The 267,619-nt window shown below is 44.2% G+C and overlaps 1 protein-coding gene across 1 annotated transcript; it reads left to right on the forward strand.

Moving 5' to 3' along the window:
• Positions 1-37,572: 37,572 nt before the first annotated feature.
• On the forward strand, positions 37,573-162,481 carry IGDCC4 (immunoglobulin superfamily DCC subclass member 4). The gene is made up of 20 exons (XM_077263310.1): positions 37,573-37,837; positions 99,893-100,183; positions 100,734-100,875; positions 109,458-109,591; positions 116,893-117,027; positions 121,165-121,320; positions 128,777-129,187; positions 129,283-129,447; positions 131,474-131,611; positions 134,294-134,464; positions 134,592-134,822; positions 137,233-137,340; positions 138,112-138,292; positions 138,380-138,507; positions 140,537-140,707; positions 143,082-143,219; positions 148,953-149,058; positions 149,984-150,212; positions 159,394-159,558; positions 160,722-162,481. The coding sequence occupies exons 1-20, from the start codon at positions 37,762-37,764 to the stop codon at positions 161,220-161,222; spliced, it is 3,777 nt and encodes a 1,258-aa protein (XP_077119425.1). The 5' UTR covers positions 37,573-37,761; the 3' UTR covers positions 161,223-162,481.
• The last annotated feature ends 105,138 nt before the right edge of the window (positions 162,482-267,619 follow it).

The raw sequence follows: 267,619 nt of genomic DNA on the forward strand, positions 1-267,619 counted from the left end.
TGCCTAGGATCCCAAGCCTAATATTGGGTATCTTTTGTTGGTTCCCAAGCCATAATGTTCAGTCTAAGTGGTCTGGAATTGTTGCTGAATTTGCAACATAATCGGTTCAGAGAAGCTGTATTGTCGGCCCATTGCTGTCTAAAAAGGTCCAAATCTTGACATTGGCACCTAAAAGTTGGTCCGTTAAGGCTCTATCAGACGAATTCGGTGTCTCTGAATGAATGGTCAAACAAGCTCGAAAGCTTAAATGTGAACATGGGATCTTAGCCTTACCTAGAATCAAGTGTGGCAAGAAAGTTTCTGAGGAAGTGAAGAAAAAGGTGCAGGCATTTTTTGAGGATGATGAATTCAGTCGAATGTGCCCTGGTAAAAAAGACTATGTATCAGTGCGAATAGCAGGAGAAAAAAAGCAGATGCAAAAGCGACTATTACTGAGCAATATGAGGGAAATGTTTGTTGCCTATCTGGATCGGAATGGCCCTGAAATTGGATTTTCCAAGTTTTGTGAGCTTCGGCCAAAGTGGTGCGTAACCGTTGGATCTGCTGGAACACATTCCGTTTGTGTGAGTACCATTCACCAAAATGTCAAACTAATGCTTGCAGCATTCCCAATCAGTGATGACTACATAGAGCTCATATGCAAAATGGTCTGTGGAATTGAATCCAAGGACTGTATGCTTGGCCGTTGTGATAAATGCCCGGGTCCTGAAGTTTTAAAAGAATTTCTAGTCAATGTGTTTGTCAACAGTGACCCTGAAGATATTATTGAGTTCAAACAATGGATTCACACTGATCGAGACACGCTTGATACCAAACAACTGACTATAGAAGATTTCATTGAAGAATTGGTTTTGAAAATTTCTAAACTTTGTAGCCATCACTACATCACCAAGCATCAAAGTTGCTATCTGAAATCGTTGAAGGAAAATCTGAGACCTGGAGAGCTTGTGATCCTTATGGACTTTGCTGAAAATTACTCATTTATTGTTCAAGATGCCATTCAAGGTTTCCACTGGGAAAATAGTCAAGCTACAGTACACCCATTTGTAATTTACTTCAAGGAGTAAAATGGTGAAGCTGCGCAGAACATCAGCTTGTGCATAATCAGTGATTGCTCACGACATGACACAGTTGCAGTCCACACTTTCTTAACAGTAATTGTGGAGTATCTCAAGACTCTCATCTATGGGATTCGTCATATCCACTACTTCAGCGATGGATCTGCAGCCCAGTACAAAAATTTCAAAAATTTTCTCAACTTGTGCCACCACAATGCTGATTTCAATATCAGCACTGAATGGAATTTTTTGGTACCAGTCATGGAAAGTCGCCCTGTGATGGGATTGGAGGGACAGCAAAGAGGTTGGCAGCTCGTGCCAGTCTTCAACGCCCAACTGAAAACCAAATACTGACCCCGGTGGATTTATTCAACTTTTGCAACGAGCAACTGCATGGAAACAAGTTTTTTTTTTTTTTTTTTTTTTTTTTTTTTGTTCCAAAAGAAAAAATTGACGAAATACGGGTAGTTCAAGAGGAAAGGTTCAAAGATTGACATACAATTGCTGGAACAAGAGAAAATCACCAGTTTGTGCCAATTGATGACAAAAAGATTCGCATTTCAAGGGTGTCAAATGACCCATCATCTTTCATTGCCCATGTAGATAGATCTGTTAGATCAGAAATGCCTTTTGTGCCAATTGTAAACCTCCAGCAAGGGCAATACATTGCCTTCATTTACGATAGGAACTGGTGGATTGGAAATATTTCTGAAATTTCAGTCGACGAGCATGATGCATTAATAAATTTTATGCATCCTCATGGACCAGCTTGCTTCTTTCACTGGCCTGTGAGAAATGATACATGCTGGATTCATTGCAATAATTCCAGCACCAGCTGCAACAGCAATGGGCCGACAATACAGCTTCTCTGAACCGATTATGTTGCAAATTCAGCAACAATTCCAGACCACTTAGACTGAACATTATGGCTTGGGAACCAACAAAAGATACCCAATATTAGGCTTGGGATCCTAGGCAAAGACACCCACCCTCAGGCTTCGGAACCTGCGATAAAGAGACCGCCCGAGGATCGCCTTGCACGGCTATCGGCCATGGCTCCTAGGCGATGGGGCTGCCAATTCTCGAAAGACAGCATTATTACAATTCTTAATAGGATTATAATACCAATTCTTAGGGAATTGGTTGTGGTATAACCACCATGGACCAATGCAAGGGTTTGAGTAGTGCAGTTACCATTCATTGCGTATTAATAAATAACACCATGTTCAGTGGCATTTTTCATTTCTTAAACTGAGAGACTCCAAAAAAAAAACCAATGATCCTTGTAGAGAAAAATGTGCTCTTTCTAATGATATCAGAATTAATATATTTTAGGGGTACCCTTTTTGAGAAATTTGACCTAAAAATAGGTAAAATTCGTTTTTTTTTTTAAGTTTTTCATCATATGTGGGTGTGAATATTTCCACAAATACATATGCTTTGACCGTGATATTGCAGCAATGCAAAGTCATGTAGATGTTTGGTGTACAGGGCAAAGCACCAGTTACTATTGGTTTTTGGTCTTGAGTTACATATGGGCAAAGTTTGGCATAAATTTTATGCGACGCGTTTTTCAAGCTACTTTGACACAAAATTGCGGCCAAAATATTGTTTTGTCATAACCGGTAATAATTTTATCGTGTTTAGCAGCAAACGCTGAGCTAGTATGCCAAATTTCAGCATCATAGCCATTAGAGTTCTATACTGGCTATGTGCCAAATCCTCTTAGCTGAAGCCGCAGGCTTGGTGGAACCTCCAGTGAAAGGTCAACAGTGCCCAATGTATTTGAGATCTGGCCCTAAAAATTTACAGAACCTCTTTTCAAACATACATGTACATCCTTATAAATTTTCAGCAAAATCTGAGAAGGTCGAGTGGGGACCACTGGTCCACTTGACATGGAATGACCCTTTTGTAATTTGTCTTGACCCCCAAAATTTTTTTTCCCAGGATGTCCCTCCTGGCAGCATCATGGAGGTCGTCCTTCTCCTCTTTACAGAGACAGGAAACGCATGGAAAGGTTTAAAAGGCCCTTCTCACACACCTACCTCAGTGTTTTTTTTTTTTGTTTGTTTTTTTCCTGTCCCTGCATGGATGGACACACGGAGAGATCACAGCGCTTACCGTAGGGCTCGGGGATCGTGCGGCCGTGCCTCTCCTTTCCCCTGTCAAGAAGCCCACTGCTGACACTCCCCGGAGGGGGGGGCCTCAGAGACCAGTGAGCAGCCGAGGCTCCTGGGTAGAGCAGCTTACCTGAGGATATCAAGCTGTGGGAAGAGGTTCCCAAGATTGACGTTCCGGTGCCCAAAAAGTCTTCCATACCCTTTGAGGACTCCATGAGTTTGAGAGCCAATGGATAGGAAGGCGGATAACCTTAAGAGGGCCTGGAAAGCGTCAGCAGCAATATTGAAAGGAAATATAGCTGCTACTTCAGTAGCTAGATCAATGTTTTTGTGGATAGGTCAACTAGAGGAACATCTGAGAAACAAGATGCCTTGAGAAGACCTCTTCGCATTCCTTTCCCCTGTTGAATTCAGCCACGTGGTTCATTACCGATGCCTTTCCGGAGACTGTGAGGTCCGCGGCTAGGAACAGTTGTTTATCCAATGCGGCCCGCAGGGCCATTTTGATGAAGATTTTGTGCTCTTTTCCCTTCTCAGGGCTGAGAGTGTTCGGTTCGGCCCTAGATGACATTCTGACGAAAGCGACGGACAAAAAGTTGGGGTTCCCTGAGGATGGAATTTGAAAGGACTGAAACCTCCTGAGACCCAAGCTATCCCAGAGGCAGGAATATAAATGTAAGTGGAGTTATCTGGAAGGAGAAGAGGTGTAGGCTCCCTTTTTGGGTCAGGTTCAGGACCAAGGTGGCAATGACTCCAATCATATAGGGGGAGGCTCAGACAGTTCGCAAAGAACTAGCGACACATCATCCAGGATCAATGGACACTGATTACCATTGCGGAAGGGTACGTTATAGTTTTCAGAGGTCCCTCCTGAGATTTATAGTTCCTCGCTCCCTGGCCACCAGTTCCCTTGTGTGCTCAGACATAGAACTGGTGGATACAGCAGTGGTAATACCAGTTCATCGGTTGGATGAAGGCCGAGGTCACTACTCAAAACCTGTTTACCATTAAAAAAAAAAACCTCAGGTAAGCCCGCACTATAGTGAACCTAAAACCGTTGAATTTCTGGGTGAAGTACAAGAGGTTCAGGATTAAATCTGAGGTCAACAATTCCCCTGATAAAGGGGCAGTTATGTGCACTTTAGACCTGAAAAGTGCCTATTACCAGGTATAATTATAATCCTGTACCTGAACAACTTTTTATCTGAGCAGACGGAAGATCTGGCCTACGGAATGGAAATTGAACATGTACAGTACACAGTAAAAGTTTGGACACACCTTCTCATTTAAAGATTTTTCTGTATTTTCATGACTGAAAATTGTAAATTCATACTGAAGGCATCAAAACTATGAATTAACACATGTGGAATTACATCTGAAAATATGTCTTATATTCTAGTTTCTTCAAAGTAGCCACCTTTTGCTTTGATGACCTCTTTGCACACTCTTGGCATTCTCTTGATGAGCTTCAAGAGGTAGTCACCGGGAATGGTCTTCCAACAATCTTGAAGGAGTTCCCAGAGATGTTTAGCACTTGTTGGCCCTTTTGCCTTCACTCTGCGGTCCAGCTCACCCCAAACCATCTCGATTGGGTTCAGGTTTGGTGACTGTGGAGGCCAGGTCATCTGGCGTAGCACCCCATCACGCTCCTTCTTGGTCAAATAGCCCTTACACAGCCTGGAGGTGTGTTTGAGGTCATTGTTCTGTTGAAAAATAAATGATGGTCCAACTAAACGCAAACCGGATGGAATAGCATGTCGCTGCAAGATGCTGTGGTTCAGTATGCCTTCACTTTTGAATAAATCCCCAACAGTGTCACCAGCACATATCCTCCTCCATGCTTCACGGTGGGAACCAGGCATGTAGAGTCCATCCGTTCACCTTTTCTGCGTCACACAAAGACACGGTGGTTGGAACCAAAGATCTCAAATTTGGACTCATCAGACCAAAGCACAGATTTCCACTGGCCTAATGTCCATTCCTTGTGTTCTTTAGCCCAAACAAGTCTCTTCTGCTTGTTGCCTGTCCTTAGCAGTGGTTTTCTAGCAGCTATTTTACCATGAAGGTCTGCTGCACAAAGACTCCTCTTAACAGTTGTAGAGATGTGTCTGCTTCTAGAACTGTGGCATTGACCTGGTCTCTAATCTGAGCTGCTGTTAACCTGCGATTTCTGAGGCCGGTGACTCGGATAAACTTATCCTCCGAAGCCGAGGTGACTCTTGGTCTTCCTTTTCTGGGGCGGTCCTTATGTGAGCCAGTTTCTTTGTAGCGCTTGTTGGTTTTTGCCACTACACTTGGGGATACTTTCAAAGGTTTCCCAATTTTTCGGACTGATGACCTTCATTTCTTAAAGTAATGATGGCCACTCGTTTTTCTTTACTTAGGCTGGTTTCACACTTGCGTTTTTGTCCGCTGCGTTTTAGCGCTAAAAAACGCATGCGTTTTTTTTCTATACTTAACATTAAAAAACGCATGCGTTTTTTAGCGTGCGTTTTGACGCGTTTTCGGCAACGCATGCGTTTTTTGACGCGTGCGTTCATTTGCAGAAATGCAACCTGTATTAATTTCGAGCAGCGTTTTTTTGCCGCAAAAAAAACGCATGCGTTTATTCGCGGCAAAAAAATGCATTGCTGTCTATGTAAACGCATGCGTTTTTAAGCACATGCGTTTGCTTGCGTTAAAAACGCATGCGTTTTTATAGAAAAACACAAGAAAAAACAAGAAAACCCTAAACACAAGAAAAAACAAGAAAACCCTAACCCTGACAAGCCACCCCCCACCATCAAGGTGATAAAGGGATCCAAACCCTAACCCTATATGACAGTCAATACTCTACGAGTTTATATTTTTAGTACTCTATAGCAATACCGTATATGTCCACATTGAACAAAGCTTTTTATTAGAAGAATGTCCTGGTCACCAGGTCAACATAATAGCCAATTCCTATGGATCCCTAGGGGTAGGGTTAGGGTTTGAATGCCTTTATCACCTTGATGGTGGGGGGTGGCTTGTCAGGGTTAGGGGTAGGGTTAGGGTTAGGATCCCTAGGGTTACTAGGGATCCTAACCCTAGCTATTTCTGTTTATAGTGGGTTTTCTAGTTGATTTTGATGATTGGCAGCTGTCACACACTTCTCAGCATGCGTTTAAAAAACGCAAACGCAGGAAAAAACGCATCAAAACGCCGCGGTCTTTTTCTGCATGCAAAAACGCATGCGTCTAAAAAACGCGGCGTTTTGCCGCGTTTACATGCGTTTTTTCACCACGTGTTTTTTTTTTTAAAAACGCTGCAGATCAAAACGCAAGTGTGAAACCAGCCTTAGAATTTGTATTATGGCAAGAAAAAAGCAGCTAACAGTCTATTCAGTAGGACTATTAGCTGTGTATCCACCAGACTTCTGCACAAGACAGCTGATGGTCCCAACCCCATTTATAAGGCAAGAAATTTCACTTATTAAACATGACAGGGCACACCTGTGAAGTGAAAACCATTTCCGGTGACTACCTCTTGAAGCTCATCAAGAGAATGCCAAGAGTGTGCAAAGCAGTCATCAAAGCAAAAGGTGGATTATTTGAAGAACCTAGAATATAAGACCTATTTTCAGTTGTTTCACACTTTTTTGTTAAGTATATAATTCCACATGTGTTAATTTATAGTTTTCATGCCTTCAGTGTGAATGTACAATTTTCATAGTCATGAAAATACAGAAAAATCTTTTTAAATGAGGTGTGTGCAAACTTTTGCTCTGTACTGTAGGTATTTCGGCAGTTATGCCAACTTCGGGGGACTCCCCAGATAGATCTATTTGCAACAAGGAAAAATGCAAAGGTCTTCAGATTTAACTCCCTGAAACCTGCAGACCATCCAGAAGGGATCGACGCATTAAGCCAGGAGTGAATCTTGGGGGCTGTCATGCGCCTTCCCGCCAATAACACTTATTTCAAGGGTACTCGGGAAGATTCAGGATGATCAGGCAAAGGTACTTCTAATTGCTCTGTTCTGGCCAAGAAGAAGTTGTTTCCTTCTGCTGAAGGCCATGGCTCCGGAAGATCCTTTGTTGCCTCGGAGAAAGGACTTGATTCATCAGGGTCCAGTCTTTCATCACGACTTGAAGAGGCTTCATCTGTCAGCTTGAATCCTGAAAGGAACATTTTAAGGGCCCGGGCCAGGTCATATCTATGATCCAGGCCAGTAGGAAGCCAGTCACCTCGGCAATTTATAATAACATTTGGAAGCGGTTCTGTTTTGGAGTGTGGCAGTTCCAATTTTGACCTTAGGTCTACCAGACATCCTAAAAAATTTTCATCCAGGGAGGCTTTCACAAAGGTCTTAGGCCAAGCACACTTAAGGTTCAGATCTCGGCCTTAAGTGTCTTCCTAGATCATCTCACCCGTGGGTGTGTAGGTTTATTAAAGCAGTGCAGAGAGGTTGAGACCTACTAGAAGACGATCCATGCCCCCTTGGGATTTAAACGTAGTGCTTATTGCCCTTTGTAAGGCCCGGTGTGTGCCAATAGATCAAATAAGTATATCCAGACTCCCTTTCAAAACAACATTTTTGGTGGCCGTTACGTCTGCTAAAAGCATAGGGGAGATCCAGGCTCTGGCTATCCGGGATCCATATATCCAGATTCTGGATGACCAGATAGGTCAAATATAACCTAAGGACTTTCTGCCCTAGGTAATGTCTGTCCAGAACCTAAACCAGGCAATAGTACTACCCTACTATTGTGAACATCCAGCAAATCAAAAGAAATCCTCCTTTCATGCTCTGGATGTTAGGCAGGTGGTCATAAGGTACTTAGAGGCCACAAGCAGTTGGAGGCAGAATTCCAATCTGTTTGTTCGGTACAGGGGTAAGCATAAAGGTAAGAAAGTTCCCAAGGTCACTAGAGCAAGGTGGATCATTTCGGCAATTTCCCTGGCATATAGTGCAGAAGGGGTTTCTCTTCCAGAAAAATTTAAAGGCGCACTCGACTCAAGCAGTCTCCACCTCCTGGACTGAGAGGGTAGGGGGGGCATCAGTCAAGCAGATCTGTAGGTCCGCAACTTGGGCCAGAGTAAACATGATTTGTAAGCACTATAAGTTGGACGTGTTATCAAATCATCAGACTGCTTTTGGAAGGAAAGTTCTCCAGGCAGTAGTCCAACCCTAAGGCCAGGTTCACACTTGCAAGTGCAATGCGAGAAACCCGCACGAGTCTCTCGCATCAATACCTGGCACTGCCGCCGGCTCTCAGGAACGGAGCGTTCAGCTGCATAGAAATACACGCAGCCGCACACTCCGATCTCGAGTTTCGGTGGCAGTGGCGGGTCTTGATGTGAGGGTTTCTCGCATTGCACTCGCAAGTGTGACCCTGGCCTAAGTGAGGTACTTTGGTATTCTCCATGGTGCTGTCAGCAGAGATCTCCTGGGAAACTGGTATTAGACCTACTGTAATTATGTTTCCAGGAGTCCATCCTGACAGCACAGTTAGTTGCCTCCCAGATGAAGTTACTATTGTGTTATAACATTGTATGGGAATTTAATACATTTAAGTTGCATCAATCACGGTGTGTTACTTGGAAAAGGAGAGGTGGGTGGGGAGGGGCCTTTTAACCTCTTCTCCGTGTGTTTCCTTTCCCTGTAAGGCTGAGAAGGATGACCTCCATGGTGCTGTCAGGATGGACTCCATGGAGGTCGTATTTTTATAAATCTAGTATGGAACTAGGTTCTTGTTCATTCTCCGGACCTGTTTTTATTAATAAGCCTACAGCAAAAAAACAAACTGAATGTAGATATAATTAGTGATACATAAATTATTCAAGTTGTGTGAATTAATGAAGCAAAGTATGGTGTGAATGGAGTTGAAGTTGTCCATGTGAGACTAACCAGCCTGTTATCACACTTTTTTTTTTTTTTTAATCAAACATTTATCAATGTTAAGTCTTATTTCTCATGTACCCGCACAATACAGCTTATTCTGAAATTGTGGGTGTGCGTTTTATGTTTTAATGTAAAAAGTTGTGCAATGGTTGTGAGGATCCATAGAGAAGACAGAGTATCTTGCTTTTCCCCATCTACAAAGAATGATTTAAACATTTTCCCTGTATGAATGAATTACCAATTACCCCCAACATAAAGGTTAAGCTGTCAGTGCAGTAAGGATCTGAGCTATAAAAATCAAAAGGAACCTATGGTTCGAAAACCAATATGTTGGAACACTCGTTTGTTTCAAATGAGATCGAAGCCCAATCCTGATTTTGCCAGCCAAATAGCATGGTAATGTTAGGGGGTGAGAGAGAAACACATTGATATGAATTGCTTACAGTATGTACCAATTTGTGTTGTCAGTCTCTGTAGTCAACGTTGATCATACATCCTTTTCTCCACATGCTGTATCCTGAGTTGCCTAGTATGGGCTCTAACATTTAAAGGCCGTACATCTAGATAATGTTAGGAAGTCTTATGTTACAAATGAAAATTACTATATGTACAGAAATATGGCACTTGTAGGGTATGTAGTTGATCAAATAAGGCCCCAACCCATAACTCATAATATATAATGAATTTGCCACTCTTTAAAATAAAATGTTTGTATCAGCCAAAGCATAGGGGTATAATGTACACGATGTTACATTTAGGTCTTAAATTACCTCCATCAAACATACTGGGTACGGAAAGTATTCAGACCCCTCTCTATTTTTCACTTTGTTTCATTGCAGCCATTTGGTAAATTCAAAAAAAGTTCATTTTTTTTTCTCATTAATGTACACTCTGCACCTTATCTTGACTGAAAATAAACAGAAATGTAGAAATTTTTGCAAATGCATTAAAAAAGAAAAACTGAAATATCACATGGTCATAAGTATTCAGACCCTTTGCTCAGTATTGAGTAGAAGCACCTTTTGAGCTAGTACAGCCATGCGTCGTCTTGGGAATGATGCAACAAGTTTTTCACACCTGGATTTGGGGATCCTCTGCCATTCTTCCTTGCAGATCCTCTCCAGTTCAGTCAGGTTGGATGGTGAACGTTGGTGGACAGCCATTTTCAGGTCTCTCCAGAGATGCTCCATTGGGTTTAGGTCAGGGCTCTGGCTGGGCCAGTCGAGAATGGTCGCAGAGTTGTTCTGAAGCCACTCCTTTGTTATTTTAGCTGTGTGCTTAGGGTCATTGTGTTGTTGGAAGGTGAACCTTCGGCCAAATCTGAGGTCCAGAGCACTCTGGAAGAGTTTTTCATCTAGGATATCTCTGTACTTGGCCACATTCATGTTTCCTTCAACGGCAACCAATCTTTCTGTCCCTGCAGCTGAAAAACGCCCCCATAGCATGATGCTGCCACCACCTTTCACTGTTGGGATTGTATTGGGAGGGTGATGAGCAGTGCCTGGTTTTCTCCACACATACCGCTTAGAATTATCACCAAAAAGGTCTATCTTCGTCTCATCAGACCAGAGAATCTTATTCATCATAGTCTGGGAGTCCTTCATGTGTTTTTGTTTTTTTTTTGTTTTTTTTAAGCAAACTATGCAGGCTTTCATATATCTTGCACTGAGGACAGTCTTCCGTCTGGCCAGCGGGCTGGTGGAGGGCTGCAGTGATAGTTGACTTTGCGGAACTCTCTCCCATCTCCCTACTGCATCTCTGGAGCTCAGTGACAGTGATCTTGGGGTTCTTCTTTACCTCTCTCTCCAAGGCTCTTCTCCCAAGATTGCTCAGTTTGGCTGGACGGCAAGGTTTAGGAAGACTTCTGGTGGTCCCAAACTTCTTCCATTTAAGGATTATGGAGGCCACTGTGCTCTTAGGAACCTTGAGTATTGCAGAAATTCTTTTGTAACCTTGGCCAGATCTGTGCCTTGCCACAATTCTGTCTGAGCTCCTTGGCAGTTCCCTCGACCTTATGATTCTCGTTTGTTCTGACATGCACTGTGAGCTGTGAGGTCCTATATAGACAGGACTTGATTTGGAAAGGCACACACCTATCAGTTTAATTAACCCCTTTCTGACCTCAGACGGGATAGTACGTCCAAGGTCAGATCCCCCTCTTTGATGCAGGGCTCCGGCGGTGAGCCCGCATCAAAGCCGGGACATGTCAGCTGTTTTGAACAGCTGACATGTGCCCGCAATAGCGGCGGGTGAAATCGCGATTCACCCGCTGCTATTAACTAGTTAAATGCCGCTGTCAAACGCAGACCGGCGCGGCCGGAAATGATCGCATCGCCGCCTCTTGGTCCTTGAGACCTCTATGGTTACTGATCCCCGGTAGCTGTGACCGCCACCCTGTGGTCGGCGCTCATAGCACACCTGCATTTCTGCTACATAGCAGTGAACATCAGATCGCTGCTATGTATCAGAGCTGATCGCGTTGCGCCAGCTTCTAGCCTCCTATGGAGGCTATTGAAGCATGGCAAAAGTAAAAAAAAAATGTGAAAAAAATAAGTTTAAATCGCCCCCCTTTCGCCCCATTCAAAATAAATCAATGAAAAAATAATCAAACCTACACATATTTGGTATCGCTGCGTTCAGAATCGCATTAAAATGCAATAACGGGCGATCAAAAGAACGTATCTGCACCGAAATGGTATTATTAAAAACGCCAGCTCGGCACGCAAAAAATAAGCCCTCAATCGACCCCAGATCATGAAAAATGGAGACCCTACGAGTATCGGAAAATGGCACAATTTTTTTTTTTTTCTAGCAAAGTTTGGAATTTTTTTTCACCACTTAGATAAAAAAATAACCTAGTCATGTTAGGTGTATATGAACTCGTACTGACCTGGAGAATCATAATGGCAGGCCAGTTTTAGCATTTAGTGAACCTAGCAAAAAAGCCAAATAAAAAAAGTGTGGGATTTTTTTGCAATTTCACCGCACTTGGAATTTTTTTCCCGTTTTCTAGTACACGACATGGTAAAACCATTGATGTCGTTCAAAAATACAACTTGTCCTGCAAAAAATAAGCCCTCACATGGCCAAATTGACAAAAATAAAAAAGTTATGGCTCTGGGAAGGAGGGGAGCGAAAAACGAACACGGAAAAATGGAAAATCCCAAGGTCATGAAGGGGTTAAACACAGCTGGACTCCAATGAAGGAGTAGAACCATCTCAAGGAGGATCACAAGGAAATGGACAGCATGTGACTTAAATATGAGTGTCTGAGCAAAGGGTCTGAATACTTATGACCATGTGATCTTTCAGTTTTTCTTTATTAAATTTGCAAAAAAATTCTAACTTGTTTTTTTCAGTCAAGATGGGGTGGAGAGTGTACATTAATATGAAAAAAAATGAACTTTTTTGAATTTACCAAATGGCTGCAATGAAGAGTGAAATTTAAAGGGGTATGGATACTTTCCGTACCCACTGTACACTGCACAGAATACAGCATACATTAAGAAAAAAAAGTCATGGAAAACTCAATATATAGTTGAAGGGGTATTCCCGTCTCCAAGATCCTATCCCAATATGTAGTAAGTGTAAGAATAATAATAACAAATGCCTCCAATTAGAAATGTATAGTTTTTCTGATTCGCTATGTCTCTTTCCCCATGTGCAGGCATTCCAGGACCTTAGGTATCCATGGTTATGTCCACTGAAAAAGTGACAATTGACTAGCTGCTAGTGGTCGTATTTATGAATACCTAAGGTCCTGCAATGCCTGCACATGAGGAAAGAGACACAGCGAACCAAAAAAACTATATTGCATTTTCTAAATGGAGGTATTTGCTAATATTATTATTATACCTCCTCCATCTTGGGATAGGATCTTGGAGATGGGAATACCCCTTTGATATAATAACGTAATGCTATTTTGTAATATTGATAAATTTTGCCATCAATTTTCTTAGTGTTATTTTTTTGAGGAAGTTCATTTCAGACTGAAACATTACATCTTGTACACTACACCCCTATGCTTTTGGACAACATGAAGAAATATTCTCATTAAAGGGCTTGTCCATTACTATGACAACACCTTCTAATTCTCAGGTTTGACCCCGTTATAATAAAAACACGTAGACTCACGCCTGGTGCCATTCCAGCAGTGTCGGCGCTTGTGTTCCTGGGGGCTCACCTGAAGAAGTTGCGTCGCTTGAGCCCTGGAGTAGACCTATTGAACATCAGGAAGTCAGGGCTGCGGCTGTGATTTATCTGAAGGTGGGAACACTGACTCAAGCACTGAGTGAGCGCAGGGCTCACGTGACAAAACCTCAAGTGAGCCCTGGGAATGTGAGTGTCTACACCACTTAAATGGCATCAGAGGAGAGGTTGAGATTTTATTTTAATAGGGCTAAACAGTAGTGTAGCCATGTAGTGGACAACCGGATTAATTTTATGTTCCAAAGCACAATTACACTAAAATGTTGTGATTCACTTTGGAGTTTCCTGTAAGTGCTACACTAATGTGAGACCAGTATAAGGATGTAACATACCTGTATTTACCTGGGGGTATAGTATATGTAACATCTGCACCAGCTGTCTGTCTATGAACCAACTACCGAATTTGACTCTTTTTGATCAGTAGAATCTTGAGGATCTGGGGGTTGTATCCGGAACATGACCAAGGTCTACTCTGCTCCCCCATACACATGCACACTCGGCTCAGCTGATCTTTCATGTATATTTTAAAAGGAAATGGGCTAATGCCAGACACTTCTTACCTGGAAAAGAAGGGCATCTGTCATGGCCCCCTAAGCTACGTTCACATTTGCGGTCAGCGCCGCAGCGGCGCCGCATGCGTCATGCGCCCCTATATTTAACATGGGGGCGCATGGACATGCGTTGTGCTGCGTTTTGCGCCGCATGGCCGCAAGCGTTGGACGCAAGAAACGCATCAAGTTGCATTTTTTTTGCGTCCAACTTTCGGCCAAAAACGACGCATGCGGCGCAAAACGCAGCGTTTTAGCGTGCGTTTTGCCGCGTTTTTGTTTGCGTTGTGCGCTGCGGCGCCGACGCTGCGGCGCACAACGCAAATGTGAACGTAGCCTTAATTGGTAAATTTTGTGTAATGTGTTTGGGCATCTTTCAAACCATTATATGGTCTTTAATTGGCATTCTGTACAGGTTCTCCGGTATTGCAGCTGATCCTCATGAACTTTAATGGAGCAGAGCTCAGCTGTAATGCCCAAGACAACCAGGTGACAGATGTGGCACTATTTTTGGAAGAAAGCATCCATGTTTTCCTTATCCTATACAAGCCATGAACTGAATGGGATAAGGTTAAGATGATTTGTTTCCAGCCTTTTTCTCAGGTCCTGGCATAGAGATCATCTTGAACTTTCCTGAGATGATGCAGACTGGTTATAGAAGGAGCGCAGATGACATCTTTGTCACACCCAGCAACATTGCACACATAAAACAAGAAACCGTTCCCTTGTAATGATTTCGCCTTAACTAGAAACAAAATGTACTTTTTCTAAAAGTAGTTTTATAAAGTGCGAAACTGATGTCATTTTGAGCTGGATAAGCCAGTGTAACACCCTCCTGTCATCTGGTCATTTATATTGTCTGCCTTTTAGCATGTCTATGAAGGGGAATCTACGTTTAATAAGCATATTAAAACCCATCGCTTGCACTTATGACATCCTCCACTGGAAGGGGGCTATACTACAGCTTCAATATGTAAACTGTCTGACTGGTTCCTCTGCTGCCTTGTTACAGAAATGTCTGCACTCGTCCCATAGGTCTCAATGAGGTTTGAAGTAATCTATGCACATGGTACAGAAAAATCCTCAATAAAGCCAGGTTTAGACTAAAATTAAAAAAAAATAAAAAAAAATCCAGTTGCATCTGTAAATTGTATTGGAGCAGCTTTTTTCCTCGCAGACTGTTAGTCCTTCAGGAAAATTGTTTAGGTACACTGGAAGAGTGTATGCAATCCGTGGCACTCATGGACAGCAATTATACACTCGCAACATGTAGAACTGCCATATTATTATTATAGCGCCATTTATTCCATGGCGCTTTACATGTGAGGAGGGGTATACATAATAAAAACAAGTACAATAATCTTGAACAATACAAGTCACAACTGGTACAGGAGGAGAGAGGACCCTGCCTGCGAGGGCTCACAATCTACAAGGGATGGCTGAGGATACAGTAGGTGAGGGTAGAGCTGGTCGTGCAGTGGTTTGGTCGATCGGTGGTTACTGCAGGTTGTAGGCTTGTCACAAGAGGTGGGTCTTCAGGTTCTTTTTGAAGGTTTCGATGGTAGGCAAGAGTCTGATGTGTTGTGGTAGAGAGTTCCAGAGTAGGGGTGATATGCGAGAGAAATCTTGTATGCGATTGTGGGAAGAGGGGAGTAGAGAAGGAGATCTTGTGAGGATCAGAAGTTGCGTGCAGGAAAGTACCGGGAGACGAGGTCACATATGTATGGAGGAGACAGGTTGTGGATGGCTTTGTATGTCATGGTTAGGGTTTTGTTCGGGAATCTCTGGGTAATGGGGAGCCAGTGAAGGGATTGACAGAGGGGAGAGGCTGAAGAATAGCGCAGGGACAGGTGGATTAGTCGGGCAGCAGAGTTTAGAATAGATTGGAGGGGTACGAGAGTGTTAGAGGGGAGGCCACAGAGCAGGAGGTTACAGTAGTCGAGGCTGGAGATGAGGGCATAGACTAGGGTTTTTGCAGATTCTTGGTTTAGGAATGTACGGATCCGTGAAATATTTTTGAGTTGAAGGCGGCAGGAAGTGGAAAGGGCTTGGATATGCGGTTTGAAGGAGAGAAGAGTGTCGAGGATTACCCCAAGACAGCGAGTTTGTGGGACTGGGGAGAGTGGGCAGCCGTTTACTGTAATGGATAGGTTCGTTGGGGGGGGTCGCGTGAGATGGGGAAAAGACGATGAATTCTGTTTTGTCCATGTTATGTTTCAGAAATCTAGCGGAGAAGAAGGATGAAATAGCGGACAGACATTGAGGGATTCTGGTTAGTAGGGTGGTGATATCTGGTCCAGAGATGTAAATCTGTGTGTCATCCACATAGAGATGATACTGAAAGGCGTGAGATTCTGAGCTGTCCCAGGCCAAAGGTGTAGATGGAGGAGAGCAGGGGCCCTAGAACTGAACCTTGCGGGACTCCGACAGGTAGGGGGCGAGGTGAGGAGGTGGTGTGTGAGTGGGAGAGATGCTGAATGTCCGGTCTGTTAGGTATGATGAGATCACAGACTTGGCCCTATCCTGGATGCCAAGGGATGAGAGGGTCCGCAGCAACAGGGAATGGTCCACTGTGTCAAAGGCAGAGGACATATCCAGTAGGAGGAGGATAGAGTAGTGTCGCTTTCTCTTGGCGGTTAATAGGTCATTGGTGACCTTAGTTAAGGCAGTTTCAGTGGAGTGGTGTGACCAGAAGCCTGATTGTAAGCGGTCGAAGAGGGAGCAGGAAGATAGATGGGAGGACAGTTCAAGATGAAAGTGTTGTTCCTGTAGTTTTGAGGCATAGGGGAGAAGTGATTTAGGGCGATGGCTAGATACAGAGAATGGATCAAGAGAGGGCTTTTTGAGTATGGGTGTGATTGAGGTGTGTTTAAAGCTTGAGGGGAAAACACCAGTTGCTAGTGATAGGTTGAAGAGATGTGTTAGGGTTGGGATGAAGACTGGCGAGGTTTGGGGTGAAGTGGGATGGGATCGGGTCAAGTGCACAGGTGGTGAGATGCGATCTTGAGAGAGTGGAGAGTCGATCTTCTGTAATGGTGAAGTTGGTTTTGGAGGTGGAGGGCTGGGTAGTTGGGATGAAGGGCTCTGGGGGTTGTCCACTAAAATTGTCTCTGTTATCAATCTTCTGCTTGAAAAATGAGGCAAAGTCTTCAGCTGAGATGAGTGGGGAGGGAGGAGGTGCTGGGGGACAGAGGAGAGAATTGAAGGTGTTGAATAATTAGGGTTGTGAGACAGGGAGGATATGAGAGATGAGAAGTAGGTTTGTTTTGCTGTGGCGAGTGTGGTCTTGAAAGTAGTGAGGGACTGTTTGAATGCGATGAAGTGCTCGTTGTAGTGGGATTTTTTCCATCTGCGCTCAGCAGCCCTGGAAGCTCGCCTCAGTTTTTTGGTCAGGCTGGTGTGCCAGGGCTGTCTGATTTTGCGAGCTTTGGTATGTGTGAGAGGGGCAAGAGATTCCAAAACTACAGCTATTTTGGTACATAGAGCGGCAGCGTCTTCCGCATTGTGTAGGGAACTTATGTCTGTGAGAGGGAGGAGGGATTCAGAGAGTGAGTGTAGATTGAGGTGTTTAAGATTTCTGCGAGGGTGTGCAAGTTTGTGGGGTGGGGATTGTAGACAAGGAGTGGAGTGAAGAGGGAAGAGAATGTGAGTAGATTGTGGTCAGGAAGAGGTGAGTTAGCGAGGTTAGATAGGGAGCAGAGGCTGGTGAAGATGAGGTCCAGTGTGTGACCATCTTTGTGAGTGGCTGCAGAAGACCATTGAGTGAGGCTGAAGGAGGAAGTGAGTGGTAGAGGTTTAGTGGCAGCTGAGAGGGAAGTGTCAATGGGGATGTTGAAGTCGCCCATGATGATAGTGGGGATGTCCGCAGAAAGGAAATGAAGTAGCCAGGTGGTGAAGTGGTCATAGAAAGTGGTGGCTGGCCCTGGGGGGTGGTAAATGACAGCCAGTTGGAGGTGGAGTAGATGAGCACATCTTGTCTAACAAACAGGCAATCACGGTGTGAGTTGCGGCTGTAAAACGGCAGCGAATCATACAGCCGCGAGGACTTGAACATTTCAAGTGCTTCTCACAAAATTAGAATATCATCAAAAAGTTAATTTATTTCAGTTCTTCAATACAAAAAGTGAAACTCATTTTATATAGAGCCATTACAAACAAAGTGATCTATTCCAAGTGTTTTATTTCTGCTAATGTTGATGATTATGGCTTACAGCCAATGAAAACCCAAAAGTCATTATCTCAGTAACTTAGAATACTTTATAACACCAGCTTGAAAAATGATTTTAAAATCCGAAATGTTGGCCTACTGAAATGTATGTTCACTAAATGCACTTAATACTTGGTCGGGGCTCCTTTTGCATCAATTACTGCACCAATACGGCGTGGCATGGAGGTGATCAGTCTGTGGCACTGCTGAGATGTTATGGAAGCCCAGGTTGCTTTGATACCAGCCTTCAGCTCGTCTGCATTGCATTTTTGGGTCTGGTGTCTCTCATCTTCCTCTTGACAATACACCATAGATTCTATATGGGGTTAACGTCAGGCTAGTTTGCTGGCCAATCAAGCACAATGATACTGTGGTTTTTAAACCAGGTATTGGTACTTTTGGCAGTGCGGACAGGTTCCAAATCCTGCTGGAGAATGAAATTTCCATCTCCAAAAAGCTTGTCGGCAGAGGGAAGCAAGAAGTGCTCTTAAAGGGAGCCTGGCAGCAGATTTTGCCGCTGTAAGATACAGCCACTGCCTTTCAGAGATTATCTACAGCATTCTATAATGCTGTAGATATGCCCCCGGTCCGACCTGCAAGTGAAGAAAAATAAGATATATTGTACTTTGTTGAGGGCAGAGTAAAGTACTGCAGTGCACAGGCACTGGGCCTCTCTGACCTTTCCCAACGCCTGTGCACTGCAGTACTTTACTCTGCCCTTAAAGTGTACCTGTCACCTGAATTTAGCGGGACCAGTTTTGGGTCATATGGGAAGGCAATTGCCTTGCACTGGCGTGTACTCCGGAGGACAGAGAATGAACTTCAATCCAATATTGCGGCCAGCATGCAGCCAGCGGGTAAGGAAAGGGTGAATCAAACACCCGAAAACCCCGCCCATATGACCCAAAACTGGTCCCGCCAAATTCAGGTGACAGGTTCCCTTTAACAGGGCAGATCAGTACGCCTGCGCAGGAGCGCCGATGCCAAGGAGCGATGAAGCAGGAGGGTGGCAGGGTAAGAAGATGGGAGGCGCTGGACCTGCAACACCCATCGGACCGGATTGCACAGGTCCGCCCACCTGGGTGAGTATAATATAGCTTATTTTTCTTCACTTGCAGGTCAGACCGGGGGCTTATCTAAAGCATTATAGAATGCTGTAGATAAGTCCTAAAAAGCAGTGGCCGTATCTTATAGCGGCAAAATCTGCGGACAGGTTCCATTTCAATTTCATGGTGGACGGCTGCGCTGACTTTGCTCTTGATAAAACACAGTGGACCTACACCAGCAGATGGCATGGCTCCCCAAACCATCACTGATTGTGGAAACTTCACACTAGACCTCAAGCAGCTTGGATTGTGTCCTCTCCACTCTTCCTCCAGACTCTGGGACCTTGATTTCCAAATGAAATGCAAAACTTACTTTCATCTGAAAACAACACCTTGGACCACTGACAACAGTCCAGTTCTTTTTCTCCTTGGCCCAGGGAAGACGCTTCTGACGTTATCTATTGGTCATGAGTGGCTTAACACAAGGAATGCGACACTTAGAGCCCATGTCCTGGATAGGTCTGTATGTGGTGGCTCTTGAAGCAGTGACTCCAGCAGCAGTCCACTCCTTGTGAATTTCCCCCACATAATTGAATGGCCTTTTCTTAACAATCCTTTCAAGGCTGCGGTTATCCCGGTTGCTTGTGCACCTTTTTCTACCACACTTTTTCCTTCCATTCAGCTTTCCATTAATATGCTTGGATACAACACTCTGTGAGCTGCCAGCTTCTTTAGCAATGACCTTTTGTGGCTTCCCCTCCTTGTGGAGTGTGTCAGTGATTGCCTTCTGGACATCTGTTAAGGCAGCAGTCTTCCCCATCATTGTAGAGCCTACTGAAACAGACTAAGGGACCTTTTTAAGCGCTTAGGAAGCCTTTGCAGGTGTTTTTTGTGAATTATTCTAATTTACTGAGATGTTGACTTTGGGGTTTTCATTGGCTGTAATCCATAATAGTCAACATTAACAGAAATAAACACTTGAAATAGATCACTCTGTAATGAGTTTGACTTTTTGTATTGAAGAAATGAAATAAATTAGCTTTTTGATGATATTCTATTTTGTGAGAAGCACCTGTATTACGTGAGCACTCGGAAAACTCCTGAGCATGCTTGCTCATCAATAGTGAATATGTAAAGACTTGTTAGACAGCTCAAGACAATCTTTCTTTGTATCCCTCTGCCTGTTTTTCCCCATCAATAGAGAAGGGCTCCCAAATATGTGCCTCAGGAGCGATAGCTGGAAACAGAATCATACTGCCAGTCAGGAGAAGCTTGAAGCTGGGTGTGATAGTTTGATGGGAGTGCTTTATGCAAGAATAGTGAAGGCGAGAACCCTTGGACGTAAGTACTCCACCTCGGTGTGATTCTAAAAGAGAAGCTTTGGCTGTCATACTGATAATTGCGGCTCTTGGTATCACTACTTGGGGAGCTCTGGTTCTGGCTAACAACCTTCCAGCGGAGCTGAATGATGTTCTGGAGGTTTCAAAGTTTGGGGACCAGTGCTATAGAATGTAGGATATTTGTTCTATTTTCAGCCATATACAACATTAAAAAAAAAAAACATCCAGGACATATTGTGCCCTCCCTATAACTCTTGGGTTCCTGTAGACATGCTAAGGGGCATGTGAACACGTTCAGTATTTGGTCAGTATTTTACCTCGGTATTCATGAGCGAGTGTACTCGTTGCTCGGGTGGTCTCCGAGTATTTGTAACTGCTCGGAGATTTAGTTTTCGTTGCTTCAGCTGCATGAATTACAGCTGATAGACAGCTTGAATACATGTGGGGATTCCCTAGCAACCAGGCAACCACCACATGTACTCAGTCTGGCTAGCAGCCGTAAATCAAGCAGCTAAATCTCTGAGCAGTCAGAAATACTCGGAGACCACCCGAGCAACGAGTACACTCGCTCATCACTACTCGGTATGTGTAAGTCAAAATCAGGAGTGGAACAATCAGAGGAAAAGTATAATAGAAACACGTCACCGCTTCTGTATTTATCACCCACACCTAGTTTGGGCTTACAAATACTGAAGTAAAATACTGAATGTGAGAACGTGGCCTTTCAAGATTTCCCCTGACCCACTTCCTGTGGACTGAGACCAATGAAACTTGGCACAGTTATTAGTCCTTCTCTACATAGGTGCCACCTATGGACACACACTTCTCCCATCTCTTTAAGCAACTGTAAACACCTCGCTTATAGAAGTCGACGGGTTGCTCCATAAACCACGTTGTGACTTCGGAAATCAGAATCTCATCATCTGGAAAATGCTTGCCGTTCTAAAATAACTTCATTGTTTGAAAGAGGTGGAAGTCTGATGGTGCAAGGTTGGGTGAATAAGGGGGATGTGGTAGAATTTCAAAGCCACAGGAGCATGCTTCCATTTGGGCAACATGTGAGTTGTGAACTGGTGCATTGTCTTGCAGAAGGCAGACTCCTTTTGGTGGGCATGCCAGGTCTCTTGGTTTTGATGGCCTCCCGCAATTTCTGCAGCAGTGAAGCGTAGTATGCCCCAGTGATCATGGTTCCCTTTGCTAGGAAATCCATCAATACTATTCCATTCTGGTCCCAAAACACTGAGTATGACCTTGCCTGCTGAGGGTTCGGTACGTGACTTCTTTGGAGGCAGTGAGTCATGTGCAAAGCAAGCATCAAAGCAAAAGGTGGCTACTTTGAAGAACCTAGAATATAACACATTTTCAGTTGTTTCACACTGTTTTGTTAAATATAGTTTTGATGCCTTCAGTGTGAATGTACAATTTCCATAGTCATGAAAATAAAGAAAAATCTTTAAATGAGAAGGTGTGTCCAAACTTTTGGTCTGTACTGTATAAGGGCAAAGTAGGTCGCTGTTCAGATCCTGCCTGTGGAAAGGTATATAAACAAAATGAACAGCCCAATAGTAAGGGCAGTCAAGACCCTTGTTTGTACAAAGCAGGGCCGGACTGGCAATTCTGGCAAATGCCAGAAGGGCCTGTCTGGTCATGGGCTGCCTTGTCTGCTATGTTGTTAACAGAATCGGTGTTCTCTTCAAGACACCCATACTGTTAACAGTTGTGATGGAGCACAAAGTCGCTGACTCTGTCACTTACCCCAGCAGGCCACACGCATTATTAGAAATACTGGTCTTGTAGTAAGTCTTGGTTTCCTCCATCCAGGGTAATATTAGTAATATTTCCCCATCTGGTGCTTGGAAACAGGGACAACATGGGCCTGTGTGATTGCAAATGCCAGGGCTGAATTTCAGTCCCAGTCCATACCTGGTACAAAGTACAAAAAAAAACTAAACCACAGAATATATGCTCATTTATTTTTTTTAATCTTGGGTTCTGTTTAAGTGGCCATAGTTTGAACACACACCTATGCATTGCACCTATAGCAACACGGGCCCCGGCTCAACAAATACTGTTGGTAGTGGCATGGGTCAGTGACTTTAATGGGGTTGTCCATGCTGGGGGTTCAGGTCTGCAGTCACTCAATGATCAATAGAAGTGAACTGAGGCCAGGCACGACTAGACAGAATGTGGACGGAAGTATGGTCAGCGGAGAATCTGGACAGTGCGCATTGTTCTTAGGCCGGAGACACACTGGTGCGAGATACGGCCGAGTCTCGCTGGTTAAAAGCAAGCTGTGGCACCTGCACACCGGAGCGGAGCGTGCAGCTGCATAGCAATACATGGAGCCGCACGCTCCGCTCCGGAGTGCCGGTGCCACAGCTTGCTTTTAACCAGCGAGACTCGGCCGTATCTCGCACCAGTGTGTCTCCGGCCTTATTGTGAGGATTCACAAGTCTGCAGTCATGTAGAGTGACTGCAGACTTGAGCCCTAAGCCTGTACAACCTCTTTAACCCCTTTCTGACGTCAGATGGGATAGAACGTTCAACGTCAGTATCCCCGCTTTGAGGTGGGCTCCGGCGGTGAGCCCACCTCAAAGCCACAACATGTCAGCTGTTTTCAGCATTTAATGCGTTCTTCCGGACATCAGGTCGGAAATACGCGCACCGCTGACCCATGTGATCGAGGGTCATGGGTGCATCGGCATGACAACCAGAGGTCTCCTTGAGACCTCTATGGTTGTTGCCAGATTGCTAGCATGTCTGTAATTCTGCCACATAGAGGCGATCTGAGCATCACCTCTACGTAGCAGAGCCGATCAAGTTATGGCAGCTTCTAGCCTCCCATGGGGGGGCTATTGAAGCATGCCAAAAGTTAAAAAAAAGGTGATTAAAAATATGAAAAAAAAAAAAAAACATAAGTTCAAATCACCCCCGTTTTGCCCCATTCAAAATAAAACAAAAATAAAATCAAACATAGATATATTTGAAATCGCCGCATTCAGAATCAGCCGATCTGTCTATAAAGAAAAAAAAGGAATCAACCTGATCGCTAAACAGCGTATCGAGAAAAAAAAAAATCAAAACCCCAGAATTAAGTTTTTTGGTCGTCACGACATTGCATTAAAATGCAATAACGAGCGATCAAAAGATCCTATCTGCACAAAAATGGTATCAATAAAAATGTCAGCTTGGCTCGCAAAAAATAAGCCCTCACCCAACCCAAGATCACGAAAAACTTTTTTTTTTTTTTTTATTTAGCAAACTTTGGAATTTTTTTTCACCACTTAGATATAAAAGAACCTAGACATGTTTGGTGTCTATGAACTCGCAATGTCCTGGGGAATCATAATGGCAGGTCAGTTTTAGCATTTAGTGAACCTAGCAAAATAGCTAAACAAAAAATTGCACTTTTTTTTTGCAATTTCAAAGCACTGCTGGTGAATGATGCTGTGCTCTCTGCAGCTCATTCACCAGTGGTTTTCAGCTGGGATGGTCACATGTTGGCACCGTCCTAGTTGAAAACTATTTAGCCCACAGACTTGGATTACAGCGTGGGACACAACGACAGACAGGTGTGGTATATTGATGGTTTATTATTTTACTTTTATTACAGGAGATCGAAGGGCGTCGGGAATTAGGTGTGGCAGTAAGTATGGTTTAATTTAAAACATTAAAGGTGTCTGTGTAATTTTTTCAAATAAAATACTTTATTCTGGCCGTGTCTTTATTTAACATTACCACTATAGGATTAGAAATGGATAGGTGTCTTATAGACGCTTCTCCATTACTAAGCCGTCGGCTTGATGTCACCTGATAGGTGACATCAACCCCACAAATATTACCCCACTTGCCACCGCTACAGGGTTAGTGGGAAGAGCCGGGCAAAGCACCAGAAAAGGAGCATCGAATAGTTGTGCCTTTTGTGGGCAGCTGCGGGCTGCTGTATTTAGGCTGGGGGGGCCTATATTAATGGCTACTTACCACTCTGAGAATAGCAGCCCTCAGCTGTGAGCTTTAGCAAAGCTGGTTGTCAAAAATGGGGGGGACCCCATGCAGTTTTTAAATTATTTAAATAAAAAAACAGCTTGGGGACCCCTCTATTCTTGATAACCAACTTTGCAGAAGCTGACAGCTGGGGGTTGCAGCCTCCAGCTGTGAGTTTTGTCTGGTTGGTTAATAAAATAGGGGGAAACCCACGTCGGGTTTTTCATTAATTTATTTCTGAACGATCGCAGCCGGTGGCTGTGGAATACCCTGATCATCCGCATCTACTGTCACTGTTATAAGCAACAGCAGGTGTCGGATGTTGGGGGTAACAGTCCCAAAAGCCACCACCTGCTGTCATTTGGATTTTAATATAACGCTCATCATTCTCCTCTGCTCACAGGCAGAGCAGGGGCGAATGATGATAGCCGGCTTCAGCACCAGCCGCCGGGGAACAGCGCTTACTGTAGCGCTTCTTCCTTGGTGGTTGTCCCATGTGGTGCTGATGCGGCACACGTGTGCCACACATAGTACACACAAGGACACAGATATCTCCGGTACCGTTTTTCCGGTACTGGAGATATCAGGACGTGTGAAACTGGCCTAACTGTGCAGTGGAAGCACAGTCATGAAGCAGTAGACTCTTGCTCCTTTTTTTCTAAAGTAGATATGGTTCTAATAATGACTTTTTAATTTAACCATACTATTTAATTAGATTTTTTTTTAATCTTAAACGTACTTGATTTTTTTTTCTGGGCGGGGGTAGAGATTCAGACGGGGTGAGAATTTGCTAATCAATATGTTTAAGGCTTAATTCTGCATTTTTGCACAGTTTTTTTGCAATCCCATAATGGAGTTCAAAATTGAATTAGTTTTTTTGCACACTGAAAGACTATTATGTAACATTTTGAAGGCAAAAAAAATACGCATCTTTGACTTTGCTTTCATCAAACACTCTGTGCCCATTTTGATTAATTTTACAGTCATTTCGTCAGCGCAAAAGACATTAAAAACAAAACAAAAACTGCAAGTTATAAATTGGGCCTAAGGAGCACTATGTGTTGAAGCATTTTTCATGTAGAAATCCTCTATATTTAACGCGGTCTAAAGTGTAATGTTTCTCCTAGTAGAGAATGGCATGTCAGTGAGAGGAGGCTTATAAGCTGTGCAATGCACTCCTGGAAATTAAATCTTCAAATTGCCTCTCCCGACAGGAAGAGGACTAGAACCCTAGTGCTACCTATTGGAAGTCGCAATCCTAAAAATCAATATTGATGCTTTAACGAGCACTAGAGTTCTACTCCTCTTCCTCTCAGAAGACGCAATTTGCACACTACACTTGATGCATCGCTCACTGCAGAGTTACCATCTACCTCGAGGGATTTGAGTAGTGAACTTCCAAAAGATATCGACTACTTCTCAGTCCAAAACTAAATGAGAATTTTGTTGCTGATAGTTCTGGTGAAAATCCCTTATATAAGGGTTATTCCCAAAATAAGACAATATTCCCTAGCCGTAGGACATGGGGCAGAAGGTCCGACCACTGGGTCCCTCAGTCATACATCGAGGGTCTGCAGCTCCTGCATGAATGAAGCAAAGGGTGGGGATTTTTTACCTCTGCTCCATTCACTGCTTTTTGGGACTGCTGGAAATCTTTGCGTATAGCACTTGGCTTTCTCTGGCAGTCACTCAGACAATGTATGGATCAGAGGTTGAGCGTGGCCACTATTCATGTCGGGGCTGTCCGTATGGCTGAGGAACTTGGGATATGGGATAACTTGTGATTTTGAGAATAACCCTTTAAGTGCTGAAAAACTGGATATTCTCAGTGCACTCATGCTGTGTATCGGCACAGTGCATGCTCGCTGGCGCGGGCTGCACGTTGGGGGATAACACGACTAGATGCCAGCTGCTTTCCATTCTCACTCTCTGGGGCCTTCCCAAGCCTTTTTTTTTTGTCATCTTGTCTTGTAGTCCACATCGCCATGGTAACAGGCGCTGGCATGCAGAAGCCTGGCGAGACCATACTGTTAATCAGGACAGCTGCAAGGCTGGCCACTCCAAGAACGAAACAGATGGGAACCTCCAGCAGTACAGGCACAGAAGGTTGTCATTAAAATACTCCAGAAATGATGATTCTGTTTACCCATATACTCAGAGCAGTGTATCCGGATGACGGCATTAGGGCAGCTGTCGAAATGCTGAGACTTGTAGTTCCACGCCGCATGCCAGAGCTGAAGTTATTACACAGCCGTGCTCTAGGAGAACGTGTCGACAATGCAAATAGCCCAGCGGTACGGTGACACCTTAATATTAATGATCAGTCACTGTTATCATGTGAAACACGTACCAGCGGGCCATATCCATCATCTGACTGTGCAATCTACAGACAAATAGCTGCCGTCTCCATAGTGACTACAGGCCCATTTACATGGAGCGATTGCCAATAAGCAATGTCTGAGTTAGTGACGGGCTATGGACATGGCGCCTGTTTACAGCTATCGTTACATTCCCAGCAATTTCACGGAAATGGCTCCATTATCATCTGAATTTATCAGTGTGCTCACGAATTTCCAGACGTTATGTACCATGTCCACTGACTGTCACTTGGTTTTCCAGCTTTATATCAGTAAGGACCTCACTGTAAAATAAAGACTTTTGTAACTTTCTGATACTTTAGGCCAAATACATAAGTGAAACCAAAGAAATGAGTTGGAACAAATGTTGGCGTAAGTGCAATGTGTAAGTGCTCATTCACACTGTGGCCATTAACAAACAGAACCTTGGATAAAACTGTGGAACAAAAGACATGGACCACACACCCCAAAAAAATCACACATTGATCTAATGCTGCTAGGCAAAAATGTACAAACTGGACATGAGGTTCTTAGTTTAACATTCTGCCCAAACTGTATGAAGCCCACAGCCATGTCACGGCGAACCTCTCAGTGGGTCCCTGGCCTAAAAGGTGTGGCATGTGTGCAAACCACTGTCTCCGCGACGGTGCACCACCAGGGAGGGCAACCAGCTACCCCACTGCACACATGAGGTGAGGCTGAGTCCTCATGACTCCAGGTCAGAGCCGGCTCCAGGTATTTGTGGGGTCCCCCCATTCGTCCAGGGCAATGGAACTTGCCCAGGTGCGCCGGGTCATGAAACAGGCCCTGCTCTAGGTCAGGGCCTTTCCAAAGACAGAAAACCACAGCAACAATGACTGCAACCCACCACCAAGTGAATGGATGTAAAAAAAACCCCTGACCTTCCACATGTTCTCAGACTGAAAGCAAAAATTAGCGAACCCCTCTTGCAGTCTCCTACTAAATTAAAAACACAACCACATTCGACAGTATCAGGCTGTTGGATGCCACTACAGTTAAAAGTATTGTTGAGAGAGGGAGTGTTAGCTGAAGCTCCTTTTCCCATCATTTCTCCTCGACGTCTGACTCCACTACATAGCACAAGGAATGAGAAGCAGAGACCAGTATAGCATTTTTTTTTTTTTTTTTTAAATCCGTGAGAACACTGGTGGCCAGAATACTGTATGGAGGACTATGGGGTGGATTATAGGGTATGCAGGGCTATGTGGAGTACATTAAACTGTATGGAGGACTATGAGCAGTACATTATACTATATGGAGGACAAGGAGGAGTGCATTGTACTATTTGGAGGACTATGGGGTGCATTATACTGTATGGAGGACCATGGGCTGCATTATGCTATATGGAGGACACTGAGGAGTGTATTGTACTACATGGAGGACTATGGGGTGCATTATACTATATGGAGGACTGACGAAAAAATGGGGAAAGATTCCGGCGCAACAATCCAGGGATAAAATGGATTCTTTAGTTAAACATAGTTAAAATACTAAAAGGCAAGGCCTCATACCTGATGCGTTTCAGATATATACACACCGTTAGTCATAGGCTAACCGAGGCATAAGTGTAGCAATCCAACATACGAGTATATACATTGTCTAAACAAAAGGACAATTACAATAGGTTAGAACAAAGTCAACGCCCATAACCCGTACTCTAACCTATTGTAATTGTCCTTTTGTTTAGACAATGTACAGTTATATGAAAAAGTTTGGGCACCCCTATTAATCTTAAGCTTAATGTTTTATAAAAAATTGTTTTTTTTGCAACAGCTATTTCAGTTTCAAATATCTAATAACTGTTGGACACAGTAATGTTTCTACCTTGAAATGAGGTTTATTGTACTAACAGAAAATGTGCAATCTGCATTCAAACAAAGTTTGACAGGTGCATAAGTATGGGCACCCTTATCATTTTCTTGTTTTAAATACTCCTACCTACTTTTTACTGAATTACTAAAGCACTTTTTTTGATTTTGTAACCTCATTGAGCTTTGAACTTCATATCCAGGTGTATGCAATCATGAGAAAAGCTACTTAAAGTGGCCACTTGCAAGTTGTTCTCCTGTTTGAATCTCCTCTGAAGAGTGGCATCATGGGCTCCTCAAAACAACTGTCAAATGATCTGAAAACAAAGATTATTCAACATAGTTGTTCAGGGGAAGGATACAAAAAGCTGTCTAAGAGATTTAACCTGTCAATTTCCACTGTGAGGAACATAGTAAGGAAATGGAAGAACACAGGTACAGTTCTTGTTAAGGCCAGAAGTGACAGGCCAAGAAAAACATCAGAAAGGCAGAGAAGAAGAAGGGTGAGATCAGTCAAGGACAATCCTCAGGCCACCTCCAGAGAGCTGCAGCATCAACTTGCTGCAGATGGTGTCACTGTGCATCGGTCAACTATACAACGCACTTTGCACAAGGAGAAGCTGTATGGGAGAGTGATGCGAAGAAGCCGTTTCTGCAAGCACGCCACAAACAGAGTCGGCTGAGGTATGCAAAAGCACATTTGGAGAAGCCAATTTCTTTTTGGAAGAAGGTCCTGTGGACTGATGAAACCAAGATTGAGTTGTTTGGTCATACATAAAGGCGTTATGCATGGCGGCCAAAAAACACAGCATTCCAAGAAAAACACTTGCTACCCACAGTAAAATTTGGTGGAGGTTCCATCATGCTTTGGGGCTGTGTGGCCATTGCCGGCACCGGGAATCTTGTTAAAGTTGAGGGACGCATGGATTCCTCTCAGTATGAGCAGATTCTTGACAATAATGTTCATGACTCAGTGACAAAGTTGAAGTTACGCAGGGGATGGATCTTTCAGCAAGACAATGATCCAAAACACCGCTCCAAATCTACTCAGCAGTAGCGTAGCTACCAGGGGGGCAGAGGGGGCGGTGGCCCCGGGCCCTGTGCTCGGAGGGGGCCCACCCGGAGCTACGCTACTGTCAGGGCCGGTGTTGAGGGCCCCTGCCTCCGGTTATGGATTATCTTTTATTTCCCCTGGGTTTGGACTGCGCATGTATCTAAATGCACGGTACAAATGCGATCACACACAGGGAGTCAACAGAGAAGGAATCAAGGAATGACAGGCCTCCAATCAGAGTGCAGGGAGTGAGTCATGTGACCGCTCTGCAGTCTGTGGAGGAGAGGGGGAAGGGAGGTCACTCACCCAATCCTGGCTGAGCGCGCTCTCCTTCAAAGCTCCGTGCTGCAGAAGTGATCAGCTCCAGCAGCAGCCAGGACACAGGGAGACTCTGCCTCTGAGCTGCGCTCACTGTCTGCACTGACCAGGAGGAGCCTGAGAGCCGAGGAGCAGCAGCCAGGACCAGAGGACACACTGCACAGAGCAGGTGAACTGATGAGTATCTTGGCACATGTCATTTAGTATTTTTTTTATGTCTAATCTGTTGCTTTGAATACATACATAAGGTATATAAAGCAATGAAGGTTCTTAAACTTGTATGTCTTGTTTATCCTGCAATCAGGACAGACACTGAAAACTGACGTGATCGATAAGTGTCTTGGCACATAGAATTTATTTCATGTGTTTACAATAGCACAAAGATATATCAGATCTGGTGGTGGTGTGAATATACACAGACTAGGTTTTGGAAAGTTTCTTGCCTGACATGATAAAAATGAAAGACTGACATGTGGACTGACAAGTATCTTGACAAATGACACTATATGTAGGCAGATCAAAGCATAAAAAGATAGGCATATAAGTTCAAGAATTCATTTGGCTTTTCAGTTTTATAGGTTTTGCCTATCATGCAGGCCCCATCTGGCGGTTTTTGCTATATACGGTATATATCCACTAAGTTACATTAATATGGAGATCCTCTTTGGCAGTGGCCATTGCATTGATCATGGGGACGAGATGGCCACGTTAGACCAGTAACTCAGGATCAATGATTGCATTGGCTGTGGTACGGACTCAAAGTGTAATAATATTTATCTTTTTGCATGTTTTTTCACAGCTGCTTTCGGTGGAGTTTTTGTTTGGACATTTTAAAAGTATCTTAATAAATTTTATATTTTATGGGATGTTTATGTTAGAAGTTAGTCCTGTACCCTTGTAAAACTATATACTCTGTAATCTGAAGTATCTAAATGGCCAATATGGCAGGAAATGAGAAGCTGATAACAGAGAGCACTAGTTAAGAGAAAGGGGGGCTGAGCCAGCTCCCTGGATATAGGGGTTGTGTAGTCAACAGTTGCTCACTATGGGCCTGATTCACCGTCTCTCCTGCCTTGATTGACATGGCTGATGTCTCCTATGTCATCCACTGTCTGTCCGTCTCTCGCACCTGCACAGGAGGGAACATTAAGGCATCTTATTTATTTGACTGTATACGAGTTGGTGACTCTAGGTTCACCTGTTCACACTTAGTCTATGTTTGGATGTGACGGTCAGTTTTTTTAAATTTGTACCCATATAAGGTCTGGCCAGCATCTGTACACCCTTACATAGTGTTCTAGAATGCACTTTATATGTCGCAAATCCTCTATGCAAGGCACAAAAAAGAGCTGTTATAATACTCACAGACAGCGCTGTCTGGGCGTCTCTAGTCTTGATCCGACGCCTACCCTCTTCTTGTGATCGCTGTCCCGCTTCATGTGGAAGATGCATTCTACATCATGCATTCAGTGTCCTCTATCGCACTCCTGTGCAGGTGCACTTCTCTTTGTCCTGCTGAATTCAGAGCACAGTATTGTAGTGCGCATGCGCCGGCTTTATTTCCAGGTCATCAGCACCCTTTGGCGCATTCGCATTACAGTACTTAGCTCTGCACTCAGCAGCCCAGAGAGAAGTGCACCTGCACAGGAGCGCGATGGGTGACACTGTGTGGATGATGTAGGATGTGTCATCCAGATGAAGCAGTAATGGAGGATGGCGATCTTAAGTCAAGACCAGCTATGCCTTGGTGAGCGCCGTTGGTGAGTATAATGAAAGGTCATTTTTATGCTTTGCAGAGGGGATTGGGAACAGATTTACAGCCTTCCATAGAGAGGCTGCCTATGCATTAGGATGCATTACGCTATATAGGCTGCCTATGGGGAGTGCATTATACTATATTGAGGACTATCTGGTGTATTATGCTATATGGAGGCTATCTAGGGGGCCATCATACAGTGATGGAGCCATTTAACAGTTAAGGGGTCAGTATACTGTGAGGGTGATACTATACAGTGAGGGGGCATCCTACTGTGTATAGTGGAGCTGTAAAAGGGGAGACTCGGGACATTATTAAATGTAAAGTGGTCACTTATTGTTATAGGGGAACTCAGGTTACTGTGACTATCAAAGGGGCACACAGAGCATTATTACTTTCTAGGGGGTAAAATATGGGCACTGTGTGCAAGTGCCCTAGAAAACAGAATTTAGAGGGTACAGAGAACCACACAGCAGGTGCAGTAATGGGGTCACATACGGCAGCAGCAGCTCATTATTGGGGTATCGGGCAGTAATAGGGTCACATACGGCAGCAGCGGCTCAGTATTGGGATATCAGCAGGATGAGGAGTTTGTGCAGGTTGGGAATAGATGGTGATGGGGCTGGAATGTGAGAAGTGAAACGTGTCTTTGTTGCTTTCTCTGCAGGTGAGTCCTGGCTGGAAGAAGTTGTCATGTCGGTCTGGGCCAGATGGAAAAGACGGGAAAAATGAACAATTCCGTCAGAAAGGACGTCAGCGGTAAGTCATTAACTGTAACTGTACTGTGATCTCTTATATGTTCTGTAGGACTGGTATCTACCACTGACCATATGGCGGTAATATCCATATTGGTCTTTATATAGAGATTATTTTCAGTAACATCGCGGTCATCTGCTGAGGTTCTCCTCCACTATTAGGCTGCCGTCACACTATCAGTGTTTGGTCAGTATTTTACATCAGTAGGGCTCTTTTCCATTTGTGAGAATCACGTCCGATTCTCGCAGGTTAAAACCATGCTGTAGCACCGGCAATCCAGAGCGGAGCATGAGGCGGTACAGCAACATGTGGAGCTGCATGCTCCGCTCTGGATTGCTGGTGCCACAGCATGGTTTTATCCTGTGAGAATCGGACGTGATTCTCGCCAGTGGAAAGGAGATCGTATTTGTAAGCCAAAACCAGGAGTGGGTGATAATACAGAAGTGGTGCATATGTTTCTATTATACTTTTCCTCTAATTGTTCCACTCCTGGTTTTGGCTTACAAATACTGATGTTAAAAATACTGACAAATACTGATAGTGTGACAGCAGCCTTAGGGTGCGTCACCCAGCTGTATTCAAGGTTACCTGGTTAGGGGCCCACTCTGAAGTTTCGCCCCCCCTGAGCCAAAACCCTAGCTACGCCCCTGCTACTCAGGCATTCATGCAGAGGAACAATTACACTGTTCTGGAATGGCCATCCCAGTCCCCAGACCTGAATATAATTGAACATCTGTGGGATCATTTGAAGAGGGCTGTCCATGCTCAGCGACCATCAAACTTAACTGAACTGGAATTGTTTTGTAAAGAGGAATGGTCAAAAATACCTTCATCCAGGATCCAGGAACTCATTAAAAGCTACAGGAAGCGACTAGAGGCTGTTATTTTTGCAAAAGGAGGATCTACTAAATATTAATGTCACTTTTCTGGTGAGGTGCCCATATTTATGCACCTGTCAAATTTTGTTTGAATGCAGATTGCACATTTTCTGTTAGTACAATAAACCTCATTTCAAGGCAGAAACATTACTGTGTCCAACAGTTATTAAATATATGAAACTGAAATAGCTGTTGCAAAAAACCCAACAATTTTTATAAAACATTAAGCTTAAGATTAATAGGGGTGCCCAAACTTTTTCATATAACTGTATATATGTTGGATTGCTAAATTATGTCTCAGTTAGCCTATGACTAAGGCCGGGATCACACTTAGGAGTTCAATGCGAGAAACTCACGCGAGTCTCTTGCATCAATTCCCGACACTGCTGCCGGCACTCAGGACCGGAGTGTGTGGTTGCATAGAAATACATGCAGCCGCACACTCCGGTCACGAGTGCCAGCGGCAGTGCCGGGACTTGATACGAGAGACTCGCGCGAGTTTCTCGCATTGAACTCACAAGTGTGACCCCGGCCTTAGGGTGTGTATACACCTGAAACGCGTCAGGTACGAGGCCTCGTCTTTTAATGTTTTAACTACGTTTAAATAAAGAATCCATTTTATCCCTGGATGGTTGTGCGGGAATCTCTCCCCATTTTTTCGTCTACCTTCCTGTGATCACCAGTGAAAACCAAATTTAAGCTCCTTCTTCCCCCTCCCTCTCCCTGCATCTGACCATATGGAGGACTATGGGGAGTTCATTGTACTATACAGAGGACTATGTGGAATACCTTATACTATATGGAGGATTATGGGGTGTGCATTAAACTATATGGAGGACTATGAGGAGTGCATTAGACTATATGGAGGACTATGGGGAGTACATTAGACTATATGGAGTACTATGGGGAGTGCATTAAACTATATGGAGCACTATGGGGAGTACATTATACTATATGGAGGACTATGGGGAGTACATTCTACTATATGGAGGACTATAAGGTGCATTATGCTATATGAAAACCTATGGGGAGTGCATTTTTCTCTATGGAGAACTATGGTGAGTGCATTCTACTGTATGGAGGATTATGGGGCCCATTATACTATATGGAAGGCTATTTTGAGGCCTTTATAATATTTGCAGGGCTACGTGGGAGCCTTTATACTTTATGGAGGGCTATGTGTGGCCATTATACTATATGCAAGAAATTATGCAGAGTGAAGGTTTATGTCGGGTCCACCATACTGTGTGGAGGGCTGTGTTGGGGCCATTATACAGTGTGGTGAGGTCTAGAACTGCATTGAGGGCTGTGTGGGGAGTCACAGTGGGGGTGAGGGGGGTCATACTGGGTTGGTGTCGCCATATTTTGATGGGGGAGTTGAAGTGGGGTACAGTAGGGCCATCATGCTGTGCATGTGGAAGGTACTGTGGAGGAATTCAATATGGGGGCATGATACTGTTTGGGGGGGGGGCACTTTTGTTGGCATCATAGTTTGAGTGCAATGAAAGGGAAAATTATTTTGTTAGGACTGCAAAGTTGTAAGATATGCTCTTCTATGACCCACGCTGAATATTATTTTTTTTTGTTTGCGGGCCCATGATTTCTATATATGCCATTATCAAACCTAACCTAGGATAAAAACGAAATGAGCAAATGCCCTACATTAAGTAAGTACATAGTACATGTACATAACATGTAAATTTTTTATCAAAACAATATTAGCTAAGTACCCCTATGTTATTTACATGGACTATTACTATATACTTACTGCAGGGTATTTGCTTATTTTGTTTTTATCCCATGTTATGCTAATACATAAGTGTCAGTGCTGCCCGATCAGATTGCTTCTACCATTTGCCTGCCGATGTTAATCTGTACGGAAATAATATAACATCACTGCCTGTCCACCGTATGGAAAGTGTGGCTACCTGGATAAAAATAATTATTCTTTCGGTAGCCGCCGGCTTTCAGTCATAGAGGCTTGCACAGAGGGTCTTCAGTCACTCACGACTCATTCTCACTATATTGTCTAAGCACAAACTGGGACTTTGATTGACAGACGGCTCTGCAGCACACTTTTTTGCTGAGCGAGTAGTATATCATGGGGCTGGGGCGTGCTTACAGCCGTTCTCTGCACATCTCAATGACTCAAAGCTGGCAGCTTTTAGGAGCCACACTGTTTTTTTTGCTTTTTTTTTTGTGGAATAAATATAATGATATTAGTTTTGGCAGTCAAGCGTGTGGTGATTAGAAATTGTAGATATTTGTTTTCTATACATTCTTTTATGTGTTTCTGTGGGGACTTTCACCTGTGTTTACATAATACACTGCGATGCTATACAGTAATTTATCTCCCCTGAAGCCTGGCAGAACATATTTACAGCGGACCTCCGACAACAGAGGTCCTTGAATGGCAAAGGGTGAAACTCGCTCCTACAGCCGCAGCATAAATTTACCTGCAGCTCCCATCAGTTTATGCAACGGATAGTTTTCGCAGTTTGTCCATAAGAAGGATTTCTTAGAATTTCACGCACATTGCTGGCATTGTAAAGCACAGCAGATTTTCCACAAGTGAATACCAAGCGAAAAATCCGCTGTATTTTCGCATCATGGAAATTTAACCTAATTGGTCACTCTATGTGACTGCAGACTTGCGATTCCTCACAGTGTACACACTGCACACTGTGAGGACTCTCCAGTGTCAGCGCCGGGAATTGCGGTCAAGTATGTGATATGCACGCTCCCATCCAGAAGCCGACAAGACTGTTTTCATTGCCCTCAATACAAGTGTATTGCGCGAGGCCGGAAACAGCTCAGTTGTATTTTGGCCGGTGGGTATGCATATTGCATATTTGTGGTCACGTGACATCGGAGAATCCTCACAGCGTGCAGTGTGTGCACTGTGAGGATTCACAAGTCTGCAGTCACATAGAATGACCGCAGACTTGTCGTTTTAGACTGGACAACTAGAAATGAGCAAACCCAAACTTAAAAGTTTGAGGTTCGTACTGGGCATTCAGTATCCGTTTTAATGTTTGGAGCTCCGGGCGAAGTACGGGCATGAGAGAGGGAGAGTTATACAGATCCAAAGTTCTGGTCTCCTTTGTCTTCAATGTGGTTCGGGTTCTTGTTCTAGTTAGAGTACAGTTCTGGGACCGAAACCGAACTTTGGACTAAAGTTCAAGTTGGGTACCAGAACCAGAACTTCCACGGATCCGCTCATCCCTCCCTACTGACAACCCCTTTAAACTGCTACGATTGGAGCCAGCTCGGACAGCAGCAGTTAGACTCCAATGCGCACATCTATCGTACTTTTACATCGAATGTTGTAAATTGAAACCTGAGCAGAACAAGCCCCCCAGACCCTATGAGCCCCAGCACTTGCTCCGGTTCACCGGATGATGCTGCCGGCTTTACAGTTAATAAATAAACTGGGGCCAACATACCGTCCGTGTCCGCTCTCGGTCAGACCCTACTGATCAGACATTGATGGCGTAGCCTATTGATAATTTCCTATTGATAATTCTATGGGGGTCTCAGGTCAGTGACTCCGTGGCCAGCGCTGCAGGCGTATCAGGGGATACTCACACGTGATATACATTTTTGCTACTGAAATTCATTTCTATTGATTTTAATGGGACATTTTTGTGGCAAACACATAATTTCTTCCCGTCCCACAATACACTTGCAAAACTTTCTGCAACAAATTTGCTGGGTGTGAATTCCACTATACAGAGGAATGCTAAAATGCGTCTGTTCTGTATTGGGTTTTTTTTTTCTCAAAAATCCCTTTTTATTGGCTTTATCTTTTTTTCAGGACCCGTTTGCACTTTTTATGTATATTGCCATATTATTTCAGATACTGTCCCCTAGATGTAAAACCGTCCGAATTGGATGACGAATCGTCAGACCTCATCAGCCACAATCAATTGAAATTGAAATATTCTTGCTATTAATCGTTTCGTGGACCGATCAGATGTCGAAAAGCGACGATCGATATTGAGCAAAAATGGTTCCATCTAGGACAGAAGCCATGGGACGGATAACGGATATGGGGCTGCTATTCTGTCTGATAACCTGGGTTAACCCCTTGCTGCCTGGCAGCTGATGTCTGCCCTCCCTGCCTGCCCCCCAGCTCTGTGTGATTAGTGCCGGGGTGGGGAGCAGCTTCTCCCAAACATGTGACCCCTTTGTTAGAATGAGACAGTGGAGATGTCCTCAGACTGGCTCAGTAACCAATAGATGGCAGCAGAAGGACACTCAGATACCAGCTGCCTAAATAAACAGAAAGGGGGTTAAAAAAAAAGAGAAAAACTTGTACAAGATGGCGTCTGACTGGAGGGAGAGGGAGCCCCTCTCTGCATCCCCGGGCTGGTGAGAGAGGGGAGCCGGCAGCCTGTCAGGAGGAGCAGTGGGGGGATCCTCAGCACTACATGGCGCTGTCTCTGCTCTGGGGGCTGCACTGGGCTGGATGCATCCTGCTGCTGCTGCTGCTGGTGGCTGCTGGAGGTGAGTGCTGGGATTTGGGGCTGCTCATGGTATAGAGGGGAGGCTGTCTGAATCTGCCCCCCAAGCCAGTCTAAAGGGTGATGGTGCCACCTCCCAAACCCTTATGGAAAAAGGTGCACTATCAGGATCAATGGCTGCTGCAGTGTAGAAATGTGCCAGTGGCAGTAAATCACATGGGGCAGAGGCATGAGGAGGCATGTGGATCTCCTGCTGTACCCAAGGGGTTGTCATTCACTGGTCATGTCATAGTGCAGGACTGGGATGGATGCTGTCATGTGTGAACTGCCCTGAATGACGGAGGTGCATGGCACTGGCTCTATGGGATGGATGGATGGACGGACAGGTGCTACATGACACTGGCTCTATGGGATGGATGGATGGATGGATGGATGGATGGATGGATGGATGGATGGATGGCCAGGTGCTACATGACACTGGCTCTATGGGATGGATGGATGGATGAATGGATGGATGGACAGGTGCTACATGACACTGGCTCTATGGGATGGATGGACAGGTGCTACATGACACTGGCTCTATGGGATGGATGGACAGGTGCTACATGACACTGGCTCTATGGGATGGATGGATGGATGGATGGCCAGGTGCTACATGACACTGGCTCTATGGGATGGATGGCCAGGTGCTACATGACACTGGCTCTATGGGATGGATGGATGGCCAGGTGCTACATGACACTGGCTCTATGGGATGGATGGATGGATGGATGGATGGATGGCCAGGTGCTACATGACACTGGCTCTATGGGATGGATGGATGGACAGGTGCTACATGACACTGGCTCTATGGGATGGATGGATGGATGAATGGATGGATGGACAGGTGCTACATGACACTGGCTCTATGGGATGGATGGATGGATGGATGGATGGCCAGGTGCTACATGACACTGGCTCTATGGGATGGATGGATGGATGAATGGATGGATGGACAGGTGCTACATGACACTGGCTCTATGGGATGGATGGACAGGTGCTACATGACACTGGCTCTATGGGATGGATGGATGGATGGATGGCCAGGTGCTACATGACACTGGCTCTATGGGATGGATGGCCAGGTGCTACATGACACTGGCTCTATGGGATGGATGGATGGCCAGGTGCTACATGACACTGGCTCTATGGGATGGATGGATGGATGGATGGATGGATGGATGGCCAGGTGCTACATGACACTGGCTCTATGGGATGGATGGATGGACAGGTGCTACTTGACACTGGCTCTATGGGATGGATGGATGGATGGATGGTTGGACGGACGGACAGATGCTACATGACACTGGCTCTATGGGATGGATGGATGGATGATAGATCAATGATAGATGGATACAGATCCATCCATGTAGTCATATAGTCATGTATAAGTGACACTGCGGGTGATAACGTGTGATCCTGATATAATGGCACAGGGTTACGGTACCACACTGTCCCCTGTAATACGAAGGACCTAGTAATCGATGTCTGTCCTGTACGAACTGCACTGATGGACTAGCCCAGGCAGGAGCATGACCCCGGCTGTATAACGTGTCCCTGTACAGGTCAGTCCATGTGCGGATATAATAATGTATGGATGACACAATGCTACTTCTATATACAGTGCCATGATCTGATGTGTGAGGGTTATGACTGGACACCGGCACAGTGACACGCTCACATATTCTAGCTCTGGTGAGCTGTGGGCATATTAATGTATCCAGCCCTGTGAAGTAATGGGCAATGATAACACTGGCACGGAGGCATTCTTATAAATGATCACACAGTGATGATACAATGGCAGCGGGTATCCGCAAGGCACTGGCACCATGACCTGCTCCTGATAAAATGACAGGGGATGACGAGATGCCGGCACCATGGCGGCTGATAGAAGTCTACCCGTACCCTCATAGTAATGTATAGAGTGATGTGGCAGATGTGCTGGACACTGTAATGGCAGCGGGTGATAATGGCGCTCCTGTAGGTCCGACCATGCACTGACTCTGGACTGTATGCATTGCCCTGTGTTGTCTCTGCAGGCACTGATGTATTGATGTGTAAGCTGATATAATGGCAGAGGGTAATGACGAGCCACTGACACGGGGACATGCACAGTTACTACAGGGTTATCAACGCATTGATAGATTTCTATAGAAATTGACCTGATATAATGGCAGAGCGCTATTGACGCGTTGATTTATTAATATATAGACAGGGCACATGATGCCTCTTATTTATGGCGGGATCGAAGATCTGACACAATGACGGATTGGCTCTTGCATCTATCACAGAAATTGGATGGAGAAGCCCAACGACGCAATTCACAATCTACAGAAGTTTTTTGTTATTATTATTTTTGTTGTAAAGAACATTATTGATATTTCCAGATAACTACAGTATATAGAAATATAAAATTTTACATCTATCTATCTATCTATCTATCTATCTATCTATCTATCTATCTATCTATCATCTATCTATCCCATATCCATCTATCTATCTCCCATTCAATTATCTATGTATCTTATGAAAACTACAGTACTTCAAAAGAATAGAAAAGTTGTGCCTTTATTGGCCCATGTGGATCCTCGGACTGGCCGTCTGCTTTGCTGACCTGACAGTGTATGTCTATGCAGCCGTTGCGCTCAGATCAGGAGAGCAGACGGCCAGTCCGAGGATTGCGATGTGATCCTCCGGCGAGTAGGACAGCAGTCTGACTGCACCCAATCAGTGACGTCGGTGCAGAGGAGTGGGCAGGATCATGGGCGGGAAAAGGGGTGAACATTCATTTGGCATTAGCATATGTTTGGCTAGCAGGCGCGCTACAATACATTTTCAGGGGCTTACAGCTACACAACGGGACAACGTACAAAAATCAAAGTTACATATCCTAAAAGGGCTGCCCAAGCCCTGATTCAGGATGCTATTAGTAGGGTAGGAAAAATGACCTGACAGATTCCCTTTAATAGTGCACAATGGGGCGTTGCTAAAACTATCTATTGATCGCCTTTTAAACAAATATATTTGCGAGTTGCAAAACCTTAGAGAAGGAACAGAAGCAGAAGACTTTGTACTATAAATTGTCATGCAGAGAGAGGCAGACACTTCCTAGTAGATCTTTATAATATATCAGTGATACTTTGGGCCCCATACACATTAGATTCGAGTAGATCATAAATTATAGAACGCGATACAGCCATACACACGTTAGTCCACGTTGCTGCCATTATAGTTTTGTCACCTGGCCATATAGGAACAATTAGACCTTTCAACGTTCGCTCAATGGTTTCCCGGTGGTGTTCCACTCCCGACGAGGCGGTAAGAAGCGAATGTTCCTTTCAGTGTTAGTAACCACTTCCACTCCTCTTGGGTTGGTCCTTTATGGACGGTTGTTCATCTGTGGACCTAGCGCAGCACAGCTAGTCGTTGGTCATGTTCGGACCGAAAATTTAAAACGTGGACGACTTTGTTTCACTGGATGAAAGTTGATTCAGATAAATTGTTCATTGATGACATTTCTACTGATGAATGATCACTTTAGTTTATTACCATTAACTAAAATCTAATGTGTAATGTGTATTGGGGCCTTACACAAGACTGTCCAGACTAGATACTGTTGTACCAAACTGTCAGAGGTGAGAACATTTAGAGGGGTAGTCCAGCTTTAAACATTTATTACTCATACCTAAGATGATGTATGTTCGTTTTGGGGTCTGGGCACCACTGTGGGGGTGGTGGTGTCTTCTATGGACTGGTACACTCAGTGAGAAGAAATGCTCTTTGCTGCAATACCCCTTAAAATCTGCTCTAATTTCAACCTCTTCATGTTTCCATTTTTAATTAAGAATTTAACAAAGATGATAAGATGTATGAAGTATGTATGACAGGTATAGAAGTTTACATTAACACGCATATATGTGTGTATCATGTATATAGCTTATGTATGTGTGTGTTCATTCTTACAGACACTCTTTAAATCCTGAAATTTCCCTGGGCTCCTTCTATGAACTCTGAACTTTAGTTCCTTCCATAAATCTTCTGTTGGATTCTGTTCAGGCGATTGGTGGGCCATTCTAGCAACTTTATTTTCTTACTTTAAAACCAAGTGAGAGTTTCCTTGGCAGTTGGGGTAATTGTCTTGCTGAAACCTTCTTCATCTTCGGGTAGATGGCAGGAGATTTTTATCAAGAATGTCTCAGTACAATTGTCCCTTCATCCTTCCTTCAATTCTAGAAAGTTTGCCAGTGCCGAATGCTGAAAAACAGCTCCACACCATGATATTCCCACCTCCAAACTTCACTGTTGGTACAGTGTTTTTGGGTGATGTGCAGTGCCTTTTGGCCTCCAAACATGGTGATTTTATTATGGCATCCAAAGAGTACAATTTCGGTCTCATCTGACCAGACAATATTCAACCAGTATTTCACAGGCTTGTCTAGCTAGCTTTAAACACGCTTGAACATGTTTTTATTCAGCAATGGAGTCTTGTGTGGTGAGCATGCATACAGGCAATGGAGGTTGAGTGCATTACTTATAGTTTTCTTTGAAACAATTGTACCTGCTGATTTCAGGTCTTTCTATAGCTCTCCACAGGTGGTCCTTGGCTCTTGGACAACTCTTCTGATAATTGTATCCACTCCTCTCTGAAATCATGTGGGGGAGCACCTGATTGGGGCTGGTTGGTGAAATGAATCTTTTCCACTTCCAGATTATGGCCCCTACAGTGCTCACTGGAGCCTTCAGTAGTTTAGATATTCTTCTGTAACCAGTGCTATCAGTATGTTTTGCAACAATAGGGTTGCGAAGGTCTTGAGACAGCTCACTGGTTTTACCCATCATGAGATATTTCTTGCTTCACACCTTAGTAATGAGACGCCTTTTTATAGGCCATCAGTTGAACCCACTAATATTTTTTTTAAGTGGCAGGATTGTTTTCTAATTACTGATAGATTAAAGCTAGTGTTGTGACTTTCCGTGACTTTTTCACCTTTCTTTCATCATGTGTTCAATACTTTTCCCCTGGGTCATTTTTCATTATTACACATAACTTATTTTATGGACATCTATGGTTTGATTTCTTTATATCTTTGCCTGTGTGGATTTAATGGGTTGTTACCGACATCTAGTGAGAATTTAATGTCAATAGTACCTTTAAAAATATATTTACTTAGAAAATTAATGACTTGTTCAATACTTGTTTTACCCACTGTATGCTTAACATACACATACACATACAGTATATACATAATGTATATATGTGATAGTGTAAATCCCAGCCTGTTTTCATGGACCATGCCGTAATCAGGCCTACACCATCATTTTCTGTCCTGCATCTGGTGGGGGCATGTGTTTCTTTATTCCTCTGTGCAGGGGGATTCCCTAATACACAACCTTGCAGACAAGCTGGAACCTGGGCTTCTGGAAGATTCTTCATCCTTTGAGCTACCTGTAGTAAATGTTTAAGGGGTGGGTTGTGAGTATCTCTGACCAACCAGGGGGCTGATCCCAAGAGAGGAAGAATAATGAGCCACGTTTGATTTGTTAGTGATGTGTTTTTTGAAGGGTGAGGATCTGCTGCTGCAGCCAAGTTCTGGGGCCCGTGAATGGACTGTTGAAAATTGGAAGTCAGTTGCCACATGGGATTGTGATTTTTGTCCGCCCTGCTGCATTTGAGGAACTAGTCTAAGGACTGCAGTTGCATCTTCCTTGGCGTCAGATTACCGGGTGGCGCCCCCCAGATTTGTTCCTTTTGTGTAGCCACATTGCAGACACTAAGGAATCATATATATGTTTGGTGTTATATTCCCCCAGTCTTAAAGGGAACCTGTCAGCAGTTTTGGCCGCTAAGAGATACGGCCATAACCTTTCAGGGCTGATTATACTTCTATAATGCTGTATATCTGCCCCCAACTCAACCTGCAAGAGAAGAAAAATAACTTTTATTATACTTACCTGTGGGGCGGTCTGGTCCAATGGGCAACGCTGGTCTTGGTCCGGCGCTTCCCATCTTCTTACGATCCCCATCCTGCTGCTTGCTTCGTGTGGATGAGATGACCCTTCATCATCCACACAGTCTCCTGTTGGTGGTATGTTGGCCTATTCCTCCATGCAGATCTCCTCTAGAGCAATGATGTTTTGGGCCTGTCGCTGGGCAACACAGACTTTCAACTCCCTTCAAAGTTTTTTCTATGGGGTTGAGATCTGGCGACTGGCTAGGCAACTCCAAGACCTTCATATGCTTCTTATGAAGCCACTCCTTTGTTGTCATGGTGGCGTGCTTGGGATCACTATCATGCTGAAAGACCCATCCAAGTTTCACCTTCAATGCCCTTGCAGATGGAAGGAGGTTTGCACTCAAAATCTCACTATACATAGCCCCATTCATTCTTTCATGTACACGGATCAGTCGTCCTGGTCCCTTTGCAAAGAAACAGCCCCAAAGCATGATGTTGCCACCCTCATGCTTCACAGTAAGTATGGTGTTCTTTGGATGCAACTCAGAATTTTGTCTTCTCCAAACATGACGAGTTTTGTTTCTACCAAACAGTTCTACTTTGGTTTCATCAGACCATCTGACATTCTCCCAATACTCTTCTGGATAATCCTAATGCTCTCTAGCCAACTTCAGTTGGGCCCGGACATGTACTGGCTTAAGCAAAGGGGGCACGTCTGGCACTGCAGGATCTGAGTCCCTTGTGGCATAGTGTGTTACTGGTGGTAGCCTTTGTTACGGTGGTTCCAGCTCTATGCAGGTCATTCACTAGGTCCCTCCTTGTAGTTCTGGTATTTTTGCTCACCGTTCTTGTGATTATTTTGACTCCACGGGGTGAGATCTTGCGTGGAGCCCCAGATTGAGGGAGATTATCAGTGGTCTTGTATGTCTTCCATTTTCTTATTATTGCTCTCACAGTTAATTTCATCACACCAAGCTGCTTGCCTATTGCAGATTCAGTCTTCCCAGCCTGGTGCAGGGCCACAATTTTGTTTCTGGTGTCCTTCGACAGCTCTTTGGTCTTCACCATTTTGGAGTTTGGAGTGTGACTGAGGTAGTGTGCAGGTGTCTTTTATACTGATAACAAGTTCAAACAGGTGCCATTACTACAGGTAATGAGTGGAGGACAGAGGAGCCTCTTAAAGAAGAAGTTACGGATCTGTGAGAGCCAGAAATCGTGCATGTTGTTACAGTTATATGAAAAAGTTTGGGCACCCCTATTAATCTTAAGCTTAATGTTTTATAAAAATTGTTTTTTTTGCAACAGCTATTTCAGTTTCATATATCTAATAACTGTTGGACACAGTAATGTTTCTGCCTTGAAATGAGGTTTATTGTACTAACAGAAAATGTGCAATCTGCATTCAAACAAAATTAGACAGGTGCATAAGTATGGGCACCCTTATCATTTTCTTGTTTTAAATACTCCTACCTACTTTTTACTGACTTACTAAAGCCCTTTTTTTGGTTTTGTAACCTCATTGAGCTTTGAACTTCATAGCCAGGTGTATGCAATCATGAGAAAAGCTACTTAAAGTGGCCACTTGCAAGTTGTTCTCCTGTTTGAATCTCCTCTGAAGAGTGGCATCATGGGCTCCTCAAAAGAACTGTCAAATGATCTGAAAACAAAGATTATTCAACATAGTTGTTCAGGGGAAGGATACAAAAAGCTGTCTCAGAGATTTAACCTGTCAATTTCCACTGTTAGGAACATAGTAAGGAAATGGAAGAACACAGGTACAGTTCTTGTTAAGGCCAGAAGTGGCAGGCCAAGAAAAACATCAGAAAGGCAGAGAAGAAGAATGGTGAGATCAGTGAAGGACAATCTTCAGACCATCTCCAGAGAGCTGCAGCATCAACTTGCTGCAGATGGTGTCACTGTGCATCTGTCAACTATACAACGCACTTTGCACAAGGAGAAGCTGTATGGGAGAGTGATGCGAAAGAAGCCTTTCTGCAAGCACGCCACAAACAGAGTCGGCTGAGGTATGCAAAAGCACATTTGGAGAAGCCAATTTCTTTTTGGAAGAAGGTCCTGTGGACTGATGAAACCAAGATTGAGTTGTTTGGTCATACAAAAAGGCGTTATGCATGGCGGCCAAAAAACACAGCATTCCAAGAAAAACACTTGCTACCCACAGTAAAATTTGGTGGAGGTTCCATCATGCTTTGGGGTTGTGTGGCCAATGCCGGCATCGGGAATCTTGTTAAAGTTGAGGGACGCATGGATTTCTCTCAGTATCAGCAGATTCTTGACAATAATGTTCATAAATCAGTGACAAAGTTGAAGTTACGCAGGGGATGGATCTTTCAGCAAGACAATGATCCAAAACACCGCTCCAAATCTACTCAGGCATTCATGCAGAGGAACAATTACACTGTTCTGGAATGGCCATCCCAGTCCCCAGACCTGAATATCATTGAACATCTGTGGGATCATTTGAAGAGGGCTGTCCATGCTCGGAGAACATCGAACTTAACTGAACTGGAATTGTTTTGTAAAGAGGAATGGTCAAAAATACCTTCATCCAGGATCCAGGAACTCATTAAAAGCTACAGGAAGCGACTAGAGGCTGTTATTTTTGCAAAAGGAGGATCTACTAAATATTAATGTCACTTTTCCGGTGAGGTGCCCATACTTATGCACCTGTCAAATTTTGTTTGAATGCAGATTGCACATTTTCTGTTAGTACAATAAACTTCATTTCAAGGCAGAAACATTACTGTGTCCAACAGTTATTAGATAAATGAAACTGAAATAGCTGTTGCAAAAAAAAAAACAATTTTTATAAAACATTAAGCTTAAGATTAATAGGGGTGCCCAAACTTTTTCATATAACTGTAGGTGACCAAATACTTATTTTCCACCATAATTTGCAAAATAAATCTTGCCAAATCAGACAAGGTGATTTTCTGGATTTGTTTTCTCATTTTGACTCTCATAGTTGTGGTCTACCTATGATGTCAATTACAGGGCTCTCTCATCTTTTTAAGTGGAGAACTTGCACAATTGATGGCTGACTAAATACTTTTTTACCCCACTGTACACGTCACACACACACATTTAAATGTGTGTTACATATACACACACGGTCAAAATTGTTGGTACCCCTCATTTAATGACATATAAACCCACAATGGTAAGATAAATAACTTGAATCTGGCAAAAGTAATAATAAATATAAAATCTATGAAAATTAACAAATGAAAGTCAGGCATTGCTTTTCAACCATGCTTCCACAGAATAAAAAAAAAAATAAACTCATGAAATAGGCCTGCACAGAAATGATGGTATCCCTGAAAATAATGTGACAAAAGGACATGTTAAATCAAGGTGTGTCCACTAACTAGCATCACAGGTGTCTCGTAGCATGTGATACATTGGTCTCCCGCTCTTTCTAACATTGTGAAGTAATCTGCCATGCTTAACCCCTTCCCGACCTTTGACGCCACGTAGGCATCATGAAAGTCGGTGCCAATCCGACCCATGACGCCTATGTGGCGTCATGGAATGATCGCGTCCCTGCAGATCGGGTGAAAGGGTTAACTCCTATTTCAACCGATCTGCAGGGAGAGGGGGAGTTGTACTTCAGCCCAGGGGGGGTGGCTTTGCCCCCACGTGGCTACGATCGCTCTGATTGGCTGTTGAAAGTGCAACAGCCAATCAGAGCAATTTGCAATATTTCACCTATGAAAATGGTGAAATATTGCAATCCAGCCATGGCCGATGCTGCAATAGCATCTGCCATGGCTGGAAATCATGTTCTGCCCCCCCCCACCGCCCCCGATCTCCTCCCCAGTCCTCCGTTCTGTCCGGTACCCCCCTCCGTCCCCCTGTCCGCTCCCCCGTGCTCATGTCCGCTCCCCCCGTCCTCCGATCCCCCCCCTGTCCTCCGATCCACCCCCCCACCACCCCCTCATACTTACCGAGCCTCCCGAAGTCGGTCCGTCTTCTCCCTGGGCGCCGCCATCTTCCAAAATAGCGGGCGCATGCGCAGTGCGCCCGCCGGATCTGCCGGCCGGCAGATTCATTACAAAGTACATTTTGATCGCTGTGGTAGGTTCTATCACAGCGATCAAAATAAAAAAATAATAATTAAACCCCCCCCCCTTTATCACCCCCATAGGTAGGGACAATAATAAAATAAAGAAAATATATTTTTTTTCTTTTTCCACTAGGGTTAGGGTTAGAACTAGGGTTAGAACTAGGGGTAGGGTTAGGGTTAGGGGTAGGGTTAGGGTTACGGGTAGGGTTAGGGGTAGGGTTAGGGTAATGGCATGTGCACACAGTGCAGATTTGGCCGCGGATCCGCAGCGGATTGGCCGCGGATCCGCAGCGGATTGGCCGCAGATCCGCAGCGGATTGGCCGCGGATCCGCAGCGGATTGGCCGCTGCGAATTCGTAGCAGTTTTCCATCAGGTTTACAGTACCATGTACACCTATGGAAAACCAAATCCGCTGTGCCCATGGTGCGGAAAATTCCGTGCAGAAACGCTGCGTTGTATTTTCCGCAGCATGTCAATTCTTTGTGAGGATTCCGCAGAGTTTTACACCTGTTCCTCAATAGGAATCCGCAGGTGAAATCCGCACAAAAAAACACTGGAAATCTGCTGTAAATCCGCAGGTAAAACGCAGTGCCTTTTACCTGCAGATTTTTAAAAAATCATGCGGAAAAATCTCACACGAATCCGCAACGTGGGCACATAGCCTTAGGGTTAGGGTTGGAATTAGAGTTAGGATTGGAATTAGGGCTAGGGTTGGAAATAGGGTTAAGATTAGGCTTGTGGTTAGGGTTACGGATAGGGTTAAGGGTGTGTTGGGGTTACAGTTGTGGTTAGGGTTGGGATTAGGGTTAGGGTTGGGATTAGGGTTAGGATTAGGGTTGGGGTTGGAATTAGGGTTACGGGTGTGTTGGGGTTAGGGTTGTGGTTAGGGGTGTGTTGGGGTTAGGGTTGTGATTAGGGTTATGGCTACAGTTGGGATTAGGATTAGGGGTGTGTTGGGGTTAGTGTTGAAGTTAGAATTGAGGGGTTTCCACTGTTTAGGCACATCAGGGGTCTCCAAACGCAACATGGCGCCACCATTGATTCCAGCCAATCTTGCGTTCAAAAAGTCAAATGGTGCTCCCTCCCTTCCAAGCCCCGACGTGCGCCCAAACAGTGGTTTACCCCCACATATGGGGTACCAGTGTACTCAGGACAAACTGGGCAACAACTGTTGGGGTCCAATTTCTCCTGTTACCCTTGCAAAAATAAAAAATTACTTGCTAAAACATAATTTTTGAGGAAAGAACAATTATTTTTTATTTTCACGGCTCTGCGTTATTAACTTCTGTGAAGCACTTGGGGGTTGAAAGTGCTCACCACACATCTAGATAAGTTCCTTGGGGGGTCTAGTTTCCAAAATGGGGTCACTTGTGGGGTGTTTCTACTGTTTAGGCACATCAGGGGCTCTGCAAATGCAATGTGACGCCCGCAGACCATTCCATCAAAGTCTGCATTTCAAATGTCACTACTTCCCTTCCGAGCCCTGACGTGTGCCCAAACAGTGGTTTACCCCCACATATGGGGTATCAGCGTACTCACAACAAACTGGGCAACAAATATTGGGGTCCAATTTCTCCTGTTACCCTTGTGAAAATAAAAAATTGCTTGCTAAAACATCTTTTTTGAGGAAAGAAAAATGATTTTTTATTTTCACGGCTCTGCGTTGTAAACTTCTGTGAAGCTCTTGGGGGTTGAACGTGCTCACCACACATCTAGATAAGTTCCTTGGGGGGTCTAGTTTCCAAAATGGGGTCACTTGTGGGGGGTTTCTACTGTTTAGGCATATCAGGGGCTCTGCAGACGTAACATGATGCCCGCAGACCATTCCATCAAAGTCTGCATTCCAAAACGTCACTACTTCCCTTCCGAGCCCCGGCATGTGCCCAAACAGTGGTTTACCCCCACATATGGGGTATCAGCGTACTCAGGAGAAACTGGACAACAACTTTTGGGGTCAAATTTCTCCTGTTACCCTTGGAAAAATAAAAAATTCTGAGCTAAAAAAATATTTTTGAGGAAAGGAAACACATTTATTATTTTCACGGCTCTGCGTTATAAACTTCTGTGAAGCACTTGGGGGTTCAAAGTGCTCACCACACATCTAAATAAGTTCTCTTGGGGGTCTAGTTTCCAAAATGGAGTCACTTGTGGGGAGTTCCTACTGTTTAGGCACATCAGGGGCTCTGCAAACGCAACCTGACGCCCGCAGAGCATTCCATCAAAGTCTGCATTTCAAAACGTCACTACTTCCCTTCCAAACCCCGACGTGTGCCAAAACAGTGGTTTACCCCCACATATGGGGTATCAGCGTACTCAGGAGAATCTGGACAACAACTTTTGGGGTCCAATTTCTCCTGTTACCCTTGGGAAAATAAAAAATTGTGGGCTAAAAAATCATTTTTGAGAAAAGAAAAATTATTTTTTATTTTCATGGCTCTGCATTATAAACTTCTGTGAAGCACTTGGGGGTTCAAAGTGCTCACCACACATCTAGATTAGTTTCTTGGGAGGTCTAGTTTCCAAAATGGGGTCACTTGTGCGGGAGCTCCAATGTTTAGGCACACAGGGGCTCTCCAAACGCGACATGGTGTCCGCTAATGATTGGAGCTAATTTTCCATTCAAAAAGCCAAATGGCGTGCCTTCCCTTCCGAGCCCTGCGGTGCGCCCAAACAGTGGTTTACCCCCACATATGGGGTATCATCGTACTCAGGACAAACTGGACAACAACATTTGGGGTCCAATTTCTCCTATTACCCTTGGGAAAATAAAAAATTCTGGGCTAAAAATCATTTTTGAGGAAAGAAAAATTATTTTTTATTTTGACGGCTCTGCGTTATAAACTTCTGTGAAGCACCTGGGGGTTATAAGTGCTCACTATGCATCTAGATAAGTTCCTTGGGGGGTCTAGTTTCCAAAATGGGGTCACATGTAGGGGAGCTCCAATGTTTAGGCACACAGGGGCTCTCCAAACGCGACATGGTGTCCGCTAACGATTGGAGCTAATTTTCCATTCAAAAAGTCAAATGGCACGCCTCCCCTTCCGAGCCTTGCCGTGCACCCAAACAGTGGTTTACCCCCACATATGAGGTATCGGCGTACTCAGGAGAAATTGCCCAACAAATTGTAGGATCCATTTTATCCTGTTGCCCATGTGAAAATGAAAAAATTGAGGCTAAAAGAAATTTTGTGTGAAAAAAAAGTACTTTTTCATTTTTACGGATCAATTTGTGAAGCACCTGAGAGTTTAAAGTGCTCACTATGCTTCTAGATAAGTTCCTTGGGGGGTCTAGTTTCCAAAATGGGGTCACTTGTGGGGGAGCTCCAATGTTTAGGCACACAGGGGCTCTCCAAACGTGACATGGTGTCTGCTAGCGATGGAGATAATTTTTCATTCAAAAAGTCAAATGGCGCTCCTTCCCTTCCGAGCCTTACCATGTGCCCAAACAGTGGTTTACCCCCACATGTGAGGTATCGGTGTACTCAGGAGAAATTGTCCAACAAATTTTAGGATCCATTTTATCCTGTTGCCCATGTGAAAATGAAAAAACTGAGGCTAAAATAATTTTTTTGTGAAAAAAAAGTACCATTTCATTTTTACGGATCAATTTGTGAAGCACCTGGGCGTTTAAAGTGCTCACTATGCTTCTAGATAAGTTCCTTGGGGGGTCTAGTTTCCAAAATGGGGTCACTTGTGGGGGAGCTCCAATGTTTAGGCACACGGGGGCTCTCCAAACGCGACATGGTGTCCGCTAAAGATTGGAGCCAATTTTTCATTGAAAAAGTCAAATGGCGCTCCTTCTCTTCCGAGCCCTGCCGTGCGCCCAAACAGTGGTTTACCCCCACATATGAGGTATCAGCGTACTCAGGACAAATTGGACAACAACGTTCGTGGTCCAGTTTCTCCTTTTACTCTTGGGAAAATAAAAAAAATTTCGCTAAAATATAATTTTTGTGACTAAAAAGTTAAATGTTCATTTTTTGCTTCCATGTTGCTTCTGCTGCTGTGAAACACCTGAAGGGTTAATAAACTTCTTGAATGTGGTTTTGAGCACCTTGAGGGGTGCAGTTTTTAGAATGGTGTCACTTTTGGGTATTTTCAGCCATATAGAACCCTGAAACTGACTTCAAATGTGAGGTGGTCCCTAAAAAAAATGGTTTTGTAAATTTTGTTGTAAAAATGAGAAATCACTGGTCAAATTTTAACCCTTATAACTTCCTAGCAAAAAAAAAATTTGTTTCCAAAATTGTGCTGATGTAAAGTAGACATGTGGGAAATGTTACTTATTAACTATTTTGTGTCACATAACTCTCTGGTTTTACAGAATAAAAATTCAAAATGTGAAAATTGCGAAATTTTCAAAATTTTTGCCAAATTTTTTTCACAAATAAACTCAGAAATTATCGACCTAAATTTACCACTAACATGAAGCCCAATATGTCACGAAAAAACAATCTCAGAATCGCTAGGATCCGTTGAAGCGTTCCTGAGTTATTACCTCATAAAGGGACACTGGTCAGAATTGCAAAAAACGGCAAGGTCATTAAGGCCAAAATAGGCTGGGTCATGAAGGGGTTAAAAGGTTGGCGAAACTTGTGCCAAATTTATCATTAAAGGGGTATTCCCATCTCCAAGATTCTGTCCCAATACGTAATAGGTGTAATAATAATAATAATACTAGCAAAGACCACCAATTAGAAATGTATAGTTCTTCTGATTCACTATATCACTTACCCCATGTGCAGGGCATTACACTAGCTTAGGTATCCATGGTTACGACCACTAGTAGCTAACTAATAGTGATGAGCATACGTGGTCGGATAAGGTGTTATATGAGCATGCTCGGGTGCTAACCGAGTGTCTTTGGTGTGCTCGAATAATATGTTCGAGTCCCCACGGCTGCATGTAGCCACAGGTACTTGAACATATTATTTGAGCACGCCGAAGACACTCGGTTAGCACCCGAGCATGCTCACTCATCACTACTAACTGTCACTGTATGTGTTGCCGTAACCAGTGAACCAGAAGAACTATACTACATCTCTAATTGTAGGAAAAGAGGATCTCAGGACAATAAATTTCATAGTAACTGAAGAAGACTCAACATGAGATATCCTACCAATGGCTGAAGAATTAGCCAATAACGCTTCAAAAAATTAAAAGAAAGTCCAAAACATTTTATTTGATCAACATATACAAAACACTAAAAACAGCGGCCATGCTAAATAGCATTGCTTAGACAGGAAAAGTTTTTTTGTCATACAGTTGTATCATTGTAACCATGGATACCGAACCTGCAATGCCCTGCACATGTGATAAGCGACATAGTGAATCAGAAGAACTATACAACATTTCTAATTGAAGGTATTTGCTATTATTATTACACCTACTACGTATTGGGATAGGATCTTGTAGATCTAAATACCCTTTTAAGGTGTGACATTTAATAAATATAAAATGGCGGAGTTTAAGTGAATACACACAAAATTTGGCACAAATGACACCCTTTTTGATGTATGTTGGCCTGCATGTAGTCACTGTTCATTGCATTGTATACAAGATACATACCGTATTTTTCGCTTTGTAAAACGCTCCGGATTATAAGACGCACCCCAAATTTTGAGGAGAAAAATAGGAAAAAAATTTTTTTAATAAATTGGTGGGGCTTCTTATAATCCATGCGTCTTAGTGCTTACCAGGGGTTGTGGCTGCGGTGGACCAGGGTCCCAGGGTCGTTGCTGGAGGCAGGAGTGGAGCATTGCTGCAGGCTGGGATGAGGGGGTCTGTAGGGGGGCTCCTGTGCTGCAGGGGGGCTCCTGTGCTGCAGGCTGGGATGAGGGGGTCTGCAGGGGGCTCCTGTTCTGCAGGGGGCTCTTGTGCTGAAGGGGGCTCCTGTGCTGAAGGGGGCTCCTGTGCTGCAGGGGGCTCCTGTGCTGCAGGGGGGCTCCTGTGCTGCAGGCTGGGATGAGGGGGTCTGCAGGAGGCTCCTGTGCTGCAGGGGGCTCCTGTGCTGCAGGCAGGGATGAGGGGGTCTGCAGGGGGGCTCCTGTGCTGCAGGGGGGCTCCTGTGCTGCAGGCTGGGATGAGGGGGTCTGCAGGGGGCTCCGGTGCTGCAGGGGGGCTCCGGTGCTGCGCGGAACTCTGCCGACATTTTGTGAAAGGCCAGAGCCCGCGGCAGTTCGTCCATGCTTTCCTGTGTGGTGGACTTCGGGAAAATGGCCGCCGGGAGGCGGCGCATGCGCAGATGGAGATCTTGGGACCAAGATCTCGAGAGATGAGATCTCAGCGCTGAAATCTCATCTCCTGAGATTCCAGCGGCCATTTTCCCGGAGTCAGTCATACAGGAAAGCATGGACGAACCGCCGGGGGGCTCTGGTCTTTCACAAAATGTTGCCAGAGCCCCCGCAGCACCGGAGCCTCCAGCATCACCCGGGGCCGCAGCGGACAACCGCAGCAGCGGTGGCGGGCGGCAGCGGTGGCGGACACCCCCTCATCCCAGCCTGTAACGGTAAGCGGTATATCCGCTTTGTAAGACGCACCCCCATTTCCCCCCCCCCAAATCTTGGGGGGAAAAAAGTGCTTCTTACAAAGCGAAAAATACGGTACATAGTTGAGTTTACTAATTTTGTGAGTTTGTTTGAACATATATTCAGTATCTAATTAATGAGGTTCTCCCATAAAACACATAAGGACATGTTAAAGTAGAGCTTTGTAAGGTGGTATGTTCACATGATTTTACATTCTGAGTTCGTCAGTGTAAATACTAGAGACGTGTTCTGCTGCGCCTCATCAATTGGAATATAAATGTGTGTATAAATATGTATGTATACATGTAATATTCCTGTGCTGTGCCGGAGGAGATGACAGCTTCCATTATAGCTCAGGGGCTCGTGTATTATTAGTGTGGATGGTAGGAAATGTCGTCATTCCGGCTTTTACAAATGGGGTAGGTACGTTCGCTCAGTGGTTAAATGTCGTTTGAGATCTTCTTCTTAATAAACACTAGACTATCAGATTTTAGAAATTCTGTCAATTTGACCCCTGGTAAGTCCCATTGACTATAAGTTAGACATTGAGTGACATATGCAGAAAAGTGTCTGAAACGTTCTTCGAAGTTTATTGCTATACATAATTCAGTACTGTGTTTAAGTGAGCAAATTATTAACCCCTTAGCACATTTGGGCGCACCAGTACATCCATGACGGGGTCCGTAAGGGTGGAGAAGGGCTCGAAAGTACAGCTTTCTCCATACGAGGCTTGATATTTGGTATCACTGCATCCGTTAAGATATGCTCTATCAAAATATAAAAATGAGTTAAGCCTTATGGAAAAGCTATAAAGAAAAACAAAAATCAAAATGACTGAATTCCGTATCTTTTAGTTGCGGCACCTGCTTAAAACATACAATAAAAAAAATCAAAACATTGTATGTACCCAAAAATTATATCAATTAAATTGTTAGCTCAACACGCAAAGTAAAACAAGCCCTTACAGAGCTTCATGGATAGAAAAATAAGAAAAAGTTATGGCTCTTGTAAAGGTGAAGAAAAATGCAGGGTGCAAAAAATGAGGGATTAAAAAGTTCTTCCCACATGTTTCTCTTCTGTAATATGGGTGATTGTACTGAGATAGTAGTCAGAACTGTGCCAATTTGATTTTTACATAATCAGGCAGATTTATAGAAACTGTTTAAGGCTTCTTTCAGATGTCAATGGGAGCCGCAAAATGTCCAGCACATGTGCACACGGATGACACACAGGGATGTCACAAGTGTGACAAGTACCGGCACCTGAGAAGCAGCGGTACAGTTAGCGCTGTTCCCCACATGCCAGGTGCTGAAGACAGCTCTCATCATTTTCCCTTGCTCTGCCAGCGATCAGCACGAGCAGGGTAGAATGATTAGAGTCATATTGAAGTGATAACAGTGAGAGCAGGCAGCGGCTGATGGGACTGTTACTCCCATTACCATACACCTGCTGCCGCTAATAACAGGTGCCAGCTGATGGAAGTGTTCGTCTGCACTATAAAAAAATTAAAAAAAAAAGGCTTGGGTTCCCCTGTGTTTTTGATAACCAGCCAGGCAAAACTGACAGCTGAGGGCTACAATCCTCAGCTGTCTGCATTAGCAAGGGTGATTATGAAGAATAAATGGGGTCCCCACACTATTGTTTTTTTAATTATGTAAAAAATAATTTAAAAAAACGTCACCCACATTTTTGACAAGCGGCCAAGCTAAAGCTGACAGCTGGGGGCTGGTATTCTCAGGCTAGTAAGGAGCCATGGATATTGACCCCCCTGCTTAAAATTATCAGCCTGCAGCTGACCAGAAAAGGAGCACCTAATAGATGCACCTATTCTGGCGTTTTGCCCGACTCTTCCCACTTGCCCTGGTAGCGGTGGCGGTAGCAAGTGTGGTTCATATTTGTGGGGTTGATGTCTCCTTTGTATTGTATGGTGACATCAAGCCCACGGCTTAGTAACGGAGAGGCATCTATAAGACACCTATCCACTACTAATCCTATAGTTATATGGTAAATAAAGACAGTCAGTGTATCGCCAGCTGTCTTTGAGAGCAGTCACATCAGTGACAGCTCTCAAAGTGATCAGGATTGTCGTGGGACATTATGGATTATCTTCTCTGCGGACAGGTGAGAAATATTGGGGTTTATTATTTTATTTTTGTTGCAGAAGATGTTGGCTTCGGTGGATTAGGCGTTTGGTGAGTATGCTTTAATTAAGATTCATTAAAGGAGTCGGTGTTATTATTTCAAATAAGGGACTTAATTCTGGGTGTCTGTGCTTTTATACAATATCACTTCGGGGTTACTAATGGATAGGTGTTTTATAGACGCCTCTCCATTACTAACCTGTGGGCTTGATGTCACCTGACAACACAAAGGTGACAGCAACCCCACAAATATGAACCCCACTTGCCACTGCTACAGGGCAAGAGGGAAGAGCGAGGCTAAGTGTCAGATTTGGAGCATCTTATAGATGCGCCTTTTCTGGGGCGGCTGAGAGCTGATGTTTATATTCTAAGAGGGGCCAATATTCATTGCCACTTCCTAGGCTATTAATATCAGCCCGCAGCTGTCCCCCTAGCATTTTCTGGTTAGATTTTATATGGGGACCCTATGTAAAAAAATTTCTGGGGTCCCCTGTAAACTAGCTGATATTAATAGCCTGGGAACATTTATGGCTATTGGCTCCTTCTCAGAATATCAGAATATTAATATCAGCCCTCAGCCGTCAGCTTTCCCTCTGTTGGATATTAAAATTACGCGGGAGCCCATGCATTTTTCTTTTTCTTTTTTTCTTTAAAAATAGAATTAGTCTTACCGGTAATTCGGTTTCTAGGAACCTTCCACGACAGCAGTATCGGAGGATGTCTCCCTGCCCTAATAGGGGACAGGAAACAAAGAGGTTAAAAACCCCTACCCTTCCTGCAACCACCAGTGTTTTTTCTGGACACAGTAGCATGTATAGTTACCACTTAAGTGCAGGAATCATCCAATAAGAATATCAGATAGGGAGGGCGAAATTAGTGCTGTCATGGAAGGTTCCTAGAAACCAAATTACCGGTAAGACTAATTCTATTTTCTCCAGTCACCTTCCACGACAGCAGTATCGGAGTAATGCCAACAACTAATTTCTTAGGGAGGGGCAACTGCCTGCAGAACGCGTCTGCCAAACAATAGATCCTTATTGAAATTTAGTCTGTAGTGCCTGGTGAATGTGTGGACTGACGACCAGGTGGCGGCTCTGCATATCTGCTCAGACGATGCGTTCCCTCTCTCTGACCAGGAAGTCGAAACTGAACGGGTGGAGTGGGCCTTCAGCGATGTCGGGGGTGCAAGGTTCTGAGATGAATACGCTAGACAAATGGCTTGTTTGATCCAGTTAGCGATTGTACTTTTAGCTGCCTTTTTGCCTTTATTCCGTCCTGTCAACTGGACGAATAGGTTTTGGTCTATCCTCCAATTTTCAGTCTGTTGGAGGTAGAAAAGGACCACCCTGTGGACATCCAGGGTGTGAAAGGCTTCTTCCTTCGGATTAGAGGGATCTGGACAGAATGAGGGTAAAACGATATCCTGACTTCTGTGGAAATCTGAGACCAACTTAGGCATAAAAAAGGGTCTAGCTTAAGGATTATGCTATCCATGGTGATGGTTAATTATGGCTCCTGTACTGACAAGGCCTGCAGCTCTCCTATACACCTAGCAGTAGTGATTGCTACTAGGAAGACGGTCTTAAGGGTCAGGATTTTTAAGCTGATGGTTGATAAAGGTTCAAACGGGTCCCCGGTCAGACTATTCAGGACAAGGTTCAAATCCCAAGGAGGGGTCTGGCATGGAGCCTAGGGCGAATCCTAGTTGCAGATGTCATGAAACGTCTAACCCAGCGGTGGCTTGCTAAATCCTGATCAAAGAAGGAACTAAGTGCCGACACCTGAACCTTCAGGGTACTAGACTCAGTGGAGGCATCCGCAAGGAACCCCGTTGCCTTTTGAAGTAGTGGTAAAGAGTTTAGTATCTCTTCCCTTAATGTCCCCTGAGAAAATTGATTTTCTAATATACGTAGCCAGAGGAATAGGGATCTGGCAACATATGTTGAGGCCACATTTGTTTTTAGTAGATTGGTGGATGTATCCCAGGATTTTCTTAACAAGCTCTCGATTTTCCGATCCATAGGATCTTTGAGCTGAGAGGAATCTTCAAAATCTTCAAAAGGAAGAGCAGTCTTTTTGGTTTCCCTGGACACCTATACATCTACTTTAGGTATTTCCCATAAAGAACAGTCCCCATCAAGAGGGAAGCGATTCTTTAACTTTGGTGGGACACTCAGACCTTTCTCAGGTAGGCCCCATTCATGAAGGACAAGATTCTCAATGTTTTCATGTATCGGGAACCCTTTTGGGGTCCTAGGTTTTAACCCCCCAAAGCATATCATCCTGAACGGAGTGGCTCACTACCTCCTCCTCCACCCCCATGGTGCCCCTCACCTCTTTGTTTCCTGTCCCATATTAGGGCGGGGAGACATCCTCCGATACTGCTGTCGTGGAAGGTGACTGGAGAAATTAATAGTTGCTGTCTGGTTACAGCCTTTGTAGGTTTGTTCTGTTAAAGGTAACCTGTCACCCCCAAAATCGAAGATGAGCTAAGCCCACCAGCATCAGGGGCTTATCTACAGCATTCTGTAATGCTGTAGATAAGCCCCCGATGTATCCTGAAAGATGAGAAAAAGAGGTTAGATTATACTCACCCAGGGGCGGTCCCAGTTCCGATTCACGCTATGGCTCTGGCGCAGGCGTACTTTGTCTGCCTTGTTGAGGGCAGAGCAAAATACTGCAGTACGCAGGCGCCAGGCCTCTCTGACCTTTCCCAGCGCCTGCGCACTGCAGTACTTCGCTCTGCCCTCAACAGGGCAGACAAAGTACGCCTGCGAAGGAGCATGAATACAAGAAGAGGACGTCATCGTAAGAAGATAGGAGGACCCAGACCGCGACGCCCATCGGACCAGAACCGGACCGGGACCGCCCCTGGGTGAGTATAATCTAACCTCTTTTTCTCATCTTTCAGGATACATCGGGGGCTTATCTACAGCATTACAGAATGCTGTAGATAAGCCCCTGATGCTGGTGGGCTTAGCTCACCTTCGATTTTGGGGGTGACAGGTTCCCTTTAAAGCTCTTTCGTAGGCTGGTGACAATGTGAGTGTGTTTGTGTTTACTTATCGGCTTAGTAATGAGGGTGTTGGGCTGACACCTTTTCCTTAGCCTAGGGCTAGGTGTCAATGACAGCTTCTGACACCAAGCCCTGATCCCATTACCACTGCCACTGCATCAGCATGAAAAAGGTGGTGTTGAACCAAGAAATTACATACAAAAACTTTTTTTAAAAAACATCTTTATTCAGCTCAAGTTCATTGCTGTACAAAAATGCATATAAAAATGCTGCAAAATTGCACCAAAAACGAGGCAAAAGTACACGTTTTTGCTGCAGCGTTTTTCCTGCCAATAGATGCACAAACCTTGTGGAAATTTCTGCAAGCAAATACTATATGTGCGCGCATAGCCTAAATCTAAACTGAGGATATCAAAATGTGATAAAGGGTTTTTGGATGTGTAGAATATGCCTATTCTTTAAATGAGACCATGAGGACCCACTGGTGTTTATCTGATCTCAGAGGACCCATCTAAAAAACAAAACTGTGATCTGTACTTGATCACTGAGGATTAGTGATGAGTGTACATGCTCAGATTAGGTATTATCTGAGCATGCTCGGGTCCTAGACTTTGGCGTGCTCGAATAATATGTTTGAGTCCCCGCGGCTGTATGTCTCACAGCTGTTCCACAGCCGCAACATATGCATGAATTGTTAGGCAATCCCGGGATGTGTGTCACGGGTGTGTCCGAGACTGCAGACTGTCGCTCTGCATCAGACTGCAGAAGGTCTCAGGAGTTTGCTTTGCAGACTTCTTCCTGGGCCTTCTGACTTTAGGACCCAGTGGCAACGTCCCCCAGCTCTAGCTGACACACCTGGAGCAGGGTGTATATAACTCCCAGCTTGCTGCTGGAAGTTGCAGTTGATATTTCTATTTCCAGTTCCCTGTTGTGGTTTGGAGTTATTGCAGTCGGCTATCTTCCTGCTTGGTGTTCCTGGATGATGGTCTGTGTTTCTCTTGTGAGTCTACTCAAGCTAAGTGTTCCCCCTTTTTTGTGTATCCCATTTTTCTTTAGTGGTAGTGGGGATTGACTAGCGCTCATTCTGTTCTTCCTGGTGCAGGGCTCATCGCCAGGGTCAGACAGGGATTAGGTATCCTGCTCGGCAATAGATGTGGAATCTATATAGGGACAATAAGGCAGACAGGTTAGCTCTATCTAGAGGTCTCCACTCCCCCCTTCCCTAGTGTTTGGTTCCCTTTCCCTTATCCCTTCCTGTTTCACTTAGCCTTTCTTACACGTTGCATGACTTTGTGTTGCGGCTGTCGAAGAGCCGCGAGACATGCAGCCGCTGGGACCCAAATATATTTTTCCAGCACGCCGAAGTCGCTCGGTTAGCACCTGAGCGTGTTAGGATAGCAACTTATCTGAGCACATTCACTTGTCACTACTGAGGATGCTTTGTGTGGCCACACATTGCTTCTGGATAGTCACCAATAGCTTCCCCAGTGCTAGTTTCAAAGATGGTATCACAGTGTCATTAGCTGTCCTGAGTTGGACAGCTCCTTTAAATTTTATATGAGGCTATTCATTATAAGGCATTTGTTAAGCGAAAGATCAAAATAATACAATCGATAATGCAAGACTATAAGGAAATAAAACTCCCTGAAATCCCTACTGTCAGCAGAATGTGGCCAGCCGGCATACTATAGATCAGAGGTGGGCAATTAATTTTCCTGAGGGGCCACATGAGAGACCGTGACTTGTGGAGGGCCGAACTAATAGGCTGAAATGAATTAAGCTCAATATTAATATCAACATATGACTATTAATCTAATATATAAAGCTGAATGTGTGTGTATGTATGTATGTCCGGGATTGGCATCTGAACCGTCGCAGCTACAGCCACAAAATTTTGCACAGTCACACGTCTGGACCCCGAGAGCGTCATAGGCTATGTTGTGAGGTGAAATTTTAACCCCGCGCTTTCCAATTCACCAAACAATTTTGCCCCTATCTACATAATGGGGAAAAAATGAAAGGAAAAGTGTTGGAGGCAAATTAACAGCTGCCAGATGTGAACAAGGAGGACTTAAAGAATGAGAGCGATGGCACCAAAGAGTATATACTGTACAGTTGCTAAGGTGGGGCCCCGACATGGGATAATCACCACACCACCACGGGGATATGAACACACACACAAAATGCGCCACACACTACCACGTGCTCAAACACATATACCACCCTCAGCACACATTTCACCACACATACACCAACCTCGCCACATAAAAGTCGAAACACAAAAGTCGCCGCTCAAAACTCGCCACGCGCAAAACTCTCCACATGCAAAACTCGCCACATGCAAAACTAGGCTCACGCAAAACTCACCACACGTGCAAAACTCACCTCATGGAAAACTCGCCACAAGCAAAACTTTCACACGCGGAAAAATTGCCACATGCACAAAAGTTGCAACACATGCAAAAGTTGCCTCACACAAAACTTGCACATGCTCAAAAGGCACCACACATAAAACTCGCCACGCGCAAAACTCGCCATGCGCAAAACTTGCTGCACACAACTTGCTACACTAACCTGTCACATGCAACTCGACACACAAAAAGTTGCTACACGCATGTCGCCACACAAAACTCATCTCACAAAAGTCGCTACATGCATGTCGCCACACGCAACTCAACACACACAACTTGACAAACGAAACTCGCCCTAAAACACACACAAGTCTGGTATTATCCTTCAAAAATAAAAATCTGATTAATAAGCAGACAAACTACAAGAGCAACAAATGTACCATATAGGAATCCGGCAGCTGTCAGTCACATGACCTGTCTATTTTGTTTATGTGTGAGCTAATATATACTGCCAGGGGGTGGGCTTACTGTTGGCTGGGGATTTATCAGGCTGCCAATTTAGCTTACAAATACTGAGGTAAAAATACTGACCAAATAACGTTTGAACGAGGGCTAATACAGGAGGAGATGACATACAGCTATATACTATATACAGGAGGAGATGACACACAGGTATATACCATTTACAGGGGAGATGACACACAGGTATATACTATATACAGGAGGAGATGACACACAGATATATACTATATACAGGAGAGATGACACACAGGTATATACTATATAGAGGAGGAGATGACATACAGGTACATACTACATACAGGAGGAGATGACATACAGGTATATACTATATACAGGAGGAGATGACACACAGGTATATACTATATACAGGAGCAGATTACCTACAGGTATATAGTATATACAGGAGGAGATGACATACAGGTATATGCTATGTATAGGAGGAGATGACATACAGGTATATGCTATATACAGGAGGAGATGACACAAAGATATATACTATATATAGGTGAGATGACACAGGTATATACTATATACAGGAGGAGATTACATACAGGTATATACTATATATAGGAGGAGATGACATACAGGTATATACTATATACAGGGGAGATGACACACAGCAGGTATATACTATATACAGGGGAGATGACATACAGGTATATACTATATACAGGAGATGACATACAGGTGTATACTATATATAAGGGAGATGACAAACGTGTATATACTGAGGTGAAAATGAGAGGTGTGAGGTGAAAATGAAAAGGTGTGAGTGCAAAATGAGAGGAGTGAGGGAAAATAGTGGAGTGATCGGAAAATGACAGATGTGAGTTCGAAATGACAAGTGTTAGGGGGGAATGAGAGGAGTGAGGGGGAAAATAAGAGGAGTGAGGGGAAAAATGAGAGGTGTGAGGGAGAAAATGAGAGATGTGAGGGTGAAAATGAAAGATGTGATGGGGAAAATGAGAGGCGTGATGGGAAAATAAGAGAAGTGAGGTGCTATAACTAACCACAGATATTTACTATGCCCAGGCAACGCCGAGCTCTTCAGCTAGTATAATAATAAATATTATATTAATAATTATATATTTATATTAATATTGAGCTTAATTAATATTAATTATCTCTCAATATTGAGCAGAATTAAGCGTCGGGAAGGTAAGTGTAATTATTATTTTTTTTTATGTTTTCTGATGGGGCCATGCATACCAGGATGGTGGTGGGGGCCAGTGATAAGGTTGGGGCCATGGAAACCAGGACTGGGATGGGGGCCAATCATACCAAGATATTAAAGCTAAATGAATATTCATTGCCCTCCATGCCCATGGGTGTGAAATGCAGTGAATATTAATTTCTCTTTAGCAGCGGGCACAGGAGTTAGCTGCAGCAGCGGGCTCCAGACTCCTGTGACCCGCTGCTCTGCCGATAGCATTTGGCTATGTTTACACGTTGCGTTTTTACAGCATTTTTTTTTTAAGCAAATGAAAAGCTGTTTTTTTTTTTACAGTACAGGCAAAAGCTAAGAGATGACAGAAATCTCATGCACACGGTTGCTTTGTTTTCCTCACTGATCTGGAAAACTGCAGCGTTTTTTAAATCTGCAGCATGCCACTTTTTTCAGCGTTTTCTCCATAGAAAGCAATGAAAAAGTGAAAAAAAAAAAAAACACAACCAGTAACTTTATTAAACATGTACTGTAGACAAATAACACATAAAATCTGCACAAAAAAACACATAATAAAAAAATCTGCTTTTTGTAAGCAGCTTTTTTTTTACTGCCAAGAGAGCAAACATTGGGTGCAGAAAGAAAATGCAGCAAAAACGCAACATGTGAACATAGTCTTAATTGTGGTTCATTTTAAAGGGGTTGTCAATCAGTATAAAAAATGTTCTATCTTGTATGAAATGCAATATTGTCGTACTTATACATCATGGATCAAGTGCACCCTAAGGTCCACCATCAAACCCTAATGGTATAGATGGCTCCACCATTTTTGTCACCATTTTGACACAGGAGAGTGTTTCTTGCATCCTTGTGTGATAATTGTGTGTGAAGGGGGCTGGTTGGCTAACTATGTGACAGAAAAGGGGGCTGGCTTAGTTATTGAAACAAGCGTTTTTAGTGGGTGATTTTTACACACATCATTGGTCAAAACACATTCCGTAACTCTTTCTTATGTTAATTCCAAGCTAGAAGTGCTGGTGCCAGGATGGGGAGGAGTGGTCTGCTGACAGTAGGGCATCATACCATATTTGATTAGTAACTTATTTTAGTAAATGCAATATTTTATTTTTCTCTGCTAATTAACCCCTTTAAGTGCTACTTCTAGCTTTAAAAAATGGGAAACACAGTAATATGGCAATTATGTATATTATACAGTTGTGGCCAAAAGTATTGACACCCCTGCAATTCTGTCAGATAATACTCAGTTTCTTCCTGAAAATGATTGCAAACACAAATTCTTTGTTATTATTATCTTCATTTAATTTGTCTTAAATGAAAAAAACACAAAAAGAATTGTCCTAAAGCCAAATTGGATATAATTCCACACCAAACATAAAAAAGGGGGTGGACAAAAGTATTGGCACTGTTCGAAAAATCATGTGATGCTTCTCTAATTTGTGTAATTAACAGCACCTGTAACTTACCTGTGGCACCTAACAGGTGTTGGCAATAACTAACGTCACATAGTGCAATTTTCATCGCTACGACAGCACGATCCGTGACGTCGCAGCGTCGTATGATTATCGCTCCAGCGTCGTAGAGTGCGGTCACACGTTGCAATCACGGCGCTGGAGCGATGCCGAAGTCCCCAGGTAACCAGGGTAAACATCGGGTTACTAAGCGCAGGGCCGCGCTTAGTAACCCGATGTTTACCGTGGTTACCAGCGTAAACGTAAAAAAAACAAACAGTACATACTTACATTCCGGTGTCTGTCCCCGGCGTTCTGCTTCTCTCCACTGTGTAAGCACCATAGCCGGAAAGCAGAGCGGTGACGTCAGACGTCACCGCTGTGCTCGCTTTCCGGCCGGCAGGCGCTCACACAGTGCAGAGAAGCTGAGACGCCGGAGGACAGACACCGGAATGTGAGTATGTACTGTTTGGTTTTTTTACGTTTACGCTGGTAACCAGGGTAAACATCGGGTTACTAAGCGCGGCCCTGCGCTTAGTTACCCGATGTTTACCCTGGTTACAAGCGAACACATCGCTGGATCGGTGTCACACACAACGATCCAGCGATGTCAGCGGGTGATCAAGCGACGAAAGAAAGTTCCAAACGATCTGCTACGACGTACGATTCTCAGCAGGGTCCCTGATCGCTGCTGCGTGTCAGACACTGCGATATCGTAACGATATCGCTAGAACGTCACGAATCGTACCGTCGTAGCGATCAAAATTGCACTGTGTGACAGTACCCTTAATCACACTTGCAGCCAGTTGACATGGATTAAAGTTGACTCAACCTCTGTCCTGTGTCCTTGTGTGTACCACATTGAGCATGGAGAAAAGAAAGAAGACCAAAGAACTGTCTGAGGACTTGAGAAACCAAATTGTGAGGAAGCATGAGCAATCTCAAGGCTACAAGTCCATCTCCAAAGACCTGAATGTTCCTGTGTCTACCGTGCGCAGTGTTATCAAGAAGTTTAAAGCCCATGGCACTGTGGCTAACCTACCTAGATGTGGACGGAAAAGAATAATTGACAAGAGATTTCAATGCAAGATTGTGCGGATGTTGGATAAAGAACCTCGACTAACATCCAAACAAGTTCAAGCTGCCCTGCAGTCTGAGGGTACAACAGTGTCAACCCGTATTATCCGTTGGCGTTTGAATGAAAAGGGACTGCATGGTAGGAGACCCAGGAAGACCCCACTTCTTACCCCGAGACATAAAAAAGCCAGGCTGGAGTTTGCCAAAACTTACCTGAAAAAGTCTAAAATGTTTTGGAAGAATGTTCTCTGGTCAGATGGGACAAAAGTAGAGCTTTTTGGGCAAAGGCATCAACATAGAGTTTACAGGAGAAAAAAGAGGCATTCAAAGAAAAGAACACGGTCCCTACAGTCAAACATAGCGGAGGTTCCCTGATGTTTTGGGGTTGCTTTGCTGCCTCTGGCACTGGACTGCTTGACCGTGTGCATGGCATTATGAAGTCTCAAGACTACCAACAAATTTTGCAGCATAATGTAGGGCCCAGTATGAGAAAGCAGGGTCTCCCTCAGAGGTCATGGGTCTTCCAGCAGGACAATGACCCAAAACACACTTCAAAAAGCACTAGAAAATGGTTTGAGAGAAAGCACTGGAGACTTCTAAGGTGGCCAGCAATGAGTCCAGACCTGAATCCCATAGAACACCTGTGGAGAGATTTAAAAATGGCAGTTTGGAGAAGGCACCCTTCAAATATCAGGGACCTGGAGCAGTTTGCCGAAGAAGAATGGTCTAAAATTCCAGCAGAGCATTGAAAGAAACTCATTGATGGTTACCGGAAGCGGTTGGTCGCAGTTATTTTGGCTAAAGGTTGTGCAACCAAGTATTAGGCTGAGGGTGCCAATACTTTTGTCTAGCCCATTTTTGGACTTTTGTGTGAAATTATCAATGTTTTGCTTTTTGCTTCATCCTCTTTTGTGGTTTTTCATTTAAGACAAATTAAATGAAGATAATAATACCAAAGAATTTGTGTTTGCAATCATTTTCAGGAAGAAACTGAGTATTATCTGACAGAATTGCAGGGGTGTCAATACTTTTGGTCACAACTGTACATGGACAATGTTTGACACTGTGCAGTACCAGTATATTATTTTTGCAGTATATAGCAGCACTCTAGCATCATTACTTATGCAACTCTAAATTCACTTAGAATTGATTTTTTTGTGGATTTAGTACTACAATATGGTGAAGGAGGCAGTAAAACAGAGCAGTGTTGAATTAAAGGAAATCTGTCAGCAAGTTTTTACTATGTAATCTGTGGCATGATGTAGGGGCTGAGACACTAATTTCAGGGAGGTGTCACTTATTAAGTTGTGTGCTGTTGTTTCCATACAATGACGGTTTTATTACCAGGAGATTATCAATGCCTAGACTAGCTCCCTTGTGCCAAAAGGTCCAACCACGCCCCCTCTTCTGAAGTCACTGTAAATAGACAATGTACACAAAAAGCTGTGCTGTGGGCGGAGTTAGCTTTCTGAGCTCTGCTAAAGGCTACATCTAAAAACTAATTGTGTCACAACTGCTGCGCCCAATAAACTAATTGATATATCGTTGAAATCGGGGTCTCTGCCCCTACATTATGCTGTTCTCAGATGAAGTAGCAAAAACCTGGTGACAGATTCCCTTTAAGAACATTCAATAAATCATACAATCACCCTACTTTAGCACCATGCTGATATCAGGGATGCCAGTCATAGAACGCTGTGTAGGTAAGGTGGCCATCTATAGCACTGAATGAGGCTCGATGAACTTTGCCCAAACTTTTGGCAGGAGTTTCAGTGGATGGAGCATGAGTAAGCCGAAGCCTCCCATCTTATAGATAAGCCTCACTTGTTATTTGCCATAGGCAAAAGGACATTGACTCCATATATGATGAGCTATATGGAATCTCCGGTTGTGGTGGAGGGGGATGTTGTTACAGGAATCTCCAGTTCGGTTTACTACAACCTGTCTCCATAAGTCAAAGCAAAGTCCTTCCAAATAGGTTCCGTCTGGAGTTTTGAAGTAATTTAACGCAACCTTTTCATGACCAAGCAATTTTTCATTTTTGCGCTTCCATTTTTTTCCTTTCCTTCTTCCCAGAGCCATATCTATTTTTTTATTTTTACGTTGACGTAGCCATTCAAAAGCTTGTTGTTGTTGTTTTTTTTGCAGAATGAGCTACACTTTTGAATGTCAATAATCTTACCGCACAATGTAACAGAAAATAATTCCAAGTGCCTTAAAACTGGAAAAAAAACTCACAAGTAAATCTATAATGGTGTTTTAGGGTTTGTTTTTACAGTTTTCATTCTGCAGTAAAAGTAACCCGGAGACATTCATTATGGAGATACAGCATTTTTTTATTGCTGTTAAAAAAAAAATTGGAAATTTGTAGAAAAAAAAATTGTGTCACAAATAACTTTTTTATTTTTTACATTGATGGACCTGTGTTAGGAGTTTTTTTTGTGTGCAGAGAGCTGGTGTTTCAATTCAAACCATTTTGCGGTAAATATGACCTATTAATAATTGCATTTTACCGTAATTTTTTATGAAGGTGCAGTGAATTCAAAACACAATTTTGACGTTTTGATTTTTCTTCTCTTCACACTGTTTAAAATAATTTTAGTTTTTGATAGAACTGACTTTTAGGCTACGGTCACACGTTGCATTTTTGCTGCGTTTCTGCAGTAAAGATGCTGCTTACAGAAAGCAGGTTTTGCTGCACTTTAGGGTATGTGCACACGTCCAGATTTCTTGCAGAAATTTCCTGAAGAAAACCGGAAATTTTCTGCAAGAAATCCGCATTTTTTTTTTGCGTTTTTTTTCCGTTTTTTTTCGCGGTTTTTTTAGCATTCTGCAAGCGTAATTAGCTTGCAGAATGTTAAAGTTTTCCAAGCGATCTGTAGCATCGCTTGGAAAACTGACTGACAGGTTGGTCACACTTGTCAAACATAGTGTTTGACAAGTGTGACCAACTTTTTACTATAGATGCTGCTTATGCGGCATCTATAGTAAAAGATAGAATGTTTAAAAATAATAAAAAATATAAAAAAATGGTTATACTCACCCTCTGCAGACAGCCAATCTCCTCAGCGGCGTCCGTTCCTATAGATGCCGGTGTGGTTCCGGACCTTCGATGACGTCGCGGCTTGTGATTGGTCGCGTGAGTCACATGAGCGGTCACGCGACCAATCACAAGACAGCGACGTCATCACAGGTCCTGGACCACACCATCTATAGGAACGGAAGAGAGAGCATGCACCGGAGAGGCGGGAACACTTCGGGGGCCATCAGAGGGTGAGTATAGGACTATTTTTTATTTTAATTCTTTTTTTTTTACCAATTATATGGTGCCCAGTCCGTGGAGGAGAGTCTCCTCTCCTCCACCCCTGGGTACCAACCGCACATAATCTGCTTACTTCCCGCATGGTGTGCACAGCCCCGTGCGGGAAGTAAGCAGATCAATGCACTCCTAGGTGTGCGGAATCCCCGCAATTCCGCATTTTTAATGAACATGTTGCTTTTTTTTCCGCGATGCGATTTTTTCGTGGAAAAAAATGCAACATTTGCACAAAAAATGCGGAATACCCTGTAAATAATAGGAGGCATATGCAAGCGTTTTTTTTGCGTTTTTATAGCGAAAAAACGCGAAAAATCCTGAAGTGTGCACATGGCCTTATTGTCTCTTGTGCATGCTGATAAAGTTTAGTCCACCTCCCCCCAAAAAAACCATGATGCAACTTTCTTATGTTTTTGCAGCAAAAACGCAGCAAAACCTGATACCTGCATTTTTTATGCGTTTTTGCACTTACTCCTTGCTTTCTATGGGTTAAAAAACACAGCAAAAAACACTGAAAGAGGTGACATGCTGCAGTTTTCAAGAACATAGCAGTTTTCCAGTTCAGTCAGGAAAAAAAAAACAATGCGTGTATATAAGGTTTCTGAAATCTCATAGCTTTTGCTGGTACTGTACGCAGCTTAAAATTTGCATTAAAAAAAACGCCGCAAAAATGCAATGTGTGAACATAGCCTTACAGCTGTGGTGATTCTAAATATTTCTTTTTCATTTTTTTATCATTAAAGGGGGAAACGTGGGATGATTCATTTTTTTTAATTTTTTTAAAAGATTTCTTACATTTTTTAAGAAAAAGGTTTTTATCATTATTTATCATCAATCTAATTAATTCATCAATACACTGCAATACTACTGTACTGTACAGTTAAAAAAAAGTTTTAGCTAAGGTTTTCATATGAGGATTAAGATGGTAGCCATGTGTACTTTCAGCATGCCCCTGACTGCCATGACAGTTCATGAGCATCCTGATATTGTGTCACAGAGGGACGATAGGAGCCGGTACATGCACGTGTAGCTATTCCACTATTTAAAGGGAACCTGTCATGTAAAATAACGCTATCACCATGTAGATACGGGGTTAATCTGCAGGATAATAACATTGTGAACCTGCAAGTCGCCAGCACTGAGAGCCCCTCTGCCGGGAGGAAATGAACTTTATTCTTCCCAGCAGGCTCGGTCTGTAAGCCACAGGGGTGGCGCCTGTGTAGTTTCAGTCACCGCTCTGTGTATAAAGAGTGGTGGCTGTAACCACACCCGCAGCACTGACACTAGGGCTGGTTGTCATCATTGTCGAGGGCGCGGTTACAGACACTGTTCACCATGCACAGAGTGATGACTGAAACCGCGCCGGACCCACCCCTGTGACTGAAAGACCGAGGCTGCTGGAAGGAATAAAGTTCATTTCCTCCAGGCAGCGGAGCTCTCAGTGCTTGTGATGCACAGTGTCAGAATGCTATTAACCTGTATATTAACCCCATATCTGCAGATTAAGAGCGTTATTTTACATGACAGCTTCCCTTTAAATTCCACTGTAGGTGATTGACAGTGGCATTTACATGGTTAAGCAGTAGTGATCGGTGCTGCTGGCATCTTCCAGGTATGGTGCGGACTCAGCTCCTGAGCCCACTTCATGGTATGACACCTGATGTGTGACATACTACAACCCCTGGCAAAATTATGGAATCACCGGCCTTGGAGGATGTTCATTCAGTTGTTTAATTTTGTAGAAAAAAAGCAGATCACAGACATGGCACAAAACTAAAATCATTTAAAAACTAAAGTCATTTCAAATGGCAACGTTATGGCTTTAAGAAACACTAAATGAAATCAAGAACAAAAAATGTGGTAGTCAGTAATGGTTACTTTTTTTAACCAAGCATAGGGGAAAAATTATGGAATCACTCAATTCTGAGGAAAAAATTATGGAATCATGAAAAACAAACAAACAAAAAAACACTCCAACACATCACTAGTATTTTGTTGTACCACCTCTGGCTTTTATATCAGCTTGCAGTCTCTGAGGCATGGACTTAATGAGTGTCAAACAGTTCTCTCCATCTATCTGTCTCCAACTTTCTCTGATTGCTGTGGCCAGATCAGCTTTGCAGGTTGGAGCCTTGTCATGGACCATTTTCTTCACTTCCACCAAAGATTTTCAATTGGATTGAGATCCGGACTGTTTGCAGGCCATGACATTGACCTTATGTGTCTTTCAAGGAATGTTTTCACAGTTTTTGCTCTATGGCAGGATGCATTATCATCTTGAAAAATGATTTCATCATCCCCAAACATCCTTTCAATTGATGGGATAAGAAAAGTGTCCAAAATATCAAAAAACTTGTGCATTTATTGAAGATGTAATGACAGCCATCTCCCCAGTGCCTTTACCTGACATGCAGTCCCATATAATCAATGACTGTGGAAATTTGCATGTTCTCTTCAGGCTGTCATCTTTGTAAATCTCATTGGAACGGCACCAACCAAAAGTTTCAGCATCATCACCTTGCCCTATGCAGGTTCGTGATTCATCACTGAAAATGACTTTCATCCAGTCATCCACAGTCCACGATTGCTTTTCCTTAACCCATTGTAACCTTGTTTTTTTCTGTTTAGGTGTTAATGATGGCTTTCGTTTAGCTTTTATGTATGTAAATCCCATTTCTTTTAGGCGGTTTCTTACAGTTCGGTCACAGACGTTGACTCCAGTTTCTATCCATTCGTTCCTCATTTGTTTTGTTTTGTATTTCCTGTTTTGGATACATATTGCTTTAAGTTTCCGGTCTTGATGCTTTGATGTCTTCCTTGGTCTACCAGTATGTTTGCCTTTAACAACCTTCCCATGTTGTTTGTATTTGGTCCAGATTTTAGACACAGCTGACTGTGAACAACCAACATCTTTTGCAACATTGCCTGATAATTTACCCTCTTTTAAGAGTTTGATAATCCTCTCCTTTGTTTCAATTGACATCTCTCATGTTGGAGCCATGATTCATGTCAGTCCACTTGGTGCAGCAGCTTTCCAAGGTGTGATCACTCCTTTTTAGATGCAGACTAACGAGCAGATCTAATTTGATGCATTTGTTATTTTTGGGTATGAAATTTTACAGGGTGATTCTATAATTTTTTCCTCAGAATTGAGTGATTCCATAATTTTTCCCCTCTGCTTGGTTAAAAATTTTTTACCCTTACTGACTACCACATTTTTTGTTCTTGATTTCTTTTAGTGTTTCTTAAAGCCAGAAAGTTGCCATTTGAAATGACTTTAGTTTTGTGCCATGTCTGTGATCTGCTTTTTTTTCTACAAAATTAAGCAACCGAATGAACATCCTCCAAGGCCGGTGATTCCATAGTTTTTGCCAGGGGTTGTATAACTTCCCATGTATGGCGACAAATAAGGTTGAGATTCGTTTGTTCTCTGGAGATAAGCTGATGTTAGAGACATCTGGCTTCCTTTCTTTTTCCAATAGAGAACACGCACAATTTGCAAAGCCAAGCATACATGCATATGAAGAGTCGGGAAAGATAGCTGTCGGCTGAACCAGGAAAGGGCCGGCAGCCATCTAATGTGTATTGCCTGCTTCAGGCTGAAGACACTGATGTATGGCACCATCAGTGTAATAAGTAGTATTCCCACCTGGTGATTCATGTTCTTTGGTATGGAATGTTTCTAGATCCAGAATAATAGCTAATCACCCACCTCTTCCAGTACATAGCTGCTAGATAAGATATTATTAGTTACACTTCTCTCTATTAATAGGTCCACTTGAAGACACACATTATTCTGTAATAGTGATACCTTCAGTAATAGGCGTTACTATCTTTTATAGACACAAAGTGCAATGCTTTCTATCCAAGACTCAGGTACGACATTTGCAATTTTAACTGTTCCCTTTCCAAAGTATGAAGCTTTGACTGGACCTGACTGCTTTAACATAGATCCTTCTGTATGAGCATGTATTAAGCACCATTTCAAAATAATATCAGTCAGCGCAGAGAATACCCATGGACTTTGGGCTGTTCAGATAGTGTCACGTGACGGAGTATTTGGGGAAAGGGGAATTGTCACATAACAGGTCCCGTCATGAGTCACGTGATGGGGGGTCACATTATGAACCCACATGTGCCCATGTGGGAAACAAAAAAAAGAACAAAGAAATATCTACAAACAAAATTGCCCAGCTATGGAATGACTAAAAAAAAAATATCTATCTAATGCAAACAATACAGAGAGATCTTAGTCACTGAATACAATAAAGGAGGACACTATGTAATGATGGACAGTTCTTTAGATAATAAGGAAAGAGACTGTAATCAGGGATGCACCATAGATAATAATGGAGGACACTATGTAGTAATGAACACTGCTACACATAATTTGGGAGAGGAGTATGTCATAATGGATGGTGCTATACATAATAAGGGAGAACACTAATAATTGACAACAATCTACATAATAAACGAGGACACTATGTAATAAGGGACAGTGCTATATATTATGGAGAAAACTATTATGTTATAATGTATGGAGGTATACATAACAGGACATTATGTAATAATGGACAATGATATATAAGAGAGGAAACTATGTAATAAGGAACAGTGCTATACATGAGGGAGAAAACTATGTTATAATGTACAGCAGTATAAATAATAACATTAGAGTAGGTAATAATGGACATCAAGAGGACACTAAATAATAACGGACGGTGCTATACAAAAGGAAGAAAACTGTTATAATGTATGGATGTATACATAATAACAGGACACTATGCAATAATAGTTGGCGATATACATAAGAGAGGATAATGTAATAACGAATGGTGATATACATAATAAGTGAGGATACTCTGCAACAGTGGACAAAACTATACATAAAAAGTTAAGAGAATAAATAAAAATGGACAACACTATCCATAAGTGAGGACACTGTAATAATAGATTTCACTATACATAGTAAGAGAGGGCACTATGTAATAACGGTGAGTGTAATACATAATAAGGTAAGACAATGTAATAAACACTGTTTCACATAATAAGTTAGGGCAGTATGTAATAATGGAAAGTGCTATACATAATGAGAGGACACTATGTGATAATGGACATTGATATACGTAATATGGGGAAACCCTGTCATAACGTAATGACCATTTTACCATTTATAAAACCAAACAACTGACCTTTTTTCATACAGGTTAGCCTAGCCACAGACTGACACAATAAAGAGCCTTATGACAATGACATGACACTTCTGTGTAGATCTAGATCACATCCTGATTTTCTCATTTAGACTCAATGCACATTTTTTAGATATACAACTATGTCAGCATATAAATACTATGCAATAAATAACCCTTGATTAGATGCTATGTAACAAACAATTACTTGAACAAACTGGTGCAGCAGGCAAAAGCAAGTAGATGGGCAGACTCCGTAATATGACCAGTTGTATATAGTGAGGGCAGACTCTGTAATATGACCAATTGTATATAATGAGGGCAGACTCTATAATGTGACCAATTGTATATAGTGAGGGCAGACTCCATAAAATCACCAATTGTATGTAGTCGGGGCAGACTCCATAATATGACCAATTGTGTATAGTGAGGGCAGACTCTGTAATATGACCAGTTGTATATAGTGAGGGCAGACTCCGTAATATGACCAATTGTATATAATGAGGGCAGACTCTGTAATATGACCAATTGTATATAGTGAGGGCAGACTCTGTAATATGACCAATTGTATATAATGAGGGCAGACTCTATAATGTGACCAATTGTATGTAGTCGGGGCAGACTCTGTAAAATGACCAATTGTATATAGAGAGGGCAGACTCCGTAATATGACCAATTGTGTATAGTGAGGGCAGACTCCGTAAAATGACCAATTGTATATAATGAGGGCAGACTCTGTAGTATGACCAATTGTATATAGTGAGGGCAGACTCCGTAATATGACCAATTGTATATAGTGAGGGCAGACTCCGTAAAATGACCAATTGTATATAGAGAGGGCAGACTCCGTAATATGACCAATTGTGTATAGTGAGGGCAGACTGCGTAATATGACCAATTGTATATAATGAGGGTAGACTCTGAGTATGACCAATTGTATATAGAGAGGGCAGACTCCGTAATATGACCAATTGTGTATAGTGAGGGCACACTCCGTAACATGACCAGTTGTATATAGTGAGGGCAGACTCCGTAATATGACCAATTGTATATAATGAGAGCAGACTCTGTAGTATGACCAATTGTATACAGAGAGGGCAGACTCAGTAATATGACCAATTGTATATAATGAGTGCTCATCAACCAGAGAAATACACAGAAAAGACATTATAAATCAAATCTCTACTGAAAAGATGACACAGCTAAATAAGCAGCAAACTTAGAAATTAATCTTATATTGGAAAAAAAACAACATTGGCACTCCCCCCAGCAAAATTCTTTCCTTAAAAGAATGATCTTACAGTAGTAATTGGGCCCTGCTATTTAGAATCTAATGGCTCTCAATGTCTATCCGGTTCACAGTCCATAACCTCCTTTCCAGCGGGAATGAAAGTGTCAGCAGAGTGTCCTAGATGCGCAGATGCACCCAAGTGCATCCCTGCTTCGTTGCACAACTGTTATGCTAGTCACCGTTCATGAACAAGCCATGAGGCAGGACAGTCAAACATTCCAGGGTCAGATACCAAGAGAGCACATTATAAGCAAATGGGAAAAGACAAAGTAAAGTCACAGTCTGAATTCAGAATACCAGGAGAAAAGTGGATCAGAGCAAAGGGGATAGTCAGAACTAGATCCAAAGTCAGGCAGCAATAAATCAAGGAACAGAGCCCGGAATACCAGGCAACAAGCACCAACGAACGAATGCTAGGATTGACAGAGATCTGGGCTGAGAGATCAGCTAAGTAGCAAGGAATTATTAGAAGCAGGGAGCACCTGCAAGAAGCCCAGCACTTGTATGGAGCTGAGGCCGCGCCTCGACCAGTGAAGCGGACAGCCAGTGGACATGTCTAACTAGAAGGCGCGGCCTCGTTTCATACAAGCGTATGGAGAACCAGGCTGTGGCCGGTGGTACGTATAACTCATACATTCCCTCTGTTCCCGGAAACAATAATGTTAGAGCCATAAGGACACAACTATTTGCAGAACACAACTTAGGGGGATAGCTGGAAGTTGGCCTATAGTGTAGAAAAAAAAAGCAAACTAAAGACCCAGGATGGATTAAGCGCATATAAACGTACAGAAATGTATTTTTCCATGACTGGGGCTACTAAATAACATGTAGCCACTGGGACTTCAGAAACATGATACTTCCACCTACATAGCGCGGATGATGTCTTTTCCCATTTGTGCTTTATATTACTAGTTAGGCTACTTTCACACTAGCGTCGTGTGACGGACGTCGCAATGCGTCGTTTTGGAGAAAAAAACATCCTGCAAAGTTGCCCGCAGGATGCGTTTTTTCTCCATAGACTTGCATTAGCGACGCATTGCGACGTATGGCCACACATCGCATCCGTCGTGCGATGGATGCGTCGTGTTTTGGCGGACCGTCGGCACAAAAAAAGTGACATGTAATGTTTTTTTGTGCGTCGTGTCCACCCCCTCCTCCCCGGACATTACAATGGGGCAGCGGATGCATTGAAAAACTGCATCCGCTGCCCCCGTTGTTCATTTATTTCACAACGTACGTCGGTACGTCTGGGCGACGCATGGCGACGGCCCCATACCGACGCTAGTGTGAAAGTAGCCTTATATGCACTCTGTATACCCACTGTATATACCCACTCTGCATAAGCACTCTATATACCCACTCTATATACCCTTGCTTTACCTCTACATAGCCTGGCCTAGCACATTTCATATTCTAGCCGTCTATTTAAGCAGCGAGGGGTTTCCATAATCTACAGACATAATTAGGTACCAGCCGGTAACGTAACGAAAGAGTGAGATTTCGTCTGCACTTGACATATAGGTAAACAATGCAGGCTGCTGTGCACTATGGGCTAGGCGGTGAATTACAGTATAGATCTTTCATATAATTAGGCCCGCGCCTGGTTTATAAACTAGAGGGCTCTCCACCATATAATAGAGATTTTGGCTTCTCTGTAATTAGACACATTCCTCACTGCAATGTGGGAACCATCACATATCCCTCTACACTACAGAGATGCATCTGGGTGTAACTGCTGGGAAATCGCATCCAGTTACTATTTTAAATGCTTCTAAAATCATAAAATCACCAATAACTATAAGTTCTTGTGTTGTTCTCTCGCAGCTCCCATAGGAGTCCTTTTACAGCTTTCCTGAGTAGCGAATATTAAATCTGCGTACACGAGAAGGGAGTGTAAAACCATAGTGGCTTTTACCGAAAACATTTATATATAGCTGAATAACATTTTAACAAGTCATAGACTTGAATCTATATGTGTTTATGTCTCCAAATCGTGCTGTGGAAGGGACCTACAGTTGTGCTCAAAAGTTTACATACTTCTGCAGAATTTTTTGCTTTCTTGGCCTTCTTTCCGAGAATATGAATAATAACACCAAAACTTTTTCTCCACTCATGGTTAGTGGTTGGGTGAAGTCATTTATTGTCAAACTACTGTGTTTTCTCTTTTTAAGTCATAATGACAACCCAAAACATCCAAATGACCAGGGCCGGACTGGACATCTGGCAAGTGCCAGAACGGCCTGTCTGGTCATGGGCTGCCTTGTCTGCTACGTTGTTAGCAGAATCGGTGTTCTCAAGATACTCATACTGTTAAGAGTTGTGACGGAGCACAAAGTCGCTGATTCCTTCACTTACCCCAGTAGGCCACAGGAATCATTAGAAATATTGGTCTTGTAGAAAATCTTCCTTTTCTCCATCCAGGGTTATATTAGTAATTTATCCCATCTGGTTCATGGGGACGGGACATTTTTCATCCAGCCACTGACATTTCTGGATTGTGAGTCTTGGGGAAAGTAAAAGAATTGTCAATGGATCTACAGGAAAAGGTAGTTGAACTGTATAAAACAAGAAAGGGATACAAAAAGATATCCAAGGAATTGATAATGCCAGTCAGCAGCGTTCAAACTGTGATTAACAAATGGAAAATCAGGGGCTCTGTAAAAACAAAACCACGGTCAGGTAGACAAACAAAAATGTTGTCCACAACTGCCAGAAAAATTGTTGGGGATGCAAAGAAAAACCCTCAAATAACATCAGCTGAAATACTGGACTCTCTGAAAACTAGCAGCGTGGCTGTTTCAAGGTGCACAATAAGGAGGCACTAGAAGAAAAATGGGCTGCATGGTCGAGTCGCCAGAAGAAAGCCATTACTGTGCAAATGCCACAAAGTATCTCTCCTACAATATGCAAAACAGCACAGAGACAAGGCTCAAAACTTCTGGAACAAGGTAATTTGGAGTGATAAGACCAAAATTTAACTTTTTGGCCACAACCATAAACGTTACGTTTGGAGAGAGGTCAACAAGGCCTATGATGAAAAGAACACCATTCCTACTGTAAAGCATGGAGGTGGATCTCCAAAGGTTTGGGGATGTCTGAGCTGCAAAGTCACAGTAAACTTGGTCAAAGTTGAAGGAAAGAGGAATGCAGCACGTTATCAGCAAATTCCGGAGGCAAATTTGCACTCATCAGCCTGGAAGCTGCGCATGGGACGTACTTGGACGTTCCAGCATGACAACGGTCCAAAACACAGTGCCAAGTCGACCTGTCATTGGCTGCAGCAGAGCAAAGTGAAGGTACTGGAGTGGCCATCTCAGTCTCCTGACCTCAATAACATTGAGCCTCTCTGGGGAGATCTCAAGCATGCAGTTCATGCTAAACAGTCCAGGAATTTGCAGGAACTGGAGGGTTTTTGCCAAGAAGAGTGGACAGCTTTACCATCTGAGAAAATAAAGAACCTCATCCACAATTACCACAAAATACTTCAAGCTGTCATTGATGTTAGAGGGGGCAATACACGGTATTAAGAAATGGGGTTTGTGAACTTTTGATCAGGGTCATTTGGATGTTTTGGGTTGTAATTATGATTTAAAAAGAGAAAACACAGTAGTTTGACATTAAATGTTTTCACCCAACCACTAACCATGAGTGGAAAAAAAGTTTTGGTGTTATCATTCATATTCTCTGAAAAAAGGCCAAGAAAGCAAAAATTCTTCCAGGGTATGTAAACTTTTGAGCACAACTGTAAGACCTCCAGTTGGCACAAACAAAGTGTGAGATTCTCAATCTGTGGTCCATGTAGCCCATGGGTCTTACACCACATGTCAAGTGGTAACGCGTACTGTCGCAGTGTGTGATCATAGCTGTAATGGGTTAATTTATTTTAGTAGCATATAATTACAACTCTGAAAGGTTACACTAGCTTGGAATCCAGGGGGCTTTCAGGCTACTTCAGTCTTTTTTCCCTCAAGCTCCAAATCAACTTTACGGTACCTTAATTTTCATTGATAAATCTGTTACTCTACCCAAAACAGGAATAATTTTCCGCTAATAAAAATCAATTATTATAGGAATTGGCTCAATACGGGCTAATCAGATCCGCATGTAGTATTACATTTTATAATTTTGCACCAGAATCATACAAGTGCAAATGTATCTAATAATTTTAAAAAATTGGGTTATCACTTTCCCATCCTGTCTCTTGTACATGATTCCAAAGCTATTTTCATGCCACGTTCTTGTGTAGGGAAAAACTCCTGCAGCAAATGATGAATGAGTTCATAGACCCAACAGTGCGTCCTTTTGGCATCATTTGGGCATCAGGCCTGTCCATATATCCATATAGTTGGGCTACAGTCTAAGAATTACATAAGTATGCCACCATATATTATGCTGGGGTATGTATCAAGGCTTCATGTTTCCTGCACACAATCTTATGAGATCTTGCAAAATTGCCCTCAAAAAATTATCCATTGTTTGGGGGTTTTGTTTTTATGGTGTTGTTAAAATGACCTGGCAACATGATCTCTCACTACGGTTTTGGAGACACCAAACTTTATTATAGCGCTTTTTTGTGGAGGTGCAGAGAGTTCTGGGGTTTTAATTTTTTTTCCACTATAGTTTTTTTTCCGAATGGGTTAAATAATTTCATAGTTTGATAGATCAGACTTTTAGACATGCAGACAAACGGAATGTTTTTTTCCTTAATGCCTTTATTTTTAATGGGTGGAAAAAGAGGTGATTCAAATGTTTTAATTATTCAATGTTCTAAAAGTTCTTAAACTTTTCTTTTTACCTTTTTTTAGTCTCCTTAGTGAACTTGAACCTGCGATTCTTTCTTAATTTGTTCTATTTATTGCAATACAAGTGTATTGCAGTATTAATGTAAAACATCGATCTCCTATTAAGTCTAGCCTAAGACCGGAGTTACATTAGTTTATGACATCCGATGCAAGACTGTCTCTGACAGATTGAGCACATGGATATTAGTTGCTTGCCGGAGGTCATTTTGCAGAGCTCTGGCACTGCTCCTCCTTGCAAAAATGAGGAGGTAGCTGTCCTACTGCTGGGTTGTTGCCCTCCTACGGCCCCCTCCACATCTCCTGGTGTACTGGCCTATCTCCTGGTATCTGATCCTGGCTCTGTGCTGACAGACACAGCTACCCTTCTTGCCACAGCTCGCATTGATGAGCCATCCTGGATGAGCTACACAACCTGAGAAACTTCTGTGGGTTGTAACAGAGACACTGCATCATGCTACTGCTCAGTACCTGTAGGGGTGAGACCAATGATAAAATGCAAAAGTGACCAAAACAACAGCCAAAATGGAGGAGAACAGAGAAATGGTCTGTGGTCCCCACATGCAGAACCACTCCTTTATAGGGGTTGCCTGCTAATTGCATATAATTACTACCTGTTGTCTGTTACATTTGCACAACAGCGGGAGAAATTAATTCACAGTCAGTGTTGCTTCATAACTGGACAGGTTGATTTCACAGAAGTGCATTTTTTTTTAGCAGTGTATTAGGCCTAGTGACCAGGGAGAAGAATGAAACCTTTCAGCATTGTTTTATTTTTTAATATACAGGTCCTTCTCAAAAAATTAGCATATAGTGTTAAATTTCATTATTTACCATAATGTAATGATTACAATTAAACTTTCATATATTATAGATTCATTATCCACCAACTGAAATTTGTCAGGTCTTTTATTGTTTTAATACTGATAATTTTGGCATACAACTCCTGATAACCCAAAAAACCTGTCTCAATAAATTAGCATATTTCACCCGGCCAATCAAATAAAAGTGTTTTTTAATAACAAACAAAAAAACCATCAAATAATAATGTTCAGTTATGCACTCAATACTTGGTCGGGAATCCTTTGGCAGAAATGACTGCTTCAATGCGGCGTGGCATGGAGGCAATCAGCCTGTGACACTGCTGAGATGTTATGGAGGCCCAGGATGCTTCAATAGCGGCCTTAAGCTCATCCAGAGTGTTGGGTCTTGCGTCTCTCAACTTTCTCTTCACAATATCCCACAGATTCTCTATGGGGTTCAGGTCAGGAGAGTTGGCAGGCTAATTGAGCACAGTAATACCATGGTCAGTAAACCATTTACCAGTGGTTTTGGCACTGTGAGCAGGTGCCAGGTCGTGCTGAAAAATGAAATCTTCATCTCCATAAAGCATTTCAGCCGATGGAAGCATGAAGTGCTCCAAAATCTCCTGATAGCTAGCTGCATTGACCCTGCCCTTGATGAAACACAGTGGACCAACACCAGCAGCTGACATGGCACCCCACACCATCACTGACTGTGGGTACTTGACACTGGACTTCAGGCATTTTGGCATTTCCTTCTCCCCAGTCTTCCTCCAGACTCTGGCACCTTGATTTCCGAATGACATGCAAAATTTGCTTTCATCAGAAAAAAGTACTTGGGACCACTTAGCAACAGTCCAGTGCTGCTTCTCTGTAGAAAAAAAGTGGCTTTACCTGGGGAATGCGGCACCTGTAGCCCATTTCCTGCACACGCCTGTGCACGGTGGCTCTGGATGTTTCCACACCAGACTCAGTCCACTGCTTCCTCAGGTTCCCCAAGGTCTGGAATCGGTCCTTCTCCACAATCTTCCTCAGGGTCCGGTCACCTCTTCTCGTTGTACAGCGTTTTCTGCCACATTGTTTCCTTCCAACAGACTTGCCATTGAGGTGCCTTGATACAGCACTCTGGGAACAGCCTATTTGTTGAGAAATTTCTTTCTGGGTCTTACCCTCTTGCTTGAGGGTGTCAATGATGGCCTTCTTGACATCTGTCAGGTCGCTATTCTTACCCATGATGGGGGTTTTGAGTAATGAACCAGGCAGGGAGTTTTTAAAAGCCTCAGGTATCTTTTGCATGTGTTTAGAGTTAATTAGTTGATTCAGAAGATTAGGGTAATAGGTCGTTTAGAGAACCTTTTCTTGATATGCTAATTTATTGAGACAGGTTTTTTGGGTTATCAGGAGTTGTATGCCAAAATCATCAGTATTAAAACAATAAAAGACCTGACAAATTTCAGTTGGTGGATAATGAATCTATAATATATGAAAGTTTAATTGTAATCATTACATTATGGTAAATAATGAAATTTAACACTATATGCTAATTTTTTGAGAAGGACCTGTATGTAAATGGTGATAAGGAAACTTCCAAAAGAAAAATATAAAAAAATAAGTATATAAATAAATAATACTAATACATTCAGCAAAAACAAACTTGATATAATCAATAGGCCATTTTCTGAGAAACATCCCCTTTACAGTGAACCTGACAGCTGTTACATGTTGCCTAATCCAGGGGGGCAGTATGACTATCTCAATTAGGTATATTTGGCTCTATATGTGCACATAGGCAGAAACTTGTCAATCCAGGGCAGGGGACGGGGAGATTCGATCTCCCTGCTCTGCCGCCCAGCCTCTATGGGGCCCCAGTGCAAGCAGTGGGCCCCCGCCCATCATTGCAGGGTCAACTATATCGGCATCCAGCTGATACAGCTGACCGCATGGAGGAGAGAAGGAGAATTACACTCCTCCCATCATCCCCCTGCCAACGTCTGACGCAGTTGCAGACACTGACAGCGGGTGTGATGACATCACTACCCGGAGACAGCGGGTGTGATGACATCACTACCCGGAGCCCACTGTCAGGAGCTGAGCGGGAGCTCGGAACAGCGCAGGAGCCAGGAGAAAGAGAGGTGAGTATTGGATTTATTTTTTATGGGCTGCCTTACATTACAGTCTGCCTATGGGGGTGCTGCCTTACATTACAGTCTGCCTATAGGGGGGTGCTGCCTTACATTACAGTCTGCCTATGGGGGTTGCTGCCTTACATTACAGTCTGCCTATGGGGGTGCTGCCTTACATTACAGTCTGCTTATGGGGGGGTGCCTTACATTACAGTCTGCCTATGGGGGGTGCTGCCTTACGTTACAGTCTGCCTATGGGGGGTTCCTGCCTTATATTACAGTCTGCTTATGGGAGTGCTGCCTTACATTACAGTCTGCTTATGGGGTGTGCCTTACATTACAGTCTGCCTATGGGGGGGTGCCTTACATTGCAGTCTGCCTATGGGGGGCTGCCTTACATTACCGTCTGCCTGGGGGTGCATTATGTTACAGTCTGCCTATTGGGGGCTGCATTATACTATAGAGTGTGCCTATGGGGGCTTCATTATACTATAGAGTCTGCCTTTTGGGGGCTGCATTATACTGTAGTCTGCCTATGGGGGGCTGCATTGTACTATAGAGTCTGCCTATGGGGGGCTGCCTTATACTATATAGAGTCTGCCTATGGGGGGCTGCCTTATACTATATAGAGTCTGCCTATGGGGGCTGCATTATATTATATTGAGGACTATCTGCTGTATTATACTATATGGAGGCTATCTAGTGGGCATCATACACTGTGGAGATTACAGTGAGGGGGCCATCATACGGTGTTAGAGCCATCAAACCTTTTTGGGGATACTATGGGGTCAGTATGTATACAGAGAGGGGGCATTATACTGTGTATAAGAGAGCATCATACTGTGTATAAGGGAGCCGTACAGGGGGCAGACTCTGGATATTATTAAATGTAAAGTGGGCACTTTTTGTTATAGGGGAACTCAGGTTACGGTGACTGTCAAAGGGGCACACATAGGGCAATATTACTTTACATGGGACAGAATGTGGCACTGTTTTCTAGGGCACTTGCACCCGGCATTACTATATTCTATAGGGCTGCTTTAGAATTTAGAAGGCTGATAGTACCACACAATAGCTGCAGTAATAGGGACACATACGGCAGCAGCGGCTCAGTATTGGGGTATCGGCAGGATGAGGAGTTTGTGCAGGTTTTGGATAGATGGTGATGGGGCTGGAATATGAAAAGTGAAACGTGTCTTTGTTGTAATCTCTGCAGCCGAGTCGTGGCTGGAAGAAGCTGTCGCGTCAATCTGGGCCAGATGGAAAAGATGCGAAAAGTGAACGAATTCATCAGAAAGAACATCAGTGTCAAACATACCTGGCTGAGATCATACAGCCAATTCCTGATACTTTCTGCCTCTGGATTGGGCCACATGTATCAGCTGTCAGGTTCTCTGTAAACAGAATTCTGTAATACAGTTTTTCCATCAATGGATTATTGTAATATGTCTGGTGTAAGCTATACCTCACGGACTTTGAAGATAGTAGAATAATAACTGCAGCTCTCGATTTTATGTAAGTCAGGACCAGTATGAGACAAATTATCCTATGTATATTATAACATAGCAAAAGATGTAAAATGAAATAATGAACTGTATAATGTTACATATGGCCCTGGAGAAAGTAACATTTATAGGAATCGTAGAGCATTGAAAGGGGAAGAGCTGTGTGTGTAGGGTCACTGCTAGAGAACCATGAGGAGAAGAAGAAGACGACCGCTCGCTGTGGGTTAGAGACCTATTATATATAATGGCCCAACAACCTCTGCAGTGGATGTATCAGCTGAATGCTGAGCGTTTCCATGCATGTTCATTTACAAGACATCCTGTTAAATATTATCTTATCAGACCTTGGAACAGTGGCCGGCAGCTGATCTTTGGCCATTTTTTTTTCACAAGTGGGGAACTATTTTGGAAGTATGAGTAAAACTTTTAAACATAATAGTTTTTTTTCTGTCTCACAAAGCTAAATTCTAGAGGGAAAAGCTCAGAATTATCTTTTGTCTGTAAAATGCTGTGTACACGACATCTTTTAAACTCAGGTGAATCCACTAAGTTTTTCAAGCAGAAGACACTTAAGGAAACTGTCTCCGCAAGATAAATAGACATGCTGCAGTCTGGAAAGACGTGCCACATGTCAGTCTTCGCGGGTGATCTCTGGTCGTCTGTGGACGCATAGTGGACATGGGATTTCTAGGAATCCCAACCCCTATGCTGTCACATCTGGCCGCTGCGGGTTTGATGCTGCATAAATACGCAACCCAATTCCGGATCGTGGGCACGTACCCCAAGTGCTTCATGGTTTGTGAATCCTTAAGCAGTTAAACAAAGTAACAACAGACTGAACATGTACGCAACAATGTCATTTTTACGCTCCACTGCACCAGTTCATTTTGTGAGTTGTCGTGTGCACATACCCCAAAGCCACTTCATTCTGCCGATTGGTGCAGATCCAGGGGTCGGACCCCAACTGTTTAAGTTATTATCTATCTTTTGAATAGGTGATAACTTGATTTCATCAGGCAACTTCTTAAGCGATTTTTAAGATTTTTTAAAAGTATTTTGGAAGACTTTTTTTTTCCGCCAGCCTTCAAAGGAGCGCCATGCACTTTCTGTTCTCCCACCAGGCGGCTTTCAAAAACGAAAGAAAATGCTCAAAAACTGAACATATGAACAGCAAAGGGTTTTTTTCCAATAGTATGAGATTTTAAAGCACTTTTTTTTAAAGTGATATATTATTATTATTATTATACATTTTTCATATTTCAGGTAGTATTTTCTTATTTTTAATGGAGCTGCTCCATAAAATTCCCCAAGAAACTCAAAGTGGACATATACTTAAGGTGTTGTCAAACTGCGTCTTTTTCCACCATTTAAAAACTTCCGTTTTTTCAAGCAGCAGTCAGGTTTACATAGCACAAGAGGAGAGGAACATTTCCTGAGGCGTCTTTTTTTTTTATTATTTCTTTAGGTAACGTTCTTAGCATTTTTGCAGCAGTTTTTAGCTGCTAGACTCAAAAACCTGAGCATATGAACAGCCAGTTATTTTGCCTATAGCAGCCAATCACAGCGCAGCTTTCATTTTTTAAACTGCTCTGGTAAAATTGGAAGCTGTGCTGTGATTGGTTGCTATGGGCAACAAAGACTTTCCTTTAGGCCTGTTTCACACGTTCTGATATTTCTGGTACCAGAAAAATCGGTACTGGAGATATCAGTGTCCGTGTGTGTAATACTTGTGGTATATATGTGGCAACTGTGTGCTGCATCAGTACCACACATACCGGCGCCTGAGAAGCAATTAGCTTCCCCAGTGCCGGGTGCTGAAGACCACTCTCAGCATTCTCCCCTGCTCTGCCGGCGATCAGCGTGAGCAGGGGAGAATGATGAGAGTTGTGTTCAACTGATAATAGTGATAGCAGGCAGCGGCTGATGGGACTATTACACCCATCAGCGTACACCTGCTGCCGCTAATAAAAGTGAGAACAGGTGGCAGCTGATGGGAGTATTCATCACCCGCCTGCGCTTTAAATAAATAAAAAATCCGGTGTGGGTTACCCTGTCTTTTCTATAACCAGCCAGGCAAAACTGACAGTTGTGGACTGCAACTCTCAGCCGTCAGCAAGGCTGGTTATCAAGAATAGAGAAGTCCCCATGCTGTTTTTAAAAATTAGTTAAATAAATAATTTTAAAAACGGTGTGGCCCCCCCCCCCCATTTTTGACAACCAACCAAGCTAAAGCTGACAGCTGGAGGTTGGTATTCTCAAGCTGGTAAGGGGCCATGAATATTGACACCTCCCCCAGCCTAAAAGTAGCAGGCTGCAGCTGCCCAGAAAAGGGCGCTCTTCCCAGTTGCCCTGTAGCGGTGGCAAGTGGGGTTCATATTCACTAGTGGTTCTCAGCCTGGATGGTTTCATCTTGGCATTGTCCAGGTTGAAAACTATTTATCACCCAAATATGGATTACGGCATAGGACAGAACGACTGACAGATGAGGAATATTTGTTTATTTATTTATTTTTTTTATTACAGGTGACAAGGGATTCAATGGAATGGGCGTTAGGTGAGTATAACTATGTTTGTTATTTTTAAATAAAAATGCAAAAGTTAGTTTTGTTTTATTTCAAATAAAGGACTTTATATTTGCGACGTAGACAGATGTAGCCCGATGGGAGCAGTAGGGTCATCAGCTCACGCCTCCTGACGTGCGGTAATCTTTTTACCGCAGGTCACCGCTGTGGGTCACAGTCACAGCTGTTGGTTCATGCTGACATCTGACAGCATGAGCCCGCAGCGTTCTGACTGACGGTCTTACCGGCAGTAGCGTTACCGCCAATAAGAACCACCGCGCTGGTGTTTCCCACGCGGTCACACAGATGACAGCGTGGGAAACACCATAGTATGCTGGTAAAAACACAAACAGAATCTCAGCAAATCCATAGCAAGTCCGCAAACATTTTTATACCTGTATTTTTGCTGCTGATATGACTGACTCAATTGAAGTCAATGGTTGAAAAACGCTGCAGAAACGCACAAATAATTGACATGCTGCAGAAAAAACACACTGCAAATACTCAAAGGAAATTTACTGATCATGTGCACAACACTTCAGGATTGTCATTGAATTAGCTTGTGTAAGGATTCCATAGCGTTTTTGGCCCATTTCCGAGCTTTATTTTTTGTCTAATCTCTTTTGAGCTGCTCAAAATCACAACCTGAAAAGAAGCATATTGGCTGCTTGGTATGGTAGTTGTTATGTCACCTTGTATCATCTTTCACGGAGATTGTCTTACACGGAGAAAACACCTTTCACCCATCAGTGATTCTAATCACTATATCAGTTTTCATCCTAATGTGCAAAGCAAACACATTTAGGGGAAAAAGATTAATTGGGCACATAATTAGAATTTGCCCTATAGATATTTACTTTAAAAAATAGAGGTGATAATAGTTTATCAGTTAAGAGAAAATCAAATCAATATTTGGTGTGACCGTCCTTTGCCTTCAAAGCGACATCAATTCTTCTAGGTATATTTGCACACACAGATATTGAAGGACCTCGACAGGGACGTTGTTCCAAACATCTTGGAGAATTAATCACAGATCTGTGGATTTCGCTTGAGCAAATTGTTCTGTCTCTTCATATAGTTACAGACAGACCTGATGATGTTGAGTTCAGGGCTCTGTGGGGGCTGTATCATCGCTTCCAGGACTCCTTGTTCTCCTTTATGCTTAAAGTGGTTCCTAATCAGGCGGACACTGCGTTTTACCTGCGGATTTCCTGTGTTTTTGTGCGGATTTCACCTGCGGTTTTACACCTGCTGATTCCTATTGAGGAGCAGGTGTAAAACGCTGCCGAATCACCACAAAGAATTGACATGCTGCGGAAAATAAACCGCAGCGTTTCCGCGCTGTATTTTCTGCAGCATGGGCAAAGCAGATTTGGTTTTCCATAGGTTTACATGGTACTGTTAACCGGATGGAAAACTGCTGTGAATCCGCAGCATCAAATCCACAATGTGTGCACATACCCTAAAACCTGTAGTGTCAGAACTTGTTCCTATGTCTTAAATCTTCAGTGTCTGAACCTGTTCCTATCCCTAAAACCTGCAGTGTCTGAACCTGTTCCTATTTCTAAAACCTGCAGTGTCTGAACCTGTTCCTATTTCTAAAACCTGCAGTGTCTGAACCTGTTTCCATCCCTAAACCTGCAGTGTCTTAACCTGTTCCTATCCCTAAAACCCACAGTGTCTGAACCTGTTCCTAACCCTAAAATCTGCAGTGTCTGAACCTGTTCCTATCTCTAAAACCTGCAGTGTCTGAATGAGTGCCTATCTCCAATCTGTTTTCTCTGTGCCACATTAGTGTTTAGTGAGTACACTTGCTACTTCATTGTAAGTACCCTGTGTGAACTTGTCCCAGTCTGTCTTGTCTGTACCTATCCTTGAATGCATCCTGTGTGAACCTGACCCTGTCTACTCCTTGTGAACAGAGTCCTGTCTTGCCTGTCCACGTCTGCTTTTCCCTGTCTGTCTGCACTTTCGGTCCATTACCCCCTTGCCAGTGATCCAGTTCTTCCTTAAATTGTTCCTGTCCGTACTGTCTGATCTGGGCCCTACCCTTTCCTGTATTCCAGTCATACCGGCCATTAACCCAGTTCTTCCTGAAGCTGTTCCTGCCCATTCAGTCTGAACAGGGTCCTACATCTGCTTGCCTGTATAACAGTGGTGTCCGCCAGCACCTTCATATCTCATAGAGGGCTCAGCTGCCATGTAACTGAGGTCATTCCTGGTGTAGCACCTGGTCACGCCTCCCCGGGCTGTCCTCTGATTGCGGCACCGTCAGTTACCGTGCACCCTGGGTCAGTCTTGTGGAGGCACTTAGTCACACCCCTCTAGGCTCTTCCCGGTCCACAGCACAGTGGGACCACAATTGATGCTGGGGCTAAGCAGTCCGAGAGCGAGCGTAACACATTTCACAGACAAATTCCAAGAGAAAAAAACAAAATGAGCATATACCCTGTAGCAAGTAAATCATAATAGTACATGTAAACAACATAGGGTACCTAGTTAACACTGTTGTGATCAAAAAAGTGTAAAAACCATCCCACCACAACAAGGTGTACCCATCGGGGCGGCCCTATTTCTATTACTAAAACCTCAGCTTGTTTCATATACATACATAAGCATGTCTTACAAACAGTGTTTGCAGATTCTCGTCCATGTTGACGTCATACTATTGCGCTGTGGATGTATCGTCTGTGCATTCCGGCTATAAATTCCTTGACATACCAAATGAGTGTCATAGATTTGGTGACTCTTCTGGCCATTGGAGTGCATTGAACCTTTTGCCATGTCTTTATTTATTTTACTCACTTATATAACGCCATTAATTCCACCACGGTTTACAGATATTATCGGCACTGTCCCCATTGGGGCTCACAATCTATGAGTATGGCTTTAGAGTGTGGGAGGAAACCGGAGAACCCGGAGGAAACCCACACAAACACGGGGAGAACATATAAAGTCCTAGCAGATGTTATCCTCTTTGGAACTATCCTACGATTATGGGTAATAATTCTACAATAGGCTCAGATGGTATTAAATAATTTTATGTCAACCAAGATAACAGTATAATACCACCACACCATTCCAGGCCTCCACTATCGATGCTTGGATGGACCTCTGCAGTCATATGGTTTTACGCTTGAACCAGCCCGACCTTTCTCCTATAACCTCTCTGATTGCCAAACACAGATCTGCTGCTTACTGAGTGTTTCTTTGCTCTGGGCATCATTCTTAGTAAACTCCAGAGACTGTTGTGCATGAAAATCACATGAGATCAGCAGATTCCGAGATTATCAATCCACCCCATCTGTCACACTTCCATGGGTACTTAAGTTACATTTCTTCCACTTTGTAAAGTTTGCTCTCCGCACCAGCTGAACCTCTCAGAAATGTCTCCTTCCTTTTATGCATTGAGTTTCTGCCACATTGTTGGCACACTATATACTTGAATTTAACAGGTTGTTTTTTTAGCACATCCCGTTATTATATCCTATGAAAGCTACTATTGACCCTGGCACTGAAAAGTGACTATACAGTTATCAGGTATAGTCACCCCCTACCTGGTGCTGTCCGTTTTCCACCAGTGCCTTCCCTGAGACTAGTGTTCTGGTCCGCCTTCTTCCAAGATCTCCGCCACAGAGGTATAGGGGACAGTGCTGAGTCTGAACCGTCCCTCCATAGCACAGGTACAACGGGATGTGTGGTTCAGATTTCCCGCTGTGCTCCACAAGTCTGCAATGGCGATCTAGGATGTAAGAGGGAAATATTGGTCTTGGTGAAGAATTCGGTGGCAGGAAAATAGAGGTCACCAGGTAGGATGACTATACATAATGTTCACATTCCAGTGCCGGGGCAGAGGTCCGCTTTGAGGAATAATCACGTCATACAGAGGGAGCCCCCTGCCTAGTACTTCCTTCCATGTTCCAGATAGGTAAGCTGCTCTGGTGATCCAGTCATGTCCATTCATTACATAGACACAGCCATCCATTTTACTCGTGCTGCAGGTCTGTGTTAGTGAGCTTTTCTCCTTTGCCGAGATAATCCATCCACCTCACCGGAGTGGCATATCCAGATGCTGATTAGACGACATGATTATTGCCCAGGTGTGCCTTAGGGTGGCCACAATAAAAGACCACTCTGAAATGTGCAGTTTTACAGTATTATGGAATCCAGGGGGGTCAGAAAACCAGTCAGTATCTGGTGTGACCAGTGACCACCATTTGCCTCACACAGAGCCACACATCTCTTTTGCATAGAGTTGGTCAGATTGGTGATTGGGGCCTGTCGAATGTTGGTCTACTCCTCTACAAAGGCCGATGAGCGACGATGGGGACAGAACGATCATCTCCATACACAGAACATTTTATCGGCAGCAGATCACCTGTTCACATTGAATGATGTGCTGAGAATATCAAAGATTTTTACGCATGCATAGAAATGCAATCATTCATATATCAGCGTACTGCTGGCTAGTCGGGTGATTGCTTGCATGAGCGCGCTGCTAAATAAATGGAAATAAGTGTTCCGTCAACTGCTGTCTCCCATTATTGGCTTGTGTAATTAGGTCTTTACTGAAAGGTTAACTGTCTACCCAATATGTATGTACGTACGGGTGTGAGATACATTGTGAGCCCCACTGCTGACAGGGACTGACGTGTGAAATGGCAGCCTGTGGTAACATATGTGACTAAAGTACATTATATATACATACAGTATATACTGTGTATATATATATACACAGTATATGTACAGATTCATACTTACATATATACTCTACTTCAAATTGAAAAATCTCTTTGTGTGTGTCTAGTTCTAGTCTTCACGCAGTCAATAATCCATCAACCACACTGCATAATTATGTGATTAAACTGCTTACCTGCCGCTGCGCCTTTGTCAGTAAGTAGGGCGATACAGACTCTGTACAGAATCTGATTTTCTACAAGATGAGCAGTAACATTCTCAGGATTTTCTGTAACACTATAGACATCTTTTTAGCAGCGGATAAGAAAAAAAATAATAACAATAGTAATTATAATAAGAGCACAATGAAATATTAATGCTTGTTCCAGACACTTTACCTTATTCATATACAGTTCTCCTATTTTTAAACCACCTCATGCAGTTGCTAGGAGACAATGATGTCCGGCACTCCGCTCCTTTCTCTTTTTCCCATCCGCATCGGAGAGATTCTCTGCCTATCTGGTTTCTGATCCTGAGTCATGATTAAGCATCAAGATTTATGGACCTTACTAAGTTACTTAGGGAAAGCGGACTTCTGAATATTTGCATTTGGCCACTGCGAAAGTGTGGGGTACTTTAATTCCATTAACTATTTGTTTGCTTTGCAAGGAATCATCCCGTTATAAAAAAATACATATGTACGACTTACAGCAATTGGATGATGTGCTCTGTACTGTATATATATATATATATATATATATATATATATATATATATATATATATATATATATATACTCCTCAACATTGAAATTGTAACACCAAGGGTGAAAAGTTGTGGAATTATGAAAACCACAGTAGCACTAGTAATGTGCGGCCTGGTGTTGACGTTTGGAAAAACTGATTCCACCATGGATCCACACAGTGCTGAAAATAAAATTAGATGTCACATACCAAGCCTAAGGTGTCAAGCAGTGTCTACACAAACCATCAGAAGACATCTGCCCAACATTAGGCTACGACCACAATGTCCAGCTAAAGGTATTCTATTGACCTTGTACCACTGTGAGCAATCTATGTGTTCTAAATGTGTTACCGTGTACTGCTGCGTCGCTAAACTTATGTCCCATTGAGCACATCTGGGATGCCGTTGGTCAGCAATTGCAAAAGGAGCTGCCAGAAGCAGATCTTGATGATTTGTGTGCCCAAGTGCATTTAGAGTGACAAAACTTGCCTCAAACAACCATTAACAACCTGAAGGACAGCGTGCCAAGGCTGATGTCCTCTTCTTTTCTTCCTGCCCTGGCTGGTGTACTTTGTCTGCCCTGTTGAGGGCAGCGTAAAGTACTGCAGTGCGCAGGCGCCGGGCCCCTCTGACCTTTCTCGGCGCCTGCGTACTGCAGTACTTTGCTCTGCCCTCAACAGCGCAGATAAAGTGCGCCAGAGCCGCAGCAGGAAGCAAAGAAGAGGACGACATCGTCTGATGATGGGAGGCGCCGGACCTGGACCGCGACGCCCATCAGACCAGGACCACCCCTGGGTGAGTATAATCTAACTTGTTTTTCTTCTCTTTCAGGTTACATCGGGGGCTTATCTACAGCATTACAGAATGCTGTAGATAAGCCCCTGATGCCGGTGGCCTTAGCTTATAGGCGAATTTTGGGGTGACAGATTCCCTTTAACCCCACAGAGAATCTATGGAGTATTGTCAAGAGGAAAATGAGAGACACCAGACCCAACAATGCAGACGAGCTGAAGGCTGCTATCAAAGCAACCTGGGCTTCCATAACACCTCAGCAGTGCCACAGGCTGATCGCCTCCATGCCACGCCGCATTGATGCAGTAATTGATGCAAAAGGAGCCCCAACCAAGTATTGAGTGCATTTACTGAAAATACCTTCCAGTAGGCCAACATATCGGATTTTAAAATCATTTTTCAAGCTGGTGTTATAAAGTATTCTAATTTACTGAGATAATGACTTTTGGGTTTTCATTGGCTGTAAGCCATAATCATCAATATTAACTGAAATAAACACTAGAAATAGATCACTCTGTTAGTACTGACTCTATATAATATAGGAGTTTCACTTTTTGTATTGAAGAACTGAAAGAAATTAACTTTTTGATGATATTCTAATTTTGTGAGAAGCACTTGTATATTGTACATAGTGTTGCAATGCTGCCTGGCCACTTTAAAGTGATTGTCCACCACTCAGATAATCCTTCAAGTAAAATAATACAGTTATACTTACCTCCGGTGCGGGCCCCATTTCAGCGGGATCAGCACTGACTCTCCCAGGACTCACGTGACATAATATCCTTGCGGATAATCAGCGGCCACTTCACTCTCCCCACCTTCTGACATAACTGACGCTCGGAGGAAGGAGGAGCTGCTCGCTCACTTCCTCTGGATGTCTGTTTTGTCTGAAGGAAGAGAGACCGAAGTGGCAGCTGATTGGCTGCAGGGATATTATGTCACGTGAGTCCTGGGAGAGTCAGTGCTGATCCCGCTGAAATGGGTCCCGCACCGGAGGTGAGTAGAGGGGTTATTATTTTACTTGGGGAAAACAGCCGCTTCTTACTGTTCAGTGATCGGTGGCTGTAACCGCTCTGTGCACGCCCCTATGACTGAAAGCAAGTGGCTACAGGGAAGATATAATTTTTTCCCAGTAGCCGAGCTTTCAGTAAGGCGACTGTACAGCGTTTTAATGCTGCTTACCTGCAGATTAACCCTATATCTGCAGATACATTGAAGTTTTGCACATCCAGGTTCCTTATAAATACTGGCATCATATGTGATTGTCTCATGTACTGATTATTTTAGTATTAATTTTATCTAATTTCCTCAATCCTGGCTTGTACAACACCTGGGTCAGTTGTCATAATTGTTGATTTTTTTACTTTATTTGTACACATATTTAAATTCATCAAAAGGAAAAAGGAAACCAGGCTAGCCATCACATCAACTTATTACTCTGAGAAGTCACGTTTGGCCATTAAATCTGTCACCAAGCTTTTCCATCTAATCTGAGAGCAGCATGACAAAGAGGCAGAGACCCTGATTCCAGTGATGTGTCCCTTACTGGACTGCTTAATGTAGTTTTGATCAAATCACTGTTTTATTGGCAGAAGTTTATCTTTAGGTGACTAGTAAACCTGCTGCCAGGTAGTCAAACATATTAATAAGTTCTGTATAATCCTGCCCACATCACTGATTGGCAGCTTTCTGTCAGGGCTGTGGAGTCATGGAGTTGGAGCTCATTTTGGTGGAGTCGGTGTCATGGAAATTGAGGAGTCGGATAACTGGAAGATCTGCATCAGATTAAACAGTGATTTTACCAAAATGACAGCAAACATCTCAGTAAGTGACACATCGCTGGAATCAGAGTCTTTGCCCCTACATTATTTGACTCTCAGTTGGGGAGCAAAAACCTGGTGACAGATTCCCTTTAATTTCTTTGGAGTGCCTGACAGATCTGCTTTTGGTTATTTCACATAGATGTTTTTTTTGCTCAGCATCCCTCTATGTGTCAGTAGGACCTAACAGAGCATGTGTAAAGGGTTTTTTCATTGTGGGACAAGCCGTTTAACTAATGGAAATGGAATCCGATGATAAACACTAACGTTAAGTTGATTCCTCTCCAGCTCTGATAATTATAGCAAATTAAAGCAGCAAAAATAAATGAACAAAAACATATTTAAAACAGAAATGTTCCTATATCTAAATTTTATAGGATTGACTTACAGAAGTGACACCTCTGCCATTTGTTGGATGTTGACACTGCTATGACAGTAATATTGGACTCGGCAGCTATGATGATGATGAAGTTTTGTTTCTACTTATAGGACACAGACTATAAATGCAACTAAACCTATTTTCATTCTGTTCAGCATCCTGCCATTACTGATGATCCAAGCCTCATGTGATCAATAGTCCTCTGTTTTGAGGTCCTCTGAAAAGTATGCCAGGGCTGAGAACAAATTAGAAATAAATCCGCTTTTTCAAATGTAATTCCTCAAGGTGCTGACTCCTGGCCTCCCGCCTATATGACTCTCTATCTGACAAATGAAATTAAATTTAGTCTTCTCGTCATTGTCCTTCCTGTGACATTCTAAAAATGTATCGCAACTTTTGTTTGACAATGGCGCCCTCCTTTGCTACTTAAAGCCCCCATAAACAGGACCCTAATAGAATATTAACCTATTAACCAAACCTGCCGATGTCGAAGAGCTCAGCCGACAGTCTATTGTGTATGGGGGCTTCCTACTCTCCCCCAACACATAATGTCAGGGGAGATAAGGATCCAGAATGTCCAATTTCTGACCATTAATCGTCCCATGGGGCCGATTCATCAAAGCTTTTACGACAGAAAACGAATTTAAAAGCTTTGAAAAGTCAGAAAATGTTAGAGCAAAGGCAAGTTGCTCAAATATCTTGCGATTTTTGACGTTTTCATGCCAGTTTGTATCAAGCGTGCCTTAAATGATCAATTTCATTAAATAGGCCGGTGTTTTCCACCCCAGAAAAGCTACTTTAGTCTCTGACTGGAGAAGCATGTTTGGCCTGGGGCATGGAGGTACACGTCGCCTGGATAACCAGCCAGGCCGACGTAGGTTGAGTGTGCGCACGCTATGCCAGTCTTGATGAATTTGGCCCAAAATGTCTTCGAGAGAATCACATGGCCTCTGCTCTTTCATAGAGACCACATGACCACTCGGCAGAACAAGTGCTCCTGTCTTTGGGGAAGTCTGGAGAGATAGCGGCTGAACAATCGGCAGAACCATCTTTCTGCCAAAAGTTGTCTGACTGTTGTGTATGGAGCCCCTTGGGGCAGAGACAGACTGCCGTATAACTCGTGCGAGGATCGCATCGCACCGCACGGACTGGCCCAGCACCTATCCTGACCTGAGCAAGACAGTACCATGTATTTCTATGCAGGTGCCAAGCTCAGGTCAGGAGAGCAGAAGGCCAGTCCGAGGTTTGCGATGCGTTCCTCGCACAGAAATACAGCAGTCTGTCTCTGCCCTTAAACATTGGATTGGCTTACTCAAGTACCAGTTCCATCATGGTCCCTGTCACAATTTACAGCAGACAAATCTGCTGCAAATTTGCTGCAGATACTGATGTGTTGAAAGGAAAAATGCAGCCTTAAATAGTCATGTTATTGATGCGTTATTAATGCGTTTTTCATGAGTTCCATTCATTGGTGAAATCTGCAGCAGAAATGATGAAAGAATTGAGATTTAAATGTGCTGGAAATGTGCGAGGAAAAAAAATTGATTTAGAGTTTATTAAAAAAAAAAGAGTTGGAAAATCTTCTACAAATATTATTGACCAACGCAAAACAACCCCAATGAAATCAGGAGGTTTCTCTATGTTCTCTAGGGATGTGATGAATACACATTACAGCTTTACCATTTGTTGTAATGTCCATCTTAGGACTTTATAATAGTACTGGAAATTGAGTTTTAGGTGGTCCCCAATGGTCCTGCAGTATTTACATTCCATCCGTAACTCAGCTGTATAGCGGGTGACCTCTGCGGACAGTGATTGGCTGCAGCCAGCTGAGTTATGGATGGGGTTTCGTCATTGCAGGACTGGCATGGACCATCTGAGTGGTGGCACTAGAGCAGTTCGCTATTCAGAAGCTAACTATTCCTTTATTTTATAATATTCCCTTCTCTACTGCTGATTGTAAAATGCCAGAAAACCATTTTTTTTAATTGTAGGGGGAATAGTGCTGTGTATTTTCTCTTTTATTCCCCCCTACAATTTTCCACAGTGGTTTTACAATCGTATAAGTAAAACAAGACAGAAAAAATAATCACTAAAATATAAGACCTGTTCACTATTGGAAATAAGGCTATTTTGAATACGGAAGTTTAAGGTTGGAAGATTTTTGTTTGTTCCGCAGTAACCATGGATACTCCAAAAATAGGTTAAAGGGCTCTTAAAGACTTTATATACAAGAGGGAAGGCTTTCAGGTAGTCACTTACTGTAGATTGAAGGACAGTAAGGGTTGGGAAAAGCCCATTTTCGGTTCACTTCGTCCTGAAAGACCATAAAGTGCAAGTCCAGATTCTAGGAAAACAACTACGGTACTCTGAATGTCCCATGAAGATAAAGTTAGATCTATCACTACCAATCCCCACAAACCAAGGAGAGCAGGGTTCTAAATATGATCAAACTTTTTTGATTAAAAAGGATCCGTCATCGGATTTCACGAAACAAACTGCATGCATTACAAAATAGATCTCTTAAACCTGATGGGACTGGTGAATTTACTTTGAATATTCATGCCAGAATTGCTGTATAATCTTTATATTTAAATGACCATTTATGAGTCCAGCTAAAGAGTGAAAATTTTAATGAGTCCAAGTATATTCAGTCTCTGCCTACCTGCATCTTGTACTAAGCAGTGTGAGATTTCAGCAGGGAGGAGGGACACTGAGGAACTAGATGTGTGGCAATTTAGATTAAAGGGGTATCGATGTAGTGACAATTATCTAGTTGCTAGTGGTCGTAACCATGGATACCTAAGGTCCTGCAATACCTTCACATGAGGAAAGAGGCAGCAAATCAGAATAACTATACTACATTTCTAATTGGAGGTAGTTGCTAATATTATTATTATTACACCTACTACATATTGGGATAGGATCTTGGAGATGGGAATACCAAGAGAAGAAAATGTCCAGCTTCACCGAATCCGTGAAAAAAAGTTTTCTTTATTCACAAACTTAAACATGGAGGATACAAACTTCAGCACAAGCCATATGGGTAAGAATCTCAACGCGTTTCTGGAGACTAAGCTCCCTTAATCATGACCATGTACATCTGGACGTTTTCTCCGTCCGCCGGAAACGACTATTTGGACCGGATGAAACGTCAGGCCATCAGGCACAATCCAGCACTAATACAACTCTATGAGAAAAAAATGGATCCGGCGCAAAAAAAACCCGGATCCGTTTTTTTCAAAACTTGCCGGTTTGTGCCTGAAACAAAAAACCTGATGTGTAAAAGTAGCCTTACAGAAGTTGTCATTTCTCCTCTGATCTGTATGGTGGAGTCAGGGAGCCAGGGATTGATGAAGAGACCCCTGTTTTCAGAGACAGGACCCCCATCAGTTAAGTATTTAGGACATACATTGTGAATATAGCATAATTTCTTGAGTGGGTTAGACACTTATTATTAATATGAAGAATTGTGAAAATAGTGCTTCTGCAGTTCTTCAGAGTCTGTTAGGACCGCTGAAAATACTGTATATAAATGTGTACTCTCATTTCCTATATGTTATCATGTTAGGTTATTTGTTACTTTTGTTGGATATACATGGTTCTGCTCCACTATGGTCACTCAGAATGTAAACTTGGAGCTAAATAAGTTGCACCATATAAGCTAGCCCCATATGTTAAAGTGTTCTCATTAGTGCGGCATGGTGTAAATGAGCAATTATCTTTACTGCTCTCTCTTGGGTCTTTATTGTAGGAGAGAGCTCCTGGCTAGACCTTGGCTGCCGTCCTGGCCCCACCGATACAACTCTTCTGCCTGGTCAAGAAGCCATCTTGCATTGTGACCTAGATGACACAGAGGTGTCCAGTAATGTCACCTGGTGGAAAGACAATCTGCAACTGATCACAGAAGACTTCACTGTGCTTCTTGATGGATCACTTGTAATATCACAAGGAGAAGGAACAAGCATTGAAGGAAGCTACTTCTGCACCATCAGGAACTCTTTTGGAGTTTTGCAGGGCAGGACAGGCACAGTAAGATGGGCAGGTGGGTACTGATAATTTTGCAACTTGACACTTTAAGGGAGTTGTCTCAGATTCTTAAATAGTTAAAATTGCAAATAGCTTGTAAAAGTCAAGGTTACCAACCACCATGCAGTCTCGGAGTGGCCAGTGTCCTAGGCACAGAATTCCTCTCACTAAACTCCCCCCTCTCCAGTCTATCTGGAATTAAGCAGCCAGGGTCATATTTCTCTCCAGCTGTTACATAAATGCCTCCACCCTGTTCCAGTCATTGCAGTGGTTGTCTATGCACTGTTGAACACAGTATAACCTTTTCTCTTGCCCAGAAAGCTCTCCAAAGTGCTGCACTGTCCTATATCTCTTCCCACATCTCCATTAATCACCCTAGTCTCTCTGTTGCACCCAACCTGTGTGTCACCCATGTTTGAGCTGTGATCCACACCAATTGCCACCACTCATTCCCAGAAACTGATACAATTTAAGGACTCCACTTTATTTTTTTTAGTTTGGTGATATTTTTATGCCTCACATGCCATAACACATCTATTTAGTTGTATTTTTCTGTGTCTATGAAGGGTTGCCTCCTTTCCACCTGCACCCTGAACCTCAGGATGCGTTAGAGAACAGTCTGGCAAGATTTGAGTGTGGCATCAACGGGTCCCCAACACCGCAAATCACGTGGCAAAAAGACCAGGTTCCTGTACCTTCTAGTAACAGGTAAGTAATCAGTACTAATACTTACTAATTATAGGAATTGGTGGGGAAAATGGGTTAATAGTAGTATGTTTATCTAAAAGTCTTATCTAATATATCAGTTACATGTCACGTTGCAGAAAAGGGATGTTTCACTACTCTATTCCGTTAAAAAGAAAAAAAAGGGTTTTCCCACTGAGCGCACTTCTGTATTCAGATCACATTTTTTATTGGAAACACAATTCATTTTTGGAGAGGTGGCACAGTTTGTGACTGGAGCTTTGGTATTTTTTGTAGGAGCATAGGTATAGGAGGTATCAAAAGTAGCATTCACTCCCTGGTGGCTGGGGACGGGATCCTCCAGTTTTAGAAATGGCACTTGGTGCATTAGCTGGGAACACTGTTACAGATTTTACCTTGTGGCACAGAAGTTTAAAAGGGTTGTCCACTACTTTTATATTGATGACCTACTCCTAGAATAGCTGTATGTGAAAGGATCAACTCATCTTGGTACAATGGCCGTTGCTAACTCCTCCAGATCAACTGCAACTGAAGAGAATAGGGGCTGATCTCCAGCACCCGGCAGCAGCCACTACACATTGTACGGAGCTGCTTACATCTGGCCTGTGTTGCAGCTCATAGCAACTGATAGGTGGCAGTGGCGGCTGTCGGACCCTCACCGGGCTGATATTGTTAAACTATCCGAAGTATAAAAGTAGTGGGCAACCCCTTTATCGTTACACCTAAGTATTTGATATTAAGAATGATGATGATGATGGATTGATGAATGAATGGAAGTAACAATCCCAATACTCCTTTTGATACAGTGATGTTTCACATTATTTTTCAGTTCTTTCAGCCGCTGAGCTGTGACTTGATAGAAGACAGTATTTTCCAGTAAGCGTGGCACATTGTCTCGTTACAATGGACTGCCAGCTGTACTCTGAAAGGATGGCATAATTAATTATAGTGACCGTGGTACATAGTGTAATTGGTAGGATGTCAGGTGAAGAAGGATTGTAGACTGCATTACAGGGATGGATGTGCTTGTTGGACCTGATGGTGCAGTGGGTAAAGATACAGGGTACATATGACTATAAAGTGGTGTTGAAGCAGCATATGTAATATACTGTAATGATGGTGCGGCATGAGATATGGGAACTACTGTGCATTGTAGTCCTGAACATATAGTGCAATGTATAAAACAAGAATGGTAAATGCTGAAAGAATAGTGTAGTCCTGGAAGCAGTGCAGTGTATGATTCGGAGGGAGAGTGCAGTAGAAAACTTGGGGATAGCGCAATCCATGATGTAGAAGGACTGTGCACTGAAGATCATTGCATCGTTCAGTGTAGATTAGAGGAAGAACTGTTCAGTGTGTGCAGCACCGAGGATTGTGCAGTGTGTACAGCACTGAGAACTGTGCAGGGTACGCAGCACTGAGGACTGTACAGTGTGCAGAGCACCAAGGACTGCACAGTGTGTGTGCAGCACTGAGAACTGTGCAGTGTGTGCAGCACCGAGGACTCTGCAGTGTGCATCACTGAGGACTGTGCAGTGTGTGCATCACTGAGGACTGTGCAGTGTGTGCATCACCGAGGACTGTGCAGTGTGTGCATCACCGAGGACTGTGCAGTGTGTGCATCACTGAGGACTGTGCAGTGTGCATCACTGAGGACTGTGCAGTGTGTGCATCACCGAGGACTGTGCAGTGTGTGCATCACCGAGGACTGTGCAGTGTGTGCATCACCGAGGACTGTGCAGTGTGCATCACTGAGGACTGTGCAGTGTGTGCATCACCGAGGACTGTGCAGTGTGTGCATCACCGAGGACTGTGCAGTGTGTGCATCACCGAGGACTGTGCAGTGTGTGCATCACCGAGGACTGTGCAGTGTGTGCATCACCGAGGACTGTGCAGTGTGCATCACTGAGGACTGTGCAGTGTGTGCATCACCGAGGACTGTGCAGTGTGTGCATCACCGAGGACTGTGCAGTGTGTGCATCACCGAGGACTGTGCAGTGTGTGCATCACCGAGGACTGTGCAGTGTGCATCACTGAGGACTGTGCAGTGTGTGCATCACCGAGGACTGTGCAATGTGTGCATCACCGAGGACTGTGCAGTGTGTGCATCACCGAGGACTGTGCAGTGTGCATCACTGAGGACTGTGCAGTGTGTGCATCACCGAGGACTGTGCAGTGTGTGCATCACCGAGGACTGTGCAGTGTGTGCATCACCGAGGACTGTGCAGTGTGTGCATCACCGAGGACTGTGCAGTGTGCATCACCGAGGACTGTGCAGTGTGTGCATCACTGAGGACTGTGCAGTGTGTGCATCACCGAGGACTGTGCAGTGTGTGCATCACCGAGAACTGTTCAGTGTGTGCATCACCGAGGACTGTGCAGTGTGTGCATCACCGAGGACTGTGCAGTGTGTGCATCACCGAGGACTGTGCAGTGTGTGCATCACCGAGGACTGTGCAGTGTGTGCATCACCGAGGACTGTGCAGTGTGTGCATCACCGAGAACTGTTCAGTGTGTGCATCACCAAGGACTGTGCGGTGTGTGCATCACCGAGGACTGTGCAGTGTATGCATCACCGAATCACCGAGGACTGTGCAGTGTGTGCATCACCGAGGACTGTGCAGTGTGCATCACTGAGGACTGTGCAGTGTGTGCATCACCGAGGACTGTGCAGTGTGTGCATCACCGAGGACTGTGCAGTGTGTGCATCACCGAGGACTGTGCAGTGTGCATCACTAAGGACTGTGCAGTGTGTGCATCACCGAGGACTGTGCAGTGTGTGCATCACCGAGGACTGTGCAGTGTGTGCATCACCGAGGACTGTGCAGTGTGTGCATCACCGAGGACTGTGCAGTGTGTGCATCACCGAGGACTGTGCAGTGCCTATTACTGGACTGTGCTTGTATAATGTGTAGTAAGTTGTGGGATGTGCGTGGCGGAAGGATCATGGAGTTTTTCTGGAAGGTGTGTGCTCTCTATATCATCGTACCCACAGTACAGTTAATAATATAGAAAGTTTCCTTTCTGGGCAGCACATTGTGAATACCTTCCAGGGCTCTTCAGTGTTTGTTACAAGAAGTACCTGCTGCTTCTCTGGATAGATTTTCCTGAAACGCTGGAAGGACAGAGCAATGTGCATTACTGTAGGCCGGGGTAATCGGAGTGTGCCGCACGTAGTGCAATGTATCATACAGTAGGGGATTGCAGTATGTACAAGTGTGAGGAGCGTGCAGACACGCTGGGGGGACCCGGTCATTTCTTCCTGGAAGGATTTCCATCACTAGGAGGATGACGCTGTGTCCATGCTGGAGCTGTTGTGTAATGTGCATTCATCGAGGTGTCTGCTGTGTCCATAAGATCTCATTCAGATCTCCATTTATTTCTCCAAGTGATAAATAACCAATTTTCATCATGGTTTTCAATCAGCTCTTCAGCGTTTGGTCCGTTTTTACCATCAGTTTCATCATTCTTTCTTATATGCAAAAAAATCTGATGTAGGAAAAAAAGGGAGTTGTTCCAGCTTCATAAATTCAACCCGCCGAATGCTGCTGTAAGTGAGCTGGTTTTTCCTTCAAAGAATCTGGTGGAAGTTTCTCATGCTCCTCCATGCAAACAGTAAAGAATGGACAGCACTAGGGTATATCTAGGATTCCTTCGGACTGCTGAGTTTTTCACACACCTATAAGCTTGAATGGATGAATTTTGATAAAAAAAATGGACATGTCTGTTTTTTATTTGTAGACACTTGGTCCACAAAAGACACAGACATGTGAACAGCGCCATAAATAAAAGGCTAGGGCTGCATGATGACTTTGGCCACAATACCTGTTATGGGACCAAACATTTCTAGGTTTTGCTTGTACATAGAAACACAATAGAAGTTTTTGGGATCGCATTGGAACCCCAAGGGTACTACGACCACAAAATGCAAGTCGGAAAAAGTCTGATGTGCCTGAACGTTTTGTGATTTGTTCGTCACGGTCGCTGTACCCTCGGGGTCACAATGTGATCCCTATTCACTTGTATGGCGCTGCCATGTAGCAGGAACACCTATTGAACTTTGGCTGCTCGACATGTGCTGGGGCAAAGTCACTGTGTAGCCCCAACCTAATGGGTACATGTGCTATCCATGGAAAACACGGACAGTAGCAAAAAAAGAAGAGAAGCCAGCACTGCTGAAGGTCAAAACGCAATATCTAAAGTGCACATGCACATAATAAATTCTGACTGTATTTCAAATATGAGATATTTAGCAAATAATTGATCAATTCTTTGAGCTACCCCGCCACTTCACGGCAATCTCATAATGGGGCAGTCCTAACTCTACGTTTTTTATTTACATTGTGCCATTACGGCCTCCTAGATGTATAGAGAGGGAGAAAAAAAAAAAAAAAGGACAGACCACATTACATAACATTACATGACAAACTGTACCTGGAGCATTGACAGAATCACTCCCTTAGTGCCAGGAAGGCGAGCGCGGATAGAGGCCGATCAGGTCCTGTGCGGACATATCAGATCTGGCCTCCACACTGCCAAACCAACACCAAAGTTAAAGGATGAAACTGGCAGAGGCACAGCTGCCTAATTAACTAGAGCCTGAGGCAGGGCAGGGCAGGGCTGCTGTGTGTGCAATTCTTTGAGCTACCCCGCCACTTCACGGCAATCTCATAATGGGGATCTGATATGTCCGCACAGGACCTGATCGGCCTCTATCCGCGCTCGCCTTCCTGGCATTAAGGGAGTGATTCTGTCAATGCTCCAGGTACAGTTTGTCATGTTATGTTATGTAATGTGGTTTGTCCTTTTTTTTTTTTTTTTCTCACTCTCTATACATTTAGGAGGCCGTAATGGCACAATGTAAATAAAAAAACGTAGAGTTAGGACTGCCCCATTATGAGATTGCCGTGAAGTGGCGGGGTAGCTCAAAGAATTGATCAATTATTTGCTAAATATCTCATATTTGAAATACAGTCAGAATTTATTATGTGCATGTGCACTTTAGATATTGCGTTTTGACCTTCAGCAGTGCTGGCTTCTCTCCTCTTTTTGCTTCTGTATTGGTATGTGGCTGACCACCACTGTTGCCGCACACGCTGGGTCATATGCACCATTCTGTCTGGGTTCACTATGATTGATAGGCTGCTGTGCACACACACACACAGCAGCCCTGCCCTGCCTCAGGCTCTAGTTAATTAGGCAGCTGTGCCTCAGCCAGTTTCATCCTTTAACTTTGGTGTTGGTTTGGCAGTGTGGAGGCCAGATCTGATATGTCCGCACAGGACCTGATCGGCCTCTATCCGCGCTCACCTTCCTGGCACTAAGGGAGTGATTCTGTCAATGCTCCAGGTACAGTTTGTCATGTTATGTTATGTAATGTGGTTTGTCCTTTTTTTTTTTTTTTCTCACTCTCTATACATTTAGGAGGCCGTAATGGCACAATGTAAATAAAAAAACGTAGAGTTAGGACTGCCCCTTTATGAGATTGCCGTGAAGTGGCGGGGTAGCTCAAAGAATTGATCAATTATTTGCTAAATATCTCATATTTGAAATACAGTCAGAATTTATTATGTGCATGTGCACTTTAGATATTGCGTTTTGACCTTCAGCAGTGCTGGCTTCTCTCCTCTTTTTCCTCCCAAAACACGGACAGTACATGTAGGGGTATCACAGTCATCTGCACGAGGCCTTACAGGACTGCAGCGTATATTCATGGAAGGACTGTATGCGGTCTGGCATATTCACGCCAGACGAGTGTAGTTCATGCTCCAAGGCAATGCACAGCCCGGCTGCGGATCTCTCGACCTGAACAAACAGCCTAATATATAGTGGGTAAAGTAAGTATTTGATACACTGCCAATTTTGCACGTTTTCCCACCTACAAAGAATGGAGAGGTCTGTAATTTTTTATCATAGGTACACTTCAAACTGTGAGAGACAGAATCTACAAAAAACAAACTAAAAAACCAGAAAATTACAGTGTATTATTTTAAAATAATTAAATTGCATTGTAATTCCATGAAATCAGTATTTGATCACCTACCAACCAGGAAGAATTCTGGCTCTCACTGACCTGTTAGTTTTTCTTTAAGAAGCCTCCTACTGTGCACTCATTACCTGGATTAATTGTTCGTGTTTGAACTCGTTACCTGTATAAAAGACACCTGAACATACAATCAATCACACTCCAACCTCTCCACCATGGTCAAGACCAAAGAGCTGTCTAAGGACACGAGGGACACAATTGTAGACTTCCACAAGGCAGGGATGGGCTACAGGACAATAGGCAAGCAGCTTGGTGAGAAGGCAACAACTGTTGGTACAATTATCAGAAAATGCACGAAACAAGATGGCTGTCAATCTTCCTTGGTCTCGGGCTCCATTCAAGATCTTGCCTCGTGTGGTAAGGATGATTTTGAGAAAGGTCAGGAATCCGCTCAGAACTACACAGGAGCACATGGTCAATGTCCTGAAGGGACCTGGGGGCAAAGTCTCAAACATTATCGTTAGTCACATGCTATGCCATCATGACTTAAAATCCTGCAGGGCATGCAAGGACCCCCTGCTCCCGCCAACACATGTCCAGGCCTGTGTGAAGTTTTCCAGTGACCATCTGGATGATCGAGAGGAGGCATGGTTGAAGGTCATGTGATCAGATGAGACCAAAACAGAACTTTTTGGTATCAACTCCACTCACCGTGTTTGGAGGAAGAAGAAGTATGAGTACAATTCCAAGAGCAGCATTCCAACTGTGAAGCACGGAGGGGGAACATCATACTTTTGGGGGTGCTTTTCTGCAAAGGGGACAGGACGACTGCATCGTATTGAAAGGATGATTGATGGGGTCAAGTATAGTAAGATTTTGTCCAACAACCTCCCTCCCTCAGTAAGAACATTGAAGATGGGTTGTGGCTGGGTATTGCAGCATGACAATGACCCGAAACACACAGCCAGGGCAACTAAGGAATGGCTCCGTAAGAAGCATTTCAAAGTCCTGGCGTGGCCTAGCCAGTCTATAGACCTGAACACAATAGAAAATATTTGGAGGGAGCTGAAACTCAATGTTGCCCAGCAACAACCCCAAAACCTGAAAGATCTGAAGAAGATCTGTATGGAGAAGTGGGCCACAATCCCTGCTGCAGTGTGTGCAATCTTGGTCAAGAACTACAGGAAACATCTGACCTCAGTAATTGCAAACAAAGGTTTCTGTACAAAATATTAAGTTCTGTTTTTCCATTGTATCAAACACTTATTTCAGGCAATAAAAAGCTATTTAATTATGTAAAAATCATACAATGTGGTTGTCTGGATATTTTTTAAGATTCTGTCTCTCACAGTTGAAGTGTACCTACGACAACAATTATAGACCTCCCCTTTCTTTGTAAGTGGGAAAACTTGCAAAATCGGCAGAGTATCAAATACTGTGCGGCTGTTAGTTTGGGTCAGGGGGCATGGCTGGTCTGTATGCAGAGTATGGACTATGCTCACCTGAAAGCAACTATTGCAGTGATTGTCTAGTGTAACATGGACAGCGTATATGTATATATATAATTTTATTTTTTTTACTCTACGTATTTAATTCTAGGGCACTTTGGTATATGTAACATTAGTGCTTCCGTTTTATTGGTGCCCTCTTCCGATTGCTGTGATTCAGCATTTGGATAAGAGCCTTTGCATGGCTGCCAACATTCTGTTAGTTATATATGGAGGGGAATGGGGCACTAGAGCGGTGTATAAGTGTAACAGACCTTCACCCCCTAGTAAAATAATAAAAGTGTCATGGAATTAAACTATCCGAGGTGCGGAGATTGTGCAGAAGGCTTGACCGGAGGGATGTACATTACGTGAAGAGGTGTATAATGTATTACCGGCCGGATGGCATGTATTACTGTTGGACGACTGGCACAGTATATTACCGGCGAGTGTCGTAATGCTTTCCTGGAAGGATGGCCCAGTGTTCGTTTGGAATGATGACACATTGTATTACTGGCTTGATGACTTGCGGGTTGGCACAGTTTATTATCAGTTGGATAGCCAAGCGAGTTACTGGAAGCGTGGCTTGCTCCTAACTGTTTTGATGTTGCAGTCTTTGGGGCTGATTCATTTATTGCATTTTTGCCTTTTTTGTTTTTCTTTTCACCTATTTTTCATCTAGGTCTAACTGTTCTTTTATTTTGCACCATTTTTAAAGTTCATTTCATATCTGTTTATATGTGTGGGTTTTTTTCGGTTTCTCAAATGCCATTGTGGACAAAGTTTATTATTTCCCAATGTTTTCTCACGATTTTTGTTTTGCGACATTTTGACAAATCGCAAAATTTATCACAAATGTACTTTAGTCCCCCCTGAAGACATTTTAAGGACACCAGATGTTTAGATACAATTTTGTGAAATGTGTGACTTTTTCCGCAAAAAAAAGTTTGCTGATAAAAATAAAGACCATTTTGACTTTGCACAACATTCATGAACCACGTTTACCATTATGAAGAATTTGGCGTAAATAGTATCAGCTAGAAGTTCTCCACCTACAGAGGGTGTCCCTGATTCTGGAGACCTCAGCTCAGGAGTTCTGTGTTATATTTCAGGATCGTCATCCTTCCTTCTGGTGTCCTGCAGATCATTGGCGTCCAGCAGGAAGATGAGGGGTTATATCGCTGCGTTGCTGCCAACTCACTGACCATCCGATATAGCAACGAAGCTCAACTTTCTGTACAAAAAGGTCATTTCGTGCTTCTTTTTACTATTATAAAAAATATCAGAGTCGTGTACAGTTTAAAATATCTGGGAAATAATTGGTAAAGACTTAAAGGGGCATTCACTGATGACCATGATTAGCAGAATGAAGTGACCACCATGTGCCAGCAAGCTCCACGTCCCCTTTTTTCCACAGCTGCAGCCCCTTACATGTGAGTGCAGATGAATAGGACTGAGCTCCAATACCAGACATAGCCGTCACTATTGGGCATTTCTGGTTTTGCAGAATAATGACTCTAGGGGTCAGACCCTTATAGATTAAACATACTGGCCTACTCTTAAGTATACACCACCAGTGTTTAATGGGTTTGTCCACTACTCGGACTTCCCCTTCTCAATATGTATATTTGCCCCCAGGAAAATAATAACACCTATACTCACCTCAGGTGGCGGAGCTGTACCGGCGGTGTCTGCACTGGCTCTCCTGGAGATCGCATGGCATAAAAATGTGAGAGAGCAAAATCACAAGTTATTCAGTATCCATACGATAATTTGCTGATTAATTGGGGTCCAATCGCTGGGACCCTTAATGATCCTGAGAATGGGACTATTGGAAATTCCATTCAGCTCCATTCAGGATGGGGGTTCCTTAGTTCCTGGAGTCCAATTATCAGGATTGCTGGGTTTCCCAGCAGTTGTCAGCAAGTTATCCCTTATGACAAGGATCGATATTGAATAGGCGATAACTTATGATTTTGGGAAAACGTCTTTAATCCTTATTTAAAGAGAATGTGTCACCATGATTTTGTAATGCAAAGTTAAGACATGGCGGTAGTGGCATTGTAATGCTGATGTAATTGATAGTTTTGGTGAAGAAATCCGCTTTCTGGTTCTTCTTTAATCAGCATTTGAAGTTTCCTGCTAATTAGCTTTTGGTGCACAGCGGACTGTGCACTTGGCCTCCTCCTGGTCTGTAATCCCGGCCCCTCCGTCTGCCTCCGCTCTGTGAATGACCTACCTCCTCTGCTTGTAATCTCAGCAGTGATCTATCATTTAAAGACCAGAGGTAGGGGGGGGAGTCGGGGATCACATACAAGGAGGAAAAGATTCAGTTACTGTCCGGCCCCTGTGCACCGAAATCTAATTAGCAAGAGACTTCAAATGTTGATTAATGAAGAACCATAAAGCAGATTTCTTCATCAAAGGTATCAATGTAATCAGTATTCCAGCGCCATTACAGCCATGTCATTACTTTACATTACACAATCATGCTGACAGTTTTTTTTTTAATGAAAAGTTGTACAACTTTCTAAACCTGTACATTGACTAGTTCTGCTCCAAGCTGAGAAGTTGGTATAATTGTATCCAGTGATGTTAATAGCCGCATTCCAGACGAATACATTGTAGAAACCTGGCCCAGAGATTTGTACAGCTGTCCTGGATTATTTGTATAACACATATACACATTACATGGCATATACACAGCTCTACTTTTGGAAATAACTTCCTGAGACAGTCCTAAACAAAAGTCTATTGGAGTAAATTCATTATCAAGCAGTTTGGGTTCTCATTAAGTCAGAAAATGAAGACTATGCATGTAATGAGCAGGTGAAAATTTGTGCTGCTTGTGACATCATTTACTTCCTTTATTAATACACTAGCTGAAAAGCTTGGCGTTGCCCGGGCATAGTATCTAACTGTGGTTAGTTATAGCACCTCACTTCTCTCATTTTCCCCCTCACACCTCTCATTTTCCCCTCAGTATATACAGTACAGACCAAAAGTTTGGACACACCTTCTCATTTAAAGATTTTTATGTATTTTCATGACTATGAAAATTATAAATTCACACTGAAAGCATGAAAACTATGAATTAACACGTGTGGAATTATATACTTAAAAAAAAATGTACTGAAATTATGTCTTATATTCTAGGTTCTTCAAAGTAGCCACCTTTTGCTTTGATGACTGCTTTGCACACTCTTGGCATTCTCTTGATCAGCTTCAAGAGGTAGTCACCGGGAATGGTCTTCCAACAATCTTGAAGGAGTTCCCAGAGATGCTTAGCACTTGTTGGCCCTTTTGCCTTCACTCTGCGGTCCAGCTCACCCCAAACCATCTCGATTGGGTTCAGGACTGGTGACTGTGGAGGCCAGATCATCTGGCGTAGCACCCCATCACTCTCCTTGTTGGTCAAATAGCCCTTACACAGCCTGGAGGTGTGTTTGGGGTCATTGTCCTGTTGAAGAATAAATGATGGTCCAACTAAACGTAAACCGGATGGAATAGCATGCCGCTGCAAGATGCTGTGGTAGCCATGCTGGTTCAGTATGCCTTCAATTTTGAATAAATCCCCAACAGTGTCACCAGCAAAGCACCCCCACACCATCACACCTCCTCCTCCATGCTTCACGGTGGGAACCCGGCATGTAGAGTCCATCCGTTCACCTTTTCTGCGTCGCACAAAGACACAGTGGTTGGAACCAAAGATCTCAAATTTGGACTCCTCAGACCAAAGCACAGATTTCCACTGGTCTAATGTCCATTCCTTGTGTTCTTTAGCCCGAACAAGTCTCTTCTGCTTGTTGCCTTTTCTTAGCAGTGTTTCCTAGCAGCTATTTTACCATGAAGGCCTGCTGCACAAAGTCTCCTCTTAACAGTTGTTGTAGAGATGTGTCTGTTGCTAGAACTCTGTGTGGCATTGACCTGGTCTCTAATCTGAGCTGCTGTTAACCTGCGATTTCTGAGGCTGGTGACTCGGATAAACTTATCCTCAGAAGCAGAGGTGACTCTTGGTCTTCCATTCCTGGGGCGGTCCTCATGTGAGTCAGTTTCTTTGTAGCGCTTGATGGTTTTTGCCACTGCACTTGGGGACACTTTCAAAGTTTGTCAAATTTTTCGGACTGACTGACCTTCATTTCTTAAAGTAATGATGGTCACTAATTTTTCTTTACTTAGAATTTGTATTATGGCAAGAAAAAAGCAGCTAACAGTCTATTCAGTAGGACTATCAGCTGTGTATCCACCAGACTTCTGCACAACACAACTGATGGTCCCAACCCCATTTATAAGGCAAGAAATCCCACTTATTAAACCTGACAGGGCACACCTGTGAAGTGAAAACCATTCCCGGTCACTACCTCTTGCATTCTCTTGATGAGCTTCCAAGAGTGTGCAAAGCAGTCATCAAAGCAAAAGGTGGCTGGTTTGAAGAACCTAGAATATAAGACATAATTTCAGTTGTTTCACACTTTTTTGTTAAGTACGGTATATAATTCCACATGTGTTAATGAAAATACAGAAAAATCTTTAAATGAGAAGGTGTGTCCAAACTTTTGGTCTGCACTGTATATGTATGTCATCTCCCCTGTATATAGTAAATACCTGTATGTCATCTCCCCTGTATATAGTGCATACCTGTATGTCATCTCTTCCTGTATATAGTATATAGCTGTATGTCATTTCCTCCTGTATATAGTATATACCTGTATGTCATCTCCTCCTGTATATAGTATATTCCTGTGTGTCATCTCCTCCTGTATATAGTATATACCTGTATGTCATCTCCTTCTGTATATAGTATATACTTGTATGCCATCTCCTGTGAATAGTATATACCTGTATGTCATCTCCCCTGTATATAGTACAAACCTGTATGTCATCTCCCCTGTATATAGTATATACCTGTATGTCATCTCCTCCTGTATATAGTATATACCTGTATGTCATCTCCCCTGTATATAGTATATACCTGTATGTCATCTCTGTATAGTATATACCTGTATGTCATCTCCTCCTGTATATAGTATATACCTGTATGTCATCTCCTCCTGTATATAGTATATACCTGTATGTCATCTCCTCCTGTATATAGTATATACCTGTGTCATCTCCCCTGTATATAGTATATACCTGTGTGTAATCTCCTGTATATAGTATATACCTGTGTGTCATCTCCCCTGTATATAGTATATACCTGTATGTCATCTCCTCCTGTATATAGTATATACCTGTGTGTCATCTCTTGTATATAGTATATACCTGTATGTCATCTCCTCCTGTATATAGTATATACCTGTGTGTCATCTCCCCTGTATAAAGTATATACCTGTGTGTCATCTGCTCCTGTATATAGTATATACCTGTATGTCATCTCCTGTATATAGTATATACCTGTGTGTCATCTCTCCTGTATATATTATATACCTGTATGTCATCTCCTGTATGTAGTATATACCTGTATGTCATCTCCCCTGTATATAGTATATACCTGTATGTCATCTCCTATATATAGTATATACCTGTATGTCATCTCCTCCTGTATATAGTATATACCTGTTGTGAATTTGCTTTTTGGCTCCCTCTAGTGGTTACTAGTGATTTGAATCTGGGTATGTCAGTCATCCCTTGTATGCTCACCTGGGCCGTTAGTTCAGGGGTGTTGCTATATAAGCTCCCTGGACCTTCAGTTCAATGCCTGGCAACGTTGTAATCAGAGCTAATCTGTTGTGCTCTTGTCTACTGATCCTGGTTCCTGCTAGATTAAGCTAAGTCTGCTTTCTTGCTTTTTGCTATTTGTTTTTGTTTGCATTTTTGTCCAGCTTGTACATAATCTGTATCCTAACCTTGCTGGAAGCTCTAGGGAGGCTGGAGTTCTCCTCCCGGGCCGTTAGACGGTTCGGGGGTTCTTGAATTTCCAGTGTGGAATTTTGATAGGGTTTTCGTTGACCATATAAGTTATCTTACTACATTCTGCTATTAGTAAGTGGGCCTCTCTTTGCTAAACCTAGTTCATCTCTGTGTTTGTCATTTCCTCTTACCTCACCGTTATTATTTGTGGGGGGCTTGTATCCAACTTTTGGGGTCTATTATCTGGAGGCAAGAGAGGTCTTTGTTTTCCTCTTCTAGGGGTAGTTAGTCCTCCGGCTGGCGCGAGACATCTAGCGACCAACGTAGGCATGTTCCCCGGCTACTTCTAGTGTTGGCGTTAGGAGTAGATATATGGTCAACCCAGTTACCACTGCCCTATGAGCTGGATTTTTGTACTTCGCAGACTTACTTGTTCCTCTGAGACCCTCACCATTGGGGTCATAACAATACCTGTATGTCATCTCTTGTATATAGTATATACCTGTGTGCCATCTCCCCTGTATATAGTATATACCTGTGTGTCATCTGCTCCTGTATATAGTATATTCCTGTATGTCATCTCCTGTATATAGTATATACCTGTGTTTCATCTCCCCTGTATATAGTATATACCTGTATGTCATCTCCTCCTGTATATAGTATATACCTGTATCTCATCTCCCCTGTTTATAGTATATACCTGTATGTCATCTCCTCCTGTTTATAGTATATACCTGTGTGTCATCTCCCCTGTATATAGTATATACCTGTTTGTAATCTCCTCCTGTATATAGTATATATCTGTGTGTAATCTCCCCTGTATATAGTATATACCTGTATGTCATCTCCTCCTATATATAGTATATACCTGTATGTCATCTCCTCCTGTATATAGTATATACCTGTATGTCATCTCCTCCTCATGTAGTATATACCTGTGTGCCATCTCCCCTGTATATAGTATATACCTGTGTCATCTCCTCCTGTATATAGTATATACCTGTGTGCCATCTCCCCTGTATATAGTATATACCTGTGTGCCATCTCCCCTGTATATAGTATATACCTGTGTGTCATCTGCTCCTGTATATAGTATATTCCTGTATGTCATCTCCTGTATATAGTATATACCTGTGTTTCATCTCCCCTGTATATAGTATATACCTGTATGTTATCTCCCCTGTTTATTGTATATACCTGTATGTCATCTCCTCCTGTTTATAGTATATACGTGTGTCATCTCCCCTGTTTATAGTATATACCTGTTTGTAATCTCCTCCTGTATATAGTATATACCTGTGTGTAATCTCCCCTGTATATAGTATATACCTGTATGTCATCTCCTCCTATTTATAGTATATATCTGTGTGTCATCTCCCCTGTATATATTATATACCTGTGTGTAATCTCCTCCTGTATATAGTATATACCTGTGTGTAATCTCCCCTGTATATAGTATATACCTGTATGTCATCTCCTGTATATAGTATATACCTGTATGTCATCTCCTCCTGTTTATAGTATATACCTGTATGTCATCTCCTCCTGTATGTAGTATATACCTGTGTGTCATCTCCCCTGTATATAGTATATACCTGTATGTCATTTCCCCGTATATAGTATATACCTGTATGTCATCTCCTCCTGTATATAGTATATACCTGTATGTCATCTCCTCATTTATATAGTATATACCTGTATGTCGTCTCCCCTGTATATAGTATATACCTGTATGTCATCTCCTCCTGTATATAGTATATACCTGTATGTCATCTCCTCCTGTATATAGTATATAGTATATACCTGTGTGTCATCTCCCCTGTATATAGTATATAACTGTGTGTAATCTCCTCCTGTATATAGTATATACCTGTATGTCATCTCCCCTGTATATAGTATATACCTGTGTGTCATCTCCCCTGTATATAGTATATACCTGTGAGTAATCTCCTCCTGTATTAGACCTCGTTCACACATTATTTGGTCAGTATTTTTACCTCAGTATTTACAAATAAAACTTGGAGCAAAACAATCAGAGGAAAAGCATATTAGAAACACATCACCACTTCTGTATTTTTCTCCCGCTCGTGGTTTTGGCTTATAAATATTGAGGTAAAATACTGACCAAATACTGAGCGTGTGAATGTGGCCTTATACACAGCCTCCACCTGCAGCGCCTCGCTCTTCTCTATACACAGCCCCATACTGCAGCAGCACCTCACTTCTCTCATTTTCCCCATGACATTTCTCATTTCCCCCCTCACATCTCTATCCATGAGGCTCCTCCCTTTCCCTTGATGTCGTGCCTCACAGGAGCACCTCCATTCTAGACACCACGGAGCTAGATGTGGCCTGTGCCTGCTATGCATAGTGGGCGGGGCTATGTGGAGTGGGCGTGGCTCGATACATACACACACATACACACATACACCCATCTTTATATATATATATTTTTTTTTTTTGGTGAATTGTTCGGGCTGTACCCTCCTACTTAAGCCACACACTTTTCTTGTCACTTTTCAAATGTCACCTGAAGGGCAAAAATCAAAATTCTAGAGCAAAAATGTTCAGGCAAAATGTACTATTTTTTTGTGCTAGAAAGCTGTTTTATAGACTCCCCCGTTGTTGGATTGCACATATGAGGGTGTGAATATGTGCGTAATCTTGGATCATTTTCTTGTTTGCTGCCTCATCTAGATTGGAAACCATTACCTGATGAGCTTACAATTGTCAGAGCTCCGCAGAACCTGACGGTGGCAGTGGGTCAGAGTGCAGTAATGGAGTGTATAGCTGAGGGGGATGTGACACCGGTCATCTCCTGGTCTCGTCAAGGTAAGCATTGATCTTTTGACAGAAACACTACGTTACATTTTTAACTCTTTGACTGACCGGAGTTTCTTGACATCTTGCACCATTGGTAGCTGGTAAAATTTTCAACACTGACATGTACCAATTATTCCTCAGCTATCTACCGTATATACTCAAGTATAAGCCGACCCCCCTAATTTTGCCACAAAAAACTGGGAAAACTTAATGACTCGAGTATAAGCCTAGGGTGGAAAATGCAGCAGCTACTGGTAAATTTCAAACATAAAAATAGATACCAATAAAAGTAAAATTAATTGAGACATCAGTAGGTTAAGTGTTTTTGAATATCCATATTGAATCAGGAGCCCCATATAATGCTCCATACAGTTTATGATGGGCTCCATAAGATGCTCCATACAAAATACGCCCCATATAATGCTGCACAAATGCTGATTATGACCCCGTAAGATGCTCCATACAGACATTTGCCCCGTATAATGCTCCACAAATGTGGATTATGGCCCCATAAGATGCTCCATACAGATATTTGCCCCCATATAGTGCTACACAAATGCTGATTATGGCCCCATAAGATGCTCCATACAGATATTTGCCCCCATATCATGCTGCACATGGCCACATAAGATGCTCCATACAGATATTTGCCCCCATATAACGCTGCACATGGCCCCATAAGATGCTCCATACAGATATTTGCCCCATATAACCCTGCACATGGCCACATAAGATGCTCCATACAGATATTTGCCCCATATGCTGTTGCTGCGATTAAAAAAATAAAAAAATTACATACTCACCTCTCCGGCCCCCGGCACTTGCTATAGTCACCTGCTCCCCGTTCCACCGCTGACCGCTGCTGTGTCTTCCCATCCTCTGCACCAATGTTCAGGAAGAGGGCGGCGCGCACTAATCGCGTCACCGCGCCCTCTGACCTGAGGGTCACTGGAAGACACAGCGGCGCCGACGGTGGAACGAGGACAAGGTGAATATCGTGCACTGCCCCCGTCTTACTCACCTGCTCCCGGCGAGGTCCCTTCACGTCTGTTCCCTGGCGCCGCATTTTCTTCCTGTAGTGAGCTGTCACCGTTACCGCTCATTACAGTGATGAATATGCGGCACCACCCCTATGGGAGGTGGAGCCGCATATTCATTACTGTAATGAGCGGTACCATGTGACCGCTCACTACAGGAAGAAACTGCAGCGCCGGGAAGCAGGGACCTGCAGGGGCCGCGCCAGGAGCAGGTGAGTGTTATTAGACAGCCCCCGCTCCCCCTCCCCTGCCGACCCCTGGGTATGACTCGAGTATAAGCCGAGAGGGGGACTTTCAGCCCAAAAAAGTGGGCTGAAAATCTCGGCTTATACTCTAGTATATATGGTAATTGCATGCTGTAATACCTCTATGCCAGGGATGTCAAACTCAAAAACACAAGGAAGAGGACCGAAATTAAAAGCTTGGACAAAGTCGCTGGCCAAACTTGATATTTATTAAAAAAAATGTCTACAATTGAGGAAATCTTTCTTAATCATCAATTAGAAGAACTAACTTTTTCAGATTGAAATAAACTTAATGGGGTTGTCCCATAAACAAAGTTCATTTTAGTAAATAGGTCTTAGAATAAAATATTAGAATATTATGTTATGTAAGAGCAATAAAAAGCGTATGGCCCAATGGTCTAATTTCATGTGTAATAACAAAGGACAAAAAACCTTAAATAATGCAGATAATAAAGTATGATGCAAACAAAAGTGCCCCCAAACACAGTATGATACCCCCGCAGTGAACTTTTCCACATGCACAGTATGATGACCTTACTGTACCCCCTCCCTCAATCCCCCCAACAAAAAATGGTGGCTCCATCACGGTATGATTCTCCAACTTTTATCCCCACACAGCCATCCTTACAGTATAATGGCCCCAAAAAGTGCCCCTTACAGAATAATGGGCTCCACATCGTCCTCCAAACAGCATAACGGAGCCCTGCATTGAATTCCATTCAGTATAATGGCCCCACCTAGTTCTCCATACAGTATAATGGTCACACAGTGCTCCATACAGTATAATGTCCACGAAAAGTGCTCTATACATTATAATAGCCCCACATAGTGCTCCATACAGTATAATGGCCTCACATAGCGCTCCAAATATTATAAAGGGCCCCACATAGTGCTCCATAATGTATACTCGGCCCCATATAGTGTTGATACAGTATAATGGCCACAAAAAGTTCTCCATACAGTATAATGGCTATACAGTATAATGGCTCCTCATAGTTCTCCATACAGTATAATGGCCCCACATACTGCTCTATACAATATAATGCCCTCCATAGTACTCTATACATTATAATGGCCCCACATACTGCTGTCTACAATATAATGGCCCACCATAGTGCTCCTTACAGTATAATGGCCCCACATACTGCTATCTACAGCATAATGACCTCACATAGTGCTCCATACAGTATAATTGCCCCACATAGTTCTCCATACAGTGTAATGGCCACAAAAAGTGCTCCATACAGTATAATGGCCCCACATAGTGCTCCATACAGTATAATAGCCCCACATAGTACTCCGTACAGTATAATTGCCCCACATAATGCTCCATACAGTATAATGGCCTAACATAGTGCTTCTTATATTACAAAGGGCCCCATATAGTGTTCCATTCAGTATAATGGGCCCACATAGTGCTCCATTCAGTTTATTGGGCCCCATGTAGTGTCCAAAAAGTATAATAGCCACAAAAAGTGCTCCATATAGTATAATGGCCCCACATAGTGCTCCATAGAGTATAATGGCCCCACATAATTCTCCATATAGTATAATGGCTCTATATACTGCGCTGTACAGCATAATGGCCCCACATAGTGTTCTATACAGTATAATGGCTCCACACAGTGCTCAATGCAGTATAAAGGACCCACATAGTGCTCTAAACATTGTAATGGCCCCATGTATTGCTCCATACAGTATAATGAGCCCCATAGTGCTCCATACAGTATAATAGGCCCCACATTAAAAAAAAAAGTGCTCACCACTGCCCGTTCCCCCTCTGCTCCAGTCTGTTCATAGTGTCTTCAGATCCTCTGCACATCTCAGTACAGGGGGCGCATTGTAATGATGTCATCTTGCATGATGCGCTGAGACGTCAGAGGGGCAATGATGGGAGATGGAGTGTCACCCCCTGAGGAAGCAAGAGGGATTGAGCATGGGGGCACGGTTGGTGGTCATGTTGCATAATGCACCCTATTATGGGTAAGATTATGTCTGTTACCTACATGATATGATTATCTATTTAGGAGATTCAGTGTCTTTCTGTTATATTTGATATGCACTTGCACTGTTACTTATGACCTGACATGTCATCTTTAATGTCCTTTCCATATGGCTAGTTTAATGTGGATAATACAATATAAATATATTTGGCTTTAAAGACTCCCTTTGTTTTTTTGTTGAAATATTGATTTGAAGTTACTAATGATGACTTTATGAATCTCATAAAGTCTTTTTGTATAATCTTATATGTGCCTAGCTCCTGATTCTATGAAGGGCCTTGTGGGTTGATTATTTCTAATTCATACATTGCATTAACCCTGTGTATAGGAAAATGCTGCCTGCTGCGCTTTCCTATACAGTAAAACAAACAGAATACAGACATATACCTCCGAGATGGAGACCGAAAGAACACACTTTTGACCTCCATCTGGTGGATGGGGACCTTTGGAGGCATTACAGTATATGTTGGGAAAAGTTCCTGAGTAAGTGCACAAATGCAGCGTGAACCTCCTTCCATCTATGCCTCCGACTACTTATTGTCTTGCAGGGTTCGTATCTCCATCAAAGGTTCTACCATATTTGACAGGAAAAATTGCACAACACTCAGCACTATTTTACCTGTCAAAACAATGGAAAACATGGCAGAACTAAACGAACACAATTATAGGTGCCTGTTTGTCTCTGTTGGAGATCCAGCTTTGTGGTATACTCACTATTTATCATACAGATGTGAATAGAGTCTTAGAGGCAAGCGTCATATCCCAACATTGCTCCTAGAGTTTTACTTTTGTATTGTGAATTCTGAAGCACGTCATTTCATGGTCTTATGAGAAGTAACCTACTTATTGTCTGTTGTGCAGATGGAAAACCAATCTCCTTTGATATCATCCTGCTGGGAGAGGGCAGTCTTCTGATTCAGCAGGTGCAGGCCCATCATGCTGGAGTTTACGTGTGCAGAGCTAAGAATCCACAAAGTCAGCACTTTGTCACCATTTCAGCCCATCTCCACGTCCTTGGTAATGGAAAAATGCATCTTAAACACTTATCAGAAAACATCAACTGGTTACCAAATGGATCCTAAGATGGACATTAATAGCATAACTGAGTGTTGTGATCCTGACCCATTATATCCTGGCAGAACCTTACTGGCCTGAAGCATCTAGCCTTCAGTATACAGATGGTGTCCTTAAAGTGGTGTATTTATCAACTATCTACCAAATAGGTATAAAGGCCCAGGTTCATCAAGACTGTGGTCGCGCACATCAGTCTTGATGAACGGTGCGCTGGGGTAAGATGCGTCAAACTCATTACGAGGCGTGCTCCTCAAAGACTGGAGAACGTTTCTGAGGGGTAAGTTATGATGAATTTCTCCTTCGGCACATTGGGGGACACAGGACCATGGGTGTTATGCTGCTGTCACTAGGAGGCTGACACTAAGTTGAGACAAAAAAGGTTAGCTCCTCCCCTGCAGTATACACCCTTATGCTGGCTTCCAGAGACCCAGTTCAAGCTTAGGCTACTTTCACACTAGCGTCGGGCTCGGCCCGTCGCGGTGCGTCGGGCCGAGGTTCCCGACGCTAGCGATGTCTCCGCCTCACAACGGGGGCAGCGGATGCATTTTTCCAGCGCATCCGCTGCCCCATTGTGAGGTGCGGGGAGGTGGGGGCGGAGTTCCGGCATCGGAAAAAGGTGGGGGCGGAGTTCCGGCGTCGGAAAAAGCGGACCGTTGGGAGCAAAAAACTTTACATGTAACGTTTTTTGCTCCCGACGGTCCGCCACAGCACGGCGCAACCGTCGCACGACGGTTGCGACGTGTGTCATTGCGTCGCAAATGCGTCGATAATGTTAGTCAATGCAGAAAAAACGCATCCTGCAAGCACTTTTGCAGGATGCATTTTTTCGGCAAAACGACGCATTGCGACGTAATGCAGATAACGCCAGTGTGAAAGTAGCCTTAGTGTCCGTAGGAGGCACACTGGATTTAAACCTTGTTATTCTGGACGAAGGGGGCGATGGATTCTCTCATGTTCCGATCTCCCCCGAACCAACAACAGGCGAGCACGGGAGTTTCACCTCTCCGTATCCTCTCCTGCGACGTGGGAAGCCACTGCCTGAGCTGACCTTTTTGGGCGACGGGCCCCTTTCACGGGCACCGATCTCCCCCCCAAGTAACAGACGAGCACTGGTGTGTTACCTCCAGTATCCTCTTCTGCAGCCAGGCCTTTTATTGCCGGACATCTGCCCTGCCCACCAGGTTTCACCCTCGGCTGTACAGAGGCACTCTTCCACTGTGGCGTCCGTGCAGCCCCCACTGCATCACCACTGAAAAAGAGCGGATGATGGAAGGAGGCGGACGGTTCCTCTCCACCCCCCTTTCATGGGGATGGTGGATGGAGGCTTCCCCAACCCTGCACCGTCCCAAGTAGCCCGGACACCTTTATGGGGTAAGTGCAGATGGCGCGCGCCCCTGCCACTGGGTATGGCCTAGGGGTTGGTTTTTTCTATGGTGGCTCACCTTTTCTGGGGGGACTCCTTAGCGGCAGGATCCTTTACAGAGCGACGCGATTCTTTTCCCCGCGCGCGCCGGCCGAGGCCAGAAATGTAGTCCCCGGCTTCGGCCCTTTCTAGGCAGCACTCCGGTAGGCTCCGCCCACTCCACGCATCACTCCTACGGCCCCGCCCACGCTTCTGGCGCTTCTCGCTCCCTGCGAGACTACACTTCAGGGTCTCGGCAGCCATCTTCCCCCTGCATGCAGCGCCGGCCAGTCTTTTCTCTCACCCCCACAGAGGATCTTCCTTCTCCACTCAATTGCGGGGCACAGGACCGGGTAAGGAGACGGCTCTGCTTCCCTGCAGCGCTACCCCTCAGCTTCCTCATAGCAGCTCTGTGCATTACATTGGGGTACAACATTTCCCAGTCAAGGGGTAAAAAGGTTACTAAGGTTCATACCACCTTTTTCTCTGCTTGTACCACCTGTCAGGCTCCTCTTCCCAGGCCTCAGAGCTCCCCGTTCTGCTCAACCTGTGATGCCCAATGTGCCCAGGAGCCCTCCGCCGCTACCGACCCCAGTGATCCTAGTCCCCCTGAGTGGGCCACGTCCCTGTCCCAATCCGTGGCTTCGCTAGCTAAGGCAATTGAATCCCTTCATGACCCCTCTGGGGAACGGGGCGTTCGTTTTCCTGGGTTAAGAGACCCCTCTATTACAGGGGAATCGTCGGCCAGCAGGGGCCGCTCTCACCCACAGGAGGTTCGGACATCCACAAAACGGATCCGCACTACCTCTCCCGATCATTCACCATGCCATTCAGCCTCCAATAGCTCCACTTCTCGCTCACCCTCCCCAGGGGCTAGAACCGATCACGACTCTGAGTATGAGTCTGAGGCGTCCATAGACCCGGATTCCCCAGAGTTCCGTTCAACTGTTGACTCCCTCATTGAGGCTGTCAATCATGCGCTAAAGGTTAATGATGACCCTAATTCAGCTCCGGATCACGCAGTTTCCTTCACTAGAAACAAGCGATCCCATAAGGTGTTCGCCTCCCATCCGGATTTTCTAGAGATAGTTAAGAGGCACAGGGAGCGACCGGATAAACGCTTTACAGGCAAAAAGGCTCTGGAATCTAAATATCCTTTTTCCTCAGAGCTGGTTAAGGATTGGACGGAACCACCGCTGGTGGATCCTCCGGTGTCGCGATTGGCTACCAAAACGCTGTTATCAGTACCTGACGGGGCATCAATTAAAAGTCCCACAGAGCGCCATCAGTGTATGAAGCCTCAGGTTCCTCCCTATTCCCTTCCTTCGCTGCGGCATGGGTCGCCAAAGCTATGGTTTTCTGGGCAGATACTCTGGCACCTTCCTTTCAGGACCACGCCCTTCCAGCTGAAGCGGCGGACCTCGCCAAACAAATTGCTATGGCAGCAGATTATGTGATGTACGCATCTTTAGACGCAGCAGACTGTGCGGCAACAGCGGCTTCAAAAGCCTATTTGGAGAAGAATTGGACCAACTTATTTCCGATGCTACAGGGGGAAAAAGCAAGTTCCTCCCTCAACACAGACCAAAAGCTGCTTTTCAGCGCCAACGGTATTTTAGTTTTCGCCCCTTTTGAGGTGGCCCTTTCTGGTCCAACTCCACTGCATTGTCTAGATCAGAACGATCTACACGCACAGACAGAGACTCTCGGCCTTCTTACAAACCGAATCAGTCCTGGAGAGGAAGACCTAGACAACCCAGAACCAGAGGTTCTAAACCTGCCAGATTTCCTTCACAATGACTCGGGGAGTATTCCAGTCGACACCACCAAGGTAGGCGGACGCCTGCTTCTTTTTCGTCATGTCTGGCTTTCCGTCATCCCCGACGAATGGGTCAGAGACCTGGTGTCGTCTGATTACAAAATAGAATTTTCCGTCTCCCGTCCAGCTCGGTTTTTTCCCTCTCGTCTCCCAAGTTCAAGAGCTCAGTCAAGCGCTCTCCATTGCGCCATCGATTCCCTCCGCCAAAACGGGGTCATCGTTCCGGTTCCGGAACACGAGAGATTCGGTGGTTTCTACTCAAACCTCTTCGTCGTACCAAAGAAGGACGGGTCCGTGCGCCCCATCTTGGACTTGAAACTCCTAAACAAGCACGTAAAGGTACGACACTTCCGGATGGAGTCCCTTCGGTCGGTCATTTCCTCATTGGAGCAAGACGAGTTCCTAGCATCATTAGACATCAGAGATGCTTATCTTCACATTCCAATCTTTCCGCCACACCAAAGGTTCCTCCGTTTCGCCATCCAAGAGGACCATTTTCAATTCACGGCCTTGCCCTTCGGTCTTGCCACAGCACCCAGGGTATTCGCGAAGGTCATGGCGGCTGTCATGGCCATCCTGCACTCCCGAGGAGTGGTCGTGTTGCCATACCTAGACGACCTTCTGGTCAAAGGTCCATCTTTTCATGCCTGCGAAGCAAGTGTCCGCATTACGTTGGATTCCCTTTCGCGCCTGGGCTGGTTAATCAACCTGGACAAATCCTCCCCTGTTCCAGCTCGAAGGATCTCTTTCCTAGGCATGATCATAGACACGTCCAAGGGGCTGATCTTTCTTCCTCGGTCCAAGGCCCAAGCGCTTCAACAGGGAGCCCAGACGCTTTCTCGCCCTTGCCCGCAGTCCATTCAGTTTGCCATGAAGATCCTGGGGAAGATGGTGGCCTCAATGGAAGCGATTCCCTTCGCCCAACTGCATCTCCGTCCCTTACAACAAGCTCTACTGGACAACTGGGACAGGAGTCCCTTTACCCTCGACCGACCATGCCCTCTGTCCCCGCAGACCAGGCAGGCGCTCACGTGGTGGACTTTGGAGTCAACTCTCCTCCAGGGGAGGACTTTTCTTCCGATCCATTGGCTGGTGGTGACCACCGACGCCAGTCTCCTCAGTTGGGGAGCGGTGTTTCTCCACCACACTGCCCAGGGGCGTTGGGCGATGCGGGAGTCGAAACTTCCCATAAACATTCTGGAGATCCGTGCTATCAGGTTTGCCCTGAGACGTTTTCACCCTCTGCTTGCGGGTCACCCAGTCTGAATACAGTCGGACAACGTCACAGCTGTGGCGTACATAAACCTTCAAGGGGGCACTCGCAGCAGGGCAGCGATGCAGGAGGTCACACACATCCTCCGTTGGGCCGAGAACAACCACTCCACCATTTCCGCGGTACACATTCCGGGTGTCGAGAACTGGGGGGCGGACTTTCTCAGCCGTCAGGGTCTCACCTCGGGAGAGTGGGAGCTCCATCCAGAGGTTTTTCATCAAATCTGCCTTCGCTGGGGGACTCCAGACGTGGATTTGATGGCATCCAGGCTCAACGCCAAAGTCCCCAACTTCATAGTGCGTTCTCGGGATCCCCGGGCCGTTGGTGTGGATGCTCTGATATTCCCATGGCACCGGTTCCGATTCCCGTACGTGTTCCCTCCACTTCCTCTGTTACCGAAGGTGATCCGAAAAATCAAAATAGAGGGGATTCCGGTGATCCTTATCGCCCCGGATTGGCCGCGTCGCGCATGGTATGCGGAACTAGTGCATCTCGTATCCGACGTTCCCTGGTGGTTGCCAGACCGCCCAGATCTACTGCGCCAAGGACCGATCTACCATCAGAGCTCAGGGGCCCTACGTTTAACGGCGTGGCTGTTGAAACCTGGTTCCTAACTCAAGCAGGTTTCTGCCAGCAGGTCATTTCCACCATGATCAGAGCTTGCAAGACGTCTTCCGCTCGCATCTACCACCGCACCTGGAAATCCTTCTTCTCTTGGTGCAGACTCCGCGGTCGTCCCCCCCTCGTTTTCTCCATTCCCTTCATTCTGGAATTTCTCCAGTCCGGCTTGGATTCCGGCCTGGCCCTCAGTTCCCTCAAGGGCCAGATTTCAGCGCTGTCGGTGTTGTTCCAGCGTAAGATTGCTACTAACTCACAAGTCAGGACCTTCATTCAAGGGGTCTCCCACGTGGTTCCCCCCTACAGAATGCCACTAGAGACCTGGGATCTCAATTTGGTCCTGAGCGTCCTTCAGGAACCTCCGTTTGAACCTCTGCAAGACGTCCCACTATCTATTCTCTCTTAGAAGGTGGCCTTCCTTGTAGCAATAACGTCTATCAGGCGGGTCTCGGAGTTGGCCGCACTTTCCTGCCGGGCGCCCTTCCTTTCCTTCCACCAGGACAAAGTAGTCTTACGCCCATCTCCCGCTTTTCTCCCTAAGGTGGTGTCATCTTTTCACCTCCATGAAGATATTATTCTTCCCTCTTTTTGTCCACAGCCAAAACATAGGGTCGAAAAGGCCCTTCACACTTTGGACGTGGTACGGGCTCTCAAGAGGTACGTCTCTAGGACTGCCTCTTTCCGTAAATCGGATTCCCTCTTTATCCTCCATGTGGGTCATAGGAAGGGTTCAGCCGCGTCTAAGGCTACGATAGCCAGATGGATCCGATCGGCTATCCAAGAAGCTTATCGAGTCAGGGGCAGACCCATCCCGGTGGGGGTTAGAGCTCACTCTACTCGGTCAGTTGGTGCTTCCTGGGCCATTCGGCACCAGGCGTCGGCGGAGCAGGTTTGCAAGGCCGCAACATGGTCTAGCCTGCATACTTTCTCAAAGCACTACAACGTCCACACTCGTTCTTCCGCGGATGCGGCCCTTGGCAGACGTATTCTGCAGGCGGCCGTTGTGCATTTATAAGTCAGATGGTACACAGAGTTATTTGGTTGTATTGTTACCCACCCAGGGACTGCTTTGGGATGTCCCATGGTCCTGTGTCCCCCAGTGTGGCGAAGGAGAAATAGGGATTTTTGTGTACTCACCGTAAAATCCTTTTCTCCGAGCCACTCATTGGGGGACACAGCACCCACCCTGTTAGCCTTACGGCTCGTTACCTTTTTGGTTCTTGACTTTTTCTGACATGTTATACTCTAATGTTATGTATTATATTGATATTAATCTCCTACTGCTTTTGCACTGAACTGGGTCTCTGGAAGCCAGCATAAGGGTGTATACTGCAGGGGAGGAGCTAACCTTTTTTGTCTCAACTTAGTGTCAGCCTCCTAGTGACAGCAGCATAACACCCATGGTCCTGTGTCCCCCAATGAGTGGCTCGGAGAAAAGGATTTTACGGTGAGTACACAAAAATCCCTATTTTCCATCTATTCTCTGTCACACCTTTCCTTTCATCTGTGTTTTTTCTTCACTACGGGCATAGTTTTCTTTTTACATATGTGTTATAGCCTAATTTATCTTTATCAACCTGTTGCAAAATTTTTGCATGATTGTACTCCAGTACCCCACTGGAGTACAAAATCTGGCTAAACTTTTCTGCCGAGTTGAGAAATAATGTGCAGCATTTTAAAGCCAATTGAAATGATTTTGCGACTTTTTACTCTAAAAATGTGTAAAAAAAAAAAACAAAACCAAAAAAACTATCATCTTTGAATGTGCTCTAATTCAATAAACACTGTGAACCAATATTGAGGAATTTAATGCAAAATCAGCCAGAACAAAAAGAAAGCCAAAAAAAGTGGCTTAAAAAGTAATCAAATTATGAATTAGTGGATTGGAATTTAGAGTGGAATAAATATGGTTCCTCACATTAATCTTAAAAGGATTTTCCACTACTTTTCCAAGGTGTCCAGAGACTCTGTGTACCCCTCTGGACCACTGGTGCTCCACTCCCGTTGCGTCTTCTGAGATGGGACTGGAAATTATGACATCATAATAATACAGTCATCTAAACTAATTAATTAACTAATTAAGCCACCATTTAACTGTCAGGTGACTGATAGGCAGAGCATCATCCCAGAAGAAGTGATGACATCCTGTTCATCAGTCACTCGCATCTTTATAACTTTCCCTTCCATCTTGCGACCATAAAAAAAAGTGGTGGAAAACTCCTTTGAATTAATTTATAGGTTTGTCCTAAAATATTTTTTTCTCTTTTATTTATGTGTTATTTTTTAGTGCCTCCAGTTATAACTCAACCCCCAGAGACCATCACACGGGCTCGAGCAGGGACGGCCCGCTTTGTGTGTAGAGCTGAAGGTGATCCAGAACCAGCCATCTCTTGGTTAAAAAATGGAGAGGCGCTTTTCTCCAACGGCAGAGTCAGGATACAGCCAAGGGGCAGCTTGGTCATCACTCAGGTCGCTCTGGAGGATACTGGCTATTACCAGTGTGTGGCAGAGAATATTATGGGAAGCATCTGCGCTGTGGCAAAGCTCCATGTTACAGTCCAGGAAGGCTTGCCTGGTCCACCACAAGCCTTGAAATCCCAGGCTGTAACCAGCAAGACAATATCTGTGGCATGGGATAAACCAGAGAGCAACTGGGAAAGGGTTGTGGGCTTCTCTCTTCATTACACCAAGACGGATGGTACGTATGTTTTGCATTGTAGCCCTCCGTGTGTTCCACATAATGCAGACAGGAGCTTGCCTAGCACCATAAAACCTCCTGTTCATACCTTTCAGGTTCCAATAATGAAGAATATCAGTTTGCAGTTAATAGCAACACCACAGACTTCACCGTGAGATACCTGGAGCCTGGGACCGGCTACACCTTCTACGTTGTGGCATATTCCCAACAAGGAGCCAGTCGTGCTTCAGAGCCTATGGCAGTGCAGACGTTGGATGATGGTATGGAGACATTTATTGATCAGAACTGACAGGATGGAGCATCCGTCACAAACGTACTATTGTATCTGACTGCTGTATGATGTTTGTAAAACATTTTATTGTCCACTTTGGTGAAGCCTGACCAATGAATGAGTACAAACACAGACGGGAGTAGTGAAGAGGAATTCATGATCTATCAGTTATCCTGGATACACATTTAACTGTCGGGACAATTTTACTACTGGACTAGTGGTATGGCTGTACAGGTCCTCGTACAATAAAAATGATACCTGTCTTGTAGTAATCTGATGCGCCAGTGCTGAGAAATCCAGCTTTAAAGCCGCATGCAAATTAGCCTGAAAGAGCTTGGGGGTCTCGAAGAGTACATTGACATGCCACTAATACACTTCCGTATACTGTAATGACTCTATATAATATGAGTTTAATTTTTTGTGTTAAAGAACTGAAATAAATTAACTTTTTTAATGATATTCTAATTTTGTGAGAAGCACCTGTATGTGCAGGAAGCTGTATAGAGGGACATACTTTACTAGCCATCAGGCTTGGACTGGCGAACAGGAGAATCCTCCAGTGGGCCCCTCTGCAAAAGTAGGCCACAACCCTCTTATATGAGCAGTACTTGGCACTACATACCTGAATCACTATGTACAGACAGAGGCAGCATCTTATTAATTTACCAATCTACCCAGTTCATTGTTATATACATTTGTGATTGAGGATAATGTCACATTTGCATGTAGCTGAAGAGTGGGGACCTGGAGTTTGTTACTGGTGGGTCCTTGCCACCCCAGTGCGACTCTGCTAGCCATAGACACTTTGTGGGCTGATGCACCATGCTCTATATGGTGGTCATGCTCTACTGGAGAAGGCCTCTTTAAATGTGGCATCTGATGAGGCAAGTTATAATGATTTCTGTTGGACTAATATTAGAATCCAACATGTTGAAAATTCTGCATGCCTCCTCATGAAATGAGTGGTCCAGAATAGGGCTGCACAGAAGCCTATTTGTGCCATATTACGGCTTCATTCCTCTCGAAAGTTGTGCCGAGCTATATTACATTAGTGTGCAGGACACTTTAACAGTCAGTTTGGAGAACCCACTCATCACTGTATAATACAAATGTATAAACCTTTCTGATGTACTTTGGGCCAAATGTATCATTTGTGAGGTTTTTGCGTCACTTTTCTTTTTGGTCTTTTGGTGTTTGTTGATTTTTTTTAAATTAAAAATAGCACACATGGTTCATGAATTTTGCACAAAAAGCAAACGGCAAAATTTATTTGCAGAAAAAATGCATGTTCTTCTAAAATATTGCAAAATCTGTTTCTTCAATGTAGGAAGAGTTACAATTGGTGAATCAGCCAAAAAATACCAGGAAACCTCCAAACACCTTCAACAATTGTGAGCATAAAAAACAAAACAAAAAAACAAGCAAGGCTAAAATGAAAAATAAGCAAAAACCCCCCACCAAAAAGGAAACACTAAAGGCCCAAATGTACCGTAATAAAGAATTGTACCCTCTGTATTTAATTTTTTCACCTTTTTTATTTCGGTGTTTGCTGTCACTGAATGGAGACGTTCTTCCTCGCTTCCAGTAGCTGAAAATGTCTAATTCTCGCCCCACTCTGAGCTGAGAAATGGACGCAATGCTAAGTAGAAAATGCACAATTTCTTCTCTGCTGGGATAGATTGATATATTGTTGGTAAATCAGCTTTTCAGTGCAAAGTTCATCATCACCCGGAGTCTGGATACAATTATATCTCAGCTCTGCGCAGGACTAGATATGGGTGGGATTCAGCCTTGGGGGGGTTCTCATTCACTGACAATAAACCTGAAACAAAAAGTTGCATTAGGGAGTCGTACAATTCTTCATTTTACAATGACTGAGTTTTATTTCCACGAGACTGTAAATTCAAGAAAACACTTTGCATAACGGCAAGTGCAAATAAACCATAAATTACTAATTTAATAGGGGTCATTAATATTTTTTTCTAAATCACATGATTCTATGTTTATCCTTACAGTTCCTGGAGCTGCTCCCATGCTGGCCCTGAGTAGCCATGATCCAGAGAATCTCCATGTCAAGTGGCTCCCCCTACTGCTCGAGATGCGCAATGGCCAAATCACAAAGTATCGCATTGAATATTGCACCCAGAAAGATGGTGTGTTTCCTAACTTACATGTGTCATAAGATACTGTTAAATTATATGAACCTAGGTGATAATGAAACAGAATTAATCCGCTGTCTCTTATGAGTGTTGTGCCAGAAACACCAGTAAAGGACTGGAATAACATTTTTGGTGTACAAAAAGCACCAAATTTGATTAATTTCACGGGCAGTAGTTGCCGCACCCCTGCCCCTGTTCCTTCCCATCTCCTCCTATTTGGGTGGAACTTATTCAAACTGCCATGAAAAACATTTTCTGCTTGCATGTTTTAAAAGCTTTTACGCTATTTTCTGGCTTAAAAGTGTTGATGAATCTGCCTCTTTATGTTTGGTCAAGTTAAAAACACAATAGGAATGGTTTTGGCATAGCCATATAGATTGATCAAAAGCATTAAAATAAGTCTGTCAGCACAAAATGACTGTTCAAACCATGCACAGGCACAATTCTGTGCACCTTCCCACCTACTTATTTCCCATCTATCTCTTCATTTCTCTGGCTCCTGTAAAGTTCCTGATAATCAAGGAAGAGGAAGGCAGAGATACACACGTGGTCAAAATTGTTGGTACCCCTCGTTTAATGACAGAAAAGCCCACAATGGTCACAGAAATAACTTGAATCTGACAAAAGTAATAATAAATAAAAGATCTATGAAAATGAACAAATGAAAGTCTGACATTGCTTTTCAACCATGATTCCACAGAATTAAAAATAAAATAAAACTCATGAAATAGGCCTGGACAGAAATGATGGTACCCTTGAAAATAATGTGACAAAAGGGACATGTTACATCACAGTGTGTCCACTAACTAGCATCACAGGTGTCTACAATCTTGGAGTCAGTGAGTGGGCCTGTATATAGGGCTACAGATACTCACTGTGCTGTTTGGTGACATGGTGCGTATCACATCAACATGGACCAGAGGAACCGAAGGAAAGAGTTGTCTCAGGAGATTAGAAAGAAAATTATAGACACACATGTTAAAGGTAAAAGTTATAAGACCATCTCCAAGCAGCTTGATGTTCCTGTGACTACAGTTGCACATATTATTCAGAAATATAAGATCCATGGGACTGTAGCCAACCTTCATGGACGTGGCCGCGGGAGGAAAATTGATGACAAATCAAAGAGATGGATAATACAAATGGTAACGAAAGAGCCTAGAAAAACTTCTAAACAGATTAAAGGTGAACTTCAAGCTCAAGGAACATCAGTGTCAGATCGCACCATCTGTCATTGTATGAGCCAAAGTGGACTTCATGGGAGACAACCAAGGAGGACACCATTGTTGAAAAAATAAATCATAAAAAAGCCAGACTGGAATTTGCCAAACTACATGTTGACAAGCCACAAAGCTTCTCGGAGAATGTCCTATGAAGAGATGAGACAAAAATTGAACTTTTTGGTGAGGCATATCGGCTCTATGTTCACAGATGGAAAAATTAAGCATATCAAGAAAAGAACACTGTCACTACTGTGAAACATGGAGGAGGCTCTGTCATGTTCTGGGGCTGCTTTGCTGCATCTGGCACATGGTGTCTAGAATCTGTGCAGGGTACAATGAAATTTCAAGACTATCAAGGGATTCTAGAGAGAAATGTGCTGCCCAGTTTCAGAAAGCTTGGTCTCAGTCGCAGTTCATGGGTCTTGCAACAGGATAATGACCCAAAACACCCAGCTAAAAACACCCAAGAATGGCTAAGAGGAAAACATTGGAGTATTCTGAAGAGGCCTTCTATGAGCCCTGACCTAAATCCTATTGAGCATCTTTGGAAAGAGCTGAAACGTGCCGCCTGGAAAAGGCAACCGTCAAACACGAGACAACTGGAGCAGTTTGCTCTTGAGGAGTGGGCCAAAATACCTGTGGAGAGGAGCAGAAGTCTCATTGACAGTTACAGGAATCTTTTGATTGTAGTGATTGCCTCAAAAGGTTGTGCAACAAAATATTAAGTTAAGGGTACCATCATTTCTGTCCTGGCCTATTTCATGAGTTTTCGTTTTTTAAAAATTCTGTGGAAGCATGGTTAAAAAACAATGTCTGACTTTCATTTGTTCATTTTCATACATCTTTTATTTATTATTACTTTTGTCAGATTCAAGTTATTTCTGTGACCATTGTGGGCTTTTCTGTCATTAAACGAGGGGTACCAACAATTTTGACCACGTGTGTAGATGAGAAAAGAAAAGTATACTGAACTGCTTGGGGTGAATACCCTGTGACCCAAGCTGGGGGTTCACAAAATTATTAGGGAAGAGGAGAATTAATTAATTAAGGGGATCTTGGAAAGGTACATGGGAAAATACAACATGGATTGAAGATATTGATACAGCCAGAAATCATCCTCGGGCTTTGTTATAAATGCCTGTGGTGGAATCTGTGAGGTTGGACCATGATGGTGTCCGCAGTGCCTGGCTCAGCAGTTTATAGACTCACCCACAACTCTTGGCATTGCTCCAAAACTTCAGTTACTGTAAAATCTCTGACAAAACATCCAAAAAAAAGCTTTTTATTAATGTGATCTATTATTTTAATGTGCCAGGTTTCTACTGATGTCCATTCCGAGCTGTAGAGTTTAGGAAATAGGAGGAGGTCCAAGCTGCGGGGCTTTGTGAGTGGTGTCTATGATGTCTCATACATGGCTGGGTTTCTACATTTCATTGTTTTTCTGACATTTCAGGTGTGGTGAGCGTGCTGGAAGTTGGTGGAAATGAGACCCAGATCATGTTATCCTCATTGCAGCCTAATACTGTATATAAAGTCCGGATCTCTGCCGCCACCACGGCTGGATATGGAGTGCCCTCAAACTGGGTGCTGCACCGCACTTTAGACAGAGTGAATCAGACATACGGTGCGTAACTTTATGGCATGAAGAACTGATTTGTATTGTGCCTTAGATGTTTGCGTCCATTTATTGTGCTTTGTATGGTATCATCGGCCTCTTTCTTAGTTTATTTCTTTCTTCATTTCCTCTACAGTGGACCAGGCCCCAATCCAGCTACAAGTCATTGCCCACACAGACTCCCTGCTTGTGACCTGGCAGCTGCCCTACTCTGATTTCCAAGTCACGGGATACCGGCTGTATTACCGCATGGTGTGCCCTTTATTGAACCATAGCATCTCCTGCCCGCGGCAAGGACAGGATGACTGGGACGTGGGGCCGATTAAACTGAAGAAGAAAAGGAAACAATATGACTTAACTCATTTAAGTAAGTTCCCTGCCGCAGATCAATGGGCAGTGTCTTATGCTGCTTCTGGATGGGCCGCTAATTCCTAGAAACACTCATTCCTGAGTCATGCAGGGTAAACAGCCCAACAATAACCCAGCGAATGAGAAAAATGCTCATTCGTCCAATGCGATGATTTTTGGCTAGCTGAAAAATCATCATTCTTGGCAGCACATAGTCTTGTGTGAACAGGTTATGTGCTGCCGAGAACAAAGATATTCTCTGTGCACAGAAAGATCATATTCGCAATCGCTGTGTTCATGTAGGTGTGTGGTCGGCCATTTAAACACGCCATTAAATGACTGCCTATTAGCTTCAGTGTAGCTGATTACCAGTCATTTAATGTCCACAATTGACGTGTAAATCTAGCATAATACATTCAGTAATCTAGAATTTACGATCATGTCTCCTACTGTCTGGTAATGTAGAATTTACCATCATGTCTCCTACTGTCTGGTAATCTAGAATTTACCATCATGTTTCCTACTGTCTGGTAATCTAGAATTTACCATCATGTCTCCTACTGTCTGGTAATCTAGAATTTACCATCATGTCTCCTACTGTCTGGTAATCTAGAATTTACCATCATGTTTCCTACTGTCTGGTAATCTAGGATTTACCATCATGTCTCCTACTGTCTGGTAATCTAGAACTTACCATCATGTCTCCTACTGTCTGGTAATCTAGAATTTACCATCATGTCTCCTACTGTCTGGTAATCTAGAATTTACCATCATGTCTCCTACTGTCTGGTAATCTAGGATTTACCATCATGTTTCCTACTGTCTGGTAATGTAGAATTTACCATCATGTCTCCTACTGTCTGGTAATCTAGAATTTACCATCATGTTTCCTACTGTCTGGTAATCTAGACTTTACCATCATGTCTCCTACTGTCTGGTAATCTAGAATTTACCATCATGTCTCCTACTGTCTGGTAATCTAGACTTTACCATCATGTCTCCTACTGTCTGGTAATCTAGAATTTACCATCACATTTCCTACTGTCTGGTAATCTAGAATTTACCATCATGTTTCCTACTGTCTGGTAATCTAGACTTTACCATCATGTCTCCTACTGTCTGGTAATCTAGAATTTACCATCATGTCTCCTACTGTCTGGTAATCTAGGATTTACCATCATGTTTCCTACTGTCTGGTAATGTAGAATTTACCATCATGTCTCCTACTGTCTGGTAATCTAGAATTTACCATCATGTTTCCTACTGTCTGGTAATCTAGACTTTACCATCATGTCTCCTACTGTCTGGTAATCTAGAATTTACCATCATGTCTCCTACTGTCTGGTAATCTAGACTTTACCATCATGTCTCCTACTGTCTGGTAATCTAGAATTTACCATCACATTTCCTACTGTCTGGTAATCTAGAATTTACCATCATGTTTCCTACTGTCTGGTAATCTAGACTTTACCATCATGTCTCCTACTGTCTGGTAATCTAGAACTTACCATCATGTCTCCTACTGTCCGGTAATCTAGAATTTACCATCATGTTTCCTACTGTCTGGTAATCTAGACTTTACCATCATGTCTCCTACTGTCTGGTAATCTAGAATTTACCATCATGTCTCCTACTGTCTGGTAATGTAGAATTTACCATCATGTCTCCTACTGTCTGGTAATCTAGGATTTACCATCATGTCTCCTACTGTCTGGTAATGTAGAATTTACCATCATGTCTCCTACTGTCTGGTAATCTAGAATTTACCATCACATTTCCTACTGTCTGGTAATCTAGAATTTACCTTCATGTTTCCTACTGTCTGGTAGTCTAGGATTTACCATCATGTCTCCTACTGTCTGGTAATCTAGAATTTACCATCATGTCTCCTACTGTCTGGTAATCTAGAATTTACCATCATGTTTCCTACTGTCTGGTAATCTAGACTTTACCATCATGTCTCCTACTGTCTGGTAATCTAGAATTTACCATCATGTCTCCTGCTCTCTGGTAATCTAGAATTTACCATCATGTCTCCTGCTCTCTGGTAATCTAGAATACTACATTCTCATACACTGTATGCACCATGGCTCACCTTTGATAAATGGTTTCTCCTACTATAGTAAGTGACAGTATATCGCTGATATATAGCATCGATCAGTGGGGGTCCAATTTCTGGCTCCTTCACGGTGGACCCCTACACAACAATTCTCTTGGCCCCTTTGGGAAAGTATCTAAAACTGCATCCCTTCCACTGTTGTTCATGAGCATGGTTGTGTGGGAGAAAAGTTGAAGGCATCTCAGTCTTTTCAATTTTGGGAACAGCACAGGCCCAGAGGATGCAGCCCAACCAGCCATAATGTTATAGTGTATCCCACAAGAAGTTTCCTATGTTTTATAAGTGTCTTTTGCTCCTATTTTCCTATCAGTACCTGGACAGCTATACCAAGTCAAACTAGTGACATACAATAAGAAGCAGGAGGTTCAGACAGCCATGTGGGAGGGAAGAACCAGACAGATTCTGTCGGCACCACCAGGTAAGGATCGTCAAACCGATAGCTCTCATTTTACGGCTTGAGTGAGAATTTTTTAAAGAGGGTCTGCTCAAAAAATGAGTTAAATACCTTGTAAAAATCAGTGAGTTCGCCTGATTTTGTCGCTTTTTTTCCATTTTGTGGTGCATTTCTTCATTGCAGGGATATTCACATTTGTTGCTTTTTGGAGCGCACTATGTGAAATCTCTGCTTTGCAGTCCAATTGGGCATTTCTTTTGTAGACAGTGCACTTGAATCCCTCCCTCCCAGATGCTGTCAATCACAGCTCAGCAGCTTATTTAGCCATCTCGGACACTTCGAGTCTCAGACTCTACTGAGACATTACCGAATGGCAGAGTCTGGGAGGGAAGGTTGAAAGCTCACACACCCAGAGACGACTATGAAGAAACACCCAGTTGGTCGGCAAACAAAGATTTATAGAGTGAGCTACAGAGAAGACAAATGTGAATATCTTTGCAGTGGATGGACGCAGCACAAAAGAGAAAAAAGCGTGAGAATCAGGATTTTACAAGACATTTTTTTCATATCCACCTTTGTATTCCTTCTCTGCTTGGATGTGGTGGCTGGCTGGCACCTCATCAGAGACGACAAGGGCTGAGCGATCATAGACCTTCCTTAGTCAGACATCACACTCGTCTTTGCTCCTGGTATTAGTAGCTGGGGTATTTTTTTTCCAGTGTTCTTTGGTTAATTAAATTCAGTGTAATCAGTATGGAACTTGCATCTCAACTAAATGTCCCATTTATTCTGGAGATCTCATAGACCAGAAGATCCCACCCTTGCCTCCCAGCCATATTCAAGTGACGCCAAACAGCTCTACATCTATGCTGATGAGATGGAGGAAACCCTTAATAAGTAGCAAAATTGTGAAATATACTGTACGATGCGGACCTTGGGGGGCTAAGAATGCGTCTATGTTCAGCTATCATCACAGGTAAGCAGCAGCTTATGTGCCCCCTGTTATGTCCTCTGTACACGTCGGACCCTGGAGATCGGTAACCTGCACCCTGTCTGTTCACAGTGCTCAAGAAGAGATTCTGATCAACGGATTGAAACCATACACCAGGTACGAGTTTGCCGTTCAGTCCAGTGGAGCCGGAGTTGACGGGCCTTATAGTAACATTGTGGAAAAGATGACCCTTCCAGATAGTGAGTAAGAGACAGGATCTGCTCAGTGGTCGCATACTTGCTGGTCCTGTCACCGATATTTGTGTACAGCCCGATACAAGTGACATGTATTTCCACACATTTACAACAGGATTTTCTGGGACTAAGAGACATTATGGGCTGCTCAATTGGTTTGCGCTAGTTATTGGTGTAAACCAGCAAAAAAAAAAAGATTTTCCAAAATTTTACAAAATTGGTGTGGTGTACTTTACGTATGGCCCAAGTTCGGTAACAATACAAGAAATAGTATATATTCACCTTCCAATCCCGTCAACTTTTCATTCAGATGGTCTCTTCTTCTTCTCTTCCAGTTTGGTAAGCATGGGACTGCTGCAGCCAATCAGTAGGCTGTAATTGGCTGCCATTGTCATGTGATAATTGTACAAGGAGAAGTAGATGGACAGGCAGGGGACACCGCCAACGGGTCGTAGGAGTGGCAGGTGATCAGAGATGATTATATACTATTTATTATTTTTATACCATTCCGGGGCCATACGTAAAGTTTGAGAAAGGGGTTGAAAACCCCTTTAAGCTTAAAGGGGTTTTCCTATGAACAAAGTACATTTTAATTACTAGATATTGGAATAATAAGTTACACAATTTGATGTGTTTAAATAAAATGTTCCTGTGCTGAGATAATCTTATAAATGTGTCCCTGCTGTGTACTGTGTAATGGCCGTGTCTGATCATGCAGAGCTGCTCCAGTCCATGGTCTGAACATACCACATCTCCTGGGCAGGGAGGAGGAAAGAGTATACAGACAGGGCAGAACGGGATCGCAGCTGATTCTTTCTGTGAAAAAAAGCTGTTGCTGCCTGTTTTTAAACATGTTTTATCTCACAGAAAGAATCAGCTGTGATCCTGTGCTATCCTGCCTGTATCTTCTATTTTGCTTCCTCCCCTGCCCAGGAGCTGTGGTATGATCAGACCATGTTCCTGTACGGTCAGACACAGCCATTACACAGTACACAGCAGGAGCACATTTATAGGATTATCTCAGCACGGGAACATTATTTTTTTAACACATCCAATTTCGGAACTTATTATTATTCCAAAATCTATTAAATAAAATGTACTTTGATCGTGGAGAAAACCCCTTTAAAGCCAGAAAATGTTTCAATTAATCTATGCCTGCTCATCCGTGTGTGTCCTTTAATGAATTTGGTGCACCTTTGGACGGTCCATCTGCCTGAGATGTAGGTCTCAACTAGCTATGAGCTGATCTAGTTTCCTGCTACAATGTATATGTAGTGTTTTGTCGTGTGAGGATTGGCATGCTGAGACTTGTAGTGATCCTCAGTGTGTCAATATCATGGGTGAGGAGTACATACTGCACATAGGGTGCTGTACATTACGGGCTCGTGCAAATGTCTAGCACACTGCTGCTGCTGCACTTTGTTATACTTTTTGACTTTAAGAGCATTTCCTTAATCCTGACTTAATTGCAAACAGTATTTCCCATAAGGCTATTCTTATAGCCGTATCTGGCCATACACAGCATTCATCATCCTCTTTCCTTGAAACTATCTGGCAATCACAAAAGGAGTTTTACTGTTCCCAGCTGCAGTTTGTTAAAAAAAAAAAAAAAAAAAAAAAAAAAAAAAAAGAGTTTACTCACCGTCCCCAGGTCCAGTTCCTCAATCAATTAGTGCGCTTTGTAGCCCTGAGCGGCTCGTGCTGTCAGTTCTGGCAGAGCTTCTGGTTTCAGTGATTGACTGCAGTGCTGTCGACCTGACACCATTGCTGTACTTGATTAGACACCAATAGAAACTGCAGCGATTCAGCGCTGGACCCTAGTAGGGTGATTAAAGTACAGTTTTTGTTTTTTTTTTCTTATCTGCATTTGTGGAAGAAGGGTTTTCTGAAACTATAAAACCCCTTTAAATAATCTGTGATTTTATCACGTCCGTTCCACTCACAATTCTGCGTGTCTGACATTGAAATGTGATTTATGTTCCTTTATGATGTCGTTGCCATCTTTCATGTCTCTTCCCCTGTGATTCTCACCAAGGACCATCCTCGGCTCCCACTGACCTGGTCCTGCAGCCACTGTCACAGTTGTCCATTCAGGTGCACTGGCGCCCCCCAGTGGAATCAAACGGAATAATCGTGCAGTATCTTATACTGTACACTGCCAATAAAAGCCACCCGGATGAAATGTGGACTGTTTTAACCAGGGAAGGTGAGTGTACGCTGCACATGCTTACATGTCCTGCCTTATCTGTTCACTTCTGTGATGTTTATGCTGTTCTTCATATCATCATATTAACTTCAGACCAAAACTGCAAGTTACACAGGACCAACTCCGCACCAATGAGTACGTCGACACGTTAATGTGACAGCTTGAGTCCATATGTAATTTGTGAAGATCTCTTCTCATCGACTTTTTTTTTTAGGGACTGTGTTGACTTAGCAATAGTTTGTTTAGTGTTTATTATGAATATCCTCTATGGCGGGCATTTTTTTTCTAGCGGTTGGAGAGCCGTTTCCTTAGATATGTATAAAAGGCCTCATCCGTGAGTCATGTATGTATTTTATCTGTGATTTTCTCTGTTACCACGTACGTACCCATTATAGCCTATGGTGTGCCGTTCACATGTCCATGTTGGTTTGTGCCCAAAAAATCAGTGACCTGTCCATAATTCCCGTAATCCGAGGCATAGATGAAATGTATCCATGGATCAGTGTGTAATCTGTGATTAGCTCTGTTCTGAATAGGAAAAACGTATTTTATCATTGAAAATCACTGATGGTAAAAACGGACACCGACCAATCACTGATGGCACTCGGATCCAAAACGCTGGTGAAGAACGCTAAATGAGGCCGAACGGAGGTGTCATAGATAAATCAGCCAAAATTCACTATATTTAATAAAACTGTGAATAAACATTACATCCGCTATTATAGTTGATGAAAAACACACAGCGCTACCTTACCACAATGAGTTTTTGATGATGCAGATTTTCTGCACTTATCAGTTTAGTAGTGATTTTTACTTTTTTTAATGTGTTTTTGACGCAGCGCTTTTTGTCTCTTTTTAGTATATCATGTTTTAAATAAAGTTGTTTTCGTTTTGATACTTCATGGTATTTGGCTTTGACAAAACTTTATTGACACAGTCATGAGTGGTTTACATGCGTTCTTAGTGCGTTTCCGCGACAGAAAAATCACTAATAACGCGTATGCATGTGGATTTTCCGCATCTAAGGTTAGTCTATGGGGATAATCTGCCCATAAAATGCAGCGTACTTGCAAGAGATAATGACATGTTTTGGATTTCAGACACGCACCGCTGCAGGAGATTTCTATAAATCCCAGCCATGTTGTCGGAGCTGTAAGATGCTGCATTGTTTGCGCAGCGAAAATACTTAATGTCAAAACCTTATCGAGAGAACGTAGCCCCATTACGGCAATATAACGCTCCTCGATAGACCCCCTTGTTTACCTTCAGTTTCTAGTGCCCATGACCGTTCCATCTGTTATATTCTTAAAGGGAATCTGTCTGCAGGTTTTTGCTATTTAATCTGAAAACAGCGTAATGTAGGGGATGAGACCCTGATTCCAGTGATGTGTCACATACTTTGCTGTGTGTTATTTCAATAAAAATCAGTGCTTTTTCAGCAGCAGATTATCCTTAGAGGACTAGGTGTCTGGTGCCATGTAGTCCTGCTCCATATAATCTCGCTCCCCCACTGATGGCTGCGTTTGCATGGGGTAAAAAGAACGCTGATATTCAGAGAACTGGTAGATTTGCAGCAAAGAAAACTGTGATTTAAAAAAAAAAAAAAACACTGCACCAAGCAACTCATTAAGTGACACATCGCTGGAATCAGGTTCTCTGCCCTTACATCATGCTGATCTCAGATTAAATAGTAAAAGCCTGGTGACAGATTCCCTTTAATGTCCATAATGTAAAGGAATTGTGTTGTAGGTTTTTAGTCATGTGTGATAAATAATTGGATAATGTTATAGTGAGGGTCATTATGTATGCAGTGATAACCATAATAATAATTTTTGTAATAATAAAACATATTTTTATTACTTTATTTATTTTAGTCCAAATTGGTGACTTGACCCTGCAATTCTTAAAGGGGTATTCACAAGTTATCCCCTAGCCACTGGATAGGGAATAACGTAATGATCACTCAGTGTTAGACTGCTAGGACCCTTGGGTGTCTGAAACAGGTCTGTAGCCTAGAGCAGAAGTCCACATACTCAACTTCCGCTCCATTCATTGTCTATGGGACTGCCGTAAATGTACATGACCTGTGTTGCTTCTCCAGCAGTCCCATAGACAACTAATGGACTGCTCCATTCCAGACGGGGCTCTACAGATCCTTTTCAGACCCCATTCTTGGGAATGCTGGGGGTCCCAGCAATCAGACCCTCAGTGTTTTCTGTAATCCCGCAGAGTCAATTTGTGGGACAGACATTTTAATTTCATGTATGCAATGTATAAATCCTTACAGGATCTGATGGTCGTACTCGGGGACTGTACTGTAGGGGTCTCAGTCCATTTTTGGTGTTAACAAGACAATATGTTTGGTTTTACACAGGAAACACATTCAGTGCAGAAGTGGATGGTTTACAAAGTGGGACCAAATATTACTTCAAGATGGGAGCCAAGACAATGTCAGGGTGGGGGCCATATTCCAGAGTAGTAGAAGTTGAGACCTTGCCTCCAAGACCCCCAGGTATATAATATCAGGTTTTGGGCTATTGTCTGTATACATTGGTTTATCTAAAAATGTTACACTACTAGAAGACATTACACCTTCCTGTACACGACTATGGTGTGTTTGCTATGGCGAGTAAGGCCCCACATATGTCTCACTATGAAGGATCATCTGAAGTTACACCTCGGTATCCCAAACCTATTAAGAATATATTAAGAATGTAAAAGCAAACTGGGCTTTACTCACCCTTCCCAGGTCCAGTATGGAGCCTTTGCTGCAGTTCCTAGTTTTATGTTATCGTCTGCAGTGCTGATGTTCAGCCATTGAACCTAGCAGCCCTGAGCAGCTTGTGCTGTCGGCTCGGGCAGGACCGCCAAGCTCAGTTTTTGGCTGTAAGTAGTGCTGTTGATGAGACATCAGCCCTGCAGACAAAACAGACTCCGGGAGCAGCGGCCAAGACTCCGGACTGAAGCCTTTAGTTTTCCAAAACCTTATTACTAAGAAAAAACTCCTATAATTTTGCATTTTAAAAACTGACTACTAGGCCTAATATTAGTGTACCACTTTCTTATCTGTATTAGTGTACCACTTTCTTATCTGTACAGATGACTTTTTCATTACAGACAGGATTACAGTTGATAACACATGTAGATTAATCAGTGGATTACAGTAGATAACACACGATCCAGCAATCACAATAGGCGACGTCACAGGTCACCTCCTCCTCCTCCCTGCACAATGTCCTCTGCACAGGTCACAGAACATATCTATAACACTCTCGTGTAGGAGACAATGAACATCCCCCAACTGTTGTTTCCTATGTTCATGCGTCTGCTTTAAAGCATTTATCTAATACTTTTAAAGAGAACCCTTCACAAAATTACGTACGATTTAATAGATGCTGCGATATGTAAATGAGCTGTTAAGATCTATGGGAGTGGTCATAGATGTCCCTAAGAGTCGGCTTCCAGATGTTTTTTTAATTGAAAGAGGCATTACCAGTGCGAGTCATGTAATGACTGACAGTCTGCTCTCCTGATCTACATGTCTCACACTGGTAACTCCCTCTTTCATTTATAATTATCTCTGGAGGCAGATTGTCAGGGAGATCAGTATCCGGCCCATAGATCTGAACAACAGATCATTTACATATTTCTCTGGAATAAGTCATCAGATCACAGGTATCAAGGCATCATCTTACTCAGCTTCATAGGACCTACACGCCATATAGACGGCTTAGGAGGGTTGATCCTACTGACGGATTCCCTTCAATGAGACTGCGTATCTCTCCACTAAAAATCTGGGACCAAGATCCACTTCAGATATCGTCTACTGGCTCAGACACTTCTGACTTTTATTGTGCCGTAATTTGGTGTCTACTCTCAGAATCACATTGCATGCAGGTAACAGCAACGAATCGGTCACCGTCTACATACAAAAAGTTAATTTTCCCAAGGGGCCACATGAGAGACCATGACTGTTGTGGAGGGCCGAAGCAATAGGCCGAAATTAATTCTACTCAATATTAATATCAATATATTATAATTATATTATTGATACCGTAATATTAATATTAATTGTATCACTTAATATAGAGCAGAATTAAGTATGCTGACACCCCCCTATATATCATTTGAACCTGAGTACAGCCCCTTCTGTATATCGTATGAGCCTCCCACAGTCCCTAATATACTGTAAGAGCCCCACACATGCTGCATGAGCCCCACATCTTCCTCCCCCATACGCGGCATGAGCCCCACACCAGCCTCCCCATACGTGGCATGAGCCCCACACCAGACTCCCCCATACGCGGCATGAGCCCCACACCAGCCTCCCCTAAATGCGGAATGAGCCCCAACAAGCCTCCCCCATATGCGGCATGAGCCCCACACCAGCCTCCCCCATATGCGTCATGAGCCCAACACCAGCCTCCCCCATATGCGTCATGAGCCCCACACCAGCCTCCCCCATATGCGGTATGAGCCCCACACCAGCCTCCCCCATATGCGGCATGAGCCCCACACCAGCCTCCCTATATACACTGCATGAGCCCCACACAAGCCTCCCTATATACAGCATGAGCCCCAATACAGCCTCCCTATATACAGCATGAGCCCCACACAGCCTCCCTATATATACTACATGAGCAGCACACAGCCTCCCTATATGCACTGCATGAGCCTCACACAGCCTTCCTATATACACTGCATGAGCCGCACACAGCCTCCCTATATGCACTGCATGAGCCTCACACAGCCTCCCTATATACACTGCATGAGCCCCACACCAGCCTCCCTATATACACTGCATGAGCCCCAATACAGCCTCCCTATATACAGCATGAGCCCCACACAGCCTCCCTATATACACTGCATGAGCCTCACACAGCCTCCCTATATACACTGCATGAGCCTCACACAGCCTCCCTATATGCACTGCATGAGCCTCACACAGCCTTCCTATATACACTGCATGAGCCGCACACAGCCTCCCTATATGCACTGCATGAGCCTCACACAGCCTCCCTATATACACTGCATGAGCCCCACACCAGCCTCCCTGTATACACTGCATGAGCCCCAATACAGCCTCCCTATATACAGCATGAGCCCCACACAGCCTCCCTATATACACTGCATGAGCCTCACACAGCCTCCCTATATACTGCATGAGCCCCACACAGCCTCCCTATATACACTGCATGAGCCCCACACAGCCTCCCTATATACTGCATGAGCCCCACACAGCCTCCCTATATACTGCACGAGCTCCACAGCCTCCCTATATACAGCATGAGCCTCACACAGCCTCTTTATATACAGCATGAGCCTCACACAGCCTCCCTATATACTGCATGAGCTGAACACAGCCTCCCTATATACTGCATGAGCCTCACACAGCCTCCCTATATACACTGCATTAGCCCCACACAGATTCCCTATATACACTGCATGAACTCCACAGCCTCCCTATATACACTGCATGAGCCGCACACAGCCTCCCTATATAAACTGCATTAGCCCCACACAGCCTCCCTATATACACTGCATGAGCCGCACACAGCCTCCCTATATACAGCATGAGCTGCACACAGCCTCCCTATATACTGCATGAGCTCCACAGCCTCCCTATATACTGCATGAGCCGCACACAGCCTCCCTATATACACTGCATTAGCCCCACACAGATTCCCTATATACGGCATGAGCCGCACACAGCCTCCCTATATACACTGCATGAGCCGCACACAGCCTCCCTATATACAGCATTAGCCCCACACAGCCTCCCTATATACTGCATTAGCCCCACACAGCCTCCCTATATACTGCATTAGCCCCACACAGCCTCCCTATATACACTGCATGAGCCGCACACAGCCTCCCTATATACTGCATGAGCCCCACACAGCCTCCCTATATACACTGCATGAGCCGCACACAGCCTCCCTATATACACTGCATTAGCCCCACACAGATTCCCTATATACGGCATGAGCCGCACACAGCCTCCCTATATACACTGCATGAGCCGCACACAGCCTCCCTATATACAGCATTAGCCCCACACAGCCTCCCTATATACACAGCATGAGCCCCACACAGCCTCCCTATATACACTGCATGAGCCGCACACAGCCTCCCTATACACTGCATTAGCCCCACACAGCCTCCCTATATGCACTGCATGAGCCTCACACAGCCTCTCTATATGCTGCATTAGGCCCACACAGCCTCCCTATATACACTGCATGAGCCTCACACAGCCTCCCTATATGCACTGCATGAGCCGCACACAGCCTCCCTATACACTGCATTAGCCCCACACAGCCTCCCTATATGCACTGCATGAGCCTCACACAGCCTCTCTATATGCTGCATTAGGCCCACACAGCCTCCCTATATACACTGCATGAGCCTCACACAGCCTCCCTATATGCACTGCATGAGCCGCACACAGCCTCCCTATATACACTGCATGAGCCTCACACAGCCTCCCTATATACACTGCATGAGCCCCACACAGCCTCCCTATATACACAGCATGAGCCCCACACAGCCTCCCTATATACACTGCATGAGCCGCACACAGCCTCCCTATACACTGCATTAGCCCCACACAGCCTCCCTATATGCACTGCATGAGCCGCACACAGCCTCCCTATATACTGCATTAGCCCCACACAGCCTCCCTATATACACTGCATGAGCCCCACACAGCCTCCCTATATACTGCATTAGCCGCACACAGCCTCCCTATATACACTGCATGAGCCTGACACAGCCTCCCTATATACGGCATGAGTCGCACACAGCCTCCCTATATACAGCATGAGCCCCACACAGCCTCCCTATATACACTGCATTAGCCGCACACAGCCTCCCTATATACTGCATTAGCCCCACACAGCCTCCCTATATACTGCATGAGCCCCACACAGCCTCCTTATATATACAGCATGAGCCGCACACAGCCTCCCTATATACACTGCATTAGCCGCACACAGCCTCCCTATATACACTGGATTAGCCGCACACAGCCTCCCTATATACACTGCATGTCGCCCCCATAGCCCTCTCATGTGCAGCATGTCCCCACTATATGCAGCATGTCCCCCCCATATGCAGCATGTCCCCACTATATGCAGCATGTCACCCCCATAGCCTCCCCATGCCCACCCAAACATCCCATACCCATCACAAAGAGCAGCACATACTCACCTCGGTCCTGTTCCCTGGCGCTCTGCTTCTCGCGATGAAATGACGCCATCCTGTCAGCTATTTCACACCCTGATTGGTGGAGGAAGTGGCTGGAGGTCCCTCCTCCACCAGTGAAGTCAGTGTAGATGGAGACAGTGAGCGGACAGGCACGGTGCGGCCCATGGACCTCTGTTTTGCAGCCCCTCGGCCGTCTCGGGCCGCACTTTGCCCAGGCCTGACTTATTTGATTACACCACAAAAGCTAATAACAAATATAAATTTAAAAGCAATACCAAACTTCTAGTCATGACATTAATTGGACCTATTGGTGACAGGTTTTCAATTAAGTCTAATTATTAGACGGTCACATAACAGTACTTAAAGAGGACCTGTCACTAGGTCAGAAGTGATCACTTTTTGCTCTTATTTTATCCCCATTGCTCCCCTGAGTATTCGTTTTTTTTTCCCTTTCTTAAATCCACCATACTGTTCCAGAGATGTGGACTTTTTTATTTAGTGATTGTTATACCAAGGGGGCCGAGCAGTCTATAGACACGCCCCAGTGAATTCTGTGAGCCACGCCCCCTTGGTAAAGAGCGTACAAAATAAAACTAAATAAAAAAGTGCCTATCTCTGAAACTATATGGCTGATTTAAAAAAAAAATAATAACAGCAGAATACTCAGGGGAGCAGTGGGAATAAAGTAGGAGAAAAAGCTGGACACTGTTGACCTAGTGACTGGTCCTCCTTTAAGTTTTACTTTTAAGATGGATGGGTAGCACGGCGGCTCAGTGGTTAGCACCACTGGGGTCCTGGGTTCAAATCCCACCAAGGAGAACATCTGCAAGGAGATTAGGATGTGAGCCCCAACGGGGACAGAGATGATGTCTGTAAAGTGCTGTGGAATTAATGGCGCTGTATAAGAGAGTAAAATAAGTAAGAGTGGAGAATCCGGAGAAGGTCAGCTAAAAATGAAACGCTCCATATGCCATAAAAAGTATCTCCTTGCTTGACGATCCCCGTCCAGCTCATTGTACAGCTTTTGTTTTCTCAGATGTCCTGGACATGAATTCTGTTACTGGCATCATTGTTGGTGTCTGCCTGAGCCTCCTGTGCCTACTTCTCTGTATGTGTGCCAGCTTCCAGCAGGGCAAGCAGCGGTAAGTACCGCTCCTCCGTATACTCCGCTAGTAGCGTATATAAGCCGTCAGACGTGTGCCGCTGTCAGATCTCAGCATTTCTTCTTTTGCCGCCTTTATTGATAAGTTGTGTGTACTTGCAAGTATCCTTCAAAAAGTTTTAGAAAATGAAACTTACTGAGTTGATTTAGGGAAGTGTTTGGAATAATGACAAGAGCATTTGGCTTAATGGCTATTCAGTATCTCGGTTACTTGGCCAGTCAGAGATATAACCGCTTTCTATAAACTTCTAACATTGTTGCAGATGTGACTACTTCAAGGGGTTTTCATATTTTACAACATCAAAAGTGTTTGTTAAAACGAGCAAATGTTCTATTTACTTGTTGTTAAATATCCTCTCCATTCTCGAGAACAAAGGGATTTTTATTTTTATTGTTTGCTGCTCATTCTGTAGCTTACCGGCCACCTCTGCATTCTATAGTGGTGGCTGGTCTAATACTGTAGGTAAGGTGTGCTGCGCTTACAAGTTATTTCCAATAGAGCTTGCAAGTGCTGCTGTAAAGCAGGAGAGATTACTGGATCCAGGCAGCTTCATTGTCCCTACAGTCTTCCATGCTGTTTCTTGCAGCATTTGGTAGCACACAGTTCTGGCCAGCGGGCAAACATGTCACTGCTCCGTACTGTTTGTCATCAGGAGCGCACTGCCCTCTGGCAGCCGGAAGGCAAGAGATAACCCCTTTAAGTCAACTGACACTTCATTAAAACTGCAAATAAATCAACCCTAAAATCTTCTATCTACACCACACATGAACTATCTGCCCAGTGTATTTACAGAGCATGTAGCGGATTCTACTAGGTAAGCAGATTGTTTGTAGCACTCTGCTTTCATGTTGCCAATCTTATGAAAGTGTTGTATTTGTCATCTGTTTCACTCTTTCTATTTTAGGGAAGTGGGATCTGATCTGGGATCCAGATCTACTAGGGGACCATCATCCTATCAAAGGGCAAGACAGGGGTCATGTTCCCAAACTCACTGCCAAGACTCCCATGAATTGGAGACTTTGATGCCTCCTGCACAAGAAGATACTTCATCCCTTCCAGTTTCTGATCTATTGGGAAGCCATAGCCTTGTTTTAAACCCACCAACAGAAGACAAAAATCAAGTGAAGGTGAAGGTAGGTATATTATTATTATTATTATTCATTTTTATAGTGCCATTTATTCCATGGTGCTTTACATGTGTAAAAAGGGGGCATACATAGACTAGTACAATAAACATGAGCAATACAAGGCACCAGCAGGTACAGAAGGAGAGAGGACCCTGCCCGCGATGGCTCACAATCTACAGGGGATGGGTGAGGATACACTAGGAGAGGGTAGAGCTGGTCGTGCGGCGGTTCAGTAGACTAAGCATCACTGCAGGTTGTAGGCTTGTCGGAAGAGGTGGGTCTTCAGGTTCCTTTTGAAGGTTTCCGTGGTAGGCGAAAGTCTGATGTGTTGGGGCAGAGAGTTCCAGAGTATGGAGGAAGCACGGGAGAAGTCTTGTATGCGATTGAGGGAAGAAGAGAGGAGTAGAGAAGGAGAGAGAGGATCGAAGGTTGCGTGTAGGTAAGTACCGGGACACTATGTCACCGATGTATGGAGGAGACAGGTTGTGGATGGCTTTGTATGTCATGGTTAGGGTTTTTGCTGGAGCCTCTGGACCATAGGAAGCTAGTGAAGAGCTTGGCAGAGAGGAGAGACTGGGGAATAACGGGGAGACAGGTGGATTAGTTGGGCAACACAGTTTAGGATAGATTGAAGTGGTGCAAGAGTGCTAGAGGGGAGGTCAGAGAGAAGGAGGTTGCAATAGTCGATGTGGGATATGACGAGGGGGTGCTCGAGCGTTTTTGCAGTTTCTTGGTCAAGGAATGTACAGATCCAGGAAATGTTTTTGGGTTGCAGTCGGTAGGTGGAGGCAAGGGCTTGGATATGTGGCTTGAAAGAGAGGGCAGAGTCCGAGGCACCAAGCATGCGGGACTGGGGAAAGTGAGCAGCCATTGACATTGATGGATAGGTCTGGTGGAGGGGTAGAGTGTGATGGGGGAAAGATGATGAATTCTGTTTTGTCCATGTTCAGTTTTAGAAAGCGAGCAGAAAAGAAAGATGAAATAGCTGACAGACAGTGTGGGATTTTGGTGAGTAAGGAGGTGATGTCAGGTCCAGATAGGTAGATCTCCATGTCATCGGCGTAGAGATGATACTGCAAACCGTGGGATTCTATGAGCTGTCCCAGGCCGAAGGTGTAGATGGTGAAGAATAGGGGTCCTAGAACTGAGCCTTGGGGAACACCGATACACAGGGGGCGAGGTGAGGAGGTGGTATGGGAGAGGGAGACACTGAATGTCCGGTCTGTTAGATATGACGAGATGCAGGATAGGGCCAAATCTGTGATGCCAAGTGATGAGAGAATCTGTAGCAGGAGGGAATGGTCCACAGTGTCAAAGGCAGATGACAGGTCCAGGAGAAGGAGGACAGAGTAGTGTTGCTTGCTCTTGGCGGCTAGTAGGTCATTGGTGACTTTAGTTAGGGCAGTTTCAGTTGAGTGATGCGGTCGGAAGCCAGATTGTAACCGGTCAAAGAGGAAGCAGGAGGAGACGTGGGAGGACAGTTCAAGATGGACATGCTGTTTCAGTAGTTTTGAGGCATAAGGGAGAAGTGATATTGGGCAATAGCTAGACACAGAGGATGGGTCGAGGGAGGGCTTTTTGACGATGGGTGTGATTGAGGTACAGTACAGACCAAAAGTTTGGACACACCTTCTCATTTAAAGATTTTTCTGTATTTTCATGACTATGAAAATTGTACATTCACACTGAAGGCATCAAAACTATGAATTAACACATGTGGAATTATATACTTAACAAAAAAAGTGTGAAACAACTGAAAATATGTCTTATATTCTGAGTTCTTCAAAGTAACCACCTTTTGCTTTGATGACTGCTTTGCACACTCTTGGCATTCTCTTGATGGGCCTCAAGAGGTAGTCACTGGGAATGGTTCAACAATCATGAAGGAGTTCCCAGAGATGCTTAGCACTTGTTGGCCCTTTCGCCTTCACTCTGCGGTCCAGCTCACCCCAAACCATCTCGATTGGGTTCAGGTCTGGTGACTGTGGAGGCCAGGTCATCTGGCCTAGCACTCCATCACTCTCCTTCTTGGTCAAATAGCCCTTACACAGCCTGGAGATGTGTTTGGGGTCATTGTCCTGTTGAAAAATAAATGATGGTCCAAACCGGATGGAATAGCATGCCGCTGCAAGATACTGTGGTAGCCATGCTAGTTCAGTATGCCAGAATAAATCTCCAACAGTGTCACCAGCAAAGCACCCCCACACCATCACACCTCCTCCTCCATGCTTCACGGTGGGAACCAGGCATGTAGAATCCATCCGTTCACCTTTTCTGCGTCACACAAAGACACGGTGGTTGGAACCAAAGATCTTAAATTTGGACTCATCAGACCAAAGCACAGATTTCCACTGGTCTAATGTCCATTCCTTGTGTTCTTTAGCCCAAACAAGTCTCTTCTGCTTGTTGCCTGTCCTAAGCAGTGGTTTCCTAGCAGCTATTTTACCATGAAGGCCTGCTGCACAAAGTCTCCTCTTAACAGTTGTTGTAGAGATATGTCTGCTGCTAGAACTCTGTGTGGTATTGACCTGGTCTCTAATCTGAGCTGCTGTTAACCTGTGATTTCTGAGGCTGGTGACTCGGATAAACTTATCCTCAGAAGCAGAGGTGACTCTTGGTCTTCCTTTCCTGGGGCGGTCCTCATGTAAGCCAGTTTCTTTGTAGCGTTTGATGGTTTTTGCCACTGCACTTGGGGACACTTTCAAAGTTTTCCAATTTTTCAGACTGGCTGACCTTCGTTTCTTAAAGTAATGATGGCCACTCGTTTTTCTTTACTTAGCTGCTTTTTTCTTGCCATAATACAAATTCTAACAGTCTATTCAGTAGGACTATCAGCTGTGTATCCACCAGACTTCTGCACAGCACAACTGATAGTCCCAACCCCATTTATAAGGAAAGAAATCCCACTTATTAAACCTGACAGGGCACACCTGTGGAGTGAAAACCATTCCCGGTGACTACGTCTTGAAGCTCATCAAGAAAATGCCAAGAGTGCGCAAAGCAGTAATCAAAGCAAAAGGTAGCTACTTTGAAGAACCTAGAATATAAGACATAATTTCAGTTGTTTCACACTTTTTTGTTAAGTATATATTTCCACATGTGTTAATTCATAGTTTTGATGCCTTCAGTGTGAATGTACAATTTTCATAGTCATGAAAATACAGAAAAATCTTTAAATGAGAAGGTGTGTCCAAACTTTTGGTCTGTACTGTATGTTTGAAGGATAAGGAGAAGACACCATTTGCAAGTGAAAGGTTGAAGAGATGTGTTAGTGTTGGGATGAAGACTGTGGCGGGGTTAGGGATGAGGTGGGACGGGAGCGGGTCAAGCGTGCAAGTGGTGAGATGTGGTCTTGACAGAAGGGTGGAGAGCTAATCTTTTGTCATGGTGAAGAAGCTGGTTTTGGAAGAACAGGGCTGAGCAGTTAAGAGGAGGGGCATTGGGAGCTGCGGGCCAAAGCTTGCTCTGATGTTTTCAATCTTCTGCTTAAAGAAAGAGGCAAAGTCTTCAGCAGAAATGAGATGAGAGGGAGGAGGTTCTGGGGGACGGAGTAGAGAATTGAAAGTGTTGAAAAGCTGTTTAGGGTTGTGAGAGAGGAAGAATATGAGAGATGAGAAGTAAGTCTGTTTTACTGCAGTGAGCGTGGACTTGAAGCTGGCGGGGACTGCTTATATGCGATAAAGTGCTCGGCAGAACAGGATCTCTTTCATCTCCGCTCAGCAACCCTGGAAGCCCAGCTCAGTTCTTTGGTCAGGCTGGTCAGCCAGGGTTGCCTGTTGATTGTATGAGTTCTGTGCGTGTGGGGGCGTCCGAATCGAGTGCTGCTGTTATTGTGGTGTTATATAAAGTGGCAGCAGCATCTGTGTCATGTAAGGAAGCTATGTCTGTAAGAGGGAAAAGAGACTCAGACTGAGTGTAAATTGAGGTGTTTGAGATTTCTGCGAGGGTGGGTGAGTTTGTGGAGTGGGGGTTGCGCACTAGGAGAGGAGAGGGAAGAGAATGTCAGTAGGTTGTGGTCAGACAGGGTTGAGTTAATGAGATTAGTAAGGGAACAGAGGCGGGTGAAGATAAGGTCCAGTGTGTGGCCATCTTTGTGAGTGGCCGTGGAGGACCATTGAATGAGGCCCAAGGAGGCAGTCAGTGATAAAAGTTTAGAGGCAGCTGAGGTGGAAGTGTCAATGGGGATGTTGAAGTCACCCATTTTGATAGTAGGGATGTCAGCAGAAAGGAAATGAAGTAGCCAAGTGGCTAGTTCTGCGGAGCAGTAGGTGACAGCCAGCTGAAGGTTGGAGGGGGAGTAGATGCGGACGGAGTGCGCCTCAAACGAGGATAAACGACTGTAGAAGAGTGCAAGAAAAAAGGAAGTAGATCGTGATATAAAGAAATTGAAACACCTTTAGCTTGCAAAAAAGAAGGCTAAGAAGAGACTTAATCACTGTCTACAAATATCTGAAGGGATGTCACAGTATAGATGGATCATCCTTATTATCATTTGCACATGGAAACACGAGAAGCAATGGAATTAAACTGAAACGGAGAAAATACAGATTAGATATTAGAACAAACTTTTTGACAGTGAGGATGATCAATGCGTGGAACAGGCTACCAGGAGAGGTGGTGAGTTTTCTGCAATGGAAGTCTTCAAACAAAGGCTGGACAGATATTTGTCTGAGATGGTTTAGTGACTCCTGCATTGAGCAGGGAGTTGGACACGATGACCCTGGGGGTTCCTTCCAACTCTAACATTCTAGGATTCTACGATTATGAAACACAGTATTATATGGGAATTAAGCCTACAACTAGAGGAGGCAATCTACTAATCAACAAACACGCACAGAGTCATCTTAAGTAAAGCAGCATGGTGGCTCAGTGGTTAGCCCTATTTCTTTGCAGTACCGGGATCCCGGGTTCAAATATCACCAAGGACTATATCTGAAAGAATTTTGTATTTTCTCCCCGTTTGCCTTTGGTGTTCTCCGGTTTCCTCCTATAAGCCAAAAGACAAACTGATAGGTAATGTAGATTGTGAGCTCCAGTGGGGACAGTGATGATAATGACTGTGCTGTGGAAATTAATGATACTACAGTGGCATGTAAAGGTTTGTGCACCCCTGGTCAAAATGACTGTTATTGTGAACATATATATTTTCATCTTTTACATTTTAAAAATAACAAAAAGGAAAATGGGCCGATGCTAAAGTTTGGGCACCCTTCGAGATATGAGTGCTCAGATAGTTTTGGCCAAGCTTTCAGCCTTAATTAGCCTGTTAGGGTTATAGCTTGTTCACTATCATTATTAGGAAAGGCCAGGTGATGCAAATTTCCCAGCTTTATAAAAACACAGCCTCCTCTAGCTTTATGCCAAAAAACAGCAGCCATGGGTTCTTCTAAGCAGCTTCCTAGCACTCTGAAATAGAAAATGGTTTAGGCCCACAAATCAGGAAAAGGTGATAGATAGAAAAGCGTTTTCAAGTTGCCCTTTCCTTAGTTTGAAATGTAATTAAGAAATGGTAAGAAATGGCAGTTAACAGGAACAGTGGAGATCAGCTGGAGAAAAGCACTCACTGCTCTACTCCGGCTGCTGCACTCACTGCTCTTCTCTGGCTGCTGCACTCACTGCTCTGCTCCGGCTGCTGCACTCACTACTCTTCTCCGGCTGCTGCACACACTGCTCTGCTCCGGCATCTTCACGCACTGCTCTGCTCCAGCTGCTGCACGCACTGCTCTGCTCCGGCTGCTGCAAGCACCGCTCTGCTCCGACTGCTGCTCTCACTGCTCTGCTCCAGCTGCTGCACACACCGCTCTGCTCCGGCTGTTGCACGCACTGCTCTGCTCCGGCTGCTGCACGCACTGCTCTGCTCTGGCTGCTGCACGCACTGCTCTGCTCCGGCTGCTGCTCTCACTGCTCTGCTCCAGCTGCTGCACTCACTGCTCTGCTCCGGCTGCTGCTCTCACTGCTCTGCTCCGGCTGCTGCTCTCACTGCTCTGCTTCGGCTGCTGCACTCACTGCTCTGCTCTGCAATCTTCAGACACTGCAGACTCCGCCCACTTCTCAGAGCCACTTGCAGACCAGAGCAGACTGCTGGATGAAGACAGGTTTATTTTTACAACAGGATGGGGGATACTAGTCCCCTTGTTGCCCCCTATTTGGCACTGTTGCTTCTCATCAGCCATACATCAATCATTACATCCTCCCCTCCTGCCTTTCACCACAGCAAGTAGTCGACAAACAGGACGGGGAGGGGAGCAGTCTGATGTGCACAGAGGTCCCTGGCCCCCCATTGCATAAGACTGAGGATGCATGATGCACAGTCCTCTAAATAAAGTGTACATGTGTGTAATATATGCACAGCCCATGTAATGTGTATGTCTAATAACTGTGCCATGTGTGTAATGCATGTTTGTGTTTGTGTATTTTTGCGCTGCAATTCCTATATTTGTGTTTGTGAAATAGTGTGTACATTGGTATGGGTATTTGCTGCAGACATTTCTGCTCCAAAAATGTGTCTTTTGGCAGGAAAAAGCCCAATATCAAATACAGTCTGTCTCCAGCAGTTTGTGACCTGCCATATTTGTCCATTGTATGTGGTATTATTCGGTCACTATGTGGTAGTCATATGTGGTCTGGTCATATTGTGTCGGTATTTGTCCCCTGTATGTGGTATTATTCGGTCACAATGTGCTGGTAATATGTGGTCTTGTCATGGCATGGCTGTATTTGTCCCTTGTATGTGGTATTATTTTGTATGTGCTATTATTGGTCTTGGTATAGTGGATTTTGTTGTGTATGGAGGTCACTTGTTCTCTCTGATATCAACAAGGGGAAGATTCTTTATTTCCAATAGGGATTAATTACTTGGACGTTTAACCCCTCCCTGTCCTGTGACTATTAGACAGTAGCAATTATACACTTACAGAGGTTCTCCTGTGAAAACAAGTAATCACCTATCCTAAGGACACATTCATAGAATCATAGAATGTTAGAGACGAAAGGAACCTCCTGGGTCATCTGGTTCAACCCCCTGCTCAATGCAGGATTCACTTAACCATCTCAGACAGATGTCGGTCCAGCCACTGTTTGAAGACTTCCATTGAAGAAATACTCACCACCTCTCGTGGCAGCCTGTTCCACTCATTAATTACACTCACTGTCCAAATGTATTTTCTAATATCTTATCTGTATCTTCTCCCATTCAATTTCATCCCATTGTTTCTAGTCCTTCTTTGTGCTAATGAGAATAAAACTTGACCATCTACACTGTGACAGCCCTTGAGATATTTGCAAACAGCTATTAAATCTCCTCTTAGCCATATCTTTTGCAAGCGAAAAATTCCCAAATCCTCTAACTGTTCCTCATAGGACCCGGTTTGCAGTCCGCTCATCATCCTGGTAGCTCTTCTCTGAACTTGCTCCAGTATGTTCATGTCTTTTTTTAAATGTGGCGCCCAAAACTGGACACAGTATTCCAGATGAGGTCTGACCAACGAGGAGTAGAGGTGGATAATTACTTCACGTGATCTAGACTGCATGATTCTGTTAGTGCAACCCAGAATTGTATTTGCCTTTTTTGCTGCTGCATCACACTGTTGACTCATGTTCAGCCTGTGATCTATTAGTATAACCAAGTCTTTTTCACACATGCTGTTGCTTAGCCCTATTCCTCCCGTACTGCATATGCTGTTTTCATTTTTCTTGCCCAGATGTAGGACTTTGCATTTCTCTCTATTAAAAAACATTCTGTTAGTTGCTGCCCACAGTTCCAGTCTGTTTTGATTTATTTGAATCCTCTCTCTCTTCTCTAGTATTATCTATCCCTCCTAGCTTTGTGTCATCAGCAAATTTAATCAGTTTACCTCAATTCCTTCATCTAAATCATTGATAAAGATGTTGAACAACACAAGGCAGTATTTGGTCAGTGTTTTATCTCAATATTTGTAAGCCAAAACCAGGAGTGGGTCATAAATACAGAAGTGGTGACGTGTTTCTATTAGGGTATGTTTCCACGTTCAGGAAACGCTGCTTTTTTGACGCTGCGTTTTTCCGCAGCGTCAAAAACGCAGCGTCCAGATGTTACAGCATAGTGGAGGGGATTTCATGAAATCCCGACTCCACTATGCGTTTTAAAAACGCATGCGTTTTTGCCACGAAAACGTATGCGCGGTGCGTTTTTTCAAAACGCAGCATGTTGCTACAATGAGCAAAACACGCAGGAACACCGCAGGTGACGTGCCAGTGACCTCAGGTGCAGTTTTGGTCAGGATTTTACTTGCATAAAATCCTGACCAAAGCCTGAAGCAAGCCTGAACGTGGACACATACCCTTATACTTTTCATCTGATTGCTCCTCTCCTGATTTTGGCTTACAAATACTGATGTAAAATATTGAATGTGTGAACTTTGCCTAAGGATAAGTGATAAGTTATTGATTGTTGGGGGCCTGACTGCTGGGACCCTCACCGATCTACATAATGTGGAACTTTTATTCCCTTTAGAATGGAGCTAATGTGCGACTCAACCCCTGATCCATTATTTCCCTCAGTGGTTTCTTTTTCTGGAAACCCCAAAAAGGATGAATGGAGTTGCTGTCAGACATCCCACCTGCTGCTGCATTTTACAGTGGTGGTAAAAGCTGTTCTTCCGATTGGTGCTGTTTCCAATGGCCGGATTTTTTCTAAGAGTGGGCGGTGTGACTGTGTAGGGTTTGTGGGGTGGAGGCGGAGATGGGCTGCAGCCCGGACAGAGTCTCAAGGGGGCCTGTAAATTTTGCCAGTAGGGGGTCCTGAAATTACTGGGGGCAACCCTGACAAACAGTAACAGACACTGCGGGCATTGGCATAGAATAAGTGAAGCATGGTTTGTTTTAAGAAAAAAAAACCTGAATCCTCGAGACAAAACTGCAGCTCTCACTTCCTCCAGATGTATGTGATTTATACAAAGGCGGCGAAAGTGAAGCAGGCGCTTATCGACTGCAGAGATTGCATGACATAGCAGTGTCACGCCATCCACAGGAAGGGCCAGTGCCGAAACTAGTGGAATGGCTCCGGCACAGAGGTTGGTATAGGTGTTATCATTTTACAAGGGGTAAACATAGGGATTGAGAAGAGGTTGTTCGACTAGTGGACAACCCCATTAATGCTCTCAAGAATAAAGCATTGATGCAACTTATCTCGATATTCTTCTCCATTCAGCCTTCATGGAATGGATCAGTCACTCAGAACTGGGCTAATCACATCACCAGCTATGCCGACACCATCACTGGAGACCTGACTTGTGCTGCCAATGGATCAGCAAATCATATGACCTCTGGCGGTCTAAGGATGGTCTTACATGACATTTCCTTTGAGCCACATAAGGTAAAATTGGCATGTTGATGTGTTGACATAGAACCATAGATAACAAAACGTGTTGCTAGAAGCGTAAGTACAACAAAAGAATACTTTTATTAAATTATGTATTAAAATATTAATTTTTATAAAAAGAAAGGTGCAGAAAATGATAAAGAAAGAGGGATTGGAATTTGTAAGATAATTTTAGCCCTGAGGTAAATTATGAACACTCATAAATAGTACATAAATATATTTAGATGAGACAATAGTACATGATTAAATAATTTCATTAAATATTGGAGTCCGCAATAGAATGATAAGAAATCTATGTACATGCCCCCCCCGAAGAAGCAGGGCGAAACGTGCGCGTCGGGGCAGAGGGACCGGAGTGCAAGACCATTCTGACATTGCCAATAACTTCAGGTAAAAACATTCTGTTATAGGTCTTCCTTTGTGTTCTACACCCCACATTTACAGTATATAACACTGCCTACACATACATCTGATTTGGCTTGTTGAATAGTGTTCAATGAAGCGTGCTGGCAATATACTTTAGCTCACAGCTACCTTAGATGCATGCACTGGGCACTTTATGTTAACCCTAGGGGAGCTTACTAACAATATATTTTAACATATAGCTACCTCAGATATACTTACTAAGGATTTTTGTTAACTCTTAGTGGAGCATGTCAGCAACATACTATCAGTTACTTTAGATGCACTTATTAAAGCACCTTTAACCAACTCTAGTGGCATGAACTGAAAATAAAATAATGGACAATATTATCGTGACATATACTTGTTCTTAGGATGCAGTAGTCATTAATGATTAGGAATTACATCCTGTACATAGATTTCTTATTCTATTGCGGACTCCAATATTTAATGAAATTATTTAATCATGTACTATTTATGAGTGTTCATAATTTACCTCAGGGCTAAAATTATCTTACACATTCCAGTCCCGCTTTCTTTATCATTTTCTGCACCTTTCTTTTTTATAAAAATTGATTTTTTAATACATAATTTAATAAAAGTATTCTTTTATTGTAGGTACGCTTCTAGCAACACTTTTTGTTATCTATGGTTCACTCACACCTGGGTCATTTTTGTCGTTATGGACTGTTGGAAAGTGTTGAATTTATGCTGTTATTAGAACATTAGGTTAAAAATAATTTATTTCTCATTAGGTTGATGTTGGAAGGAATCCCAGGAATCCATCTCAGAATCAAGTGGAGGCTGACGTCATTGTACACTCTGATTTCTCGGCTTCAGAGCGCAGTGGGCATTGTGCTGGACTGGACTCCGAAGAAGAGGAAGAACTTAGTTTGGATCCAGACAAAGTCCAGGCTGAGACTTGTTTGACTCTGGTCTCTAACCCTCAAACGGAGTCCATTGTAACTGAAAATGGAAGCCATGAATGGAGCAGTCAGCCATTAATGGCCATTAGTACAGAACAAAGTTTAAATTCAATAGCAGCAAAAAACCAGCACCTTGCCAATGGCATCCAGTGTGCCAGGAGTGTGGACTTTCAGGAGAACCAGGCCATTATGGGCTTGCCTTTCACTGTGGACAGTGGAGATCCATGTCCAGAAGATGTGACTTTAACTTCTAAGGCACAACAAGAACTGCCTCTAAGCAATACCCCAGACTCTCTACAACCACTCGACCTGGAAGAGATTGTACACTGATTTATGATCTTGGGCTTAAATGAATCTACAAAAGAAAGGATTTGGGTACAGTAGTCATAACATCACAGATCACAAACCATGAGAATATTCCGCCATGTTGTGCAACTAAAGCCTTTTCTGACCTAGATGAATTTTTTGGCAGTCTTGTTGCAGTACGCAGGCACTTCATAAGATGGAGAATGGCTATAGGTAGCAATGAAATGGATACCGGGGCACTTGCTACAAAATAGTCTATGGCAGTTTGTCCTCTATGGAGAGGAACCTAAAGGTTATAGCATAAAACTGTTGCTGAAGTTCTTTCAAAACCAAATTTACCTGGAGCTAAAAGTAAAGGCTATAACATAGGAATCTGTGTTTTGCACCATGTGCTGTCGCTCTATGGATCAGGCTGAAACCACCAAATAAGTTGCCTTCTTGTTCTTGTAGTGCAAAACCAATGAAACAATACTTATGCGTCATGTGTGCTGCCTTTTGCACTGACATTGCTTTCTGAAAATGGTAAATGCCAGCCTTAGATGGACCCAGCAGAGGCATAGCTATGGAGGGTGAATACAGGTAGCGGTTAGAACTGGACCCCTTTCCTGTTGGTGCCCAATATTCCCTCTGCCACATGAGGCACTAGTATTGTAAATGGCACATTGCAGGTGGGTGCTCTGCTATAGAGTTTGCATTGTCACCCAGGAGCCTCATCCCACCACTATGAAGATCAGTGCCTCCCTGGTCTCATTAACCGTTACACATATTGTATTTCTGTTCTGAAGTATTTTATTACATCCAATGTCTGTTATATAATTTCCAGACAGCCTTATGCCCATTCACTGCCCAAGGCTTGTTCACATTCCTGATGCCATCTGTTGTGGATTATTACTGGAATTCACCATTTTCAGCATCATAGCATAGAAAATATTGCTGGATGACCATGAACCAGGATGTATACCTCTATCCCTCACATTGATCACAGGCTTGCACTGCAGCTCGGTACCCCTACACATTATTGCATGAGAAATTGAGGACTTATGGACGGTGCTAAACCTTACCCTTCTGTGACTTTGGCCCCTCTCGTATGCACTCTGTGAGTGCCCCACCAACACCTCCAGGACTCTTTTCTAAACTTGTAGGTCTTTGGCACTCACCTGTATTTTTTTTTAAATTGACATATGTGTATGCCATAACAGCCCCGTATCTGTTGAGTTCTCAGTACAAGTGTTAATTGTTGATTTTTGCTATAAAGCCTTCTGGATTACAGTTGTTAAAACCTTCTGGATTGCAGTTGTATACATCCATCGCTAGGTCCATCTGAATGTCAAGAGAGATGCAGTTAGAGTTGGCAGAACATGTCTACAACAGGAGAATGGCCACCATCATGTCATGTACTGTGGCCTAGATCCACCAAAGGTCATAAAATGAACCATGTTTAAGTCATTAGGCTCTGCTCACATCACTTTAAGAGTCTATATTGAAGGTAGGAAGATATGGAAGATCTCCTGATGTAAACCACGGACTTAAAGCGTACCTACCACCAATCTGGAGCTGTTCTTTTTAATAAAAGAGTTGACAGCCAAGACTATTCATTTTTCTAAATATAAGTTACTCCCTAATATTTCTCAAAAGTGCCCACCTCCTGGGTTGTGGGATCCCGACATGGAGTTTGAGTGTTCAGTGCACTTTTGTAAGTAATTAATATACAGTTAATTCACCAGTCTCGGGCTGCCCACTCGATCATCAAATAAAAAGGGGAGTCCTAGATTGGTGATAGATACTCTGTAGGCTGTGACTTATCACCACTGTATAGGCATTCAATGGGATTCGTGGCGAATAGGCTCCTTTGGTAAGTTCTTTCTTACTGTATATATTGAATAGCACAGGTATCTATAGGTAAAGGTACACATAGGCCAAAAGGACACTCATCTGACCTCTGTCTGATGGATTGAGCCCTAAAGAAATATTTCTCCTATACGCCAATTGTAGCCTCTTAACTTGATGTGAGCAGGGACTTAGTGATGTTTAACAATCATTTTTATCAATTTACCTGAATATTGTTTATAATCTTTATTATACAATGCAGGGAAAATAAAATGAATGAGATCACTGCAAAAGAGGTTTAAGTCTGAATTATGCTTGTGAAAAATGTTAGAGTCATGTATATAAGGCCAAGCTCACTGCTGTACCTGTGAAAAAAGGGGGTATTGATGGGACCGTGGCTTAAAGCAGATCTGTCTATTGTAGAGTTGAGAAAAAGATTTGACCTGCCATTGGTCCAACGTCCAGTTACACCCTCCATGGCGGCCAGACAAGCCCTAGTCACTATCTCCCACAACATATTTTAATGTAATAGAACATTACTTTTATTATCACTTCATTATAACTTCCTATGTTCAAAGCAAAGTGTGAATATATCTTATACAATGTGTAGTAGTTTTTTTATGAAGTTATAAGGGTTGAACAGCGATTTCTAATTTTCCAACAAAATTTACTAAATCATTTTTTTTAGTGACCTACTTCACATTTGAAGTGACTTTGATGGGCCTACATGACAGAAAATACCCAAAAGTGACACCATTCTAAAAAACTGCACCACTCAATGTGCTCAAAATCACATACCAGAGGTTAATTAACCCTTCAGATGCTTCACAGGAATTTTTGGAACGTGGATGGAAAAAATGAACATTTACGGTAAATTTTAGTAAAAAAAAAATGTTAATTTAGACTCCAAATATTTTTTTTATTTTTGCAAGAATAACAGGCAAAATGGATCACAAAATTTGTTGCACAATTTCTCCTGAGCATGCCAATACCCCATATGTGGGGTAAATCTACTGTTTGGGCACACAGCTGGGCTTGGAAGGGAAGGAGCTCCATTTGACTTTTTGAATGTAAAATTTGCTGGAATCATTAGCAACTGCCAAGTTGCGCTTAGAGAGCTCCTGATGCGCCTAAAAAGTGGAACCCCAACACAAATGAGACCATTTCGGAAATTAGACCCCTCAGGGAACTTAAATAGATGTGTGGTGAGCACTTTGAACCACCACAGGTACTTCACAGACGTTTATAATGTAGAGCCGTGATAAAAAAAAAAAAATGTTCTCACAAAAATGTTATTTTAGCCCCAAATATTTCATTTTCACAAGGATAGCAGTAGAAAATGGACCACAATGTCTGTTGTGCAATTTCTCCTGAGTACGCAGATACACCATATGTGGGGGTAAACTACTGTTTGGGCTCACGACAGGACTCCGAAAAGGAGTGACGTTTTGCATAGCAGATTTTGATTGAATGGTCTGCCGGTGTCATGTCTCGTTTCAAGAGCCCCCTGAGGTGCCTAAACAGTGAAAAAACCCCACAAGTGACACCATTTTAGAAGCTAGACACCTCAAGGAATGTATCTAGATTAGATGTTTATAACATAGAGCCGTGATAATGAAAAATAAAAAAAATCACTTTTTTCCCACAAAAATGTTATTTCAGCCCCAATTTTTTTGTTTTTACAAGGATAGCAGGAGAAAATGAACCACCAGATTTGTTATGCAATTTCTCCTGAGTACACCAATACCCCATATGTGATCAAAAACTACTTTTGAGGCACAGTGCAAAGCTCAGAAGGGAAGAAGCGTCATATTGGAGTTCACATTTAGTGGACTGATTTGAGGGTGCCATGTTACATTGGCAGAGCTCATGAGGTGCCAGAACAGCAGATCCCCCCCATAAATGACCTAATTTTACAAACTACACCTCTAAATGAATTCATCTAGGGATGCAGTGGTTATATTGACACCAAAGGTGGGTCACAGAATTTTATTCCATTGGGAAATGAAGAAAAAAATAATTAATTTTTACCACCAAAATCTTCTTTTACCCCCATATTTTACATTTTCACACTGGGAAATTGGTAAAAATGGCACCAAAATTTGTCCCACAATTTCTGATGAATGTAGAAATACCCCATATGTGTCTGTACAGTACTGCTTTAGCCATACAGTGAGACTCGGGAAAGACAGAGTCTCGCTGTATGGCTAAGCAGTACTGTTATACAGGAGGCATCCTGTAGCACAGAATTTTTATAACAGTTTGCGGACTCCATATACAGAGCCCCTAAGTGCTAGATGAGCAGTCTCCCCCCTCAAATGACTCCATTTTGGAAATTATACCCATTTAGGAATTTATCTACAGGTGTAGTGACGATTTTGACTCCATGGGTGTTTTTCAGAAACAAGCAGCAGTAGCTGTTGCTGAGTGAAAATTGCAAACTGCCATTTTAGTGCCCGTACATTGTGCCCTGCTCATGTACCTGTAAATTAGGCTCTCATCGCTACAGAAATGGCAAACATGTGGACACTAACTGTGGTTTAGGCACACTGGGGCTCAGATGGGAGGGGGTATTTGGATTTGGGAGCACAGAATTTGCTGAATTTCTTTTCGGGTTGAGGGCCATTTTGTTTTTCCAGAGCCTTTGTGCTACCAGTAATGTGGAAGCCTCCTATATTTCCGTTAACAGATGAGAGACCTGAGTGGAGACTTGCTTTTTTGTGGATTGAGTTGAAGCTTTTATTTGGAACAGTTTACAGAACATTTGGGATCACATTTATCCAGCGCTCTACGCTGACCACTTACATTGAGGTTTCCCTCATTCTGTAATGCTGTAGATAAGCCCCTGATGTAACCTGAAAGATAAGAAAAACAATTTAGATTATGCTCACCCAGGAGCGGTCCGGTCTGATGGGCGTTGCGGTCCGGGTCCGGCGCCTCCTACCTTCATGCGATGACATTCTCTTCCTTGCTTCCTGTCACGGCTGCTGCGCAGGGGTACTTTATCTGCCCTCTTGAGGGCAGAGCCAAAGTACTGCAATGCGCAGGCGCTGGGCCTCTCTGACCTTTCCCGGCACTTCGGCAGACAGGCAGGCACGGCTGGCACTCTGGCAGACAGGGGGGCACGGCTGGAACACTGGCAGGTCAGACGGACAGGGCTGACAGTCTGGTAGGAACTGGTATACAGGCGGGTGTATGGAAACAGGCAAGAACCTGGTCGGACTGGTGAATATAAAGAACCAGGTAGAGACCTGTGCGGCAAGTTACAGAACGGAGATAGAGCAAGACCGCAAGAGTGGATGCAAAGCAGAACCACAGGAGGTGGAGTAAAGAGCAGGAGGCAGAGCCAAGAACAGGAACGCAGCTGAGAGCAGAGGAGAAGACAGAGCTAAGAGCAGAGAAGAGAAAGGCAGAGCTAAGAGCAGAGAAGGAGAAGGTGGAGCTAAGGGCGGAGATGCTGGAGGCGGAGCCAAGAGCGGAGACGCTGGAGGCAGAGCCAAGAGTGGAGACGCTGGAGGCAGAGCCAAGAGCAGAACCGCAGGAGGCAATGCCAAGAGCCAGAACCGCAGGAGGCAAAGCCAAGAGCCAGAAGGCACAGAGCCACAGGTTGTGGCGCGTAAAGCAGAGAAGCACAGAGCCACGGTTAGTGGTGAACAGAGCAAAGAGGTGCAGAGCTACGGATTATGGCAAGCAGAGCAAAGAGGTGCAGAGCCACTTGTAGTGGCAAGCAGAGCAGAGAGGTGCAGAGCCACTGATTGTGGCAAGCAGAGATACAGCAGAGGGGTAATGGCAAACAAAGAAGGAACATAAACCAGAGTACAGGCAATAACAGACACAGATACAGAAACAGAACACACATATAGGCCTGCGTATTGCAGCCCTCAGAGACAGGTAACAGAACACGACCTGGCAGCTCAGTAGCAAATACTAACTGAGGGAAATGGTTTGCTCTGGCGTCCTCCAATAGGTGAGCCCGCCTTAAGAATCAGAGGCCTCTAGGCCATTGGCCAGGGACACCATAGGGAGGTGCACACAGTCTCAATAAGAATCTGTATTTGCCAGCGCCGCCCCCCTATGCACACAGCCAGGAAGTGTACACAGAGCAAGCGGCCATGAAGCACATGGCATGGAGCCGGCAGCAGACAGATCTCACAGCATGGCACAGGGTGAGTGAGTTGATGTAACAGACAGGTGGGGGATGGAAGACCATGCAGTGTTGCCGGCAGGGTTGTTACAACGACCTTCTTATCCATAGTGGGACAGGAAACCATGAGAGCTTAAAAGGACCCTACCCCTACTACCCTTCAGTGTTTTTCCTGTACCACTGCGGATAGGAACGATGAGAGCCTATCCGACCGCTCCGGGCAGATGGTGAGGATGGGGGGCCCAGCCTTTCCCTTCCCACCTCAAGACTTCTGCCGCTGACACCCAATGCCAGGGCCCCTTAGAGTACCTCAGTGCAGCGCTGCTCCTAAGGAATGGATCGCTTCCCTCTGACGGGGGCTCTTGACCCAAGACGGTACCTTGGCAGGGTCCCATTGCCACTTCTGTGGATACCAGTGAGGGGTCCATCACGCAGGTCCCGGGGAAGTGTCACCGCCGCAAATCAGCATCACTTCCGGGTCAGGGCCGGTGGCAGACAGAGAGGCAGCGTTTTTTCCTCCAGGAGGAGTACTTCCGGAGCAAGGTCGGGCAGCGCGAAAAGACTGAAGGCCACGCGTCATATATTAAGGTAACGGGCAGGGGGACGATCAGCTTCCTGGAGCAGTCCTTCCTACTCCAGCAGTCAGTATGGAAGAGTCTGCAAGAAAGGAGGTTGGCTCTGAGAGCTAGGGGCATGTGAGTACCCAATAAGAGGTCACCGTAGGAGCCCAGCTTAGCCCAGTTACCATATGGTACTTATCTTTATGTATTCCAGGGAGCTTCCACCACTGCAGCAGCTAAAAAAGATGGCAAGAAGTCAGGGAAAATAGGAAGTGCCCTATTTGCACCTCAAGGCTACCAGAGACCTGGCAGAAACCCCTCTATGATGCATGCACCATGAAAGTCGAGGGGGAGGAACAGGCTGCGCTTATGTCCAACATGAGGTCTATTATAAGGCAGGAGGTGCAGGCCTCAATATCAGGGCTAGTATGCCCTCAGCCCACACAATCAGAACCCCAGGGGTCCCGTAAGAGACCAAGAGAATCTGACTTTTCTTCGGAAGAGATTTTTTCCAAGTCCGATATAGAGGAACAAGGATCAAGCATGGATCCTCCAGAGAAGGGAAAGAAATATTTATTTTCCTCTGCAGATACGGACGAACTCCTCGGTGCTGTAAGACACACTATGCAGATAGAGGAGCCCCCGGCAGCTCTCTCTGTACAAGATGAAATGTTTGGGGGGCTATGTTCGCAGACTTCAAGGGTCTTTCCAGTCAACTCCCATATATGTGATATGATCTTAGAGGAATGGGAAGAGGCAGATAATAGACTGGCGATTTCTAGGGACTGCGACTACCATTTGATTCTGAAGAGATCAGGGCCTGGGAAGATATCCCTAAAATTGATATTCCGATAGCAAAGGTGTCCAAAAGAACGGCTATTCCTTTTGAGGAGTCCTCTAATCTGAAGGAACCGATGGACCGAAAGGCTGATGGACTCCTGAAAAGGACCTGGGAGAGTTCAGCAGCAATAATACGCGTTAACAGCAGCAACATCGGTAGCGCGTTCTATGCATTTATGGGTAGATGATTTAGAGGAGCACCTGACAACCAAAGCTCCTAGGGAATCTATCCTTAAGTCCCTTCCTCTATTAAAGCTGGCAACTGATTTCCTGGCAGACGCTTCCGCTGAGTTAGTCAGATTTGCGGCCAGAAATCAATCACTGTCCAATACAGCTCAAAGAGCCATCTATCTAAAGAGTTGGTCGGGGGACACGCAGTCAAAAAACAAGCTTTGCGCGATTCCTTTTTCAGGGGGGAAGGTGCTTGGGCCCGTCCTGGACGACATTTTAGTATTTAGTATTGGCATGGCTGTGATTGGCCTGCTTACCATGTGACCCGACAGATCTCCCTGCAGCAGCTACACCATCACCAGCAGCATGACAACCACATCCCCTATTTGCTGGTCTCCTTATGTTTTTCCCCCTTAAAATTAATACCAACCTTTCAACAACCTTTATTCGGTTAGCAAATCTGAACATTATGACAGACTTCCGGGAAAAAAGTCAGTTTTCGGGGGTTACTGCACGAATGCTTGGAGTCTGGTACCATCCCCAAACTTTGCAGTTCAGATTTGCTCATCACTAGTCCTGAGGACCATGCTATAAGCAGCAGAGCAAACAAGGAAGTGTGAGGGGCTATCAGATGAGGCCCTCATCATTATCTCCACTATCCATTATCTCCACTAGCTACAAACCTAAATTCACCCCCCCAACCAACCCCTCCCCCTGTAGTGAGTGAATGGCATTTCTGTGATGCATATTGATACTGAGTTGGACAGGGCTTTTGCACCTCCAGACACCATCTAACACATTAGTATATAGAGGGCAATCTCACAGTGATTGAAATCCCCAATCTCAGTTCAGACCGCCTATGTCTTGTTGCTCTTGAATTGTATATGAATAAAAGCTTAATGTTATTTGATATTGTCTCAGCCACCCATTACAGTCATTAGATGTGGTGCTTACACACACCTGTTAGGATGAATGCTTCATTTTTGAATTACAAACAGATAAGGCTTCTATGACGTGCCTGTCACATGGTCAAGTGTAACGCTAGCATCCTATGTTACATCCATCAGATTAGATGAGCCTCCTAGTATTTTCCTATAATGGGGCTCTGTCTGTGCTCACCTGGCAGCTCTAAAATAGTCTACCTCAGATAGGCTTAGCCCTAACCACTCCGTTCACCAGATCCCAGTTGACCTGGCCTTCACCCTTTGGAGCCATGGAGTAGGCTGCTGGCCAGTGGTGCGAACCTGAACAGTAACACAGACTTCCGTTTGGAAGTTCGTGTTCGAGGTTGGGTACTGGACATTAGGTGTCGAGTAAAAACACCAAACTTTACTGTTCGGGTTTGCTCACCATTAGTGATTTCTCCAAATTCATCACAAAATGCCACTTTTACTGAATACCACAGTCTCAGGATTATCCAAGTCCTTTTTGGCAAGCATCTTTAGTACTTAGTACAGCCCCTTTTGTTATAATAACCTACTGCAAACATGAGGCATAGCCAGAAACAAACTTCTGACAGCGTTTCTGGGAAATCTTAGCCGATTCCTAATGGGCAATGGCTTACAGTTCACTGATATTCTAGGGTTAGCGTGCTATAACTCCCTTCAAAGTCCATCAGACACTTTCTATAGAGTTGAAGTCAGGAGACTGTGATGACCATTCCAGAACTGTCCAGGACTTATTCTGAAACCAAGCATAAGTGGACTTTGAGGTATGGTTGGGATCATGGTCCTGTTCGGAGGTCCAATGACACCAAAAAGGCATGATATTTTCTTCTAGGATTTTCTGACCTTACCTTGAGCACATTTTCCCCCCACATGCTGCAGGTTTCCAGCGCCGTAGGAGACGAAACAGCCCCAAAACTTTACCGAGCCACTGCTTCACTGTAGATATCACTGAGCTACCAGCATGCTTCACTGAGCTGCCGCAATGCTTCTTGGTAGGTGGGTTGTTTGCAGTATATGCTTGATTTTTCTTCAGACATATCACTGATACATAGGCCTGAAAAATTCCAGCTTTGCTTCATTGCTCCACAGAGCAAAATCCCCTAAATTCTCTTGGTTAGTAATATGGTTATGATCACATTGCAGTTGACTTATCTTATGCTTTTGCATTAGCAGACGTGTATGTCCTGAAGATCAGACATGGAGACCTTTAGTGTTTAGTGTGCGCCTTACAGTGCAAATTGAAACCTCAGTGCCTCCTGCCACCAAACCTTGTTGCAGATCTTTTGCAGTCATTTGAGGGGTTTTGGCCATCCACCTCTTAAAGGGGTTGACCACTACTTTACATGTCCCTTTCATGTGAACTAACTCCCATTGATGAGCACTGTACTAAATATCTTGCTTCATGAAATCCTGCTGTAACCTGAGCTGCTCTTCAGATCAATGCATTAATAATGCTGCTTAACAGGCAATGCCATACACCAAAGACAACTGCTTAAAAAGCAATGCCATACACCAAAGACTGATTGAATCTACTTGCTGTATGCACAGGACAACTACTGTGGATCTTTCATGATATAGACAAACAATGGACTTTTATAACACATATTATGGGGGCAATTTACTCATCTTAGTATGCCATTTATATTTTATTCTATTCAGCAACTTTATTTTTATTATTTATTCTGTGATACAGCCATCATTTTCCTATGGGATGCTTTTTACATTTTCAGTTATTGGTAGCAATTTAATCAGGTTGCTACTTTTCAGCAGTTGTTTTTGGTGCATGGCATTGCCTTACCTCTTCATTATACTAATACACTGACAAACATTTTCTACATTCAGATCTCTCCCCATCCATTGATCCATCCCATCATCCATGTCAGGGAGGGGGAGTAGGGTATTTCTTTATTGTCAGGGCTGTCTGTACAGGACATAGTGCCAATGGAGTGTGTGACTCTGGGGGAGGAGTGTGAGGGGTGTAGGTGGAGTTACAGGTCTGTACTCACTGCTGGCTTGCAGCTCAGCAGAAGGAATGATGGGAAATGTAGTAAGAAGAGGAAGTGTTCTCTATGGCAACAGAGCTGATGCCAGGACATAGGAAGCAAATCAGAAAGGCATAAAACAAGATGAAACTTGGCAGAAAAGTTATATGGTGTTATTTAGGGGCATTATCCTCAAAGGAAAACTGTCACCTGAAAAACGCTAGTAACCTGCAGATATGGGGTTAATCTGCAGGCTAATAGCGTTCTGACACCGTATGGTGCTTGTACTTAGACCCTCTCTGCCGGGGGGAAGTGATCTTTATTCCTCCAGGTAGCATTCTGGCTTCAGTCATGGGGGCGGCGTGGCATTAGCACAAGTTCAGTCTCCGTTCTGTGTACAGAGAGTGTGATCTGTAACCACGTCTCTGGCACTGACTAACAGCCGGCCTTAATGTTGAGCCTCTGTGAGTCAGTGTCGGGGGACGCGGTTACAGCCTTCGCCCTTTATCCACAGAGCAGTGGCTGAAACCGCATCGGCATCACCCATGTGACTGGAAGATGAACGCTGCCGGGAGGCATGAAGCTCTCAGTGCAGGCAGGTTCACAATGCTATTAACCTGTAGATTAACCCCATATCTACTGGTTAATAGTGTATTTTCATGTGACAGGTTCTTTTTAAGCGTGAATCTTCCACTTTTTGCCTCGTCTATGTAGTGTAACCAAGGTCCCTATAGCTTTGAACTTATGAACTCTGCTAACTATATTTCTAGGAACAATCATTAGCTTTGTATCTTTTTTCCTCATCTGTGTGAGGCAATAAATTTCTAACTTTTTGGATTACTCTCTTGACAACCAAAGAATATTAGTGAACTGGAGATCATTGCAAATGAGGAATAGACTAAGATTCCTCAGGATGGAACGCTGCCAGAAGCTGGTGTACTAAAGATGCTGGTCATGAAGGGGTTGAATGAATCTGAGACTGTTAAGCATATGTGCACAAGTCCGGAAAGTATGCAGAATTTTCCTGAGAAAATCCTGAGGTTTTCCGCAGGAATTCTGCACGCGTTTTTATCGCGGATTTTGCTCGTTTTTTTGTGCGGATTTTTTGCGTTTTTTTTCCGGAGGTTCCCAATGCAATAATATAGTGGGAAATCCGCTTAAAATCCACAAAATTAATGAACATATAAACCTAAACATATGATACACACTTCATTTCTTAAGAAAAGTATATGTTTTATTATTTCATAAAATCATAACAAAATTTTCATAAATATAACAAGGAAGAGGCCACCAAGTGGCAATAAAAATGCTGGAATCAGCACGAGGGTATGGATAATTAATTACACATGATAAATTACATAGACTAAATTCAAAAACTCGCAAGTGATATTGGAACAGAGACTATTAAATATTAATATTAGAGGATATTAGAAGTTATACATATCACTGTCCAATAATAATTGTTATGTAATATCTTATAGCGCAAATAAATTATTATAGTAAGTAGATAGTTATTACAGTGATTAAAAATATAACAAATCCCATGAAATCTAATTATTCCCAGTGCATCATAATAATATGTTATAAATTAGTAATTAATATCAGTGATCGTGATAAAAAGATCAAGTACTGGGAAGAAAAGTGATTAATATAATATTAACTAGTATGAAAAAAAGTATGCCATTTAGATATAGGTATAAAAAGTGCCACTGTGCAACAAACACTCCTTGCGCAAACAAAGTACCATGAACATAGTCACTTGCTAGGAGAAAACATACCCAGGTGTTGGACCAGCACAGCCCGACGCGCGTTTCGCCTTGGCTTTGACGAGATTATGTTCAGAGTCTCCCTTGGTTCTGCTCACCAAAAAGAGACTGCTCTATTGGATCTTAAATGGATCTCTATTAAATATGTGTTCACCCCATTATTCTTACTAAGGGTACTAAGTTCAGTGATACTCGATTATGCCCGATACTAGCTAGAATATCTAAAATCTAGCCAGTAAAACCAAGTTTTATAAAAACGGTCATAAACATTATTAGCTATAGCGATTAGTTCCTACATCAACATTACTTCATTTATTTTAGAGAACCAAAGGGCAATTGTTGGAGCTGTATTATTGTTAACTTACATAACCAAAAAATGTGTAGTAAACCACCTTCCTCATTACCACATCTCCAGCACAGGAAAAAACAGAGTGTAGTCAAGTCGGGACTATACCATCTAGATAACAATTTATAACTGACCTTGTGAAAACGAGAACAGATCTGCGCTATATGCATTAACAAGACAATAAACCTCCATTGAGCTTTGATAGAAGCTCAAATTCCCCTCACACTGTGTCTGAAAACTGGAGACCGGAAGGTCTGGAGGGTCAGTCAACAGTATGAAAAAGTCAAAGTATGCCTCAGAGGTCCTGCGCTCGAGCAAGCTGTCTCAAAAGTTGTTTTATCATTATTATAGAAGGATCTGGAAGGGAGTGACTGGAAAAAATGCGACAACTGACCTATTCTCAAGACGCCCAGGGAGGATAGCTAAGAAATACTAAAGAGATGAGTCCTTTGAAAGCCAGAATTGCCCTGCTCCAAAATGACAAATTCTGAAGTGACCCCTGTTTAACCAGGATTGGAAAACACTGTCGTCGAGACCCAGTGGGAAAAGTGGATTACCCAAAAATGGGAAACAAAGAAGAGTATTGTGGCATAATGTGGTCACGAACTGCAGGAAGGGAACAGCATGCAAGGGTAGACCCCAATTGTGGAATGTGCTTTAAGTACTTTGACTAGGGTTGAGCGACTTTTGCTTTTTTAGGATCGAGTTGGGTTTTGTGAAACCCGACCTTCTCGAAAGTCGGATCGCGTGAAATCGGCCGATTCTACTGTAAAGTCGGGTTCCGGACCGGAACACGAAACCCAATGCAAGTCAATGTGGATTATATTTTTTTTCTCTCTCTCTCTCTCTCTCTCTCCCCTCCGTGCAAAGCATATGTTGTGTTTGACTGCGGAAATCACTGCAGCCCAAACGGTAATATGGCTCTATGACGCCGCAGAAACCAGACCGGAACCTATGTCATCACGCTGCCATACTCCTTAATTGGCTGAAAAAATGGAGGGGAAGGCGTCATACAAAACGCGACTTTGGCGCCAAGATCGCCGACCACGTGGCCGATCCCACGCTGGAGTCGGGTCGGGTTTCACGAAACCCGACTTTGCCAAAAGTCGGCGACTTTTGAAAATGAACGATCCGTTTCGCTCAACCCTAACTTTGACCAAAGATGGGTCTGACCAGGGAGCCGAAATAAGAGGGATATTTGTAAACCTTTGCTCAATTCGAACCCAGGCTTTTCCGGTGCCATTCCTACACCAGTCCTATATCCTAGAAAGGTGGAAGACAATGCATTAAGATCGGGCGAATAAATCTATACCCCTTGAAGATTTAGGACTATGTAAGGCATTCCTCGTCCATCTTGAGCTGCTCTCCTTCGCAGGTGATCACATATTTAAAATGCCAATAATGTGTCTGTAATCCCACCCACCCGAGGTTGAAATCATGCCCACTTGCAGAGAGCCAATTAAATAGATTTTTGGGTTTTGGCCCCCGGAACCCTGGAATTTAGTGGCTCTCACTGGGGTTCCGGCTCTCGTAGCTCATATCAGGGAGCTGGCTTTTTGTCTTTGCTCGCTTGCGAACGAACCATAACTATTATAAATTATTTCCAGCTAATAAGGCTGGTGTCAGACAAGCATATGAAAAATTGTTCAAATTCCATCCTGCAAACTCAGTCAATTGTCTATATTTTACGTCCGTGTTCCATCCATATTTACACATCAACACTGTAAAATGTACATGATCAAACTGTTTTTTTGGTTAATGGTACTGTAAAAAACAGATGCAATACAGTTGTTCAATATGGGATCTGATTTTTTCAGCACACCCATAGAGTTGTGTAGGCGATTCTCATCCGATACTCAGAACAGAATAGTGCATACTGCAATTTATTTCACTCCCCCTAGTAAGGACCATAAAAATGAGCACTAAATTAAAAAGCCCAGATCTCGGGAACCGTATGGTGGATTTAATAAAAAAAACTAGCAAAAAACCACAGAATATTCAGGTGAGTAGTAGTAATACAATGAGAGCAAAAACTGAACGCTTTTGACCTGGTCACAGGTCCTTTTTTATGTGGCAAACTGTAACATATGTGCAGCGCCCCAGAGTCCTGGTCGTTGCAGTAATGTCGCTCTGCCACTAAGGGGAGTGATGTTACGTCTGACTGCACTAAAGGAGTTCACCTGACCAGGTAACACTCACACTACACTTCACACTCCGGCCACCAGGGGGAGTGGTTCTATCTAGTAGGCCACTCCTCACACTCTGGCAAAACTGGGGGTTGGACAGGAAGACAGAGAGAAATAACTAGGAAGAGCTAGAGAGAGGACCTGTCAGGGATGGGATCCTGACAGATTTCTAAGAAAGGACAAAAAGTGAGAAAACGGGAATACAGCAAAGAGGCGATAGGACCAGAAGGAGTCGTGCTGTAAGATCGAGGCAACATCCTTCTGAGGCGCAAACAGTCGGTGGCCGGAACGCCGAGAAAGTAAGAGACTTTAAGCATTACTTCAAACCACGGCAGGACAGTCAATTATAGGTTGGCTGTCTCACTAAAACACCTAAGCAGACAACGGAGGCAGCTGTGGGAGAGGGGCGACTCTAGGGTCCCGGAAGAACTCCAGGCCTACCCCGTCATACGGGTGCGTCCTAACCATATCATCTGGGGGACGGAGAGAACGAACATCAGAGACAGACAGAATCAGTTGTGAGGACTATCCTGGGGAGCTCAGCAAGGAAGGACTACAACACACAGGCGCTAGAAGGTAGACACTGATTCCCACCTGCAAAGGGAACTCCGGATGTGCCGTTGGACCGGCCAGTCTCAGCCAGCCCTGTTAACAGTGCTCTGGATTGGGTACCTCCAAACCTTCAGTAAAAAGGTAAAGAGACTGCAACCTGGTGTCCTTGTTATTTACTGCGGCCAGCACCACACCACAACACCATACCCTCCACCTTTCATTGGGCGCCCCTCAGCAGGGTCACGGACCGGGTCTAGCCACCGTTACAACCCCGGAGCAGAGACTCAGAGGCCCGGTACCGGGTACCCCTCAGCCCTGCGGCAGTGGGGGCGCTACAACTTGGCGTCACGAACAGGATCTACTTAAGCCTGAAGAATCAGGTCATGTGTGCCTTGGAACTGTGATTTATTGTGCTTGGACTTGACTTATTGCAAAGACTGTGCATTGTTATTGCCGCCAAGAGTTCCCGCCCAATTCGCCATCGCTGCGCACGGAGGGAGGAGCCTTAGCTTCGTGGGCGGAACCGGTCAAAAAGAAGCGCGGAACGAGAAAGCGCGGTAAGGTGCCAACCCCGTAAGAGGAACTCCGACCTCCAGCAGGTTAGTGGGAGGAAGGGACAGCCATGTCTGAGTCAGGGGAAGCGGAGGCGGCGGTCGCAGCCGTGAACGCAGAGGCAGCTCCGGTCCCCGTAGCGGACGTAGCCGCGGCCCTAATACCACCACTGGTGGCCACGGAGCCCGCTGCCCCCATCAGCCAGTCGGACACTGCCGCTACCACAAAGGCCATAATGCCCTTTTCTATGCCGTACCTGCCCGGAGCGGCCTGGCTCCCGCGATACTCCGGGGAGTCGCACACAATAAATGATTTTAAAGAGGGAATCTGCAGCCTGCTCGAGTTCTATCCCCTGACGGAGCCTCAGAAGGTTCATATGATAATCGGCCAACTCTTCGGGGCGGCTCTGAGAGAAGTGAAGTCCTGGCCCGCTGCGGATAAGGGAACTGCACAGCAGGTTTTTGCAAAGCTTAAAGCCACCTTCGATACCCGCACTGCTACAGAAATTAAACTGACTTTCTATGGATGCAAACAGAGACCACAGGATAGCTTACGGGACTATGCCCTTAATCTCCAGGAGGCGCTGCGGTCTATTAAGCAGAGTGATCCCGACAGCATGCAGGATGAGGATAAACTCCTGAAGGAGCGGTTCATTGAGGGGCTCCTGTGCAGTCACCAACGGGGCCAATTGCACTTCCTGGCCATGCAAAATCCAGACTTGACTTTTGCGCAATTCAAGGATAAAGCTATCCAGGCGTTGCAGGAGCGACAGCCCAGCCGTGCAGCACCTCCCAGGTCCCGCTCTCACGTACCACCAGGAGGTGGCGTCGGATGCCCCAGTCGCCGCCAAGGCCAATGCCCAGAGCCTAGAGGACGACTCCCCTGCAGGACTCCGCCTCCAGATGCAGGAGCTGACCAAGAGCGTTGCTGCCCTGGCCCAGACGGTGTAGTCCCTACAGGAGGTTCCCAAGGAGAAGATCCAGCTGGCCTCCAGACCAGAGGATGTCCCTTGGATGCGACAGAGGAGGACTCCGCCGAGCAGAGGCCGGGACGACGATCGCTTTCATCGGGACGGACGACCCATCTGCCGCCGCTGTCATCAGGTGGGCCACCTTGCAAGGTACTGTCCTTTAAACGAGCAACCCCTGGGGCAAAGGGCCGACCCCCAGGAGTAGGACGACCAGGCCCGCAGCATTGGAGAGCCAAATGCATTGGAGGGCGACCAGTTCTTCCTGTAGTGGTTGACGGTATCCCCATGAACGCTTTGCTGGACACCGGTTCTCAGGTGACGACTATGCCTTACGTGCTTTATAAACGGTATTGGGAGGACACTGATATTACTTGTGGCCCCGATGACGATTTCACCATAATAGCCAGTAATGGTCAGTCGTTGCCACAAGTGGGGTATAAAGAGGTCACCATCAAGGTGGGGCGGGTGGAATTGGAAGCCCAATGGATTGTAATTGTTGATATTGACCGCCGAGAATGTAATCCCATGATGACTATCGGTACTAATGTTATAGAAAATTGTCTTGCAGAAGTTATTGTTTTGTTGCAACAGGTAGCAGAAACCGCTGGCCACAGTGAACAACGCGCCCTGCAAAAAGAAATCAGAGCTCTGATGCAGAGACAGCAGGTAGAGCTGACTGGTGGTGAGATTGGTCGTGTCACTGTGAGTGATTCCAACCCCATCGCGATACCCCCCAGGAGTGAGATGTTAATATGGTGTCGGGCAGCCATAGGCCTCAGGGGTAAGGACTACCAGGCCTTGGTAGAACCCGTATATTCAGACAATAGGCCTACTATCCTGACAGCCCAGGGGTTGGTCGACGTCCGCCAGGGGAGGGTGCCCGTACGTGTCCTCAATTGTGGGGAGGAAGAGGTCCACCTCACCAAGTATGCCACGCTCGCCAAACTGTTCGCTGTCAATAGTAGTGTGATACAGACACCTGAACCCTTGGTCCCGTCAAACGTGGCGGAGGACAACGGTTCTGCAGGGCACTCGAAAGATTGGTGTCGGGAATTGCATGTGGGCACTGACTCTGCCCCATCCCATCAGAAACAGGGGGCCTACAGGGTGGTTCACGAGTATGAGCAGGTATTCAGCAAACACCCCTTAGATTTTGGACAGGTGAAAGGGATCCAACATCACATCCCCACGGGAGATCACTGACCCATAAAAGAGAGATATCGCCCTGTACCCCCAGCTCATTACCAGTGTGCCAAGGACATGTTGTGAGAAATGAAGGAGGCCGGGGTGGTGAGAGACAGTTGTAGCCCCTGGGCAGCTCCATTAGTCCTTGTTAAAAAGAAGGATGGTACAATGAGGATGTGTGTTGATTACAGGCAGTTGAATCGCATTACACATAAGGACGCATACCCACTGCCCAGGATAGAGGAGTCTCTGGCTGCCTTAAAATCTGCTAACTACTTCTCTACCTTAGATCTCACCAGTGGGTACTGGCAGGTTCCCGTGGCGGAGGCGGACAAAGAGAAGACGGCCTTCACGACACCGATGGGTCTCTGCGAATTCAACTACATGCCCTTCGGATTGTGCAATGCCCCGGGGACGTTCCAGAGGATGATGGAGTGCTGTATGGGGCACAAGAACTTTGAAACCATACTGCTGTATTTGGATGATGTAATTGTCTTCTCTAAGACCTACGAAGACCATCTGAAACACCTGGCTGAGGTGTTTGAAGCCCTGTCCAACTTTGGCTTAAAGGTGAAACCGTCCAAATGTCATCTGCTGAAACCCAAGGTGCAGTACCTGGGCCATGTGGTGAGCGCTGAAGGAGTGGCCCCAGACCCCGACAAGGTCACGGTGATCCAGGACTGGCCGAAGCCCAGCAACCTCCATGAAGTCCGGCAGTTCCTCGGGCTGGTAGGCTATTACCGGAGGTTCATTAAGGACTTCACTAAGAAGGCCGCGCCCTTGCAAGACCTGTTGGTGGGCCAATCAAAGAAGACCAAGGGGAAAAACACCCCATTTGATTGGAACGAGGGGCTGGAAGGATCCTTCACTTGCTTGAAGTCGGCACTGACGGGAGAAGAGGTATTGGCCTACCCTGAGTACGACCAACCGTTTGTGCTGTATACGGATGCCAGCAATGTAGGATTGGGGGCCGTGCTGTCCCAGGTCCAGAAAGGCCAGGAGAGGGTAATTGCTTACGCCAGCAGGAAGCTTCGTCCCACGGAAAGGAACCCTGACAACTACAGTTCCTTTAAGCTGGAATTCCTTGCCATCGTCTGGGCAGTGACAGAGAGGTTCAAACACTACCTGGCCTCAGCGAAATTCACTGTCTTCATGGATAACAATCCGCTAACGCATCTGGATACCGCCAAACTCGGGGCCTTGGAACAGAGGTGGATGGCCCGGCTGTCCAACTACGACTTCACCATCAAGTACCGGGCAGGACGCAAGAATGCAAATGCCGATGCCCTGTCCCGAATGCCCAATTTGCCAGAAACGGGAGAAGACCCGGAGGCACTTGAAGAGGTGGAGCTGCCTGCATTCCATCGCCCCAAAGCCACTCAGAACTCCCATCATGTGAAGAACAGGCACAAGAACCAACCGGATGCCATGCCGAATCCCCTGCCCCACCACGGATGGGCGGAGACCCAGGATGGTGACCCCGTGGTCCGTCGGGTGAAAGAGCTCTTGACGCAGGCAGGGTTGCATCCCGGCCCAGATGATCCACAGGAGACCCAGCAGCTGTGGAAGGGGAGAAGCAAACTATTTATCCATGATGGCAAGCTGTGCTGGAGAAGCATCGACCCACGTACTCACGAATTGGTATGGCAGATAGTAGTGCCAAGGCGAGATGCGCCCATGGTTCTGGGAGCCTACCATGATGGAGCCGGACACTTCGGATGGAAGAAGTTGGAGAGGCTACTCCGAGGGAGGTTCTATTGGATTGGCGTGAAGAGAGCCATTGAGAAGTGGTGTCGGGAGTGTGGTCCATGTAGCCTACACAGGAGGGACCGTGGCAGCCAACGGGCTCCCTTGCAGCCTATCATCACCAAGCGGCCGCTCGAACTGGTCGCGCTGGATCATGTGAAGCTGACACGTAGCTGGTCAGGCTATGTCTACGCTCTTACCATCGTGGATCACTACTCCAGATTTTTGGTGGTTGTGCCTGTCAAGGATCTAACGGCCAGGACGGCCGCCAAGGCTTTCCAGCAGTACTTTTGTAGGCCCCATGGCTACCCGGAGAAGGTACTGACTGATCAGGGACCAGCATTCGAAGCGGAAGTGTTCCAAGAGTTCTGCCAATTGTACGGGTGTAAGAAGATCAGAACCACACCGTACCATCCCCAAACCAATGGGATGTGCGAAAAGATGAACCAGGTGGTGATCGACTTACTAAAGACCTTGCCCGTAGAGGAACGGAGCCTGTGGCCAACGAAGTTGCCTGACTTGGTGGACATATATAATCACATCCCAGTAAATTCCACCAACTGCACTCCAGTGTACCTGATGCGAGGAAGGTCTAGCAAGTTACCTGTTGATCTGGACATGGGGGTCCTAACCCCCGAAGATACCTCGCCGGATGCCGATTGGGATACCGAGAGGCGGCAAAGGTACCGCAAGGTACAGGAGTGCGTGGAAAGAAGCCTTGCTCAGGCCAGGCAAAAACAGGAAAGGGACTACAACCAGCATGCCCCTGCAATTCCCTTGCCACCTGGTGAGCACGTACTCAAACAAAAGAGGAGGCTACACAAACTCGATGACCAATGGGAAGCGGAACCGTATCCTGTCCTGCCATCCGATTTCGACAAACGAAGGTTTGCCTCATCAGCAAGGATGGAGGGGAGACCTCGACGATGATATCCAGGGACCACCTTAAAGCCTGCCCTGAGAAACTGAGAGCGAGGGAAATGGATCCAGGAACCTCCCCACCTGTAGAAAAGGAGAAGATGATCCACACTGTCCTTGGTGACTTTCCCCAGTCCTGGACTCAGATAAATCAGGCCATCGTGGTACCTGTTCTAACGTTCCAACAGCCGAACCCACCAGAACCAATGGTGGTACCAGATCATCCGGCCCCGCAACCTCAACAAGCCCTACCTGAAGATGCCGTGCCGACCGTTGAACTGGCAAATCCTCCCTCTGCTATCGGCGAGCCTGCCGTACCCACTGTTGCTAGCAGCAGCCCTGAGAACCCCAGCCTGCCAGTGCTACCCAGACTCACTAGAAGTGTAGCTAGAAGGCAGTGCACTACACCAGCAGTAGCAAGCATAGTGGGCCCTGTTAGGCCAGTAGCAACCCCTGCGCTGCGAAGGTCTACGCGCAGCACTCAGAATCAAACTCCCCTCCGCTACAAAACTTGGAGGTATTAGTGAGGGCTGCTATTTAGCTAACAATTGTTTGTGTGCATATCTTTTGTTGCAGGTTTTAAAATGGACAATGGAGTAATGGACAGTGAATTACTCCAAAAACTTCTAAAAGGGGACCCCTTTGTTTACCCAGGGTCCCCGCTGTTTCAACCACTGAACTGAGAGTCATAAACTGTGCATGACCTAACTTTCGCAACGTTCAAGAGTCCTCACCTCCCATAAAGGGAAGCACTGTTATGTTTAATTGTTTATGGTATTTCAAAATTTTGTGTGTTTTCTGTTAACATGTATTGTTGTTCTTGTTTTCCCAGTCCGGGAGTACTGGATTTAACCGGGGGGGGAGTGCAGCGCCCCAGAGTCCTGGTCGTTGCAGTAATGTCGCTCTGCCACTAAGGGGAGTGATGTTACGTCTGACTGCACTAAAGGAGTTCACCTGACCAGGTAACACTCACACTACACTTCACACTCCGGCCACCAGGGGGAGTGGTTCTATCTAGTAGGCCACTCCTCACACTCTGGTAAAACTGGGGGTTGGACAGGAAGACAGAGAGAAATAACTAGGAAGAGCTAGAGAGAGGACCTGTCAGGGATGGGATCCTGACAGATTCCTAAGAAAGGACAAAAAGTGAGAAAACGGGAATTGTTATGATCCTTACTGGCTGAGGATCACCGAATGGACTAGCTAAGTTATTGAACATAGAACAAGCTCTAGGAAGGTGGTAACTGGACTGACCGCAATCCTGATTCTAACCAAACACACTAAAGGTAGCCGGTGAACGTGCCTAAATTCCTGGACGTCTCGATGCAGCCTGAGAAACTTGCTACCCCTATAGAGAAAGTAAGACCTCACTTGCCTCAGAGAAATGACCCCAAAGATATAGGAAGCCCCCAACAAATAATAACGGTGAGGTAAGGGGAAAATACAAACGTAGAAATGAAAACAGATTCAGCAAATGAGGCCCACTAATACTAGATAGCAGAAGACAGACAGAGAACTGTGCGGTCAGTAAAAAACCCTATACAAAATATCCACGCTGAGAATTCAAGAACCCCCACACCAACTAACGGTGTGAGGGGAGAAACTCAGCCCCCTAGAGCTACCAGCAAGCAAGGAAATCACATATTAGCAAGCTGGACAAGGACAAATAAATAACCAAGAAACATATTGAACACTGATGAGCAAAAAATAACCAAACAGAAACTTAGCTTCTCTTGACGAGACAGATAACGAAGGAATTCAGGAGAGATCAAAATAGCACTGAATACATCGACAGCAGGCAACCACTGAAAGTCCAGGTGAGCTAAATAGGAAACCAGCTAACAGATAACGAGACAGCTGAACCAGCCTCAGACCTGCAGAATGACACAAAGAGCCACCAGAGGGAGCCCAAAGACAGCACTCACACAGTACCACTTGTGACCACAAGAGGGAGCCCAAAAACAGAGTTCACAACAGTACCCCCCCCTTGAGGAGGGGTCACCGAACCCTCATCAAAACCCCCAGGGTGATCAGGATGAGCCACATGGAAGGCATGAACCAAATCGGCCGCATGAACATCAGAGGCGACAACCCAGGAATTATCCTCCTGACCATAGCCCTTCCACTTAACCAAATACTGAGCCTCCGTCTAGAAATACGAGAATCCAAGATCTTCTCCACCACGTACTCCAATTCGCCCTCATCCAGCCCCGGGGCAGGGGGCTCAACAGAAGGAACCACAGGCACCACATACCTCCACAACAAAGACCTATGGAACACGTTATGAATGGCAAACGACACTGGGAGGTCCAAACGAAATGACACCGGGTTAAGGATTTCCAAAATCCTATAAGGACCGATGAAGCGAGGCTTGAATTTAGGAGAGGAGACCTTCATAGGAACATACCGAGAAGACAGCCATACCAAATCCCCAACACGAAGTCGGGGACCCACACCGCGACGGCGGTTGGCAAAGCGCTGAGCCTTCTCCTGTGACAACTTCAAATTGTCCACCACATGGTTCCAAATCTGCTGCAACCTATCCACCACAGAATCCACCCCAGGACAGTCAGAAGACTCAACCTGACCCGAGGAAAAACGAGGATGAAAACCAGAATTGCAGAAAAAAGGCGAAACCAAAGTAGCAGAACTAGCCCGATTATTAAGGGCAAACTCGGCCAACGGCAAAAAAGTCACCCAATCATCCTGATCAGCAGAAACAAAACATCTTAAATAAGTTTCCAAGGTCTGATTAGTTCGCTCGGTTTGGCCATTCGTCTGAGGATGGAAGGCCGACGAAAAAGACAAATCAATGCCCATCTTAGCACAAAAGATCCGCCAAAATCTGGACACAAACTGGGATCCTCTGTCAGACACAATATTTTCAGGGATGCCATGCAAGCGAACCACATTCTGAAAAAATAGAGGAACCAAATCGGAGGAGGAAGGCAACTTAGGCAAGGGCACCAAATGGACCATTTTGGAAAAACGATCACACACCACCCAGATGACAGACATTCTCTGAGAGACTGGAAGATCCGAAATAAAATCCATGGAAATGTGCGTCCAAGGCCTCTTCGGGACAGGCAAAGGCAAAAGCAAACCGCTGGCATGAGAACAGCAAGGCTTAGCCCGAGCACAAATCCCACAGGACTGCACAAAGGAACGCACATCCTGCGACAAGGAAGGCCACCAGAAGGACCTAGCCACCAAATCTCTGGTACCAAAAATCCCAGGATGGCCTGCCAACACCGAAGAATGAACCTCGGAAATAACTCTGCTGGTCCATCTATCTGGGACAAACAGTCTCTCTGGTGGGCAACGGTCAGGTCTATCCGCCTGAAATTTCTGCAGCACTCGTCGCAAATCTGGGGAAATGGCAGACAAAATCACTCCCTCTCTGAGGATACTAGCCGGCTCTGAAACTCCCGGAGAGTCAGGCACAAAACTCCTAGAAAGAGCATCAGCCTTCACGTTCTTCGAACCAGGCAGGTACGAGACCACAAAATCGAAACGGGAGAAAAACAACTACCAACGAGCCTGTCTAGGATTCAGCCGCTTGGCAGACTCGAGATAAATCAGATTTTTGTGATCAGTCAAGACCACCACACGATGCTTAGCTCCCTCGAGCCAATGTCGCCACTCCTCAAATGCCCACTTCATAGCCAACAACTCCCGATTACCAACATCATAATTCCGCTCAGCAGGCGAAAACTTTCTTGAAAAGAAAGCACAAGGCTTCATCACAGAGCAATCAGAGCTTCTCTGCGACAAAACAGCCCCTGCTCCAATCTCAGAAGCATCAACCTCGACCTGAAAAGGGAGAGAGACATCAGGCTGACACAAAACTGGAGATGAAGAAAACCGGCGCTTCAGCTCCCGAAAGGCTTCCACGGCCGCAGGAGACCAATTAGTCACATCAGAACCCTTCTTGGTCAAATCCGTCAAGGGTTTAACCACGCCAGAAAAATTAGCAATGAAGCGACGGTAAAAATTAGCAAAACCCAAGAACTTCTGAAGACTCTTAACAGATGTAGGCTGAGTCCAGTCATGAATAGCCTGGACCTTGACCAGGTCCATCTCAATAGTAGAAGGAGAAAAAATAAAACCTTCTGTACTCTGAAGAGACATTTTGAGCCCTTCACAAATAAGGCATTAGCACGCAGGACCTGAAATACCATCCTGACCTGCTTCACATGGGACTCCCAGTCCTCAGAAAAGACCAAAATGTCATCCAGATAAACAATCATAAATTTATCCAGATATTCTCGGAAGATGTCATGCATGAAGGACTGGAACACAGAAGGAGCATTAGAGAGTCCAAAAGGCATCACCAAGTACTCAAAATGGCCTTCGGGCGTATTAAATGCTGTTTTCCATTCATCCCCCTGCTTAATACGCACAAGGTTATACGCACCACGAAGATCTATCTTGGTGAACCAACTGGACCCCTTAATCCGAGCAAACAGATCAGATAATAATGGCAAAGGATACTGAAATTTGACCGTGATTTTATTTAGAAGACGATAATCTATACAAGGTCTCAGAGAACCATCCTTCTTGGCCACAAAAAAAGAATCCTGCACCAAGAGGGGAGGAGGACGGGCGAATATGTCCCTTCTCTAAAGACTCCTTTATATAACTCCGCATCGCGGCATGTTCTGGTACAGACAAATTAAAAAGTCATCCCTTAGGGAACTTACTACCAGGAATCAAATTTATAGCACAATCACAATCCCTGTGAGGAGGCAGGGCACCGGATCTGGGCTCATCAAATACATCCTGGTAGTCCGACAAAAACTCAGGGACCTCAGAAGGAGTGGAAGAAGCAATTGACACCAAAGGAGCATCGCCATGAATCCCCTGGCAACCCCAACTTGAAACAGACATAGCTTTCCAATCCAGAACTGGATTATGGGCCTGCAGCCATGGCAGACCCAAAACGACAACATCATGCAAATTATGTAGCACAAGAAAGCGAATCAGCTCCTGATGTACAGGAGTCATGCACATGGTCACTTGAGTCCAATACTGAGGCTTATTCTCAGCCAATGGTGTAGCATCAATTCCCCTCAGTGGAATAGGGAATTCCAAAGGCTCCAGGACCAAACCACAGCGCCTGGCAAACGACAAATCCATCAGGTTCAGGGCAGCACCTGAATCCACAAAAGCCATAACCGAGTAGGATGACAAAGAACAAATTAAAGTAACAGACAAAATGAATTTAGGCTGTATAGTACCAACGGTGACAGATTTAGCGATTTTTTTTATGCGCTTAGAGCATGCTGAGATAGCATGAGTTGAATCACCACAGTAAAAGCACAACCCATTTTGACGTCTGATTTTGCCGCTCAATTCTGGTCAGAATTCGGTCACATTGCATAGACTCAGGTCTCTGTTCAGAAAACACTGCCAGATGGTGCGCAGATTTGCGCTCCCGCAAACGCCGATCAATCTGAATGGCCAAAGCCATTGAGTCATTCAGACATGCAGGCGTGGGGAACCCCACTATAACATTCTTAATGGCTTCAGAAAGACCTTCTCTGAAATTTACAGCCAGGGTACACTCATTCCATTGAGTAAGCACCGACCATTTCCGCAATTTTTGACAATACACCTCAGCTTCATCCTGGCCCTGAGAGAGAGCCAGCAAGGCCTTTTCTGCCTGGTTTTCAAGATTAGGTTCCTCATAAAGCAATCCAAGCGCCAGAAAAACGCATCCACATTCAGCAATGCAGGATCTCCTGGCGCCAGGGAGAAAGCCCAATCTTGAGGGTCGCCACGTAACAGGGAGATAACAATTCTAACTTGCTGAGCGGAATCACCAGAGGAATGAGGTCTCAAAGAAAGAAATAATTTACAATTATTCTTAAAATTCAGAAACCTAGATCTATCTCCAGAAAACAACTCAGGAATAGGTACTTTTGGCTCAGACATAGGACTGTGAACAACAAAATCCTGAATGCTTTGCACCCTTGGAGCAAGATGATCCACACTAGAAGTCAGACTCTGAATATCCATGTCTGCAGCTGAACTCAAAGCCACCCAGAGATTAAGGGGATGAGAGAAGCTGGACAGACTGCAGCAAAGGGAGAGGAAAAAAAAAAAAAATTGTACTCAGGACTTCTCTTATCCCACTTCTGCGATGCATTAAACACTTTTTGGCCTGCTGTACTGTTATGATCCTTAGTGGCGAGGATCACCGAATGGACTAGCTAAGTTATTGAACATAGAACAAGCTCTAGGGAGGTGGTAACTGGACTGACCGCAATCCTGATTCTAACCAAACACACTAAAGGTAGCCGGTGAACGTGCCTAAATTCCTGGACGTCTCGACGCAGCCTGAGAAACTTGCTACCCCTATAGAGAAAGTAAGACCTCACTTGCCTCAGAGAAATGACCCCAAAGATATAGGAAGCCCCCAACAAATAATAACGGTGAGGTAAGGGGAAAATACAAACGTAGAAATGAAAACAGATTCAGCAAATGAGGCCCACTAATACTAGATAGCAGAAGACAGACAGGGAACTGTGCGGTCAGTAAAAAACCCTATACAAAATATCCACGCTGAGAATTCAAGAACCCCCACACCAACTAACGGTGTGAGGGGAGAAACTCAGCCCCCTAGAGCTACCAGCAAGCAAGGAAATCACATATTAGCAAGCTGGACAAGGACAAATAAATAACCAAGAAACATATTGAACACTGATGAGCAAAAAATAACCAAACAGAAACTTAGCTTCTCTTGACGAGACAGATAACGAAGGAATTCAGGAGAGATCAAAATAGCACTGAATACATCGACAGCAGGCAACCACTGAAAGTCCAGGTGAGCTAAATAGGAAACCAGCTAACAGATAACGAGACAGCTGAACCAGCCTCAGACCTGCAGAATGACACAAAGAGCCACCAGAGGGAGCCCAAAGACAGCACTCACACAGTACCACTTGTGACCACAAGAGGGAGCCCAAAAACAGAGTTCACAACAGGGAATACAGCAAAGAGGCGATAGGACCAGAAGGAGTCGTGCTGTAAGATCGAGGCAACATCCTTCTGAGGCGCAAACAGTCGGTGGCCGGAACGCCAAGAAAGTAAGAGACTTTAAGCATTACTTCAAACCACGGCAGGACAGTCAATTATAGGTTGGCTGTCTCACTAAAACACCTAAGCAGACAACGGAGGCAGCTGTGGGAGAGGGGCGACTCTAGGGTCCCGGAAGAACTCCAGGCCTACCCCGTCATACGGGTGCGTCCTAACCATATCATCTGGGGGACGGAGAGAACGAACATCAGAGACAGACAGAATCAGTTGTGAGGACTATCCTGGGGAGCTCAGCAAGGAAGGACTACAACACACAGGCGCTAGAAGGTAGACACTGATTCCCACCTGCAAAGGGAACTCCGGATGTGCCGTTGGACCGGCCGGTCTCAGCCAGCCCTGTTAACAGTGCTCTGGATTGGGTATCTCCAAACCTTCAGTAAAAAGGTAAAGAGACTGCAACCTGGTGTCCTTGTTATTTACTGCGGCCAGCACCACACCACAACACCATACCCTCCACCTTTCATTGGGCGCCCCTCAGCAGGGTCACGGACCGGGTCTAGCCACCGTGACAACCCCGGAGCAGAGACTCAGAGGCCCGGTACCGGGTACCCCTCGGCCCTGCGGCAGTGGGGGCGCTACATATGCAATTTGCCTTTTCAGAGAGGAAGAGGACTAAAACTCTAGTGCCACTTACTGGAAGTAGCAATCAATGTTAATATTGACCCTCTAACAAGGCTTGCCACATGACTTAGGATGAAGACACCAGAACTTCAATTTGCAGACACTTGTTGTCCTTACCCAGTGTAAAGCTTGCTTGAAATCTGATTTGGCTGTATGAGAGGCTTCTGACTAGGATCTAAGGGGAGACTATACTTTGCACTGAGGGGGCAACACCCCAAAATACGTTTGCAAATTGATCTCTGTATATGGTGTCAGTGTACAGGTAATACAATGATCACCAGTGACATTATACACAGGAGCTCTGTATATAGTGTAAAGTGTGCTTGTACATGTTATACACTGACTCCCCAGTGACGGCTCTATGTGAAGTCCTTTATCTTCACTTCTTCGTCTGGGGCAGACCACCAACACTTCTTCCAGCCAGGACTTGTCTCTGCAGAAAATAAGACATAGTTATCTATAGGTGATCTCTTCTAAGGCACCTTCCCCACTTATTCCCCTACTTCTACACTATGCCAGATGAAGAAAAAAAATGACATAGCGCCGCCCTGCACAGTAACCAGACTCCCCTTCTGTTTCCCCCCATAGAACAGTGTCCTAAAAACAAAATTATATTACAGCAGTAATAATGTCTCCCACTTGCTACCATAAACTAATAATGTATGTTCCTCATTCTGGCCCTCATATGGGGGACATATACCTGGATGGGGAACATGTACCAAGATGGGCTGTACATTATACTACATGTAGGACTATGGGCTGTGCATTATACTACTTGTATGACTATAGCAGTGATGGCGAACCTATGACACGCGTGTCAGTGCTGACACGCGTAGTCATTTACAGTGACACGCCGGCCGCCGGCCGCGGCCCCATAGAAATTGCTTCTTTCCCAGGGTCTGAAGGAGAGGAAACTCTCCTTCAGGCCCTGGGAACCATATTAATATGTAAAATAAAGAATTAAAATAAAAAATATTGCTATACTCACCTCTCCGACGCAGCCTGGACATCCGCGAGGGAACCGGCAGCGTTGTTTGCTTAAAGGGAACCTATCACCCCGTTTTTTTCGGTATGAGATAAAAATACTGTTAAATAGGGCCTGAGCTGTGCATTACAATAGTGTAGTTTGTGGACCCCGATTCCCCACCTATGCTGCCGAAATACGTTACCAAAGTAGTCATTTTCGCCTGTCAATCAGGCTGGTCAGGTCGGATGGGCGTGGCTTCTTCCCCCAGATATTGCGTAGTTTTCCGTTGGTGGCGTAGTGGTGTGCGCATGTCCAAGGTCCCCAATCCTGCACGGGGGGGTGAAAATAGCAGCGATGTCCGTTATTCCATTGGTGGTCGGTGGGCGCGGCCATCTTCCTTTGGCCGCGCGTGCGCAGAAGCGGCGCTCTGCTGGCCGCGGCTTCAGGAAAATGGCCGCGGGATGCCGCGCGTGCGCAGATGGAGATCGCGGCGGCCATTTTCCTGAAGCCGCGGCCAGCAGAGCGCCGCTTCTGCGCACGCGCGGCCAAAGGAAGATGGCCGCGCCCACCGACCACCAATGGAATAACGGACATCGCTGCTATTTTCACCCCCCCGTGCAGGATTGGGGACGTTGGACATGCGCACACCACTACGCCACCAACGGAAAACTACGCAATATCTGGGGGAAGAAGCCACGCCCATCCGACCTGACCAGCCTGATTGACAGGCGAAAATGACTACTTTGGTAACGTATTTCGGCAGCATAGGTGGGGAATCGGGGTCCACAAACTACACTATTGTAATGCACAGCTCAGGCCCTATTTAACAGTATTTTTATCTCATACCGAAAAAAACGGGGTGATAGGTTCCCTTTAAAAATCGCGGTTTTCCTTCCTTACTTGAAGTCCCGGCTTGTGATTGGTTGCGTGCCGCCCATGTGACCGAGACGCGACCAATCACAGCAAGCCGTGACGTAATTTTAGGTCCTTCAGGATTTTAAAATTACGTTCCGGCGTTGTGATTGGTTGCGTCGCCCATGTGACCGCACGCAACCAATCACAACGCCGGAACGTAATTTTAAAATCCTGAAGGACCTAAAATTACGTCACGGCTTGCTGTGATTGGTCGCGTCTCGGTCACATGGGCGGCACGCAACCAATCACAAGCCGGGACTTCAAGTAAGGAAGGAAAACCGCGATTTTTAAGCAAACAACGCTGCCGGTTCCCTCGCGGACGTCCAGGCTGCGTCGGAGAGGTGAGTATAGCAATATTTTTTATTTTAATTCTTTATTTTACACACATTAATGTTGTTTCGATACCGATACCCGATACCACAAAAGTATCGGATCTCGGTATCGGAATTCCGATACAGCAAATATCGGCCGATACCCGATACTTGCGGTATCGGAATGCTAAACAATGGCATCCGATCCGATTTTTTATCGGATCGGATGCCATGCAGGAGGTCTGTGGGTCCAAACAACAGAGCTCCGGTGCAGAGCGTCTAGGCCTGGGACTTCCGGTAGGCCAGGCGCAGCTCCCGGAAGTCCCAGGCCTCTGCGTCGGATCTGTGTTGTTTGGGCGACATTGCGCTGCTCCCTGCTGCGCCGACCAGAAGTCCCAGGCTGCACCGACCAGAAGTCCCAGGCTACACTTCTGAGGCCTGAGGAGATAGCTGTCTGGAGGCCCTGTGATAGCTGTCTGGAGGCCCTGTGATAGCTGTCTGGAGGCCCTGTGATAGCTGTCTGGACTCAGGCCCTGTGATAGCTGTCTGGACTCAGGCCCTGTGATAGCTGTCTGGACTCAGGCCCTGTGATAGCTGTCTGGAGGCCCTGTGATAGCTGTCTGGACTCAGGCCCTGTGATAGCTGTCTGGACTCAGGCCCTGTGATTGCTGTCTGGACTCAGGCCCTGTGATAGCTGTCTGGACTCAGGCCCTGTGATAGCTGTCTGGACTCAGGCCCTGTGATAGCTGTCTGGACTCAGGCCCTGTGATAGCTGTCTGGACTCAGGCCCTGTGATAGCTGTCTGGACTCAGGCCCTGTGATAGCTGTCTGGACTCAGGCCCTGTGATTGCTGTCTGGAGGCCCTGTGATAGCTGTCTGGACTCAGGCCCTGTGATAGCTGTCTGGACTCAGGCCCTGTGATTGCTGTCTGGAGGCCCTGTGATAGCTGTCTGGACTCAGGCCCTGTGATAGCTGTCTGGACTCAGGCCCTGTGATAGCTGTCTGGACTCAGGCCCTGTGATAGCTGTCTGGAGGCCCTGTGATAGCTGTCTGGACTCAGGCCCTGTGATAGCTGTCTGGACTCAGGCCCTGTGATTGCTGTCTGGACTCAGGCCCTGTGATAGCTGTCTGGACTCAGGCCCTGTGATAGCTGTCTGGACTCAGGCCCTGTGATAGCTGTCTGGACTCAGGCCCTGTGATAGCTGTCTGGACTCAGGCCCTGTGATAGCTGTCTGGACTCAGGCCCTGTGATTGCTGTCTGGAGGCCCTGTGATAGCTGTCTGGACTCAGGCCCTGTGATAGCTGTCTGGACTCAGGCCCTGTGATTGCTGTCTGGAGGCCCTGTGATAGCTGTCTGGACTCAGGCCCTGTGATAGCTGTCTGGACTCAGGCCCTGTGATTGCTGTCTGGACTCAGGCCCTGTGATAGCTGTCTGGACTCAGGCCCTGTGATAGCTGTCTGGACTCAGGCCCTGTGATAGCTGTCTGGACTCAGGCCCTGTGATTGCTGTCTGGACTCAGGCCCTGTGATTGCTGTCTGGACTCAGGCCCTGTGATTGCTGTCTGGACTCAGGCCCTGTGATTGCTGTCTGGACTCAGGCCCTGTGATTGCTGTCTGGACTCAGGCCCTGTGATTGCTGTCTGGACTCAGGCCCTGTGATTGCTGTCTGGACTCAGGCCCTGTGATTGCTGTCTGGACTCAGGCCCTGTGATTGCTGTCTGGACTCAGGCCCTGTGATTGCTGTCTGGACTCAGGCCCTGTGATTGCTGTCTGGACTCAGGCCCTGTGATTGCTGTCTGGACTCAGGCCCTGTGATTGCTGTCTGGACTCAGGCCCTGTGATTGCTGTCTGGACTCAGGCCCTGTGATTGCTGTCTGGACTCAGGCCCTGTGATTGCTGTCTGGACTCAGGCCCTGTGATAGCTGTCTGGACTCAGGCCCTGTGATTGCTGTCTGGACTCAGGCCCTGTGATTGCTGTCTGGACTCGGGCCCTGTGATAGCTGTCTGGACTCGGGCCCTGTGATAGCTGTCTGGACTCGGGCCCTGTGATAGCTGTCTGGACTCAGGCCCTGTGATTGCTGTCTGGACTCAGGCCCTGTGATTGCTGTCTGGACTCAGGCCCTGTGACTACTACAGCAACCATCATCCAGTGAACTGTGGGGTGTCATTGGCCATTACTGAGATAAGTGAGAGGGAGGCATCAGTGATGGCGAACCTGTGGCAGTCCAGCTGTTGCAAAACTACAATTCCCATCATGGCTGGCCATTCAAAGCAAAGGCTTTGGCTGTGAAGACATGATGGGAATTGTAGTTTTGCAACAGCTGGAGTGCCACAGGTTCGCCATCACTGGAAGAATTCCCCCTCCCCCTCACTTATCTTAGTTCACGGCACCCCACACAAGTTAAATAATAGCAAGACCAACAAAAGAAACCAACTGACAGATGAACAAAGAAGTCACTAAGCAGGTAAGTTAATTCTAATTATACATATTTGTTATTTAAACTATACATGTCGCAAAATTATGTTTTTTTATCAAGGTGACACACCACCCAAGTTATGCTCGGTTTTTTGGCGAATTTTGACACACCGAGCTCAAAAGGTTGCCCATCACTGGACTATAGGCTGTGCACTATACTGTGTAGAGGACTATGGGTGTATGGCCCAGCTCTTATTCCACCCCTCAATAAACGCTCCTACTCGCCTTCCCAGCGACAGCGTCAGCTTCTGCAGCTGGTAGCTGATTCTGGTGTGCGATGGGAGCGCACACACAAAATACATTGAACAGATTATAACATGCATCTACATAAATCCTCTGCACTACAAAATATGCCATGAACTTTGCGTTTAGTGATTTTAGATTGTGCGCCCTCTAGGACAGGTTCCTCTCTCCTCCTGTACCAGTTGAGACTCATTTTGTTCAAGATTATTGTACTTGTTTTTATGATGTACACCCCTTTTCACATGTAAAGCGCCATGGAATAAATGGCACTACAATAATAAATAATAACAATAATTTTAATGGTCCAAGTGCTTATCAGTATGAATGCCTACTATGTGCGCTAAGTTGAACCAGCCTGGCTTCTCTATTGTTAATGGGTAAAAAAACCTAAGAATGCAAATATCAAAATCAGCAGGTTTTTTTAAGTAATAAAGACTTAAAACGTAACTTTTACTTTGTTACTGCATTAAAATTTCAAACAAACAGTGTCACACAAAGTGCAAGTGCTGACTTACAATAAACACAAAACAGATCAACAAAACCTTTAAAAATGTCACTGTCTCTGTTCACCTCTATGGGCCAAGTTAGGTCCCTCTGTGGGTAATAGTATCCTATTCACCTCCGTTGGTGACTACCGTGCCGGGATGGATGAAGATCCCCCTCTTTGCACACTCTATTAGTTCTTTGGCTAGTGTGTTCCTCCGAAAAAACGGGGACTATAAGCTTTTACGGGTGTGCCTTGGGGTACCTATCACGACTCTCCCACACGGGAAGTTTGGAGTACAGTGAAATTAGATCCTCTGATATCAGTGCGCAAATTAAATTACTAGATGCACATAACTGTTTAGGACCTAGACTGCTTTAGGTGCTGAGTGCACATGTGTTGTGCATAAATATGTGATTCTTCAGAATTTGTTTTAGCCTTTGCCTGATGAAGAGACGTATGTAGTCTCGAAAGCTTGCAATTTGTTACCATCTTTCCAGTTAGCCATTAAAAGGTATCAACCACTGAGGACTCTCAATTATAAATATTTTTTTAGGAAATTAAACTAATTTTAAACTAGAATTTGAAAAACTACCACTAGGGGGAGACGTAAGCAAAGAAAAATGTGTTCTGGTAAAATTCAGCAAGATTGATTTGGGATGTATCCATATAGTGCACCCAGCACCTGGTATATATATGTATAGTGCATCCAGCACCTGGGATGTATATGTATAGTGCACCCAGCACCTGGTATATAACTGTATAGTGCACTCAGCACCTGGGATGTATATGTATAGCGCTCCCAGCACCTGGTATGTATATGTATAGTGCACCCAGCACCTGGGATGTATATGTATAGCCCTCCCAGCACCTGGTATGTATATGTATAGTATACCCAGCACCTGGTATATATATATGTATAGTGCACCCAGCACCTGGGATGTATATGTATAGCGCACTCAGCACCTGGTATATATATGTATAGTGCACCCAACACCTGGGATGTATATGTATAGTACACCCAGAACCTGGGATGTATATGTATAGTGCACCCAGAACCCGGGATGTATATGTATAGTACACCCAGCACCTGGGATGTATATGTATAGTACACCCAGCACCTGGGATGTATATGTATAGTGCACCCAGCGCCTGGGATGTATATGTATAGTGCACCCAGTACCTGGCATATATATGTATAGTGCACCCAGAACCTGGGATGTATATGTATAGTGCACCCAGCACCTGGTATAAATATATATATGTATAGTGCACCCAGCGCCTGGCATGTATATGTATAGTGCACCCAGAACCTGGGATGTATATGTATAGTGCACCCAGAGCCTGGGATGTATATGTATAGTGCACCCAGCACCTGGTATATATATGTACAGTGCACCCAGCACCTGGGATGTATATGTATAGTGCACCCAGCACCTGGTATATATATGTATAGTGCATCCAGCACCTGGTATATATATATGTATAGTGCACCCAGCACCTGGTATGTATATGTATAGTGCACCCAGCACCTGGGATGTATATTGTAGTATAGTGACCCCTGTGGCAGCTAGGGGGCGCTGTGTGTGCTCCTTGGGATATGCATGGAGGCATATCTGTTGTGATAATGGTGGTAAAACAGTGACTGGCAGTATTGTGAATGGCCGATATGTGTCGCAGAGGGAGTATGCGTGGTAAGTCTGATGCAATGTTATTCTGTGACCTGTAGTCCCTCAAGAGTGTGTATATCTATGGTGTAGTTGTAAGGGAGACTTACTAGGCTAGTGGTGTGAGATGGGTGGGACAAACTAGCCACACATCCACACTCCCACCTGTGGGAGTGGTTAGTACTATATAATGTGACTGAGGTTTGGTCACATGGGCTCTGAGTGTGGATCTGAATGGTCTGTGCTGGAAGGTCCTGGAGAGAGCCCCATGTATTGGGAGTGTCGGCTTCCTGAAGAGCACATGGCGGGGGCTCTGGACCTCGCACAGACCAGACTGTGGAACGGATGGAGATCCGTGTTGTACTGACCGGGGTCAGAGTGAGAATGTCGGAAGGATGCCTCTGGTGAAGAGAGGTATCCGAGAACCTGTGCGGCAATTGCAGGTAACGAATGGAGATTCGTCTTGTACTGACCGGGGTCAGAGAAAAGGAAAGACAGAGTGTGAATGTCTGCAGGATGCCTCTAAGGAAGAGATGTATCCGAGAACCTGTGCGGCACCCACAGGTAACGGGAAGGAACCGTGTTATACTGACCGGGGTCAGAGTGAAAGGAAGAGAGAGACATTGTGTATGGGGCACCTCTGAGGCCAAGAGGTGTTGTGAATTCTGCTCTTGGGCTCCCTCCGGTGGTTGTTGGTGGTAGTGCAGTTGTCTTGGGGTTGTAATCCGGGCAGGTGTTTCTGCTGATTGCAGCTCTATTAGGTATTCAGGTGTGCAGGCTGTATGAGTCAGTGCCAGTTGTCCATTGTACTTGGAGGGATTGCATCTCTCTCTGGCTCCTCATGCCATGCTGCCAATTCAGATAAGATATGTGTCTGTTTTTTGTCTCTGTGCACACATGCAGTGTGCTTTGCAATTCAGTGCAATTAATTGTGTTTTTTGTCCAGCTTAGACTTTGTTTGGATTTTTCAGTCATGCTGGATTCTCAGGAGATGCAGATATACTTTCTATGTCTTTAGTTAGATGTGGAATACTTGTATTATCTGCTGTGGATATTTTTAGGATTTTTAATACTGACTGCTTAGATTTCTGTCCTATCCTTTTCTATTTAGCTAGAAGTGCCTCTTTTGCTAAATCCTGTTTTTCTGCCTGCGTGTGTCTTTCCTCTTATACTCACAGTCAATATTTGTGGGGGGCTGCCTATCCTTTGGGGTTCTGCTCTGAGGCAAGATAGAATTCCCATTTCTATCTATAGGGGTATTTAGTTCTCCGGCTGCGTCGAGGTGTCTAGGACGTGTTAGGTACATCCCACGGCTACTTCTAGTTGCGGTGTTAGTTTAGGGTTTGCGGTCAGTACAGGTACCACCTACTCCTGAGAAAGTCTTTCATGCGGCTCCAAGGTTAGCAGATCATAACAAAGAGGTGTCTAGGAACCCGTGAAGGTTGCCAACGGGTAACGGTCTGAAAACCGTGTGTAATGCTGACCGGGGTCAGAGACGAACTGTTGTAAAGTTGAATATGTCCAGATACTGTTCAAGCTGTTACTAAGTTCCTGTGGATGTGGTTTATGTTGTGCGAAATAAACCTAAGAGACTGTGTTTTTGATAGAAAACCGTGCCTGAGTGCATTAATCCCGTGCCAAGCGAGTGTCCCCCAAGACACGTAGTAGGCGCTATGCTACAATATGTATAGTGCACCTAGAACCTGGGATGTATATGTATAGTGCACCCAGAACCTGGTATGTGTATGTGTAGTGCACCCATCACCGGGGATGTATATGTATAGTGCACCCAGAACCTGGGATGTATATGTATAGTGCACCCAGCACCTGGTATATATATGTATAGTGCACCCAGCACCTGGGATGTATATGTATAGTGCACCCAGAACCTGGGATGTATATGTATAGTGCACCCAGCACCTGGTATATATATGTATAGTGCACCCAGCACCTGGGATGTATATGTATAGTGCACCCAGCACCTGGTGTATATATATGTATAGTGCACCCAGCACCTGGGATGCATATGTGTAGTGCACCCAGCACCTGGTATATATATGTATATTGCATCCAGCACCTGGTATGTATATGTATAGTGCACCCAGCACCTGGTATATATATGTATAGTGCATCCAGCACCTGGTATGTATATGTATAGTGCACCCAGCACCTGGGATGTATATGTATAGTGCACCCAGAACCTGGGATGTGTATGTGTAGTGCACCCATCACCGGGGATGTAGATGTATAGTGCACCCAGCACCTGGGATGTATATGGATAGTGCACCCAGAACCTGGGATGTATATGGATAGTGCACCCAGAACCTGGGATGTATATGTATAGTGCACCCAGAACCTGGGATGTATATGTATAGTGCACCCAGAACCTGAGATGTATATGTATAGTGCACCCAGCACCTGGGATATACAGTGCCTTGCGAAAATATTCGGCCCCCTGGAGCTTTTCAACCTTTTCCCACATATCATGCTTCAAACATAAAGATACCAAATGTAAATTTGTGGTGAAGAATCAACAACAAGTGGAACACAATTGTGAAGTTGAACGAAATTTATTGGTTATTTTACATTTTTGTGGAAATTCAAAAACTGAAAAATGGGGCGTGCAATATTATTCGGCCCCTTTAACTTAATACTTTGTTGCGCCACCTTTTGCTGCGATTACAGCTGCAAGTTGCTGGGGTATGTGTCTATCAGTTTTGTACATCGAGACTAAAATTCTTGCCCATTCTTCCTTGGCAAACAGCTCGAGCTCAGTGAGGTTTGATGGAGATCGTTTGTCAACAGCAGTTTTCAGCTCTTTCCACAGATTCTCGATTGGATTGAGGTCTGGACTTTGACTTGGCCATTCTAACACCTGGACACGGTTATTTGTGAACCATTCCATTGTAGATTTTGTTTTATGTTTGGGATCATTGTCTTGTTGGAAGACAAATCTCCGTCCCAGTCTCAGGTCTTTTGCAGACTCCAAAAGGTTTTCTTCAAGAATGGTCCTGTATTTGGCTCCATCCATCTTCCCATCAATTTTAACCATCTTCCCTGTCCCTGCTGAAGAAAAGCAGGCCCAAACCATGATGCGCCACCACCATGCTTGACAGTGGGGATGGTATGTTCAGGGTGATGAGCTGTGTTACCTTTACGCCAAACATATCGTTTGGCATTGTTGCCAAAAAGTTTGATTTTGGTTTCATCTGACCAGAGCACCTTCTTCCACATGTTTGATATGTCTCCCAGGTGGCTTGTTGCAAACTTTAAACGACACTTTTTATGGATATCTTTGAGAAATGGCTTTCTTCTTGCAACTTTTCCATAAAGGCCAGATTTGTGCAGTGTACGACTGATTGTTGTCACAGACTGTCCCACCTCAGCTCTAGATATCTGCAGTTCATCCAGAGTGATCATGGGCCTCTTGGCTGCATCTCTGATCAGTCTTCTCCTTGTTTGAGATGAAAGTTTAGCGGCCGGGTCTTGGTAGATTTGCAGTGGTATGATACTCCTTCCATTTCAATATGATCACTTGCACAGCTTTAAACTTCTCCACAACAGTATCACGGACCTGCCTGTTGTGTTCCTTGGTCTTCATGATGCTCTCTGTGCTTCAAACAGAATCCTGAGACTATCACAGAGCAGGTGCATTTATACGGAGACTTGATTACACACAGGTGGATTATATTTATCATCATTAGGCATTTAGGACAACATTGGATCATTCAGAGATCCACAATGAACTTCTGGAGTGAGTTTGCTGCACTGAAAGTAAAGGGGCCGAATAATATTGCACGCACACTTTTCAGTTTTTGAATTTCCACAAAAATGTAAAATAACCAATAAATTTCATTTATCTTCAAAATTGTGTTCCACTTGTTGCTGATTCTTCACCAAAAATTTACATTTGGTATCTTTATGTTTGAAGCATGATATGTGGGAAAAGGTTGAAAAGTCCCAGGGGGCCGAATATTTTTGCAAGGCACTGTATAGTGTATAAGAAAGGCGGGGTGATGCAAATTCCCCAGTTTTTTAAAAACACAGGCTCCTCTAACAGTGTGCCAAAAAACAGCAGCCATGGGTTCTTCTAAACAGCTGCTTAGCACTCTGAAAATAAAAATGATGGAGGCCCACAAAGCAAGAAAAGGCTATAAGAAGATAGCAAAATGTTTTCAAGTTGAAATGTAATTAAAAAATTGCAGTTAACAGGAACAGTGGAGGTCAAGATAAGATCTGGAAGACCAAGCAAAATTTCAGTGAGAGTTGCTCCTAGGATTTCTAGAGAGTCAAATCAGAACCCCTGCTTGACTGCAAAAGACCTTCAGAAAGATTTATCAGACTTTGGAGTTGTGGTACATTGTTCTATTGTTTAGAGACACGTGCACAAATATGGCCTTCATGGAAGAGTCATAATAAGAAAACCTCTCCTGCTTCCTCACATCAAAATTCAGCATCAGAAGTATGCAAAAGAAGATCTAAATAAGCCTGATGCATGTAACAATTTTTGGGAACCAATGAGGTTAAAATAGAGATCTTTGGCCACAATGATCACAGGTATGTGTGGAGGAAAATAACATCTCGCCAACCATTAAACATGGGGGTGGATCAATTATGCTTTAGAATTGTGTTGCAGCCAATGACACTCGGAATATTTCACTGGTGGAGGGAAAAATGGATTCTATGAAAATTTCAACAAATTCTTGCTGCAAACATAACACCATCTGCAAAAAAGCTGGAGTTGAAAAGAGGATGTCTTCTACAAATGGATAACGATCCTAAACACATATCAAAATCCACAATGACTACATCAAAAAGCGCAAACTGAAGGTTTTACAATGGCCCTCACAGTCCTGTGGTCTGAACAACATTGAAAATCTGTGGCTAGACCTCAAAATAGCAGTGCATGCAAGACGACCCAGGAATCTAACAGAACTGGAAGAATTTTCCAAGCAAGAATGGCTGAAAATCTATGAAACAAAAACAAAACCTGTGATACTTCAAAATGGGGTGCTACTAGGTACTAACCGTGCGGGGTGCTCAAACTTTTGCATCAGCTCATTTTGCTTTTTGTAATTTTTAAAATGTAAAAGATTAAAATATGTATATTTTTTGCCTAAAATACAAAGGAAATGTGTGATTTTTAACTTTATGCCTTTCAGAGATTATTTAATCTTCAACTTGCTTAACTGTTCACAATAACAGTAATTTTGACCAGGGGTTCCCAAACTTTTACATTCCACTGTAATATCGTTGACCTTTGACACCTATAATTAAATAGAGGGACAAGTGGATTTTTTTCAGAGTAGTGGAAAACAGGCGAGTGTGGTCATTCTCACGAACTTTAGTCCTGCATGTGATGATATGGACCTCACAGAGCCCCGATCTCAACATCATCAAATCTGTCTGGGATCCAGTGAAGAGACAGAAGGATTTGTGCTAATCTACATCCACAGAAGATCTGTTGCTAGTTCTCCAAGATGTTTGGAACAACTCCTTCAAAATCTGTGTGCAAGTGTACTTAAAAGTATTGATGCTGTTTTGAAGGCAGAGGGCGGTCACACCAAATAGTGATCTATTCACCGGTGTCCTGGTATACAGACCTGATGGAAGGCTTATATATGATGTGACTAAAGAATACAATGCTTAAAAATGTTGTCCAGTCAAAACCGTTAAGTCTGCAGCCACTCTGTGTGACTGCAGACTTATGAACCCCCCCCCCCCAGCGCAAGCACTGTGCGCTGCGGGGATTCACTGGTTTCAGATCAGGGAATGGAGGGTATGTATGAGTTTTAAGTGTATAGGGAGCGAGGCTGCATCCCCTGGCCAGGGATATGTATAGCTCATACATACCCTCCATTCCCTGGTCTGAAACTGGTGAATGCCCGCAGCGCACAGATTCATAAGTCTGCAGTCACACAGAGTGACTGCAGACTTATCGGTTTTGACCAGACAACCCCTTTAAAAGTCTGTGGAAAGATTAAAATTCTTTATGCTTCAAGGTGAGTCAGCAGAATTTCGTAAACGTTTTGGAATAAAAAATGGATAATAAAAATCTAAATAAATAAACACTGCATCAGTAAAACATCTATTAGATTTTGTAAAAGTAGACTTTTAACTTTTACACTAAAAAGGTAAAATCGAACCTGACTGAGGATCATGTCTCTACATAGTTAATGTAACCTAAGACTTACCAAGTTGGGACATTTTTTGTAAGTGCAGCATAAATGATCTGTAGGTCACTTTGTGATGTAGAAGTGCAGCATAGGCAAAATCAGTGTTATCGAGCCATCACATTGACCTTACTATCCCGCAGCATTGTTCATGCTCCATGTATGCATGCAATCCAATAATATAAGATATTCTAGACACACTCTTCATGAAATGTCATCAATGTATTATTCTAAATAAGTCTTTTAACCTGTGGTTTGGTTCAATTCATTGGGTGACATACTATAAATGGTGAGTGAACTAAGAATAGCCCAGGTTACGGAATATACTGTGTGCCACTTACTGTTACAGAGGAGATACATATAGCAGGAAAATCCATGCACAAAATAATCAATCACTGTATGACTGACTACATATTCAGTACAGTGAATCATTCTTCCCTTCATAGTGTTGTTGTTATTTTCTGTGTCCCTTCGTGTTCAGAATAAGCTAAAAGCAGAAAAGTGTGTAAATTCTACAATAGCTCAGAAATCGGCGAATCCTCGCAGTGCACAGTGTGTGCCCTAGGGGAATTCAAAAGTCTGCAGTCACACAGAGTGACTACAGACTTTTGATTTTAGACCAGACAGTACAGTTCTCTGTACAATATTAATATTATTTATATTATGTATATTATATTACAATAGTCCTCCATTCAGTATTATTGGCTCTACATAGTCCTTCATACAGTATTATGGGTCGCACAAAGTCCACCATGCAGTATTATGGTCCCCACATAGTACTCAATACAGTATTATGGGCCCCACATAGTCCATACAGTATTATGGGCCCCACATAGTCCTCCATACAGTATTATGTGCCCCACATAGTCCTCCGTACAGTATTCTGGGCCCCACATAGTCCTTCATACAGTATTATGGGCCCCACATAGTCTTCCATACAGTATTATGGACCCCACATAGTCTTCCATACAGTATAATGGCCCCACATAGTGCTCCATACAATATTATGGGCCCCACATCGTGCTCCAAACAGTATTATGGGCCGCATATAGTGATCTATACTGTATTATGGGCCCCACATAGTGCTCCTTACAGTATAATGGCCCCACATAGTACTCCATACAGTATAATGGGCCCCATATATTGCTCCATACAGTATAATAGGCCTCATATAATACTCTATACAGTATAATGTGCCCTGTGTAATGCTCCATACATTATAATGGGCCTCATATAATGCTCCATACAGTATAATGGGCCCCACATAGTGCTCTGTACAGTATAATGAGCCCCATATATTGCTACATACAGTATAATGGGCCCCATATATTGTCCCATACAGTATAATGGGCCCATATATTATTCCATATAGTATAACGGGCTCTATATAATGTTCCATACAGTATAATGGGCCCCATATAATGTTGCATACAGTATAATGGGCCCCATATAATGCTGCATACAGTATAATGGGCCCCACATAGTGTATGGAAAGTATTCAGACCCCTTTAAATTATTTTGTAACCTTGGCCAGATCTGTGCCTTGCCACAATTCTGTCTCTGAGCTCCTTGGCCAGTTCCTTTGACCTCATCATTCTCATTTGGTCTGACATGCACTGTGAGCTGTGAGGTCTTATATAGAAAGGTGTATGACTTTCCAAATCAAGTCCTATCAGTTTAATTAAACACAACTGGACCCCAATGAAAGAGCAGAACCATCTCAAGGAGGATCACAAGGAAATGGACAGCATGTGACTTAAATATGAGTGTCTGAGCAAAGGGTCTGAATACTTATGACCATGTGATATTTCAGTTTTTCTTTTTTTAATAAATTTGCAAACATTTCTACATTTCTCTTTAGTTCAGTCAAGATGGAGTGGAGAGTGTACATTAATGTGAAAAAAATGAACTTTTTTTGAATTTACCAAATGGCTGCAATGAAACAAAGAGTGAAAAATTTAAAGGGGTCTGAATACTTTCCGTACCCACTGTATGTAAAAAAAAACCTGACATACGGTAAATAAAAGCATCAAATTGTCTGTCAAAAAAAGCCCTAATCTGGTTAATTTGAATATGGTGATGCAAAATTCATTTTTGAAAAATATTGTTTTTAGTGTGTAAAAGCAGCAAAGCATTAAAAGAGAACTATATAAATATGGTATCGCTGTAATCTCATTGACCAGAAGGATAAAGCCAACGTATCACTTTTAGCAACGGTGAATCGCACACAAAAATAAATAAATAAAACAAAAACTTAATTGCTGTTTTTTGTTAATTGTGTGTCTAGAAAATCTGAATAGAAAACTATCAAAAAATGGTATGGGGTACATTCAGATTTTTCAGATGTCCAATGGTACCAAAAAGATCTTTAACTCATTGCGCAAAAAAAAAAGTTTCAGCTCTCAGAATATGGCGATGAACGGGGAATTCCTATGACCACAAATAAGTAAATTCTATACTTCCAGCCACATTCCATCTAGACATCTATTGAGTGAGGCCACGAACGTCTAGTCTGAATATGGCTGAAAGTATGGGAGTCACGACCGCCCACTCATTGTCAGCACAGGAAAATCCTCACAGAATGTGATGATGCGATGCACACTTTGAGGATTAAGAAGTCCTCAGTCACATAGAGTGACTGCAGACTTTTAGCAAACGACTGGACATCCCCTTTAACAATATGCACCCATCGTGCTCGCAGGGAGGTAATGTGTTGCTATGACAGAGCTCTGTTGAAATTCATCTGTGTCTGGGTTTGAAAGAAGACTTTTGCTCTAGCAGTACTGAGGTGTTACAGTACATAGCACAAGCGACCAGATAAACGTAGGTTCAGGTCCCCTAAGGGGACTAATAAATACAGCAAAAGGTTAAAAAAAAAAAGTTTTAACCCCTTCATGACCCCAGCTTTTTTCGGTTTTGCGTTTTTGTTTTTCGCTCCCCTCCTTCCCAGAGCCATAACTTTTTTAGTTTTCCGTCAATATGGCCATGTGAGGGCTTATTTTTTGCGGGACAAGTTATACTTTTGAACGACATCATTGGTTTTAGCATGTCGTGTACTAGAAAACAGGAATAAAAATCCAAGTGCGGTGAAATTGCAAAAAAAAGTGCAATCCCACACTTTTTTTTTGTTTGTTTTTTTTGCTAGGCTCACTAAATGTTAAAACTGACCTGCCATTATGATTCTCCAGTTCATTACGAGTTCATAGACACCAAACATGTATAGGTTATTTTTTATCTCAGCGGTAAAAAAAAATTCCACACTTTGCTAAAAAAAAAAAAATTGTGCAATTTTCCGATACCCGTAGTGTCTCCATTTTGCGTGATCTGGGGTTGGGTGAGAGCTTATTTTTTTGCGTGCCGAGCTGACGTTTTTAAAGATACCATTTTGGTGCAGATACTTTCTTTTGATCGCCCGTTATTGCATTTTAATGCAATGTCGCGGCGACCAAAAAAACATAATTCTGGCATTCCGATTTTTTTTGTCGCTATGCCGTTTAGCCATCAGGTTAATGCTTTTTTTATTGATAGATTGTGATTCTGAACGCGGTGATGCCAAATATGTGTATGTCTGATTTTTTTATTGTTTTATTTTGAATGGGGCGAAAGGGGGGTGATTTAAACTTTTTTTTTTTTCATATTTTTTAAAACATTTTTTTTTTACTTTTGCCATGCAACAATAGCCTCCATGGGAGGCTAGAAGCTGGCATAGCCTGATCGGCTGTGCTACATAGAGGCGATGCTCAGATCGACCCTATGTAGTAGAATTGCTGCATTGCTATGAGCGCCGACCACAGGGTGGCGCTCACAGCAATCCAGCATCAACAACCATAGGGCTCTTCAATAGACCTCTGGTTGTAATGCCGACGCATCGCTGACCCCTGATCATGTGACGGGGTCAGCGATGCGCGCATTTCCGGCCCGATGACCGGAAGCGCTAGTTAACTAGTTAATAGCAGTGTGTGGATTCCACCCGCCGCTATTGCAGACACATGTCAGCTGTACAAAACAGCTGACATGTCCCAACTTTTATGCAGGCTCACCGCCGGAGCCCGCATCAAGGCGGGGGTTCTGACCTCGGACGTACTATCCCGTCCAAGGTCATAAAGGGGTTAAAAAACATGATACAAATTTAAATTATCCCCTATTTCCTCAAGAAAAATATAGATATTAAATAAAATACACATGTGTTAACGCCGCGTCCTTGAAAGTCCGATCTTTCAATAAAAAAATATAAAGCACCACTCCGGCATTTCTTTTCTAGGGCAGTGTTTTTGTGGTGCTACTATTCTAAAGTCCCTGCCCCTAGTAATATTCTTACGAGCTGCTCCGGTCGGTCTCCAGCAGTTTGTGACCTGCCAAATTGCTCCAGTATTTGCTGGATGAGCCGGAGGTCACTACTCAATGTAAGTGGAGAAAGATATGAAAAGACATTTTTCAATCCAGCAAAGTGAATTGAAAGCAAAAATACTTTATTGTGACTTCATTAAAATAGCAGCTTTAAATTCACTTTGCCGGATTGAAAAACCTCTTTTCACAACTTTGAACAAAGCTGCTTGATACCTCACAAGCTTTATCTGTGCATAGTGGAGTGGATTGCCCAGGAAACCAGGCTGAACAACATACATATATTGAATGGGGTCAGGGCCGGCCCAAACGTATAGGCGAACTAGGCGGCCGCCTAGGGCGCCGACCCTAAGGGGGCGCCAGAGAAAAAAATAGAAAAAATTATAAAAAAATCTTTTCAAAAGGCAAAAGGTGTATGGAGCGGAGCTGAATGTGTATGAGGTGTATGGAGCGGAGCCGTGTGTGTATGAGGTGTACGGAGCGGAGCCGTGTGTATGAGGTGTACGGAGCGGAGTCGTGTGTGTATGAGGTGTATGGAGCGGAGCTAAATGTGTATGAGGTGTACGGAGCGGAGCCGCGTGTGTACGAGGTGTATGGAGCGGAGCGCGTGTGTACGGAGCGCAGCCGCATGTGTAGGAGTAGCTATGTGTGGCCATTATACGGTACGAAGTATCATGTGCGGCCAATATACAGTATGGAGCATCATGTGTGGTCATTATACAGTATGGAGCATCATGTGTGGTCATTATACAGTATGGAGCATCATGTGTGGTCATTATACAGTATGGAGCATCATGTGCAGTCATTATACAGTATGGAGCATCATGTGTGGCCATTATACAGTATGGAGCATCATGTGTGGCCATTATACAGTATGGAGCACTGTGTGGCCATATTTTTTTGTTTATAATTATTCTTTATGAAACAGTGTGATCAGCAGTGCTAAATGGGTGTGGTTGGGACGTGGATATGGGTGTGGCTAGTTATGAATGGGTGTGGTAAGAGGCGTGGCCTAAAATTTGCACGCCGCAAACTTTGTCCCTCTTTCCCATCTTCAAAAGTTGGGAGGTATGTTAAAAGTAGTAGGGGCGCAACAAAATAGTTTCGCCTAGGGCGCCGTAATCTCTCGGGCCGGCCCTGAATGGGGTGACCTGTATCTACAAACTATCTTATATTACTGAACACTGGACTGGTCTGAAGCCCCTCGCTCAGTCTGCATTGCTGTTAACAGAACAATATTTCAGCTAATTGTTCGGCGGCAATTATCTTATCACCCATATACAGGATCACTTGGTCTGCCGAGTGATCCCTTGTTCTCTATGGTAGAGCCACTGCCAGACATCTCTGGTGACTGCTTACTTCTCCGACATGCTGAATGCTCATCTCTCCTGACTTTCACTGATAATGTCGGGTGAGAGTCGCGGATCCACACAGGTACAGACTGGGGCTGAAATTCAGCCCTGGCATTTGAAATCACACAGGCCCATGTTGTCCCCGTCCTAAGTACCAGATGGGATATATTACTAATATAACCCTGGATGGAGGAGAGGGAGATTTTCTACAAGACCAATATTTCTAATGATACCCGTGGCCTGCTGGGGTAAGTGACGGAGTCAGCGACTTTATACTCCGTCACAACTCTTAACAATATGGGTGTCTTGAGAACACCAATTCTGTTAACAACATAGCAGACAAGATGGTCCACGCTAAGACAGGCCCTACTGGCATTTGCCAGAATTGCTGGATGGCCAGTCCAGCTCTGGGTCCACATACACATACATTAGACTGCTCTCCAATTCAGAGGGTTCAGTCGACATTGGTGTAATGTGAATGGGGGTCCTTTGATTTGAACTGTCAAAATGATAGAAAGCTTTAGTAAATCAGCCTTATGGACTTCAATGGTAAAATCCTAACAAATACATAGTAACAGATTGTGAAGGATTAATTTGTTTTGATGATTAGTTGTGTTTCCAGATACACAGTCTAATAAATGTGATCTTTTGAAAGATCTATTTTTTTAGTCTAAAAAAGAACCAATTATGCCAGTGTAGATAGTTTTTTTTGCATTTTTTCAAATTATGTAACAAATAAAATTGATGATGATGAAATGGATACAAAATTGTGCACTTTGGCAACAGATTGAGTGCTTAACAATAAGAACGGAGTCAGGATGCGGCATCAGTTGTATTTGTAACAAAAACATGATAACATTAAGTAAACCTTAACTGGCCGAGTCTTCGTCATTAATATTCCACAAGACCGTAGTGCCGGCACATATTGTGGACGCTGCCCGTAGAACACAGCAGTTTATATTTGTAGTATCAGTTCTGCTCTGAAGTTCCTTGGTATCTGCGGAGGGTAATGGGTGCAGTTAATCCCAAATTGTTGTTCTAAAATATGCAAATGATTGTACCACGGCTATTTAGGTGCATCACATGCACGAAGAATCAATCAGCAAAGAAGAAGCAGGTGGCACGCGAGCCCGCTCAGCACATTTCATTAGTCATGATGGCACATTATACACTTATTTCAGCCAGTGCATTAATGCATGTATTAAAAGAAAAAAACTGTATATGCAAATGCAATGACTTCTATTAATTTGGAAATCTCATGAGGGGCATGCCTAATGGCAAGTGCCTTGACACTTGACAGTTGAGGTTAAAATAAGGACTTCTTCCTGTAGTAAGTATGAGATCTCTTGTGATGTCAGAAATACCTAGATTTTTTCATGAGCTTGAAAAAACAGCCGCACTTAAGATATGGATTTTCGAAATAGGTGAAATTTATTGAAAGCACCACAGTGATAATAAAGTGTCGAGGTAACGTTTAGACCCCGTGATGGGTCTTTATCAAACCTCACTTGAAGGAAGAGAAAAAATAGGAGGAGAAGATGCCGTGCTGTAGAAAATTATAGAGGCTCCTGGAAAGAGCTAATAGTGTAGAGTTCAGGGGTCCGGTAAAGCATGGAAGAGGAACACTATCCCAAAAGGGAGCTGCGGGTCCGGAATGTGGAGATGCACTCCACCACAGTCATCTCCACACTCCGGACCCGCAGGTCCCTTTGAGATCGTGTTCCCCTTCCGTGCTTTACCGGACCCCTGAATTCTACACTATTAGCTCTTTCCAGGAGCCTCTATAATTGTCTACAGCGTGGCATCTTCTCCTCCTATTTTTTCTCTTCTTTTAAGTGAGGTTTGATAAAGAGTTAAAGACCCATCACGGGGTCGAAACGTTACCTCGACACTTTATTATCACTGTGGTGCTTTCAATAAATTTCACCTATGTTATGCATTCGAAAATCCATATCTTGAGTGCAGCTGTTTTTTCAAGCATATGTTTCTACTGGATCCATTCCAGGTTCAGCCTGCACCTGCCATAATTCCCAGAGTGCACACCATTTTTTCTACAATTAGATTTTCTCATGAAACAAGGGTGCCATATTTGAAGCGCCACAGGATGTTGAATTTGACTATATCACCAAATGGATATAACAGTTCAATCATGGAAGACAATGCTGTCATACATTTTGCAGGGTTTGTCTGCCATTGAGAACCCCTTTACATATGTCCTGTCCTGCCTTTTTCCTTTGGAGGACCCATCCTGACCATGCATTACACAGAAAGTCCATTGAGTTCAAGATCTTTACTTGCGCTGTAAGGGAAAAAGAGCAGCCCAATCAGATCAGAAGAATATGCCTAATGACAGGTAGGATGGCAGATATCGCTGAGTGATATGTTGGTTTTTGCACTCTACAGTTGTGGCCAAAAGTTTTAAGACTGACACAAAGAATGGTTTTTATATAGTTTGCTGCTTCAGTGTTTTTAGATCTCGTAGTCGGAGCTTTCTATGGTTACTGAAGTTCAATTATCAACATTTTATAATTTTTTACACTTTTAGTGACAAATACATCAAGTTTATTAAAAGATTCACTATTTGCACTGTTGACCCTTATTTTTCTAGACTTCTGCGATTTGCCCTGTTGGTTCCATATGCCTATCAACCCCTCTGCAATGCAATCGCAGGGTGCCAATGGGTTGCCATGGCAGTATGCAGTCTGCTAAAGAACCCCATGCCAACCATGATGGTACCTATGGCTGGCGTTCATAGGAGACCGACCATCATGTGTACTTTATAACATAATACTATGGTAGTGGAGCATATAGTATAAGCAATTGGACAATAACAGATTAGTTTTCTCTACTTGGACTAAAAATAAAGCAAAAAGTAAAACAAATGTTTTGAAATATTAAAAAACATAAAAAAATTGAATCAACCCTCTTTTAAAATAAAAAATAAAAAAAAATAAAAAAATAAATATCAAATGAGTTGCCAAATAAATTGAATATCTAATCCAGACATTGACAAGGTTTGAAAAAAAGATTTATTTGAAATAATAATTTTCTCCTTCAAACTTTGCTTTCGTCAAAGCATGCTCCCTTTGTAGCAATTACAGCTTTGCAGACCTTTGGCATTCTAGCAGTTAATTTGCTGAGGTAATCTGGAGAAATATCACCTCATGCTTCCAGAAGCCCCTCCCACAAGTTGGTTTGGCTTGATGGGCACTTTTTGCGTACCATACGGTCAAGCTGCTCCCACAACAGCTCAATGGGGTTGAGATCTGGTGACTGCGCTGGCCACTCCATTACAGATAGAATACCAGCTGCCTGCTTCTTCCCTAAATAGTTCTTGCATAATTTGGAGGTGTGCTTTGGGTCATTGTCCCGTTGTAAGATGAAATTAGCTCCCATAAAGCGTTGTCCACAGGGTATGGCATGGCGTTGCAACATGGAGTGATAGCCTTCCTTATTCAAAATCTCTTTTACCTTGTACAAATCTCCCACTTTACCAGCACCAAAGCAAACCCAAACCATCACATTACCTCCACCATGCTTGACAGATGGCGTCAGGCACTCTTCCAGCATCTTTTCAGTTGTTCTGCATCTCACAAATGTTCTTCTGTGTGATCCAAACACCTCAAACTTTGATTCGTCTGTCCATAACACTTTTTTCCAATCTTCCTCTGTCCAATGTCTGTGTTCTTTTCACACTGAAGGCATCAGAACTATGAATTACCACATGTGGAATTATATACTTAACAAAAAAGTGTGAAACAACTGAAAATATGTCTTATATTCTTGGTTCTTCAAAGTAGCCACCTTTTGCTTTGATGACTGCTTTGCACACTCTTGGCATTCTCTTGATGAGCTTCAAGAGTTAGTCACCGGAAATGGTTTTCACTTCACAGGTGTGCCCTGTCAGGTTTAATAAGTGGGATTTCTTGCCTTATAAATGGGGTTGGGACCATCAGTTGTGTTGTGCAGAAGTCTGGTGGATACAGAGCTGATAGTCCCGCTGAATAGACTGTTAAAATTTGTATTATGGCAAGAAAACAGCAGCTAAGTAAAGAAAAATGAGTGGCCATCATTACTTTAAGAAATGAAGGTCAGTCAGTCCGAAAAATTGGGAAAACTTTGAAAGTGTCCCCAAGTGCAGTGGCAAAAACAAGCAAGCGCTACAACTGGTTCACATGAGGACTACTTCAGGAAAGGAAGACCAAGAGTCACCTCTGCTTCTGAGGATAAGTTTATCTGAGTCACCAGCCTCAGAAATCGCAGGTTAACAGCAGCTCAGATTAGAGACCAGGTCAATGCCACACAGAGTTCTAGCAGCAGAAACATCTCTACAACAACTGTTAAGATATATAACCTATAATAAATTGCACAATAAGACCTCAATGTACAAAAAAACTTCCAAATTTTATTGAAAAATAATCCAAAACTATAAAAAAAAAACAGTAATGATGGAAATGGATACCAATATAAAGGCACCCCAGGCCAGAGGTAAGCTTGTCACAACATTAAATCCCACCGCCACATATATTCAAATATCCAAATCCAAATACATCACAAGTGCGGCACGATGGGAATGCAAATATACATAGTAATAGCGTTTACATTACCTCTGGTCTGATGGTGCCACGACCCCTACGCGCGTTTCGACTACGTGTGCCTTCTTCTGGGGGAGGGGGACGAAGAAGAAGAACTTGTTGTGATGTATTTGGGGTGGTATACTTTACTATGCCGTTTGGCGAGAGAGACTTTTTGTTATCCCTAATGACAATTGAATATATGTGGCGGTGGGATTTAATGTTGTGACAAGCTTACCTCTGGCCTGGGGTGCCTTTACTGTATATTGGTACCATTTCCATCATTACTGTTTTTTTTTTATAGTTTTGGATTATTTTTCAATAAAATTTGGAAGTTTTTTTGTACATTGAGGTCTTTTTTGTGCAATTTATTATAGGTTATATACACGTACTTTGTACGGGACCGTTATGGTATATATCTCCTGATGGACATAGGGTGTATTTAAGGATAACCCTGTGTATTGTTTGTCTAATTGGTATTAACAACTGTTAAGAGGAGACTTTGTGCAGCAGGCCTTCATGGCAAAATAGCTGCTAGCAAACCACTGCTAAGGACAGGCAACAAGCAGAAGAGACTTGTTTGGGCTAAAGAACACAAGGAATGGACATTAGACCAGTGGAAATCTGTGCTTTGGTCTGATGAGTCCAAATTTGAGATCTTTGGTTCCAACCACCGTGTTTTTGTGCGACACAGAAAAGGTGAACGGATGGACTCTACATGCCTGGTTCCCACCGTGAAGCATGGAGGAGGAGGTGTGATGGGGTGGAGGTGCTTTGCTGGTGACACTGTTGGGGATTTATTCAAAATTGAAGGCATACTGAACCAGCATGGCTACCACAGCATCTTGCAGCAGCACGCTATTCCATCCAATTTGCGTTTAGTTGGACCATCATTTTGTTTTTCAAAAGGACAATGACCCCAAACACACCTCCAGGCTTTGTAAGGGCTATTTGACCAAGAAGGAGAGTGATGGGGTGCTACGCCAGATGACCTGGCCTCCACAGTCACCAGACCTGAACCCAATCGAGATGGTTTGGGGTGAGCTGGACTGCAGAGTGAAGGCAAAAGGGCCAACAAGTGCTAAGCATCTCTGGGAACTCCTTCAAGATTGTTGGAAGACCATTTCTGGTGACTACCTCTTGAAGCTCATCAAGAGAATGCCAAGAGTGTGCAAAGCAGTCATCAAAGCAAAAGGTGGCTACTTTAAAGTACCTAGAATATAAGACATATTTTCAGTTGTTTCACACTTTTTTGTTAAGTATATAATTCCACATGTGTTAATTCATAGTTTTGATGCCTTCAGTGTGAATGTACAATTTTCATAGTCATGAAAATACAGAAAAATCTTTAAATGAGAAGGTGTGTCCAAACTTTTGGTCTGTACTGTATGAAGATATTGCATTACAAACCAGACGTTTGCAGCTAGAATAGTCATTTACCACATTAACAATGTATAGAGTGTATTTCGGAATCATTTAATGTTAGCTTCATTGGAAAAACTGTGCTTTTCTTTCAAAAATAAGAAAATTTCTAAGTGACCCTAAACTTTGGAAAGGTAGTGTATACAGTAAGAGATTACTGCACAGTTATAGATGGTGATTTACAGCTGACCTTCTTTCTGATGGAATCATTCACTTTTCCTGTATTTTCCATCTGGCACCGACTGACATGACAACTTCTTACTGCGGCGACTCATCTGCAGAGATTACAACAAACACACATTTGACTTCCTTATTATTATTATTATTATTATTATTATTATTATTATTACTACATATTTTCAGCACCATCTCCATTTATCCCCAAATTCCTTATCCTGCTGTCACCCAAATACTGAGCTTCTTCTGCCATATGTGTCCCCATTACTGCACCTTCTGCTTGGCACAATAACAACGCTCCTGTTATTGACTTACCTGAGTTGAAGTAGTGGTATTGTAACCACTAGGGGCAGCATTGGCAGGTCGCGTAGTCAGTCAGGAATAGCCAGAGGTCGGTATACAGGAGCAGCAGTGTAGTCTTGGATGAAGCAGCAGGTGAAAGGAGAGCTTGATTAAAGGGAAGAGCTGCCGCCTGGTACACCAGAGCTGCTGACAGCTCCTCTTACTGCCCCACATCTTAATGCCCATCCCTGTGCCCCTTGCATAGTAATAATGCCTCCTTTGTACTGTCGTGCAGTGGTTGCACTCTTATGCAGTGATGAGGCAGTGACCCAGCAAACCTCAAATCAAAATGTCACTATAATGTTCAACTCAAAAAAACACAGCACACAATATCATCTGTTGTGAATTAGACTTTTTTGGCTCCCTCTTGTGGTCACTAGTGATATGACTCTGGGATTGTCTTTCCTCAGTTTGGCACCCACCTGGGTCGTTAGTCCAGGGGTGTTGCTATATAAACTTCCTGGTTTCTCAGTCCAGTGCCTGGCATCGTTGTAATCAGTTCCTTTCTGTTTGCTCCTGTCTGCTGGTCTTGGATCTTGCAAAATTAAGCTAAGTCCTGCTTCCTTGTTTTTTGGTTATTTGCTTTGCTCTTATTTTTTGTCCAGCTTGTACTAAATGTGATTCCTGATTTTGCTGGAAGCTCTAGGGGGCTGGTGTTCTCCCCCCGGGCCGTTAGACGGTTCGGGGGTTCTTGAATATCCAGCGTGGAAATTTTGATAGGGTTTTTGCTGACCATATAAGTCATCTTACTATATTCTGCTATTAGTCAGTGGGCCTCTCTTTGCTAAATATCTAGTTCATTCTTACGTTTGTCTTTTCTCCTTACCTCACCGTTATTATTTGTTGGGGGCTTGTATCCAACTTTTGGGGTCTTTTCTCTGGAGGCAAGAAAGGTCTATCTTTTCCCTTCTAGGGTCAGTTAGTTCTCCGGCTGGCGCGAGACGTCTAGAACCAACGTAGGCATGTTCCCCGGCTGCTGCTATTTGTGGTGCTAGGATTAGATATATGGTCAGCCCAGTTACCACTGCCCTATGAGCTGTTTTTTTGTGTTTGCAGACTTGGTATGTACTTTTGAGACCCTCTGCCATTGGGGTCATAACAGTATGCCAGGCCAAGGTTGAATGTTTAATGCATTGCAGAAGTGGGATTACAAGAAAGGAAAGTCTGAGTTTTTTTTTTTTTTTTTTCTTTCCTCTCTTTTTTCCTCCCTTTTACCTCTGAGTGGCTTGTGCTTGCTGCAGACATGAATGTCCAGACTTTGATTATAAGTGTGGATCAGCTTGCTGCTCGTGTGCAGGGCATACAAGATTTTGTTACCAGTAGTCCAATGTCTGAACCTAAAATACCTATTCCTGAACTGTTCTCTGGAGACCGATTTAAGTTTAGGAATTTCAGGAATAATTGTAAATTGTTTCTATCTCTGAGACCCCGTTCATCTGGAGACTCAGCTCAGCAAGTAAAAATTGTTATCTCTTTCTTACGGGGCGACCCTCAGGATTGGGCCTTCTCGCTAGCGCCAGGAGATCCGGCATTGGCAAATATTGATGCGTTTTTTCTGGCGCTCGGATTGCTTTACGAGGAACCCAATCTTGAAATTCAGGCAGAAAAAGCCTTGCTGGCTATTTCTCAGGGTCAGGATGAAGCTGAAGTGTATTGCCCAAAATTTCGGAAATGGTCCGTGCTTACTCAGTGGAATGAGTGTGCTCTGGCCGCAAATTTCAGAAATGGCCTTTCTGAAGCCATTAAGAATGTGATGGTGGGTTTCTCCATTCCTACAGGTCTGAATGATTCCATGGCGCTGGCGATTCAAATTGACCGGCGTTTGCGGGAGCGCAAAGCCGCGAATCCTCTGGTGGTGTTGTCTGAACAAACACCTGATTTAATGCAATGTGGTAGAATTCAGACTAGAAATTAACGGAAATATCATAGACGTCAGAATGGGTTGTGTTTTTACTGTGGTGATTCTACACATGTTATATCAGCATGCTCTAAACGCCTAACTAGGGTTGTTAGTCCTGTCGCCATTGGTAATTTGCAACCTAAATTTATTTTGTCTGTGACTTTAATTTGCTCATTGTCCTCCTACCCTGTTATGGCGTTTGTGGATTCAGGTGCTGCCCTGAGTCTTATGGATCTGTCGTTTGCCAAGCGCTGTGGTTTTGTTCTTGAGCCGTTGGTAAATCCTATCCCTCTTAGAGGTATTGATGCTACGCCATTGGCGGAAAATAAACCGCAGTTTTGGACACAGGTAACCATGTGCATGACTCCTGAACATCGGGAGGTGATTCGTTTTCTTGTTCTGCATAAAATGCATGATTTGGTCGTTTTGGGTCTGCCATGGTTACAGACCCATAATCCAGTCTTGGATTGGAAGGCAATGTCTGTGTCAAGTTGGGGCTGTCAGGGAATTCATGGTGATTCCCCGCCGGTGTCTATTGCTTCCTCTACTCCTTCGGAAGTTCCTGAGTATTTGTCTGATTACCAGGATGTATTCAGCGAGTCCAGGTCCAGTGCTCTTCCTCCTCATAGGGACTGTGACTGCGCTATAGATTTGATTCCAGGTAGTAAATTTCCTAAGGGAAGATTATTTAATCTGTCTGTACCTGAGCATACCGCAATGTGTTCGTATATCAAGGAATCTCTGGAGAAGGGGCATATCTGTCCATCCTCTTCCCCTCTTGGTGCGGGATTCTTTTTTGTGGCCAAGAAGGACGGATCTTTGAGACCTTGTATTGACTATCGGCTTCTGAATAAAATCACTGTTAAATTTCAGTATCCTTTGCCTCTGTTGTCGGACTTGTTTGCCCGGATTAAAGGTGCCAAGTGGTTCACCAAGATAGATCTTCGTGGTGCGTACAACCTTGTGCGCATTAAGCAAGGAAATGAATGGAAAACTGCATTTAATACGCCCGAAGGTCATTTTGAGTACTTGGTGATGCCTTTTGGGCTCTCTAATGCTCCTTCAGTGTTTCAGTCCTTTATGCATGATATTTTCCGGAAGTATCTGGATAAATTTATGATTGTTTATCTGGATGATATTCTGTTTTTTTCTGATGATTGGGACTCGCATGTAGAGCAGGTCAGGATGGTGTTTCAGGTTTTGCGTGAGAATGCTTTGTTTGTTAAGGGCTCAAAGTGTCTCTTTGGAGTACAGAAGGTTCCCTTTTTGGGTTTTATTTTTTCCCCTTCTGCGGTGGAGATGGACCCAGTCAAGGTCCGAGCTATTCATGATTGGACTCAACCCACGTCAGTTAAGAGTCTTCAGAAGTTCTTGGGTTTTGCTAACTTCTACCGTCGTTTTATCGCTAATTTTTCTAGCGTTGTTAAACCTTTGACGGATATGACCAAGAAAGGTTCTGATGTTGCTAACTGGGCTCCTGCAGCCGTGGAAGCCTTTCAAGAGTTGAAGTGCCGGTTTACTTCGGCGCCTGTTTTGTGCCAGCCTGATGTCTCACTTCCCTTTCAGGTTGAAGTGGATGCTTCTGAGATTGGGGCAGGGGCCGTTTTGTCGCAGAGAGGCCCTGGTTGCTCTGTATGAGACCATGTGCTTTTTTCTCTAGGAAGTTTTCGCCTGCTGAGCGGAATTATGATGTTGGCAATCGGGAGTTGTTAGCCATGAAGTGGGCATTTGAGGAGTGGCGTCATTGGCTCGAGGGTGCTAAGCATCGTGTGGTGGTCTTGACTGATCACAAAAATCTGATGTATCTCGAGTCTGCTAAATGCCTGAATCCTAGACAGGCCCGCTGGTCATTGTTTTTCTCCCGTTTTGACTTTGTGGTCTCGTATTTACCAGGTTCAAAGAATGTGAAGGCTGATGCTCTTTCAAGGAGCTTTGTGCCTGACTCTCCTGGAGTCGCAGAACCAGTTGGTATTCTCAAAGAGGGAGTTATCCTGTCAGCCATTTCTCCGGATTTGCGACGTGTGTTGCAGAGATTTCAGGCTGGTAGACCTGACTCTTGTCCACCTGACAGACTGTTTGTTCCTGATAAGTGGACCAGCAGAGTCATTTCCGAGGTTCATTCCTCGGTGTTGGCAGGGCATCCGGGAATTTTTGGCACCAGAGATCTGGTGGCTAGGTCCTTTTGGTGGCCTTCCTTGTCATGGGATGTGCGGTCATTTGTGCAGTCCTGTGGGACTTGTGCTCGAGCTAAGCCTTGCTGTTCTCGTGCCAGCGGGTTGCTCTTGCCCTTGCCTGTCCCGAAGAGGCCTTGGACACACATTTCCATGGATTTCATTTCAGATCTTCCGGTGTCTCAGGGCATGTCTGTCATCTGGGTGGTATGTGATCGCTTTTCCAAGATGGTCCATTTGGTATCTTTGCCTAAGCTGCCTTCCTCTTCCGATCTGGTTCCTTTGTTCTTTCAGAATGTGGTTCGTTTACACGGTATTCCTGAGAATATTGTGTCTGACAGAGGTTCCCAGTTTGTCTCCAGGTTCTGGCGATCCTTTTGTGCTAAGATGGGCATTGATTTGTCGTTTTCGTCTGCCTTTCATCCTCAGACTAATGGACAAACGGAGCGAACTAATCAGACTCTGGAGGCTTATTTGAGGTGTTTTGTTTCTGCAGATCAGGATGATTGGGTGACCTTCTTGCCGTTGGCTGAGTTTGCCCTTAATAATCGGGCTAGTTCCGCTACTTTGGTTTCGCCATTTTTTTGCAACTCTGGTTTCCATCCTCGTTTTTCCTCGGGACATGTGGAGCCTTCTGACTGTCCTGGGGTAGATTCCGTGGTGGATAGGTTGCAGCGGATCTGGAATCATGTGGTGGACAACTTGAAGTTGTCACAGGAGAAGGCTCAGCGTTTTGCCAACCGCCGCCGCGGTGTGGGTCCCCGACTTCGTGTTGGGGATTTGGTATGGCTGTCTTCTCGATTTGTTCCTATGAAGGTCTCCTCTCCTAAATTTAAGCCTCGCTTCATCGGTCCTTACAAGATATTGGAAATCCTTAATCCTGTATCCTTTCGCTTGGATCTTCCGGTGTCGTTTGCCATTCACAACGTGTTCCATAGGTCTTTGTTGCGGCGGTACGTTGTGCCTGTGGTTCCTTCTGTTGAGCCTCCTGCTCCGGTGTTGGTTGAGGGCGAGTTGGAGTACGTGGTGGAGAAGATCTTGGATTCTCGTCTCTCCAGGCGGAGGCTTCAGTATCTGGTCAAGTGGAAGGGCTATGGTCAGGAGGATAATTCCTGGGTGGTTGCCTCTGATGTGCATGCGGCCGATTTAGTTCGTGCCTTTCACGCTGCTCATCCTGATCACCCTGGTGGTCTTGGTGAGGGTTCGGTGTCCCCTCCTTAAAGGGGGGGTACTGTTGTGAATTAGACTTTTTTGGCTCCCTCTTGTGGTCACTAGTGATATGACTCTGGGATTGTCTTTCCTCAGTTTGGCACCCACCTGGGTCGTTAGTCCAGGGGTGTTGCTATATAAACTTCCTGGTTTCTCAGTCCAGTGCCTGGCATCGTTGTAATCAGTTCCTTTCTGTTTGCTCCTGTCTGCTGGTCTTGGATCTTGTAAAATTAAGCTAAGTCCTGCTTCCTTGTTTTTTGGTTATTTGCTTTGCTCTTATTTTTTGTCCAGCTTGTACTAAATGTGATTCCTGATTTTGCTGGAAGCTCTAGGGGGCTGGTGTTCTCCCCCCGGGCCGTTAGACGGTTCGGGGGTTCTTGAATATCCAGCGTGGAAATTTTGATAGGGTTTTTGCTGACCATATAAGTCATCTTACTATATTCTGCTTTTAGTCAGTGGACCTCTCTTTGCTAAATATCTAGTTCATTCTTACGTTTGTCTTTTCTCCTTACCTCACCGTTATTATTTGTTGGGGGCTTGTATCCAACTTTTGGGATCTTTTCTCTGGAGGCAAGAAAGGTCTATCTTTTCCCTTCTAGGGTTAGTTAGTTCTCCGGCTGGCGCGAGACGTCTAGAACCAACGTAGGCACGTTCCCCGGCTGCTGCTATTTGTGGTGCTAGGATTAGATATATGGTCAGCCCAGTTACCACTGCCCTATGAGCTGTTTTTTTGTGTTTGCAGACTTGGTATGTACTTTTGAGACCCTCTGCCATTGGGGTCATAACAATCATCCAGATCGCAGCCAGGCACATATCATCTGGATTACAATCACTAAACACGCCAGCCAACCTCTGACCCATTGCCGTGGGCGACTGCACTGCCGTGTTAATGACTCTTTACTCACAGCAATATACAGTACACGATATCTTCCGGGTCGCAGCTGGGATCCATAACCTCCAGTTTATAGTCACTAAACACCTGTCCACCTCCTGAGACCAGTTGCTGTGGGCGACTGCACCACTGTGTATGCTTTGGGTGCCAGATTTTTCAGCTGACCTGGCTGTTTGGCTTCGCTGGCCTATGTTGCCTCACACAGGTGGAGCTCTGTCGAGCCTCCTGCTCTGTACTCCTGCCAACACTAGACTGACACTGACACTGAACCTGACACACCCAAGCCCTATACTGCAGGGTTTTTAACTTGAATCTGTGACCTTCAGCCACATGGAAAACCTGGCCTGGAGTAAAACGGACTGCACCACTACCGCCCTGTTGTCCGTTTCAAAACACAAAAAGCCCAGAGCAGGTTTTCCCTAAATCTGTCTTGGACAACCAGCATGTCCAAGACCTATACTCACTTTAGTCTGCCTTGCAACCTGTTAAATATGCTTATTCTGCACATTCATTTAAATCAGGACTTAACCAGGTGCGTTATTCTTAAAAGAAAAATGTCGTCATATTCACATAAAAAGTATAGTGGTTTATTGATTGTCCATAGAAAAATCAGGTTGCAGCAAAAACATAAAACAGATCAAAATAGTTACGAACGGATTGTCCATGTGTAGAGATTAGCATTAGTTACCCATCTTTCCCAAGTCCTGAATGGAAGTCATCTGTCTGTGTGTCTGGAGTTTGAAGGTCATCATGACTGCAGCTATCAGCTGTTGCTTCTTCTTCAGACATCCATGGAGAGAATGAGGTGGAGATGGGAGGTGACAGTCCCACGTGACAAAAGACCCCCACACCCTCCTAAGAGACACTTATATCTCTTCTCTACAGATCACGTGTTACCCTGTATATGGAGTGGACTTATGCTCTGAGCTCCTATATACATAAATAGCTTTTGTAACGTCAGCATGAAACAATATGTTCGGTACAGGATTGAGACCAAGAATATGTCAATTAATTAATATTTAACAATTCCCCCTTTTGAGGGTGAAAGACATTGATTGGAACCCTCAAATTAAATATATTAATATCTTCTTTTCTTCTTCTTTAGAAAAATAATTTAGTGTTCATAATATCAATAATAATAATAATAATAATATTGTTCTACGTATTCAATAATATAATGATATGTAAATTCATGTTATGGTAAGCCGTGACCAATATTCATATAAAATATATGTGATTATACTTCCCTATGTCTACTTGAAGCATCTCAGGTCTGATGTCATCTGATGTCATCTGGTCTTCATTTTGATGTCTTCTCCTTGGTTCTTTATAAACAATCTTTATTATAATTCTTATGAAATAGATGATAGCATGTAGATATTGTAGAGACTGTGTGTCATGTGTCAATCAAAGTCCATAGATTCAAATGTTGATAAGAAAACAAAGTTCATAGATGTGATGTAGCTTTAATATCTGTGCAATGTCACCTTTAGAAACCTGGACTTACATTGGCTCGCCTTGGAAATCATCTGGAATCTCCATATCATCCGTAGTGGTCTTGGAACAGGTGTTTTTGGTCAGCACAGCAAGGGTTAAATTGACTCTTCCCTGCTAAATATAGCACCATAACCAGTCTTTTTAGTGCACAGGACACATGTCAGGGTTGTAGCATCCTGACAATCACCTGAATTGTTCACCAGCTTTCATGGAAGTCTTATAGGTGATAGGAAACCACTGGAACATAATAACACAGTTCATCTTAGCGTCATAGGATTATCGTCCTCTCCATGGTTGGCAGGTAGGATACTGTACTCATACTTGTCAGTGATGGATGCTGTAGTTGTGAGTGGTGACATGAATTGTATTCGACACAGTCTATTATTACTCAGAAATCATAGCATTGTTACCTTGTGAATCTTCTGGATAACGGATTTTTCTTCTTGCAACTTTTAATTGAATTTAAAAATATGAAAAGTCTTTATTAACGTAACTTTAGTATCTTGATTGAAGTCTTCATTCCCTATTCTATACCAAATCTGGAAATTTCCTAACTTATAATATCATAGCTTACCATAGCAATCAATAATATCCATATAATTATTGTCGGAATATTAATATGGAACTCATATTTGGAAAAATAAATAATAATAATAATATATTATTAACCATATTCTTTATGTAAAAGGACATTTTTATGTCATGGGTGTAATTTCTTTATGAACCCATAGACGTCAGTGTGTCTTTTATGTAACAAGTGTTTATATTACTAAAACTTTATTAATAACCTATAACCAATAATATGTAAGAATGTGTAGCCATGAACCAAAATAAGACTATATGAATATGAATAAATGAATGAATGAGTGAAAGAATTGTTGTATTTAACTCAGAATTGAAACATTTCTTATATAATGAAACCATATGATCATTATATTTGATAAAGCAATATTCTTGTATTAGACATTACTTTATTAAATATTGATTTTTCTTTTTGAGATAAAAAAATGAAAACAGAATAAAAATTGAATAAAAAGTGAAAAATAAAAAATAAAAGTTGAGAATAAAAATTGAAGGAAAAAATGAAAAAATGAAAAATAAAAATGATAAACAAATAAAAATAAGAAATGGTGAAAAATGAAAAATGAGAATAAAATAAAAATAAAAATAAAAATAAAAATAAGGCCTTTATATGTTGATGATGAATGCAAAGGTTATGTCTCAATAACACATTCCCTTTAATATTTCCATTATCTAGATGTTGTCATAACCTTGGATTACCAAAATATTGAAATTATGCAACTTTGCATATAATACCCTTCATTAGAGGAAAAAAATGACTTTTATAATACTTATTGTATTGTACCCAATAATACCTTATTAATATTTCTTTTTTATTAAAATGTGTGAAAAAGAGGTATTGATGAAATGTGATGATGTAATCTGGATCAAAAACACATTTCCCCCTTAATATCAAAAAATATTATTTTATGAAAAAAATAAATTTGTAAAAACCAAAATTAAAAATAATTAATTTTATAACTGTCATATCAGCTTGTGCCACATATTTGTTTGAAAATGTGTACCCATCTATGTAACTTAAAAAAACACTGAATATAAAAAAAATTATAATTTAACCATATTGATGTGTAATTGCACTTATTCACTATTTACTAAATCAAGAAATAATAATTAAAGAAATATATGTAAATATATGTTGAGTAAATAATATTTAAATATATATCTTAACATTTGTAAATTTAACTGAATCTTATTTTCATACACACAAGTTTTTTGTTATTTTCTTTCTTTCTCTCTCTCAACATACCATAAATCATGAGGCCTCTTACATTCTGTAAATTCCACATTCCACGCTCCTTACATTACACTTCATTCTTACGTTGAATGCACTTAGCAGCTGCTCATCTGTCATATGTCACTCAAACTATGACTCACATATAAGTTGACACTACATATTTCACATATAAACAACATGTATATTAACCCAAAATATTGTGTCCTAATTATCAATCAATGCGCATTGTATACTATTAAATTTAGTATTCTAATATTTTTTGAATATTCCCCAAATATATCTAACACTATGGTCCCTCCACTGCATCTCCCTGCCATGCTCTGTTTTTATCGTAAGCCACTTTAATAAAGACCGGACTTAATACACGGATGGTGAGTGCTCTTCCTTTTCTTTCATTGATTCATGTGGATTAGCTTTTTTCCGAATGAGCACCATTGGTCTGTAGTGATAGTAAAACGTTTCCAAGCCAAAGGGAGGTGAAACAGGAGGCTCAGGCTGAACAGTGTGCACGTCTTTTGTTTCACTGAGTTCATATCTAACACTATGTTCCAACCTATAGATAGGACTCTTCCATATGAAATGTGTGCATTTGTTGTACAGTTATATTTAGTACAAGTCTGCAACTGAATCCGTTTGAATGCAAAGGCTGAGGAACTTCTAAAGTTTCTTCTTACAGCTTTAAGTTGAAACAAGAGAGTGACCTGTCACACCATGCAACGAAGGAGAAAAACTACATTATTTCCATGCAAAGGAAAAAAACAAGTTTTTAGTTTATTAGTTATATATTATTTTTTTATTAAGTGTTAAATATATATACAATCATGCAGTTAATATAGCTTCCTGTGTAAATAAAACATAAATTCATGTAAAAAGGTTTTTTTTGTTCAATTCCTGTTTTTGAAATGAAAGCTCTAAGGAAAAATAAAAGATAAGGTTAATTTCATATTTATTCAGAAACAAAATAATTTAAATATGTTATACATATGCATATATTTAATATATGTAATTAATGTAATTCTAAGTATTACTGGAATAAATTCTAATTATTTCACTATACATATAAAAATACAGTTAATATAGTCTGTACTTATACAAATATGCTACAGTATTTACTGTATTCTATATTAATATATATGTAACTGTAGAAATATATTGTATAAAATATTTACATATTAATAAATAATACATTGTATAACTCCCCTACACCTCATATAATTGATTACATTTTTAGCCAATTCCTAACCCAAAATTTACCTCTCTGTTGATAATCTGTTGGTAAACACCATTTAATAAGGTCATTAACCCTATGGACTCTTTGAAGTTGAAGAGCTGCAATAATGGAGTGTTCAGTTGAGCACCCGATGGGATACTCACCACTTGTTTCTGTCTGTCAATTTCCGCCATTTTTACAGACAGATCTGACCCGTCAGCTTTTAACCCTTTCAGTGCAGCTTCAGTGGGAGACTTCTGCATTTCATTATAGGGTTTGTAGCAAATATGTAATTTTCTTCGTTCTTCATAGATTTGATTTTGGGTCAGTTTTGGAGATTTTGATTTTGGCTTCTGATAAGATATAATTCTGTCTGATTTAAAAACCTTAGTATGATTTGTTTTCCTTTCAAGATTCTCATGTTTTCTAAAAAATTCAATGGACTGTGCACATTCATATAAAGAATCTTTCTGTGACGCAATATCACGAGATACAGGATCTAGGAATCGAAATTTGTTCACAAAACAATTTATCATTGATTTTTTACTGGAATTAGTACTGATCATCCTGTAAACCCTTTCAAAAATGGACATGAATGTAAACGTACATTCTTTCCGGCCAATCCTCAATTTTAGAAGAATATCAAGATCTGGATAATTTTCTTTTAATCCACAAAATATCAAAATTTTTAATCTCTCTACATCAGTCATTTCTTCATGGAATTCTTCATTCTGCATTTTTAGTGAGAATTTTCTGGAGAAACTTACTGGTAGCCAAATTTTAAATAATTTATTTTTCTCCTGATTAGTCAGATCATACTTATCAGCAAAACTTTCAAAAATCTCTGAATTTCTGCACACATCGATTTTGTCATCATATGCAGGAATGATTTTACATAATTTCAACAAGGTCTTCCTAGATTTAGTTTGGAGTTGGGCCTCTAAGCCGTCTTCTATTTTTAGTGGCACTTCCACATCATCTCTGTCAGTTGTCATGTCTCCTACGTGTCCTCCATCTTGTTTTTCATCATGAGGCACAAAGTCAAGGTCACCTTGAGTGGCCGCCATTACAGACATGTGCGTCACATCTTCCTCTTCCTCACACTTCACATTACAGTCAATCTTGGGGACATCATTAATTTCCTTTTCCTTAGAAATTCTTTCTACACAATCTTTTTTGGACTTCTCTGTAACAAACTCATGAAATACATTAACCATATGTAATATATTTTTCAGTTGCTCTTTTTCTTTTTTCCTAGATACTAGCTTAGAATCTAACTTCAAGTTCGCGATTCTACATTCCGCATATAACGAGAACCAAAATATTTCTACACTAGATCTGTACAAACTTACAAATTCTATCTGACTTGATTTAGCAAATAAATTAATCAATTCCATTTGTCCTACCTTGAAATCTCAGCTTGTAGATCCTTTTGCTGGTCTCCGGACTTCAGCACGGCTATTTTTAGCACGTCTCTTTTCAACACGTCCGGCACTTGTAGTACTCCTACTACTTGTCAATTCAACTAACACCTGTTAGTCTCTGTTCGTTTACAAAGTCATAGGTTCTTCTTGAGATCTTTGTGACTTGAAGTTTTGAAGTGAAATTTCTGAATACTTGCACAAAATCTTGCAAACTCTTCTGTCTTCCCCCCGTGTGCAAAAATGAAGGAAATTCACGAAAAAAAAATAGCACAAAAATCAAAACTGGCTGGCTTCGCCAATGTTAAATATGCTTATTCTGCACATTCATTTAAATCAGGACTTAACCAGGTGCGTTATTCTTAAAAGAAAAATGTCGTCATATTCACATAAAAAGTATAGTGGTTTATTGATTGTCCATAGAAAAATCAGGTTGCAGCAAAAACATAAAACAGATCAAAATAGTTACGAACGGATTGTCCATGTGTAGAGATTAGCATTAGTTACCCATCTTTCCCAAGTCCTGAATGGAAGTCATCTGTCTGTGTGTCTGGAGTTTGAAGGTCATCATGACTGCAGCTATCAGCTGTTGCTTCTTCTTCAGACATCCATGGAGAGAATGAGGTGGAGATGGGAGGTGACAGTCCCACGTGACAAAAGACCCCCACACCCTCCTAAGAGACACTTATATCTCTTCTCTACAGATCACGTGTTACCCTGTATATGGAGTGGACTTATGCTCTGAGCTCCTATATACATAAATAGCTTTTGTAACGTCAGCATGAAACAATATGTTCGGTACAGGATTGAGACCAAGAATATGTCAATTAATTAATATTTAACACAACCACAGCTACGCCTGTGACTGCAATGCACTCTCATGGCCTCAATATGCCTCCGTGCACATCCTGGGAGGAATAATACAGTGACTCTCACATGTAACACTAGTCACTGCCTCACAGTACCTACTAGATGGTAAAATTGCTACCTAGAAAATATTAATGCCTTAGAAAACAGTGCCCACATTTTGATCCTAGACAGTAATAATGCCCCATTTTCATCTTTGATGTTCACTGTACTCTGAGTGCCCCTATAACACTAATGCTTCTTAGGTGCCCTCTTAACATTTAATAATATCCCCTGAGTCACCCAATGTACAGCTCCTCTATACACAGTATAATGCTGCCACAGCTCCCCTATACACAGTGTGGTGGGCCCACAGCTCTGCTATACACAGTATAATTCTCCCATAACTCCCCTATACACAATATAATGGACCAATTGCTCCCCTATACACAGTACAATGCACACACAGCTCCCATATACATAGTGTGAAGGGCACATAGCTCCACTATGCACATTTTGATACTTCCACATCTCCCTATACACAGTAATGTGGGCCACAGCTCCCCTATACACAGTATAATGGGCCAACAGTTCCCCTATGCACTGTAAAATGCTCCCACAGCTCCACTATACACAGTATGATGGGCCCACAGCTCCCCTATACACACTAATGTGGGCCACAGCTCCCCTATACACAGTATAATGTCCATACTGCTCCCCCAAAAGGCAGTAGAATTACCCCCACAGTAGCCCTCACACTGTATAATGTCCTCCACAGTAGAGCCAACACTGTATAATAGTCCACACACTCAATAATGGTCTCCACAGTAGTCCACACACTGTATAATGGCCCCCACAGTAGGCCCCAAACTGTATAATGGACCCCACATTAGGTCCCAAAATATATAATGGCTCCCATACTTCAAGGTCCCTACAATGTATGAGGAGGGCCCCACAACACTGTTTCAGTGTCCCTCCTAGTAACCTCCACAGTTTATGAGGGGCCTCCCATACTTTATGATTCCCCCACAGTCACACCAGAAGTTTTAAAATAAAAAACATCATACACTCACCTAATCCAGGATCCTTAGGGACTCGTGGACCAACACGCTGATGTTATAGCGCCAATTGAAGCGTGTGTTCCTTTCAAAGTTTTCCCCAGCTCTCAGGGTCAGATTATATTAGGAGCTGAAGGTGCACCAACATTTGGTTGTATCATACTATTATTTTGTTAGATTGAGTATTGTATTCGTTTTTATGGTTTTTTTATTTAAACCAAAAACAGGATCATTTTTGTTGTTACTAATCTGTAATGTTATATCCCTTAGATAATAAATGAATAAACACTGCACCCATTAATTGCATGCCTCCTGTGCTCATAGTGCTATTATTTACCTTGACATAGAAGACTTGCAGTGTCCCCTGACACCATAACGCACCCACCCCATGCCAGCTTACTTGTCCAAGCTGGCTTTTGCCTACAGTTTGTAGTAAAGGTTCTATTGCCCTCTGCTGGCAGTATCTAGTATTATTAAAAATATATTACTGATTACTCGTCTTTCCATAAACTATAGGGTGAAGCACATTGTGCATTGTACAGTATAAGGTACTTAGTGCACAATTTGGCCAATTTTTGTGTGCCCACAGGCCACGGCAACGTGTCATTCTTTGATGGGACCCTAACTTTTTTCATCAAACATAGTTCTTCCAAGCTAAATGTATAGAAATTTAAAGGACAGATAAAATCCAGCATTAATTGAAAACAGCAGTATAGAAGTAAGTGGCATTTCATCAGTAATGCAGTTTACATTTCAAATATTCAATGTCTGAACATACAGGTGCATCTCACAAAATTAGAATACAATCATTACAAACCGAGTGATGTATTTCAATTGTTTATTTCTGTTAATGTTAATGACTTTTGGGTTTTCATTGTTAGTCATAATCATCATCTCAGCAAATTAGAATACTTTATAACAAAAGCGTGAAAAAATGATTTTAAAATCCGAAATGTTGGCCTACTAAAATGTGTGTTCAGTAAATGCACTCAATACTTAGTCGGGGATCCATTGGCATCAATTACTGCATCGATGCGGCGTGGCATGGAGGCGATCAGCCTGTGGCACTGCTGAGGTGTTATGGAAGCCCAGGTTGCTTTGATAGCAGCCTTCAGCTCGTCTGCATTGTTGGGTCTGGTGTCTCTCATCTTCCTCTTGACAATACCCCATAGATTCTCTATAGGTGAGTTTGCTGGCCAATCAAGCACAGTGATACTGTTGTTTTAAAAGCAGCAATTGGTACTTTTGGTAGTGTGGACAGGTACCAAGTCCTGCTGGAGAATGAAATTTCCATCTCCAATAAGCTTTTCAGCACAGGGAAGCATGAAGTGCTCTAAAATTTCCTGGTAGACGGCTGCACTGACTTTAGTCTTGATAAAACACAGTGGACCTACACCAACAGATGACATGGTTTCCGAAACCTTCATTGATTGTGGATTCTTCACACTAGGCCTTGGAAATCAAGGTCCCAGAGTCTGGGGGAAGAGCGGAGAGGCCACAATCCAAGCTGCTGGAGGTCTAGTGTGAAGTTTCCACAATCAGTAATGGTTTGGGGAGCCATGTTGTCATCTGCCGGTGTAGGTCCACTGTGTTTTATCAAGACCAAAGTCAGCGCAGCCGTCTACCAGGAAATTTTAGAGCACCACATCAAAACCCTGTCATGGGCAGCCCAATCTCCAGACCTGAACCCCACTGAAAACCTCTGGAATGTAATCAAGAGGATGATGGATAGTCACAAGCCATCAAACAAAGAAGAACTGCTTACATTTTCATGCCAGAAGCAGTGTAAAAGACTGGTGGAAAGCATGCCAAGATGCATGAAAGCTGTTATTAAAAATCATGGTTATTCCACAAAATATTGATTTCTGAACTCTTCCTGAGTTAAAACATTAGTATTGTTGTTTCTAAATGATTATAAACTTGTTTTCTTTGCATTATTTGAGGTCTGAAAGCATTGTTTTTTGTTTTTTTTTAATGTTGACCATTTCTCCTTTTCAGAAAAAAAAATCCAATTTCTCCTGTTACCCTTGGGAAAATAAAAAATTGGGGGCTAAAAAAAATCATTTTTGTGGGAAAAAAAAGGATTTTTTATTTTCACGGCTCTGCGTTATAAACTTCTGTGAAGCACTTGGGGGTTCAAAGTGCTCACCACACATCTAGATAAGTTCCTTGGGGGATCTAGTTTCCAAAATGGGGTCACTTGTGGGGGGTTTCTACTGTTTAGGCACATCAGGGGCTTTACAAAAGCAACATTACGCCCGCAGACCATTCCATCAAATTCTGCATTCCAAAACATCACTACTTTCCTTCCAAGCCCTGACGTGTTCCCAAATAGTGGTTTACCCCCACATATGGGGTATCAGCGTACTCAGGACAAATTGGACAACAACTTTTGGGGTCCAATTTCTCCTGTTATCCTTGGTAAAATAAAAAATTGCGGGCTAAAAAAATCATTTCTGTGAAAAAAATGATTTTTTATTTTCATGGCTCTGCATTATAAACCTTAGTGAAACACTTGGGGGTTCAAAGTTCACACAATACATCTAGATAAGTTCCTTGGGGGCCTAGTTTCCAAAATGGGGTCACTTGTGGGGGGTTTCTACTGTTTAGGCACATCAGGGGCTCTCCAAACACAACATGACGCCCGCAGACCATTCTATCAAAATTTGCATTGCAAAATGCACTCCTTCCCTTCCAAGCTCTGCCGTGCACCCAAACAGTGCCCCCCCCCCCCACATATGAGGTATCAGTGTACTCAGGACAAACTGAACAACAACTTTTATGGTCTCCTGTTACCTTTGTGAAAGTAAAAATTTGGGGGTGAAAATCTAAATTATAAACTTCTGTGAAGCACTTGGGGGTTCAAAGTGCTCACCACACATTTAGATAAGCTCCTTGGGGGGGAAGGCTAGTTTCCCTTGTGATAATTGAAAAAAATAATTTTTGAAGAAAAAAATGAATCTTTATTTTCACGGCTCTGCGCTATAAACTTCTGTGAAGCACTTGGGGGGTCAAAGTGCTCACCACACATCTAGATAAATTCCTTAGCGGGTCTACTTTCCAAAATGGTGTCACTTGGGGGGGGGGGGGGTTTCAATGTTTAGGCACATCAGGAGCTCTCCAAACGCGACATGGCGTCCGATCTCAATTCCAGTCAATTCTGAATTGAAAAACGCAAACGGCGCTCCTTCCCTTCCGAGCTCTGCCATGCTCCCAAACAGTGGTTTACCCCCACATATGGGGTATCAGCGTATTCAGGAGAAATTGCACAACAAATTTTGTGGTTCATTTTCTCTTTTTACACTTGTGAAAATAAAAAAAAATTGGTTCTGAAGTAAAATGTTTGTAAAAAAAAAAGTTAAATTTTAATTTTTTCCTTCCACATTGCTTTAGTTCCTGTAAAGCACGTAAAGGGCTAATAAACTTCTTGAATGTGGTTTTGAGCACCTTGAGGGGTGTAGTTTTTAGAATGCTGTCACTTTTGGGTATTTTCTGTCATGTACACCCCTCAAAGTGACTTTAAATGTGAGATGGTCCTTAAAAAAATAGTTATGTAAATTTTGTTGTAAAAATGAGTAATCGCTTGTTAACTTTTAACCCTTAAAACTTTAACCCTTAAAAATAATTTTGTTTCCAAAATTGTGCTGATGTGAAGTAGACATGTGGGAAATATTATTTATTAAGAATTTTGTGTGACATATCTCTCTTATTTAAGGGCATAAAAACGCAAAATTTGAAAATTGCAAAATTTTAAAAATTTTCACCATATTTCCATTTTTTCAGAAATAAACACAAGGATGTTGATGAAATTTTGCCACTAACATGGAGTACTATATGTCATGAAAAAAACAGTCTCAGAATAAGCGGGATCCGTTAAAGCTTTCCAGAGTTATAACCTCATAAAGTGGCAGTGGTCAGAATTGTAAAAATTGGCCTGGTCATTAAGCTGCAAATTGGCTCTGTCACTAAGGGGTTAAATGTTTGACCAAATATTGCAGGATACTTTCAGAGTTGATAATTATATACTATATATATAAAAATTCAAATAGACCTTGGCAGAAAAAAAGGTTTACCATCCCTGATTTCAGTGCAAATTTACACAAAACTCATACCTGTTTTTTTTCCTGAAGTTTTTGTAAAGGGTACAGAACTTACGGTATATATATCCTGACCCCTGAAGAAATGGTTTTCTTTTGTGGATTTGATAATTTAACAGGGCCAATTTTTACAATTCTGACCACTGTCACTTTATGAGGTCATAACTCTGAAACGCTTCAACGGATCCTGGTGATTCTGACATTGTTTTCTCATGACATATTGTACTTTATGGTAGTGCTAAAACTTCTTCGATATGACTTGTATTTATTTGTGAAAAAAACAGAAATTTGTCAAAAATTATGAAAATTTAGCAATTTTCAAATTTTTCGTTTTTATGCCCTTAAATTAGAGAGTTATATCACATAATATAGTTAATAAACAACATTTCCCACATGTCTGCTTTACATCAGCACAATTTTGGAAACATAATTTTTTTTTGTTAGGGAGTTATAAGGGTCAAAAATTGACCAGCGATTTCTCATTTTTGCAACAAAATTTGCAAAATCATTTTTTTTACGGACCACCTCACACTTGAAGTGACTTTGAGGGGTCTATATGACAGAAAATACCCAAAAGTGACACCATTCTAAAAACTGCACCCCTCAAGGTACTCAAAACCACATTCAAAAAATGTATTAACCCATCAGGTGCTTCACAGGAATTTTTGGAATGTTTAAAAAAAAAATTGAACATTTAACTTTTTTTTCACAAAATTTTTACTTCAGATCCAATTTGTTTTATCTTACCAAGGGTAACAGGAGAAATTGGACCACAAAAGTCGTTGTACAATTTGTCCTGAGTACGCCGATACCCCACATGTTGGGGTAAACCAATGTTTGGGCACATGGCAGAGCTCGGAAGGGAAGGAGCGCCGTTTGACTTTTCAATGCAAAATTGGCTGGAATTGAGATCGGAACCCATGTCGCGTTTGGAGAGCCCCTGACGTGCCTAAACAGTAGAAACCCCCCACAAGTGACCCCATTTTGGAAAGAAGACCCCCCTAAGGAACTTATCTAGATGTGTGGTGAGCACTTTTAACCCCCAATTGTTTCACTAAAGTTTAGAATGTAGCGCCGTGAAAATTAAAAAATTATTTTTTCTTTCCACAAAATGATGTTTTAGCTCGCAATTTTTTTTTCTCCCAAGGGTAACAGGAGAAATTGGACCACAAAAGTTATTGTCCAATTTGTCCTGAGTACGCCGATACCCCATACATGGGGGGAAACCACTGTTTGGGCGCACGGCAGAGCTCGGAAGGGAAGGAGCGCCGTTTGAAATGCAGACTTAGATGGATTGGTCTGCAGGCGTCATGTTGCATTTGCAGAGTCCCTGATGTACCTAAACAGTAGAAACCCCCCACAAGTGACCCCATATTGGAAACTAGACCCCCCAAGGAACTTATCTAGATGTGTTGTGAGAACTTTGAACCAACAAGTGTTTCACTACAGTTTATAATGCAGAGCCGTGAAAATAAAAAAAATTTTTTTTTTCACAAAAATGATATTTTAGCCCCCACATTTTTTTTCCCAAGGGTAACAGGAGAAATTGGACCACAAAAGTTGTTGTCCAATTTGTGCTGAGTACGCTGATACCCCATATATGGGGGGGAACCACTGTTTGGGCGCACGGCAGAGCTCGGAAGGGAAGGAGCGCCGTTTGAAATGCAGACTTAGATGGATTGGTCTGCAGGCGTCATGTTGCATTTGCAGAGTCCCTGATGTACCTAAACAGTAGAAACCCCCCACAAGTGACCCCATATTGGAAACTAGACCCCCCAAGGAACTTATCTAGATGTGTTGTGAGAACTTTGAACCAACAAGTGTTTCACTACAGTTTATAATGCAGAGCCGTGAAAATAAAAAAAAAATTTTTTTTCACAAAAATGATATTTTAGCCCCCACATTTTTTTTCCCAAGGGTAACAGGAGAAATTGGACCACAAAAGTTGTTGTCCAATTTGTGCTGAGTACGCTGATACCCCATATATGGGGGGGAACCACTGTTTGGGCGCACGGCAGAGCTCGGAAGGGAAGGAGCGCCGTTTGAAATGCAGACTTAGATGGATTGGTCTGCAGGCGTCATGTTGCATTTGCAGAGTCCCTGATGTACCTAAACAGTAGAAACCCCCCACAAGTGACCCCATATTGGAAACTAGACCCCCCCAAGGAACTTATCTAGATGTGTTGTGAGAACTTTGAACCAACAAGTGTTTCACTACAGTTTATAACGCAGAGCCGTGAAAATAAAAAATATTTTTTTTTCCACGAAAATGATATTTTAGCCCCCACATTTTTTTTCCCAAGGGTAACAGGAGAAATTGGACCGCAAAAGTTGTTGTCCAATTTGTGCTGAGTACGCTGATACCCCGTATATGGGGGGGAACCACTGTTTGGGCGCACGGCAGAGCTCGGAAGGGAAGGAGCACTGTTTTACTTGTTCAAAGCAGAATTGGCTGGAATTTAGATCGGACGCCATGTCGCGTTTGGAGAGCCCCTGATGTGCCTAAACAGTGGAAACCCCCAATTCTAACTGAAACCCTAACCCCAGCCCTAACCCTAGCCCTAACCCTAGCCCTAACCCCAACCCTAACCCTAGCCCTAACCCCTAACCCTAGCCCTAACCCTAGCCCTAACCCTAACCCTAATGGGAAAATGGAAATAAATACATTTTTTTAAATTTTATTATTTTTCCCTAACTAAGGGGGTGATGAAGGGGGGTTTGATTTACATTTATAGCATTTTTTTGGCGGATTTTTATGATTGGCAGCCTTCACACACTAAAAGATGCTTTTTATTGGAAAAAATAGTTTTTGCATCACCACATTTTGAGAGCTATAATTTATCCATATTTTTGCCCACAGAGTCATGTGAGATCTTCTTTTTTGCGGGACGAGTTGACGTTTTTATTGGTGCCATTTTCGGGCACATGACATTTTTTGATCGCTTTTCATTCCGATTTTTGAGAGACAGAATGAACAAAAACCAGCAATTCCTGAAATTCTTTTAGGGGGGGCGTTTATAGCGTTCCACGTGTGGTAAAATTGATAAAGCAGCTTTATTCTTCAGGTCAGTACGATTACAGCGATACATCATTTATATAAATTTTTTATGTTTTGGCGCTTTTACACAATAAAAACTTTTATATAAAAAAAATTGTTTTTGCATCGCTTTATTCTGAGAGCTGTATCTTTTTTATTTTTTCTGCTGATGATGCTGTATGGTGGCTTTTTTTTTTGCGGGACAAGATGGTGTTTTCAGCGGTACCATGGTTATTTATATCCGTCTTTTTGATCGCGTGTTATTCCACTTTTTGTTCACCTGTATGATAATAAAGCGTTTTTTGCCTTTTTTTTTTTTTTTTATGCGGTGTTCACTGAAGGGGTTAACTAGCAGGATAGTTTTATAGAGCGGGTCGTTACGGACGCGGTGATACCAAATATGTGGTTTTTTTTAATTTACATAAATAAATGGATTTACTGGGAAATGTTTTTTTTTTCCTTTATTTGGGGATTTATTTTTTTTTTTTATACATTCTATATTTTTTTTTTACTTTTTACTATTGTCCCAGGGTGGGACATCACTGTGTTAGATCAGATCGTTGATCTGACAGTGTGCATAGCACTCTGTCAGATCAACGATCTGACAGAGAAGTTTAGGTGGTTTCCGGCGCCTGCTCTCAGCAGCACTCAGCAGGCGCCGGCTAGCCAGGTCATTTCATGACCCGGAAGGAGTCCCGCGGCCATCTTGGATCCTTCCGGATCACCGGAGCAACGCGATCTCATCGCGTTGCTCCGGTGGGAGAGCGCAGGAAGCCCCCGTCCCTGCGCGTTCCCCCTCTATGCCGCTGTCGCTACTGACAGCGGCATCAGAGGGGTTAAATGCCCGCGATCGGCACTAGCGCCGATCGTGGGCATTGCTGCGGGGTGTCAGCTGTCATATACAGCTGACACCCGCACCCGATCACCGCGGCGCTCAGCGCGAGACCGCGGTGATCGGTGTGCCGTACTAGTACTGCGGCTGGCACAAATGCAGTGCCGGCAGCGCAGTACTAGTACGGCGCATGTCGCGAAGGGGTTAAAGCAACAAATATTTTTTTATGGAAGTCATTAAAGTAGTCAACACCTATGGATTACATAATTGAACAAACAGGAAAAAGACACCAAGAGGTGCTACTAATATAATCTTGTCAGAAAATTTGTCACAAAACTCATGCCAGCTGTGTTTTTGGACAATTCAAAGCTGTTATCATCCCCAAGCCCCATTACCCTGTGAGTGCCAAAGCACCAGGACAATTGAGAAGAATGAAGGCGAAGTGCCATAATTGGCCACCTAATGCGCCACTTCTGGGGTGGCTGTGGGCTGGTATTTTTAGGGTGGTAAGGGCCCAATAACCATGGCCCTTCCCAGCCAGATAATATCATCTCACAGCTGTCTGCTTTACATTTTCTTGCTGGCAAAAATGGTGGATACCCCATGTAATTAATTTAATTTATTTATTAGGTTAATCCATGGAAAGTAAACTACACACGCAAAGCACTAATTATATATCTCATGGATATCTATTTATCTATCTTCGCACATCTTTGGCACCTAAAAATCTGTAATTTCTATTCTTCATTCTATTCGGATAAGTGTCACACGGCTGGTTCACATGGACGTCCACCGGACAACCACATGGATTGTAATGGATTGCCTCACAAGTACTTTTTTATGTGGATATGTGAAGGAGGCCTTATTGTGAGTGGTGTTTGGGATTTCCAAATTTTTTCAACTTATTCATCCATTACAATTTTTTAAAAAATTGCTACTTTTTTGTGCAAATGTACTCTAGTGGAGTGATTTATGTATGTCTAAAATTTTGTGCAAATTCTGCAACATTTTAGTGGAATATGTGATGCTAATTAGTCGTAAATGGGTTAAAGGCAAAAATAAAGCGCAATTTTGACTATGAGCAAAAATCCATGGGTGCCATTTTGAAGAATTTGTTGCACAATTTGTCAACTAAGACAAAAAAAAGAAAAGTGACTTAAAAAATATGGAAAATGTTAAATTGGGCCTACAGTTCTCTAGTCACCCTCTATTTCTTTTCTTTCTTTTCTATTTTTTTGCTTTGATGCAATAGCTGATGTAAGATTGAATAACAAAGAAAATTGTGTAAGGTTAGGTTCACACTAGAGCTTTTCTATTTCATTTCTTGCATTATAATATAACTAAACAAATGGAAAACTGATAAATGAGGGCACAAAATATAACAGAGTTGTGAAAAATAACATACACGAACTGAAGCCAGTGCAATCTATTTAGAAAGAACTTTTCATTAATTGTTTTACAGAACCCAAGGATGAAGTCAGACATTATTTACATTGGTGTTTTATCTTAGTTTTTTTACTCGTATACTTTGACATCAGAAGAAGTATAGCGATAGGCCAGATATCTTTACACCTTCACCTTGCTCCCTGTGGGGCCCAAAAGGCCTGTCCACAATATAAAACCACAGAACTATAAATGTCACATGATAGGTGTGTGTAGAAAAGCCGCGGAGACACCATCACGTGTTTCTCACACTGCGTTGAGAAACACGTGATGGTGTCTCCGCGGTGTTGGATGTTTTGATCTCCCCGAGGTCATTCACCCTTATGTTTATAGTCTTTTCACTAGGCACTGCTCCTAATAGCCAGTTTCCTACTCCACACTGATGAGGGGCAAATACCCCGAAACAGCTGTCTGTGGATGGATACCATGTTTTGGCATAGGTGGTTTTCCTTTATTGGATGCTGCCCTTCCCGTGGTTGTTCCTTCCCGGTGAAAGACCTGGCTATTCATTGCTTGCGTTGAGAAACACGTGATGGTGTCTCCGTGGTGTTGGATGTTTTGATCTCCCCGAGGTCATTCACCCTTATGTTTACATGATAGGTGTGGGCAGCGAGCCCTCTTAAGATTTCGCACTCAGATGCTTCAGGTTGCACCTCTGGTCATCAGTAGAAGACCTCATTCACATTACAGTATTTTGATCAATATTTTGCATTAACTAAGGAAAAAAATAGTGCATAAAGCAAAAATAGAATAAGGAAAAGATTTGCAATTCTTCCATATTTTGGACTCGCTCCTGTTTTTTGGCTTACATTTACTGATGCAAAATACTGATCACAAGGCTGCCGAATAAAATTGGCCTTTGTCCCATAGAAATATAAGGAGCTATCAATAAATCTATTTTTTCTTTTATAATAGTGAAAACATCAAGCAATTCTTTCAGTGTGGACAGAATCATTTCATCAGGTTGGAAGTTAGAGCAATAATCTCATTGGCTGTTATGGGCATCGCCTCACATTTAATCTGCACTTGTTTTACTACACACCACCAGTGGCATAGCATTGTTAGAGGGGGCCCCAGGGACGGTTACCCTTGTCGCAAAAGTTTTAAGGGATCAGTATTTTAAATGACAATAAAAAGAAAGCAGCAGTGGTATCAATACTGCCGAATATCCGGGGCAGTACACATGCACCAATCTTCTGGCCAGGAGTCCAAGATCTCCGGTCAGGCACCAGTTTGCATTGTATCAGTGTCAACATGATGCGGATACAGTTGGTTGTGGTTGTCTAGCTGTAATCTGTGGACCAGGGTGGGCTCCCCAGGATACAGCGAAGCCATGGACAAGGAAAGCAGTAAACACTAAACTTGTCAAATGAACTTTTACTGCTAAACTCGGACCACTGTGCTGAGACACCCAGTAGGCACGTAAATGTTGACTACGTTACTATAACTTACCTAGTTGTGCACCTGCCTAGTGCGGCTACCAAGCATTTACCTGGGAAACTGGAACAATCAAATGAATGCCAGAGGTGACCTATCGTTGATGCAGCACAGCAGGTTCCAAACTTAACAAAGGACTCTAAAGCCACTACGTAGAACCCAGTTATTGAATTATACACCTTTTGTGCACTTTAAGGACCATGTGAGTGCAATGATCACCTCTGTATACTTTGGTAGATCCCCTTTAATGCTGTAGTATCTGTAAGTCTCTAGTAGTTCAGAAAGCTGAGTCTGATGGGCACTGATGCATTCAAGTGCCTGTTTTTGCCAGTCTCAGTTTAGCACCAAACTAACTGTGTGTGCGTGCACACTCCCACCGTAATCCTGGCGGTGAGTCTGAGCTCAGGCCTTACCGATCTGTGTTTGGTCGCTGTGTCGTTGCAGAGATCAAGCACGTCTGGACGAGCGGCTGTTTGACCAAGGGCAGCAGAGTCTCTAACAGGTATTTATACCACAGCTGACTTGCTGTAAGTCCCTATGGGTGTGTCACAGATGTCAGATCCTAGAGATTTCAGCTCCGCTACTTTCTGTGGACGTGGTCACTCCAAACATCTCTTGTGCTGGTGAAACTGGAACAGGACGGTACCCTCTGCTAATTGGTGGGGTCTTTGTTCCCCTGGAACACCCGACTTCGTGGATGCCGCTCGACAGAGATGTCACACGTCCTCCTCCTTACAGCTCTCACCTCACTCTCCCGAGATGGCCACCGAATCAGCCACTTCCTGTCAGGCACTTGCTACCAATTGCCTGCACTGCCCCCTGGCCTTGGGCTCCATCTGGTTCTTTCCAAATTGCAGTTCAAATCAGCAAAACAGAGTCTGTTTAACATAACATAAGTCTCTGCCAACAGAATAGCTGTGTCTATGTCTCCTCACAGAACTGGGTAATTGTCTCTGAATAAAAATCCTGCATAAATACATTTAAGTAGTCATTAATACTTTCCAAAGGGGCCACTCAGCGGGTATTATTTATTTCAAGGAGGCACTCTGCGAACATTATTGCTGGGTTAAGGGGTGCATTACTTGCCTTGCCCCAAATGCTGGCAACCCATGTGATGCCATTCCAAAAATACCAATATTTTAATGTAGTATCTTCAGAAGCTTTTCCACATGAAGCTTGATAGCAATATACAGCATTTTGTAGAGTAGTTGGAGATCCAGAACTTGTTTAGTTTAATATCATATTATATCATCTAGAGCAGACCTGGCAAACTGTGGCCCGAAGGCCACTTCCGGCCCTCTGACTGTCCAGTCCGTCCCGTGGACCAAGACAGATGAAGGGCTGAAACAGGTGCCCATGAGCCACACCATGCCCTCCACTCGCCTGTCCATCAGTTCCCACCACCTGCTGTTACCGCTATCTGCATACTCAGGATGAAGACAGTGGTGAATACATTGGTGGAGAATGAGGCCCGCCGGCTCCATTTTCCACCAAGCAGCATGGGAGACAGCAATTTCATTGCGCTGCTGCTGAGACTCAGTGTGTCTGAGAGAGCAGAATGATGGAGGAACAAGAGCAATATGTGTTGTTTTTTTAAGTGTATGGGATATTTCTATGTATATAAGAGGCTGTGTGGGATCCTGTTATATAGGAGGCTATGTGGGTATCACACTGTATATTTGGAGACTATGTAGAGCTCACACTGTATATATTGATGCTATGTGGGGCTCACACTGTATATATGGAGGCTTTGTGGAGCTCATTCTGTATATATGGAGGCTATGTGGGGCTCACAATGTATATATGGAGACTATGCAGGGCTCTCACTGTTCATATGAAGGCTATGTGGGTCTCACACTGTAAATATGGAGGCTATGTGGCACTTACACTGAATATATGGAGGCTATGTGGAGCTCATACTGTATATAGGAGGTTATGTTAGGGCTCATACTGAATGTAGGATGCTATGTCGTGACTCATACTGTATATAGGAGGCTATGTGGATGGTCATACTGTATAAAGGAGGCTATGTGGGGGCTGGTGCTGAATGTAGGAGGCTATGTGGGGACTTCACTGTATATAGGAGGCTATGTTGGGGCTCATTCTCTATATATGATATGAGGCTATGTGGTGGCGGCTCTTACTGCATATAGGAGGGGAATGTGGGGAATCATACTGAATGTAGGAGGTTATGTGGGGACTCATATTGTATGTAGAGACTATGTGGGGGCTCGTACTGTATATAGGAGGTTATGTGAGGGTTCATATTGTATATAGAGATACCATGTGGGGGATTATACTGTATATAGGAGGCTATGTTGGGACTTATATTGCACCTAGGAGCCTATGTGGGGGCTCATACTGTATATAGGAGGCTTTGCGGGGGCTTGTATGGTATATAGGGGGCTGTGTGCAGGCTCATACGGTATATATGGTGATATCAGCATACTTAAATGGATTTTCCCATGAACAAAGGTTCATTTTAATCAAGGAATCTTGGAATTAAAAATCCACAATTTGATGTGATTAAAAAAAATGTTCCTGTGCTGAGATAATCTTATAAATGTGCCCCTGCTGTGTCCTGTGTAATGGCTGTGTCTGACCATGCAGGGACATGGTCTGATCATACCACACCTCCTGGGCAGGGGAGGAAGGAAAAGAGTATACAGCCGTTACAGCAGGGGATCACAGCTGATTCTTTCTGTGAGGTAAAATATTTCCCTGCCTCTTTTTAAGCAATGTTTTATCTCACAGAAAGAATCAGCTGTGATCCCGTGCTGTGATGTCTGTATACTCTCTTTTTCTCTCCCCCCTGCTCAGGAGATGTGATATGATCAGACCATGTTCCTGTACGGTCAGACACGGCCATTACACAGTACACAGCAGGGGCACATTTATAAGATTATCTCAGCACAGGAACATTTTTTTTAACACATACAATTGTGGATATTATTTTTATTCCAAGATCTAATGAATAAAATGATCTTTTGTTCGTGGCAAGCCCCTTCTGTTTATGCTCAATATTAAGTGATACAAATAATATTAATGTAAATAAGTATAATTAATATGTTAACATTAGTATTGAGCAGAATTAATTTCAGCCTATTGTTTCGGCTCTCCACAACAATGACGTTCTCTCATGTGGCACCTGGGGAAAAGTAATTGCCCACCTCTGATCTAGTATGTAAAATTTGCAAACCCTACACTTGTGAATTAGAGGTACAGACAGTGCCACATATCATTGTGTGATGTTTCCATGATTAATAATCTCAGCGCCTTTTTTCAGTAGTAAATAGGACAGGAGGAACGCGTGTCACATAAATAAAGTTAACCAAATGAAGCAACAGTCATTTCAGTAAGACGAAGGATGTCCGCCTGCATCCAGAGACTACATCTCTCCTTGCACAAATGAACATCGAGCTGACAGTCAGTCCTAGCGGCAGCAATACCCCAACTGCAGCCCTCAATCCATATCTCACTAATGAATATTTCATAGCATCCCAGGCCCGGTCCTCCAGGGGTCCTCAGTTCACTACATTAAGGGTGTGGCCACATAACAGAAAGGGGGCTATGGCATGTGTGAACATATGGAAGAATGAAGCTTTTTTTTTATCATGGACTATATACTAACATGGCTGATGATATATTGCAGCCTCCATCAGATATCTGATATTACGAGCTGTAAGAGACATCAACTGGCCATGTTCCGTTAATCCCTGTCGTTCTATAAAACCCCTGTCAGGCAAGGAGTTAATGCCTTTTGTATTATTTACCACTGATTAATTTCTATGGGAACTGATCTCTTTTGATTTTCCCTGGAAAGCTTTAGCACAACAAGCATTAACCCAATTGGCAAATGGGAAAGCAAGGAGTTAATTTTCCTCCTAAATTAAGTATCTAACTCGGTGAGTAAAGGAATAGGAAGCATTTCTACTAGTGGTATGTCAGATATTAGGAAGATTGCAAACCTTTATAGACATGTAGGACGCTTTATTTGCAGACAATAAATTGAACCTCTACTTCACTTTGTATTAATAGAGAGAACCGTGCTGCAGCAAGTAAAGTGCTCCTATAGTTCCTGGTAATTTCCTAGAAAAGAGTCTTTAATCTAATAAAATGTTTGCAACCTTTCTGTCTTTTGAGTTTACTAATAGTTTTAGTATAACTTGTCGTTGTCGTATGATTCCCTAGTATGTTCCATACTGATTATTAAGGTTACTGTCTGATAAAGTGATCTGCCAGTAACAGTAGGCACCGTGCTCACTGGTCAGTCGGCATTAGTTACAAGTGTTGCATGAAGATCATCCACAAGCCGACCATAAAATGAGTATAAGATGCAGCCTGCATGGAAAAACATGGAATCAGGATGACAATCAATGCATTAAACTGGAACAAGCCTTGGCTGGGCAAAGGGTATGAGGAGCAGGCGGTTGCGTCAAGAGGACCTGCCACCAGGTCAAGAATGGCTGGTTTCTAAGTTGCAAAGTTTTTTGTTCTTTATCAAGTGGGTGGTGCTCCCTGGGTACTAATGCTGAGAAACCTAAAGACATGCCCCTGAAAATACTGTAAGCCACATCCCATATTAGTATCACTGTCATATTGAGTATAAAAGCATGGCTACATAATAATTTGTAAATGAAGCAAAAAGAGCTAACACTCTCTTGCTCTATCTGATCTTTTTTGGTCTAGGACCCTGTGCTGTTCACAGGTAATTGAAGTAGGTTATCTGATGGAGAGCAAGCAAGATATCCTGACACAAATAAACAATGGGCTCTTGGGTGATACTTTTCTCTCTTATGTAAATAAGTTTCCTTTCTTCAAAGCAACATTTGGCCAATGACTCATTGGCATCGGACACCAGATACAAATATTGTTTTTTTGTGTGACAGGTGTAGGTCTTACAGTTATGGGAGACATATTTTCGGAATTGTGGCGCAGTGGCAAACATAAAGCATATACTTACATCACTGTGAAGTCTTTGCATCAGCCCCAAATTAATATCGGCCAGGATAATGTTGTATATGCCATGTTTCCTAGCTATAGAAAGGTGAAGTCACGATAGGAAATATGGTATTAATATCTCCCAATAATCTAATAGCATTTCCAGCTCACTGTTGGTGTACTCCCAACCCGTTCAGTACTCCCACACTGCCTCCACCACAGCCCAGAAATGCAAATAGAAAAGAAAGGAGTCCAGGTCAACAAACAGGTTCTTCTTTATTCATATAAAATTCATGTAAAGGACATCTGGTAATATGATGGCGAGTGAATTGGCGATAGCATAAAGCTGGCATCTATATGTTTCAGGTGCCACAACACCCTTAATCATCATTAATATCTCTCGCCTGGGACCTGCAGGGGGGGTAGACATCTTCAAGATCTGAGATATCAAAATTTTTGATACCTGAGCCGATCTCATTTACCGGCCTCCATGTGAGGTCACCAAGGGGCGTGACTCTTACCTGGTAACAGCAGATTCTGACTTAGAGCCATTGTTCTGTACTGGGAGATAGAGGATTGCACCATTTCTTAATCAGAACACTCCCCTAAGGCTGAGTCACACATAACGATATCGTTAACGATATCGTTGCAACGTCACGCTTTTGGTGACGTAGCAACAATCCCACTAACGATCTCGTTATGTGTGACAGCGACCAACGATCAGGCCCCTGCTGGGAGATCGTTGGTCGTTGGGGAATGATCAGGACCATTTTTTGGTCGCTGATCACCCGCTGTCATCGCTGGATCGGCGTGTGTGACGCCGATCCAGCGATGTGTTCACTTGTAACCAGGGTAAATAACGGGTTACTAAGTGCAGGGCCGCGCTTAGTAACCCGATATTTACCCTGGTTACCATTGTAAAAGTAAAAAAAAAACAGTACATACTCACATTCTGATGTCTGTCACATCCCCCGGCGTCCACAGGGTTAAAACTGCTTTCGGCAAGAGGGCTGTTAATGCACGCACTGCTGCCGAGAGCTTCCCTGCACTGACTGTGTCAGCGCCGGCCGTAAAGCAGAGCACAGCGGTGACGTCACCGCTGTTACTGCCGGCACTGACACATTCAGTGCAGGGAAGCTCTCGGCAGCAGCGCGTGCATTACCAGCGCTCCTGCCGAAAGCAGTTTTAACCCTGTGGACGCCGGCGGGGGACGTGACAGACATCAGAATGTGAGTATGTGGTGGTTTTTTTTTTTTTACTTTTACAATGGTAACCAGGGTAAATATCGGGTTACTAAGCGCGGCCCTGCACTTAGTAACCCGATGTTTACCCTGGTTACCCGGGTGCTGCAGGGGGACTTCGTCATCGTTGAAGACAGTTTCAACGATGCCGAAGTCGTTCCCCTGATCGTTGGTCGCTGGAGAGAGCTGTCTGTGTGACAGCTCCCCAGCGACCACACAACGACTTACCAACGATCACGGCCAGGTCGTATCGCTGGTCGTGATCGTTGGTAAGTCGTTTAGTGTAACTCCAGCTCTACACCAGATCTGCATCTTTCTTGTGACATCACTTCTAGCAATTCTCTTTTGTTTATCATTTTTATTTTTTATGTGATTGTATATACTGTATTGTCTTGTCCCCTTTGTACATCTTTTGTATATTTTATAAACACGGCCTATTTGTGGGATTAAATGTATAAAAAGTACTGTATTTTTTGGATTATAAATGCACTCTTTTCCCACAAATTGGGAGGTAAATTGCGGTGCATCTTATATTCCGAATATAGCTTACTGGTGGAGCAGCGGCAGTGGAGTGGGCTCACAGGAGGCATGGTTACTGCTGCAGGAAACTGCGATGCTGTGGACCCCGGGCTGCAGGCCCTGGTCTCAAGAAAATTTCCGAGGCAGGAGCAGAGTCCATTTATTTCTAGCGGTGGGCTTTAGGAAAATGGCAGCCAGAGACAGTACATGCAGAGATTGAGATCTCCACCGCCCCCCCCCGAGTAAGCTACCATAAATTCAGACTATGAGATGGACCCCCATTTTATTAACCTCTTTACCTCCAAAGGTGGTTTGCACGTTAATGATCAGGCCAATTTTTAGAATTTTGACCACTGTCACTCTATGAGGTAATAACTCTGGAACACTTCAATGGATCTCGGTGTTTTTTCATGACGTTTTGTACTTCATGATAGTGGTAAAAATTCTTCAGTATGACTTGCATTTATTTGTGAAAAAAACAGAAATTTGGTGAAAATTTAGCAATTTTCCAACTTTGAATTTTCATGTCCTTAAATCACAGAGATATGTCACAGAAAATAGTTAATACATAACATTTCCCACATGTCTACTTTACATCAGCACAATTTTGGAACCAAATTTTTTTTTCTTAGGAAGTTATAAGGGTTAAAAGTAGTGTTGAGCATTCCGATACTGCAAGTATCGGGTATCGGCCGATACTTGCGGTATCGGAATTCCGATACCGGGATTCCGATACTTGCCGCGTATCGGATACCGGAATCGGAAGTTCCCAGATTCAAAATTCCGAAATTCAGCCAATGAGAATGATTCCAAGTGTGGGCACATCCTGTTTAGCATGGAGGGCATGAAACTACTGGCAAGGCTGTGATTGGCTGCTGAAATGATGTCATGATGCAGTTTAAAAGTCGCTGGCGCCATTTTCCGATCACTCTGCTGTGAATTCAGTTAGTGACAGGACGCTGTTTGCTGACTGAGGGACAGTTTAGAGATAGCGATTTGCTTCTTTGTGCTTTCCAAAGGCTAATTTAGCAACCGCTGTGTTCACCTACTATTCACCTTGCTTTTGCCTTGTAGCGCTGTTTTCACAGCGATCTGCAAGGTCTGTGTGTGTGTGTGTGTGTGTGTGAGTGCAGCCCACTCTCTAGTCTGAGTGCAGCCACATAGGCCATCCATAGCTGGTTGTATTCAGTTCAGGGAGGGTGGTTCATTGCCTCATACTGTTCTTTTTTTTTTTTTTTTTTCAAGTAGTGTAGTCTGCTGCTAATTTATTCAAAAAAATCCTATTAGTGTCTTTCCACCCGTCTCCAGCTAATTTGTGGAAAAACACTACATAGGATAAAGTAGAGGAGGGTTTTTGGGCCTTGCAGCGCCGTTTACGGCTGTCTGCACGGTCTCCGTGTGACTGCAGCTCGCCCTGTAGTCTGTGAGCAGCCGTAGCCTGGTTGTCTCCAGCTCAGGGTTGTTCACTGCGTCATACCGCCAAATCAATTTTAATTTTTTTTCAAGTAGTGTAGTCTGCTGCTAATTAATTTAAAAAAATCCTATTAGTGTCTTTCCACCCGTCTCCAGCTAATTTGTGGAAAAACACTACATAGGATAAAGTAGAGGAGGGTTTTTGGGCCTTGCAGCGCCGTTTACGGCTGTCTGCACGGTCTCCGTGTGACTGCAGCTCGCCCTGTAGTCTGTGAGCAGCCGTAGCCTGGTTGTCTCCAGCTCAGGGTTGTTCACTGCGTCATACCGCCAAATCAATTTTAATTTTTTTTCAAGTAGTGTAGTCTGCTGCTAATTAATTTAAAAAAATCCTATTAGTGTCTTTCCACCCGTCTCCAGCTAATTTGTGGAAAAACACTACATAGGATAAAGTAGAGGAGGGTTTTTGGGCCTCGCAGCGCCGTTTACGGCTGTCTGCACGGTCTCCGTGTGACTGCAGCTCGCCCTGTAGTCTGTGAGCAGCCGTAGCCTGGTTGTCTCCAGCTCAGGGTTGTTCACTGCGTCATACCGCCAAATCAATTTTAAATTTTTTTTCAAGTAGTGTAGTCTGCTGCTAATTAATTTAAAAAAATCCTATTAGTGTCTTTCCACCCGTCTCCAGCTAATTTGTGGAAAAACACTACATAGGATAAAGTAGAGGAGGGTTTTTGGGCCTTGCAGCGCCGTTTACGGCTGTCTGCACGGTCTCTGTGTGACTGCAGCTCTATCTGTTGTCAGTTCAGCCCCCAAAAAAGAAATAAATAATAAAGTTCACCAAACACACCAGTGACACCACTTTACATTTCTGTAGGCCACATTAGCTCATATTAAAGTCTAGTCCACACTTTAGAAAATTAGTGTTTCTTATACCTGTTAGGAGGAGTTGCTCAGGAATAAGCACACAAATCCGTTAGTACTTTTCTGCTTATCTTTATCAGTCAACCAAGATGAAGAAGGCAGTGAGTAAGGCACGTGGGCGTGGGCGTGGGCGCGGAGCAGGGAGGGGACGTGGGGATTCTGTGCCTGCTGCGGGCACCGGTGACTCATCAGCACCCACTTTCACCAGGCAACAGTCGTTCATGCGCAGCTTTGTGTCAGAGCGTCGTACACCGCTGCTGCGTCAAGACCAAATTGAAGCTGTTGTCGGATGGATGGCAGCTAATGCATCAACTTCCATTAGTGCCACATCCTCTCAGACACAGAGCACTGGAGAGCAGCCATCTGTCTCTTCACCACCTGCCAAATTGCCCAGGCAGACAGAGAGCCCAGGACAGGAGCCGTCTCTACTTCTGTTCTCTGAATCTCTTGGCTTGGAAACAGGGGGCCAGCCAAGCAGCATTGGAGAAATGGAAGAAGAGGCAGGGTGCAGTGATGCCCAACAGCTTTTTCTGTCTTCCTCTGAAGAGGCGGGTGGGCCAGTGGCTCCGGTCACCACATCGCAGGCCGCATCAGCTGATGATGACACTCAGGTGCCACTTACTGGTGCGTGCTCTGCTGCTGAGACTACCCAGGAGGAGCAGTTGGGGGCAGAGGGTAGTGTAGATGATGAGGTCCTCGACCCATCTTGGCGTGAGGGACAGGAAGGTGGTGGGAGCAGCTCTGAGGAAGAGATTCCCCGTACGGCCCAAAGAGGGAGAGGGAGGGGGAAGACCGCGGATCCTGCAGCCTCCGCTTTGGCACCCGTTAGGAGCATGTCTCTTCCAAAAGCCAAAAAGGGCGCTCCCAAGACTTGCAGTGCCTGGTCCTTTTTTGACACAGTTGCAGATGACATTTGCTATGTCAGATGCAACGTGTGTCATCAAAAAGTCAAAAGAGGTCGAAATGTCAGCAACCTCAATACCTCCAACATGTGGAAACATGTGCGCAACAGGCACCCGGCGGAGTTAGAAAAACACACTGAAGAGGTAGGCCAACCAACAGCGGCAGCTACCACCTCTTCAGCTCGTGTTGCCTCTTCCTCTAGCTCACACGCAGCTGGTTCGGCTTCCTCCCAGGATCGCCGTGGAAGAACCTCTGGCCCTGTTGTCCAGAGACCCGCTGTAATTCCACCCGCAGCACCACTTTCCCAGTCATCCACACACTCCCAGCCCAGTCTACAGCCATCGGTAGTACAGGCATGGGAGAAAAGGCGGCCTTTCTCGTCAAACCACCCACGAGCACAGGCTCTGACTGCAGGCATTGCCAAACTGCTGTCACTGGAAATGCTGTCATTCAGGCTGGTGGAGACTGACAGCTTCCGTGACTTGATGTCATTGGCAGTCCCACAGTACAATGTGCCCAGCCGCTTTTACTTCAGCAGGCAAGCCGTCCCTGCCCTGCACAAGCATGTGGAGGGACACATAAAACACGCGCTTCTGAACGCCGTCAGTAGCAAGGTCCACCTCACCACCGATGCGTGGACCAGTCAACATGGACAGGGGCGATACCTTTCCCTCACTGCCCATTGGGTTAATGTCGTTGAGCCAGGTACAGACCGTGCGAGTGGCGCAGGACGTGTCCTGCCCACTCCAAGGATTGCAGGAATCCATTCTGTACGCATTGACTCCTCCTCTTACACCAGTTCCTCAGAATCATCGCTGCAGGAGCCGTCACAGTCCACCTCCACATGGACCCGTGATGAACGTGTACCTGTTACGACCGACATGAGCACAGCCGTGGCCAAACGTCAACAGGCCGTGTTGAAATTAATTTTTTTGGGGAATCGTAGCCACACAGCGCAGGAGCTCTGGAATGCCATCAAGCAGGAGAGCGATGTGTGGTTTGTGCCAGCGAATCTCCAGCCAGGCATGGTAGTGTGTGATAATGGCCGAAATCTGGTGGCAGCTCTGGGCCTCGGCAACCTCACTCACATCCCATGTCTGGCACATGTGCTCAATTTGGTCGTGCAGAGCTTTTTGAGGGACTATCCGGATCTTGATGCACTGCTGCACAAGGTCCGCCTAGAGTGTGCTCACTTGCGGCGTTCCAGAACGGCAAAAGCGCGCATTGCGGCTCTGCAGCGCCGACACCGCCTGCCGGAACATCGCATCATATGTGACCTACCTACCAGGTGGAATTCCACGTTACATATGTTGGAGCGGTTGTGTGAGCAGCAGCAAGCTGTAATGGAGTACCAGCTGCTTCAGGCGCAAAAAAGTCGCAGTCAGCGCCGTACAGACTTCACAACCACAGAGTGGGCCACTATGAATGACGTCTGCCAGGTTTTGCGTCCCTTTGATTATTCCACGCGGATGGCGAGTGCAGATGATGCACTAGTCAGCATGACTGTCCCCCTTATCTGCCTGCTTGAAAAATCACTGCAAGCGCTAAGGGATGATGTTGTGGAAGAGGTGGAGGATGAGGATTCACCATTTCCATCATCTTCTGGACAGTCAGCGCCACGTGGTTCCTCACAAACGCGTAGGCAGGGGACAGTTTGTGAGGAGGATGAGGAGGAGTCAATGGAGGAGGAAGACGTCCGTCCAGAGGAGGGAGTTACCGAATTGTCCAGTACTCAGTGTGTACAGCGAGGGTGGGGTGATGACGAGCAGGCAGAGATCACGCCTCCAGCAGGGGACAGCGTTTCTTGGGCAGTTGGCAGTCTGCAGCACATGGTGGATTACATGCTGCAGTGCCTGAGAAACGACCGCCGCATCGCCCACATTCTCAACATGTCTGATTATTGGGTGTTCACCCTCCTCGATCCTCGCTACCGGGACAACGTAGAAAGCCTCATCACACCGTTGAACCGGGAGCGAAAAATGCGGGAGTACCAAGACACACTGGTCAATTCCATCATCTTCTCCATTCCAACTGAGAGAAGTGCTGCTAGTGCATTACAAAGCAGCTCAGTGCGTCCAGGCAGTGGAGGAGGCTCTGCACAAAGAGGGAGCAGAAGCAGTGCCTCTGCCGAAGGCAAGACCAGTATGGCCCAACTGTGGCACAGTTTTCTGTGCCCCCCACAAAAGTCTACACCATCACAGACGGCTCCAGTCAGCAGGAGGCAACGGTTCCATCAGATGGTGACAGACTACATGTCTTGCCCTCTTGCTGTACTCCCAGACGGCTCTTCCCCTTTCAAGTTTTGGGTCTCAAAGCTGGATACATGGCCAGAGCTAAGCCAGTATGCATTGGAGGTGCTGTCTTGCCCTGCGGCCAGTGTATTATCGGAACGTGTCTTTAGTGCTGCAGGTGGTGTACTAACTGACCGTCGCATGCGACTATCCTCCGATAACGTTGACCGGCTTACTTTCCTGAAAATGAACAAGGCCTGGATCTCGCAGGAATTTGCCACTCCTCCTCCTGATTAAATAATTAGGTCACTGTATACGTTATCCAGGTCTCCTGTTGTGTTCATCTTTCTACCACCTGAACTTAAATTCCTGTGCTCCAACACCGCCAGTTGAGGCTCAGAAGTGCCGTCTGCACAGTCAAAACATACGACCCAGTGTTATTGGGTTTCAGTAACGTCAGCTGATCCCCAGCTGTGTAGCCGGCAATGTGTCATGCGACCGCCACGCTGACACAACAACTGAAATGTAAGGGAATCTGTCCCCCCCCCCCCAAGGCGTTTGTTACTGAAAGAGCCACCTTGTGCAGCAGTAATGCTGCACAAGGAAAAGGTAGCTATTTTTGTTTAGCTCCTTGCACACGCAGAACTTAACACTTATAAAATGTGTCCACTGATACCGTAAAACCGTCCCGGAGGTGGGACTTTCCTTCGTAATGTGACGCAGCACAGCCGTCATTCCTACCCCCACGGCGCCGCGCACCGGCTCCTCAGCGTTGTTTTATTCCGTCCCGGAGCCTGCGCTGTTATGTTATCCCGTGGCCAGGCACACTTAGCGCTGCCCGTCTTCTGGCATCATTTGGTGTCAGGATGGCTGCGCCTGTGCGGCCGCGCTGGCAGAGAGCCCGCCTCGCAGTGTCTTCTGATTTAATCCCACTGGGGGCCTGGGATCCATGGACATGCGCAGTGCATATCTGAACCTCCACCTCTCACTCATTTCCCTATGGCTTCTTCAGACTGTTCGGTGTCAGCTGGTCCCTAATAGCATGCCACGGCCGTGACACCGCACAGTCTTAAGAAGCCGTAGGGAGGGGAGTGAGAGGCGAGGATATGCACTGCGCATGTCCATGGATCCCAGGCCCCCAGTGGGATTAAATCAGAAGACACTGCGAGGCGGGCTCTCTGCCAGCGCGGCCGCACAGGCGCAGCCATCCTGACACCAAATGATGCCAGAAGACGGGCAGCGCTAAGTGTGCCTGGCCACGGGATAACATAACAGCGCAGGCTCCGGGACGGAATAAACCAACGCTGAGGAGCCGGTGCGCGGCGCCGGGGGGGTAGGAATGACGGCTGTGCTGCGTCACATTACGAAGGAAAGTCCCACCTCCGGGACGGTTTTACGGTTGCAGGGGACACATTTTATAAGTGTTTAGTTCTGTGTTTGCAAGGAGCATGATGAAAAGAGCCACCTTTTCCTTTTGCATCTTTTGTGCTGCACAAGCTGGCTCTTTCAGCTACAAACGCCTTGGGGGGGGGGTTAAAGGTTCCCTTTCGACTTTCTCAGGCTTCGGCCTACATTGTGTTCCTCTGCTTTTCCACCTGTCCCTGGGCTCCAACACCGCCAGTTGCCGTCCAGAAGTGCTGTACGCACAGTCAACAGTCCCTCCTCTGTTATTGGGGTTCAGTAACGTCAGCTGTTCCCCTGCTGTGTGTGTGGCAATCCCTCCTACCTCCTCCAACCTCCTCCAACCTCCTCCTCCTCCACCTGTCCCTGGGCTCCAACACCGCCAGTTGCCGTCCAGAAGTGCTGTACGCACAGTCAACAGTCCCTCCTCTGTTATTGGGGTTCAGTAACGTCAGCTGTTCCCCTGCTGTGTGTGTGGCAATCCCTCCTACCTCCTCCAACCTCCTCCTCCTCCACCTGTCCCTGGGCTCCAACACCGCCAGTTGCCGTCCAGAAGTGCTGTACGCACAGTCAACAGTCCCTCCTCTGTTATTGGGGTTCAGTAACGTCAGCTGTTCCCCAGCTGTGTGTGTGGCAATCCCTCCTACCTCCTCCAACCTCCTCCAACCTCCTCCTCCTCCACCTGTCCCTGGGCTCCAACACCGCCAGTTGCCGTCCAGAAGTGCTGTACGCACAGTCAACAGTCCCTCCTCTGTTATTGGGGTTCAGTAACGTCAGCTGTTCCCCAGCTGTGTGTGTGGCAATCCCTCCTACCTCCTCCTACCTCCTCCTCCACCTGTCCCTGGGCTCCAACACCGCCAGTTGCCGTCCAGAAGTGCTGTACGCACAGTCAACAGTCCCTCCTCTGTTATTGGGGTTCAGTAACGTCAGCTGTTCCCCTGCTGTGTGTGTGGCAATCCCTCCTCCAACCTCCTCCAACCTCCTCCTCCTCCACCTGTCCCTGGGCTCCAACACCGCCAGTTGCCGTCCAGAAGTGCTGTACGCACAGTCAACAGTCCCTCCTCTGTTATTGGGGTTCAGTAACGTCAGCTGTTCCCCAGCTGTGTGTGTGGCAATCCCTCCTACCTCCTCCAACCTCCTCCAACCTCCTCCTCCTCCACCTGTCCCTGGGCTCCAACACCGCCAGTTGCCGTCCAGAAGTGCTGTACGCACAGTCAACAGTCCCTCCTCTGTTATTGGGGTTCAGTAACGTCAGCTGTTCCCCAGCTGTGTGTGTGGCAATCCCTCCTACCTCCTCCTACCTCCTCCTCCACCTGTCCCTGGGCTCCAACACCGCCAGTTGCCGTCCAGAAGTGCTGTACGCACAGTCAACAGTCCCTCCTCTGTTATTGGGGTTCAGTAACGTCAGCTGTTCCCCAGCTGTGTGTGTGGCAATCCCTCCTACCTCCTCCTACCTCCTCCTCCACCTGTCCCTGGGCTCCAACACCACCAGTTGCCGTCCAGAAGTGCTGTACGCACAGTCAACAGTCCCTCCTCTGTTATTGGGGTTCAGTAATGTCAGCTGTTCCCCAGCTGTGTGTGTGGCAATCCCTCCTACCTCCTCCTACCTCCTCCTCCACCTGTCCCTGGGCTCCAACACCGCCAGTTGCCGTCCAGAAGTGCTGTACGCACAGTCAACAGTCCCTCCTCTGTTATTGGGGTTCAGTAACGTCAGCTGTTCCCCTGCTGTGTGTGTGGCAATCCCTCCTACCTCCTCCACCTGTCCCTGGGCTCCAACACCGCCAGTTGCCGTCCAGAAGTGCTGTACGCACAGTCAACAGTCCCTCCTCTGTTATTGGGGTTCAGTAACGTCAGCTGTTCCCCTGCTGTGTGTGTGGCAATCCCTCCTACCTCCTCCAACCTCCTCCAACCTCCTCCTCCTCCACCTGTCCCTGGGCTCCAACACCGCCAGTTGCCGTCCAGAAGTGCTGTACGCACAGTCAACAGTCCCTCCTCTGTTATTGGGGTTCAGTAACGTCAGCTGTTCCCCAGCTGTGTGTGTGGCAATCCCTCCTACCTCCTCCTACCTCCTCCTCCACCTGTCCCTGGGCTCCAACACCGCCAGTTGCCGTCCAGAAGTGCTGTACGCACAGTCAACAGTCCCTCCTCTGTTATTGGGGTTCAGTAACGTCAGCTGTTCCCCTGCTGTGTGTGTGGCAATCCCTCCTCCAACCTCCTCCAACCTCCTCCTCCTCCACCTGTCCCTGGGCTCCAACACCGCCAGTTGCCGTCCAGAAGTGCTGTACGCACAGTCAACAGTCCCTCCTCTGTTATTGGGGTTCAGTAACGTCAGCTGTTCCCCAGCTGTGTGTGTGGCAATCCCTCCTACCTCCTCCAACCTCCTCCAACCTCCTCCTCCTCCACCTGTCCCTGGGCTCCAACACCGCCAGTTGCCGTCCAGAAGTGCTGTACGCACAGTCAACAGTCCCTCCTCTGTTATTGGGGTTCAGTAACGTCAGCTGTTCCCCAGCTGTGTGTGTGGCAATCCCTCCTACCTCCTCCTACCTCCTCCTCCACCTGTCCCTGGGCTCCAACACCGCCAGTTGCCGTCCAGAAGTGCTGTACGCACAGTCAACAGTCCCTCCTCTGTTATTGGGGTTCAGTAACGTCAGCTGTTCCCCAGCTGTGTGTGTGGCAATCCCTCCTACCTCCTCCTACCTCCTCCTCCACCTGTCCCTGGGCTCCAACACCGCCAGTTGCCGTCCAGAAGTGCTGTACGCACAGTCAACAGTCCCTCCTCTGTTATTGGGGTTCAGTAACGTCAGCTGTTCCCCAGCTGTGTGTGTGGCAATCCCTCCTACCTCCTCCAACCTCCTCCAACCTCCTCCTCCTCCACCTGTCCCTGGGCTCCAACACCGCCAGTTGCCGTCCAGAAGTGCTGTACGCACAGTCAACAGTCCCTCCTCTGTTATTGGGGTTCAGTAACGTCAGCTGTTCCCCAGCTGTGTGTGTGGCAATCCCTCCTACCTCCTCCTACCTCCTCCTCCACCTGTCCCTGGGCTCCAACACCGCCAGTTGCCGTCCAGAAGTGCTGTACGCACAGTCAACAGTCCCTCCTCTGTTATTGGGGTTCAGTAACGTCAGCTGTTCCCCTGCTGTGTGTGTGGCAATCCCTCCTACCTCCTCCAACCTCCTCCTCCTCCACCTGCCCCTGGGCTCCAACACCACCAGTTGCCGTCCAGAAGTGCTGTACGCACAGAGCCAAACACCTCGCCAATGTGTTAGTGGGGTTCAGCACCGCCAGCTGTTCCCCTGCTGTGTATACGGCAACGTGTACTGCGACCGCCACGCAGGCACAACAAGTTAAATTTAAGGGAACCTGTCCCCCCCCCCCCCCAGGCGTTTGTTACTGAAGGAGCCACCTTGTGCAGCAGTAATGATGCAAAGGGAAAAAGTGCCTCTTTTCGTGGTGCTCCTTGCAGATGCTGAACCTAACACTTATGAAATGTGTCCCCTCACAGCGTTCAACCGTCCGGTAGGTGGAACTTTCCTTTGTCATGTGACGCAGCATAGCCGTCATTTTTACCCCCTTGTCGCCGTGCGCCGCCTCCTCAGCGTTGTTTGAATCTGTCCCGGAGCCTGCGCTGTTAGGTTACCCCTTGGCCATGCACACATTTTGCGCTGCCCGTCTTCTGACATCATTTGCTGTCAGGCTGGCTGCGCCTGTGCGGGTGCGCTGTCCGAGATTCAGCCTCGCGGTGTCGTCTAATGTAATCCCACCGCGGGCCTGGGATCCGTGTCCATGCGCAGTGCATATCCTCGCCTCTCACTCCCCTCCCTACGGCTTCTTCAGACTGTTCGGTGTCAGCTGATCCCTAATAGCATGCCACGGCCGTGACACCGCACAGTCTTAAGAAGCCGTTGGGAGGGGTGTGAGAGGCGAGGATATGCACTGCGCATGGACACGGATCCCAGGCCCGCGGTGGGATTACATTAGACGACACCGCGAGGCTGAATCTCGGACAGCGCACCCGCACAGGCGCAGCCAGCCTGACAGCAAATGATGTCAGAAGACGGGCAGCGCAAAATGTGTGCATGGCCAAGGGGTAACCTAACAGCGCAGGCTCCGGGACAGATTCAAACAACGCTGAGGAGGCGGCGCACGGCGACAAGGGGGTAAAAATGACGGCTGTGCTGCGTCACATGACAAAGGAAAGTTCCACCTACCGGACGGTTGAACGCTGTGAGGGGACACATTTCATAAGTGTTAGGTTCAGCATCTGCAAGGACCATAATTAAAAGAGCTAAGTTTACCTTTTCCAGCATTAGTGCTGTACACGATGGCTCTTCCAGCTACAAACGCCTGGGGGGGGGGTTAAAGGTTTCCTTTCAACTTGCTCCAGTGCAGGCTTCGGCCTACACTCTGCTCCCCCTGCAGAGCCCGGGCTCCAACACCGCCAGTTGGGGCCCGGTACTGCTAGCTGCACAGAGAAAAACACCAGCCAATGTGTCAGTGGGGTTCAGCACCGCCAGCTGTTCCCCTGCTGTGCAGCCGGCAACGTGTCCTGCAACTGCCACGCAGGCACAACAGACCCAAAAGCTGCCGCCAGTGCAGGCTTCGGCCTACACTCTGCTCCATCTCCTCCTCCTGCTGACCCCGGGCTCCAACACCGCCAGTTGGGGCCCGGTACTGCTAGCTGCACAGAGAAAAACACCAGCCAATGTGTCAGTGGGGTTCAGCACCGCCAGCTGTTCCCCTGCTGTGCAGCCGGCATTGTGTCCTGCAAAAGCCACGCAGACACAAGAACTGAAATTGAAGGGAACCTGTCCCCCCTCCCCCAGGCGTTTGTACGTTTTTAAGGCCACCTTGTACAGCGGTAATGCTGCATGTGTGCAAGGTGGCTCATAAACGTATTCTCCTCGCACATGTGGAACGGAAAACACGTCTAAAATGTGTCCTCTGTGTGACCATTTAACCGTCCCGGTGGTGTGACTTTCCTTTGTAATGACACGCTGCAACCCCCTTGGTAGCGCTGCCCGTCTTCTGGCATCATTGTTTGGCTGCCTGCGCCTCTGCGGCCGCCCTGACCCACACAACGCCCCTCGGTGTCTTATTTCTTGGGACTGCGAGGGTGTGTTTGATGGGCATGAGCAGTGCATCAGTTCGCCTGTCCCTCATCTCCTTCCGCCTTCTTCAGACTGTGCGGCTTCATGGCCGTGGCATGCGATAAGGGATCAGCTGACGCCACATAGTCTGAAGCAGGTGTAAGAACCCAAGCGAGAGGCGAACATATGTACTGCGCCAGGCCATGAATCCCAGCCCCGCAGTGTTTTAACTATGTCAATACACTGCGGGGCTGTGATTCATGGGCATCGCGAACCGCACCAGCCAACATTAAATGAGGTCAGAAGATGGGCAGCGCTAACAGCGCTAGGCCAGGGGATAACACGACAGCGCAGACTCCTGTACAGCAAATAACAACGCTCAGGAGGCTGCACCCAGCACCAAGGTGGGATTCTTGACATCTGTGCTGCGTCTCATTACAAAGGGAACTCGCGCCTCCAACACAGTTTGACTGTATAAAGGGCTAAATGTTATACGTGTTCCATTCAGCGTGTGCAAGGAGCCAAATTAAAAGAGCAACCTTTGACTTGTGCACCACTACTGCTGCATAAGCTGTGGCTCTTCTACTTTGTAACCCCTGAGGGGGGGTTAAAGGTTACCTTTGAAATTGGTTCGATTAGGCTTCGGCCTACACTCTGCTCCCCCTGCAGAGCCCTGGGCTCCAACACCGCCAGTTGGGGCCCGGTACTGCTAGCTGCACAGAGAAAAACACCAGCCAATGTGTCAGTGGGGTTCAGCACCGCCAGCTGTTCCCCTGCTGTGCAGCCGGCAACGTGTCCTGCAACTGCCACGCAGGCACAACAGACCCAAAAGCTGCCGCCAGTGCAGGCTTCGGCCTACACTCTGCTCCATCTCCTCCTCCTGCTGACCCCGGGCTCCAACACCGCCAGTTGGGGCCCGGTACTGCTAGCTGCACAGAGAAAAACACCAGCCAATGTGTCAGTGGGGTTCAGCACCGCCAGCTGTTCCCCTGCTGTGCAGCCGGCATCGTGTCCTGCAAAAGCCACGCAGACACTTGCTCTTGTACCTTCTGCTCCCCATCCTGGTTCCAGTACCGTCAGCTGGTTCCGGGCAGAGCCTTTGGCTTAGGTGCCTCCCTCTGGGTATTCGAGTTCCACCAACGTCAGGTGGTCCTTGGTAGTGCTTTCAGGCACGGGTACCTCCTGCTTAGTAACCGGGTTCCAGTAACGTCAGCTGGTCCTCGGTAGTTCCATTGGCTCTTGGACCTTCGGCTACCCATCCGGGTTCCAGCACCGTCAGCTGGTTCTCGGCAGTGTCTTTTGCTCTTGTACCTTCTGCTCCCCATCCTGGTTCCAGTACCGTCAGCTGGTTCCGGGCAGAGCCTTTGGCTTAGGTGCCTCCCTCTGGGTATCCGAGTTCCACCAACGTCAGGTGGTCCTTGGTAGTGCTTTCAGGCACGGGTACCTCCTGCTTAGTAACTGGGTTCCAGTAACGTCAGCTGGTCCTCGGTAGTTCCATTGGCTCTTGGACCTTCGGGTAGCCATCCGAGTTCCAGTTCCATCAGCTGGTTCTCGGCATTTTCTCAGCCTTCTTGTACCTTCTGCTACATTTCCAAGTTCAAGAGACTAAACACGATGACCCGGAAGACCACCCCTAAGATGACGACGACACCAGAGACGACAACCACCGTGATGACGACGACCCTGGAGACGATGACCCCGAAGACCACCCCGATGACGACGACCCCGGAGACGACGACCCTGAAGACCACCCCGATGACGACGACCCCGGAGACGACGACCCTGGAGACGACGACGACCTGGAAGACCGAGAAGCAGAAGAACAAGAGGCTGCAGAACAAAGAGCAGAAGAACATTAAGCATAACACTAAATATCAGAGCAAAAAATATTATCTAAATTATAAGCAGAAGAAGACTAAGCAGTGTATGGGGGTGAGTCCGTTCCTCCTCGTGGTGCCCCTGGATAAAGCCTGATGCTGCAGGCCAAACTGAACGCGGACAAATGTAACTCTTTTGTGACAGGCAGAACGGAAGGTGTAATCTTCAAAGTTTTATAGATAACAACTACGGGAATGCCTGTCACAAATAAGAATATGATGAAGAAGTAGAATATGATGAAGATAATAGTAAAATAAAAAGAATATGAACAATGTAACCAAAAAAATAATAGGTAGAAGATGAAGAAGAAGATGAATAAGGTGAAGAAGTTGATGTCAAAGAAGCTGATGATGAGGATAATGAAGAAGAAAGTGTGGGAGAAGTAAAAAAGAAGGTGAAGGGCGTGGAAGTAGTGAAACATCAATATCTGACAAAATAAAAAAAAAAATTAACATAGTCAAAATCTTTCTACCGCCGAACGTCATAAAAAAACCCCAAAATCCTGCTATTCTATTACATTGGGCTAAACCTCTGTGCCTTTAATGTCTCCGCCACGTCCCCCAATACATCCTACATTATTCTTAGTTGTTTTCCTTCATGTAGAATGAACCTACAAGTTTATAAAGGGTTTATTTTAATTCCGATATTTTCGTCCCATTGACTTGCATTGGGATCGGGTATCGGTATCGGATTGGATCCGATATTTTGACGGTATCGGCCGATACTTTCCGATACCGATACTTTCCGATATCGGAAAGTATCGCTCAACACTAGTTAAAAGTTGACCAGTGATTTTTCATTTTTCCAACAAAATTTACAAAACCATTTTTTTAAGGGACCACCTCACATTTGAAGTCTCATTGAGGGGTCTGTATGATTGAAGATACTCAAAGTGACACCATTCTAAAAACTGCAACCCTCAAAGTATTCAAAACTAAATTCAAGAAGTTTAGTAACCCTTCAGGTTTCTTCACAGTAATTTTTGGAATGTGGAAAAAAAATGAACATTTAACTTTTTTTCCAAAATAATGTACTTCAGATACAATTTTTTTTATTTAGGGTAACAGGAAAAAATACACCCCAAAATTTGTTGTGTAATTTCTCCTCAGTATGCCGATATCCAATATGAGGGAGAAAACTACTGTTTGGGCGCCGGGCAGGGCTCGGAAGGGAAGGAGCGTCATTTGACTTTTTGAATGTAAAATTTCCTGGAATCATTAGCGGACGTCATGTCTCGTTTGGAGAGCCCCTGATGTGCCTAAACAGTGGAAACCCCCCACAAGTGACCCCATTTTGGAAACTAGACCCCTCAAGGAATGCACTTAGATGTGTGGTAAGCACCTTGAACCCCCAAGTGCTTCACAGAAGTTTATAACGTTGTGCCGTGAAAATAGTAAAATCATGCACTGCGCATGAACAAGCAACTTTCCTAGCTCTGGTGACCCAGATGTCGTCATGACAACATCAGGTCACCATGGCAATTATCGGGACCCCCAGGGTCCCCGATCCAAAGGCAGAGGGGCTGTCATTGCAGCACCCCAGAGTCCTGGTCGTTGCAGTAATGTCGTTCTTCCACCAGGGGGAGTGATATTACGTCTGAAGGCAATAAAGGAGATCTCTTTACCAGGTATCACAAACCATACACCACACTTCACACTCCAGGCCGCCAGGGGGAGCTACGCTCCTATGTATTAGGGCACTCCTCACAATTAGGTAAAACTGGTAGTCTGGACAGGAAGTTAGGGAGAAGCGAGCTGGGCTTCACCCAGTAAGCTGCTATCTGAGCTCCTCTAGGTAGTGGGTCCCTGACAGGGGTGGGATCCTGTCAGAGGCCTAGACGGAAGGCCACGGAGCCGCGCCTGCCCCACGTGCGGCAGCATCCTAAGGAAGAGATATTAGAAGGGAATTGTATTGTAGCGAGTGAGAAACGAAGTCATAGCAAAAGGAGAGAAAACCAGAAGGAGTTCTGCCCTGCAAAAGGCTGCCTCCTTTCTGAGGCGCAGGAATCCGGTAGCTAGAACATTTACTTCAGAGACTGGCAGGACAGTTAATTCCACGTTAGCTGCCCGACCTTATACCCAGGAGGCACAGTGGCTACTTGTGGGGGCTGGGGCGTGCTAGAGTCCCTGTAAAAAGCCTCAGGACATCAGTCATACGGGTTTGTCCTATCCTATCCATCAGGGGTCAGAGAGAAAGAGACATAACATCTACAATAGTTGCGAGGACCTTAGCAGGGAGGTACTACAACACCCAGGCGCTAGAGGAAGGCTACTGATTTCCACCTGGATAAGGGGACTCTGGATTTGCCTTCAGACTGGCCGGACTCTGCCTACCCTGTGGTCTGTACCCTGGACTGTGGATGCTGAAACCTTCAGTAAAAGTAAAGAGACTGCAACCTTGTGTCCTCATTCTTCACAGCACCTCACACCATCCACCATCTACACTCCGGGAAGCCCTGGGGATACACTTCACCTGTGGGAAGATATACCATCACATCACCCCAGCGGACCCCTAAGCAGCGTCGGTCACCCTGACCAAATACCACAAGTGGCGTCACGAACATTATCCCTTTAAAGACCTTTCCCCCATTTACAACGGACGTCCCTAGGGCCACGGACCGGGTCAGCCACCGTGACATCCCCGCCGAGAACCGAAGGGCCCGGTACCGAGTACCCCACTGCCCTACTGGGGGCCCTCCATCATCTCTCTGCTGGCTCCAGGAATGCTGCAATCGTATTCCATCACAGCATTCAGGGGGTTAAATTGCTGGAAGCAGTGCGTGACCTCTCCTGGCACTTAGTGCCGTGTGTCAGCTGTCAGAATCACCTGACATCCGGCGGTGATCGCCCGCACAGAGCACGTGTGCTTGGGCAATCGCGATGACATAATAAAGTATCCCTGGTCAAATAGGCCCAGAGCGAAGGGACTAATTATTATGTCAGATGTCAGAAAGGGGTTAAAAAACGTATTTTCCATATTAGATAGCCAAAATGTGGGGTATTATTATTTATTATTATTATTATTATTTATTTATATAACACCATTAATTCCATGGTGCTGTACATGAGACGGGGTTACATCAAAATACAAATATCACTTACAGTAAACAAAACTAACAATGACAGACTGATACAGAGGGGAGATGACCCTGCCCTTGTGGGCTTACATTCTACAGGATTATGGGGAAGGAGACAGTAGGTCGGGGGTTGCAGTAGCTCCGATGGTGTTAAGGTGGCCGTGTGGTCATTACAGGCTGTAAGCTTCTTTGAAGAGATGGGTTTTCAGGTTCCGTTTGAAGGATCCAAATGTGGTGGATAACCGGATGTGTGGGGGCACAGAATTCCAGATGATGGGTAATTTTCGAGAGAAGTCTTGGAGGAGGTTGGGTGAGGGGCGAATAAGCATGGAGGAGAGAAGGAGGTCTTGGGAGGACCGGAGATTACATGAGGGAAGATATTGAGAGATTAATACGGAAATATATGGAGGAGAAAGATTATGGATGGCTTTGTAGGTCAGTGTTAGTAGTTTAAACTTGATATGCTTGGAAATTGGGAGCCAGTGAAGGGATTTGCAAAGAGGGGAAGCAGGAGTGTAGCGAGGAGAGAGATTAATTAGTCAGGCAGCAGAGTTAAGGATGGACTGGAGGGGTGCGAGAGTGTTAGAAGGTAGGCCACAGAGGAGGATGTTGCAGTAGTCGAGGTGAGAGATGATTAGGGCATGCACAAGCATTTTGGTAGAGTGAGGGTTGAGGAAAGGACGGATTCTGGAAATATTTTTGAGCTGGAGGCGACAGGAGGTGGCGAGAGCTTGGATGTGCAGTTTAAAGGACAGGGCAGAATCAAGGGTTACTCCGAGGCAGCGGATTACCAGGATGGGGGAAAGTGTTAATTCATTTATTGTGATAAATAGATCAGATAGGGAAGATGTGTGAGATGGAGGAAAGATAATTAGTTCGGTTTTGTCCACATTGAGTTTGAGGAAGCGAGAGGAGAAGAAGGAGGATATGGCTGATAGACACTCTGGGATTCTGGAGAGCAGAGAGGTAATATCTGGGCCAGAGAGGTAGATCTGAGTGTCATGGGGTACATCTTATTGTCCAGCGTGTCTTATAATCTGAAAAATACGCTAATAGCTTTGCTCATATTGCTTTGCAATGTACGTACCCCTGAAGCCTTGTGAGGCCCCATGTTGCCAGTAATGGGTGTCCAATCAGCTTGTATTAACGATTCATTTTAGTTTGGTTATTACGGAGCTTGTCAGTGACCGTACTGAAGTATGTATACCTACCCGTGTTTTGAAATCGGATGTGTATATACAATACATTAACTATAAAAGTGCCCGATAACTGGCCTAGTAGCGAAATCAGCCTTTGCCTAGTCCATCAATTGGCAGTCAATTGTTTGATTGTCCTGACGTTTGGAGGCAGTAGAGTGCTGTTCATGACAATTAGCACTAATTTAAAAAAATGAAAATGAAACAATACTCAGGAGAGCAGCAGGAATGAAACAATAGTTTTGCTATTTTTGATTTTAATACTTTTGACCCAGTGACATATCCCCTTTAAAGGGAGATGGCAGTTTATGTTTTTAGATTTTAAAAAATGGTTATTTTTAACAAGCAGGCTCAGCAGAGCCACAAATGTGTGTTATAGGTATATCAGGAGTGATATTTGTCATGTGTCCATCACACTTCAGAGGATCTAGGATGGGGTTCTGCATAGACCACCATGGTGGTGGCTTATTCAATTACTGGCTTGGTATTGTAATCTGTAGCTAGAATTTTATCCCAGTTTATTTATGTTGCATAGTTTGATTGCAGAAGAAACTTGTGAGAGTAGATTATATGGGGTAATTAACCTTTTATCTACACAGAACATGAGGTACATGCATCAGCTTCTTAATACAGCATAACAGGAAGTCTAAAAGACCTTTTACTAGAGAGAAAGAGAAACCACAGTACAACAAGTATATGCATTACATTCAACTAAGCATAGAACAGTAACAACATCGTCATCTACTGTCAGAAAAGTGTAAGCTCCTTGTCAGGACTCTGAACATTTTTTATTACCTTTTGTGCATTACTGCCCTTTTCCAAGATGGTGTCTTTGGTCTCATGTGCACTGTGTCTTCCTGCTATAAAACTCCACCCCAGTATTCTGCCTTGCATCCAGCTCCTGACTCTGGTTACTCCCTGGCTATATACCTGCTCCTGTGAACCTGTGTGGTGATCCTGCTACTCTGCTCTGAGTTCCTGCTGCATACATCAATTTCCCGTAATCCTCCTTCATCTGCTGCTCGTGTTTACTTCCATCTGCATTTGCTGGACATGTAAGCTGTTGCTGCTCTGCAAAAACCTGAGACTATTACCCAGGTTGAGCTAAGATATTATTTGAACTGCCTTATAAGCATATCTATCTGTGTTTGGACTAAAACAAGGACTTATTCGTGTCAAATATCCTCAAGAATAATTGTGCTTCTTAGACTTTCTGCTTGATTGCATTTTCCGCTGAAGATTCCTATAGACTGCTAAGCTGCGTTTAATATTTACACCAAGTGTTGTGGACTTGAGTTTCTCTCTGCACCTGTTTGAATCACCGTGTGATAATATAGACTTTACCACTTATAAGACTGTGTCCTGTAGTTGTCTTGTTCCACGCAAAGAGTCTCCTGAGTTATCCCCTATAATTATTACACTCCTCCTGCACACAAATATGTCTGTATCTTTTGCATATCTGCCAATTTATTTTAATTCTTACCAGTTGCACCAACATTTTCTGTAGTGAAGTACAGAGATTGTAATTGTTGATATCAGGTCCTGTGAGAAATTTATTTCTCTATAAGGCCGGAGTCACACTAGACCGTAATACGGACAAGTACTATGCGATAAAAAATCGCATAGCACTCGGACCAATGTTAATATATGGGGCAGCTTCCATCATCCGATATTTTCTCGGCCGTATTCAGTGTGTGAGTGAAATCGCAGCATGCTGCGATTGTCAGCATATCTGGGCCGAGAATCGCCAATGCAAGTCTATGGGTGCGAGAAAATCTCGCACACCACACGGACCATCAGTGTGACTTGCGAGAAATACGCACCTGTGTTCTATATAAAAGCCGGCAATTCAGTGCGGTGTAATGTAAAATCACACTGACAGGTTAAAATAGAATAGATAAAATAAATGTCTACACATAGTATAGGGGTATATATACTGTATATATGTATATATATATACTGTATATGTCATTGACACACATATATATATATATTTCATACAGTGCTAGATATCAGAAAAGCCAGTAATTCAATTGTCGGCTTTTGCTAAATCGTTACCGAACCCCTCAGGATATGAGACATGGTTTACATACAGTAAAATTTTGGAGCTCTAGGTGTTAAATTAAAGGGTTAATTCATGGAAAAAACTGGCTTGGGCTCCCGCGCAATTTTCTCTGCCAGAGAGGGAAAGCCAGTGACTGAGGGCAGATATTAATAGACTAGAGAGGGACCATGGTTATTGGCCCCCAGCCACCCCAGAAAAGGCGCATCTGTGAGATGCGCCTATTCCGGCACTTAGCCTCTCTCTTCCCACTTTTCCCACAGAAAGTTTCTACGCTACAGAGTTCATATGAGTTCATGCCGCCAGGGGGCGCAGCTTCAGTGACAGCACCGCTAGTCACCGAAGCTCCGTTCCCTGCATTTCATTCATTCCCCAGTCATTTACAGCCGGGAGCGGCCGCATTAGCAGCGCTCCCGGTTGTAAATGTATTTAACCCCTTGAGATAGACTTACTTGGGACTTGACTGTACGGCGGACAGGTATGGGATATTGTTGCTTTTTTATTTTGGATTTTTTTTTACAGGAGAATGAGGGCTTCGGTTGGATTGAGAGTACAATAAAGATAATATAACCTGTGTGTTTGTTTATTTATTTCATTAAAATACTTTATTCTTAATGTGTGTGTATTTTTTTTAACCCTTTCAGACTAGTGGCTTAATAATGGAGAGGTGTCTTATTGACACCTCTCCATTAGTAACCAGGCTTAATGTCACCTTACAATAGCAAGGTGACATTAAACCCTTATTATCCCATGTCCCACTGCTACAGGGCAGTGGGAAGAGAGAGGCTAAGTGCCAGAAAATTTTCTGGGGTGGCTGGGGGCACATGTTTTTA

Source organism: Ranitomeya variabilis, chromosome 5, assembly GCF_051348905.1.
Source record: "Ranitomeya variabilis isolate aRanVar5 chromosome 5, aRanVar5.hap1, whole genome shotgun sequence".
Taxonomy (NCBI): Eukaryota; Metazoa; Chordata; class Amphibia; order Anura; family Dendrobatidae; genus Ranitomeya; species Ranitomeya variabilis.

Bases quoted from the DNA above. Each gene is read 5' to 3' on its own strand.
- IGDCC4 (XM_077263310.1), top strand. From the start codon at position 37,762: ATGGCGCTGTCTCTGCTCTGGGGGCTGCACTGGGCTGGATGCATCCTG. The intron at 134,823-137,232 runs GTAAGTTCCCTG...TTTTCCTATCAG, and splicing joins ATATGACTTAACTCATTTAA to TACCTGGACAGCTATACCAA. The intron at 138,293-138,379 runs GTAAGCAGCAGC...GTCTGTTCACAG, and splicing joins ATGTTCAGCTATCATCACAG to TGCTCAAGAAGAGATTCTGA.